At 41.2% G+C, this 288,358-nt stretch overlaps 8 protein-coding genes across 14 annotated transcripts; 4 read left to right on the plus strand and 4 right to left on the minus strand.

Moving 5' to 3' along the window:
* Positions 1-15,035: 15,035 nt before the first annotated feature.
* Positions 15,036-113,403, minus strand: scai (suppressor of cancer cell invasion). 2 transcript variants are annotated; one of them, XM_031891147.1, is made up of 17 exons: positions 113,185-113,403; positions 57,004-57,134; positions 44,845-44,940; positions 44,348-44,434; positions 43,015-43,113; positions 38,423-38,519; positions 37,483-37,581; positions 35,137-35,289; positions 33,843-33,944; positions 33,601-33,702; positions 32,992-33,070; positions 27,037-27,136; positions 24,136-24,217; positions 22,611-22,683; positions 21,592-21,765; positions 21,047-21,147; positions 15,036-20,085 (listed from the first exon to the last, which is right to left on the minus strand). In XM_031891147.1, the coding sequence occupies exons 2-17, from the start codon at positions 57,105-57,107 to the stop codon at positions 19,939-19,941; spliced, it is 1,695 nt and encodes a 564-aa protein (XP_031747007.1). In that variant the 5' UTR covers positions 57,108-57,134; positions 113,185-113,403; the 3' UTR covers positions 15,036-19,938. The 2 variants fall into 2 exon arrangements, with proteins under 2 accessions (XP_031747007.1, XP_031747006.1); XM_031891146.1 differs by having other exon boundaries at positions 113,181-113,403.
* An 8,605-nt stretch (positions 113,404-122,008) lies between these two features.
* On the minus strand, positions 122,009-135,865 carry ppp6c (protein phosphatase 6, catalytic subunit). Its single transcript, NM_001017110.3, is given in 7 exon segments — positions 122,009-125,924; positions 126,864-127,073; positions 127,531-127,610; positions 129,688-129,829; positions 130,261-130,326; positions 131,860-131,955; positions 135,757-135,865. Coding segments are annotated over 7 exon segments (918 nt in total). The 5' UTR covers positions 135,832-135,865; the 3' UTR covers positions 122,009-125,675.
* Positions 135,866-143,221: 7,356 nt separating this feature from the next.
* On the plus strand, positions 143,222-150,128 carry hspa5 (heat shock protein family A (Hsp70) member 5). Its single transcript, XM_002941644.4, has 9 exons — positions 143,222-143,333; positions 144,909-145,083; positions 146,054-146,285; positions 146,375-146,509; positions 146,618-146,730; positions 147,448-147,838; positions 148,094-148,331; positions 148,739-148,906; positions 149,205-150,128. The coding sequence occupies exons 2-9, from the start codon at positions 144,956-144,958 to the stop codon at positions 149,765-149,767; spliced, it is 1,968 nt and encodes a 655-aa protein (XP_002941690.1). The 5' UTR covers positions 143,222-143,333; positions 144,909-144,955; the 3' UTR covers positions 149,768-150,128.
* Positions 150,129-157,061: 6,933 nt separating this feature from the next.
* Positions 157,062-166,507, plus strand: rabepk (Rab9 effector protein with kelch motifs). Of its 3 annotated transcripts, XM_012969577.3 has the most exons (9): positions 157,067-157,168; positions 157,477-157,620; positions 159,140-159,208; positions 159,589-159,746; positions 160,143-160,295; positions 162,823-162,984; positions 163,177-163,326; positions 163,406-163,555; positions 165,235-166,507. In XM_012969577.3, the coding sequence occupies exons 3-9, from the start codon at positions 159,156-159,158 to the stop codon at positions 165,501-165,503; spliced, it is 1,095 nt and encodes a 364-aa protein (XP_012825031.1). In that variant the 5' UTR covers positions 157,067-157,168; positions 157,477-157,620; positions 159,140-159,155; the 3' UTR covers positions 165,504-166,507. The 3 variants fall into 3 exon arrangements, with proteins under 3 accessions (XP_002941691.1, XP_004916799.1, XP_012825031.1); XM_002941645.4 differs by lacking the exon at positions 157,477-157,620 and having other exon boundaries at positions 157,062-157,168; XM_004916742.4 differs by lacking the exons at positions 157,477-157,620; positions 165,235-166,507 and adding an exon at positions 164,575-164,756 and having other exon boundaries at positions 157,062-157,168.
* Positions 166,508-169,488: 2,981 nt separating this feature from the next.
* On the plus strand, positions 169,489-198,822 carry golga1 (golgin A1). 4 transcript variants are annotated; one of them, XM_002941646.4, is made up of 24 exons: positions 169,489-169,595; positions 173,826-174,099; positions 174,466-174,556; positions 177,909-177,983; positions 178,947-179,044; positions 179,602-179,634; positions 181,037-181,165; positions 182,094-182,263; positions 182,375-182,486; positions 182,919-183,014; positions 183,158-183,283; positions 183,992-184,087; positions 186,304-186,399; positions 186,709-186,804; positions 188,221-188,373; positions 188,452-188,547; positions 188,874-188,963; positions 192,296-192,398; positions 193,342-193,502; positions 194,911-195,063; positions 195,217-195,276; positions 196,091-196,261; positions 196,471-196,557; positions 197,363-198,822. In XM_002941646.4, exons 2-24 carry the CDS (start codon positions 173,965-173,967, stop codon positions 197,441-197,443), a joined length of 2,508 nt encoding a protein of 835 aa, XP_002941692.1. In that variant the 5' UTR covers positions 169,489-169,595; positions 173,826-173,964; the 3' UTR covers positions 197,444-198,822. The 4 variants fall into 4 exon arrangements, with proteins under 4 accessions (XP_002941692.1, XP_017952134.1, XP_004916800.1 ...); XM_004916743.4 differs by lacking the exon at positions 169,489-169,595 and adding an exon at positions 169,635-170,158; XM_031891879.1 differs by lacking the exon at positions 169,489-169,595 and adding an exon at positions 170,207-170,225.
* Positions 198,823-202,253: 3,431 nt separating this feature from the next.
* arpc5l (actin related protein 2/3 complex subunit 5-like) lies at positions 202,254-220,219 on the minus strand (the record flags this gene model as incomplete). Its single annotated transcript, NM_001045732.1, is given in 4 exon segments — positions 202,254-203,068; positions 204,942-205,118; positions 205,550-205,622; positions 219,740-220,219. Coding segments are annotated over 4 exon segments (459 nt in total). The 5' UTR covers positions 219,886-220,219.
* Positions 220,220-229,110: 8,891 nt separating this feature from the next.
* Positions 229,111-232,737, plus strand: rpl35 (ribosomal protein L35). The gene is made up of 4 exons (NM_203585.1): positions 229,111-229,119; positions 230,752-230,888; positions 231,498-231,579; positions 232,545-232,737. Exons 1-4 carry the CDS (start codon positions 229,117-229,119, stop codon positions 232,692-232,694), a joined length of 372 nt encoding a protein of 123 aa, NP_988916.1. The 5' UTR covers positions 229,111-229,116; the 3' UTR covers positions 232,695-232,737.
* A 2,001-nt stretch (positions 232,738-234,738) lies between these two features.
* wdr38 (WD repeat domain 38) lies at positions 234,739-272,172 on the minus strand. Its single transcript, XM_031892006.1, has 10 exons — positions 271,931-272,172; positions 241,602-241,675; positions 241,288-241,408; positions 239,761-239,877; positions 238,768-238,865; positions 238,185-238,265; positions 237,733-237,855; positions 236,256-236,405; positions 235,574-235,621; positions 234,739-235,322 (listed from the first exon to the last, which is right to left on the minus strand). Exons 2-10 carry the CDS (start codon positions 241,668-241,670, stop codon positions 235,233-235,235), a joined length of 897 nt encoding a protein of 298 aa, XP_031747866.1. The 5' UTR covers positions 241,671-241,675; positions 271,931-272,172; the 3' UTR covers positions 234,739-235,232.
* Positions 272,173-288,358: the final 16,186 nt, after the last annotated feature.

Consider the following 288,358-nt stretch of genomic DNA (forward strand, 5'->3'; position numbering starts at 1 on the left):
TGGTTTCTGGATTTTGGGGAAGGGAGGAGCTTCTAAACTCTAGCCTGGCACTGTTCTATGCTAAAATTCCAGAAACCATAAATATAACATCTGTTGTTATGATAACTTGAACTTGCTAATATCCTCGGTTTCTACACATTTCTGTGGGATCTTCATCAATATTCTTTATTGCTTGCCTGGATGTTTCTGCTATTACTGGCTTATAAGAATGTTATTAAGCAAGAAACAGATAATGTATACTTTTTATTTTCCCTTTACTGCAGCTTTCAGAGAAGGATTTTGGAGATTATAAAGGCCACTGCTTTGTTTGAGGACCAAAGAAGAATGTTTTCATCTCGGAAGCCAGTGATCTCCAAGATTCTCATATGTGAGCTCCAGCTGGTAAGCATAATCCTATGGCCCAACACCGGCCCCAAACCACCTTTAACATCAGTCCTGTCTCAGTCAAAATCAGTTCTCTGCTTCTGGCCCTTATCACGCCCAGCCTGCTTCCAGCCCACACCCTCAGCCCGTCTCTGGCCCTTAACATTGGCCTAGAATCCTTCCTTTGGCCCTTACCATCAGCCCTAGGACAGCTCCCTGCCTTTGGCCCATAACATTGAGCACTTCAAGTGCACATATTTAGCCCCTGCCTCTAGCTCTTAACATCAGCCCTATGACCCAAGCCTCAACATCGGCCGCTAAAATTAGATCCCTACCCTCAGGCCCTTTACATTGGCCACTCTGATGCATTCCACCCCTGTCAATAAAGTTCTGTAGCCTACAGCCCTTACAATCAGCAACCAATTCTGCCATTAGCTCTAAACTCTGCTCCAAAGATCAGCTCCCTGCCTTTTGCCCTTATTTTTGTTGTATTAATGTTGCCTTCCAGCCTACCCCAATCAGAAGCCTACATTCTGGCTCTTACATTAGCTTACTGCTTCTTTCCCTTAGAATCTGCTTTCTGCTTTTGGCCCTGATGATGCCTCTTTTTCTGGCAAATACCATTAGCCCCCAACCTACAGCCTACACCACCGGCTCTTTGTCTTCAGCTCTCATGATCAGCCCTTTCCTCTGGCCCACACCATTGGCCATCTGCCTCCATCTCAAAATATCAGCCCTTTCCTCTGGCCCAACAATCAGCTGACTACCATTGCCCAGAACATCGGCCCTTTCCTCCAGCCCAAACCCGATGGTGTGGGCCTGAGGGCAGGGGCCGATGGTGTGGGCCTGAGGCAGGGGGGCCGATGGTGTGGGCCTGAGGCAGGGGGCCGATGGTGTGGGCCTGAGGCAGGGGGCCGATGGTGTGGGCCTGAGGCAGGGGGCCGATGGTGTGGGCCTGAGGCAGGGGCCGATGGTGTGGGCCTGAGGCAGGGGGCCGATGGTTTGGGCCTGAGGCAGGGGCCGATGGTGTGGGCCTGAGGCAGGGGCCGATGGTTTGGGCCGTTGGCAGGGAGCTGATGGTGTAGGCTGTAGGCTCATAATGTGGGCCTGAGGCAGGGGGCCGATGGTGTGGGCCGTTGGCAGGGGGCGATGGTGTGGGCCGTTGGGAGGGGGCCGATGGTGTGGGCCGTTGGCAGGGGGCTGATGGTGTGGGCTTTAGGCCGATAATGTGGGCCTGAGGCAGGGGCCGATGGTGTGGGCTGTTGGGAGGGGGCCGATGGCGTGGGCCGTTGGGAGGGGGCCGATGGCGTGGGCTTGGTGTAGGCTGTAGGCCAATAGTTTGGGCCGGTGGAATAAGGGCCGATGGTGCGGGCCGGAGGCAGGGGGCATAGAAGGGAAGAGACCAATGGAATGGGATGGAAGGAAGGGGACAGGGTCAAAGGATAGTGTGATGTGAAGGAGGCAGTGGGCATCGGCCCACTGCTCCTTCACATCACACTATCCTTTGTACAGCCTACACCACCGGCTCTTTGTCTTCAGCTCTCAATATCAGCCCTGAAGACAAAGAGCCGGTGGTTGTAGGCTGTACAAAGGATAGTGTGATGTGAAGGAGGCAGTGGGCCGATGCCCACTGCCTCCTTCACATCACACTATCCTTTGACCCTTGTCCCCTTCCTTCCATCCCATTCCATTGGTCTCTTCCCTTCTATGCCCCCTGCCTCCGGCCCGCACCATCGGCCCTTATTCCACCGGCCCAAACTATTGGCCTACAGCCTACACCAAGCCCACGCCATCGGCCCCCTGCCTACGGCCCACGCCATCGGCCCCCTCCCAACGGCCCACGCCATCGGCCCCCTCCCAACAGCCCACACCATCGGCCCCTGCCTCAGGCCCACATTATCGGCCTAAAGCCCACACCATCAGCCCCCTGCCAACGGCCCACACCATCGGCCCCCTCCCAACGGCCCACACCATCGCCCCCCTGCCAACGGCCCACACCATCGGCCCCCTGCCTCAGGCCCAACATTATGAGCCTACAGCCTACACCATCAGCTCCCTGCCAACGGCCCAAACCATCGGCCCCCTGCCTCAGGCCCACACCATCGGCCCGCTGCCTCAGGCCCAAACCATCGGCCCCCTGCCTCAGGCCCACACCATCGGCCCCCTGCCTAAGGCCCACGCCATCGGCCCCCTGCCTCAGGCCCACGCCATCGCCCCCTGCCTCAGGCCCACGCCATCGGCAACCTGCCAACGGCCCACGCCATCGGCCCCCTCCCAACAGCCCACACCATCGGCCCCTGCCTCAGGCCCACATTATCGGCCTAAAGCCCACACCATCAGCCCCCTGCCAACGGCCCACACCATCGGCCCCCTGCCAACGGCCCACACCATCGGCCCCCTGCCCAACGGCCCACACCATCGGCCCCCTGCCAACGGCCCACACCATCGGCCCCCTGCCAACGGCCCACACCATCAGCCTACAGCCCACACCATTGGCCCCCTGCCATCGACCCACACCATCGGGCCCCCCCTGCCAACAGCCCACATTATCAGCCTACAGCCCACACCATTGGCCCCCTGCCAACGGCCCACACCATCGGCCCCCTGCCAACGGCCCACACCATCGGCCTACAGCCCACACCATTGGCCCCCTGCCATCGACCCACACCATCGGCCCCCCCTGCCAACAGCCCACACCATCAGCCTACAGCCCACACCATTGGCCCCCTGCCATCGACCCACACCATCGACCCACACCATCGGCCCCCCCTGCCAACAGCCCACATTATCAGCCTACAGCCCACACCATCGGCCCCCTGCCAACGGCCCACACCATCGGCCCCCTGCCAACGGCCCACACCATCAGCCTACAGCCCACACCATTGGCCCCCTGCCATCGACCCACACCATCGGCCCCCCCTGCCAACAGCCCACATTATCAGCCTACAGCCCACACCATTGGCCCCCTGCCATCGACCCACACCATCGGCCCCCTGCCAACAGCCCACATTATCAGCCTACAGCCCACACCATTGGCCCCCTGCCATCGACCCACACCATCGGCCCCCTGCCAACGGCCCACACCATCGGCCCCCTGCCTTCGGCCCTTATGCCATCGGCCCAAACTATTGGCCTACAGCCTACACCCAGCTCACACCATCAGCCCCTGCCAACGGCCCACACCATCGGCCCCCTGCCTCAGGCCCACACCATCGGCCCCCTGCCAACGGCCCACATCATCGGCCCCCTGCCAACGGCCCACACCATCGGCCCCCTGCCAACGGCCCACACCATCGGCCCCCTGCCAACGCCCACACCATCGGCCCCCTGCCAACGGCCCACACCATCGGCCCCCTGCCAACGGCCCACACCATCGGCCCCTGCCAACGGCCCACACCATCGGCCCCTGCCAACGGCCCACACCATCGGCCCCCTGCCAACGGCCCACACCATCGCCCCCCTGCCAACGGCCCACACCATCGGCCCCCTGCCTCAGGCCCACATTATGAGCCTACAGCCCACACCATCAGCCCCCTGCCAACGGCCCACACCATCGGCCCCTGCCAACGGCCCACACCATCGGCCTCCTGCCAACGGCCCACACCATCGGCCCCCTGCCTCAGGCCCACATTATCAGCCTACAGCCTACACCATCAGCCCACTGCCAACGGCCCCAAACCATCGGCCCCCTGCCTCAGGCCCACACCATCGGCCCCCTGCCTCAGGCCCACACCATCGGCCCCCTGCCTCAGGCCCACACCATCGGCCCCCCTGCCACCAGCCCCACACCATTGGCCCCCTGCCACCAGCCCACACCACCTGCCACTGGCCCACCACATCAACCCCTGCCACCGGCCCACACAGTTGGCCAGCCTACAGCCCTACAGCCCACACCATCGGCCCCCTGCCAACGGCCCACGCCATCGGCCCCCTGCCAACGGCCCACGCCATCGGCCCCCTGCCAACGGCCCACGCCATCGGCCCCCTGCCAACGGCCCACGCCATCGGCCCCTGCCAACGGCCCACACCATCGGCCCCCTGCCAACGGCCCACACCATCGGCCCCCTGCCAACGGCCCACACCATCGGCCCCCTGCCAACGGCCCACACCATCGGCCCCCTGCCAACGGCCCACACCATCGGCCCCCTGCCAACGGCCCACACCATCAGCCTACAGCCCACACCATTGGCCCCCTGCCATCGACCCACACCATCGGCCCCCCCTGCCAACAGCCCACATTATCAGCCTACAAGCCCACACCATTGGCCCCCTGCCATCGACCCACACCATCGGCCCCCCTGCCAACAGCCCACATTATCAGCCTACAGCCCACACCATTGGCCCCTTGCCATCGACCCACACCATCGGCCCCTGCCAACGGCCCACCACCATCGGCCCCCTGCCTTCGGCCCTTATGCCATCGGCCCAAACTATTGGCCTACAGCCTACACCCAGCTCACACCATCAGCCCCCTGCCAACGCGCCCACACCATCGGCCCCCTGCCAACGGCCCACACCATCGGCCCCCTGCCAACGGGCCCACACCATCGGCCCCCTGCCAACGGCCCACACCATCGGCCCCCTGCCAACGGGCCCACACCATCGGCCCCCTGCCAACGGCCCACACCATCGGCCCCTGCCAACGGCCCACACCATCGGCCCCCTGCCAACGGCCCACACCATCGGCCCCTGCCAACGGCCACACCATCGGCCCCTGCCAACGGCCCACACCATCGCCCCCTGCCAACGGCCCACACCATCGGCCCCCTGCCTCAGGCCCACATTATGAGCCTACAGCCCACACCATCAGCCCCCTGCCAACGGCCCACACCATCGGCCCCCTGCCAACGGCCCACACCATCGGCCTCCTGCCAACGGCCCACACCATCGGCCCCCTGCCTCAGGCCCACATTATCAGCCTACAGCCTACACCATCAGCCCCCTGCCAACGGCCCAAACCATCGGCCCCCTGCCTCAGGCCCACACCATCGGCCCCCTGCCTCAGGCCCACACCATCGGCCCCCTGCCTCAGGCCCCACACCATCGGCCCCCTGCCACCAGCCCCACACCATTGGCCCCCTGCCACCAGCCCACACCACCTGCCACTGGCCCACCACATCAACCCCTGCCACCGGCCCACACAGTTGGCCAGCCTACAGCCCTACAGCCCACACCATCGGCCCCCTGCCAACGGCCCACGCCATCGGCCCCCTGCCGACGGCCCACGCCATCGGCCCCCTGCCGACGGCCCACGCCATCGGCCCCCTGCCGACGGCCCACGCCATCGGCCCCCTGCCGACGGCCCACGCCATCGGCCCCCTGCCAACGGCCCACGCCATCGGCCCCCTGCCAACGGCCCACGCCATCGGCCCCCTGACAACGGCCCACGCCATCGGCCCCCTGCCAACGGCCCACACCATCGGCCCCCTGCCTCAGGCCCACATTATCAGCCTACAGCCCACACCATTGGCCCCCTGCCATCGACCCACACCATTGGCCGCTGCCACCAGCCCACACCACCTGCCACCGGCCCACCCCATCAACCCCTGCCACCAGTCCACACAGTTGGCCACTGACCCACACCATTGGCCCCCTGCCACTGGCCCACCTCATCAACCCCTGCCACCAGCCCACACAGTTGGCCACTGACCCAAACCATAGGCCCCCTGCCACTGGTCCACACAATCAACCCCTGCCTTCATCACATTCTACCATCCTCTGTCCCACACTTTTTGCCTTCAACTTCCAGCCCACATAATTTGCCCCTCTCACACTTTCATACTCACACCTACAAAACCATGCTTCTGCTTACGGCCCACACTTCAACTCCTCCTTCCAGCCCACACCATTACTCCCTGCTTAAAGCCCAAACCATAGGCTCCAAATATACAGCGCACATATTAGTGTCCTGCCTCCAGCATACCATTGGCCCTTTCCTCACTTTTTACACACTTCGTCACATCCCTCTAGCTCACACTACTGGCCCCCTTACCATCACGTTCCACACCATTGGCGCATTGATCCTGGGAGTAATTCCGATTGCCGTTAAGGAGTCAGGAAGGAATTTTTCCCTCATGAAGCAGATTGGCCCAAGCTTCTTTAAGGGTTTTTGCCTTCCTCAGGACCAAAAAGCCAGGCCTCATAGATAGGGCTCCCTCAATTTTCTTATCAATAAACCTGTCATTTTACAGATTAACCCTAAAGCTGTTGTATGAGTCATTATTCTGGGGTTTTAGGGGGTAAAAGTATTTATATTTCCTTTACACAGGAAGATAAACGTGTAAAGAGACACTAAAAGATTACAAAATAAATATATATCCGGTACAGTGTACATGCTATGTAAGGGAACCAAAGAATCCAAACAAGGTTTGTTTAATTAATGGGGGGATAGGGATGCTGTTTAGTTTCCAAGATATAGCAGCCACTCTTCTTGATTCCTTGTAATAAATAGGGTAGGGCCCAATTATCCCCCAGGTTGACAATAGAGACAACAGGTGTATAAGAGTTTTAGCCCCCAAGGTTTGGATAATTGAGGGGAGCCCAGGATTTTTAGGTTCACCATATTTCCTGAAATAAAACAAATAACACCAGCATTGCTGTGTTCCCTTTCTTGCCTATTTAAAACATTGGTAGCAGGAATCATTTCTAACAGCTGGGTCAGGTAAATACCACCTAGGTGGCAACCCTATCTGTTACCATACATAGACCTCCATCAGGCCCGGACTGAGATTCAAATTCGGCCCTGGCATTTTAAGTACAAAGAGGCTAAAACCGCCTCCCCTCGTTATTCCTTCTCCACATTAGTTTACTGTGGGCTTTAAGTATTGAGGCATTTAGCATTCCATGGGCCATGAGACGGCCAGCTGGTAAAATGTCATTTATTACTTCAGATGCTTCATAGTCCAATGGTGGTAACTTGTACATCACTTCAGCTGATGCATAGCATTTTATTTGCCCATAATAAATAATAAAACTCGGCAGTGAGGGTTACAAACTGAGGATGTCACTTTAGCAACATGTCTGGATTTTGCCATATGCTCCCAGGTATCCCAGATCTTCTCTGATATATATTGCATATCTTAGTCAGTGGTCACTGTTTATCACAGGTCACTTTTATATTTACTGGGCCACAATTAGAAAGAAGTTATGGTTTTCTAATAAAGAAACTCTTAATTGCTTGGCTTGGTCTTAATGAAACAAGTGCATTGTTGCAATGACCTCCAACAAGTGGAAAAATGGCAGAATTGTGTTTATACATTTGGTAGGGTGACATGAAAACAATTGGCAAGTAAGCCCAGGTGTAGCCATAGGCACGGGGCCCCGTACAACAAAACCAAAAGGGCCCCCCTGGTGGCCTAAAGGTCCCCAAACACGGGCCGACTATAGCTGCCGATATCGGCAGCTAATCGGCCCGTGTATGGGGAGAGCAGAGCGGCCTGGCTGACCGATATCTGGCCTGAAATTGGCCAGATCTCGATCGGCCAGGTTAGAAAATCCAGTCGGATCGGGGACCGCATCGGCTCGTTGATGCGGTCCCCGAACCGACTGCCCCATTGCTGCCCACATAATCCGATTGTTTGGCCCCAGGGCCAAACGATCGGATTATTTTTCTTTTTTACCTAAATTCTCCCCGATATCGCCCACCGTAGGTGGGGATATCGGGTAAAGATCCGCTCGCTTGGCGACATCGCCAAGGGAGCGGATCTGCTTGTGTATGGCCACCTTTATAGTTAAAAACCAGAATACAAATTGGTGGTCCAGGGCCCAAATGGTCTCCATTAAGAAAGAAACCAATTTCCAATACAGCTTTGCTTCACGTTCTGAACGGTGGGGCGGTACTGAGTGGGGTTGTTTCATGCCTTTGCTTAAAAACAACCCTGTGAGCTGCTTTGCAGAACTTGGTCGTTTCACTGTAGTCCAAGCTGGTGTCGACCTAAGCATTTGTGTGATCAGTAATGATAGCGAGTGGAGCACTGCCACTGTGTAACCATCAAGAGAGAGACATGACAACAGCAGTGATAAGGGTTGTAGTACAAAAGAAGAGTTGTCAGATTTGTTTCCCATATGTAGCATAGATTTCCCATGGGCAACAATTCTCCTTGTTCCTAAAGCAAGAAACTCAAACGGCTCTTACTGAGGGTCTCTTCCTCCTGCCACATAGACTGCACAATGTTGTCAGATGATAACAAACATACACTTGCCTTGCTATGTCCACAAGGAACCTAGAGCTCAGACATAGATTAAAAAAAAATATGCAGGTGCAAAATTCTGCTTAATTTCTTTTCTCTGTTCTTGCATTTCTCTGATTTCCATTTTCTGAGGTTTTTCTGTCCTGCTTTCCTCCATTATCTCTTCATCTTTTCTACTTTTAGCATTTCAGCTTTCATGTGCTTCTCTTACTTTTCTACTCTCATAAACTTTACTTTGTACAAACTTCAGCCACATTCCCATGTCTGCAAGTGGATCACCCACCCTTCCTCACATCTTTGGTGTTCTCTACATACTTTTCTTTCCCTTTCTGTATTTCACAATCTCTGCTATTTTCCTATTCACCATAACATTCTCTGACATCTTACTTCCCACTGTACCTCTTCTGCCTGACACTTTTTCTTCTGTTTTTTTTTTCTTGTCCTCTGTCCGATTCTCTATGGGGGAGGGCTGAGCCAATCGGAGTGGGGTTGGGCTGGGCCAATCAGAGTTGGGCGGGCAATGCAGTGGGAGAATGTAAAACATTTTAGTGTTATCTGCTGTGGGTGCAGGCCCCGACTGGTCCAATACTGGTACACTGACAGCACAGGAGCCCGGCTAATATAACCAAGTGTGACACTGCCGGGCCCCTGTCACGATCGGTAACCCAAAACCCAGAACAATTGCCAAGGTCCCGGTCACAGCTCACGCTTCTGCCTATAACAACCACCTTTCACTTCGGGTAGAGCCCTCCGCTACTCGGGTGCCGCCAGGTCTTAAAGTGAGAGGATCAAGGCAACGGTTCTGGGCAAGCAAGGGAACCTGATCATTTGAAAAGGGCTGAAGGAGCTTAGAGTTGGAGTCAGGCAGGCCAGGTCAAAACCAGAACAGAAGCACAGTACAAAATCAGGATTCAGAAGAGAAGTAAAACAGGCAAGGGGTCAGTCCAGGCGGAGTTCACTTGAAGTCAGGATACAGGCAAAGCGCTTGCTGAAAATTCTGCCCTACACCTCCTACATGTGCCTGCACAGGAATGAATGAGATACGTTCGGGTGCAGGCACATGTAGCCGACATACGCATAAAAACTAGACTTTTGCACTTTTCCGCTTGCTGAAAATATCCGCCCTACGCCTCGTGTGGGCATTAGCCTTATATAGGCAGGTTAATGGTTAACACAGAACACCTGTGACCAGATTAACAACAGGTGAAACTAACCATGCCTACATGAATATACAAGGGTTACATAGCAGGGAACCAGGCTTAGCTGTCTGCACATATAGAGCAGTGGGAAAGATACTGTTTTTTTAAGTCTCCCTTCATCAATTCCTCAAACACTTTCTGCTTTCTGGGCAGAGAGCTCCCCTACCCCAGGGGTGACTCCCCAATCACAACACCTTTGCCAGTTACTTCATCCTGTCTTATTTTCCTTATATGTTGGATCTCATAGAGCATGCTGGGAGATACGTACCCTTCCTGTAATGTTTTCCCAGAAACTGTGCCAGAACACACTGATGCAGAACTGCATGAAGATGGCCTATATAGAGATTGAGTGATCTGCTGGAACCTAGTCTTGACCCCTTTTAGGTTTGCAGGGTATGATTCATAAAGCATGACTGGGGTACAGGGGGTCAAAGCTGCTGCCATTGAGGTAATTGGTTTACTGTTCAAGGCAGATGATGGGGGGGAGGTGATCTGTGACTTAACTGCGCATCTGGGTCACATTTAGGGGGGTTTTGACTTGGGAGTTAGGTGAATTCATATTATAATCTCTTGTTTAATCAATAAAACTGCAGCTATTTTCAATCCCCCAGTTCATGTGTGATGTGTTTTTATTGGGTTATGTTGGCCTGCGAATGTGGCTTACTTATGCCATGACCAAACCAAAACCTGACAGTAGATGTGGGATTTTTCTCACAAATCCAATAAGTGTTTCTTCTAGAAAAGGCTGTCCAGCTATAGGCCAACAGATCAGACGTGTACCAAAATCTACTTTGTTTGACCTTTTTGTTTTATAAATATTTGCCCTCCAAATGTGTGAATACGCTGATAATTGGCCCACAGCATGCAAAGTCTTGGCCAGCACTGATCTACAGCGAACACATTCAGTCTCTAACTCAGTGATTTCCCAACCATCGGCTTGTGGCCAACAGTGGCCAACCACTCCTGTTGAGGATGGTCAAAGTGGCCTCAAAGTAAGTACTCATTTTCTAAAGGAAAACTATACCCCCAGAATGAATACTTAACCAACAGATAGTTTGTATTATGTTAAGTGACCTATTAAAGAATCTCGCCAAACTGGAATATATATATATATATATATCAGTAAATACTGCCCTTTTACATCCTTTCCCTTGATCCACCATTTAGTAATGGGCTGTGAGCTCCCTCAGATGACCAGAAATAATGCAGCTTTAACTGTAACAGAAAGTAGTGTGGAAGCAAAAGGCAGTATATTTTTAGAGAGACCTATATTGTTTAGGGGTATAGTTTTCCTTTAAGTCCTTTCTTGAAGGCAAGGTTTGGAGGCATAAAGACACAGGTTTATTTCAAAAGCAGCTTTCTGCAGACGAGCATCCACATGCAATGCCAGGCCAGCACCGCCTGCCTCCCCACACATGTGCGTGAGTGCGCCTATGCAAACTGAAGAAGATAGGGGTGGGAGAAAGGTAATACAGGTGGTGAGGGAAACCTGGAGCAGTGGAGGGACAATGGACTGGACTAGGGGTAAGCAAAAGAGGTACGTGTCTAGCACCATTCCACCACTGTTGCGCCCTAGGCACGTGCCTCTTCTGCCTTTCCCTACTTCCGGCCCTCTACACAAGCAGCTACCAGTTAGCCTATCACAGTCTTTATCTTAATCCCCAAGGATTTTTTTTAATGCTTGTGTGGCTCCCCAACAAGGTTTACATTTGAGTATGGCTCATAGGTAAAAAAAAGAAATTAGGAACCCCTGCTCTAACTGCTCTAATGTTCAGCATCACAATAAATCTCTCACCTGAAAACAGATATATCCACACACAGCAGTGTCATCAAATCCTCATTTATTGAAGCCATATTGAGAGAGAGAGTCCACGGCTTTTCTTCTTCCGAGGGTCCATGTGAAGCAAAGAATGGCCACTTGCAGCAGGGAAGCAGGCAGTACATTGGTTCCTAGTATGATAACAAGTAATATTGTAGCTGTAGAATTCCTGCAGTGATAAAGTCACAATAAAGGGTCAGTATAAATAGAAAGGCTTTTTTTCCCAAGATCATTACATATCAAACATCAGTTTAGTCTGCAGCACAAGTTATAATCAGAGGTTCTGCTGCAGAGTATGGATGGCTCCTTGTGCCTATAAATATATATAAATTTAGAATTCTGACATAAAGGTACTGCAACAATATAATCTAAATTTGCAAGTTGCCTTTTCATCTATTGCACTCTGCATAATTATTGGCGACATGCAATAAGAAAAGTAATAAAAAAGCAAACTTCAAATAAGGTGCATTTAGTTGCATCATCACACTATTATATATCACATGTAAGCTGGCGGCTACGGCCACACAGGACTGATTCTTGGTCGGCCGAGCTGCTACATTGGCTTGGGTGCAGGCACACAGAGCAGATTTTTGTACCGAAATGCAGACTTGCATATTTTAGTGGCAAAATTCTCTGCACGTGCCAGCCCCCCTGCCTGGTGGTCCCAGCCTTATAGTGCAGACACATCTTAAAACTGATAGGAGCATAGGGGCTGAGTTTTGGTCTCTGTTTATCCGCAGGCTGAGTATTAGCCCTGTTTGGCTAAAGGAGGAAATTGGAAATTTTATTAGTGACTAAAATTCACTTGTGCTGCTCTCGGAGACAATTAAAACTAATTAAGGTATAAAAACAGTAAAAACCATTGATGCATATGGCTCTAAATGTCTATGGGAACCATTCCTTGGTAATATGGGAGTCAGGTACTAAGAAAAGAAAAAAAAAAAGGTAAGGTAGGAATCTGATCTAAGTCTGTCTTATGCCAGTGGGTCTTTTGTTTTTTTTTTTTAGCAGAAATTTGTTCTTTCTAAAAGCTAAGTTACTGAGCTCTTTTATGGCAGCTAAGGCACTAAATCCTAGCAGAACACATTCATTTTTGTGCACAAATTTTATAAATCACTAATGAGATCCACAATTTTTACGTCCTACAGAATAGTCTGATGGTGTCACTAAATGCACTTTCAGCGGAGAATTATTTTTAAATTGCATTGCTTAACTGTTGTTAAGGGTGTCAGCACATCCACTATGGGGCACAAGGTTGTTCTAATGTGGTTAGGGGCTGCTGAAATAATCACTACTGTTCAAACATGCAATTTAAAAAAAATACTCCAGCACTTGAGGGGTTACATTAAATGCTCAGCCTGATGCAAGTTATTTCTCTTTCTCCCTGGTGTATCCTTACTGAAGGGGTTATTCTACATGAACGGGCGGGCTATAAGTCAAGCATAAGGGCTTCCTAGACACCTCAGGCTGCACTGTGTATATATTGGTCAGTGTATTATCAGCCTCTATATACTGCAACAGAGCAGACTATTACATCAGAGATGACAAGTAGCCGCATCAGTGCCAGACAAAGTTACATGCATTCATCTGCACTTTGTAATGGCAAGAAACTCTATACATACAGGCTTTACTTATACACTCTATAGCCAGCTAAGCCCCAGCTCATTTTAGGTTTGGCTCAGCAAAATTTGGGACACAAGACAGAATGCACTTGTGGTGTCCTGCAGAGCTGTAGGGCACACAGTGAAGTACTCTAAAGGCTTCATTTACAGTGCCCCACACAGTGAGAAAAGTGCAAAAAAGGGGCACAATCAGCCTTTTTTGCCCAGTGCGTGGGGTCTTGTGCAAATAGCCGCAGGCCTGTGCACTCCATTTGGATGCCATGGGTTACTGCACAGGTGCAACTTTGTATAGTGTTAATAAATGAGTCCCATAATCATGTACATATAAAGAGAAAGTCTGTCTCTTTGTTGGTTTGTGTGCTCTTTATGTGTTATGGGACACACTAAGGCCCAATACAACAAAACATCTCATCCATCAGGATAACATAAGCGTATTTTGGGTTTAAAAATATATCTGCATGTCATGTGTGTTATTTTATATTATCCAGAAAATGTTACAACCACCTTATATCATACTTGAAAAAAAATTGCAGAGGAATAGTCGAAAAAAATCGAGGGAGGGTCATTTACTAGACAAAAGTAAGGCTAATGCCACAATGCAGGCACCAGCCTTTCCCTCTGCCTTAGCCTGAAGCCATTGTGTTGACCCAGGTGCCTGCACCTAGGCTGACGCAGTGGCTCCAGGTGCATTTTGAGGGAAAGGCTGACACATAGGGGCTGATTTTCGGCCTGTGTTTATCCACATGCCAAGAATCAACCCAATGCGCATTAGCCTTACAGTTATTTTATGTTGGGCCTGCTTCTCCTTACCTTCTGCTGGTTCCCCATCATCGCTGCTTATCTCTTCTTGCTATTTTCTTCCTACATCTTCTTATCCCACTGGAGATTTTTTTTGCTGCTGCTGTTTTCCTCTTTTCTGACGTAGATTATCTCTCTGTATTCTGCTATATCACCAAGGCAGCACATAAATGGTAACCCTAAAATGCAGTTATGCTGACAGATATACTGGAGACCAAATGTAATTTCAATGAGAGATCAGTTAGTCTGGGACTACAAGCCCTACACCTAGTGGCACCACATCAGCTTTATATAGGTATGGGAGCTGTTATCCAGAATGCTTGGAACCCGGGGCTTTCTGGATAAGGTGACTTTCTGTAATTTGGATCTCTGTACCTTCTAAGTCTACTAAAAATCATTTAAACATTATTTAAACTCTAATATGGATTAATTATATTTTAGTTGGGATCAAATACAAGGAGCGGTTTTATTATTATAGAGAAAAAGGAAATCATTTTTAAAAATCTGAATTAGTTGATTAAAATGGAATCTATGGAAGACGGCCTTTCTGTAATTCAGAGCTTTCTGGATAATGAGTTTCCCAAAAATGGATGCCATACTTACCATTTTAAAACAAAGTATTATAGATAACATGTAAAAAGTAAAGGTCCTGGACACCAAATATTGAGGCCATCTCCAGACCAGTGCCCATAAATCCAGTTTCCCACCAGTATGAGGAAGAGTATTGCATTACTAAAAGCATATTTGATTTAATAATCATTCTGTGAAGAGTTGGGCCAAATTATCAAGACCCATGATTACATGAGCATTAAATAAATTCTAGTTGCAAAAATGGTTTTAACTATAAAAGTTAGGGTGGATCTAGATTCCATTTAGACAGTGTATGTAACTCCTTAGATAAACTGGGAAAGTGACCCTTACCCCCTAAGCCTTTTTGTTCTTCCATCTGTAATAGTTGCGTTTAAGACCAGGTTTGGAAATGCACTGTTAGGGTTCATTGTTCTTTGATTGCTGTAAGTGTAACAAATGCCACAGACACCAAAAGTTATGACCAAGTAACAGTTTCATTTATTTTGAATCTGGCCGCTTTGTAATTCCAGGGAGAACAACATTTACACCATGACCCAAGCAACAACTTGTGTATATAATGTACAAATGCTCGGGGTTAAATTCATCCACTTGGTGCTGTCCCATGGCACAGAAACCCAACAGGACTATGTATGGGTGGCATAACAAAAAGGCTGAAAAAGACTAGACAAATTCCAAACCCATCTATAACTGCTGAACAATACACACCAAATACCTCTCTCAGGACTTGGCTTAAACACATGAGCTTTATTGGTATCCATGAAACAAACACATCTATCTACAGTAACTGCCCCTTTATTGCAAGAAAGGCATGGAACGTTTGGTGACGCTGCCGATTCTGGAGCCAACACTAAAAACACATTTTACAACACCCAAAACACGAAATAAAATCATGAGGCTTTTGTCAAGGCTTTGTAGGTTTGTTTGTTAATGAAAATAAAATGGCATATGATAATGGAATAAAATATCCCATTCATTAAAAAAATCATACGATTACAAAAAAAGCACAAAACTTGAAGTGACTCGTTCACATCATTTCATTATAAAGATTTTAAAGTGAATTTCCATAGTTTTTGTTGCTAAATTCTCTAATCTGCTATATAACATTTGAAATGTTTACACAATGTACACTGTGCTAATCCAATACCACCCTGCTACATCCCAGGTACTTTCTTGCAACTACACAACATAGACAACAATAATAAATAGGGAAGGACTCATGCTCACAACTATTACACATTGTGCTTATCGAGTTTCCTTTGTTCATTCAGGTCTGTACACATTTGGTGTAACCAAAGCCAGTATTGCCAGTCTCTATAGCATTACATTGTATTCCTTCCCTTGCATAGAACTCAAAGGGGTTGTGTAGTGACAAAAGCAAAAGTTGCCCTATACCAGTGACCCACAACAACCAGCGACCTGTTGTAGGGTAGTTAGAATGAAAAACACAAATATCTATTTGGGCTGGGCTAAGTCACGCTTATATAACTACGTAATCCCTTAAGAGTCTATATAGTACTAACTTTGAGGCAAATGTCACAATAAGTGATAGAACTGTTCAAAACATGACAGACTTGCCCAGTGGAGCCAACCTTTTTGACTGTACTGTTTTAGCACCACAAAAAAGTGTGTGGTCAGGGTGTAATGAGAATATGATTAAGAGTGCTGTTATTATGGAAATTAAATATGATGAGAAGTAACCTTAAAAATTCCATCCATGACAGTGTAGACCGTGTGTACTCTGCACTTAATAGAAGACATTACCAACGCTATTTAAATGGCAGCCAAAGCCAATGTACCATTAGCCTTCTGAATATGAATTATATGAATGAATCCTTTCGTCCAAAGCTAAAGATTTCTCTAAAACCCCTATGGATGGGTTACTGCTCTGGGGTAGGTGATGTTCCTGTATAAGCCTCACAATTTTGTCTTCCAATACTGACCCTTTTTTTTAGGCAGAAACTGCTTACGGGTCTGCAGGTTTTGGTACAGCAGTGATGAAATGCTAGCAAGTCTATCAGATAAAAACTTACTGATCTTTCCCATGAGTTGCTTGAGATTCAGTTAATATCTAGAATGCTAGCCTCCATGCCAGGAACAAGGTGGATCTACTATTTCCAGTAAATTTACTCCCTAAGCAAGCAGAAAAGTTAGATATATATAAGTAAATAGACTGATTTTAAAGTTTGAACCTCAACTAATGCACATAGCAAAGTTGTTTTTGCTGAAATTCCTTTTAGGGACTAGCTGTTGGTGGGACATGCCTGATAAAACAAATTAGTGAAATTGGTCATTTTGAAAAGGGAGGGATTAAACAAGTGATCAGATAAGTGATCCTTGGGTGTTTGTGTTGCAGACTGACAGCATCACAGGCACAGCAGAACAAACCATGAAGGCAGCTTTGTGCAAGTAATGAGCCTGCCTAATACTAGTGCACTAATTCTGAGCAGCGCCACTGGCCCGCGGCTCTATAACACACTGCTTCGTCTTTAGCTATGAATGCATGTAAACATACGGTACAGTTCTGCCCATACCTGTACAGCATATAGAATGTGGGTTTCATAGAACATCACTCGCTTGCACTACATCTTGGTTCTGAACTGGAACTGATATAGATCCTAGAGGATTAGGGCTCCTGTGGATAAAGTGATATGATTCAGTTTTAAAAATATTGGTATTTAAGATGCCCTGGTGGCCATGTGACCTATAGTCCTGTCATGTTTTTGGAATGGGCCCTAATAAGTGGTTCAGAGAAAGCAGACAAGTTGCTTCTCTTGTTTCCTTTCTCAGTACTATACCTTGGCATTAACTGGAGGTGAGGGAGGGAGAAGCCCAAAAAAAAAGGAGAAACAAAACCACATACTGAATAGAAGTTAAACTAGAGTTCTTCTGAAATGACAAAGGAACATTTAAGGGAATATAGATGTACAATGCTGAGTAAAACTGCAGATACTCTTCCAACACCAAATGATTTGCTGTGGTACCCAACAGCCATTGATCTAGTGGTGGAGGCAAAGAACCCTGATTCTTAGTAACAAAATAATGAAAGCAGCAGCACTTCAGTTATTTTGAAAAGTGATCACTTTACTTAAGTAAGCCTTTGGCACTTAAGTAAAGTTATCACTTTTTTAAAATAACCGGCTGCTGTTTTTATTATTTTTTATTACTTTACCCAGGCAGAGGGTACAGCGTGCACCTGGGATTACAAGGAGCTGGTTTTCTATTGTCTAGCACACCCTTACCGATTGATTCTTAGCAACAGGCCCAGCTTTATGGGGTCACAACATCAACAAAAAAGGTGCAGGCAAGCAGAACAGCTGTGGTAGTCACTTTCTGAACCCAGCTGCCACTGAGACTTATCACTGGGTGTGTTTACTAATGAAAAATAAGTGCCCCTATATTGTTTATACAATATATTAGCAGGTCACACACACAAAAAATCACTAGTAAACACAGGGATAATGGCGATTACTCGCCTTCTCATGGGACAAGATTGAAAAAGTTGGACAGTTTTTACTCTTTCACTTATGAAGCAGCAGAAATGCATTACTGCATATGATCCATAACATGTAAAGTCACTGATCACAGGGCACATAGGATTGTACCTAAAATAGTAAACTCTGCTTACTGATGAAAGGCAATGTGGGTCGTAGCACTTTAGAGGCTGCTAATCCCTACTGAGATTCTCCTACACACACCAGAAGACTGGTTCACTACTCTATCAGCCCAGGGGATAAATGGAGAGCATTCAGGGGACACATATGGTATGGCCAACCGTTTTGATTATTTGTGCAAAGAGCACCCCTTCCTCCCTCCTCCTCATCTGCTGATGTATCACGTACTGGCCAACATGGCGCATCAGCTGATACATTTTTTAACCCTGCCCAATTCTGAACCAATATCCAAACTACACGGAGATTGTTAGGAATTGGTGGCCCACCATAATGGTAATGGTATTACTGGTATGAGCACAGCCAGCTTTAAAAGAATGATTGGTACTAATATAAATGTGAAGCTGAATGTTGAAAGTGAATCTCTGTCTTAAAAGGATAAAAAGGTCCTGTGGAGTTGTCCTGTACGTTAATACTTAACAGAAGGGAGGTGCAAAATGTTTTATTGAAATGACAATGGGACAAGCTAATATCACACAGCTTATTCTCAGAAATTAAGTGAACCATAGGGGGCTTGTAAGAAGGGGCCAAGAGCATCATACCTATTTGTCCTTGAAACCCATCACCAATAGCAGGTATTTTATTTTGTAAAAAGTAACTTTTTCATTGGCTGCTCTATAGGATTCTGCATTCTTTGATGCTACAGTTTCCTATACCTTAATCAGCCAATGCAGCCACAGATGTCAGGTTTAATTATTGGCTAAGCCCAATAACATGGCATCAAGATTTCTGCACCAAGAGACCAAAGACTCCTTCCACCTGGACTGTAAAAAGAACAAACAAATTCTAAGATAAACATCTTACTGTCATAAAACTTAATTTTGGTTTAAAGGTCGCAGGGACCAGCTACCCACAATACACCGAGCCACAGGTAGTCACATGCACTGCAGGACCTTTGACAGGGGGAGATACATTCACTAAAACCTCTGTATCAGTCACTGCCTTAATAAGTGCCAATCGTGTTGTTAACCCCACTCAGTGTACAGTTTCTGCAAAAGTCACTTTGTTTTAAACCAGGTACCCACTATTTAGTGGCTTTGGCAAAGTTACCAAACATTACAAGATACAAAAAAACAAATAAATATATTGATCAAGGAAAATATAACACTTTTAGAGCTTGCCTCACTCCTTCATCACATGGCTTGTGAGGCCTGCCAAGTACCAACATCAGTTCTCATTATAAAGAACAATTAGAACTGTTCAAATAACAAGTAAGGAAACAAAGCTGCTGTGGTGTAATGCCTACAGCAGCCCTGTTGGTTGCGTATGCAGAAATGGATGCTTTGTCACACCACTTCCTAAAGCACACACTATTCCATTGCATTAAATCACATCACACGGCTCTGGTTTTCTCGCAATGGGAATTTCCATGCTGGGGATTTCTCGGGTCCAGAGCAAAACACATAAAACATCATGCGCAGGGAGCTAGGGGTATGGCCCTAAAAGCAGAAACACAAGCACTAGGTGTGACACTACTGACCATAACAGGGTTGGGGTAAGTGCAGGTGCACCATGGTTCCTCTGAAACTCCCCTTTCAGAGAGGCTCTTGCTCCATTTTCAAGGCCTGGAATTCACAAAGTAAAAAGGTCAAGTACTCTGTATGGTGGGGGTTGCCTTAAAAAAAAATGCACCTTTCATATTCTGTGGCTTTAAAAGCACAAAAGTTTATGTAAACGTGGGCTTTATCTCTAGTATTCATCCATGGTGCTCTCTAGGTATAGGTTCCGGACATCAAGTATTGAGGCCAGCTCCAAAATCTGTTTCTGAAGGTGAAGATTCTCCACCAACTCATCCCGTGGAAGGGCAGGGTAGGTTTCTGGGTAATTTCTTGTTTCCTATTGGATGCAAAGCAGGGAGTTAAGCAATATATAAAATGGGAACATTTTCCTGGACCTATCTGTAAACAATCAACTATACCAGTCTCCCTGGAATGGAGGCAACAGTGGCCTGGGAACCAGGTTAGAGTACAGTAACTATGATTAACAGTTCCTCTTCTCCTGTTGATCTGCCGATGTGACCCATTGGTCCGTATTATGTTCTATTTACTCTTTATATTTTCCATCTTGCTGACCTCATCACATCTTTTGGCTTCTTCTACCACCTGATCCTCCTTTCGTGTCACAATCTCAACCCTACTTTTGTTAGGGCTCAGGAAGAAATTTCCCCCCACCCATTAAATGAGTTCTTTTTCACCTACCTCTGTACGAACTAGTAGTTAGGCAGGTTTCACTCAAAAGGGTTAAACTTGATGGACCTGTGTCTTATTTGAACCTCACCTACTATGTTACTTTTCAGACACAGCTTCACAGAATCCTGGATAGCCGCTTCCACTTAAAACTGAAAATCTAAACTCTATTTAACAATGTCACTTTACTTCCAGTCACCCAAGGCAAGCGTCTAGGTGTCACATTAGAACCACCCCCTCCCCACATGTTCAGCCCACCTTGTATTCCTGACCAGGGCATTCAATTTCATTTTACTGTCAAAATAATGACTTGGCCTTATGCTTAGCAGCAAACTATTACTAACTTACCTCCAAGATTCTCATCTCCAAACACAACAATTACTAAAAGCTGCTTCTCATGTCATCCCACTTACATCTAAATCACTCTTTTAAATCTTTATTACTAAAGTCTCTCAGTCAACTGGCACATAAAAGTATAAATTTTACCTCATGTGTAAATTATGTCTCCCTTTAAATGAAAACTAATGCCCTCCAATCCTATTTAATTTTTAACTGTTGTTTAACTATTCTCTTAAAATACAGGCTTAAAACCAACAGTGGCGATTGCTTACCCTGAAACTCTTGTGCATTCTTAAAGTTGCAGAACAAAATATGAATCTTGTAAGAAGTAATCGCAAGAATTCATCTCCAAAGAACTGAAGAAAAGCTTGATCTGATTGTGAGAGGAAACAGAGTTATCACAGTTTATTAAAAACATAAATTATGATGTCCTTAGATGCATGCCCCTAGTTATTAAACAATGTTCCCTCTTCAGCCTCAATGTGTTGCGGGTTGTTGCTGCTACCTGCTAAACACTGACATAAATGGAAGAGCAGAGGGTTGGCCTGCATGCGCAATTATCAGCCCAAAACCCAATACAGCGTGACTTCCACAGCTAATCATCCTTGCAGAGCAACCTATGGCACTTCCAATTCAAGTCAGCTGCTTAACTGCTATTGCCCTTTGCAGGAACATGGCCTGCACAGGTGGCTATACAGCATGGCTTTCTTCACAGACCACAAGACATGACAAAAATGCCATTTTCCCTTTCAACTTAGGGAAACTGGTTTTTCCATAAAAGTGTGCTCCATATATAAACCAAATTGCCTTCACCCACCTATAGAGCGAGAGTGTGTCAGCAGCTGAGCAATATCCCTGTTGATTTTTCTGACATGATCTTGACACTTTTCCCATAATCCTTTGCGCATGCTGGAGAGGCCAGAGACGAAGAGGAATGCCATGAGTGGATTATTAAGGAAGAGGGTGAATAGGCTTCCACGCTGAGAGTGATCTATAAGGACAATACACAATACACAGTCAGTAGCTTACTATCACATAAGAATAAAGGACCATAAATGGGACAATATGTGTATTCATTCAAACCTTGCAATTATTCTAAGTACCGGGAGCCTTGTAGTAATAACCACATCTACTGTTTCAGGAACTTTGCACTAGGGCTTTACTAAATACTCAGATACCCCGCTGATGTTATCAATATTACAGCGCACACCTCCTGTCTCATATAATGAGCCTGTTTAAGTAATACTAAACTGTTGATCTAACTGAAGCCTGCACCAATTCATTTACAGATTTCAGGGATTTTATAAGATAAAACTACATATGTGTTGAAGACCCTGGATTACTAGTCTTCTAGCTATTGTCCAACGCTGGTTTATGGTAACGTGATATGTGTGACACAAGTGCTTTGGGAATACAAAGAATTAAGCATGTGCTACAGGTGTCACTACATAGAAGCCGGGGCTCATACAAACCATGTTTATTTATTTATTTTTTTAAAGGTAAATTTCTATTGGTTTTACAACATCACAATATTTATTTATTTTTATTCATTTTTTACTTAATGCCCCCTGCTGGTTAGGCCCTGGTAAGAGAGCAGGTCCTTCCTACTGCTGTCTCCCTAATGCTTAATGTCAGCAGTTTAATTTGGTGACCCACAAATAGGAGGTAAGGCCCTTACACTATTTCTGCAAAAAATGGCTCTGCCCTGTCTTTCCCCAGATTGTGGCAGTAAGTAAAATCCAGTATGTTATTAGACTGTGCCCCAAACAAACTGATCACCCTGTACAGTTAGGAAACAGAAATGCTACAGACTGATGGCCATTGACCTGGCTTTACCTTGCAAGGCCTTGGGATATGCTGTAGGCGACAGGAGGCAAACCAGAGGCTGCCCAAATAAATTGGTGAAATTCTACAAAAGGAAAGAAACATTGGATTGAAATACTGAGCAATTGTGCCATGAAAAGATCTGTAGAATAACAAAGCTTGATATTATCCTTGATTTGTACAGCACCAGCACTTTACAGATGTTTAACATCTTTCACATCAGTCTCTGCCGCATATTTCACACAATCACCAATCCAATGCAACAAAGGCTAGCACACTAAATGAATTTAAATCTAGATAAATCTGATTATTACAAGTAAACAGTAATGAAGCAGAAGCTGCAGAAAGCAAATCTGTCTGTGGTGTCAACAGAACAGAGAATTGCGACCAGTCACAGGCCAGGTGGATCTTTACGGAGCTGAAGAAGGTTAAAGGAGAAGGAAAGGCTAAGTCACTTGGGGGTGCCAAAATGTTAGGCACCCCTAGTGACTTTAATCGCTTACCTTGTACCCCGGGCTAGTGCCCCTGTTATGGGAAAACAGCACCAGCCTGGGGTACCAGTAGCAAGAGCTTCCTCCTGCCGGGACCCCACGAGAGGCGCATGCGCAGTGAAAAGCCGACTTCTCTGTTAAAGTTCAGCTTTTTCACTCCACTGCACATGCGCACGCACGCGAACAGGAAGGAGGAAGCGCTGCAGGTACCCCGGGCTGGTGCTGTTCTCTCAGAACAGGGGCACCAGCCCGGGTAAAAGGTAGGCGATTTAAGTCACTTGGGGGTGCCCAACATTTTGGCACCCCCAAGTGACTTTGCCTTTCCTTGTCCTTTAAGGTTAATATAGGAGGCATATGTATAAAGTATGTCATTTCTGACATTTGCTGGCAGTAAACTGTCTATGCTGTATCACACTGTTTAGAAGATGCAATGCATAATTTTAATCTGCTCTTAACCATGCCTAACCGTTAGTGTAACCTACCTTCAATCCCCTACATCAGGGATCCTCAACCTTTTATACCCGTGAGCCACATTCACATTCAAATGGGAAAAGTGTTGGGGAGCAACACAAGCATGAATAAAGTTCCTGGGGGTGCCAATAAGAGCTATAATTGCCTATTTGGTAGCCATATGGAATGACAGCCTATATGAGGTTCTGTTTGGCTTTACACTGGGTTTTATGCAATCAACTATTGCCTCCAAGCCAGAAATTTAAAAATGAGCACCTACTTTGAGACCACTGGGAGCAACATCCAAGGGGTTGGGGAGCAACATGTTTCTCACAAACCACTGGTTGGGGATCACGGCCCTACATGCATACAGTATATCTGGTAGCAGTAAAACTGGGGATCCTTACTTGGCTCTCGACCACGGGGTCTGCTCCCTCTATTGTTACTCCACTATGCCTAACTAAAGGTTAAACCTGTTGTTTTCCAGCACACACTTTTTTTGGATGAGAAGGAATTATAGGATTCCTATACCAACTTGCAAATCTGAATTTTCTCTTACTCCCCTTAAGCTTCTATTAAAAAAAAGGTTTAAATACCTTGTAGGCCACACTGTTCGAAGAATCCACAATGATAAATAAAGGTTTTCTAGTGAAAGGGTAGAGATCGCCTGGATGAAGGCTGCAAAACAAATGGACACCGCATGTTATGTCTACATCAGAAACATGTCAGCTCAGATTAGAACAAGGGACAGCAAAGCCAGGCTTATCCCGAGCATGAAATCAGGGCTGCATCCTAGCTTTCAGTACAAGTCATGATATTTTTAGCCATATATTTTCAAAGTAGAAATTTTACGATATTTCAGTCACATCTACCCTCAGCCAGCGGCCAAATAAGGGTGATGGGAATTTTTTTCCATCACCAGCTGAAGGACCTAACTTGCACATTCCTGCTTTAAGCAATTGGCCCTAAAAAGGAAAATAAAACCTATTTATATAAAGGGTTTAACTTTAGAAAACTATATTTAGGAACATTAATAGAAACATATAAGAGCCTCATAAGAATTGCTGTTTAAATAATTCTAGAAGATGGCAATTTAAGGAGTGTAGATTCTGCTTTCATGGAACTGTGGAATGAACATCCAAAATCAACACCATGTGCAGTTTCCCTAAGTACTAAAGTGATAATTATATAATTTACAGATGGCAGGTAATTCAGATATCAAGTGTATCAAGTCCTCTGCCTAAAGAACATATACATAAGAGGTATAATACATGTTACAAATACACCCAGACATATGTATAGCTACACTGTACAGCCAACAGAGAATGGAATAAATGCAGAAGAAATGTTCTCGCTATTTATATAGCCAGAGTGGCTTTCCAGCCTGAGTGGATAACAGTTCCCAGTAATAATGCCATCAATTGGTCACTGACTAATTATATTATTCACTCTGGATTTCAATGGAGTCACACTAAAAATATTGTCTTACTAAAATGGCACCTACAAATAAATCAGTCACTAATTGGTTGCTATGGTTTACTTTGCACACTGTTCATAAATTAGTCCCACTATGCTTAATACTGCACTCCAAAATGCTATGGCAATCTCCTGATTTCACAATGCTGTACACAGACTCACAGATGTCAGGTGGAACCAGGGGCAAAATAACAACCCCAAAACATCAACAACCCTTAGGTTGATTTCCCACAAAGCATGTTAGTTACTAAGTGCTCCAACATGCCTTTCCACCCAGGCAACAATAGGAGTGGCCAGTAGAAAGGCCTTTGCATCACTTTGCCTGCAGGAGAAAATTTTGCCTGACTTCAGAAAAACCGAAGCAACGCGAAGGCCTTGCAATTGGCGACTCCTATTCCAATTACAGCAAAAGTTCTTATTTCATCCCATCTGTTCACAGGAAATTTTCTCAGAATTCCCAGAAGGATTTTGGCTTGGTCAGTTGGTTTGGCAAACTCAAGTTGGGTTTTATGTTTCTTAGTCAGTACTGAGGTCTTTATGGGCCTCTATTATAGAGTCCCCTTTCACTTAGTTGGTGATAGATATTTTATGTCTCAAGGTCAGCTCCAACCTGTCTGGCATATGATCAAGGTTCCTTCACCAAAATTCAAACAATCCTTCACTTCAGTCTTTGATTAATTTTTCTCTTGTATCCACTTCCAGGGAGACTGACTATATTGAGATGGGATTCAAGCTTCAGAATATTTTATATGGTGGACATAGGAACATTAAAGGAACAGTAACACCAAAAAATGAAAGTGTATAAAAGTAACTAAAATATAATGTGCTGCTGCCCTGCACTGGTAAAAGTTGTGTGTTTACTTCAGAAAGTCTACTATAATTTATATAAATAAGCTGCTGTGTAGTATGGGGGCAGCCATTCAAAGGAGAAAAGGCACAGGCACATAGCAGATAACAGATAAAACACTATTGTATTCTACAGAACTTATCTGTTACCTGCTATGTAACCTGTGCCTTTTCTCCTTTTTTCCAGCTTGAATGGCTGCCCCCGTGTCTACACAGCAGCTTATTATATAAATTATAGTAGTGTTACTGTAGCAAACACACCAGTTTTACCAGTGCAGGGCAACAGTGCATTATATTTGTATTACTTTAAAGCTCTTTCATTTTTTAGTGTTACTGTTCCTTTAATGGCTCTGGATATGAATTTGTAACCTTGAGATTGTCCATGCTTTGTCAGTTTTCTGTCTCACCTCCCAGGGCTAAATTTAAGTCCAATGCTGGCCTAGGCACTTATCCTTAGGCTGGCACATGCCCAGAAGAACCTACTCTACTGTGCATTACTGACCCTACTACACTATATCCAGCTCGTTCTTTTGTGTGGAACAAGATAAACGGTTTTTTTCGGTGTGTGTTGTTCCACTGCAAACAAAATATATACACAATGTGAATATCATAGCATTGTTATTTTCACTCGATTTCAGACCGAACTGGTGTGGTATTTGAAAAAAGTGCAAATGGGCAATGTTATTGGCCTTGAGTCTATGTAAAGGTGGCCATAGAGGGGCAGATTTCAGCTGCCAATTCGGGTCCTTCAAACTGAGTCAGAATCAGGCAGGTTTGATTTTCATCAGATCGGAAATCACGTCGGCTCATTGATTTGGTCCTCAGTCTAATGGCGCCTATGCCTGCCATTTAATCAGCCCGATATTGCCCTCTTTAGGTGGGCATATTGGGAGAAGATCCTCTGATTTGGCGACCTTGCCGAACGAGCAGTACGCAACATGTATGGCCACCTTAACACTCTGGGCTGCATGGGCACAGTATCTATTAAACAAAATATGACTATTACTTGTCCAAATGGCAGCAGTAAAACATGTAAGCATATTAATGAAGCATTTGCTCACCAGAGAGTCACAGATAAACACATGTGCATTGCTCTCACCAAAATGCTTCCAATACATGTATACCATTCTGTCAGTGTTGTGCATATTACTACACATGCAGAAGTCTCCTCTCACCAGTGCATCTCTTTATAGGACTGGTTCCTCTTGTGCACTGCGTCCCCGTTTACAACATCCCGATTACTGTTGGTCAGGACCCCTCCGAAATCATAGGGACCTGCAGCAAGGTAGCAACAAGGAAGCTTCAGCATGAAACCTGGCACTGGGTATGTGGCTTGTGGAAGAGAATACAGCCTAAGCAGCTACTCATCTCAGGGAAAGGTGCAAACTGCATTTGAGAGACTGCCGATTATGTACATGAATATGAAAACAGTTTTAAAGGGGGGGAAAAGGCCCCATCTAGAATATGCCGTGCAGTTTTGCTCGCCAGTACTCAAACAGGACATTATTGAATTAGAGAGGGTCCAAAGAAGGGAAACTAAGCTGGTAAAGGGTTTGGAAAGTGTCAGTTATAGGGAAAGGCTGGCCAAGTTGGGGTTGGTAACACTGGAGAAGAGGGGATTAATGGGAGATAGGCTAAGTATAAATAGATAAGGGGACCATACAAATGATGCTTTATTTACTAGTAGGTACTTTGGACAGATGCAAGGGTGCCCACTTGAATACCCTTGGTTGGTTGGTCCAATTGTTATCTTGGGAGTGAGGAAGATTTTATTTCTCTTCTGGATTAACTAGCAGTTAGGCAGGTTTACCTGACCAAAGGGTTGAACTTGATGGAATTGTGCATTTTTACCAACTTTCAAGGTTACTATAATTAAAAGAACAGTAAGACCAAAAATGAAAGTAAAGCTTTAAAACATTTTAATTTTTTGGTGTTACTGTTAATTAATCCTTATCCAGCTGTTGCAAATTAAAATTCCCAGCATACCTCTGATGCATTTATTGGTGAGTGCACATTGGCAGCCTGGATTCTGCTACTGTTGGGAGTGCAAAAAGCCACACATGTACTGAGCAGCCATATTATAGGCCTCTCACTCTTTAAAATGCTATTCTGCCCTAACATAATTATGCTCGGAATATCAATTACATACACTGGAATTGTGATGAGTGGAATTTTTATCATATATTCATTTGCAATATATAGCAAAAAAACATACTGATCCACTGACCCAGCCCACTCCTTCCACTCCCCCTGCCGGGAACTGCATGTGCCGGTACTCTGGAACTTCAAGTGCCGGCACTCCCACCGCAATTGCAGGGAGGTGGGATACCTGGCAAAGGGGGTGGAGCAGATGCTCGCATCTGGGGCCAGCTGGCGCCTGCCCCGGTCAATCGAAACCCCAGTCTGACACTGTATATATGGTTAATATATATAGCACTAAATTTAAACTTGCATTAAAGATACTGTTAATATATTTGCTCATTAACAAAAGATAAAAACACAGGCATATCATCAAACAACAAATAATTAGAGACAGCTTTCTGGAAGCATTATTGCACCCTAGGCCTGTCAATCAGCTCTCTGAGACTTCCTAGTGAAGAACTGGATTGTACACAACAGTGCAGAATAATAGGTAGAATAAAACTTATAAAGTTATAACTTAATAAAGAGATTTTGCATTTACTTATGGTTACATTCATTTATAGAAGGCCCTTTATGCCAGTGCTAACAGTAAGAACTTCTGTAAGTACTGGGAAAGCAGAGTGGTAACATTAAAGTCTGGCTTCCTCTATAGTCCAATCTCACCGCAATTCTAGATGAGCAAAACTTTTCCAACGGAAAGGCTTGGCTCATTTAAGAATAACAATTTATATTCATACAAAACACCTAACCTGTATTTTCTGATGGGAATAGGAATTCTCTCAATGTTGCACCCTAACCAGCCTTCAGGCTGTGCCCACCCAGCAACAGCACCACAGTTTGGGAACCATTGCTGTTGCTTTTGTTTTTTCCTAGCAAGAAATCTTACCACCTTGTAACAAAAACATCACAGGGGCTTCCTGCCAATCTAAATATCACTGAAAGGCTTCTGTGCAGCTTATTATTTCAAAAACCATTTTCTGAAATTGCCCTACATTCATTCCTATCCCTAATCGATTCCACCTATGGGTCCACTCGGTGGTCCACATGCTAATGTGTTTTCGAGTGGTAATTCTATTTCTACGCAATAGTGCACACATGGTTGAAAGTGATTCCCATATAAATGGAGGGCAATTCTGAGCATTTTGTTACCCACCACCCAAGCGGGTGAAAACACTTGGATGATAAAACCTTTAGCACAATGGGAATTTTAAGACAACTCTGAAAAGGTGCAGTCATTTTATCCAGCTATTCTTTTTTTAAGAACATAAGCAAATATCCTGTTTTACCTTAACTATTAATAATGTTCGTGGCAGTGTTTTTGGAAACTCACAATATATCTGCTCTACTAATAATACATCTGTTTTGAATTTTCTCCTAGGGAGGACATGAAAATAGTTGCTTACAAGCCAGTTCTTAAAGGAACAGTAACACCAAAAAATGAAAGTGTATAAAAGTAACTAAAATATAATGTACTGTTGCCCTGCACTGGTAAAAGTTGTGTGTTTACTTCAGAAAGTCTACTATAATTTATATAAATAAGCTGCTGTGTAGCCATGGGGGCAGCCATTCAAAGGAGAAAAGGCACAGGCACATAGCAGATAACAGATAAAACACTATTGTATTCTACAGAACTTATCTGTTATCTGCTGTGTAACCTGTGCCTTTTCTCCTTTTTTCCAGCTTGAATGGCTGCCCCCGTGGCTACACAGCAGCTTATTATATAAATTATAGTAGTGTTACTGTAGCAAACACACCAGTTTTACCAGTGCAGGGCAACAGTGCATTATATTTTTAATACTTTAAAGCTCTTTCATTTTTTGGTGTTACTGTTCCTTTAAAGTCAGCCTCAAAAGTCCCAGGTAACCTGCTGATCTACAGGCAGGGAAAAGTTTGCAATAAAGCGCAAGATAAACACAAACTAAAGGACAGGTGTATGACACATGCATATAGGAAGAGACATGGCTATGTACTATGATAATAAATGCAGACATGGATGCACTAAACAACATAAATGCCAGGACAGGAGATACATAATAATCTCAAAGCAGGGTGTGAGCTTTTCCATGAGACCAGGCCAGATTAACAGTTGCTGCTCGTCTGCTCTACCGAGCAGGCTACAAGCTACTCTATTGCACAATATTAGCCACACTTCATGCTAAAGCCATGCACACAAGAAACTGGCAAAGGAATGCATGCTTTAGATAAAGGAATGCATGTTTAATCCAGCTTTGATGGACAGTGACATGAATGTGGCGTTTGAAATCTATCCCAGCAAAAATTATTGCGATGATGGTTATGGTTCATAGGGGAAAATATGATGCCGACAGTTTTAACTTAAGGCAATGTGACGTCAACATATTTTTATACATTTTTTTTTTTATTTTTATGCATCTTGCCATAATAATAATAATAGACCAATTAAAAACTTAAATTACCACTGTCAACAAGACACTAAAAGCAAATGTTTTGGTAAACTTCCACTTTAGGATAAGATGTTTGTTATAATCATCTTGCTAACCTGATCATCTTTCCATTATCTTTTCCATAAGTGAAACATCTTATAGAGGAGCAATCGTACGATCCTCAATAGCCTGCCTATGTCACGTACCTTGCAAACTAAAACGTGTAGTGAATATATCATACAATTTTTAGTGTATGGTGGCGCTGATAATCCCAACCCATATCCATGTACTATTGTGGAAAGATAAGTAATAAAGAGTAAAAGTAAAAATAAAATTATAACCTAACAAATCAATAGTTTTTGGCTGCTGGGGGTCAGCAACCACCATTTGAAAACTCAAAAAATCAGAAGAAAACGGAAATTAATTAAAAAACTATAAAAAATAAAGAAGACCAAATGAAAAGTTGCTTAGAACTGGCCATTCTATAACATACTAAAACTTAACTTAAAGGTGAACCATCCCTTTAATACAGAGTAACCATAACTTACCTTTGTGAATACCACTAGCACAGATTTAGCACATACATAGTGCACTTCATCTGCTTAATGCACTCTGATGAGGTGCACTGTGCATGTCTTGTGCCCTGCAAATACAGAAGAAGGAGGGCCACACCATTGGAACCTGGAACGTATTCAACTAATAGGGGGCTCTACAATGTGAGGCCTGTGGCTGCTGGATGTGGTAAGTAAGCAGTCAGATTAAAAAAAAAAATGTTGCTTATGGCCTGTAGTGGTATTTTATGTGTTACTTAAATCACAATCACATTATAGGGCATTTCACAGGTCTGTCTTTTTTTTCAATTTGCTTTCATTTAGGTATTTTCTGTGGTATTCTTTTGTTAATTTAAAAGGCTATTTGTATTTATCTCCTACTCTAAATTTCCTCAAATAGAACATTCATTCAAAGAGAGATGTGGATAAGAAGGGCTTGGCTTTTGTTTCTTTGACTCTTAGGCCCATCGCATACTAGGCCTTTGCTCCCCTTTTGCATTTATTATGGACTTTAATTCCATACAACCCAAGTGGCGACAGATGCTTCTCTGCCTTGGTGTGCCAAGCATACATGGCTTTAATAATTACAGTAGAATGGCATAACTATTAAAAGCAATACATAAGTACTGAGACTTTAAGCAAAAGGGTTTCAGCTTAGGAGAGCCAAGCAGGTTATCAAGCCCCTACCTATCCTAATAAAGGTAGGGTTCATCCTTCCTGAAATATTAAATCTAGTCATAAGCCTTGACTGTAGCTATATAAAGAGGCTAAGTGACTGAACTAATTATCAGGGTGAGCATCCTTCCTACTTTTGCTTTGACTGGAACTGAATAGTGTTGTTATGCCAGATATCAAGGGGACATTAACATCACAGGAAATTCTTGGAGCGTTGGCGACTTTTCCTCAACTGAACTTTAAAGAGGAACTTTGTTATTTCCTTGGGCAATGACTGCAAAATCAAGAGCCCCCCAACCCCACCTGTCACCACCAGTGTGTGCCAAGGAGCTGTACCCTGTGTTTTTGGGACAGCAATCTAACTAGGGTCACATGAGGTTGACACAAGCTAGCCTGCTTGCTGGCACATATTTATGCATGCCTTACTTGCAGCTCTTTTTAGCTTCATGGACCGACACATATGCTTCATAGACAAATTATTCTCTCACACTCTTCAGTCTATTTAAGGGATTATAATAAATACAAATAAAATATAAAGCCTACATAAACATTTACACTTACGATTTTTTTTTTTTTTACAACCTGACTTATTTTCTAAAATAAAGAAGAATCTGTGAACCCCAGGCAATAACTATCATATGCTACTCTAAGTAGGGTTAGCCAGACCACTCAAGCCTCTTAGGGAGATGACAGACAAAATACTTTGTCATCCATGAAAAATCTCCTTTCCCACAGGCCACAAAGTGCCAGAAAATATCTTCCAGCCCACATCTATAAGAATAGCTGCATTTAAAACACTTTACATGCAGCGATCGTGGGTAGAAAAACGCAGAAGACATTTAGCAAGCAGTGATTCCAGGGAATTGCTAGTGAGCCCACGCGCAATAAGATTTCTTGCAGCAGATAAAGCAGTCAAACTATCATGGCCCATTGGCGGCAAGTCTACTTTTCACTTGAAAGAAAATCTGGGGTCAGTGTGTACTAAGATCCAAAATTCCAGGGTGGTTACAAGCTAATATTCTTTTTCATTGAATATTAAAATTAGAGAGAAAGTAATAAAAATATAATAATATAATAAAAGCAAATTCAGAACCAGCTCTTTCAGACCTTTAATGATTTCTTTGTATTGTTAGCTATGCATCTGCACCAAATGATGGGTTAGATGAATATGTCAGCATTGTGTGAATATGAATGCTTGGTTAGTCCCTGCACTGCTGGAGGGCCAGCGTTAAAAAGCAGCATGCTTCTTAAGCCTGGGACATGCAGAGCAGGCCACTCCAGCAGTGAGGTGCTCATCACACAGCATGGAGTAAAAAGAAGTGAAGCCCTGTGCATGACAGGGAGCATTCCTTTATCATACCTTCGTAGTCAGATCGACCTGTAGGGAAGACGCCGGTGGCAGACAAGTAAATCAGAAGGGCGCTGTTTGCAGGCAGCTCCTAAATGAGAAGAAACAACTGTGTGATTGCAACACAACCAAATATGACTGTCCATAAAACCCAAAGGATCGGTAACCACAAACCCTCTGCTTACCAAAAACAGGCACATTTCAGGTATGCTTGTCTGGCTATCCCCATAGTGACTGACAATTTCATGACAGGACTTCATTTGCACAGAAAGCTAAGGGTTTCTTTTCTGAAGGACTTGGCACACCAAACCCAAGTCCATGGGCATTTAACTGCAGCAACCCTCCTGCTGAAAACAGCACCAGACAGAATGCCCCATCCACCTGCCAAATGAATGTCTGCGTGTGCCAATGTTCCTTCTTATTTTGTGTGCACACGCATCTTAAGGACAGCAAACACAATAAATTGTCATGTGCACAGGGAACTCTGACACATAGTTTGCTACTTATTTACACCCACCTTTGAAAATTTTTTAGGACACAGCCAAAAGGAAGTTAGAGAGAAACGTTGGTAGAGGGCACAGGGTTACATTTGCTTTGTATGTTGTATTTGCATATACTGACCTTAAATGATGCAGCCAAGAATGTATAAAGTTGGCTGAAAGTTGGCTTGTAAAGGAGATATTTATGGGGGTTTTCTCTCTTCATTGGTTTCTCAGCTGGGTCCTGTGAAGTGATTTAGTATTCAGATGCACCAAAAATTAATCTCACTCTTAAATGTTTTAAGTTTATACTGTGTATGCGACAGTACACTTTATGAACACTAGGGGTGCAGTTGCACTGTTGTCTATTAGAAATGCACATACCTGCAATCCTGGTTTATTCATTTGAGATGTGAGGTTCATAGGCTCCCTCTCCAGAGCTTGTAACATCCTGAACATGTCTATTGTGAGTTCACTGAATTTCACCTGAATAGGGGAAAATTAGTAAAAGTAAAATAAAAATTATGCAGTCCAGTTTATAAAAAAATTGTTGAAATTATTAAAATCCTGGCATGTATATTGGCACATAACATGGAATTTATCCAAGTATTGCCATGTACCTAAACCTTGGCACATATGGTGGGATACCATATATTCACATCAGACAGGAAAATGGTATTTACCCACACCTTGGCAAATTTGATGAAAATTACCCAAACCATGCCACATACCTTATTACTGTCTCTAAACTAAGGGGATTCCAAGCATATGTATTGTCCACTAATCCTTACGAAATGTAGTGGGTTTTATGCTCACAGTGGGTAGCAGATGTACAATCAAGAAACTTCTTTGTTGTACACAGGCATAATTCTAGGGCAGTGGTTTTAACACAATTCAAGCCATTTTGGAGGCCCAGGGTTTTACCTGGGCCCCTATTAGCTCATAACAAAGATATAGGAAATTAAAATGTTTCTTTATCAGTCATTGTTTTAAGAATATTTGCAACAGAAAATCTAACACTAAGGGCTGTGGCACACAGGGAGATTAGTTGCCTGCAACAAATCTCCCTTGTCGTGGGCGACTAATCTCCCTGATATGTCATCCCATCAGCGAGAATGTAAATCACCGGTGGGATGGCATACATGGCGCCATGATCGCGGATGTTGCCTCTCGAAGCAACTTTGGCGATTTTGGCAAATCGCCGGCACCGCATATGCCATCCCACCGGCGATTTACATTCTCGCTGGTGGGATGCCGGCGACTAATCTCCCCGTGTGCCACAGCCCTAAAGCTGGCCATACATACAAAGATTTGCTTGTTTTGCAAGGTCACCAACGAGCAATATTTCCCAGATGGGCTTAAGGATCACTATGGAATGCAGGCTATGGGGGTGAGGACCACATCAAGTAGCCTATACAGCCCTCATCCCAACAGAAATGTTAAATGTTCTTAATCTCCTGCTAGATATTGGTCTGACAGGCTTTAATTTGCCCGTGTGTGGCCGCTTTAACTTTCAAACTGATCTCCCACAAGCATATTTATAAAACAGACATTCTGGCCAATTCCTCCCTCTAATGGAATTAGCATTCCACCCCCTACAAACTACTCTTGGGTCCCCTAAGTGGGCCAGCCCCTCAGTTTTGGCAATACTGTTCTAGAAGTTTAAAATTCCACTTACCTGGTTATTGCAATTGCCGATAATTAGAGCATCAGCAAGCATCAACTGTCCCACCACCATGCCCTGCTCCAGCATAGGTCCAGCACCCTCTGACAGCCGATTGGAAATAATTACAATTGTGTTGTCGTCATTTAGAACCATCACTGGGTCAGCCTGATTAAAACACAGAGTTGCAGTATTAGAAATGTACACCCACCCAGAGACTATAAGACTGTACTGCAATAGACGTGGTGAGGGCATCAACACTGTAAGGCTTTGTGGCAGCAGGCAGGTTAGGACAATGTACACTGAAAAAGAACCGTTAAAGCAGAGTCATTAATCATGAATAAAGCCAGTCCAGAACCTCAAGGACAAGTTTCAAAGGCCTCATGATAAAAATAATTATGTTGTGCTGATAGGGAATAGTCTTGGTGTCTCTGAACTTTTCAACAGCCTCATAGACCATGTTGGCTATTTATTTACTGCTACTGATTTATTATTTAGATTTAATGGAAATCAGATGCAAGGATGGAAGTATTGTCCCAGGAGGGACAAGTTTTATTTATTTATTCACAGCGTTTGAAGCCATAACAGATAAGAGATTTGTAGCATTTTAGTGACCTTATAATGAGATATTTATAGGCAAGACAATTTCATAAATATCACACTTAGCTTATTATTTTACTGAAAACTAAAATAAATCTGTACGACTCCACAAAGAATCCTAAAGATTAATAATGAAATTATAGCTGAGAAGATTCCCAAGAATAATTGACATTTTACTGCAGAAAACAAAGAATTATTATAAATCCTTTATACTGCAGAGGCCATTAAGGGCAATGGCATACAGCAGGTCTGGACTGGGCTTCAAATTAAGCCCTTGCATTTTAAGTACACAGAGGCCCAAAAAGCCCCCACCAGTCCAACACATAGTGACTGTCAATGGCATCTTTAGAAGCCACTTTGGCATTTGCCATAACCCACAGATTGCCAGTTTGGGTTGACACACAGTAGGGATATTATTTTGCCGGTGGTAGCACAGATTTACTGTGAGCAACAAAACTTCCTGTGTGTCAGGCCTGGACTGGCAATCTGTGGGTTATTGCAAATGGTAGAAGGGCTGCTAAAGATGTAATTGACAGTTTCCATACCACTATCAATAATTTCAGATAACAAATGCATCGCGAAGTAGCCTGAAGTTTCATTGCGAGGTGACCTACTTCAGCAAGTGGAATCGACATGTATATTTCCCTATCGTCAATTCAGATTACTGCCAGTGGGAAGGAAATGTCCAATGTGCCACTGCCCTGGGGCAAAACACACATAAAAACACACCTAAGGTAATTACCAAGGCTTTTCTTTAAAATAATTTGTCCAAAACAGGAAAAAGCATTTCCTGGATCAACACTGCAGGAAGGCTAATGTCACACAATGCACTTTCTCTGCTAGCAGAGAACTCCAGTGAAAAAATGTGAATACTGCCTAAGCATCAACACCACACCTTCACACTAGTATAGGAGTTGCTGGGTGGCACAGGTAGGAGGCAATGTGTTCTTTTTAGTACTTTAGTGTACTGCCAGGAAGCATACATGTTCCTGTACAAATGCACATCTTCTAAGTATCTATAAATGTAACTATCCACTTAGTTATTCTCCCCATAGTAGTGTGCAGTGGTGTAACTAGATGCTACTTGGCCCCACAGCAAATGGGCCCCCTACACCCCTGGGCCCCCTTCAACTGCAGGTCTCCTTACTCTGTAACTACGCACCTGGTTGTCTGCCAATTTATATTCTTATAGTGGCAGTAGCCATGAATGCTCCAACAAGGTAACCATATCCAGTGACTCTAATAGGACTTTGAGTGGCCAAACTATTAGTAAATGACAGAATATCTTCTCTACTTTACCAGGCAACAAGTATTCAACCAAGTATCTCTTCTAAATAGGAACAGTGGTATTTTACTCATGAATAGCTATAAAACAGTGGGGTGCAGTAAACCATAGCAGCCAATTGGTGGCCTTCACTTTTCAGTCAGTTGCAGTTTGACCATTAAAAACAAAAATAGGATTGGATTCTATGGGCTACTGCACTGGTGGATTCTGCCCACTGCTAATAAATGAGACTTAGGCGTATATTTATCATGCTGTGTAAAAAGTGAAGTGCGGCATTACCGGTGATGATTTAAACATTTAGAAAACCAAAGCAAGCATCTGGTTGGCTGCTATGAGCAACATCACTGGTAATGTTTTATTCCACTTTTTACACAGTGTGATAAGTATACCCCTCAGTATATTGTATTCTAAATACATAACTGTTTAGCTGTTCCAAAGGGATTCCAATAAACAAACATTCTAAGGTAGCCAGTTACCTCAATGAAGGCTGCCACTTCCTGAAGGACAAGATTCCATTCCAACTGGTCCTCTGTGTTAAAGCGATGAGTGTAGTCTTCAATTTCATCTGACAGCTCCTGAATGCAGAAACAGAAAGGAATACTACAGATAAGTTACATGCATTTTCAATAACAAATAGTATCTTGCATTGCCACTACATATAGATAGCAATATTTCTAGTTTAGGTTTATGCCATTGTTTTATTGCTTGGATTTTGCTACTTGTAGATAATGGCCATGGTGGAGCCCAGCTGAAAGTAAATTAGAAAATGCCGCCTTCCATCTCTGCATTGGGAATATTTCTGAACAGGAGACATATGAAATCCAGGTACTGGTCCAGTGGCTGGATACTAGTAAATTGTGAGTAAGTTTAACCTCTAGCATCTGGTTTAAACTCTCCCTATATATTTCAGGGTACAGATCTTCCTTTTAAGGTTCACTGACTATCAGGACTTTGTGAAGCGTTTATTATTTTGGTTGTGCCTGGCATATACCATGTGCAGAGGGCTAAACTACTGTCATGAGGTGGGAGGCGATGAACAAGGTGAGGAAAAAGCACCTCTTAATGAAAAGTTTCCTATATTCAACATGTTTTACTAGTAAAAACCTGTATGCAGCCAGTTATTTTTTCTCTCCAATAGAGGGCGCTGCTCCTTAATGTTAATGTAACTGACCAGATTTATAAAACTGAAGTAATTTTACCCTAGAGGTTTAACCTATAGCAAGCTCTAATCAGGCAACTGCAGTGATACCAATGAGAGTCAAGTTGGTTGCTATGGGTTACTAGTTTTGTAAATTTCCACCCTCATGTCTGAAATGGTGCCCTTGTTAAATAAACACCAAAACACCTGAACAACAGAAAATCAATGCCCAATGTATGTCTAGTTAAGTTTCCATCAGGCAAAGGCCAATATATTACCTTGACCAGATCTTTTACCACATCCATTTTATTGAGTAGGAGACAGACAACTATGAAACGGGCATAGTAGCGTAGCTTCTTTACAACCAATTCCGGTCTGAAAGTAAAATAAAAACAACAAAAAAAGGATTCACATTCAAAAACTGCAAGTATTATACATAAGAATGACTCAGTTCCCAATGACAATATTCCATAGCTGTTGCGCACTCAGGCATACTCAGGAGATAGGGTTTTGCCATTCATGCTTTAGATATAGGGGGATTTTATAAGCTAAAAGGGGATCTTTCACATACTGATTGTTCATAATATCCAAGCAAATGTATTTTAATATTTAGTGTCTATGTGCATTGCATATGAGCCCCCATGGCACCTGGAGGTGCATATGAACCCCCTTTGCCATACTACTTTCAAATAGTCAAAAATGTACCTACCTGGGAATCCAGATTGCCCTACCAGTCTCCCAATTATGTACTCTTTACATTGACACTCTCACTCTCAATGGATCCAAACCAAATTTAGGTCATGGGAGAAGCTATTTATGGGCCCTACAGGTTGCAACTGATCAAAATGTTTGTGCTTCCTAAGCTGCTTTATGCCCTTTGGCATCCTCCTGTATTTTGGAAGTCAGATACCAAAGAACATGTTTACAAAAAAGGAGACACGAAATGCTGTGTTTCTTTTGATAGAGGACTAAGCGCAGCTTTTCTCTGAGTGCTTATGGCTATGTATTTGCATAGACCTTTCTGATAAAGCTTACTTAGTTTTTACCTTTCCTTCTCCTTTAATGAGACCATGGGACAGAGAGGGGCATGGCCCTCCATAATATCATATCTCCGATATGATACATCAGAAACTTTGCCCCCACTATACCAACTCTGGGATACAGCCTCGGGCATACCTGGCCAATCCAGGCCAGATCTGGTGACAGCCACGTAAGTCATGGCGAGCAGTGGGAGAGGGTCCTAAGTACCCCAAAGCATGCCTCTCATTTATACAGCCATAGCCTGCTCCAACAGACCGTACACCTCCAACATCTTAGGAGTGGAGGAAAGCCATGGATGACGTGGCAGCGTCTGAAAGGACCATATTTAACAAAAAGGACGAATTATCAGAATACTTAAATCTGGTGTCATCAGATTATTATCTTGGCACCTCCTGGTGTACACAGTGCGTTTTATTAACCATACTAGATACACTATTGGAGAAAAAACACAAAACACCCTAACTTGCTTTCAGGCTTTAGCCTGGCCTAGGCTAATTATGCTTATTTACAGAAGTGGGAGCTGCCTCTAGTATTTTCCTATGTTGGGCAAATTACCAAGCAAAATAGCGGATGTCACTTAGGGTTACCAGACAGAAAAGCTCTGCAAACCATATATTGTGTTTTCTTTGAATGACTGGTTGGTACAATGCCCTTTTCAAGGTAATTTTGTACATGTTTATATGGGTTTAATTCAACCCAATTCGCCAAGAGAGAATGCCAACATGAGGATGGTTTTGAAAAGAAAGAGGAGCTTTTTTTAATTCCAGTGCTCGCAGGCCTTCTGCAGTCAGGGTTTTCAGCAAGCTCATTCTACCGGAACAGCACATACTAATGGCATTCATCTTCACTAATCTCAAGGCCCCTGCTCTTGGCAGCATTAAGACTATACAAAATCTACTGTTCCTTCAAAACAAAGCCTTTGGTTCCTTTTGCTTCTTCCTACTTCAGCGGAACCCTACAGCTCTCCCACCTCCAGTACTTCATGGACGTATAAAATGCAGCCCTCCGGCTTGTACTGAACTACTATTTCCTACCCCAAATACAGCAAGGGATGTCAGATCGGCAATATGAAAAGTAAACGTAGTGCTGCACGTAAAGTAGTGTCACTCAGGGGCCATGCACTTTTCCATTTCAATCTTCACACAGCGATTAATTTTAAAAAAACATAACTGATCTGTAGAGATTGGCCAAAACTGGGTGCAACTCCAGAATCAGAAAGGATCCCCAGCTGCAAGCCCCTTGTTCTACACCAGATCCCACTTCTTTCAGCCAACTGATCCCTATTATTTTCTTTATCATAAATTCTAAATTACATTGATATTTGCCAGCAAAAAGATGCTGCATAACACACAGAAAGGTAAGTTAAAAGACCTCTGAAAATAGAACAGGTTAAAGGACATGTCAACCCCCCAAGTTTTTTTTTTTTAGGCAAACATTTTTTGTCTAATAAAAGATAAACTTTCCAATATCAATTTATTAAAAATAATTAGTGCTTTAGAAGTTATTTGTACATGTAATTGCTATAGAAAGCAGCATTTGATTAAAGGGAAACGAAAGTCAAAGTCACTTGGGGGTGCCAAAATGTTAGGCACCCCCAAGTGACTTTAACCGCTTACCTCGTACCCCGGGCTGGTGCCCCTGTTAGGAGAAAACAGCACCAGCCCGGGGCACCTGGAGCGCAGCGCTTCCGTCTTCCTCGCTTCCTTTTCCTGAGTGCCAGCGGTGGGCGCATGCGCAGTAGAGTGAAAAGCCGACTTTAACATTTAAAGTTCGGCTTTTCACTCTACTGCGCATGCACGCGCAGCGAATCAGGAAAAGGAAGCGCCGGCAGCTACCCCGGGCTGGTGCTGTTCCTTCCTCACAGGGGCACCAGCCCGGGGTAAAAGGTAGGCGGTCAAAGTCACTTGGGGGTGCCTAACATTTTGGCACCCCCAAGTGACTTTGACTTTATTTTTCCTTTAACTTCTGGTTGTTACTTTTTAAACAATGTTGCAAGTGCCAGTCTTCTCCAGCAAGGCAGGTCTGTCAATCTGCTGGTGTTTGTTACATTGTTTCAAATATCAGAGCCACCAGGGCAGAGAATAGAAAGGACAGGCAGACACTGCTTTTAATAGCAATTATATATACAAATATCTAAAAACAAATATGTAATGAATGTATAATGCGAAGTTGCTTAGAATTATATTATGTCTTTTATTAGGCAAAAAAATAATTTTTGGGATTGACATGTCCATTAAGTATTATGGGGGCTACTGTACCAACACTCGCAGAAGCCCTAGGACGTGAGCCCTATGACCCGTTTTTTTTATAGGATATGTTTTAATGGCATTTAGTCATTTCCCCAGCAATACTTTGGTATATGAATAAGTATAAATAACATAAGTGCATGTTGCTACTTTACCAACAGTACACAGCATGTGGGTGTGTCAAAGAACCTCTGGCACGGGCCCGGGTACAAGGTTTGTGACTGACACCACCGATGTAAATTACAGTTTACTTGTCTTTTAATGCTACACACAGACAAATACTATTATAGATTTCAGTGCTTTCCTAGCTCTGAATGAATTCATTAGCTCTTTCCCCTCCAGTGATTTACGCACTCTCTTTTAGCCACCAAACACACACATATATTTCTGGGGCAATGAACACATCCTAATACCCATCAATCGTACAGTGCTAGCTGAGATGTCCATAGCTGGCATTTGCTGATGCGCTAGCCTCAGAGTCGTTTGTACCTGTCCCTATCAGTTATTCTTACATTCATAAAAGCCTCTGCCGTAATTCATCTTGACAGCCATTGCCAGCAGCCTGTAGACAGCAGGACCTCTGCATGTCTACTTGAACAACAAAGTTTAATTGTAGCATGCCATGCTAAACAATACAATGCATTTGATTTGGAAGATCTCTGAAACAGCACTCTTATTCCAGAACTTCCTAACAAAGGAAGGTGATCTTTAAAATAAGGTTAACAAAGTTATGTAATGTAATTTTTATTACTCTTTATTTATAGCGCTCATATATACACATCATTCACATCAGGCTTGGCCCCCAGTGGAGTTAAGGTACTTAATCTACCTATTTGTTTTTGTAGAGTTAGTTAACACTTAAACACCCATAGTAAACTCACAACAACATGGGGGGGTATTATTATAAGACTGGATTGGAGGAGCCTGATTCTTTCCCTCAATCTGAACCCACTGGTGAAAGGGAGGATCTGACACTGATGTCACTAAGGGGCATTCCTCGCTGGAAAATGACAGTACAAAGTATAGAAGCTCAAGGTGGCAAGTCTAGCAATACCAGCAGCTGGACTGGTCACATGCCCCAACTTGCTACCCTGATTTATGACCTGAACCAGGCAGACCTGTGGGTATAGTATACATATGAACATCACTATTTCCTTCTGTTTGTATACGCAGTTTGTTAAATTATTGTAACAATAAATAGAAATAAAGCGCTGCATAACTTTCTAGCACTATATAAATGCACAATGATTTAAAAGTAACATATCAGATAAATGGTATTTATAAATACAGTATATTTCCTATATGTTCCTATTTTCCTTTTAACTATTAAATTCTATAGTTTAGAAATCTGTACAACTTTTACAATCATAAACTGATGCGAAATACTGATAAATATCCCATTTTTTCCCATTTGCGAGAACAAGAGTAGTAATAAATATGGTACAATGGTTAGATTGGATGCAGTAAAGTAATAATAAACCCAACTCTTCCATTGATGTTTCCTTATGTCAAAAACAGAGGCCAAAATACCTCTTACTGCCACAGCAAACTTTTCTAAGCCAACAGAAAAAAACCCAGCTTACCTGTCCTCTTTGGTGACTTGGGAGTAATAGGAGCGTTGTCTTATTGCAGAATAAAAGGAGAAGGCTTCATTAAGGTAGCTGGTCTCTGAAGTGCGAAGGCTTCGGAGTAAATGTAAGTATTAGGGTAATGTACTCGCAAACAAACATGACTGTGTGCAAATGGAATTCAGTTGTAATTTGCTTTCTGCCATCTCCAAATGCCCCTCTGTACCCAAAAAATAAATAATGTATTGGCTTTTTCTGAGGTTGCTATGGTACTTTTTTGCTGTTCCAGTTGAATCTGTATTCCATAAAGGGGTTGTCCACTTTTCACAATGTATTACCAAAGTGGTAGGACTTTGCAAGAGAAATACTATCCCCACTACAATAATTAAAAAAAAGGTTTGTTTATATATATATATTATTTTAAATGAAAATCAGATGCTTAGCCAGAGTGACTGCAGTGATTGGCATCAAAGTGAGAGAAAAGAAGTGAGTCAGGACAGAACTACTGTATATACTCGAGTATAAGCCTAGTTTTTTAGTACCCAAAATGTGCTCAAAAAGTCACCCTCGGCTTATACTCGAGTCAGGTGCCATGGGTCCCTCCAGACTAGCACCCTCTGTCCTTTGTGTGCAAATTAGGCCACCCGCAACCAGACCCTCCAGTGCCCTGGCCCACTCCCAAATTTATCTTCATCTACCATTTCACCTGTCCCATTCTGCACTATACATTGCACTTTATATTCTATATAAACTATATATAGTTTTGAAGGATTTTAACTCTTTGTGTTTTAGCTTGGTTGCTGATTAAGTACTCTTAAGGTATCATTGTTGATAAAACAATTGTTTTTGTTGACCCCCCACTTACAGAGCTAGTTGACAGTTTTTATTTGAAATAAATATTTAAAAACATATACCCCACTGTTGCCTCATTTAATGTAATTTTATTGGTATTTATTTTGATGAAACTTAGCAGTAGCTGCTGCATTTCCCACCCTAGGCTTATACTCGAGTCAATAAGTTTTTCCAGTTTTCTTAGGTAAAATTAGGTACCTCGGCTTATATTGGGATCGGCTTATACTCGAGTATATACGGTAGTTTCTCTGAATGTGCTGCTGATTTCTGCGTGTTCGTATAAAAGAAAGGGGTTGGAGACCCCCCTCTTCCAGGGGAAAACAGAGACAGAAGCTTTGGGTAGGCACTTAATTTAATTACTTATGGAATGTTAAGCAAACATTTTTGTTAAATGATTTTATCGGTAAAAGTGCTTCTTTTGCAAAGTCCTACCAATCTGTAAGACTTTGCAAAAGACAACCACTCTTTCCCTTTGTAGGTATCAGCAATTACTTACTAATAGTGGTAATAGAGCTGTCCAATCTTTGAGGCTATTTCGCCAATTTGCCACCGTTTCAGACCATACCGGTTGTCAAGAACTTGTCTGTTGTGAAGAAAATGAAAACCACTTAAAAGAAAATAAAATTAAAGATTTAATATTACATCCTACACTTTTATTTAAAATTTGCTTGTTGAGGTACTCACCTTTCACTGCCCAGCAATCATGTTTTGAGTGCCATTTGCTTTTGTTGCTAGACACATTATGGTGGTCAGCCAAAAGACAGTGAAAAGGAGCTGTATCCCGTGTCTGATTGGTTGTAACAAAGCAAAGGTAGCCATGCACATGTATGGCCCTGTACTGTGTAGGATGGGCCCATTAACAATATGAATCATCTGGCCACTAGGAGGAAAGCTAGATGCAAAAGCTGCAACTACAACTACAAGTAGTAGTTACCTTGAATGACCAGACACCGATTCTACAACTTAACCCAGTTGTCAGATTTGTACACTTACCTGTGTTGCTGCTGAAATTTCCAGAGTTTTGTGTATACGTCAAACGTCCTCCCAAAGTAGGACTGCCACTGCTTTTGTCCATACTGAGGCAAGTCCCTACAAAAGACCAGTACATTATTAGCAAGCAATTGTTCCTTCTTGTGCAGATACTGGTAAAACAATTGAGGAGCTACCATCTGTGAAGCCAGTTAAAAAAAAATTCTCAGGGAAAGAGAAAATTCCACCCTCTGTAACGTAGAAAAATTCTGGACTGGCCCATCAATGCCACACAAATAAACAAGGCACCTCGGTTTAAGGGAATGTGGGGGTCTGTGCTAATATGACATTTTGGGTAAATACATGACAATTTTTTTTTAAGGAACAGACATTTCTACAAACAGTACATGGGTAATATGCTAAAAATCCTCCTAATAACATTAATAAATTAATATTGTTCAAACTAGTTTTAATAACCATAAATTTAAGATTCACCCCCTTTGTGTCTACTGCATTTGTAAATATGATTGCTTTTAAATTCTCCTTTATCCATATCCAAGTATCTACATGTCACTGCAATTTCCTACTGCAATTTCCTACCGCAGTATTCACCACGTCTGAAAGTCATTGCCAAGGTCATTCATATGTGAGTCCATTCCCTCAGAAGGTCTTTGTGGATATAAAATTTAGCTATGTGACCTTACTGGGAGGCTATCCATCCAATTTGGCCATTTATTGATAACATGATCTGTTCTTCTGTCTCTTTGTTTCACAAAAACAATGGCCCATCATGCTTCATTCAAAGTTATTTGCCTAAGGAAGCAATGTACCATTGTTCTACTTTATTTGGCCTCTGTAGACCAATGTGGGTAAGATTATTGCACTAGAGCAAGCTTGGCTGATTCGACAGTCATATATAAATATATGCTGAATAACCCATGCTACATATAACCCATGCATGTTTGATATCCTGGACAAGAGATATAGATCTTATCCTAGATCAGGGTTGTCCAACTGGAGGCCCACAGGCCAAAAGTGGCCTTCGAAAGAATTATTATGACCCACAGTTTGCTTAGCGAACCCATAGACTTTATTGTATAACATAATTTGAATTGAATCTATCCCTCCAGCATGCTACGGGAGATATAGTTAGCCCACTGAATGTTGGACGGCACTGTCCTAAATATATAACTTTGCCTTTAGCAGAGGGAGGGGCCTATCTGCTCTTTGCCCACTATCTACAGGCACTGCACTTTACTTAATTTATTGGGATCAGCTTATTGTACATAGAGAAGCTGTGCTGGCACAGGAGTCTCCGAAGGGGCTTAAGTCTCACCAGTGCAGTCTCTGCACGTCCTGCGGAGTTCCTGCGCCTTCTATCTGTGCTGACACATGGCAGCTTTCTTATATCACACGGTACAGCCACCTGCAGTGACAGGTTTCCATGGAGACAGAATAGCACCGAAACCCAAAAGCCTATATCACCTGCCTCAGTGATCTGATGTGCAAAGCAGCCACTGTTATTATAAGGCCCACAAGAAGGTGTTAGGCTTATATTTAATGTCTAATTAGACATCAAAAACAAATGCCCAAATGTATAACCTTTTATATTCCATTAAATTTTTATGAAGGCACACAAGCAATTAAAGAATTAAACACAAAAACCACTGCTGACCCGTACACATACCAGACCCAGTACCAATACAAGCAATATAGTGCGTGCGTGCGTGCCTTAAATCTACTAAAAAATCATTTAAACATTAACTTTTTTGCATCCAGTAATGATTAATTATAGCTTAATTGGAATCGGGTACAGGGTATGGTTTAAATATGACTTAGAAAAATTACATTTTAAAAAATGTGAAATATTTTTATTGAAATGGAGATAAGAGATGGCCTTCCTGTAATTTGGAGCTTTCTGGATAACAGGTTTCTGGATAATGGATCCCGTATATCCATCACCCAGAGCTCTGTCCATTTATTGGCCGATTTACCCTAGCATGTGCCCCAGGATTGTGTGTCTAGTAAATTTTCTATTTTGGATTATCCAGTGTCACATAGAACTAGAAAAGTAAATACAGGTATGGGACCCATTATCCAGAATGCTTTGGTCCTGGGGTATTCCGGATAAGAGGTCTTTCTGTAATATGAATCTACTACCTTAAGTCTACTTAAAAAATTATTAATTTAAACAGTAATTAAATCCATTAGGATTGGTTTGGCTTCAATAAGGATTAATTATATCTTAGTTGGGATCAAGTACAAGGTACTGTTTTATTATTACAGAGAAAACAGAAAACCATTTTTAAAAATGTGAATTATTTGTTTAAATGGAGTCGATAAGAGATGGCCTTTCCGTAATTCGGATCTTTATGGATAATGGATTTCCGGATAAGGGGTCCTATACCTGTAAACAGTAAATATTTACTATTTATGACAATATTTTTTTTTTAGATGAAGCAGTGTTTTACATACATATGAGCTAGTCTATGTAATATATTTAGAGAGTCCCACAGTGTTCAGGGGTATAGTTTCCCTTTAACAAGGTTGTTCTTTTTAATCACTACACACAACTCACCAGACTGGGATTCTATTTGCAACTTGATCTATCTGTATCTTCCCCTAGGAACATATGTATAAAGCAGTAAGAGTTTTAAATACTATATCACAAATTAATTGTAACCATTTATTTTACCAAAAAAGACTGCTACATTTAAAGAACTTTGGATCTAGCTGGATAAGAAATGTATTCATGGTTTAGTCTTGAGCATCCAATTTTATTAACTTTGAAATTAAGGTACCGTTAAAAAAAGGTTTCTGAAGTCTTCTAGTTGTCAGGCATACAGTCAGTTACAGATAAAATTATTCTATGGCTCATACTGCTACAGCTTCTTTAAGATTTAGGATAGCATGGTAACTGTCTTAAAATTGCACACATTAGTGTTATAAGGGTCTGGCCAAAAACGCGTTGGACCCAGGGGGTTGCGGGATGGACTCCCCCAATGGCCCTCCATGCCATCAACATCAGTGTTCCACAGTCCACCTCTAGCCAAGTATTTCATATACTTGCACCTGCCCCACACCCAAATCTGGACTGTTGTTCAAATACGCCCTGGCATTTTAAGTATATGTACTCAGAGGTCAAAACAGCCCCCCACCAGCCCAATAAATAGTGACAGTATATGGCATCTTAAAGCAACCCCTTTGCATTTGCCAGAATCTACAGATTGCCAGTTCATGCCTACCAACTACATCACCAATAAGCAGGGCAGGTTAGAGTTAGACACAGGTTAAATATTTGTAGACCCTGCACATCACTAATAAAATGTAATCCCTCTTTTTAATGTTTTCAACTTGCTTATACACAAAATATTTGGGAAAAACAGGCTTGATATAGAAAAATACAGGTATAAATTCATTAAAGACAAAGAACAACACCTGGTACAAAAATTATTGGTTTAATTCAGTGCAGTGATTATATTAATTTATTTAATACAGAGACCACAGGGTGTGTTGGGCAAGATCAGGATGCGGAAGAGGAGAGATGCCATGGCCAACACACATGTGCTGCCTTAATATATAGTACTTGTGTGCTACTTTGTAACTATGTTACCCTATCTCAGAGCGCAAAGTTAAATAGTTAAGTTGGGTTGAAAAAAGACCAAAGTCCATCAAGTTAAACCCTTCCAACCCCAGCCAGGGGTTTCAGGTACGCAATTAGCCACTGGGGGGTGCCTGATATTTTGGCACCCCCCAGTGATATAGTCTTTCCTTTTCCTTTAAAGCCTGTATGTAACCATATTTGTTTTAGGATTTAGTTTTCCTTTAAAGTTATTTGGGAGTCTATTTTTTGACTAATGGCAAGAGCAGCACTAATGATAGGGAAAAACTGTAGACCAGGGATCCCCAACCTTTTTCTCTTGTGAGCCACACTCAGATGTTAAAAGTGTTGGGGAGCCACACAAGCATGAAAAAAGGTTCTTTGGGGGTGCCAAATATGGACAGTGATTGGCTATTTGGTAGCCCCATGTGGGCTGCTGGCCAGAAGGAGGCTCTGCTTGGAGTAAAACTTTGTCTCTGGGCATCCAAAACTTGCCTCTAAGCCAGAAATGTAAAAATGGCACCTACTTTGAGGCCACTGGGAGCAACATCTTAGGGGGTGGTGAACAACATGTTGCCCCCGTGCCACTGGTTGGGGATCACTGAAGCAGACATTCAGTCTAAGCTTAGGCATGACTAAATCTAAATAGAGATAGAAGGTGCCATTGGGTAATCAATGACACCTTCCTAGGAATGCTAAGAAAAGGAGGTGGCTATAAACCTTGTTGATTCTTAATATGCCTAAACAAAGAAAAGATAAAAAATGAAGGTATAAAGGCCCTTTAAGTTCTAAAAGGCTTAATGGGGGGGGGGGATCCTGTCTCCCAGTGTTACACAACTACACAGAGGTTGCAAAGTCAGAGCACATCACCGCACTAAGCAGGAAAACAGGCACTGAAGCTGAAAATTAAAAGTGAAAACCTAAACATTCGCTGATTTTCCAGAGCACGCAGAGGTTTTTTTTTTCCTTATTTTGCCTAGCTCATGAAAAAAGCAAAAACGAAAGAAAACGTAAAATTGACATTACACACATGGATTGCCGCAAGTACTCCATTTCACAGACAATCTTTTAACCCTTTTTTAATCCCACCCAGCACTGCTGGGTGGCACGACCTTCGGATAACAATGAACAGTATTTTTATGCCACTGCAAAAGTCGCTTGTGTGGCATTAACCTTGCAAAATTTGCCCATGTCCTGTCGGCCAATGAAGTGGTTCCTCCAGACACTTACACAATGCTGAGAATATGAGCAGCTTCCTACAGTAAAAAATCTATCATGGAAGCACCCTTATTTAACATATTCTGCGCCAGACCACTTTGATCTTTTTGTTGCCTAGCACAGGCGAAACGTTGACACACAGAAATGACAGCACTAGGGTTGCCCACTTTCACTGTTTTAGAAACCAGACAGGGTTGAGGGAACGGAGAAATGAGGATGTTTAGCTTGGGCAATGATGCCATGGAAAGTAGGGGTTTGTGGATTTGGCAAGATTTGCTAAGCTTTGTCCAGGTCCAGCGTTTTGAAATGCAGACAGCCAGTTTCAATCCAGATAGCCTAAATAAGAACTGGACAAGAAGCAAAAACTGTAATATACACAGGATGGCCTTAGTGGTATATTATATAAACACACACAAATAATTCATAACATTTTTAAAAACGATTTCCTTTTTCTCTGTAATAATAAAACAGTACCTTGTACTTCATCCCAACTAAGATATAATTAATCCGTATTGGGGGCAGAACAATTCTATTTGGTTTAGTTAATGTTTAAATTATTATTTTTTTTTTAGTAGACAAGTCACGGAGACCCAAATTACATAAAGATCCCTTTTCTGGAAAACCCCAGGTCCCAAGCATTCTGGATAACAGGTCCCATACCTGTATTTATATCATGAATTTATTATAGCACAAACAACCAGTGGTGCTGGTCTTCTCTGCAATATATATACATACACTAAAGACACAGAGTGCAGAAGTGCAATGCCGCACACAGTGGGCAAAGTGCAAAAAAATGGCTGATTACAGTGAATGACACTTATTGTGTACTGTTAGTCAGACCACAAACTTAGGTTTCTAGCCTACTTCTTTGCTAAGCTATAGCTCTCCTTAATATATTTTGATTTTGCTTGCTCTGCTGCTGTGCTGTAATAGCTTTGAGAAACATAAAACAGAGATGCATCTGCACTCAATATATTGATCATGCACAGACATGAGCTATTTGTAAAGACTGAGCTATACATTCTTATCTGACTGGGAAATACTACCGATAACATCAAGGCAACCATTAAGAGGGGCAAGCAGTTAAAAATCTAGAAGTGAATGAATAAATCACTGCAATTTATCATTATTAACTTGTAATAGTGGCAATACACGCTACACTTATGATCTTTCCTAAAGATCGTTCGTACCTGCCACTAACGTTCAGAGCTGAATCATCAGATTCAGTGCGTGTAGAAACAAAACAATTCTACCCCTATCTGATGATTCAGAGCTAAATGCTTGCCTTTGATTATAATTTTCCATCCTGCCCAACTGACGAGACGACTAATATCCAAGGCCTTTTGTTGACATCGGTCACCTCGTCTGCCGCCATGCACACACAGAATATCTGACAAAACATTTCAGACTATGATATAGGTGTGTATGGCCAACATAAGCCTGAGGCCAAATGTTTAAGGGCTCTGGCACACGGGGAGATTAGTCGCCCGCGACAAAACTCCCTGTTCGCGGGCGACTAACCTCCCCGTGTGCCAGAGCCCTTAAGCAGGGACACACAGATTATCAGCACAAGTGAAACAATGAAAGAATTAGTACTTACGAAGAAAGAGATTTGGAAGGGCATTGGGTCTAATTTACTAATATTGAGTACATTTGCACTGGGGCAATTAATTAACTTTTATCAGCGAACAACAAGTAGAACAAGGTCGGCAGGTCTCTGCACTAGAGCAAACTGGCTAACTGTGAGTATATGACGCTGATAAAGCAGGCCTAATGCTTTTATACAGGGTCATGGAACTGATCTAATATCCTCATATATTAAAGTACACTGTAAATAATTTCTTATACAACAGCTTATGTCGCTTTTGTATTATATATAATAACATCTGTCGCTTAGCAATATCATGATTTATAGGAGTTCCACAACAGTATAAAGCCTCTAAGCTTGTGCTTTTAGAACTTCAGGGTTCCATGTCCAGTAGTACAGCACTCAGCCTTAACATAATAAAGTCACAAACAATTCCCTGTACAGAGTACAAATGATGTTTCATTTTAAGAAATTTCTGCACTAAAAACTGAATTCTCAACTAGTTGTGACACCATAGCTAACTAGTTGTGCCATAACACAACTGACAGTCCATTTTCTGGCACAACAATGCTCATTCAGGGGTTATGGTACCAGGCATCTCCATTACAAATGTTTGTGCTATACATTATTGTTATTACTAACACATTTATAATGAAGCAACATATTCTACAGTGCTGTACAATAGAAGGGTGTATACATCAACCATGTATATTAAAATATAACCAATAATTGATATAAGATGTAACAGAGGACCTGTTTGCTACAGCTTACAGATAACTGAGCTTTGCCATAAATGGGAAGCACCACAGATTGCTAAAAAAGACAATTGATAATTGTGGGTTTGGGGCATGCTGTTTCTAGGTTTCTGTTTTCAAAAACATATAATTGTTCAGTTCATTCATCCATTAGTAAAGATAAATTATTAGCTTACACATTTCTTTTCATAAGCAGAACTGCTAACTGCTATATATTCAAAAATAAACCAAGATGTGCCTTTTATATCCCCTTTAAGGTACAGGATATGAGAATACCTAAGAAGACATCTGAAGAAAGAACTTTATGACCACAACAGTTGGCCATACCATGATAAGGCCACTCCCCTCTGTGTACATCACTCCTTCCAGTTTATTGGAAGACAATCTGTGGGAGGGAATACGGAATTTTTTGGCGCCATCTAATACAAAGTAGGTAGAACATGGGTGAAAAACAGCCAAAGAATCATTATACATTTAGCTCTTGGCAAAGGGTAAGTTATAAAATTGAAGTTATAGTGGCCCTTCATAGTGATGCTGACACTTTCCTATGCAAGTATAGGATCTACTTTTCAGAATTATTGGGACCTGGGGTTTTTAAAATAAGGGATAAGGCTTTCTGTAATTTGGATCACCATACCTTACATCTACTTAAAAATATGTAAACAGTAAATAAACCCAATAGGATTGTTTTGCCACCAATATAAGCTCATGCAGCTTACTTACCATCTTGTTGCGAGTGCTGGAAAACCGGTCCCCTGACTCATCTTGGGCGCCGTACATCAGTGCATGTTCGTGTCCTTTATTTTATTTTATTATTTATTTTTTGCGCCTTTACTTGTTTTCATTGCCCAAGATCTGTGTTTTTAGACCTTAGCTAAGCCTTTTCTTTGTTTGTTCCACTTGTTTTGACTCTTTGTTTTAACTGCTTGGTTTTTTGATGCTGAATCATCACTGCCTGCCCTCAACCCATTGCCTCACCTTGACATTGTCTCAGCCTGGCCCCTTTTGTACCGCCTTACTATAACAACCTTGGAAGTGTATTGATTCGCTGTCTTCCCCGCAGCAGAATCCGGGGCTCCAAAAGGGCACTGGTGAAAACCGGGGTTGCCAGGGCTCTTCTATTTTACCTAAAAGGTTGTTATTAGCAGTCTACGGGCTTCCTCATATTACAGTCCATAACAGATTAGCTTGGGCCAACACGGAGGCCTCTCAGGATGGCAAGGGTTCTCTGGAAAGTGTACTAGAAGCTCTCCTCAAGAGACTTGAGATCCAGGAGCCTCAGCAAGCCCATCTGTCCAAGACTCTTCGTCTTCTTCCTCTCATCTGGATGCGCTCCGGATGCTTATGTTAGTCTTATAAAGATTTCTCAAGGCTCTGTCTCCTGCAGAATATGCCATTTCGCACCTTGGCTGCTGAGGTTACCTAGAAGAATGATGCCCTGATCGCAACATTCTGGAAGAGCTTAGTGACAATATTAAGGATGTGTTGGCCACTAGAGATCTGCTGTCTTGGTTTGAAGAACTTATATCCCTGGTTATTCGCACTGACATCAGATTAAAGGAGAGACAGTCTCAGAAGTCCCACACCCGCAAACTTGTATTTTCATCTCCTGCCATGTCTGAGGTCTCTTCGATTCCATGTACACAGACTGATGAGCCCATGCAGTTAGGAGTCACACATCTGTCTCTGGAGGAAAGACCACACAGGAGGGTTTCTGGTCTCAGCCTGTACTGTGGGCTTATACTCCTTAAAGGAACAGTAACACCAAAAAATTCAAGTGTATAAAAGAAATTCCAATATAATGTACTGCTGCCCTGCACTGGTACAACTGGTGTGTTTGCCTCAGAAACACTACTATGGTTTATATAAATAAGCAGCTGTGTAGCCATGGGGGCAGCCATTCAAAGGAGAAAAGGCACAGGCACTTATCAGATAAAACACTATTGTATACTACAGAGCTTATCTGTTATCTGCTATGTAACCTGTGCCTTTTCTCCTTTTTTCCAGCTTGAATGGCTGCCCCCATGGCTATACAGCAGCTTATTTATATAAACTATAGTAGAGTTACTGTGGCAAACACACAACTTTTACCAGTGCAAGGCAACAGTACATTATATTTAATTTACTTTAAAACTCTTTAATTTTTTGGTGTTACTGTTCCTTTAAGTCTTGTCCTGTGAGACCAGGGAAACGCCTAGGAGTGAGTAGGGGGTCTCTCTTAGGCAGTGTTGATTCACTCCCAGATAGTCATCAAGAATTTTTGTTCCTACATTATGTTTTTTTTCCAAGTCCTTCCCATGTCAGGCATTCCCGGATTACAGAGCAGCAGGAAATTTCATAGATGCCGCTTTCGCAAAGATCTGCAAATTCTCTTTAATCCCTTTCAAGATTCCACTCTCCACTCAAACCGTCAATAGTAGGGGGGTTTATTCTAGTCCTTCTCCTTCTTTACCATTAAATGTCATGCCGCTCCAATCATTCTCGGTCTACCTTGGTTAAGACAACATAATCCTGCTATTGATTGGGATTCCAGTCAACTCACGGCTTGGAGCTCCTTCTGTCACTCCTCTTGTTTACCTGCTCCAATCAAGTATGCATGCCTCATCTGCTATTCAAGATTATTCTTTCCTGCCAAAATGCTATGTTGAATTTTCTGGCGTATTTGAGAAGAACACCAAGTAAAAAATTGCTACCCTATTCCTCTTATCCCTGGGTTGTCCGATAGATTAAAGGGAGCAAAGATTTTCTCCAAGCTTGATCTATGGGGTGGATACAATCTTATATGTATCTGTCAGGGAGACAAGTGGAACACTGCATTGAATACCTGTGGTGGCCATTATGAATACCTTGTTAAGCCCTTCGGGTTGTGAAATGCCCCTGTCTTCCAAGACTTCATAAATTACATTTTCCGTGACATGTTGCAGTCCTGCCTCGTAGTATACCTAGATGACATCCTGTGTTTTACAATGTCTGAGAGGCTGTTTTTAGGGAATCATCTCCTCTTCTGGTTTTGAAATGGATCCAGCAAATGTTTCTGCAGTATCAGATTGGAAGATTGGCCCACTCCTGTGGGGCTGAAGGCAATTCAGCGTTTTCTTGGATTTAACAATTTTTATCGAATACGCATCAAGGGTTTTTCTTGGATTGTTGCTCCCATCACAGCTCTCACTCACAAAGACTTTAAACATTTTCTGGTCTCCTGAAGCCCAAAAAGCTTTTAAGACATTAAAGGCCACTTTTGCTTTTGCTCCAGTGTTAACTCATTCCGATACTTCGCATCCATTCACCCTTGAAGTTGATACCTCTGATACAGGGGTAGAAGCCATTCTGTATAACTTTCCTCTGCCAAAAGAAACTATGATGTTGGCAATCGGGAGTTGTTGGCCATAATCTTAGCCTTGGACACATGGAGTCATTTGTTGGATGGATCTGCAGAGCCAGTCACTATCCTCATGGATCCTAAAGATTTTGAAAATATTTCTTCCACAAAAAGATTGAATCCTCAACAAGCTAGGTGGGCATTATTTTGCTCCAGATTTAACTTCGTCCTTTCTTATAGACCTGGGTCAAAAAACATCAAAGCAGATGCCTTATCTAGATTCATGGCTTCTAACAGACTTCCATGGTCCCACCCTACCCTATTATTCCACCTGAGCGAGTGGTGGCTCCAGTGTCTCTACTCCAGTGTCAGCCTAGTGTCAGCCTAAAATAGTTTTATTTTTACTTTAAGTCTATTTGGCCAAGAGCTCATCAAGCTCTTGTGAAAGCTTCAGTTTGTCAGAAGAAGGTGGCCGATAAACAACGCAGGCAGGCTCCTTCCTTTAAAGTTGGGGGATTTGGTTTGGTTGTCAACTAAGAACATAAGACTCCATCTTCCTTCCCACAAGGTGGGTCCTCGCTTCATTGGGCCTTTCAAGGTTAAAGAAACCATCAATCCTGTTTGTGTTGAACCTGAACTTCCTCCCAGTATGAACATTTCTAATTCTTTTCATGTCTCCCTCCTTAAACCTGTGGTCTACAATGCCTTCTCTTCTGATTCTCCTACTCCTCCAGCTGTATCTAATGATGGGCATCAAGAATTTGAGGTTCAGGAAATTGTGGATTCTCACAGATTCAAAGGTAACATTCAATACCTTATTCATTGGAAGGGGTTTCGTTAGCAGGAGAGATGTTGGGTTTCTGCTAAAGACACCCATGCCCCTCATTTGGTAAAACTGTTCATAAAAAGGTCCCAAGTGGGTGCTCCTGAAAGGGGGGTACTGTAACGAGTGGCGGGAGGTTGGCGTGCGCTCTTACCTGCTGGTCCCTGGACTCATCTTGGGTGGCACACATGGGCACGTGTTCGCGTCCATGTGCATTAGTGTTTGGTGCAGAGGACACGGACTCTTTGGGTCAAATTCAAACTTAAATAGCGCACCTTTGTTTGTTTTCATTGCCCAAACTGGCTCTGTTTATCCAGAAATTAACTAAACCTTATCTTTTTTTCACGCTGAATTTTTGCTGCCTGCCCTCAACCCTTTGCCTGACTGACATTGCCTCTGCCTGATCGCTTTTGTATCAAGTTACTGTAACAACCCTGGAAGTGTATAGAATCCTTGTCTTCCCTGCAGCAGAAATTCCAGGGCCCCAAAAGGGCATCAGTGAAAACCAGTGTTGCCAGGGCCCTTCTATTTCATCTAAAAGGTTGTTACTAGCAGTCGACAGGCTTCCTCATATTAAAGTCTGTAACAAATCAAGTACTAGGTACTGTTTTATTATTAATTAGAAAAGGGGAATTATTTTTAAAAATTTGAATTTGCTTAAAATGGACTCAATGGGAGATGGCCTTCCTGTAATTTGGAGCTTTCTAGACATGTTTATAGACATAACCTGTACTTTGTAAAAGATTGGCAGTATCCTGTATCGCCTCTTGTCCTGCACTTTTTTGTTCAAGACTAGTGAACCTTAGTGGAGGAAAACAATATGGCAGCTTTCCCACATGTAAAAATTCCGAGATTCAGTGTCAGCTGCATAGCACTAACCTCAGGCCATTGAAGAGCTGCTTGGATTTATCCAACAAGTAGCAGAAATCTGTCACTGTCTTTCTCTCCACCTGCGGGATGTCATCTTCGTTTATACCAGACATTGTGCCCCTTTTGTGCCGTGTTCTGCCCTGAAACACAAGAGCTGACGTTAGCTGTCAGTGCAAAGAATGGACATCAAAATTAATCTTATGGATGTTAAAAACAAAAAACAATCCTTTGATATTAAATTCATTGTTTGGCATACCTGAAGTCTCTGCTGCTTCAATTTAGAGGCAGCTACAGATTGCAAGTTAAAGGAACAATAACAACAAAAAATTGGAGTACACTACTGTCCTGCACTGGTAAAAGTTGTGAGTTTGCTTTAGAAACCCTAATATAGTTTATATAAAGAAAGCTGCTGTGTAGCCATGGGGGGTAGCAATTCAAATTAAAAAAAAAGGAGAACAGGTTACATAGCAAATAAAAGACCAATATATTCTACAGGGCAGAGGAAAAGTATATTAGGTTTTAATTACTTTAAAACATTTAAATTTTTTGGATGTTATTGTTCTTTTAGGCTAAAACCCCATGTAAAGATTAGTCGCCCGCAGGCAACTAATCCCTCCATGGGGAATTAGCATTAAAGGGGTGGTTCACCGCCAGGTTGAGTTTAGACTGACCTAGTTTTTACTTTTTAATTGGTCTTCATTTTTTATTTTTTTTACTCATTTGTCTTCCTCTTCTGACTCTTTCCAGCTTAGAAATAGGGGTCACTGACCCCAGCAGCCAAAAAGACAATCCCTCTGTGAGGCTACAACTTTTCTCGTGTTTCTATTTAGGCCATCCTCTATTCTTATTACAGTCTCTTTTTCAAACCACTGCTTGGTTGCTAGATTAAAGTTGACTTTAGCAACCAGATATTTGCTGAAATTCCAAACTGGAGAGCTGCTGAAAAAGGTAAATAATAAAAAAAATAATAAGCAGCTTTGGGAATTTCTGCCATAGTGACTGCCAGCTAAAGCAGCATTAGAACAAAATAATACATCAAGGCATCCTGAGTATAAGAATACACCTTAACTGGCATACCCAGTCTCTATGAGCTTCTGATTTTTTGAGTTTGTCTTCATTCCTGCCCAGTGGTAAAATATGCCTTTATTAATATTAAATATCTGCTGCTACTGGAACAGCAGGATTGAGCGATCCATTAAAAAAGTCAGCACATTTCCAGATTTTGCTGTAATAAATAAGGCATCAGAAAGTAATCATTATTTTCCTCAACCAATTATCCTAGGCACTTAGAAAACCTATTTGCCCAAGTTACATTAGTGTTATCCAGTAATTTAGGTTGGAAAAAAAGGCATAAGTGCATCAAGATTCTGAATCAACGATTCCAAAACCCTATACAAGCTGATGGAGGCAAGCCACATGCCGCAGAACATCATTTCGGGCAGGGGTAAATTTTGCATTGGTGCAAAACTTTGTTTTTTTTTTCACCTCTCTTCTGCTGGAATGCATGCATATGCCATGAAATATGCCTGTTATGTCACCCTAGTTCCTAAAACTTTGACACCGAGACCCTTGCTGAGGTCAAATTTATAGAGTAGGGCTGTCCACCTAAAGGCCCATGGCCCTCCAGGACCCAAGAATGCTCACTAGCTCCACTTATTTCTTCAGACTACATCATCATTTTATTATGATCAGACCACAAACAGAAGTATAGCATACCTCCCAACATTTGAAAAACGCAAAGAGGGACAAAAAGAAATGCTGTGCATAGCGCAGTGATTTTTTTTTTTTACCACGCCCATTTGTGTGACCACACCCTCAAATACCACTGCCATTTTACAAAATTTGGCAAGTTATGTAGTTTGAATAAATTTCTGGGGGTTTTGAGGTCAGTATTGCTTATAAAGGCGAAACTGCCCTTAAAAGACATGTAAACACACAAAAATGTAATCAGTGAACAGCCTCTTTGAAATCTTTCAATACCTGCCACTCTGGTTTCCAGAGGTTAATAGTAAGGCTGCAGCATCCCCTTAATCACTTAGATTTCCTTCTCCTCCTGTAACCCACTCGGCCCCCTCCCTCAGGAATTTGCTTCGACTTCTGGCTTGAGGGCATGCTCATTTGTTCTAAGCTCAGATTACTAAACACGCCCTCCAGTCTAGTGAAGAGATGGCATTGCTGGTTCCCATAGAAACTCAGCTCTAGCTGTCTGCTAACCTCCTCTCCTGAGCTCAGCTCAAACTAAGCAGAACTTTTATAAAAAAGACAGTTCTGCCTGTGTGAGCCTGTATTCTAGATGAAATTTATGCTGAATAAATGTCTTTGTGTGTATATGCTGTTTGCAGATTTAAATGTATCTGATTATGTATCAGAGAAAAAATGGCCACCCTGGTGAAAGCTGCTATTTGCTTTACGATAATGGGATGGTGCTGGCAGGAGGGGATATATGCAGTACAAATGATGCCATTTGGGTGGGGGAGACGTGCCCAACTGATATACACTGTAGGCAAATGTAGGCTTTACATGTCCTTTAAAGTCGCAGTCCCTCAAGAGACCTGTTTATCTTATTCTGGGCTCTGCCAAAATCCTACTTATCTAATTAAGTTTGAGAAATTTTGCATCTCATTTGGCGTTCAGTGCAGGAGATAAACGGGAAATCAGGGACTTTTCAATAAGAATCCAGGACTGGGGCCTGAACTGTTAAAATTGGGACAGTCCTGTGAAAATCAGGAAAGTTGATGAATAACTAGCTAATTGACTATGTATATGTTTACACTAGGCATGCAGAGAATCCACTTTTTTTTTATTCTGCCCCCAAATCCTTCGTAAAGGATTTGTCCGAATACCACACCGACTCCAAATGCTATTTAGCATATGCGAATTAGGTTTTGAAAGGGTTAAATGTCAGTGCACAGCGTGTGGTAAAAGATTTTCAACGTCTGTATTTTTTGGAATCGGTTCGGCCCAGACCGTGGATTTGGCCGAATTCGAATCCTGCCGAAATAGGACAAATCTTGGATTCGGTGCATCCCTCCCTAGTTTACACCAATGTACATTAATTATCTATATTTAGTCATTTCTGAAATACTAGCAGTTTTATGCTGTTAGGCAGGCTTCAGCTCAGCAGGTCCCAGCTTCTCAGAAACCTTAACTGTCTATGTAATTTCTGTGCACTTCTAATAACCCTTGGGTAGCGGAGTCTCAGTTGAGCCAAAAACCTGGTATTAGAAGTCTCATTTACAATGTTCCACACAATGTGCAAATGTACAAAGTGCAAAAAAAGTGCACAATAGGCCAATGTATGGATAGCCGAGGCTTCTTTGCTCACAGAGACCTTTTTTTACTGCTCTTTGAAATCTAGTGTGCCCTACATTAGGCCTTGTTAGATTTAAAAGGGGTGGGCAGAGACTAGGCATAAAGGGGTCCTCTCCTGCCAACCCCTACCTGTCCCTACCACCCCTGATCGTGTATGTCATTTTAATGGCTCCTGGCGCTGCTCTCTGCACAGAGCACTGTATTTTTGTAAATGTAAGAGGTCATTTACAACCCCAGAAGGGGCAAGTGCTTGTAAATGATAACTAAGGGGCGCACTCCTGACCTCTGGGGTTGTAATACTTGTAAATTACATCTTACTAATGCAAATAATGAATGTATATTCCAAAAGTGCTCAAAGAAACACCATAAGGTCCAAATCCCCTTTATCATCAAGTAAGACCACAGCATCCTGCTCCCATTCCCATGACCTGGAGTATATAAGTAGCTACCATAACAAAACCATGGATGCAGGAGTTGATCGTCCTGGAAGTGAAATTACAGAAGCCTCAGGACACCAATCAGTTAATGTGCTACTTTTCGCATCACCAGAGCAATCAATATGAGATGTGAGTAATCAAAGGGAAAAAAGAAATATGTAAAGCAAGCCGTGGGCGACAAACACATAGTCTGACTGCCAGATCATAGCAGCAAGTGAGCAATAACTTGATTTAACGCAGAAGTGTTCCACTCATGGTGACAAATAATTACTTCCCATTGAAATACCCCGCTGTTGTGTCTACATGCTGCTTTGTTGTATCCCAGTGAGGAAATTCATTGGTAATTAAGAGAAATTAAAATGATGGCTAAAAGCAAAACACACAGACTGAAATCAAATAGACCTGGTAGCCTGTGGATTCCAAAATCTTGCAAGCTATGGCGTAATCTTGACTCTACAGATTTTTTGTCCGTACACAGCAGCTTGCATTTCTCAAAAGCTTTGAACCCAAAGGCACTTGCATTTGAAGTGAAATTGGTTCACAGAACTGTACCCATGGAAGTGGACAACAACACTACACACTAAAATTAAAAAAAAGGTTTTAGTTAAATTACCCTTTTTTCAGTAATAATTAGTCCCTCTTGAAAAGAGCCTGATAAAAAAAAACCAAGAAAGAACAATCATTTCTCCAAGGAGTTAAACAAAATGTTATAAAATCAGAACCAGACCTGTTCATGCTGCTTATGGAAAAAACCCTTGAGCAGTTCTGCATTTGAACTGCATACAACACAGATGCATGCACACATTTTACTAAAGATTATCATCTCAAACTAAGCCCCTGTTGGGTTTCCATGATGGGCATGAATTTTATTTTCCATTTGCTCACTCCTTTTATACAGTAAGGACAGCCAACCTCCCTACCAAAGGTTTGTAGTCATGACTTCTCCTCGACCGCATCATCAAGACTCCTGAAACATGCCAGATTTTCTTCCTACCCCTATGCCAACTACATATAGACACAATGGAGTGGTGGCTGCTTTGTTTGGCCATATCACATATAGGGGCCGATTCACTAAAGTGCGAAATAACATGCAATTTTTTTAGTGTGCGTCTTAATTTTTGCGACTTTTCGCACGATTCACTATAAGCATACTTGCGCTATTTTACGCGCGATATCGCATGCGATATTTAACTCGCCAAGACTATTTCAATGCAGTATTTGCCGGTACATGCGCTAAATAACGCTCGCGTTTAGTCGCCGGATATAAATTGTAGCTTTAAATAGTGTATATAAATTGTCGCCGCATATAAATACTGTATATAAATATTAGCCACATATAAATGGTAGATGCTTATAAATAGTAGCCACTAGTGATGGGCAAATGTGTTCTGGTTATCTTTGGTGAAAAATTAGCAAATCTTTCGAAAGATCCACAAAACGGCAAAAATGCGAATCCATGCCTGGCGAAACATTTCATCATTTGTAGCCCCATATAAATAGTCGAGCGAATGAACGCACGCCATGTTAGCCATACACGCCAATACTTGCGGAAAATTACTGTATTAAAAATGACCATTTCCCTGCAAACTGGCGGCTGCGTCACTCTAGGGGAAACACAGACTTGAATAAATAACACTGCAAAGTCCATATTTTATTGCCAAAAGCTCATTTACTGTACTTTTCTATAATTATTATACCTAGTAATGTATTTTGTGCGACTAAATATTTTCCGCTATAGTACTGTATATTTTGGCGACTATTTACCGCTACAGTACTGTATATTTTGGCGACTAAATATTTACCGCTATAGTACTGTATATTAGTAGCGAAATTTCATACATGCCAAGACTTTAGTGAAATTGAGTAAAAAGACACAGACTTGAATAAATAACACTGTAAGTCCATATTTTATTGGCAATAACTCATTTACTGTACTTTTCTATAATTTTTCCCCTGCCTGTAGTAGGTGTTAATGTTCGCATAGACCAATGCGATATTTAGCGCGCCTAAGTGTTTGTGTATCATGCGATCGTATTCTTTTCAGCGTGGAAATTAACGCATGCGTTAAAACTAGCGCATGCGGTCGCGTGAAAAATAACGCATGCGATATGGCGACTTAACGCACGCAATAATACTATGGTGAATCGCACGCTAATTATCTCATCTATTTTAACGCAAAAAAGCATGCAATAAATTTTATCACACTTTAGTGAATCAGCCCCAATGTCTGAGGTTCTAGAAGTTGAGGTTGGTCTGATTCAGATTTTGGAACAACAGAACTGGACTGTGCTTGAGTTCATCTTCTCTTAATGCTCCGTGGCTGCAATCACCAATCACAAGTATTCACGCTGAAAGCCAGAACCAGGTCTTAGGAAGCCTGAGGGCACTGAGACAAAGCTGGTGTGAGCACAAAGGGTTGTTAGCTTAAATGAGTAATAAATCATGAAAATGGTGATTGCTTATAATGAGAGTAGGGGAGACAAACTGAGCTTGCCCTTGTTCCTGCTCTGTGCTTTTCCTCTTAGTACACACATTTACTAATAGGCAAACTGAATGGAACATTGAGATGTGAAGCATTATCCTCATTTGTCCTAATCTGAAAGTGAAATATCAGAAGGTATATACAATGAAGAACTGGGCATCAAGGCATAACACAAAGCAGGAGCAACCATGGCCATGAATATCAACTGCATTTCAACAACGTGGCCTAACATGCTGCACTTGTGCACAAATTTTGGTTCCGTTCCAACAGAACACACAAGGTAGCGTTCAGGGCTTACTTACAAGTGAAACCACAGCTGCGATCATACAACTTAAGCTACAATCGTTGCGCAAATCTGCACTATCTATTAAAGGTACTTTGTCCAAAGTCAAGTCATCCTTGCACATTTGTATGGTTGCAACCCCCATCCACTTCTGAAGTGCGCACATCTGCAACTAAGCAGCTTTGTGTGTCTTCACCCTAAAGGTGGAGGCAGCTCCAGGGCTCCAACAGCAGCCAATAGACTGAGTGTACTAAATAATTGGGCATACATGTCATGTCCAAGTACCAGAAATGACACATCCTGACTCATATTAAATGCTTGAGTGTGGATTGTAACTAATCAGCCACAATTGCATCAAGCACATCACCATTTGGTTTAGGGCAGAGGCACACGGGGAGATTAGTCGACCGCAATAAATCTTCACTACGTCAGGCGACCAATTTCCCCAAGATGCCATCCCACCGGCAAGAATGTAAATAGCCGGTGGGATGGCATAAGCGCCGCTTCCGTTTCTTTGCGACATGGCGCGTATGCCATCCCACCGGCTATTTACATTCTTGCCAGTGGGATGACGTGTCAGGAAGATTAGTCAGCCACAACAGCGAAGATTTATAGCGGGCAGCTAACCTTCCTGTGTGCCACTGCCCTTAAAGAATAAGTAAACCTTTTTTTTCTATTTATAAAATTTACTCTAGACAGCTTTCCAGAATTGCCTACCTTTGTCACTCTGTTCTTTCTGACCTGGTTCCTCAGTTACAAGCTGCTCGATTCCTCTCCTTCCTTGTTCAGAGTGAAGCCCCGCCCCCACTTCCTGTTCAGGTCTCTCATCAAGAAAAAAAACCCTGCTAATGCACAGACTGGCTCCTGCTGCCTCCAGGCATGTGCAGAAGGCTCTCCACTTCGACTACAGGTAGTTGATGTAATAAGTGAGGGCGGAGCTTAACTCTTTAAGGAGTATTTAGACAATTTATGTAATGGAATGAATTTAATTCAAAAGATTTTTTCCTTTTTGAAAAGGCACTGTATTACATTACCACCATCAGGAAATATAACGTTTGGCCCTATTTTAGTTCCCCGATATCCTGCATTTTTTCTTCATAACTGAGACATTCCACACACTGTACCAGCTTAGTCACATCATTAATTTTAATAAAAATCAGACAGGGAACATTTTGGATGGGTCTTTATCTGTAATTTGTAAGGGGACAGAATTACCCTCTACTCCCATGAATCTATATAAGTGACTTGCATGCTAGCCTCTACAAGAGCACAGACACAGGATTCAGTTACAACAACCATTGTTGTCAAGGGAGAGCATGGGAATCAGGATTTAGCCCAGTCCTAGCTCTTTTTGCATGCTTCAGCCAAACTCAACCCTTAAAGTCACAAAACTTTAAAGCTCTGGAAAACAAAAACTTTTTTTTTGTTGTTGTTGTTGTTGTTTTTCGATTGACACAATGTTATTTTTTCAAATTTCAATGTGCAAGTTAGGGTTCAAAATTGGTTTGGGATTCTGTCATTTTTTTGTGGAGGATTCAGATAACCAATAATAATTACCCTCCAGCATCTTTATCTTCCATATAAAGAATTGGCTCTGCTTTGGGTACAAAGCCAACACATTTTGCTACTTAGTAATATAACATTTCTATTGTGTTTCAGAATGCATACTTAATTACTATAATGACCTGTTTTTTTCTTTTTACTCCAAAAAAATCCATATATTTTTATACACAGTAAGCTTGAGAATATGAAATTCATGTTCTCCAGTAAATGCATAACCTCTAGTGGCTAGAGTGATAACTAAAACGCACTCTGAACCGCAATGAAAGACTTCAGCTACGCTGCATTCAAAGATAAGAAACCAGCATCTGGGATCAAATGTATTCTTAGTGTCTTTGCTAGCATGACACGCTGTGCATTCTGTCAATATCAAATAACACAGTATTATTAAATATCCGTGCAAATGCCTCTGACCTTCACGGTATAGAAGGCCACAAAATGGATCATGCCTGCAGTGACCCACAAGTGACAAGCACAAGGGCGTATATTGTGGTGTTCCAACTGAGACATCACTTAACAAACATTAATACAAACGGTATGGGAGGAAAGAATATATATATTATATTTGGTACATTTTATATTTTGGTCATATTAATAAGAAATCATTGGTTAAAGTAAGCTTTATCAAGGTAAACCCCTACAGAGTGCTAGAATAACTGTATCTTGCGAATTATAAGGGTGCGGGAAACCAAGTGACTTACAGTCCCCCACCAATTCTTGTATGCAAGTGAGTTGCACCTTTGAACTCCATAGTCCTTCCAGTGTACCAAATGCCCCTCTGCAAATACCTCTCTGGGGTAAGTGCCCAGCCCCCTCTAGATGTTGCTTGTGTCTCTTCTTCCTACCCCTAGTAAAAGACTTTGGTATATTTTATAAACTTGCACCTGATCTGCTCATCACTGATGCCACAAGAGGGGGCGCAGCGAGAATGTATTCATAAATCAGAACACCCTGGGGGGTAAATTACTATAGTTCATTTTTATCAGTGATTTTGTTGCTCAAAGATTCAGATTTCAGGGCTGTGGAGTGATAAATCCTTTGACTCCAATTCCTTAGTTTATGGTGCCTCCAACTCCAACTCCTTTGTTTTTAAAGAAACAGTAACACCAAAAGATTATAAGAGTAAAAGATTGTAAAAAGCAATTATACTAGTAAAAGTTGTGTTTGCTTCAAATCCCTGCTATACTTCATAAAACAATGCTGCTGTGTAGCTATGGCGGTAGCTATTCAAACTAAAAAAAACAGAAAAGGCACAGGTTACATAGCAGAAAACAGATACACTATGTTAAATACAATAGCAATCTACACAACTTATCTGTTTTCTGCTATGTAACCTGTGACTTTTCTCCTTTATTTCCAGCTTCAATGGCTTCCCCTGTGGCTAACTTAACTATGCTAGTGTTTCTGAAGAAAACGTGAACCTTTCATTTTTTAATTATTTTTAAACATTTAAATTTTTTGGTGTTACTATTCCTTTAATATACTAATGTATTTTCCACGTTGATTGAAAGAACACGACATACAAGGCATCACTGCTAAAACTCAGCAATTTTAAAGCTATATAAAGATGGTGTCTGCTTTTGGGAACAAACCAAATAACTACTGGATAGGAAGCTCATGTACTATCCTATTGGCCACCCAAGTCTGTCAATGCCAGCATGAATGAGGATACTGTTCAAGTTTGCGTCTAAATCTATAACTAAACCTATATCATTGTGGCTTTTTATTTTATTCATTAAATATTCCCTAAAATGTAAACAAAAGACAAAAAATGAAAACAGTAACGTTATAATAGCTCAGACCCCAGTCCAGCAGGTTTTGCACCATGTGACACTGCCGTAAAGCAATGGGAAGCAGACCTATATCTACTTAAACCTTTAAAGCTGGCCATACACGCACCGATACTATCGTACGAAACCTCGTTTCGTACGTTATTCGGTGCGTGTATGGCATGTCGGCGAGTCGCCCAATATCGCAGGAGGCTGCTGATATCGGTCGACTCGCCGATCGGACCGGTTAAAAAATTTTGATAGGGCGCCATAGAAAGCGCCTGACCAAAATCTGCCGTCAGGGCTGAATCGGCAGAAGGAGGTAGAAATCCTATTGTTTCTACCTCCTTATCTGCTGTTTCAGCCCTGACGGTATGTGGCGGATCTGACGATGTTTCGTGCGACCACATCGCCACGTGTGTGGTCACCTTAACATTTATTGTACAATAAAGATGGCGCAGAGATGTAACCCAGGTCTTTTCAGTTTTCTCTTTAAGTTCCCAAAGCCATGCAAGACACTAAGTTAATAAGTGCAATTACCTCTGAGAGCCTATTAACATTTCCAGAATACAATTCATTACTATTAGTTATAATTAAAGCTCTAATTAGGAAGATATTCATTACTCTTCTAGCTGCACCACACTGAATTTAATGGTGATGTAAAAGAAAAAGACATACCATAAAATGAACTTTTTTGCCCACTGGATAAATCAAATTTAATAGAATTGAAACCAGTGATTCCCAAACTGAGGGGTTGGCCTCCCTGGTGGGCTTGGAGAAGTGGCAGGGGGCTCAACCTGAGTGCTAGTAAGGATGAGAATAGGAACACACCAGTCTTACAAAATACAGATGGAGAAAACTGTAACACTGTAACTTGAAAAATCATAATTTTCAGCTCAGATTTTCCAAAATCGTTTGAAGAACCATTTCCGTAGTTTGCATCAGCAAACAGTCTCCTAAAAATCATTTTAACATGAAATAAACCCAATAGGATTTTTTGCCACAGTACCTTGTACTTGATGGCTACTAAGGTTCATGAATCCATATTCATGAACCTTAGTAGCCATCAAGTACAAGGTACTGCTTTATTATTACAGAGAAAAATAGTCATTTTTAAAATAAGAATTATTGGATTGATGGAGATAGCCTTACTGTACTAAATATAAAATATGGGTTTGGATTTGTTTTTGCATTCAAAATCCTTACACTATTGCATTAAGGTTGATGATGTTTACTTGCACCACGGCCTGTGTAAGAGGACTGTACATTTATAGAATGCAGACAGCACCAAAGTATTATCCAAGTCATGGGCAGGCAGCCCCAGGTCACTTTGCTCACTGCCAAACAGGGTCACCACATCAATAATTTGCAAGCCACTAAACTTAGCAGCAATCAAATCAACTGGCGACTGTACAGATATATCAGCAGACTGGGCTTTATTTAATTATAATTGCTCTTAGCACGGTTTGGCTTTGATAAATTATATTGAAGGATGGGTCATAAGCTGCACCAGCTCTACTCAAGGAGGGCCACTTAATTTCCTCGGGTCAAAATCTGCCCGCCTTAAAATGCCTACAATTACATTTATACCCTAAATTAATGAATTTTATAATAGCAACAGATGTGGGAAGGAGCACATTGGTTCTACTTCCTAAGGATATTAAAACAGACAATGTTTAATTAAAGTTTAAAAAATGTTACACATGAGCCAAACTAAAATTGCTTGCCTTCTTCTTGTAACTCTTTTCCAGCTTTCAAATGGGGCACTGACCCCATTGCTCAGTGAGGCTACAATTTTATTGTTGTTTTTTTAATTAAATTATCTTTCTAATCGGGTCCTTTCCTTTTTATTTTACTCCTTTTATTATTTCTCATTCACATCAATGCCTGGTTGCTAAGGTAATTTGGATCCTAGCAACGAGATAGCTGCAGAAATTCCAAACTGGAGAGCTGCTGAACAAATAATAAAAATCATTAGAAAATCACAAATAATAAAACAATGATGACCAAATGCAGAATTTGCCCTAGGGCTCCATAAACTTCATTGTATGACATAATTATTTTAATATAATCTGATTCTCAAACATTCTGTATGAGATTTATGAGAATTATTGGACCCAGTACATGAAATAAATTGGGCAGCACTGCTCTACATCATACTCAAAGGTGAACAACCCCTTTTAATACCTTTCCATATTTTATGATCCTTTGGCATTATCAGTCCTTAAATCTTCACAAAAGACTTCCCCTTTAAAGTGTCACTCGTCCTAAAGTAAATGTAAGTCTAGACATACCAAACCACAGTTTTTTTTTGGGGGGGGGGGGCGTTTAGTTGAATTCCTCGAGAAACACTAGCAGATACTGTCAGGTTCTCTCTGGTGTCAAACTAACCCTGCTCTGGTCCGAGCAGATTCATTATTCATAGAGAGGAGTGGGTGATCAGTGGTGCTACATGATTTATTAATATGTATCAGTGTAAACTGCTCTTTCCCTATTCCTTAGCTGAGGGCTTCTTATCCATGGAGGAGGGTGAAGAGCAGATGCAAGCAGTTTTTTTGAGGTAGGGGGGTGGAGGTGTAGTGTCAGGGTACTTGCACAGCACCAGCAGAGCAGAACAAGTATCATTCTCGCCTGCGTGTTGAGCAGCTTTCCTTTGAAAAGGGAAGGCTAGGAACATATTGCTCGACAGGGTGTTTTCAAGTTGGTCAGCAAAAAGATTAAGAAGTGAAACATGAAAACTAATGCACGTATTGATTTTATGTTCACTCGCTGGAGGGGGAAGGAAATCACAAGACCGAGTGAAATAAACCCTTATAGCTTTAATGAACAACTATAGGGAAGAAAATAGAGCTTAGCCTCTTCAAGATCCATTTGATATTATAAAGATTAAAGAAAGCATCTAAAAAGTAACATTGCACTGTTAATAACTACACACCTTCATTTATCAGCAGGTAGATTCCTTTAACAAATTAACATTAAAGATAATAATATATACCTTATCTCAGGCTTTCAATCAGGTGGTAGCCTAAAGGTTGCCATACGGTAAGATTTGCTCAACCTCACCAAAGGAGCAAATCTTTCCCCCAATATGCTCACCTTGGGTGGGCGATAACGTGCTAATGTCATAGTTTGGCCCTGGGACATTGCAATAAATGGGATAGGGAAAGTCAGAGCAAGGACTGCATCAATGAGCCCATACGATCCCCAATCAGACAAAAAAAAATCAAGTCTGTCCGAATGACACCTGGGCAATTTTTGACCAGATATCGGTCAGGGAGAGCTGTCGGCAGACCACATAGACAGCAAATAAGTTGGCAAGTTGGTTAAGGACCCGAATCGGCCGCTGAAATCTGGTGTATGTTCACCTTTAGGTTCACTTTATCAAGGCTTTCCTTGTGTGCCACAAATAACATTTTTAGGATTATGACATACAAAGTCTTACCTATTGCTAAAGAACCCTAAATTAAAATAGCACATTTGAGAAATGACCACCATTAAGGAGACTAGTGTTTCCAAAGGCTAAAGTGTCAGGGCCTAGTGGCTTACAGGTTGGCTTCAGAGGGCAGCTGACGAAGTGAGCCTTGCCACCACAGTACTGTACAAGCACAGGCCAGCTGAACGCCTCCAAAGTTTCTCTTGTTCAGAGTGATGTGCCTTTGCAATTAGCATAGGTTCTTCAGGGGTACTGGATGGGACCTGAGCAGTGGAGCAGGGGTCTTTGGAATAAAGAAGCAAGGATAGGCTAAACCTTCTTGCCACACTCTTTCTCCACTTGACGCTCTCTAAGGCGGGTGTCAATCTTGATATTAAGAGCAATAACATCCTCTAACTGTTCAGGAAGCTCTCTGGAGACTTGGTCATCTTTTAAATTCTCAGACAACCCCTGCCAATAAGCAGCCACGTATGCCTTGCTGTTCCATTCAGTGTCTGCGGTAAAAATTCAATGTCACACTATCTAGCACTGCAGGCTGCTTGGCAGATCTGCATGAAGTGGCAGCAGCTTCATGGCCAGGGGCATCAAGAAAGTGCAAAAAGTCTGAAGGAAGGTTTTGGCATTGTAAATAATGGGAGAATTATTTTCCCAGAGAGGAGATATCTACCCCAACACTTTGCCCTCCAACATGAAGGTGCTGGAGGGCTAATGTGAGGAATGGGATCCAGACCAAATGTTAACATTGATAACAATGGCAACTCTGTGGTTTATTAAAGGGAAGCTGTGACTCATCCATGTCTCCACCACTAATGCTGAAGGACATTTTGGGGTACAGCTGTCCACTTTCATTTAGGACTGGAACTATGCTGGTGGCCACCTTTACCAATATTTCTTCTATGATATGTATTTATTCCATGTTGTTTGCACATTATGGGGGGCTAACGAGATGTTTTAAGAGCTGGTAATAAATTTGATATTTTATTCATGCACTAATGGGCTAATTGGTAGTTTAACACTTTTACTGCCAAGCACTTATCACATTCATACTTTAAAGTAAAAGCTTTCTCTCTGCACTGTGGCTTTTGCTGAAGCAGTGCTTTTTTTCCAAAAGCAGTGCTTTGGAAATTTGGTAGTGTACTGCTGGTAGTTTTTGACCTATAAAAGTCAGAAATCTTCATAAAACTATGCATATTTGGTATTGTTGCATTGAGGAGACATTGATCTTTCCAAATCAGTTGTATTTTCAGGCATAAAATAATTTATGTTTCTGATATATGTATTTACAGTGGAGGAAATAATTATTTGACCCCTCACTGATTTTGTAAGTTTGTCCAATGACAAAGAAATGAAAAGTCTCAGAACGGTATCATTTCAATGGTAGGTTTATTTTAACAGTGGCAGATAGCACATCAAAAGCAAAATCGAAAAAATAACTTTAAATAAAAGATAGCAACTGATTTGCATTTCATTGAGTGAAATAAGTTTTTGAACCCCTACCAACCATTAAGAGTTCTGGCTCCCACAGAGTGGTTAGACACTTCTACTCAATTAGTCAACCTCATTAAGGACACCTGTCTTAACTAGTCACCTGCATAAAAGACACCTGTCCACAGAATCAATCAATCAAGCAGACTCCAAACTCTCCAACATGGGAAAGACCAAAGAGCTGTCCAAGGATGTCAGAGACAAAATTGTAGACCTGCACAAGGCTGGAATGGGCTACAAAACCATTAGCAAGAAGCTAGGAGAGAAGGTGACAACTGTTGGTGCGATTGTTCGAAAATGGAAGGAGCACAAAATGACCATCAATCGACCTCGCTCTGGGGCTCCACGCAAGATCTCACCTCGTGGGATGTCAATGATTCTTAGAAAGGTGAAAAAGCATCCTAGAACTACACGGGAGGAGTTAGTTAATGACCTCAAATTAGCAGGGACCACAGTCACCAAGAAAACCATTGGAAACACATTACACCGCAATGGATTAAAATCCTGCAGGGCTCGCAAGGTCCCCCTGCTCAAGAAGGCACATGTGCAGGCCCGTCTGAAGTTTGCCAATGAACACCTGAATGATTCTGTGAGTGACTGGGAGAAGGTGCTGTGGTCTGATGAGACCAAAATAGAGCTCTTTGGCATTAACTCAACTCCCTGTGTTTGGAGGAAGAAAAATGCTGCCTATGACCCCCAAAACACCATCCCCACCGTCAAGCATGGGGGTGGAAACATTTTGCTTTGGGGGTGTTTTTCTGCTAAGGGCACAGGACAACTTATTCGCATTAACGGGAAAATGGACGGAGCCATGTATCGTGAAATCCTGAACGACAACCTCCTTCCCTCTGCCAGGAAACTGAAAATGGGTCGTGGATGGGTGTTCCAGCACGATAATGACCCAAAACATACAGCAAAGGCAACAAAGGAGTGGCTCAAGAAGAAGCACATTAAGGTCATGGAGTGGCCTAGTCAGTCTCCGGACCTTAATCCAATAGAAAACCTATGGAGGGAGCTCAAGCTCAGAGTTGCACAGAGACAGCCTTGAAACCTTAGGGATTTAGAGATGATCTGCAAAGAGGAGTGGCCCAACATTCCTCCTAAAATGTGCGCAAACTTGGTCATCAATTACAAGAAACGTTTGACCTCTGTGCTTGCAAACAAGGGTTTTTCCACTAAGTATTAAGTCTTTTTTCGTTAGAGGGTTCAAAAACTTATTTCACTCAATGAAATGCAAATCAGTTGCTATCTTTTATTTAAAGTTATTTTTTCGATTTTCCTTTTGATGTGCTATCTGCCACTGTTAAAATAAACCTACCATTGAAATGATACTGTTCTGAGACTTTTCATTTCTTTGTCATTGGACAAACTTACAAAATCAGTGAGGGGTCAAATAATTATTTCCTCCACTGTATATCATGGAAAAAAATATTTTTCTTAATTTTTTTAGACATTTAGAAGCGTATATGTTGTTACAGAAGTAGAATTACACAAAAACTATATTATATTTTAAAATCTTAGGTCAGTGATCCTCAACCTGTAGCCCTTGAGCAACAGGTTGCTTACCAACCTCTTGGATGTTGCTCCCAATTTTCCCAAAGCAGGTGCATATTTTTTCTGGAGGTTCATGCCCTAGTTCTAGTATTTATTGAATAGTTGGTTTTGTTTAGCGATTTAAAAAGAAATGTATTTTACCACAATAAAATAATAAACAAAACCCTAAGCAGGTTACATAAGTTGTCATGAGTTTGTAGGTACATAGCAGAGTTTCCCAGTTATAAGAAGAGTTCACCAATCTGTACTGTCTTGTATAGCCTATGTTGCTTTAGCATAACCCTGAATTCTGGAAACTCTTATGGAAGCGTTTTAGATTGGCTGGTCTAATGTCATCACAGCCCCATGACTCTTGGACACGGTGGATGACCTCCTCCCCACTAATGCAGTCAGGACTAGGTTCAGATGCCTTAAGTTTTAAGCCAAAAAAACAGTTGTAGTGAGGTGCATAGGTAGAAGTGTTCCCACTTCTACCCCATTCCCAGATTCCCACATTCCCCAGATTCTGTCAAATTTCCCATGGGCCCCCTGATTTCATAGGTTAGTCTGATGAGGGGTAAGGCTGCATTTATGAGTTGTTGCCAAAATTCGAGTGTGGGAACACTACCTATACATCTCAGTACAACAGTTTTTTGGCTTAAAACTTAAAGGAACAGTAACACCAAAAAATTCAAGTGTATAAAAGAAATTCCAATATAATGTACTGTTGCTCTGCACTGGTACAACTGGGGTGTTTGCCTCAGAAAAACTACTATGGTTTATATAAAGAATGCAGCTGTGTAGCCATGGGGGCAGCCATTCAAAGGAGAAAAGGCACAGACACTTAGCAGATAACAGATAAAACACTATTGTATTCTACAGAGCTTATCCATTATCTGCTATGTAACCTGTGCCTTTTCTCCTTTTTTCCAGCTTGAATGGCTGCCCCGAGGGCTACACAGCAGCTTATTTATATAAACTATAGTAGAGTTACTGTAGCAAACACACAACTTTTACCAGTGCAGGGCAACAGTACATTATATTTCTTTTACTTTAAAACTCTTTAATTTTTTGGTGTTACTGTTCCTTTAAGGCATCTGAACCTAGTCCTGGCTGCATTAGTGGGGAGGAGGTCATCCACCGTGCCCAAGAGTCAGATTATCGGATGCATCACTTTAGGTAAGTCTACCTCTGTTTACAGAGTATCCATTACTTCAGCCCAGAAATAAGCGATGGGAGGACAGTTCCAGATTCGATGGAGAAAGTAAATTCTGGGGGATTTGCACCTTGGGCAGCAATTGTTCTGCACTCTGCCAAACGTAAACAGTTTAAGGGGCGTGATATACAGTTTATGTAAAATCTGGTACTGGATTAGTCTGTCTCGTAAAGAGATAAGAAAGCTGTGACGGTTATCTGTAACCTCTTCCCACTGTTTCAGAGAAAGATTAGTAATTAAGGTAGTCCACAAGTTGTGGGCATGCTCAAAGGGTTTGTGCATTGGCTTCCAGGAGATGTTCATAGATCCTGGATAGGAGCTTTTTAGATATGGGCCGGTGGAGTGTTTCCTCTAAGTCCAATGAGTTGAGGTGAGGGTTTGAAACTGGGCCTGGAAGGCGTGTCTAAGCTGCATGTATCTAAACAGGTGCGGGTGCATCTGGGGTTCTTTATCACGCAGCTCTTGATGTGTAGGAAACTGTGCACCTTGAACTAAGTCCCCTAATTTTTTAATCCCCAGTCTGGGTCAAACCACAAAGTCAAGGAGGTTCTTGAGTTGGGGAAGTAGAGAGTTTCCCCATAAAGGCACATGAGGAGATAGGTGAGGGAGTGGGTGGCCTAAGAGTTTTAAGGCTTTGTGAGGAGTCTTACGGGTGTCAGGTAAACTGCCCCCATCAGTGATGTGTCTATAAGGGAAGTTGCTCAAGCCTTCCATAGAGTTAAGGAGATCGGCATGTAAGGCAATATTTGGATTATATGGGTTGGGGCAAAAATACCAATGTAGGTAAGAATTTTGGGAGGCCAACTAATAGAAAATGTGGAATGGCTAAACCTCCTTGTTGTAGCACATCTTTTTAATATATCTGGCTATACAAAATCCATACAGGTATAGGATCTTGTCTTCCCGTAATTCTGAGCTTTCTGGATAACAGGTTTCTGGATAAGGTGTAATGAGCCAATGAGCAAGGTTTGGGATAACTCAAAGATTTGTTAGAAACACAAAAAGCTGTGCTGAAAGTCTTTGGTAGTTTACTACAAAGCAGTGAACAGATAATGAGGCACGTACATCCTTATTTGAATTTATTAAATAAACGGCATTTTTTTTGTAATTTAAATCCATTTTTAGTACCCAGCAAATTAAAACAGAAGCCTGAACTATAAAGATTTAAGTCACACTCAGAGACCATGCATTTTGGTAATAAACTGAAATAGCACCGATATTTCTATATGAGGATTTTTTTTTTTAACTTAACAAACTGCTCACTAATGAGTTCTTCCAGTGCTTTGTTAAACTTACACTTAACATTATCTTTTTATAATTAGGTTAGTCATGGTTTATGGATAATTCAAAATACTGTGTTAACAGATTAATAACGCCATCATCTTTGTTTCTTCAGTCATTTCCAGCAATATGGCTTTTTGTAGGTAACTCGTTTGCAATGAATGTAAGTGAGGAGTGAAGCCATAAACATTAGGCTTATGCCAGACGAGGGGTAGGGCGGATTTTTTTGGCAAGCGGAAAATCGCTTGCTGAAAATTCCGCCCTACGCCTCCTACATGTGCCTGCACCCGCACATGCAGGCACATGTAGCCGATATACGCATGAAAACGCGAGACTTTGCATTCTCTCGCGTTTTCATGCGTATATCGGCTACATGTGCCTGCACCTGAGCGTATCTCATTCATTCGGGTGCAGGCACAAGTAGCAGGTGTACGGCTGTATTTTCCGCTTGCCGAAAATATCAGCCCTACGCCACGTCTGGCATCAGCATCAGCCTTACTGCTAAAACTACAATGTTCCCATCTGTTGTAGTTATATGTCTGTTCTCTTTCATATTGTCTCTATAAATCTTTATACAGGTATGGGATCTATTACTTATAATGCTTGGGAATTTTTTTTAAACACTAAATGAACCAAATAGGATTGTTTTGCCTCCAATAAGGATTAATCACATCTTAGTTGGGATCAAGATACGAAGTCTCGCGTTTTTTTGGCGGATATCAGCTACATGTGCCTGCACCCAAGCGTATTTCATTAGTTAGGGAGCAGGCACAAGGTAGGGTAAATGTAGAGTAGCGGGGCATATTCTCTGCAAGCATTTTTCGGCTTGCAAGAATGCGCCCGTGTGGCATCAGCCTAAGTTGGCTAATTAAGAGGCAGCTGAGAGAGGAGGTGCCTGGAGAGGTAAAAAGTGGTGTGCTCCCACACCTGGGAGTGGTGTTATGAGATCACTCAGAAAGGGGCAACTCAGAGTAAAAAGGTCTCTCAGACCAGGGCACAGAGTAGGAAGGCTGCCTGCCTGTGTGAGGAACTCCTAGAGGAGCTGGGGGTGCCTCCTGCTACTACAAGGAGCAGAGGGAGCCATGACAAAGTGTGTGAGAGCTGGAAAGAATCAGCAAGGCTTAAAGGGAAACGAAATGTAAAATCACTTGGGGGTGCCAAAATGTTAGGCACCCCCAAGTGACTTTAATGCTTACCTCGTACCCCGGGCTGGTGCCCCTGTTAGGAGAAAACAGCACCAGCCCGGGGCACCTGGAGCGGATCGCTTCCTTCTTCCGGCTTCCGTTGCTGGAATGCCAGCGGTGGGCGCATGCAGTAGTAGAGTGAAAAGCCGACTTTAATGTTTAAGAAATCTAGATACTGTTTCCCCCCCGAGGTCTTAATGAGTATTGTTCCTTTGCCTCTTATTTAGATACCAGGTAATGTTTGGGTTCTACCTAGTACGCTTCAATTTCCAGTTCTATTATTGCAAGTGCAATTTTACTCTAGGTATTTTTAAGTAATATTTTTGCAATGCTTTTATTATTATGTGTTAACATTGTGTATTTGGTATTTAAGTCCTTTTATCTGTATGCACCACAATGGACTGCATTTTAACTTACTTTGCAACATCCATTTGGAATTCAAGTTTTACACATCTTCATGCACTATGATGTATTGCACTTTATCTTATGATGCACTTTATAGAATATTATGCACTTTATTTTACAGATTACCTGGAATTGTGATTGGTTTGATATCTGCTGGAACGGAGATCTATTTTAAGGGTTAACACAGCCGCTCCAGAGAGGGGTGTGGTTTGGTGGTGGTTAATTGGTGGGAGTCTTTTTAAACACTGTTTGTTTGCTCATTTTGTATTTTGGTAAAGGTCCAGAGTAAGGACAGAAACGTTGATCTAAATAAAATAAGTATCTTTTTTTGATAAAATTTTCCTGGTGTGCATCAGCATTTTTTACATATCTATACACACACACCTATCTACAAAACTTATATACTGTATATATACACACACTAAACTTACTGTAGATCTTTAGATCCCAATATTATGCTTGTTCAAGAGGTCATCCAAGGGGGTCTGTATCTTATTTTCCACAATACTTCTGGTTAATGGAGGAAGCACTCGCGGCATTGCATAACAGCCTTATATATGCCACATAGACGTGATCATTTCTTTAATTTTTGTAAATGTATCATTATACTGTATACAATTAGAACATACAGTAATACAGTAAGCTAGGTAAATAATGAATGTTAGAAATAATATTAACCCTTGTTGCCATATAATGCAGCTGGATACAGAGGAGCCTTTGGCCTCCGTTCTACTCTGCTGCTCTAGAGATATGGAAGGGCCTTCTTTCGTTTAGAGCCAAGATGATTAAGAAGAAGATATGTGTCAGGAGAAGCAAAGATATTCTTAGTGTGTAGAAATGCCAACGGCAGCTGGGAGCGCAGGAGGAATTCTGCTGTGTCTGGCGGAGATCTGGACCTGCCTTTCGCTTTTTGTTCCATAAAATGTTAATCAGCACTCTAATTTCCCCAAACATGTACAACAGAAGCTGTTTCTGTGGCGTAACTTGTTGCAGAGGGAGGTGACAGCCAACTCCCTATGCAGCCAAAGCCCATAAACAGCAAGCAAATATTAAATTTTCATTAAAAATGCAACTGCATTGCACTAAAAAGATCAGTTAATAAATTGACACTTTCAAATAACACAGCAATGGACTACAGTTTAATAAATATACACACACATATACAGTGCTATTAGAGCAAATGCAAAAAAGGAAAATGCACATGCATATGAGCAGGGAGTGGTGGATGCTCCCCCATCTAGCAGCACACACATGCAAATAATGAGTGAGCTGGGGCACTTGCTAATTATGCTTGTGCCCCAACATGGCTGCCCAGACCAGGAGCTCCTTCGCCATTGTAGGTGTCTCAGTGCACTTGGGGGGCAATAATTTGGAAACCAGATGTGCTATTTTTAGCCTGCACATCTGGTGGGGGAAACATGATAAGAAAATGGGACATTGTGGTCGCAATGACTGCAGTCAACATGATGGCACTTAATAAAAATTTCCCATCAAATGTCATAGAATCTACATCTTAGGCAAGAAGTTAAGGAAAGCCATGTAGATTTAGTGTTTCTGCATTTCACTCAAATGACTGGGGGAAAAAAAAAACCACCATGGTAGGCAACATGCAGTTCCAGAGCAGCAATGACACCTGGTAGGGAAGGGCAATTTTTTTTAACCAAAGCTTCATTATCTAAGCCAGTTCTGTTCTTACATAAACATGTAGGGGCTATATTAATCTTTGGCCTCATCTGGTCTGCAGACCACCAGTTGGAAAGCAGTATTCTAGCTTATTGCTGTCCAACTTATTACATGTAGTGTGCCAATTAATTCTTGTACATTGTGTTTTTAGAGCCAGGTTGTATAAAAATGATAGTGTCATACAATACAGTCTAGGGATACCTAAACCAGACTGTTAGCCATAAAAATCCTTCGGAGGGCCACCTGTTGAACAGCCCTGCTCTAGCTTAAAAGTGAAGTTTATTACCCACCTCTACTATATGTATATTCAAATATATATATCATGGGCCACATTTGACCCATGGGCCCCCTCTTGAACAGCCCTGCTCTAGCTTAAAAGTGAAGTTTATGACCCACCTCTACAATATATATCATATCTATAAATGAACACTATAGGTAGCCTGGCATTAAATAATTTACAGTCAACTCTGTACTTAAAGTAGACATATCATATAAACATTAATAATGTACCAGTGAATTATACTCCTCTAAATATGGAAGGATTGTGCTTAAACTTCTAACTGATTGAGAAATTCCACCAAAACCCTACTAGTCCTGCCCATCTGTACCTGCTGGCCGAATTCTCTGGATGTGCAGGGGAGCTGGTGGCTCTCAGTATACCGCATTGTAGGATAGAAACCAATCAGCAGCTAGGCTGACCTGACAGGAAACTGAAGCCCGTCTTTGCTTGTGTGAGTGCAAGGCTGTGATTGGCTATCCCCTCCTGCTGTGCTTCTAGCAGGGACTATTAGGACATGTCCACCCTTCATTTGAAACACGGACAGAGAACTGATAGGATCTATTGGAAGCTCCAATAAAGGGGCCATTTTTACAGATAGGATTAATGTTTAGCCCAAAGTGAAACCAGCACCATATATTATTCATAATTGCCTACAGGATTATAGGCTTTTTCATATATCCTATTCATCTCCTATAAGCAGATATAGTTCTGTAGGGTTTCTGTAATAAGCAAAGGCCCACAGGCATTTCATATAACTATATGGTAAATGATACAAGTAGGTCTCAATATGAAGTATGATTTTCTGGGTGGAAGAATGGCATTAACAAAACCTCTCAGAGCTACTGAGAAAAGGGAACAGAGCTGGAGGCTTTCTATTTAAATTGTGTAGTCCATGAGTGATTATACTGCTTCCTGCACGAAAAATGCAGGGCCATACTCCTGGGATATTCTGGTAACTAATCTTTCTATTTGTGAGATTATTATTTAAAAGTTGATCTGATATTGCACAAGACAGGACTACAGATTTTCAGGAAAGGAAGTGTCAGGAAACCCTTGGAATCAAACCCTGGTCTGCTTATTGAATTGTGTCTGCACCAATCCTCTCAGCCACTGGGGCTATTGGAGGTGTTGTGGGTTAGTTATTCTAATATATGTAACCTCTCCCTGCTGCTCTCTTTCCTCCACCCACCTCGTTAACTTCAAGTGTCCTCGATTAAGCAATTAAGACCGTTAACAAGCCTGTTTCAAGCAACTCCTGGTTGCCCTAGTCCCGGGGACTGCCTGCTTTGTGTTGATCTTCTGGTATTGACCATGGCCTGCTCTTGGACATTCCCTCTCATTTCAGCTGTCACTAAGCTACATTTTTGTTTCAGGTATGGAGCAAGTGGGCAGCCAATCATTCACCTTGTATTTTATAATCCTTGCCCTTTGAGATTGTAAACTCTATTTATCAGGGTCCTCTTTTCCTCTACAATTGATTAGATTTTAAATTAGGGGCCGATTCATTAAAGTGCGAATTACGAGTACAATTTGCGACAATTCACATTAAATACAAAAATTTCCGATGTACGTTAAATTTGCGAAAAGTTGCATTGTGCTTGTACAAAAATATTGTGGTACAATCAGAAAGTTACGAAATTTTCGTATCCGAACGTTTGTAAACAGCGCAAAAACCTTTCTGACTTCAGTGCCTTCAGTGCATGATTCTCGAAGCCTCCCACAGGACTCAATGGCACTCTGCAGCTCCACCCTGGCCAAAGGAAAGTCACAATACCGAAGCTTGAATGAATTCCGAAACTTTCTTACTGGTTGCAACAAATACGATTTTGCCGCGCAAATTGTCGCAGAGTACGAAAAAGTTGCGCTAATTAACGAAAAAAACTGCACAAAATAGGCACATTTCTAAAACGAATTTCTAGTATTCGGTCACAATCTTTTCTGATAAGTGTGCCCCTTAATGCGAATGTTAAATGTAAACTGTATTTTCAATGTACGTGTAAATAATAATAATGAGAGAACATGTGATTCCATTGGGAGCTTCTGGCTCGCTCTGCTTGCTGTCCTACAGCCCTACATTTAAAGAACAATCTACAAGGATTCCATATGTTCTCCCCGTTACTGCCTGGGTTTCCTTCAAGGACTCTGATTTCCTCCCACACTCCAAAACATACAAGTAGGTTAACTGGCTTCTGATAAAATAGCCCCAGTCAGTGTGTGCTTGTAAGCTCCATCTATATAAATAACAGATAATAAAATAAATATGAAAATAATAACATATGGTTTGGCGGTATACAAAATGTAAAAGTGGTGTATAGGATGGAATACATTTATTTAAATCATTTATCATGCTTTATTTATATAGTGGCAACACATTTACACAGTGCGTTAAAGACACTTCAGCCCCCAGTCCTTACCCCAGTGAAGTTTTTACTCAAAAACTCACACTGGGGACACTTTTTTAAAAGATAAAATTTATTCACCTGTTTGATTTTGGAGGAAACTGAAGTAACCAAAGAAAAATCCCATGGGAAGAACATACAAAATCCATGAAGACAGTGCTCAATTGTGAATCAAAGTCAGGATCCTAGAGCTGCAAGGTAACCAATGAGCTATACAAGTGGAGAAGCAGTATAGGGTCAATATGCAGCTTAAATATATAAATGGGGGAGCCATATTGGTGCCTCATGTTCATTCATTAAAACCACAAATGTAGCAACCAATTAATTTCAGCACCATAAGGACAGTGAGATTCAGTGCTTATGGTCTTAGAGGGGTTGTTCACCTTTAAATTCATCTTTAGTATGATAGACAATGATATCCTGAGACAATTGGTAAATTGGTTTTCATTGTTTATTATTTGTGGTTTTTTGGGTATTTACTTTTTTTATTTAGCAGTCCTCCAGTTCAGAATTTAAGCAACTATGTGGTTGCTTAAGTCTTGTTTACCTTAGCAGCCAGATAGTGGTTTGAAAGAAAGACTGGATAAAAGAAGGAGGCGTGAATAGAATGATAACCAAAAAATAACAATAACAATAAAGTTGTAAGCTCACTGAGCATTAACCCTTTCCCTGCCAACGACTTACGGCGTACGTCGTTGCAGGGAAAGTCTTTATCTGCCAACACCGTACGTCTTTTGGCAGATAAAGATTCTCTCTGCTGAAGTGGCATGCGCCGCTTTGGCAGAGAGTTTTTAGAGATGACAGCCCCCTGGGCAACGAGCCAGGGGGGCTGTCATGTCGGCCTGCGACGTGATCGTCGCAGGGCCCCCCCCCCCCAAGCAGCAGACGCGATCACATCGCGTCTGCTGCTTGCACCCGCTTCCTGTCCCCCCCCCAAAGAGCCGCCCACTCACCAGGACTACTGCAGGAGGGCCAGCCATGCGATCCGGATCTTCTGGAAAGGTGTGTTTTTATTTATTGTATTTACACACTTACACTCATTTACAAACATTTATACCTACATACAGCACATAATTTAGCACTTTTTTTGTTTATTTTTTTGTTTTGGTTTTTTTTTTTCATTTTACACACTAATATACACTTATATACACTCATATACACACTTACACATTGTTACACTACTTTTACATATGTACACACGTGTATACGCAAACTTTTTTTGTAGTATTTATTTATTTTTCATTTTACTGCTTGTTTTTAGTTTATTTTCCTTGAAAACTGTTTATTTTGGCAGCGTGACTATTGGATCAGATATTCTGATCACTAATTACACTGTCGTGTGACTTATTTTGTTGTTTCGACGATTTGCACAATTTTTGTGGTTTTATTGCATTTTTATCCATGTATTAGTATTCCTGATCTGTTTTTAGTGTAGCTTTGCCAGGTGTAACTTTGGTGTACAAAAATAACTTTACCTATTTTGAATTCATTAGAATGTGTACTTTCCAAAAATATATGGTTTTCTGGGGGTCTCTGTATAGTTAGGGGGGTTACTGCCCATAATACGCTGACAGGGGGCTCTGTGCAAAAGCTGAGTTGGCAGGTGAGAAATCCATATGCGCTATTTTCATTTTGGGGTCAGTACATACCGCAGACTTTGGTATATCTATGCATATTGGGCATCAAACTGTTCAGTAGACCTTAGGTGTTCCTATTTGGGGTGATTTGCCATTGTACGCAAGATATTGTGTGAGATAAATGCAGCTAACTTCAACATTTTTAGGCGATTTTCTGAAATGTCATAAAAACCACTAATTTTAGGAAAGCTTTGCAGATTGGTACTTTGGTGTAGAAAGGACTCTTTACCCTTGTTGGATTTGTCAAAGTGTGTACTTTCCAAAAATATATGGTTTTCTGGATTTTTCTGTATAGTTTGGGGGTGTTACTGCACATAATACGCTGTCAGGGGGCTCTGTGTGCAAAAGCTGAGTTGGCAGGCGAGAAATCCATATGCGATATTTTCATTTTGGGGTCAGTACATACCGCAGACTTTGGTATATCTTTGCATATTGGGCATCAAACTGTTCAGTAGACCTTAGGTGTTCCTATTTGGGGTGATTTGCCATTGTACGCAAGATATTGTGTGAGATAAATGCAGCTAACTTCAACATTTTTAGGCGATTTTCTGAAATATTGTAAAAATCGGCAAACTTAGGAAAGCTTTGCAGCTTGGTACTTTGGAGTAGAAAGACATGGGTACCCATTTTAGATTCGGGGGAAAGTGTACTTTCCAAAAATATATGGCTTTCTGGGGTGAGCGTACTTTTTTGTAGCATTATCCCACATAAAGGATGTAAATGTGTTGATTTTTTGAAATGACACATCATATGGGGGTATGTTCCCATTGGGGCCCCTACATGCCACATGCTTAGGTAAACCTATACATATTGGGCATCAAACTGTTTAGTGGACCCCTGGCATTCAAATTTAGGGTGTTTTATCTTGGTACCTAATACTATGTGGGAGAGAAGGTGCTGGAAACTGGAAGCTTTGAAGGGATTTTTGGAAATGTCATCAAAATTGCCAGCTTTAGGAAAGCTTTGCAGCTTGGTACTTTGGAGTAGATAGACATGGGTACCCATTTTGAATTCAGGGGAATGTGTACTTTCCAAAAATATATGACTTTCTGGGGTGAGTGTACTTTTTACTAGCTTGATCCCACATATAATGATGTAAATGTGTTGATTTTGCAGGAGCTGAAATGAAAGAAATGATAGATCATATGGGGGTATGTTCACATTGTGGCCCCTACATGCCACATACTTAGGTAAACCTAGGTTAACCTATACATATTGGGCATTAAACTGTTCAGTGAACCCCCGGCGTTCAAATTTAGGGTGTTTTATCTTGGTACCTAATGCTATGTGGGAGATAAGATGCTGCAAAGTGGAAGTTTTGAGGGGATTTTTGGAAATGTCATCAAAATTGCCAGCTTTAGGAAAGCTTTGTGGCTTGGTACTTTGGAGTAGAAAAACATGGGTACCCATTTTAGATTCAGGGGGTTGTGTACTTTCAAAAAATATATGACTTTCTGGGGTGAGTGTACTTTTTACTAGCTTTATCCCTCATATAATGATGTAAATGTGTTGATTTTGCAAGAGCTGAAATGACAGAAATGATAGATCATATGGGGGTATGTTCACATTGGGGCCCCTACATGCCACATACTTAGGTAAACCTATACATATTGAGCATCAAACTATTCAGTAGACCTCTGGGGTTCATATTTAGGGTGTTTTATTTGGTTACTTTATGACCTGTAGGAGATAAGATACTATAGACTGGAAGCTTAAAAGCGATTTTTTTAAAAAGTCACAAATTTTGATAAAAAACTATAATTATTAGGAAAGCATTGTGACTTGATAGTTTGGAGTAGACAGACTATTGTGCCTATTCTGGATTCCCCAGAATCTGTTCTTTCCAGAAATGTGTAATTTTCTGGGATAAACCATCTGTTAGTGGACGTTTTGGCCTTGAAATATAAAGTATGCAGCTTTGTGAAGCAGTGCTTTGGAAATTTGGTAGTGTACTGCTCGGAGTTTTTTTCCTCTACACTAACGAGAATTCTCCATATAACTATATATATTTGGTATTGGCACGTTCAGGAGACATGGGACTTTCCAAATCAATTGTATTTTTGTGCATAAAATAATTTTTGTTTCTGGTATGTGTGTTTATATTATGAAAAATATGATTTTTTAAAATTTTTTCAGACATTTAGAAGCCTATATCTTGTTACAGAATTGGAATTACACCAAAATTCTACCATATTTTGAAAGCTTAGTTTGTCCTGAAAAAAAATATATATTGTCTTCCTGGGTAAACTAAAAGTCCCCCCAAAGAAAGGCCCCTAAAGTGCAAAATGTTCAAAAACTGTCTGGCAGTAGAAGTTCCACTTTGGTCCAAAACGGCTGGCAGTGAAAGGGTTAAGGTGGATCTTCTCCCGATATCCCCCACCTACAGGTAGGTGATATCGGGTGAGTTCAGGCTAATTCGGTCGTTTGGCTCTGGGGCCAAACGATCAAATTAGAACACCGGTAGTAGGCACAATCCGACTAAATTTTATAAGCTGCCCAATTTCAGGCCAGATGTCGGGAAGGCTCGTCGTTTGTCCCCCTACATGAGCCGATAAGCTGCCGAATCGATCTAAGGGATCTGGCACACGGGGAGATTAGTCGCCCGCGACAAATCTCCCGTGTCTCGGGCGACTAATCTCCCCTGATTGCCATCCCATCAGCGAAAATGTAAATCGCCGGTGGGATGGCACACGCGGCGGCGCGATTTCAGCGAGATCGCGCAAGTTTCCTCTCGAGGCAACTTGCGCGATCTCACTGAAATCGCGCCGCCGCGTGTGCCATCCCACCGGCGACTTACACTTTCGCCGGTGGGATGGCAGGTGATGGCAACTCGGGGAGATTAGTCGCCTGAGACACGGGAGATTTGTCGCGGGCGACTCCCCGTGTGCCAGAGCCCTAAGGGACCGATATCAGCAGCTACAATCAGCCCATGTATGGCCACCTTTAGTTTGTAAGCTGCCCAGGTCAGTAACTCCCATGTGAAAGCTAGAAAGATGTAGAAGAGGAACAGAAATAATTCAAAAACTATAAAAAAAAAAAAAACAAGGAAGGCCAATTGCAATGTTGTTAGTAATAGGATTTTCTAAGACATATTAAAAGTTAATTTGGCGAACCACCCCTTAAAAGAACAAAGTAAAATTCACTTTATTTATCATAGTTGTTGGGGGCGCTTAAAACATTAGCAGATTGATGAATATAATCTCTAGCCTCTAGCCTACTATAAATGACGCAACAACACTGCCAATGCCCCAGCAGTCTTCTTCAGTGTCCTTGACACAACGCATGCACAGTATAATAAAACCTGTAGAAGGTCATTTATCAACACTGGGCAAATTTGCCTGTAGGCAGTAACCTATGGCAACCAATAAGATTGTTGCATCCATTGTTCTACCTGCATCTGGCTGAAAAAAAGCCTATCACTAGTTGTTATGGGTTACAGCCCATGTGCAAACTTGCCAAGTGTTGATAAATCGCCCAGGATACCACAATATAACTGTACTGCACATGCAAGGCATCAGGACAGTGCAGAGGATCTCTGAAGCACTGAGAAAGATGGCAGCATAACAGCAACAGTACCTTGAACCAGTGAACTTTTCATTGGACAAAACTGCCATCCTGGCAGTGAATTTTATTTTACTTGACCTTTAAATTGAGTATGTTGCAGTCACTGAATCCTACAAGGGAAGATAAAAACCCAAATATGATATATGTACCGTTATAGCTGCTCCTTCCTTGCAAAAACCTCCTAACACAAAACACACAGCCATATAAACAAAGATTCATGCAGTGCTGCATTAATAACCGCTTGGGCCCAGAGCTGAAAAAAATGGGTCTTTTTTGTATTTTTATAGAGGTCTTAAAAACAAAACATTATGGCTATAATTTATTAATGCCAATAAAATGGCATGGGCCTGCTTGTAATATGTTCTAAATTTATAGTAAAGGATCATTTGTACACAGACAGAAAACACAAAAAGCTTTACTGATAGTGTACTGAGAGCAGTCACCCAGTAGTGCTTCTTCTGGTTTGGATATTATCTTAAAACACATTAGGCAAGACTAATGACCTTCGTAATGAGACTATTCAGAATTCCCTAACCTGGAAAAGTTTAAAATTTAAATGTAATCATATTCACAAGACACAAACACAAGGGTAAATTTTATGCAGGAGCCTAATAACCTGCTTATGAGCTCTTACATGATGTAATTATAACCCAGGGGTCAGAACAAGGGGTATGGGTCCCCATAAAATACTAATAAATAAAAAAGCAAAGAAAAAAATAAAATAAAATGTTGTACCTCACCAGAGATTAGATGATAAAATTGCACATACAATGTTTAACCCTTTCCCTGCCAAGCACGTAGGTACTACGGTGTTTTAAAAAAGGCAGTTTCCTGCCGACACCGTAGTACCTACGTTTTCTTTCCCTAGGCCATTCTCTCTGCATCGGCGGCAAAAGCCGCCGGTGCAGAGAGACAGAAGTGACCCAAACCCCTTCCGCAACGAGCGGAGGGGGTTGGGGGGGATGGTCCTGCGATGCGATTATCGCAGGACCATCCTACAAGCAGCAGATGCGATCGCATCGCATCTGCTGCTTGTACTGCTTCCTGCTTCCCCCCTGAGCCGCCTCCTACTCACTTCCTCCTGACGTCTGCAGCATGGAGGAGCTGGGAACCGATCTGATCTTCAGGACAGGTAAGTGTGACTTTATTTTTGTTTATACACACTTTTACACACACTTACATACATTTATATACATTTATACACACATACAACACAATTTAGCACAGGTTGTTTTTTTTTTTTTGTTGTGAGATAAATGCGGCAAACTGCAACATTTTTATGCGATTTTCTCAATAGTCATAAAAACCACTAACTTTAGGAAAGCTTTGCAGATGGGTACTTTGGTGTAGAAAGGACTCTTTACCCTTGTTGGATTTGTCAGAATGTGTACTTTCCAAAAATATATGGTTTTCTGGGGGTCCATGTGTAGTTTGGGGGTCTTACTGCATATAATAGGCTGTCAGGGGGCTCTGTGTGCAAAAGCTGAGCTGGCAGGCGAGAAATCCTTATGCGCTATTTTCATTTTGGGGTCAGTACATACCGCAGACTTTGGTATGTCTATGCATATTGGGCATCAATCTGTTCAGTAGGCCTCTGGTGTTCCTATTTGGGGTGAGCTGCCTTTGTACGCAAGAAATTGTGTGAGATAAATGCGGCAAACTGCAACATCTTTATGCGATTTTCTCAAATGTCATAAAAACCACTAACTTTAGGAAAGCTTTGCAGATGGGTACTTTGGTGTAGAAAGGACTCTTTACCGTTGTTGGATTTGTCAGAATGTGTACTTTCCAAAAATATATGGTTTTCTGGGGGTCCCTGTGTACTTTGGGGGTCTTACTGCATATAATAGGCTGTCAGGGGGCTCTGTGTGCAAAAGCTGAGCTGGCAGGCGAGAAATCCTTATGCGCTTTTTTCATTTTGGGGTCAGTACATACCGCAGACTTTGGTATATCTATGCATATTGGGCATCAAACTGTTCAGTAGACCTCTGGTGTTCCTATTTGGGGTGTGTTGCCTTTGTACGCAAGAAATTGTGTGAGATAAATGCAGCAAACTGCAATATTTTTATGCGATTTTCTCAAATGTCATAAAAACCACTAACTTTAGGAAAGCTTTGCAGATGGGTACTTTGGTGTAGAAAGGACTCTTTACCCTTGTTGGATTTGTCAGAACGTGTACTTTCCAAAAATATATGGTTTTCTGGGGGTCCCTGTGTAGTTTGGGGGTCTTACTGCATATAATAGGCTGTCAGGGGGCTCTGTGTGCAAAAGCTGAGCTGGCAGGCGAGAAATCCTTATGCGCTATTTTCATTTTGGGGTCAGTACATACCGCAGACTTTGGTATATCTATGCATATTGGGCATCAAACTGTTCAGTAGACCTCTGGTGTTCCTATTTGGGGTGTGTTGCCTTTGTACGCAAGAAATTGTGTGAGATAAATGCGGCAAACTGCAATATTTTTATGTGATTTTCTGAAACGTCATAAAAACCACTAGCTTTAGGAAAGCTTTGCAGATTGGTACTTTGGTGTAGAAAGGACTCTTTACCCTTGTTGGATTTGTCAGAATGTGTACTTTCCAAAAATATAGGGATTTTAGGGGTCACCCTACATTTCTGCAGCTTCTACCCCTCATAAAACTGCCATGTGTTTATGAATTAGGTAAAGATAAGCCATGAAATTAGTGTGCACAAGGTATATTTGGGGTTCTCTAAGTGCCATGTGCTTTGATAAACCTATGTACAGTGGGCATCAAACTGTTCAGTACACCTCTGGGGTTCATATTTAGGGTGTTTTATCTTGGTACCTAATGACCTGTAGAAAATAGGATGCTGTATAGTGGAAGTTTTGAGGTGATTTTTGGAAATGCCATAAAAATCATCAAACTTAGGAAAGCTTTATGGCTTGGTACTTTGGAGTAGAAAGACATGAGTACCCATTTTAGATTCGGGGGGATGTGTACTTTCCAAAAATATATGACTTTCTGGGGTGAATGTACTATTTACTAGCATTATCCCACATATAATGATGTAAATGTATTGATTTTGCAGAAGCTGAAATGATAGTTCATATGGGGGTATGTTCTCATTGGGGCCCCTACATGCCACATACTTAGGTAAACCTATACATATTGGGCATCAAACTGTTCAGTGGACCCCTGGCGTTCATATTTAGGGTGTTTTATCTTGGTACCTAACACTATGTGGGAGATAAGATTCTGGAAACTGAAAGCTTTGAGTGGATTTTTGGAAATGTTATCAAAATTGCTAACTTTAGGAAAGCTTTGCGGCTTGGTACTTTGGAGTAGAAAGACATGGGTACCCATTTTAGATTCGGGGGAATGTGTACTTTCCAAAAATATATGGCTTCCTGGGGTGAATGTAGTTTTTACTAGCTTTATCCCACATGTAATGATGTAAATGTTGATTTTGCAGAAGCTGAAATGACAGAAATGACAGTACATATGGGTATATGTGCACATTGGGGCCCCTATATGCCACATACTTAGGTAAACCTATACATATTGGGCATCAAACTGTTCAGTAGACCTCTGGGGTTCATATTTAGGGTGTATTGTCTTGGTACCTAATGACCTGTAGAAAATAAGATGCTGCATAGTGCAAGTTTTGAGGTGATTTTTGGAAATGCCATAAAAATCGTCAAACTTAGGAAAGCTTTATGGCTTGGTACTGTGGAGTAGAAAGACATGGGTACCCATTTTAGATTCGGGGGAATGTGTACTTTCCAAAAAGATATGACTTTCTGGGGTGAATGTAGTTTTTACTAGCTTTATCCCACATGTAATGATGTAAATGTTGATTTTGCAGAAGCTGAAATGACAGAAATGACAGTACATATGGGTATATGTTCACATTGGGGCCCCTACATGCCACATACTTAGGTAAACCTATACATATTGGGCATCAAACTGTTCAGTAGACCTCTGGGGTTCATATTTAGGGTGTTTTGTCTTGGTACCTAATGACCTGTAGAAGATAAGATGCTGCATAGTGGAAGTTTTGAGGTGATTTTTGGAAATGCCATAAAAATCGTCAAACTTAGGAAAGCTTTATGGCTTGGTACTGTGGAGTAGAAAGACATGGGTACCCATTTTAGATTCGGGGGAATGTGTACTTTCCAAAAATATATGACTTTCTGGGGTGAATGTACTTTTTACTAGTATTATCCCACATATAATGATGTAAATGTATTGATTTTGCAGAAGCTGAAATGATAGATCATATGGGGGTATATTCTCATTGGGGCCCCTACATGCCACATACTTAGGTAAACCTATACATATTGGGCATCAAACTGTTCAGTGGGCCCCTGGCGTTCATATTTAGGGTGTTTTATCTTGGTACCTAATGCTATGTGGGAGATAAGATGCTGGAAACTGGAAGCTTTGAGTGGATTTTTGGAAATGTTATCAAAATTGCCAACTTTAGGAAAGCTTTGCGGCTTGGTACTGTGGAGTAGAAAGACATGGATACCCATTTTAGATTCGGGGGAATGTGCACTTTCCAAAAATATATGGCTTTCTGGGGTGAATGTACTTTTTACTAGCTTTATCCCACATGTAATGATGTAAATGTTGATTTTGCAGAAGCTGAAATGACAGAAATGACAGTACATATGGGTGTATGTTCACATTGGGGCCCCTACATGCCACATACTTAGCTAAAACTATACATATTGGGCATCAAACTGTTCAGTGGACCCCTGGCATTCATATTTAGGGTGTTTTATTTGGTTACTTTATGACCTGTAGGAGATAAGATACTATAGACTGGAAGCTTTGAAGCGATTTTAAAAAAATTTCACAAATTTTGATAAAAACCAATAACTTTAGGAAAGCATTGCGACTTGATAGTTTGGAGTAGACAGACAGTTGTGCCTATTCTGGATTCCCCAGAATCTCTTCTTTCTAAAAATGTAAAATCTTTTGGGATAAACTTTCTGTTAGCGGAATTTTTGGCCTTAAAATCTAAAGTATGCAGCTTTCTGGAGCAGTGCTTTGGAAATTTGGTAGTGTACTGCTGGGAGTTTGTGACCTATACAAGTGAGAAATCTCCATAAAACTATATATATTTGGTATTGGCACGTTCAGGAGACATGGGACTTTCCAAATCAGTTGTATTTTCATGCATAAAATATTTTTTGTTTCTGGTATATGTGTTTATATTATGGAAAATATAATTTTTTTTCATTTTTTAGACATTTAGAAGCCTATATCTTGTTACAAAATTGGAATTACACAAAAATTCTACCATATTTTAAAAGCTTAGGTTGTCCTGAAAAAAACAATATATTGTTTTCCTGGGTAAACTAAAAGTTCCCCCAAGGAAAGGCCCCTAAAGTGAAACAGTGCAAAATGTTCAAAAACTGTCTGGCAGTAGAAGTTCCGCTTTGTTCAAAACGGCTGGCAGTGAAAGGGTTAACAAACTAATTAAAAAACCCCAAAACAAATAAATCCAGAATCCGGCATGCTCTTCTGAACACTTTTGCAATTTAGATTTTTCTACTGTTTAGGATATTATCAGTTTTTATTCTGTTAATGGAATGACACCGCAACAACAGCACCACCTGTTGGTAAGTTCTGCTGACCAGTTTGACAATGGAGAGAGACTTTCCTATTCTGAAATTTTTACTTACTGCCAGGTCAGTCAGCAGAACTGAACAAATAATGATACTTAAAAACAGTTAAAACAGGTATAGGATATATCATCTGGAATGCTTGGGTCCTGGGGTTTCCCAGATAAGGGACCTTTCCATAATTCGGATTACCATACCTTAAAGGAACAGTAACATCAAAAAATGAAAGAGCTTTAAAGTAATAAAAATATAATGCACTGTTGCCCTGCACTGGTAAAACTGGTGTGTTTGCTACGGTAACACTACTATAATTTATATAATAAGCTGCTGTGTAGCCCCGGGGGCAGCCATTCAAGCTGGAAAAAAGGAGAAAAGGCACAAGATACATAGCAGATAGCAGATAAGCTCTGTATAGTACAATAGTGTTTTATCTGTTATCTGCTATGTGCCTGTGCCTTTTCTCCTTTCAATGGCTGCCCCCATGGCTACATAGCAGCTTATTTATATAAATTATAGTAGACTTTCTGAAGTAAACACACAACTTTTACCAGTGCAGGGCAGCAGCACATTATATTTTAGTTACTTTTATACACTTTCATTTTTTGGTGTTACTGTTCCTTTAAGGGTGAAGACACACAGGGCTACTAGTAGCAGCTAATTTTCATGGCTATAACAGACAATGCTGATCATTTACTGATAATTGTCTCTACGTGTGTTTTAGCAGAGGCAAGTCTCAGTATTGTCTATGGCAGGGTATTTTCTGGAGTTTAGTAGCCATGAAAAATTAGCTGCTACTAGAAGCTCAGTGTGTCTTCACCCTTAGTCTCTAAAAAAAGTCAGAACAAAAGTAAAGGTATAATCACGGGGGGAAGGTGATAAGCACATCCCAGTGATTATAATTGCTTACCTGATACCCCAGGCTCCTGTGCACTAAAAACTGGACAGGCCCAGGGTATTAGCTCCTCAACATCATCTTCTTCAGCTTCTTTCGTCTTTTTTTCCTTCTGGTCTGGCCAGGCATGTGTGCAATAGAGTGAAAGATTTAAAAAATTTAGAGGCAAAAAGTTGTATTTTTCACTGTACTGTGTCTGCCTGGCGTGGCCAAGGAAGAAAAGCATGGTAACCAAGCTTCTATAAATATGTCCCAGTGTTTGCAGTTTTCTGCTAACAAGAGCACAGGCCTGGGGTACCAAGTAAGATATCACAATCACAGAGGGTTGCCTAACACCCCAGTGATTAAACATTTAGTTCTCCTTTATAAACATGAAATAACCCCAATAGGATTGTTTTGTCACCAATATGGATTCATGCAGCATAGTTATCATCAAGTACAAGCTAATGTTTTATTATTACAGAGTACATATAGGCATATGAAAACACATTTCATTGGTTCTAAATTCAACTTCAGAGTTAGGAAAAGCTAATAGATGAAACTTTGCACTTAATTTGCCTTAATTTTTTGTGTGTTTTGTTTTTTCTTACATTATTTATGTTTTTGTTCAGCACCTCTCCATTTTGAATTTTAGCAACTTTCTTGTGGAAAGGGTCCAATATACCCTAGCCACCAGGCAATGATTTGAATAAAGAACTGGAAGATAATTAGGAGAGGAACTGAACAAAATAATACAAAGGTAATATAGTTATAGGATCTGTTATTCAGACTGCTTGGGACCTGGGGTTTTCCGCATAGGGGGTCTTATAATCTGGATCTCCATACCTTAAGTCTACTGAAAAATCACAAACCCCATAGGATTGTCTTGCCTCCAATAAGGATTAGGTACAAGGTACTGTTTTATGATTAGAGAAAAAGGGAAAAAATTAAAAATTTGATGAAAATGGAGTCTATAGGAAATTGCCTTTCCACAAAATTCTTAACTTTCTAGATAATGGGTTTACAGATAATGTATCCTATTCCTGTATCAATAATAAGATTGTAGTCCTACAAAGGTGTGCTGCCTTCTGTGGTCAGTGACACCTATTTATATTAAATTAATTTAAATAAACAAATACTACAGCATTCTGTAAAATTAAGTTATAGGAAACTACTCCTTTATGGTGTGTTGATCCAAATTATGGGAAACTCCAGGTCCTAAACATTCCCAGCCCATGGTCCAACTCAGAATATAGCACATACCCAAATCTAGAGTCCCCAGAGAGTAGGGCTTACGATAAATTAGGTGTGCCTTCTGGCAGACTGGGGGGGTCACAGTTTTAATTTTGCGTTGGAGGTAAATTGATTATGTTTTCTTCCTGGTTGTCCTTCAGCTCGCAACACTGAGCAGCCAACCTGTGTGATCCACACAACCACCCCCATTACCCCAGACAAAGACATTGGGCACAAAAGCAGAGATTGCACAGGGGTAGATATAACTCCAGTGCGGTCTTTCCCAGACACAGTGATTTAAAGTCACACAATTAAATACAAGGCCTTGGAAGTCAAATGATAAGGACATAACCAGATCATTGGCTTTAAAGAGGATGCTAGGCCTAGCTATAGTGCTTCTCTAGGCTGACATTACTTGCTGACCTTCAGGCTATGATCAATGGGAGCAGCAGTAGGCTTCAGCTTGAAATAAAAAGTCAACTAATGGAATTTATTTCAGGGTCCACTGGCTTGCATTACAGAGCTGGATGTGTTCTTTCCCTACCTGCAGGGCGTTCTTAACATTAAACAGTCGAACCGCCTTATATTTCCTTATAACCTAATCAGTTACATTTCAGTTAATAGTACATGGTCGTTTGCTCCTCCTATGTCACCAACATTAAAGGAAGAATCTATCCAAAATCAGTTTTTTTGCATGATGTAGTAGATGCAACTTCCCAATTTACTTAAAAAACGTTCCTCAGTTTTAAAATATATTGTAACTGCAATTGGTTAATCCCTTTTTGTTCTCTGGTTCTGAGAATCAAAACCAGCAGTGCACAGAATGTAAATGCAATTACGTTATATAAGTATCTTTAAAGGAGAATGATAGGTACAATCACTGACTGGTGGGTACCCCCCCTCCCTGTGGTTGTAATCGCTTATACCATACACCCCAAGCTGGTGCTCCTGTTAGCAGTTAGCGATCCTCTTCCTTCTTCTGTCTTCACGCCACTTGTGAAAAAGCAAGTGAAAAAGCCAAAGTTTAACGTTTAAAGTACAGTAAAGCATTTTCACCCTACTGTGCCCCAGGATTCCAAAGACAGACAGACTAAAGAAGATTGCTGTCTCGCAGCCCCCGGGCTGATACGGTTTTTTTTTCCCCTAACAGGAGCACCCCCCAGTAGTGATGTGCAGGTCGAGATTTTCACCCCGAACCCTACCCGACTTGGCTTCCTCAATTTATAGACCCATGATTGACCTGCCCCACAATTATGTCACAAAAGGGGCGGGGCTTCAAGGTGTGCGCCTTTAAATAGAGAAGCCGGAAGAGAGTTGCCGGCAGTGTAAGGTTGCGGGCAGGAAGGGCGAGTGGAAGAGCTCAGCCCGAACCCGCCCGCAACCCACAGGTGATGTGCTGAGGTCCCTTTCCTTCTCCTTTAAAAACATTCATCAAGATATCTGTGTCAAAATGCTGCACCTATTAACACAGGGGAACCGAGGAAATGGCACCACTTCCTGACCAGCTGGTAGTTCCAGGGTTCCCTTTACGCCCAGGGTCAATAGGCACAGCACATTTGCACATCAAGAATCAGGCACAGATTTCACTCACATGCCAAATCTGAAATCACGGCAGAAAAAAAAAAAAAAAACTCCCTGTATAATATAACTTCACCATTCTCAAGATGTCAGGTTGCATTTGGACCGTGAAGGAACAGCCTTCTTCAAGTCCAGCCCCAAATTCTTAATTAAACTGAGAGCTGGACTCTGATTTCAGACAACAAACATGTGGATGTGAGAGGAGCCACAGATCCCTCTTGCTTGCCCAGAATTCCAGTTAACAGCTGTGTGGCTTGGCCTGAACACTAACCAACCCACTTGATGGGAAGTATAGCATAGGCATGGGTGGTGGACACATGAGCAGGTGGGCGCAAGAGATATTTGCCTTGGGCACCAATACATCTTGGCCTGGCAATGATAGTTCCTATGTATTATAATATATCCTTATAAATTATGCTTTGTAAGGTCTTGGAATATAATAGGGGTACATATGATGTATAGAAGTGTAATAACAAATTCAAAACATAAAATCACAACAGATGGATATAACTCAGTGAACAGGCTCTATGAGATCTTTAAATACTTGCCGCGCTGGTTGTTCGGTCTCCTCCTCTAACCTACTTAATCCCCTCCCTCAGGAATTGGCTTTGGTTGTTGGCTTCTGGGCATACTCAGTTTATCTCAGCTCAGATTACTAAACATGTCTTCCAGTCTAGCAGCCAATGAAGAAATGGCATTGCTGGTCCCCTTAAAAACTCTTCTCTAGCTGTCTTTGGGCTTTGGTCTTTGTGCACCTGTACTGCAAGCAGTACAAATGATGCCATTTGGGTGGGGAAGACGTGCCCAACTTCTTTACATGGGAGGAAAATATAGGGTTTCATACCTTTAAGGTTTCATAATGGGTCAGTCTGCTATTAGCCTGCTGTAAATATTAGCAAATGTTTGAATGACGTTTGCATTAAAGAGAAAGTATCTACGGTAATGAACACCTAGCAGCTAGATATCTTTTTATATGCAGAAGGCATTATCGCATATTTCATTTGGGCTGAAAATGCCCAAGTTCAACCCCTCCAAATGACCCCCAGTGCGTATAAAAGCTTACTGCAGTGTAGATACTGAGATCACTGCTGCCCTAAATGTAAAGCTTGTCCAAGAATTGAAGCCAATCTTAAAGGTATCAACAGAACCTGGAAGTTCCCCTCTGCCAACCTTCAACTCATCGCTTGCTAAGCTGTATTGTTTTCTGATATGGATTGAAGGACAGGAGCTTCATGAGTTACTTGGGGACTGGGTCAAAGATAGGTTTGGGCACGGTTTACATTTGTTTTCCAGCCTATCACAACATTGCCCTGCCCCTAGTGCACAGACACTAGCAAAGCAACATGTCGGGCAGCAACAGAGGTTAGTAAGAGGTGAGCTGGGTAGGCAGAGGGGCGCATCTGTTACAAAACACAACCACAGTGACATATTTCCATTAAAACCTGCCTGTGCCACTATTTCTTTAAGGTGTCTGCACTGATGATTCACACCGTTATCCAATTAACACAATGCAAGGCTGAAGCCATTGTGAAGCAATGAATGACAAATGATTAACGATGCTCATTGTTGCAAGATATTCATACTGTACCAGGGAGATTTTGACAAGGTAACTAAGGGCTCTAACACATGGGTCTTCTTAAACCCCTAGTACCTAATCTACATTCATCACCTTGCCATTGACGTATTAGCTCTTTAGTTCAATATTCCATTGTGCCACCTTGGGGTGCACCTTTTGACCACAATAAGGTTCGCCCATTGGAGCTGCAGGCAAGTTCCTTACCTTAGAGATACTACCAGCCACAATGGCCAAGTGTTCCAATAGGTGAACTGGGCAATTCTGTGTGTGCGCAACAAGATATAATGATGCTATTTGGGTTATCCTGGCTGGAAACCTGGTCCTGCCACAGGACCTTTCTAATTCTACTAATATTTTTTTAAAAAAGGATCTACCATTTTATTGATGTATATGTATATATATGTATGTATTTAAGTGGGCAAGTATGATTATAGACATGCATACAAACAGGGACTGGACATGTGGGTTCATAGTTCTAGATTACTTCCTAAATTCATTTCAGATGAGAATAGCTCTGAACCCTATATGTAGGAAAAGCTGCTGTGTATGGTTGATTCTGGGGTACAGATATGGGATCTTTTATCCAGGAACCTGTTCTTCAGAAAGCTCAGAAAGGAAGGCAATCTCCTAAAGAGTCCAGGTAAAGCAAATAATTCCAATTTTTTAAAATGATTTTCTTTTCGTCTGTGATAATAAAACAGCACCTTGATGGTAACTAAGCTGCATAAATCCTTATTGGTGGCAAAACAAACCTATTGGATTTATTTCATGTTCAGGCATAGAGACCCAAAATTGTACAAAAACCCCTTATCTGGAAACCTCCACATCAAGCACGCTGGATAACAGATCCGTTACCTATATATAAGCAATAACAATTCTAACTGGAAATGTACTTCATTGTGCTCATGGGGAGAGTTAGAAGGAAAGGGATTTTCATAAGGAGACATGGCTTCACTAGGTAATAAACTCTTTAGTGAAAAATAATCTAAGTACCAGGACGCAGAAGTGTTTATTTAGTACACACGCTTCAGGCTGGCATTTAAAGTAAATGTTGCCTAAAACGGTCCCTGAAGTTCCAAGTGATCTGCATAGCACTGATCTGAACATCTGACATGTTATACCCAATAGGCTCTACAGCCCACCTGTCAAAGTAGGGTTTCAATAGCTGTGCGAATAGTATACATAGTACCCTTTAGATATTTCCAGGTTTGGCCTTCCAAAAAAAAAAAAAAAAAAAAATTTAATTGAAACTTAATACATTTAACAAGGATAAGGTGGAGACAAAGGCAAATATTTTCCCAATAAAAAAAGGTGTAAAAGCATTAGAAATATTCCCAGTGCTTAAACAAGCTCTGTATTATTAGGGATATGGCACTCAGGGCATTTTACATTAAAGCTGCCCATGACAAATTGTTGATGAGGATATGTAGGTGGTGCCTGGTCAGCTGATGGGCAGTAATTCCAGAGTACAGGCGCAAAGCCATTGAATCATGTGGTGACGCTCAGTGTGTCATGTAGGTGGCACAAATATAATTGCCATGTTGTGCGTGAAGCATACAAACCATGAACATGAGTCACTGAGGCTTAAGGACTTCTTTTTATTTCCACTGTTGGAGGAGCACCCAGGTTCCACATTAGTTCCACTCTATTCACCAGGTATATTTCATTTTAATGCTTTTAACTGATGCCAATGGTTGTCTGTAGAACCTGCCTCTTTGTACCTTTGCAGGTCTGGCAGGTTTGAGCTGGCCCAACACATCTTTTGCAGGCTGCGGGCAGAATTCTGCCCAACATAGTCCCCTCTCATAACCATGTCATGCCTTCATCAACCCTGCCGCCTACCATTGGCTTATTTATACATGTACACCTGCATTTCCTTGTGCATTTTCAGGCACAGGTATATAATTAGTGACACCTTATCAAGTGGGGGTGGGTTCCGTTGGGCTTTTTGCCAACCCACACATAAGTATTTTGCTGGCAAAGTCACACAGCACACACATTTATGATTCACATCTTGTTGTATTTGATTGCCCATTCTCTTGGGTTGCTCTCTTTCCAATGATCAGACAGTATTTGATAACAAAAGATAGAGCTGGTAGGTTCTCATACAGCCAGTCTAGACCTATAGAAATAAAGACCTCTACATAAGTCAAGGTAAGCAGTGTAAATGGACATTTCATTATTGGGGTTTGTTCACTTTAGATCATGAAATATGGTATACATTGTGTGCGTTTTTGGCCACTTGTCCTATTATATACCGTAACTCACAATTAAGTTGGATGAATTTTGTATACTTGATGCAGGGTTGTAATTGTAGCCCTGCACAGTGTAAAAAAAAAAAAAGGGATGGTATATAAGGGTAATGACTCCTTAATGCCACACCTCCTCTGATGAAGCACCCAATTGTGAGAAAAGTATAAGGAGAGCAGAGTATGGAGACCATGTGGCACCATGTGGGATGCACCCTTATGTCGTCTGGTATAGTATGTTTAATTTTTTTATTTTTGTAATTAACCATAACCATTCAATGTTTGCATATTTCACTGCTGTGTAGTATATGTATATTTGGGACCTTATCGTATATTGTCTAATGGTTTGAATGGACAGGAGCTCCCTTCTGCTTGTCACCCAAGCAAATTGCAGCTTAAAGAAGAAGGAAAGGTAAAAACTAAGTAAGCTTTATAAGAAAGGTCTATGTAAATACAGCCATAAGCACTCACAGAAAAGCTGCACTGAGTCCTCTATCAAAAGAAACACAAGATTTCTTGTCTCCTTTAGTCCTGTACCAGAGTCTATGCAGCTCTCTCCTGCTCCCCTCTCCCATAAGAATGCTAAGAAACCCCCCCCCCCAAACCGTAGGAATGTGTGATCTAAGCCATAAAGCAGAAAGCTTCCTCATAGTCTTACAGACTGCATGTACAGGGGTCTTGGTCTTACTGCAGGAGCATGGCATTATGGGAACTTTGTTTACAGAGCTCAGTGTTTTTTTTCCCTATAACTCTTCTGATCATCTGAACAGGCGAAATATGGGGAGACTTAAGGGCACTATTGAGAGAACTGAAGGTATGCCTGTAGCTTGAGATTAACACTTTGTTAGCCTTTCCTTCTCCTTTAAAAGTAGCAACCAGCACGGCAACAATGTGATTGTAGGAATTAAAAATTAGACTGTAATATGGTAATAAACTGTACATAGTTACATAGTTAGTTACATAGGGTTGAAAAAAGACCATTGTCCATCAAGTTCAACCCATCCGAGTAAACCCAGCACACAACCTATACTAACCAATCTATACACTCACATACATAAACTATATATATATACAACCAGTAATACTAACTGTAGATATTAGTATCACAATAGCCTTGGATATTCTGCTTGTTCAAAAACTCATCCAGGCCCCTCTTAAAGGCATTAACAGAATCTGCCATTACCGCATCACTAGGAAGGGCATTCCACAGCCTCACTGCCCTCACCGTGAAAAACCACCTACGCTGCTTCAAATGGAAGCTCTGTTCCTCTAATCTATAGGGGTGGCCTCTGGTGCGTTGATTGTTTTTATGGGAAAAAACAACATCCCCCATCTGCCTATAATCCCCTCTAATGTACTTGTACAGAGTAATCATGTCCCCTCGCAAGCGCCTCTTTTCCAGAGAAAACAACCCCAACCCTGACAGTCTAACCTCATAGTTTAAATCTTCCATCCCCTTTACCAGTTTAGTTGCACGTCTCTGCACTCTCTCCAGCTCATTAATATCCTTCTTAAGGACTGGAGCCCAAAACTGCACCGCATACTCAAGGTGAGGCCTTACCAGGGACCTATTAAGGGGCAAAATTATGTTTTCATCCCTTGAGTCAATGCCCTTTTTTATACAAGACAGCACTTTATTTGATTTAGTAGCCACAGAATGACACTGCCTGGAATTAGACAACTTGTGATCGACAAAAACCCCTAGATCCTTCTCCATTAAGGATACCCCCAACACACTACCATTCAGTAGATAGTTTGCGTTTATATTATTTCTACCAAAATGCATAACTTTGCTCTTATCAACATTGAACCTCATTTTCCAGTTTGCTGCCCAGTTTTCCAATTTTGTCAAATCGCTCTGCAAAGCGGCAGCATCCTGCATGGAACTTATAGTTTTGCACAATTTAGTGTCATCAGCAAAAATAGAAACAGTACTCTCTATGCCCACCTCCAGGTCATTAATAAACAAGTTAAAAAGCAAAGGACCAAGGACTGACCCCTGCGGTACTCCACTAACCACACTGGTCCAATTAGAAAATGTTCCATTTACCACCACTCTTTGTAATCTATCCTTCAGCCAGTTCTCTATCCAATTACAAATATTATGTTCTAGGCCAATATTCCTCAATTTGATCATTAACCTTCTGTGAGGTACTGTATCAAACGCTTTAGCAAAATCTAAGTAGATGACATCAACTGCCATTCCAGCATCAAGGTTCCTGCTCACCTCCTCATAAAAGGCGACTAAATTAGTCTGGCAAGATCTGTTATGCATAAAACCATGCTGGCACAAACTAATAGTATTGTGAACTGCAATGTATTCAACTATCCTATCCCTTATTACCCCTTCCATAAGCTTTCCTACTACTGATGTCAGACTAACAGGCCTATAGTTTTCAGGCTGAGAACGAGATCCCTTTTTAAATAACGGCACCACATTAGCAATCCGCCAGTCTCTCGGCACCATGCCAAACCTCAACGAATCCTGAAAAATTATGTGAAGAGGCTTGGCAATCACAGCGCTCAGCTTAATACCCTGGGATGAATCCCATCCGGTCCTGGACCTTTGTTTACCTTTACATGTTCAAGTCTCTTTTGAATTTCCTCCTGAGTGACCCACGAGTCTGTAGCTAAATTACTAGAACTGGGTATATTAAAAGGAAAGCCTTCATTATCTGGCTCCTCAGATGTATAGACAGATGAAAAATACACAGTATGTACACAGTTATATAGCAAATTAATATTTCAGTTAATTAAGAAAAAATGAAATGGATATTTTGTATGGTCTTTAACAGATATTGGCTTTTTACAGTCTCACTTTGTCAACTCACTAAGTGGCTCTGCACAATCAAATAAACTTTTAGTATGATACAGACCAATATTTTGAAACAATTTGCAATTGGTCTTTATTTATTGTGGTTTTTCAGTTATTAGATTTCTGTTCAGCAGTTCTTCAGTTTGGAGCAGGAAGGGTTAAAAATGAACACGGAAGTGAAAAAAATTTCACTGCGCGTGGCGACGTTTACCCCTTCCAGATAGCATATGCTAATTAGGATTCAGTTCGGTATTCGCCCAAATCCCTTGGGATGGATTCGGGGGTTCGGCCAAACCCCAAAAACTGGGTTAAGTGCACCCCTAATAAAAACAAATAATTTCCCGCCTTGATTACTGTAACCTACTCCTTACAGGAATCACAACACATCGCCTTTCCCATCTCCAATCTGTTCTTAAAGGAACAGTAACACCAAAAAATGAAAGAGCTTTAAAGTAATAAAAATATAATGCACTGTTGCCCTGCACTGGTAAAACTGGTGTGTTGCTACAGTAACCCTACTATAATTTATATAAATAAGCTGCTGTGTAGCCACGGAGGCAGCCATTCAAGCTGGAAAAAAGGAGAAAAGGCACAGGTTACATAGCAGATAACAGATAAGTTCTATAGAATACAATAGTGTTTTATCTGTTAGCTGCTATGTGCCTGTGCCTTTTCTCCTTTGAATGGCTGCCTCCATGGCTACATAGCAGCTTATTTATATAAATTATAGTAGACTTTCTGAAGTAAACACACAACTTTTACCAGTGCAGGGCAGCAGCACATTATATTTTAGTTACTTTTATACGCTTTCATTTTTTGGTGTTACTGTTCCTTTAATGCTCCTGCCAGACTTACTCATCTATCTCATTGTTTCACATCTGTGACTTCCCTTTGCATATCTCTTCACTGGTTCCCAATCTCCTCTAAAATCAAATTCAAATTACTAACACTTACATTTAAGGCCCTTACTAATGAAGCCCCTCCATATATCTCAGATCTAATACCAAAATACACTCCTTTCTGCAACCTACGTTCTGTCTCTGACCTTCGCCTATATTCTCCTTTAATCACCTCTTCCCATACCCAACTGGAAGACTTCTCCCAGGCTTCGGCCTGTCTCTGGAACTCTATGCCTCGGCCCATCAGAATCTCCCCTTCCTTCTAAACCAGGGGTGGGCAAACTTTTTGGCTCACGGGCCACATTTACTTACCCCCGGGCCAGACCAGCGTTACGCCCCCTTAGTCTGTTTAATTCCGGCCCGCCAATGACACCAAGTCTCGCGTGATGAGACTTGGCGTCGTTAGCGGGCCGGATTAAAAAGGCCAAGGGGCCGGATGTGGCCCGCGGGCCGTAGTTTGCCCACCCCTGTTCTAAACCTTCAAATGCTCCCTAAAGACCCATCTGTTTAGGGAAGCATTTGAAATGTATCTAAGAGGATCAGACATTTATATATGTATCACAAATCATCAATCAGTATTCACATTCCTTTTGTTTCAATGTACCCATAACCCCTGTAGATCGTAAGCTCTTGCAAGCAGGGCCCTCTGATCCTATTGTTACTCTGTATACCCTTGTTGTTTACACTTTTTAAGATCCCTGTTTGTTTAAATCTATTGTGAAGCGCTGCGTAATTTGCTGGCGCTATATAAATAAATGATGATGATGATGATGATGATGATGAAATAATGAAGACCAGTTGCAAAGTTACTAGGAATAGGACATTCTTTTACACACTATGGGGCAGATTTACTAAGACACGAACGCTCCGAGCATATTTTCGCCGATTTTTCCGTGTCTTGCGTGACTTTTTCGACGCACGCACTACTTTTTCGTACGCTTGCGCGAAAAAATCAGAAAGGTTTTTCCGCTGTTTACAAACGTTTGGTACGAAAATTTTGTGACTTTCGGATCGCCAATACGATATTATCGTGACTAATACGATTTTTTCGTAAGCATTTTTGTTATATTTGCGATCTTCAGAAATTTTCATATCCAATCCGAATTTGTCCCATTCGAGATTCAAACTTGCGTTTTCATGAATGTGCCCCTAAAAGTTGCAAAGTTACTAGGAATAGGACATTCTTTTACATACTAAAAGTTACCCTAAAGGTGAACCACCCCTTTAAGGTGATGTGACAGTTTTATTTAACAGTGAAATAAAAAAAAATAGTACTTTCCTTGGTTTTAAAGGAACAGTAACACCAAAAAATTAAAGTGTTCAAAAGTAATTGAAATATAATGTACTGTTGCCCTGCATTGTTAAAACTGAGATGTTTGCTTCAGGAACACTACTATAGTTTATATAAATAAGCTGCTGTGTAGCCATGGGGGCAGCCATTCAAGCTGGAAAAAAGGAGAAAAGGCACAGGCACATAGCAGATAACAGATAAGACACCATTGTATTCTACAGGGTTTATCTGTTAGCTGCTATATAACCTGTGCCTTTTCTTCTTTTGAATGGCTGCCCCCATGGCTACACACCAGGGTTTATATAAACTCTAGTAATGTTTCTGAAGCAAACAAACAACTTTTACCAGTGCAGGGCAGCAGTACATTATAGTTTAATTTCTTTAAAATATATACATTTTTTGGTGTTACTGTTCCTTTAAACATGCAGTACAGTGTCAGTGTAAATGTTTAATTTAAGCACTAATCTAAAGCTGCTATACTGCTTGTCTCAGTCTCTGTAAGGCTCAATATATTATGGAGCCCTAACCTTGTAGCATGGGCACAATTATTCACTTTTTCCAAGTACCTACAACAAAGTTAAAGCAACCCTTCAGCCACATTCCAAATTATTATGGATATTTTATTTTACCTCTGGGAAAGAAATAAAAGTAATAAGGTCCTCAGTGCAGTATAATCTATGCTATCATGTTTTACTTGAACTTTTATTTGAAAAGTGTCAAACCATCAGGAATATACAAGCCTTTCAGACAGCACAAGATATACCACCAAAGCTGTCCTGTCCGTCGATTATTACAAACCTAATCTCTTGACAAAATTGCAACTAAAAGCAAACAGTATTACAGTATTACAATACAATAGCAACTTATACACAACTACCATGTCAACCTTCAATTTGCTGGACCAAAAAGAGACCCTATTACTGAATGAGCATCAAACCAATGCTTTTCAGGTGTTGCTGAACTGCAACTTCTCCAGGGAGCATATGGCTCCCTAAGAGTGATGGAAGCTCTATATCAACAACTATCAAATGGCTGCAGGTTCAGCACAGAGGTAGTGTTAACCTAGCCAAAGACCCTCTTGTTTGGCAAGGGCAACAAACTAGAGGACACTGGCCTCCTAACGACCAATGGGGGCCAGTGTTGTCCTTTGCCTAGGGAATTTTTAAGGCAGCTCAACAGATGCCAAAACCATGGCCAGACACTGGAGGCTCTATTTTTGGCCCCATACATGCAGGACTGCTCCTGCCATGAGGCTTGGTGAGAACTTTGCCTCAGGCAGCAACGAGCAGCCGGTTTCCAGGGGCGGCAAAATGCCAAATCTAGTAACCTTTTAAGTGGAAATTCAGATCTTCTAGTGCAGAGAGTGAAATACCCCTGGACCTGTTCCAACGCTAAAGCTGTAAGCATGAAGGGGGGAGGGCAGCATTGGGGCTGCTGCCTCAAGCTGTGGCAGTCCCAAATTTGGTGCTGCATACATGGGCCAATAAGCTTTACAAGGGGAGAATGCATTGTGCAAAAAAAGAAAAACAGGCACAGTTGGCCATTTTCTGCATGTACTGCCGCAGGTCCTTTTTGAAGAGCATTATGCAGAGTTCTATCCAAGAAAGGCAGGCAGAGGTACATCCACCCTTCTACTCCTACTCACCCCCTAACCTGTGTGCCATTTAGATGCTCAAGTTAGGAAGGAAGGATTTGGCTGCTCCTCCTGACACTATGCTCTGCTCCTAGCATACCCTGGAATGCAAGAGCCTGAGCACTAGGGGTATGATTTTGTTTTCCTTTGCGCCCTATCACTTGCACCTAGGATAAGGTAAATTACCCCTAATGTCTTTCTGAGCATGGACTGCTTTACTATCTCCATCACTCGTGACAGAGATAATAGTAATTGTAGAACATTCTATCTGCCCATTCTCAGCTATTGGATACATACACAGCTACTTACAAAAAATGGCCGAGGCAGAACAAGAGTCTAAGATGGTAACACAGCAGGTGGGGAGTACAGAAAAGGGATGGATTAAGCAGAACTCAAATTACATAGGACTTCCTCACTGCTGAATGGCCCACTGGTAATGAAATGGTAAACGCTTGCTCCTTTCCTAATCACCCAGCAGGCAACAGATGCATGGCAGGTCCGGGAAACTACGGCCAGAGCTTCGAAGCGAGCGCGCCAAGTGTGTTATTGTATTACAAGGAGAAGAGCAATCAATGCAGCCTTCTTTTCAGTCCCCAGGAACACAGGAAACTGGGCTCTGCTGCTGCTGCATGGCTACATAACAAAAACTACATTCACCTCTCTCTGTAACCGCCAACTCTTGGGCTACCATCTACATTATAATATTTATATATTATGGCGTAGAGAGTAGCCCAAGAGGGCGGTTTCAGAGAGAGGTGAATGTAGTTTCTCTAATGTAGCCATGCAGCAGCAGAGCCCAGTTTCTCACATGTGTTCCTGGGGACCGAAGAGAAGGCTGCATTGATTGCACTATTAGGATATGCAGCCACAGATAATGGCATCTATAATCTAGAATGCTTGGGTCCTGGGTTTCCAGATAAGGGATTTTCCTGCAATTTGGAGAGCAATGCCTTAAAAGAAAATGCTACTAAAAACATTAAAAAGCCCAACAGGCTTGTTTTTCCATCAGTTTGCATTACACAAGCTCAGTTACCATCAAGTACAAGGTGTTGTCTTGCTACAACACAGAAAAATTAAATTTGCCAAACGAATTGTACAGTGGGAATTCTTCCTTAAGGCTAATGCCACACGATGCGTATTTGCGCCATATGCTCCTACCTGTGCCTGCACCCGAATGAATGGAATACACTGGGGTGCAGGCACATGTAGCCGAAATCCACATAAAAACGCGAGAAAATGCAAAGTCTCGCGTTTTTATGCAGATTTCGGCTACATTCGGCTAACATCTAAGGTCACAGTTTGATCAGGAGGCAATTATCCTACTTGTGAGTGTATGTCAAACCAAAGTACCAGGAGGAAACCCAAACAGACACAACTTACAAACACTTTGCATATAGGATTGCCACCGGTTCAGTTTTGACCTGGACAGCCTGGGTCAAAACTGCCTATCAATTTCCCAATTTGGAAAACCGGGCAGGATTCTCAAAGATTGACGCAGCAATCGGCCAATCACCATGTCACAGCCCCGTCCCATAATGGCTGCAGGCGGACCCTGTGACATCACTGCCCCCCCCCAGTGACATCACTCCCCGCCTCCCTGTCTGGAGTTCCCAGGCAGGAGAAGTGGCAATCCTATTCGCATATAGTGTTCAGGGCAGAACTAAACTCACAAAGCCAGCCATGCTACGGGGCTAGTCACAGCGGCCTCACACTTAACATCATTTTGTAAGAGTGTACTGTTTGTACGACTTGCACAGAAACCAGCATCTGAATACTCATGTGGATTTTGTTGGATGGGCAAAGTCAGGTGTGCTGTGGGTGTGGCCAAAAGCACATATATGATTACCTGAATGTTTATCTCTCACAAGGGAACCAAAGAATCATATACAGTGAGGCAAATACAGGTGTGGGACCTGTTATCCAGAATGCTCCGGATAAGGGGTATTTCCTTAATTCAGATCTCCATACCTTAAATCTACTAAAAAAAAATAATTTAAACATTAATTAAACCAAATAGCATTGTTTTTCCACCAATATGGGTTAATTATATCTCAGTTGGGATCAGGTACAAAATACTGTTTTATAATCACAGAGAAAAAGGGAAATAATTTTTAAAATTAGAATTATTTGTTTGTAATGGAGTCTATTGGAAAAGGCCTTCCCCTAATTTAGAGCTTTCTGGCTTATCCTGGTTGCTGGATAATGGATCCCATACCAGCACTGAGAATGTGTACATAATAATTATTATTAGTATCCACAGATAGAATACATACAACTTCAGACATTCTACAACTCCCAGCATCCCTATCAGCTAGGTACTAAAGGGGTGCAGGTTGGATCTGTTTCTGAAAACCAATGTCCTAAATGTAGACTTATGCCATTCCCTTGCCCTGGCAGCAGGTCCATGCTGGGTTCAAAATAGACCCTGGCATTTCAAGTACACAGAGGCCCAAACAGCCCCCCACAGGACTAATAAAAAGTGACTGTATGGCATCTCACAGCAGCATCTCTGGCATTTGTCAGAACCTACATATTGCCAGTCTGGGTCTGCCTGGCAGATCCAGAGCTCATTCACTGAACTGCTGATGAACAGATCCCTACGCTCTGTCTATTGGGTGGCCACAGAGTCTGAAGTAGGAAACAAACATTTCACACAATTCGCATAATCTAGGACTCTGATGCTGTGTTTGGAAGGATGGGAAAAGGAAAGGGGATAAGGTGTACTTAAGTGATACTGATATACAGGTATGGGACTGGTTATCCAAAATGTCCAGGATTATTTTACCACACGGATTAATTTTATCTCAGTTGGGATCAAGTACAAGGTACTGTTTTTTTCATTACAGAGAAAATTAGAATTATTTGATTACAATGGAGTCTATAGGAGATGGCCTTCCCATGATACAGAGCTTTCTGGATAAAGGGTTTCCAGATTCCCATACCAGTACCAAGAGAAAATGGACATTTTTATTTCTTTACAAGAGTAAATCATCTTAAATTATTCAAAAATGCAGCAAAAGCTTCTGACAAATGATGAGTATGATCCCTTAACCAAAAAGAAACAGTGAAGGACATCTGCAAAGGCAGCACCACCAACAACTGCTGGATGGTGCGGAGAATTGGAGTTCAGCAAAAGAGAAAGTGTCTCCACCATCGGTGTACAAAATAACCATAAGGCTATTTCCGAATGCAGAGTTATAAACTAGTCTAATCACCATATATTTTGCCCATGCATTAGATCATATTGTTGTACATTAGTACTGTCATGATAGCAACAGGTGTCTCCCTGTTATATTCCCAGGCAGTCATAGATATGCACTGATACATTAGCAAAATCTCCTGGTGCATCAAAGCAAAGATATCAATGTTAAGGCTCTGCATCAGATATGAACTACAACTCCCAGCACCATTCTTGGATTACTCATGGAAATCAATCTGACATCCGATATAAACAATTGCCTGTACTATGAGAAACCTCTATATCACAGTGCCTTTATCTGTAGTGTCCTTCATACTTTGCCAATCACTATATATCAGCTATTATGGCCATTTATGGAACATGTAATAGAGCTTGCTATCACCTCAGCTCTAAATAACACGCCAGTCCTCCAGAGATCAATAAAACATTCTGGCATCCCATTTTTCCACTACCTCAAAAAAAAAAAAATCAAACCGCAAGCAATAAATAAAATACAAATAAATTCACTGCTAAATACCCAAATTTGATATATAATTCTATTCTAATTCATAAAAAGCATAGACTCACAGTAAATGTAATTGCTATTGAAAGCAGTATCTCTGGCCCTTTCACTGCTAGTCCTGACTACATTCCCCATTAAAAGGAGAAGGAAAGGCTAGTAAAGAGTTAATCTCAAACCGCAAGCATACCTTCAGTTCTCTTAATAGTGCCCTTAAGTCTCTCCATATTTCTCCAGTTCAGATGATCAAAAACCTCATGGGAAAAAAAAAACGCTGAGCTCTGTAGAGAAAGTTCCCATAATGCCTCGCTACTGCACCAAGACCAAGACTTGGTGTACATGCTCAGTTTGTAAGACTATGAGGAAGCTTCCTGCTGATTGGCTCAAATCCACATTCCAAAGGGTGGGTGAGTTCTTAGCATTCTTGAAGGAGGGGGGAGCAGGAGAGAGGAGAGGGCTGTGTGTCTCTGGCATGGGAAAACAAAGAGACAACAAATCCTGTTTTTACCTTTCCTTCTCCTTTAACGTAGCATTACTGTAGCAATAGTTAGCTTCCTCAAAACTCCCATTCCCACAATGCCTTTGTATTAGGTCCAGCATCAGGTTGGGTACCCATGGAATACCCTCAAAGCAGTCAGGATTTTGGCAGAAAGGGCCTGATCTCCTGACCATAAGGGCAGTTGAGCGGAGGTAGTTGGGTAGGCTGCGGGTGGCTAGGAAAGTTTAAAAAAATCAACCTGGCAATTTTGCAACTTATTGACATCACTTCCAGTTCCTGAATCCACTCATCCACCAATACAGACATAGTTTCCAGCTTGCAGAGACTCTCGTCAGGGGGTGGGTTCAGGAAGGAATTTGCTGGGGCAAGGGAAAATGCGGGTGCACAGGTCCAGGTCAGTTTGCAGTTGCATGGATCTGGGTTTGGCACAGGTCTACTATAACGTACTTACAGAGGTCTCTACCTTTTAAGTTTTCTTATGTTCAGACTTTAAAATGAGAAGACAGGCAAACATACAGTATAGCCCTTTGGGTCATGGCATCCATACAAAAACAGGCTATTTGTTTGACACCGCTACCAAAATACTCTGCTGTCATCAGTAAACATTAGTTCACCGATCACCAGGACCCCCAGTGTAGTGGGTTCTTCCACCAAGTAGAACGGAGCAGCAATGAAAAAACAATGGTTCTGCATCCATGGTCAGGACCCCGATCAGCCCAAGTCAACCCCTCATTATATTAAACCCACAGACTGCCCCATAAGCCCCACCCCCATCATAACTCCACTATTAAGCCCATAACTTGTGTCAGCCCTGCTGGTACACATAAAGCCCAAGCAGTTGTGAGCAGAGTGGTTACAGTAAGTATTCAGGGGCAAAAACATCCACTGATGGTTTTTCCACTGATGGAGCTTTCATTGTCTGAACAATCTACTTGCACTTCTGCTAGCAATTCCTTCAACAACCACTACATAAGCAGGGTAAATGCACAATGTCCAAAACCAATCAACAGCCCTAATGCTGTCCAATGGCTGCATTACAGTTCTCAGTGTACAGCAGTCTGTCTGTAAGTGCCACTGTCCTATTTTTTGGATGATGTCAATGGCCTGTGATATCACATACAAACAGTTGTGTGGGGTAGTTCGACTGCCAGATGCCCCTATGCTAATGGATGAGCTGCCAGTGCCAGCAGGGGGTTGTATGCTGTGCATCATCCAGGAAGTGAGGACAAAGAGATTGGGGTGATACTATCAATCTGCACAACTGAGGATTTTCATGACAATATTACGCACTGATTCTGGGATTTTGTTACCCTTTCACTAAAAGGACCATGTAAGCATATAATATCTCAGTCTGGCTTTGCTAAGGGACACTGATATTATTATGAAGAATCAGTTATATGCCCCCCTTGATACCACAGGGCACATTCCAGTAAGGCTCGGCCACAGGGGACCACATGATGTCATTGGTCCCAGCCAACCATATGATGATGGAAACAAATACTGAATGCAGAATAATATTATAATCTATACTAAGCATTTGCCTCCATCCCTATCCCCATGGTACGAGCCATACAGCTGGGAAGGTCCAATTACTCCATGCAGTGCGTGCAACGGAGCCCCATGGGATTCACTAGAACATCCATGCACACAGGTGTTGGACACACACTATTGGGTCTCTATAGCGGGCCATGTCGAATGCAGAAAGTTGAAGGCAACAGTTAACTATGGGGGGGGGGGGGAGCCCACACATAGAAGCAGGGTTAAAACAGATCAATATATACATTACCTATAAGCTGAAGCTCCCCAGGTGTTGCTGAACTAAAGCTATCAGCAGTGTGGGTGTTGTGTGTGTGTGTATGTATATATATATATATATATATATATATATATATATATATATATATATATATACACACACACACACACACACACATACACACACATATTTAGACAGGAATCTTGATCTAAATTATGGAAAGCCCCATTTTCCAGACCTGTGTGTGTGTATATATATATTATAGACAAGTATGTACACATAGAAGCATACAATGGCAAGGGTGTGCAAATGTACATACAAATTCATTGGCAAGGCAATGCAAGGACAGGCAATTCGAAGAATAAAAACACAATGCCACCCCAGAGGAGAAGCTGTGCCAGAACCCATAATTATTTCTCAATGGCACCCAGTATAATGTAGCTGAAAGCAGTACCCCACTCAGACAGACACAGATCCCTCCTCCCTCTGGCAGACAGCAATGGCCCTGCTCAGAGCCATCCCAGCTCCCCATGCATAGGAGGTGACACTTACCTACCTGTGCTCTCAGCACCCAGTACCTACAGCTCGCCGCTTCCTGGCCTCTTCCTTGTAACCCCGGCCCCGCTCTGCCCTGCAGTTCGCTGTGTTGTGTTGCACGCCGCAACCAAACCAGCGGCCCCGTCTGTCCCGCCCCCTCACTGGCTCATTGGCCAACACTTGTCAGTTCAGGGAGGACTTCGGGCTTTGACTGGTCTAGCTGGCCGCCGGTCAGCTCAGCACTGACAGCCCTCCGCGTCGGTGTTCGGTTGACTGATTATAAAAGAATAGGAAGGCGACCTCGTGTGGCTGAGATGAGGTAGTACAGGCCAAACTGAGAACAAGGTATTAGTGAGATGCATAGGCGGGAAAATAGAGAGTAACACCATTCTGGTAGAGAAGCAGCAGTGCCTCATAAGGGTGTGCTGATAATAAGGACGACATCATAGCAGTATAAAGAAAAGGGAAAGTTAAACATAATTTGCTGTTGAAAACACATTAACACTGTTCACTTGCATATGTGGAACCTGTCAATAATGAATATCCAGACAAAGCTACCAGTGAACCTCAAAAACCCATGAAGGGTGACACACTTCTGTTACTAAGTTTTCATGAAGAATGTTTAAGAGCTTAGTAGTCATAACCAAGAAAGGAATTCCCAGAGAGCAGAGCTTCTGGGGCTGCTGCCGCCTGAGGTAGTCGATGCCACCCCCCCCCCCTCCCCATTCCGCATTTACCTCTTCAGTGTTGAAGGAGGTCTGGGGGGGGGTCAATTGCCTCATAGCAGGAGTGGCCATGGTTTGGACTGATATAAATAAAAGGCCCTGGTATTTCAAGTCCACATAGATGTAAACAGCACCACACAAGTGGGCCCTCCTGGCCGTTTGACCTGTTTCATGGTCATTCCTTATTTTTAAGTAGGAAGAGAAAGGAGAAATAAAGAGCTTGGGTGAGGAAAGGAGAAAACCTTAGGGTCTAAGGTTTTCTGGTGGGCCCCTGGGTTCCCAGTCCGACACTGTTCAGGGGTGCTCCAAATTATAAAAGGGTTGACACTTCAATCAAAAGGTCCTATTTGCCATGGTCTGTAATTAAATAATATAAATGTAAAAACATAAATACAAACAAACACAACGTCCACATGCAAAAGTACATAAACCCCAACATATGAAAATTCAGTGCCCCCACTTCATACACACAGAATCTATCCAGATACGCAGGCTCCCCTCCCACTCATTAATATATCTGTCCACCATATACACAGATGTTGCCATTGCCCCTATACCCAGCCAGTCCCTAAACACACACTTATGCACAACCTTTTCCCCGCATGCAAGATGCAACTAGCATTCAAAATAAACCGGTGTCCCCCTCCCCACATTCAGATGCAGCCACCCCTTCTACATACATACAGCAGCCTCCATAAACATGAATGCTGCCAGCCCCATCCCCAGGTAAACTTGAAGTGTAGAATCTACAATGCTGGCAGGATAGCACTTTTATGTCAGCAGACTAGATTTTTAGCCAGCTCATGAGCCAACTTTAACCCACATTGCACCTAAATCTCCATTTTAAAAATATATACACAAATTCAATGGGAGAAAAGTGCAATTAACCCCTTGTGGGCAGAAGGGTAGGCAGAAGAGGCAGCTGCCTAGGGCGCAATGATTAGGGGGTGCCAGGCAGGAGCCTCTCCTGCCAACCCCTAGTCCTCCGCTTGTCATTAGCGGTGGGGGCAATGACCCACCGGATCGCACCCCCCCCCGACTGCGCATGAGCGCCAAAGGGGGGGGGGCGTGGTGGCCGACCGGGTTGCCTAGGTCGCCCGGTCGGCTTGGCCTGCCCCTGATTACCATCTATGTTAACTCACTTCCCTAATATACCACTGTCCCCCTTCCTCTGACCCACATCATTATCTTCCTGCATAGACCACCTCCCACCTCTAGCCCACATCATAACCCCCTGCAAAAAGATTGTATCATTGGACCCCTCTTTTTTCCCACCCACACTATGGACCTTCTACCTTCGCCATCATGATTTTTATTGTTTTTTTGGGGGACTTATATATATGTATGTATGCATAGCTTTATGTGTGTACACAGCACTGTACAGTAGAATAATAAATTAAAACTAAAGCGGGTTATTACAATAATAATAGATAAATACAAAGTATGTTTATAAATACAAATAAATACAAGGTACAGTTGCAATAAGTGAAGAATCATAGAGATAAAAGGATGGAGGTTCCTGTCCCATAGAGCTTACAATATATGAAGACACACTTCAGTACATCCAATTCTATGAATTTCCTCATAAAAGGAAGCCAAACAATCAGTCTAAACTTTGTTTAATGAGCAGCGCTGGATTTCAAATCCTGGTGCCCTGAGGATGCCCCCCATTCACGCCCCCCCCCCACCCCTTGCGCGCATGCGCAAACAAACCTCTACTCCTCCCACCCCGCCGCACAGCTGCAAGCGTGCATGCACAGGCTTTTCAACTCCCATACGGAGCAGTGGAGTCCCCATTGCTCCGTATGGGAGCAAAATGTTACATTTTCGTTGCGGCAGGGTGGCATGCCGCCCCTAAATTTGTGACGCCCTAGGCCCGGGCCTTTGTCGCCTCGCCGCAAATCCGGGCCTGTTAATGAGTATGTTTATGAATGCTAAATAGCTTTCAATGTACAGCATGAGAAGCATAGCTGCCGAATCTCCTTAATTTTCAGGGAAGGTTTTTCTTTGTTGCTGTTTTTAATAACTGTCAATTTGCACAGAAAAGTTTTCAAGCCCAAAAATCAGATGTCATTCTCTGGTTACAATCTATATTAATTAAAAAAAGGTTTTAAAATACAGTGGCAAAGTTATTACCATTATACAGGCATGGGAACTGTTATCTGGAATGTTTGCTGCCTGTTGTTTAAATAAGAAGTTCTTGGATCACCATACCTGTGAAAACAATTGAACATTAAATAAACCCAATAGCATTCTTTTACCACTACAGTGGGCTTTATGCAGCTTAGTTACCATCAAAAACATAATTTATTATTAAAGAGAAAAAAGGTAAGCCTGGGCCTGAGAGTGTGTGTTGGGGCCCCAGATACGTTTTTGCATGGGGGCTCACCACTGTAACATTGCCACTGCACTGAATTCCAAAGTTCAGATAGGGGAATATATGGACACCACACTGTAAATGTCCTAAAATACAGGGAACTTGTCATAATATGCTGGGGACCCAGCTGTGCCATGAAATGCTGCTGTCACACTGGGTCATAAACCGTTGGAAGAGCTGGAACTTGGTGTAGGCAAACAAACGAGGCAGCTGCCTAGGTAACAACTGGAGGTGGAAAAAATTCTGCTTCAGCTGCTCCAGCTTAGTCTAAGTTTTTAAAAAGGGTGAGCGGGTGCATCAAATAGGTGAGTCAGGAGGGGGCGGGTGGGGAGGCATAGGGGTGGAGTGGGCAGAAGGAGAGGCTACTGCTGGTGGATGAGTGATGGGGTAGTGAGTGGGAGCAGGGACAAGATTTAATCAGTGTGCTGAAATGTTATCATGCAAATTATGGATAGGATCATTGTTCTGCTGTGGGTTTTGTGGAACATAATTTGGGCCATTCTGCCTCCTTCTCTTCCACGCTGGAAATAAACCTCTTGGTAAAACCCTCATTCATTCCAATGCTATGAGATGTATCTATGGTTCATTTGCTAGGAAATACACATTTTAGTGTTGCCATGCTTATAGAGAAATAAATAGTTTTTCTTCCTTTGTTGCTGTCTTAGGGAGAAAGCTGAGCCACTGAGCATGGAATTGTGAGGTGATTTGCTAAGTATTCTAGCTAGGAATGACACATGCCAGTTGACTTACATAATGCCCAAAGTGCTATTGGCAGCTGCAAATGGCAAAGCAACATACAGCCAGCTCCATGTGCTCTTTCAAGACAGCTTTCCAGGAGCCCAGGTAGATCAGTAATGGGATATATCAAACGAGATCACCTTTTCTTCTGGGAGGATAACCTTAACAGCCTTTTCTCTTGTACATGTGAAAGGATTCCCGAAAAGGAACTGTATATTGCATATACAGTATACTGTATATTGGGGGTCAGTCCCTGAGGTCAAGTAACTGATGATTGTATTGTGAATAAGCAGAAAATAATAAGAGGACCTGCTCAGGGCATCTTTGGAGGCGTAGGACTTTATGGCTAAAGGGTTGTTTTGGCCTTGGGTTACTGCAAAACCAACATAATATAATACTTTGTTGATCGTTAGTGCTCCTTAAACCAGTAACACATTGGGCAATGTGAGGGTTATCAGTGTTGCTAACAGCCTTGCTAGTAGTGTATCATGATTCTTTCAGTTCAAATGAAGCAGAGTTAGCAGAGTATGTGGATAATGTGGGGGTGCAGTAACAGTCAGGACTCTTACCAATCAGTATGATGCTACAAGCATGGCTGATACTTTTTTTCTCTTTACATCAAACAGATTATCACATTCTAGAGCAGGGGTCTCAAACTCGCGGCCCGCGGGCCATTTGCGGCCCTCGGTACAATATTTTGTGGCCCGCACCAACGCCTTCTCAAAAGCAATGAATGGATCACGATTTTTATTGCGATTTAAGGGATAATGCAAGGCACGGCGGGCGGGAGCTGCTGATTGCGGAAATGACGTTATGCCATCATAACAGTTATTATGGGAAGACGTTCTGTGTGCACAATTAGCTGCTAAGGAGCTAATTGTGCACACAGAACGTCTTCCCATAATAACTGTTATGATGGCATAACGTCATTTCCGCAATCAGCAGCTCCCGCCCGCTGTGCCTTGCATTATCCCTTGAAAGCCAATTTTTTGTGAAATCCCTTATGCGGCCCAGCCTCATCCTGACTTTGCCTCCTGCGGCCCCCAGGTAAATTGAGTTTGAGCCCCCTGTTCTAGAGATTCTTCCCAGACTGCAAAGGTTTCAAGAAAACTTTACACAAAAAAAAAACCATGTACAGTGACACCTAGTGGCAGAACTACACATAAACCAGTATATAAATGAGAAGGCTTTTGTTGCTAATAATGCACACACAGAGACCTAGACTGGAAATCTGTGTATTCTGGCAAATGCCAGAGGGGCTGCTGTAAGATGCCATAGACAGTCACTATTTATTGGGCTGGCGGGGGCTGTTTGGGCCCCTGTGTACTTGTAATGCCAGGGCCTATTTTGTATCCCAGTCCGGGCCTGTGCACGCGTTAGTCTAACAAGCACAGAGTTGTCAAGTCTCCAAGAGAAATCGTGAGTCTCACAAAATCCCACCCTCCTGGTCTCTGGATAGTTATAAGGATTGCAAGAGCCTCCTGTGGTTGAAAGTTCTGCAAGCAGTGTGGAGTTTACAATGCAATTTTCTGCCAAATTCAGCAGGTTGGAACATATGTCCTGCAATGTCACAGTATTTGTTTGTAACCATCTTGGACTAGAGTTGCCCCCTCACCCCTTTAATAGTGGCCACATATTGAATCCACATCCTGCATGGCTGGTAAGCAATTCATTTAGATTAGACATGATGCATGGTTGCACATAAATAGATCTGCAGAATGCATCTAAACTAATTGCTAATAAGCCATGCAGGTTGTGGATTTAATATGTGGCCACTATTAAAGGGGTGAGGGGGCAACCCTATGCACAAAGGGATGAACAATACAGCTGTCAACAGCAATTTCTTATAAGTTGTAATTTATATGGGGAAATGGTACCTCTAAGAACCATAGTTCTTGAGCCACACACCTCTCTCTATTCAATCTCTTGCACAGCATCATTGACTTTTCAACTGATCATCTTCCCAGTCAGCAGATTTCAAAGAAAGATCCTCCTACTGATCAGGGGCATTCTTGGCTTAGTGTCTCCCTAAGGTGGCTTATGGGATGTGCCGCGCCACCCCCCTTTCCCCTCTTTAGGTTTTTTGTGACAGAGAGGGTCTCATAGCTAGTGCACATTTATTTCCATTAATTATACAATTTTAGTAGTATGTAGAGCAAATTAAAGGGAAAGAAACGTTGAACTTACTGGAACGCTAACCATAAGCCTCAGGCCAGAAAAGTTCATTAACCCAGGGTACTGTTCATGCCACAATTCCATTCCAGTGCCCTCCACCTTCTTGATACCACATAGCTGAGGAAAATCTGCAGCACTAATGCATCAATTCTGCCTCTACTGTGCATGTGTGGTATCCGCGCAGGCCTGGACTGGGATTCAAATGAGGCTCAAACAGCACCCCCCACCAGACCACTAAATAGTGACTACATGTCTATGGAATCTTAAAGCAGCACCTCTTGCATTTGCCAGATCCCAGATTGCCAGTTCAGGCCTGTATCCAGTACACTGAAATGGATTGCTGGGGCTTGGGCAGTCTGTGCGGCTGATATAAAGTTATTGATCACTGGATGGGAGCCTTACCGCGGCACTGGCACTATGTTCTGCTGCACGTCCGGGTCTGGAGGAGCTCCATTGCACCCCGCTCATTCCCCAGCCCCTAGGCAATAAGCAGAAGCTGGCCCTTGGGCATGATTGCCTTTTGTATGTTCTCTAAAATTTTTGGTGATTTGGGTGCATTTTTAGTGATTTTATTGCATTTTCGCCATTTTACTGTATTTTCAGTTCTGCATAGGCATTGTTGGTTTGTTTCTGTCTGTAAAATATATTTGTATAAATTAGAATATTCAAACTGTGATTCTGCCTGCTGATTACACTAGGCAGAAAACATTTTTTTTTTTTTTTTAGTGGTTTCATTAAATTTTAGTGCATTTCACATTGTTCTTTTTTTGTTTGTGCCCATGAAAATTTGATCTGCTACGTATCCATTTCATACCTCCCAACTGTCCCACTTTGAGCGGGACAGTCCCGATATTTATGGCACTTCCCGTTGTCCCGGATTCACTGTTAAATGGCAATGCTGAGAAGCGGGACATCTAATTGATTGCTGTGCCTGCTCTGCTCCAGGAATAAAGCCCGCCCCCTTAACTCTTGAATCTCCCCTGCTACCTCAAGCTCACAGGTTTACCTTGATGTTTAATTGTCCTGGGAGGAGCATTTGTGACAGGCAAGGGTCAACTATCTGCATTGGCTCCGCATCCCTCTCCTGCTCAGTGGGTCAGGGGCTGAGAGTGCCTCTGTCTTTTATCAGGCAGAAGAGGCTGCTGCCTTTATTTGTGTGCTGGGCAGTTTCACCTTTCCACCCCTAACATATATCTCTCACTCCTGGGAATCTCTGGCAGAGCACAGCATGCAGGGGAAGACAGAGGTATTGCTCGTTCATAAAATATAGCAGACATTTAAAAGGGGCCCTTATAAGTCTGGGAACCTTAGGCCTTGTTAATATGGCAAGAAATTCTGGTGGTACATTAATATTGTTTTGCTTTCAACTGATTAAGAATGGAAGGAAATAACATAGATTTATGTACCACTGGAATTGGCCCTGTTAATAACTTTGCAAAACGCACAGAACTGTTGGCATGTCTGAAGTTGATATGCCCTTTATCAGTTTCATTTAGTAATTTTACTGGCATGTCTGGGGTTAATATGCCCTTTATCAATTTAATGTAGTCATACTGGCACCTTTGAATATTTCCTTTATTCTTTTTATTTAGTGATTATACAGGCACATCTGGGGCATGTAAAGTGGGTGTGGCACATGGGGCGTGGTCACAAAGCAGGCATGGCCAAAACATTTTTGCCGCACTACCAGCATCACATATTTTTGTCCCTCTTTCTCTTAATGAAATGTTGGGAGGTATGCCATTTGGGTTCCTCTGTATGCCAAATAGATTGGTACATCTATGCATATTGGGCATCAAACTGTTCAGCAGACCCCCCGATGTTCATATTTGGAATGTTTGATGTAAGTACATTACACTATGTGGGGTATATAATGGGTTAAGATGCAATTTTTAGAAATGTAATAAACTCAGTAGAAAGATGTATTTACCCATTTTTGTTTCACCAGAATATGGTTTTTCTAGGGTCATCATACTATTAGGGGGCCTTACGGTACATAATACACATACCGGGTCCTAATATTGCAGCAGCCAGTATCAGACGTGAAAATTTGTATGCGCTTTTTTCATATAGGTGCCTCTGTTCGCCACAAATCTATGCATCACACTGTTTAGTAGGCCCATGTCATACTTATTTGCCGCTTTTACCATGCATAAATCAGGCAGTGTATTTTTTTGGTAGTAGAGATATATGCCATGAAATATGGATGCACAAACTGCCTTTTTGGGTCTCTAAATGCCAGACACTTTGGCAATCCTATGCACAATGGACATCAAACTGGTCAGTTGACCCTTGGCTTTCATATTTAGGATGTTTTTCTTGGTACCTAATGCTATATGGGGGATAACAGGCTTGAAAGTGGAAGCTTTGGGGCAATTTTTAGATATTTCACCAAAACCGTTAATTTTAGGAAAGCATTGACTCCCTAATTTGGAGTAGAAAGAAATGGATACCTATTTTGAATTCACCTGAATGTGTACATTCTAAAATAGTTTTTGGGGAGGTTAACATTTTTTTGTGTTTTTTCCCCCACACAAAATGCAGTAAATGTGTTGAATTTGCAGTAGTCGAAGATACGATGTTTGAAAGTGGAAGCTTTGAGGAGATTTTGTAGAATTTTCATACATTTGTATAGAAATAGCTAAGTTTAGAAAAGCATTGCTGTTTGGTTCTTAGTAGAAAGACATGGTTACCCATTTTGGATTCTGCAGAATTTACTTTTCAAAAATATATGGTTTCCTGGGGCAAACCTAATGCTACACCATCTACAGCGCTTCTTTTGGAAGCAGACAAGGACAACCCCTAAGATCTTAACTTTCAAATAAAGATTTTTTTTTTTTGTATATTTGGTGACTTCACCCCAACCTTTAAACATCAAAAAAAGAGATGCATTATTAAAGACTCTCTTTATTCCTAATATATTTAACCTCTATGTGACTCAATATATTTTATTAAAGTACAGGATATTTGGAGGGGGAAAAAACACAAGGATTGGTACAATTATATCAATATACATGTACAAAAGCTGCATTTTTTTTAATGAAGTCTCTATTCATAAAAATAAAAATGAAAATACCAAAAAAATGCAGCCTTTGACAAAAGCTTTATTTTCTCATTTACAGATCTGCTTTAAAACAAAATGGCGGATGAAGGGTAATAAAAGTTTATAACACGCACAACACAAGGCATTTACAAATCAGTCCTTGATAGCTTTGCTGCTGAAATCTTCTGGTCCTTACAGGAAAAAAAATGAAAAATACAAATATTGGATAGAGATAGCAGAAAATGGTGAGAGCCATTACAAAAAAAAAAAACCAACAGTATATTCAACTTTTTTTCACCAGCTTGGAAATAACAGTGAATTAAAGCAATATTTACAGCACAAGGAAGGGGGGAAAGTGTAGAATTCAGCTGGGCAACTCACTCCACAAAGGATAGTGGGAGTGCCTACATTCCCTACCAGGTCTTATTGTTAACCAAGGCTTTACACCAAACTGATGCCTTTGGCCACTGCACCTGATATGGGGAGCTTTATTCTATTATGGTGCATCTGCCCCACTAACAGGAAAGCATACAGCCGCCATACAGTGCAGAGAGCAATGGCACACAAATTAACTCAATGCAGAGTTAGTACTCTTAGATTGCAAGCCTCTAGTTCACACGGTCCGCCAGCCATAGTGCCTTTGGGAATCACATTTAACCTACAACAAAGATTCCAGTTGCTGAAAAGTAATGCACGTTGAACAAGTGATCAATTGTGTTTTGGTAAACACATGATAACTCGTCATGTTATATTATGGCACATATCTGCTCCAGTATGGTAAGTGACAATCTTACTATAGATTGGGCCTATCTTTGCCATGCTGCAGGGTAATCTGGCAAGCAGCCCACACAGTTACAAGCTTCTCACCAAACATGAATTTGTAGCCCTCATGCACTAACTGGCGCGCTCTGCAAATTAGCTTCAGATTGTTAATATGGACAAACTGCAAAAGAAATACAGGCAACAGTATTAAACTAGTAGTCTTGTATCAGATCTAATTTTCAATAGGGTCGGAGAACATTCATGTAAATAGTGTAGGAGGGGTCACAGATTTGAATTTCTGATTTTTATGCCACAAAGGTGAAAGCAGCCGTGTGTTACTTTAAGGGCCCTGGAAGATGAGGAGATTTTGAATTTCCCGAAAAAACCTTCCTATTGCAGAACATTTAGACAGCCAGAAGTAAAACATATTACTTGCAGCAATCCGGCTTAGTCACAGGAAAATGCAAAGGGCAGTAGCAGTGAGTAATATGTTTTACTTGCAGCAACCTAAATGATCGGCAATAGAAAGGCTTTTTATGGGATTTGCCACCTACAGTAGCGCATAACAAAAACGTGCATGCTCTGATGGTTAACCACAATGCAAATGCATTTTCCTCTTTACACTGCTTACTCTTAAAGGTTTTTTAATACCACACTTAGCAGCCACCTACAAAAGTGCTTTAACATTAAAAGAATTAGATAGGAAACTAGCGTTCAGCCAATAATAACCAGGAAGAAAAATTGATTCTTTTGATATTTCATAAAGGTAAGTAATCTTTGCAATCACTGATCTATTTTTATTACTTGGATTTTCTTTTTACTAAAACATTTTTGAAAATCATTTTTATTAGTTCAGTTTTGAAGCTACAGACCAGGACAGCACTGCTAACACAGGCTTTTCCCATCTGCCACCTGCTCTCAGTAAGGGATTTCCCAGATCAGGACTTGGAAGGCAAATAAAAAAAAGTTGACACTGAACTGGTTTGTGCACAAGCCTTCCCTCTGCTGCTTCACTTGCATATTGTGATACAATCAGCTGGTGAGATTCAGCCAATCGGATCAATGTAATGCAAATGAAGCAGCAGAGGGAAGGCATGGGGGGTAACCAGCTCAGTGTCAACTTCCTGGTTTGGGCAGAATGCAAGCTGGAGTTGCTGATCCCTTCATAAGACAACTGAGAGAGCAGAGGAGAGAGCCTGTCAGCAGCACTGATCCTTGTCTGTAGCTTTAAAACTAAGCATTTTAAATAATAAAGATTTATTTTTTCTGACAGGGGTTTTTCAGATTCAGACTTTTGTCCAGTCACTAGTGGTAGTAATCTCACCAACCAAAAAGATGACTAATTGGGGAGCCTGTTTACTTTAAAATAAACTTTATACCCCCGCCCTTAAAACTGCTTGCTTTTCCAATGTTTTGTTCAAACAAATGCCTGATTGGTAGGGTTTCAGTCTCACAACCAGTTTGAATTACAAACTCAAATCAAATAAAAACATTCTGTGTATGTAATAATTTGATCAAACTATGTACCAAAAATGTAAAATCTGCAAACAAGATAATTGGTTTTCACCAGTTATATAATAAATATTGAATGGCACTCAATACAATGTAAGAATGAAGCATTGCAAGTTGAACTCTGATAAACTAAAGTTTAAAAGTAGATTTGTATGATGGGATTTTTCTGACTATTCTGGACTCATTGACTTTTATAGTTTTCTCTCATTTCAAAGAGTAACACACTGAACATTTGGAAATTTCCTCTAAACAAAGCTGTTGTGTAACTATAGGGGCAGGCATAGACCGGCAACATGGCAAATGCCATAAACAGTCCCTATGTATTGGACTGGTAAGGGGGCGGTTTGGGCCTCTGTGTAATTTAAAATAATATTCCGAATTCCAGTCCAGACCTGAATAAGGGGTAGATAAACTCTGTAAAACAATCTGTTATCTGCTATAAAACCTGTTCCTTTTCTACTTTATTCAAGATTGCATGGCTGCCCCCGTGGCCTACACAGCAGCTTATTTATATTAATACATTTTTTGGTGTTACTCTTCTTCCTTTAAAATTGCATGTGCCATTGCCCTAATGATATCAGTGTGCAGCTGATCTAATGATAACCGCAATCGTAAACACTTTAATGCCATACTATAAACCAAAGCCAGCCAGCCACAGATGGGCCAATAAAAGCTGATGATTCATCCCTACAGTCAAAATCTTGAGATCGCTAGTAAATCAGCCAAATATCTATCATGCAGGTTTGAAAATACTGTTGGGTGAGGATAGTATAAGAGTGTTCATGCCATCACCTCCAGACAGCTCTGCCTAGTCCCAGATCAGATGCATTTTGGCCCTGCACATAGGTGTCAAACAAGTAATTCTACTTGTGTATGGGCATCCTAAATTATTCTTATTTTTACTGCCAGAATATTTATCCCCTCCATAAACGCAGAGTATTTTTTTCACCTTTGTTGTCGATTATCTCCATTTATTAGGAGAAACCCTTCTGGCAACAAACGGGGCCTGTAATGCAAGGACCTCTAAACAAAGAAACAATAGCGATATAAACAGAATATATATTCTATAATTTAAAAAGAAAAAAAAGGCAAGATGCAGCATTTCAGCAGCAAAGTGCTTAAAATAAAATGAAAAAAAAAGAAGAAATCCAGCACAGTACACAAAAAGTGGATGGACTTCAGAGGAAGTACGGTGTGGTGGTTCTGGGAGGGATAACCCGCTCAGAGTCAGGAACAGCTCGAAAGAGTTTTGGCTCTCGGGTGTTCACATCCTTGAAAACCATAATAGAGGCGATGTTGCCACAACGGTAGCAGTAGTTAGGAGCTGACCACACAGTCACAAGCTTCTCATCAAACATGAATTTGTAGCCCTCATGCACTAACTGGTGCGCTCTGCAAATCAGCTTCAGATTGTTGATATGAACGAACTGCAAAAGAAATACAGGCAACAGAATTAAACTAGTAGTCTTGTTTAATGTAATTAATTTTTAACAAGGTTGGGGAACAGTCATGTAAGTAACATAGGAGAAGTCACAGATATGGATTTCTGATTTTTATGCCACTTAGAGACAAAGGTAGAACTGTGTGTGTTACTTTAAGGGCTATGGAAGGCGATAAGGATTTGGAATCTGCTGAAAAAGGCCTATCTATTGCAGAACATTTAGAAAACCACATGTAAAATATTTTATTTGCAGCAATCCGGTTTAGTCACAGGAAAATGCAAAAGGCAGCCATTTCCCATAATTAAGCAGGGTAGTGGTGAGTAATAAGTTTTACTAGCAGCAACCTAAATGATCGGCAAAAAGAGATACGTCACCCACAGTCGCGCAAATTTACCACAACATGGTGGCAAATATCACCATGTGCAATTTTACTAAAACTACCTTTAAAGAACATGTCAACCCTAAAAATAAGTTTTTGCCTAATAAAAGAAAACATAATTCAAAGCAATTAATTAGTGCTTTAAAGTTATTTGTACATGTAATTGCTATAGAAAGCAGTATTTGCTGAACTCCTGGTTGTTACTTTTTAAACAAGGTTGCAGGTGCCAGGCTGCCTTGTGTTACATTGTTTCATATACAAATAACTCAAAAACCATTACAAATATGCAATGAATGTAAATTGCAAAGTTGCTTAGAATTAAGTTTTCTTAAAAAAAAAAATTGTCATTTAATAGCCATCAAAATGGTAAACTCACAGGTCAATATATCTTTAGATTTTATTTTCATTTGTATTTTGCTACTGCTTCAGTTACTGGATCTTTCCATGAGCATGCATATATAATGGTTTTGCAAGTGCAGGGTACTACAGCCAGCTCATGCATCCAAGTTACAAGCACTAGAGCAAGAAAAGCAATCCTTGTTTACCTCATTGGTGACTTTGGCTCCAAATAACCACCCTGCTCCTCGAGGACTGATGGCCCAAGTATCCACATCTTCTGGGTCTGACCAAACAAGGTCACAAAAAGCGCCTTTGTGTGGTATCTCTTGATTGCGTTCAATCGTTCGTATCTGGTCCAGAGTTTTTATGTCTGGAGAGAGGCCACCATGCACACAGAGTATCTGCTCATCTATCAACTATAAAAAAAAAAAATGAATAGTAGAGTGCTAACCATTTTAGAACAAATGTATTTTAATAAGTTTTATAGCATTTTAAGACCTGGGGCCTTCTGGCAACTGCCTATTTAGCAAGCCAAACCAAGTAATTTGCAGACAAACTAAACAACTACCTGTTATGACATTATATGCACCCACACCGACACACTATTTATAGCCTATTACAGCTTCTATTTTATGACTGCAATAAACAGGGCCAGAAATGTGATGGCCTGTAAGCTTGTAAAACACAAATCTCAGTCATATCTAATCACCTTTGCATTACACAATATAAACTAAGGTGGAGCTGTTCCACTCAATAAACGCAGATCCCAATTCTGCTGAATTTTCAGATAGTTTTTCTTAATTGAACCTCCGTAACAGAGAGAATGTAATGAAAACAATTTTTTTTAAACCAACCAAATGAACTGGTACTTACAGCTGCTACAGTCAGCATATCAAAAACCTTTGTGCAATATCTCCAAGCATTGGCATTTCCGTATTTTGTCTGGCACTCATCTAGAAAGTGAAAGAAAAAGAAATTGTCAAAATAAGTGACTGAACAGTAACACATATCTTCTCCTTCTACATAACATTTGGCCTTTTTCTAAAGCCATCTCATATTTTCATCTAATTTTTATTTTGGAACTATTGTTTTTTACAAAACCCATTTTTTTTTAATAAAAAAAAAAAAAATACTTAATTTGTAGTTTTTAGAATTTATTTAGATTGCACATTTTTACTTCTTTGCCTGTTCATGTTCCCGTTTGTGATTTTTAAGTAATGCAAATTTTTTTGGTGGCTAGTGTTAGTGTTCCTCTTAATTTCACCAAAAGCCTGCCTGTACCACCACTGTTCAGTAGTGTGGCTGTGCCTTTCCAGAACCCGGATAAAGAAAAACAAATGAAGACTGATCCTGCTAACCCACCTTTCCAAACACCCCATGTAAATATGCTGCTTCCATGGTGCACTGGCAGTGTTCATTTGTAAAACACTACAGAAGACAGCTGAACTAGAGTGTTTGAGAGAAGCAGGCCCTGGTCGTAGAAGGTTAAATGAGGTAAGTGGCTAACACAAAAACTTTAAAGCTCATGGCGCACATGAAGATTTGTCATCCGTGGTTAAAGCTTGGCTACCACAGGCAACAAATCTACCACCAATGGCAAGGCTTCATGTTCTGAAGTTGGCCAAAGTTTCCATAAAGAATGCCGTTGTTTCAGGCTGAGTTTCATACATACACAATTTGTAATATACAGCTTGAGGACTAAGAGCCCAGTACTTTTGTAGAAAAAAGTAAGTTCCTGCTATGTCCCTTAATGGGACTGCACTAGGCAAATCCATAATGGAGAAGGACCTTGGAGTCCTTGTAGATAATAAACTTGGCTGTAGCAGCAAGCAATGCCAGGCAGCAGTTGCAAGGGCAAACAAGGTTTTGAGCTGTATTAAAAGGGGTATAGATTCACGGGGTGAGGGGGTTATCCTTCCCCTTTACAGAGCGCTGGTAAGGCCCCATCCAGAATATGCTGCTCAGTTCTGGTCTCCAGTGCTCAAACGGGACATTATTGAGTTAGAGGGTCCAGAGAAGGGCAACTAAGTTGGTAAAGGGTATGGAAAGTCTTAGTTATGAAGAAAGACTGGCCAAGTTGGGTCTGTTTACACTGGAGAAGAGGCGCTTAAGAGGTGACATGATAACTATGTATAAATATATAAGGGGATCATATAATAACCTTTCTAATGTTTTATTTACCAGTAGATCCTTCCAACGGACACGAGGGCACCCACTCCGTTTAGAAGAAGGGAGGTTCAGTTTAAATATTCGGAAAGGATTTTTTACAGTGAGAGCTGTGAAGTTGTGGAATTCCCTCCCCGAATCAGTCGTGGTGGCTGATACATTATATAGCTTTAATAAGGGGCTGGATGGATTCTTAGCAAGTGAGGGAATACAGGGTTATGGGAGATAGCTCTTAGTACAAGTTGATCCAGGGACTGGTCCGATTGCCATATTGGAGTCAGGAAGGATTTTTTTCCCCTCTGCGGCAAATTAGAGAGGCTTCAGATGGGGTTTTTTGCCTTCCTCTGGATCAACTAGAAGTTAGGCAGGTTATATATAGGCATTATGGTTGAACATGATGGACGTTTGTCTTTTTTCAACCCAACTTATTATGTTACTATGTACAAGAAACACAAAATAGTAATGCCATAGAATCACCACTAGGAGGTAGCAGTACCACATATTGCAGAAGTCACCTCAAAGTTTCATGATCTGTAGAAAATCATTTGGACATGGAAAACTACAGTGACTTAATAAGTCACTACCCTTATATTTTACAACAGGAGACACACACACACACATATAATCAGTCTCAAAGTAATAATATTGCACAACAGAAGACCAGCCATAGAACAAGTGCCTTTGTCACAGCAGCAGTGCAAATGACTTCCATCATAGCACAAGTGTTACTCTGTGTTTATGTCATTTGACAAGGCAAACCAGGAAGTTATAAGGAAAAGCATTTAGCAAATTGTCTGCCAGGAAAATAATGATTAAGAAGCTTTTTTCCTACTTGGTTTTATGGTTTTGGACAGTAGTGCTCACCATAGAATCCATACACCTGTGTGATCTGCCTGCTTTCATGGTTCCCTCGCAGCAAGGTAATACGGTCAGGCCACTTGGCTTTCAGGGCAAGCAGGTAGGTGAATGTCTCTAAACTGTAATACCCTCTATCTACAAAGTCACCCTACAAAATGAAAAGAAAAGGGAAAAAAGCAGATAATAAATACAGATGCTGTATATCATTTTTTTTAACAGTTTATTTCTACTAAACAGGCATTTTATTGCAAATGGGGCTTCACCGACTTGTTAAGAGACTGTACATTCTGGGGGAACAGTTTGACATGAAGCCATCACGGTAGTACATAATGCAATGGACAAGGCAGGTAAAAAATTATTGGCAAAACAAATTCAATGTGCCCACTAAGATAAATATGACAGATTTGTTGAACATGCTAGCTAGGTCTCCCACTTAGAGACACAAGTGGAATGTGTTTAAATTGGCAAAAAAACAAAACATTGTTTGTGTTAGTCAGCCTTTGAGTTTATGACTGAGATGCTTTCTTTTTTAAAAAAAAAAAACCAAATCAAGTACAACTCCCTTCAACCTGCACTCACCATGAAGATGTAATTTGTGTCAGGAACTTGGCCGCCAGTTCTAAAGAGCTCACACAGATCATAAAACTAGAAAACAAGCAAAAAAAAAAGTGCTTTCAGCAAGTGTAACAAGGTTTTTTTTTTTTTTTTTTTAAATGGCAGTTTTAGTTTACTAAACAGATTCATCCCACCCAAAAACATCCCCTTTCCCCTTACATAAAGATGTCATTAATGATTAAGTATATGTACCAAAAGGTAAAGGTTCCAAACAGGTGCTGTAAGTACGTATCTCTTAAAGCTTTCGCTCAGGGCTGTGACACACGGGGAGATTAGTCACCGCGACAAATCTCCCTTGTTGCGGGCGACTAATCTCCCCAAAATGGAGAGCGCTGGCGGCGCCACCATTTGCAGAAGTCACGGAAGTTGCCTTAAGAGGAAACTTCTGCAAATTGCAGCGCTGCATATGCCATCCCACCGGCGATTTACATTCTAACCAGTGGAATGGCATTTCGGGGAGATTAGTCGCCCAGCGAATAATCTCACCGTGTGTCACAGCCCTTATACGCAAAAGATTCACTTGTTTGAGGAGGTCATGAGTGGATCTTTGTCCAATTTAACAACCTACATACAGGGCCAAATCAATGCAGGCCTGTCGGGGGAAGACCGCACCAACAAGCTGATTTGACCCTTGCCTCATGGGATTTAAAAATAGGGAAGATATCTATTGTGGAGTCTTTTGGGAAGGTCCCATGCATGGGCAGAGAACTAGCTTCCACTCATGCGTCCCATATTTTGTTGGATCTTGTAAAGGCAAACCTCTTGCTAGATGTAGCAACATGATCAATGGCGTGGTCTTATCAATCAGACAAACGGGACAGAGTAATTTGGGCTCAACCAATGTAATAAAATCCTTTTCTTTGCCAGACACAGAACAGTTAAAACCAGGATTCTACTATATGTCTTAGGAACTGATTAATCCAAGAGCAACATTGGGGTCAATGATAACAAAGAAGGCAGTATATGTTTATCAGTAAAGACTAGAACAACCTGACAATAGTTATTAATGAGATGACATAAAAAATGTTGTTTAATCAATCCTCCAAACTGCAAAACATAAGCCTCATCTGGAGATAACTAAAACATGAATGTTGTGCTAGCTAATTTGTTATACTATTCTAATTTAATAGATATCTCCCAGTAACTCTTGTAAACTTGGCCCAGTGTTCTCTTTCTTAAAAAATGCATAGGCCTGAAGTAGCTTTCAGTTAAGCAGGCTAGCCACCATTATCTTCCCAGGCACCCCCTGTGTCACGGTCATTTCCTTATGCAAGGTACAGAACAGCTGGTTAAAGGTTCTCCAAGTCTAAAGAGGGTCAGGGTGATGCCTGGAAAAGTAGGAGAAACAGCAGGCCACCCTTTTGAAAAACTAGCCAAGGCAAGAGCATTTTATATTGAAAAGTTGCACCGGCAAAGGGTAAGACATAAGCAATTGTTCACTGGGCGGTGGCCTAAAATACTGGCATAACCCACCCCAGTTTTTCATGTATCTTGAAACTGCAATAAAATCTTTACTTTTTTGATACCCTATGTCTGACAGCAGATTTATGGAAAGTGACTTACCTGTCCATGTATATCTCCACAAACTGTTACGGGTGTAGATACCGGCTGAACATTTGATTCCTCCAGTAGCAGATCACACACATAATCACATAGTCGCTTTAAAAGAGAATAAAAAAGTGAAACAAATATTAAAGATTTTCTTTTGACCACAGAACAAATGTAACGGCTAAACCAGAAATCAGAAAACTATACAAATTGGCATCCTCTAATTCGACCCAAACAATGACATCTGGCCACATATAGGATTACCACACAGAAATACAGGTAGCTTTTTTGGCCTGCCTACAATATCTAGCTCCATGTATGATATGGCAAGTGGAAGCTCCAGGACTATAGTCCTCTGTGAAAGGTTTAATAGGTATGAGCATCATCATTAGGAAGGAAGCTTAAAGTTCTTTCAGAAAATGGAAATGTTGCATATTTTTTGTTCCCTTTAAAGAAACTTTTTTTTTAGATAAACTCATTTACAAAAATACATCCATGGCAAAGGCCAAACACATACACTGGGCTAGGACCAAATCTGATTGGCCACAGACCAAACCACTACATTATGCTATAAAATCAGTCAGATGTCGATCGGGAAGGTTTAAGAAAACCCAAGGACTAAATTTTCAAATCAGCCTGATATCATATCCACTCAATTGGGGTGCGGATGTAAAGGCCAGCTTAATTTAAACCAATTTCACACATTTATCAAGATTTACACATTAGTGGCATGTTATCTAAACAATTAGCACAAGGCGTTAATCCACAACTAGCAGCTCGTGAACAACATGTTGCGTCAAAGTAGGCATTCAGTATAAAATTCTATTTTTGGAGGCAAAGCGCTAAACTACATGGGAGATTTTGATAAGATTCTGTGGGTCACAAAATGTTGTCATATAACAGCATGAGATTACAGTATGTAGGATCCTACAAAATCTGATCCCCACAACTGTAAAACAAGTTGGATCAGATAAAGTCAGATGGTGTGTTTTGTTCCAGCATCTACATCCAACAGTCAATGTAATTCAATAAAAAAGTCTTCTCAACACCATCAGCTTTCATTTTGTCTGATGCTCTCGTGTAGTTTACACTTTAGATTTTATTAACCGTACCATTATTTTTTAACCCAGGCACCAGCATTGGGCTTGTGTTCTTTTGATCCAACACCATCCTACAAAATCTCCCTTATAGTTTGGCTTTAAAAGACACTAGTTTACTGTACACAGAGCTTCAAGCTGGCAGTCCACATGGGGCTACCAAGCAGCCAATCCCAGCGCTTACTTAGTTAGACCCATTAACTTTTTTCATACTTATGTGGCTCCACCAACACTTTTTAGATTTGAGTGTGGCTTACCAGTAAAAAAAAGTTTGGAGAGGAAAGGTGGTTTTTATTCTAGCCAAGAATACACTGCCCTTGGGGCAGCTGTTTTCAAACTCACTTTGTATAAGATTCCAATATGGTGGAGATATAGTAAAACTCTGCTGTACCAACCACAGTGTCACACCAAATATTTTCCTAGTTAACATTAAAAATAGGCTTCCAGTATCTAGAGATGCAAATAAGGCATTCTGCCCAATTCTAACCACGTGTCTCTCAAGCTTCCTTGAAGTCACCGTGAAACTGGCAGGACAATGTGTTATTAGATCAAAACCTTGCACGATCACCTGATTCTGGGCAGTCCGGCAACAAATTTAGTCATAGGTGATAATGATTGATAAGTCTTGAGCTAATGGCAGTGGCAGACGGGGAGATTAGTCACAGGTAACTAATCTCCCCGCAATGCCATCCCACCGAGCGCGAACTCTGTGGTGATTTATGGTTCTGCAACACTGGGGATTAGTTGGAGGATGGCTGCACAGTGACCACTGAGTGATTTTTAACATTTAAATAGAATTGTTTAGAATTTGTTTACCATAGCGCGGATATATTTCGACACAAAGTCTTGAGCTAATGGCAGTGGCAGACGGGGAGATTAGTCACAGGTAACTAATCTCCCCGCAATGCCATCCCACCGGCAAGAATGTAAATTGCCAGGATGGCATACACATCACTACAATTTCCCGACGTTGCCTGAAGTTTCCTCTCAAGGCAATATTGGGAAATTGTAGAGACCTCTATACCATCCCACCGGCAATTTACATTCTTGCCGGTGGGATGGCATTGCCTTAAGAAACTTCAGGTGACTTCGGTAAATCATAGCGACGCGTATGCCATCCCACTGGCGATTTACATTCTTCCATTCCAGTGGGATGGCACTGCAGGGAGATTAGTCGCCTGCGGTAATGAAGATTTGTCGTGGGGCAATTAATCTCTCTATCAGCCACTACCCTAAGGGCCGTGACACACAGGAAGATTAGTCGTGCCGCGACAAATCTCCGCTGTTGCAGGCGACTAATCTCCCCGCAATGCCATCCCACCACCTAGAATTTTAATCGCCAGTGGGATGGCATACATGGCGCCGTGGTTTGCCAGTCACCGAAGTTTCCTCTCAAGGCAACTTCGGCAAATCTCGGTGCCAAATCTACTTCTCCAGAGTGGTAAACACTGCTACAATCTTTTAAATCTAAAACAGAGACCTTTAACTGGGGCTCATTAAAATCCCCAGTCACACGAGACTCCAGTTGAACATAAAAAAAAACAAAACATAATAGTGGCCTACAGATCTCGCTCTAAAAAGTTGCATTAATAACCACAGTTACAAAAAAAATATCCATATAAAATACTAAGGACGACAATTTCTAAGTTCAGTTACAGAAGGTACCATTCTAAAGAGGAGGGTGACAGCGGTAGTCCATTAAATCCACCAATGGACATATGTCCTAGAGCTGGGCGGTATGACCAAAAATTTATATCACGGTATTTTTCAAAATTATATCGGTGTCACGGTATTTGACGGTATTTTTTTCCCCCCATGCATGATTAGGTGTTAACCCCATTTCCTAATAAATTAGAGAATAATTACTGCAGTATTGAAAATCAGGCAAGTGAAGGATCGGCTTTAAATACCCCCCATGCATGCGCAGGACCGGCGCCGTCAGCGCATCATGGACGTGCACGCTTTGACATGTACGTGCACGCTTTGACATGTACGTGCGCTTTGACATGTACGTGCGCTTTGACATGTACGTGCGCTTTGACATGTACGTGCGCTTTGACATGTACGTGCGCTTTGACATGTACGTGCGCTTTGACATGTACGTGCGCACCTGGACACGCGTGCGCAACGTCCCACGGACAACAGGACACGCGCGCACGCAAGGAGTACCCTGACACCCCGGTATTGCGGTATCTGAAAAATATAGTTTAAAAAAAAAAAAAAAAAACAACGGTATTCGGTATTAAACGGTATATCGCCCAGCCCTAATATGTCCTACTGAAACTGACTACCCTCACGTGTATTGTGTTTGAATCTTTCTACACAGAGTTTGACTATGTAGCTATAATCCTTAGGCGAACGTACACTGGCACACAAGTGTTAAAAAGGCAGTTTTCACATAAAAAAAGTAAAACAATAGATCTATTCATTAAAACATTCAATAGTTTTACAGTTATTTGTCTGCAGTGCCTGCCTGGTCGAATTTCTGACTCTTGAAAGAGTGTAGAAGTCAGTAGTCCTGCAGGAAAACTAACTTCTGCTACAGTCGTAAAAAAAAAAAAAAAAAATCATAAGCGCAGAAACGGGAGGGTTTGTATTAAAATAACATTGACAAGTAAGCTTACTGAGAAGAAATACATATCATGCATACACACTATGCAAAAACTGTTATTGGGGAGATCTCCATTAAGCAAACGCTGAAGCAATCACCAGAAGGCAAAAAGACTGTATCATGGACGTCCCGTCTCTGCAAGGCTGTAATCAGATATCACTAATACGAAAACCATTCATAGGTCTTGGCGGAGCCGCAACTCACCTTCAGGTCATTTTCAGGAAGATATTTGCATTGCCGGGCAATCTCCACATACTTATCCAGGTCCAGCGGCGCCATTTTGAGCAGCAAAGTATCTACTTGGGCGGGAGGCACCGGGCAAAATGTCACTTCCGGTTCGGTAGCTCACTTCCTGGTTACGTTCTTCCTGGTCGATCAGGCAGCATAAACGTTCTCTTTCAATTAACTTTATTTAGACGTGTCTCGTTAGGGCCATTACTGACGTTTCAAGGGCCTCAAACGGCACCAAAGAGAGATCTGTAAGACAAAACCAGCTAAAAATCTACTCAGGAGAAGTTTTTAGGCTTACGCCTTGAAAGATTTTTTTTATTAGAAAATACTTATTAGCACGTCTTGTTTTCTATTTGTTTTTCTTAAACAAACATTAAACATTAAAATGAACAAAGCATCGCCTGAAAAATTTGCCTTATGTAGTTATATTATATTTTGTTTATAGATATTGAGCTGCTATAGAACACGTTTGCCAAGACAATGCTCAGTATCCATAGACACATTCTATAGATTCCATATGGGCTGGATTGGAAAATTGGCAATTTTTTGACCACGCCCACTTTGTGACCACGCCCCCAATTACCACACCCCATTTTTAAAATAGTTAAAATAGTGCCCACAATGGCCCAATAGACAGCACCCCCATACACAGTGCACCCCATACACAGTGCCCCCCCATACTCAGTGCCCCCCCATACTCAGAGCCCCCCATACACAGAGCCCCCCCATACACAGTAGCCCTCCTTACACAGAGCCCCCCATACACAGAGCCCCCCCATACACAGTAGCCCTGCTTACACAGAGCCCCCCCCATACACAGAGCCCCCCCATACACAGTGCCCCCCATACACAGTGCCCCCCATACACAGTAGCCCTCCTTACACAGTGTCCCCCCATACAATGCCCCCCATACACAGTACCCCCCATACACAGAGCCCCCCAATTGCCCCCATAGTGAGTACCTCCAATAGAAAATGCCCCCATACATAGCGGCCCCCATAGACTTCTTGCGGCTCCTGCTCCTTATTCGGCTCTTCGTACGGCGGTGACAGGACCTTTTATAAGGTTGTGCCCGTGCGTACGTGTGACATCACACGTACGCACGGGCGCAACCTTATAAAAGGATCTGTCGCCGCCGTACGAAGAGCCGAATAAGGAGCAGGAGCCCAAGAAGAGACGGAGCCGGAGCGCTCCGCTGCAGCCAGCGCGTCCCGCTGACCTGGATAGTTTAATGAATGTTCTGCATTTCTGTAATGCGGGACATTGATTGAACAATCCGGGACAGCGGGACGCGCTGTAAAAACCGGGACTGTCCCGCGAAAAGCGGGACAGTTGGGGGGTATGCTTAAACGTATTTGCTTCCAATTTAGGAGTTAAACGTATATTTTTGTTGTGATTACAATGCCAACTAGTTATGCCACTGATGCGCCTCACCATTTCGGAATTAGGGTGCAGTTTACCCTAGCAACTAGGGATGTAGCGAACCTCAAAAAAAAAGTTTGCGAACTTACGCCAAAAAGTGTGAATATTCGCAAACTTTGCGAACCCCATATACTTCAATGGGAAGGCGAACTTTAAAACCTAGAAAAGCCATTTCTGGCCAGAAAACTGATTTTAAAGTTGTTTAAAGGGTGCCACGACCTGGACAGTGGCATGCAGGAGGGGGATCAAGGGCAAAAATTTTGTTGTGTAAAATCGCAAAGGCAGCTGGCAGACCTAGCGGAAATACGCTGCGTTTTTTGCTATTTCGCACTATTAGCACCATGGAAACGGGATTTGCTGAAAAACGCCATGTGTGGCTTGTGCAGCGTTTTTAGGCCGAGAAAAAATTCAGCGGAAAAACACCACGCGAACCCAAATTGCGAACATACGCGAAAAGTTCGCAAACTTCCGAACTCGCGAACACCCAATGTTCGCGCGAATTAGTTCGCCGGCGAACAGTTCGCTACATCTCTTACTAGCAACCAGGCAGTTGTTTAAATAAAAGAGTGAAAGATAAATAGAAGAGGGCCTGAATAAAAAAAAAAAATAATAATACAAAGTAACAGTAAAATTGTAGCCTCACAGAACATTGGAGTTTTTTTTGGGGGGGGGGTGGCTTCCAGGGTCAGAGTCTCTGTCAGCATTTGAAAGCTGAAAAATGACAGAAGAAAGCAAATGATTTAAAAACTATAACAAATGACCATAATATAACATACAAAAAGGTAAAAGAAACTCAAAGGGGCACATTCATTAAAGTACGATTGAATCCGAATACCAAAAAATCGTATTTTTCTAAGTTATCGTACTGTGCGTATTTTTGTCGACTTTTTCATACCTTGCGACAATTTGTGCGACAAAATCGTATTTATCGCGTCGAGTATGAAAGTTTCGGATTCCTTAAAGGTCAGGTTAGAGCTGCAAAGTGCCATTGAGTCCTATGGGAGGCTTCCAAAATCATGCACAGAAGGATCAAAGTCAGAAAGGTTTTCCTGCTGTTTACGGATACGAAAATTTTGTGACTTTTGGATCGCCAATATGATATTAAGCATTTTCATGACATTTTCAATCATCAGAAATTATTGTATCTAATCCGAATTTTACAGGATTCGAACTTGTATTTTGATGACTCTGCCCCAAAGTCTCTAGGCAGGTCCCCAATATTTTTGCAATTTTGCTTAATCTTTCTTTCTTGCCAAAACTGGCACTTATTCGGTTTGACAAATGACCAGTTCACCAGGAACTTGGACACCCTGCTGCCAACAAGCTGGTCTGTAAGGGAACTCAGAATATAGGAATACTAGACAATAAACTTGACATACAAGGAATGTTTTTTTATATAGTTGTAAGTTTTGACTTATTGAAATTAATGGATATCATTATTTGTAGGCTCCAATGGCAACTGATTTTGCTAATGACGGATGTGATTGCACCATAGTTGATCAGATATGAACAAGAGATCTAACTAAATGTATTAACTTTGTAGAAGTCAACATAAAGAAAAATCTTCAGCACACCACTTACAATTACAATAAACTTTGTAGAAGGCGTTATTTGTTGCTCAAATAAGTTGTACATAGAGTGTATTGTCTGTCTGCTGTCTGTTTATTCAAAGGATATTTGCTGGGTAACAATATCTGTGGTTTACTGTTTAGCCAGCAATATACATAGAACAAAGGCATACCTTGAACATTGGACAATAGCTGTCCCAAAATCTGCTGCTTTTACTTGACTCAAACCTAAGATTTGATTCATTGAAATTACCTGCACATCACTAGCCTGTTGCCTCACTTCCACAACACACTAAAGGTCCCCATACACGTTGAGATTCGCTTGCTTGGCGAGATAACCGCAACTACGGGTGGGGTCGGCGCCTGGGGCCAAACGATCGAATTATATTGGCGGCAATGGGACAGTCGGTTCGGGGACCGCATCAATGAGCCGATGCGGTCCCCGATCCGACTGAATTTTCTAACTTGCCCGATCGAGATCTTCCCGATTTCAGGCCAGATATCGGTCGGGCAGGCCCGTCGGAAGTGCCCATACACGGGCCAATTAGCTTTAATATCTCACATTGCATACATTAAGACATATCACTTGGTATGACACTAAACTATTACTAAATAATCCCTTTGTTTACGATACAAACTTTTTATATACAACAATTAACTCAAGGAGATGAACAAACGCAGAGATCACCCCCCAGGAACCACCGGATAAATCTACATCTATACTCGGCTCAAGCTAATACACCTTGAAATCAAGACAGCAGGGAGCCCATTCATTAAAGTACAAATTTTGGATTGTTAAAAAATTCGTAACCACAATAATTTCTGATGTTTGAAAATGTCACAAAAATTTGTTTGAAAATATTGTGTTTACGATCCGAAAGTTACAAAATGTTCATATCTGAACGATAATAAACTGTGCGAAAACCTTTCTGACTTCAAGGCATGATTTTGGAAGCCTCCCATAGGACTCAATGGCACTCTGCAGCTCCAACCTGGCCCATGGAAAGCCTCCCATAGGGCTCAATGGCACTCTGCAGCTCCAACCTGGCCCAAGGAAAGCCTCCCATAGGGCTCAATGGCACTCTGCAGCTCCAGCCCGGCCCAAGGAAAGTCTCCCATAGGGCTCAATGGCACTCTGCAGCTCCAACCTGGCCCAAGGAAAGTCTCTCATAGGGCTCAATGGCACTCTGCAGCTCCAACCTGGCCAAAGGAAAGTCTCCAATAGGGCTCAATGGCACTCTGCAGCTCCAACCTGGCCAAAGGAAAGTCTCCCATAGGGCTCAATGGCACTCTGCAGCTCCAACCTGGCCCAAGGAAAGTCTCTCATAGGGCTCAATAGCACTCTGCAGCTCCAACCTGGCCAAAAGATAGTCACAATACCAAAGCTTGAATGAATAACAAAATTTTTGTTGTCATTGCCCAAAGTATGAAAAGTATGACTTTTTGTGGAATAACGAATGTATCACGAAAAAGTTGTACTATTTTAATGATATTATCTAAACTTTAAAATAAAATATGGATTTTTTGCAATCGTGGTCATCGTGCTTGAATGAATGGGCCCCCTGGTATTCTAATTAAGACAAATGTAATTCAAACTACTGTAATTCAGAGTACCACTATTCATAGCTTCAAGGTACCTTAACAGTAGGTGACCCATATGTTACTTTGTTAATCTGATATCTGTTTATACAGTTAATCAACAAATGTAAAACTGTGCATTTATAACCGCCTATAATTACAATATAAAAACATCTTTAAAAGAAAACAGGCCCTGACATTTCAAGTACACTGAAGCCCAAACTGCTCCCACCAGCCCAAAAAAACGTCTATGGCATTCTTATAGCAGCCCCTCTGGCATTTGCCAGAACCCACAGATTGTCAGTCCAGGCCTGCCAGTATCTCTGTAATATTGGATAATGCCTGAGATCACACTACCATACACTGGCCCAGATTTGTGATGAGGCCACAAAGGCCCGGGCCTAGGGCGGCAAAAATTTAGGGGCCGTATGCCGCACTGAAACTTTGCTCACATGGAGCAATGAGGACAGGATGCACAGAAAACCTCAGCACATCCTGGCCCCAGTGCTCCATATGCAAGCTAAATGGACACGCATGCGGGGGCAGCCTCAGGGCGTCATGATCACAAATCCGACATCATACAATAACAGACTATGCTGAGTTGTCAGACCAAAGTTGTTGTATACCAAAGCTCATAACCCATAAGCTATTGTTTTTACCAGTGTAAAGCTGATCCTTGTCTTGAATTGAACTATACTCAGCAGAGGAAAAAGATTCCTTAAAGAACAAGGAAAGCTTAAATCACCAAGGGTAAGCCCGGTGTGGGCGGCCATGTTAGCTCACTTATTATGGGCATTCATTTGATGTAGCATTGGATACTTGCAACATGCATGCAGATGATGACTATGCTGGGGAGAAACCTGGACACAAAGGGGCACATTTACTAATCCACGAACGTCCGAAAAGCATCCCAATGCGTTTTTTTCGTAATGATCGGTATTTTGCGATTTTTTCGTAAATTGTTGCGACTTTTTCGTAGCCATTACGACTTGTTCGTAAATTGTCGCAACTTTTTCGTAGCCATTACGACTTGCTCGTAAATTGTCGCAACATTTTCGGAGCCATTACTACTTGCTCGTAAATTGTAGCGACTTTTTCGTAGTACGAAAGTTTCGGAATCATTCAAGCTTCAGTATCGTGACTTTCCTTGGGCCAGGTTGGAGCTGCAGAGTGCCATTGAGTCCTATGGGAGACTTTCCTCGGGCCAGGTTGGAGCTGCAGAGTGCCATTGAGCCCTATGGGAGACTTTCCTTGGGCCGGGTTGGAGCTGCAGAGTGCCATTGAGCCCTATGGGAGACTTTCCTTGGGCCGGGTTGGAGCTGCAGAGTGCCATTGAGTCCTATGGGAGACTTTCCTCGGGCCAGGTTGGAGCTGCAGAGTGCCATTGAGCCCTATGGGAGACTTTCCTTGGGCCGGGTTGGAGCTGCAGAGTGCCATTGAGCCCTATGGGAGACTTTCCTTGGGCCGGGTTGGAGCTGCAGAGTGCCATTGAGCCCTATGGGAGACTTTCCTTGGGCCGGGTTGGAGCTGCAGAGTGCCATTGAGCCCTATGGGAGACTTTCCTTGGGCCGGGTTGGAGCTGCAGAGTGCCATTGAGCCCTATGGGAGACTTTCCTTGGGCCGGGTTGGAGCTGCAGAGTGCCATTGAGCCCTATGGGAGACTTTCCTTGGGTCGGGTTGGAGCTGCAGAGTGCCATTGAGCCCTATGGGAGACTTTCCTTGGGCCAGGTTGGAGCTGCAGAGTGCCATTGAGCCCTATGGGAGACTTTCCTTGGGCCAGGTTGGAGCTGCAGAGTACCATTGAGCCCTATGGGAGACTTTTCTTGGGCCAGGTTGGAGCTGCAGAGTGCCATTGAGCCCTATGGGAGACTTTCCTTGGGCCAGGTTGGAGCCCTATGGGCTCTTTTCGCGCAAGTTGTAACGGCTACGAAAAAGTCACAACAACTTACGATAAAGTCGTAACGGTGACGAAAAAATCGCAAAAAATACGAAAAAGTCGCAAAATGTTTGTTTCCAATCTGAATTTTTCCCATTCGGGTTCGAATTCATGGATTAGTAAATAAGCCCCAAAGGGTAGGGTGGTTTTCTTGACAAAATTCTATTGTACTAAATACTATTATCCTGCACTCCAGATAGGGAAACATTTTTATATGATAGTTGTCCTTTAATTCTCTGAAGGACGCCTAAGAGTTTAGCACCCTTTCCTAGTGAATAGGGGTATTCTTGTCCTTTAATACAACTTGTCCTATTGCGAATGCTTAATGATAACATTAAGGGTTATCATAGGGGAGTTTGGTTTCCAAAATTCCACTACGACTACATTATAGCAAACGTGCAAAACTATAAGAGATCTATTACAGCCCTAGCTACATAGGAACTGTATAAGGCACTAGAGGGATCCTGAGTAGAGACCAACATTTGCCACTCATAGAACTAACAGGTCAGATACAAAGCCCACCACTGTAAGGGCCAATCAAATATATATGTTTTTCACGTTTATTAAGCGTTATAACTCGTATTTCCTGTAATTACAGGGCGCAATCTGACGACATACTGACGAAACTAAAGGGTGACGGGAATCTTCCAGAAATGTACGGCACCCTAGGCAGGAGTCCTCATTCTCTGTCAGACAGCAGTGACAGCCTATCAGTAACCAGCTAGGCGCCACTATCCAGCTGCTGATTGAACCAGCTCTTTTTGACAAATAAAAAAGGAGGAACTGGGAGCGTACAAATCTGGGCGGGCGGATTGCGTCACCGCAACGTGTGCGAATCCGATGCGGACAGCTTATGAGCAAGGAGCCAATTGGCGCAGTCCAACGCGCGGCTCTGCAGCCAATCAGCATACTCCACGACTTTGGCCGGCCGGGAGAATATATAAAGAGAAACACAGCGCATGGTGCGTCAGTGACATCCCCTGTGGAAGAGATAGAAAAAGGCGAGTTAGTAGTGAAATCGCTCGGTTATCCGTGGGCCTGTTCCGGTAAGTAGAACGGGAGAATGGCATGGCTGTAGCTCCTTTAGGATATATATGCTGTGGCTGCAAGGGATTCGTTCTTATTTAATATCTTGTCGAGGTGCAGCTGTTTTTACAGGGTCTGATGTGGCCTTCCATGGTGTGCAGCCCTCTGGTTATTGGGGCGCTGCAACTGTTAGAATGTTCAGCCTTCGTTACATGGAGGATGATGGGAGTTGTGACAGTCTTGTATTTGCTTTTATAATTCGTTCTTTAGTTATGCAGTGGCCTTTGTCTTCCTTATTGTTCTATTCATTTGTCAAGGGGAGGGGGGAGATTAATATTTGTCTATTATGTCTATTATGATTCTCCTTCTATATATCATTAGTGTCTTCTAATAATAACTTTGTTAGGGGTTATTGCTGGAAGTTATAGTTTAACGACATCAGATGGGCTACAAGATGCCTACGTTTTGCATGCTAAACAGTAACCCCCCCCCCTTTTACATTGCATATATATATATATATATATATATATATATATATATATATGCAATGTGTGTATATGTGTATATATATGCAATGTGTGTATATGTGTATATATATAATATAATGTGTGTGTGTGTGTGTATAGCCTGTGGCCCCCCCACATGACTGGCAGTAGGCATTGCACATCTATATCAGCTGAAGGATAATCGGTTGGAATTCAAGGTGTTTTGGCTGCTCTTATGCCTATTCCTTTCACCCCTGTGTACCCTGGATATAAGTCTGGATGGGGCATGAGAACATACCGGTAGCACTGATGTAGAACCACAGCTGGACAGCTTTATGATTCACTTAACACCAAAATAGCTAGTTACTATTAAATTTAACTGTGACCTCCTGGGGGGCCCTGCACACTGACGGACCTTAAGGGGCTGGCTTGGCATTTATCATTGTGGAAGATCTGTGAATTATGAACAATAAGTTATATGGGATCAAAGGTTAAATAAACTGTATATATTTTACGTAAATTATTTAACAACATTTAGGAAACTCTGAGTCTAGTTTTTAAATACTTTTTCACCTTAACGTGTAATCTGTAATTATTTTGTGCTCTGATTTTGGAACTATAACTGAATCGGTTATCTTGTAGTGAAGGGGTAATGGGAGTTGCAGCTCAGAAGAAGCAAAAGCTTTAGCAGTGATCTATTTTATGCTTTGTGCCCCCTATAGACCACCTAAGGTTCTTACTACATGTCTATTGAGTTTGAGCATAAAAAACCCTATTGAATTAGTTGGAGGCATATGAATTTTGTGCATGTTGGGATATGCGGCAGCTTGTCTGCTGAATAATGGGCAGAGTGCTGCCTCTAGAATGTTCTTTCCCACCGCCCATGTCTGAATCAGCGTGTTTCCCCATTGGCTGCTGAGAAGGGCTCCCTTTAAAGACGCCTCCCATCCATGGCTCGGCCTACTATTATCCCCCTTGTATCGTGCTAGAGTGGAGCTGGTAACTGTTTTACTGCCAGAGTGGAATAACCACACATACGCTGCTTAATACCTTATGCTACTGCTTTGGTGTTAAAAGCATCTTTTATATATTTCATTTGTCTTTTTATAGTGTGGTGCACAACTTCATTTCATAACTGGTTGTGACAAACAAATCTCATGGTGACCATGAAGCTGTTTGCCTTGGTGTTGCTGGTGTCTGCCAGCGTATTTGCTGCTGATGATGATGACAAGAGGGAAGATGTTGGGACTGTGGTTGGAATTGATTTGGGAACAACATATTCCTGGTAAGTAGTCCTCACAGAACCAAAAAATGTTTTATTTTTATTATCAAAGCTGGGAAATAAGCTAATAAGCTAATGGCTCATTGGTTTTTTCTAGTCGGAATACTTGAGCACAGACCTGTGCATTTTTAATAAATGTGCTATTTATTAGAAAATGTTATTCTCTGCAGTGTTTGGACTTAATTAGGCACTGTGGAGGCTATAAAATCTCTGGCCTTTGTGCCCCTATATATAATAATAACCAGTTCTCTTATCTGTCTTTGCAAATACAATGTGGCATTAAGGAATCTGTATTTATAACTTCAGGTAGCAATGTACATCTTCATAGTACAATAATAGTATGGACAGGGGAAATGACACTGCAAAGAATGTGAATTTATAATTATAATGGTTTGGAGTCACATGTTAAGGGACACAGGAGAAAGCATGTTTTTGCCTAGTAGATATTGCAGTCTAAGGGGCTGATTTACTTACCCATGAACGGGTCGAATGGAGTCCGATTGCGTTTTTTTCGTAATGATCGGTATTTTGCGATTTTTTCGTATGTTTTGCGATTTTTTCGGATTCTTTACGAATTTTTCGTTACCACTACGATTTTTGCGTAAAAACGCGAGTTAATTTTTAACGCTACAAAAAATGCGCAACTTTTCGCGTAAGTTTTAACGCTACGAAAAATGCGCAACTTTTTACGCAACTTTCGTAATGGATACGAAAAACTCGCGTTTTTACGCAAAAATCGTATTGGTAACGAAAAATTCGTAAAGAATCCGAAAAAGTCGCAAAATGTTCGTTTTCAAGTCGGACCTTTTCCAATTCGGGTCGGATTCGTGGGTTAGTAAATCAGCCCCTAAGTGTAATTAAATACCCTAAGAGCATTTAGCTAGTTTACTACATATTTTCATGTATACAAAGTTTCCATTTAATGTTATGTTCTTTTGCTAATAATTTAATTTTTTTTTTTTTTTCCCAACAGTGTTGGTGTGTTTAAAAATGGGCGTGTTGAAATTATTGCCAATGACCAGGGTAACCGTATCACACCCTCTTATGTGGCATTCACACCTGAAGGTGAGCGTCTCATTGGAGATGCTGCAAAGAACCAGCTTACATCTAATCCTGAGAACACTGTGTTTGATGCCAAGCGTCTGATTGGCCGCACGTGGAATGACCCTTCTGTTCAACAGGACATAAAGTACCTGCCTTTTAAGGTATGTTGTGTAAATTAAAGTCTACTGGAACACTGCTCTGACAAGTGATTTTTATAATTTTATTAATCTTGATATGATTTTATTTGCAGGTCATTGAGAGGAAAACTAAACCTTACATTCAAGTTGATATTGGAGATCAGATGAAAACATTTGCCCCAGAGGAGATTTCTGCTATGGTGCTGGTTAAGATGAAGGAAACTGCAGAGGCTTACTTGGGCAAAAAGGTAGTTATCCCATCTGCAAATCTTTCAATGAAACTGAGCCTAAAAATGCTCTGATTACAAACAATTTAGTTGTTTCAATTCAATCCTAAACATGTTCTTGCTTTCTAGGTTACTCATGCTGTTGTCACTGTACCTGCTTATTTCAATGATGCACAGCGTCAAGCAACCAAGGATGCAGGGACTATTGCAGGGCTGAATGTCATGAGGATCATCAATGAGCCGTAAGTGTTTAAGTTTTAGATTATTCAGACTGCAAATAATTCTGCGTGCACCACTTTCACTTAAAGGCTATTGAAGTTATGCTTTGACAAAAAACAGTGGAAGACAGAATATGATCTGCAGTCATTTATGTATTTGCTGTTTAAACTCAAACCAGAAGCAACAGATGTTTTCATATGGCTTAGAGTCTTCACTTTAATTTCGGTAAGTAGCTCAGGTTTAGTCCTACACAGAACTTTAAGTGAAGACTCTAAGCCATATGAAAACAAACAGTTTAGTTTATTATAATACTTTGATGCCTATGTATTCAGGCTGTCAGCAGCTTTTGTGTGGAGTAGAGCATATATTCTCCTGTTAGAAGGCAGAAATGTGGTTCCTTGTCCACATGTCTCGGTTACATATGGGCTGTAGGCATGGCCTTGAACCCTATGCCCCAAGGATCATGAGTAGATATGGGCGACACCCGTCTCAAAGAAAGCGACACGCTGTGAATTTTATTGTCGCGTGCCGAAATTTTTCACTGCACAAATTACTTCACTCATCCCTAGTCATGAGGGAACATCTGATAAAGATGGGAAATAATCCTTCTCAAGCCAGTTTGTTATCAGGCAAACCTGTACCTTGACACAAGATGAGGTTTATTAAACCCTCTATGTCCCCATTAAACCTTTTGTGCTACAGTTTTGAATGCATTGGCTAAAATTCTTCTTGTTCTGCAGAACTGCTGCTGCCATCGCTTACGGTCTGGACAAGAAAGAAGGAGAGAAGAACATCCTTGTGTTTGATTTGGGTGGTGGTACTTTTGATGTTTCCCTACTTACCATTGACAATGGTGTCTTTGAAGTGGTAGCTACTAATGGTGATACTCACCTTGGAGGAGAAGACTTTGACCAAAGAGTAATGGAGCACTTTATCAAACTGTACAAGAAGAAAACTGGCAAGGATGTCAGAAAGGATAATAGAGCTGTACAGAAACTTCGCAGAGAGGTTGAGAAAGCTAAGAGGGCGTTGTCATCCCAGCATCAATCCAGAATTGAGATTGAGTCTTTCTTTGAAGGGGAGGATTTCTCTGAAACTCTGACAAGAGCCAAGTTTGAAGAGTTGAATATGGTATGTGTCATGAAGTGCACTTTTGTACAACATTCACATATCTAACAGTTCACATTTATAGAACAATCTTTGCCATATACATAGTTAACAAAAAAGACCGGACTGATTTAACATGCTGAGAGCATTGTTGGTAGTTTAATAAGATTTGGACATTGAAGGGGAACAGCCCCTGCTACAACTGGCTGATTTCTGTCTAAGCTTGTAAGTAAGCTATGAAACTTATTTTAAATAATAATCACACTCTATTCCTTCCAGGACCTGTTCCGTTCCACTATGAAGCCAGTTCAGAAAGTCCTTGATGATGCTGACCTAAAGAAATCTGACATTGATGAAATTGTGCTTGTTGGGGGCTCCACTCGTATCCCAAAAATCCAGCAATTGGTAAAAGAATTCTTCAACGGCAAGGAGCCTTCCCGTGGTATCAATCCTGATGAGGCTGTTGCCTATGGTGCAGCTGTTCAAGCTGGAGTGCTTTCTGGTGACCAGGATACTGGTGAGTACAAACTGAAGGCAAATAACTTAATCTAGAGTCTAGATGAGTGCAAAGAAGTATTATCTATATAAACACTTTGTGTTTTTCAAATATTTGACAATATACTCCTGTTTTGGTCAATTTCAGCTCATTAATAAGAGGCCTAATAAGTACCTTGCATTGACCAGGCTTCTACAGATGGTATTAAAACACTGGACAGGGGCTGAATCTCCAACTTAATTTGGAACCTGCCCTGTGCAGCATTAACCTAAGCACGTTCCCTTGGCGCATACCTAAAATTACACTAACTTTGCAGTCTAGGAGCTGATTAATTTTAATGCTTGCCATTAAATGTCATTATTCTAAAAAGGTCAATGCTTCTCTTTATAAATGGTGTATGTCTCATAACTCTCCTGTTTTCCCCTCAGGTGATTTGGTTCTTCTTGATGTGTGCCCACTTACCCTTGGTATTGAGACTGTCGGAGGTGTAATGACAAAACTCATCCCCAGAAACACTGTTGTACCCACCAAAAAGTCACAGATCTTCTCTACAGCATCTGACAACCAGCCCACTGTCACCATCAAGGTTTATGAAGGTAACTAACTTTAGTAACTTTGGTAATTTAATTTTTATGTCCTGCCCCTGTCCTTCTGTAGATTTGATGAAGTGTTGTAGCTCTTTTAATATTTACCTCCTGCTGTGATATCAGAGGTACAAAGTATGTCCTGGTTTAGTAACCCTTAGCAAATAATATAATATTTTCTTTTAAAAAGGTGACCAAACTGGTTCACTATTGGTGATTAGATATATAATAAAACTTTGCCCTTTATTATATAATTTCCCATGAGAAACCTAAAACTGTGTGTGCTAAAACTTGCATTACATTTTTACAGGTGAGCGTCCATTAACAAAAGATAACCATCTTCTGGGCACATTTGATTTGACTGGAATTCCTCCTGCACCCCGTGGTGTTCCCCAGATTGAGGTTACTTTTGAAATTGATGTGAACGGTATTCTGAGAGTTACTGCAGAGGACAAGGGCACTGGCAACAAGAACAAGATTACCATTACAAACGATCAAAACCGTCTAACACCTGAGGAAATAGAAAGGATGGTGACTGATGCTGAGAAATTTGCCGAAGAAGACAAAAAGCTGAAAGAGCGCATTGACACCCGGAATGAATTGGAGAGCTATGCCTATTCTTTAAAGAACCAGATAGGTGATAAGGAGAAGCTTGGAGGAAAACTTTCTTCTGAAGACAAGGAAACCATTGAGAAGGCAGTAGAAGAAAAGATTGAGTGGTTAGAAAGCCACCAAGATTCTGATATTGAAGAGTTTAAGGCCAAAAAGAAGGAATTGGAAGAAATTGTTCAACCAATTGTAGGCAAACTATACGGTGGAGCTGGGGCACCCCCTCCAGAAGGTGCAGAGGAGACTGAGAAGGATGAGTTGTAGGCCATTGGTGTGCCTCTGGCTGCTGTAATATTGTAAATACTGGACTCTGAACTTTTTTTTGTTGAGAAAAAATATTTGGGGAAAAAAACTTTAATATACATGTGGATTCTTCACCTCCTGGTGGAGACATGTTAAGCCGTTAATGGCTCTACTGCTTTTTGTTAGCAGTCTTCTCACCCAGATCATTATTTTTGTTCAACTGTTTGCCCGGGGAGGGAGGAGGGTTTGGAATTAGGAAAGTGTTGGGTCAAGCTTTGTTTCAAAGTTGCTCTAAGATGTCTTATTTATTTGCAAAATGGTCCTGCATTCTATGTAGAACTTTTTCTACCATCATTGACCATAATAAATGTTTGATAATTAACTTATTGTTTAATTGTTTTGTGCAAAAGTGAACTATAACTTTCAAAAGCACGGTCTTTATCAAACTGTACCAAGTATAATCCTTTGAGGCCCTAGCAGCCTGGTGACTTAACCTTTTTGTGGGAGCAGTATCTACAGAACGGAAGACAATCTGGGTAAAGCGCACACTGAAATAAACTGGCATTACATTGAAATAAACTGGCATTGTAGGCCTGCAGAAAAAGCTTGTTGGGGGGATAGCCTGCAACTCATAAAGATCTATTGTCCCTCTCCCTAGTGTCAACAGTATTGCACTAGTTACTTGTACTCTGTGTTGCTGTAGGTGCTTAGTAGGGGTGCTAAGAAAACAGTTCAGAAATTAACAAGTAACTCTGGCTTCTGAATCACAATTTGTTTGCAAACCCCTAATATACCTCTCACTGTAATCTGTCCCTTCAAAAAGTATGCTAAAACCCAGCTGCAAAAACAGTTCTTCTCTTTCTGCATCATTTCAAATCCTGGCAGTGGAGGAGGAATTAAACATTGAAGTTACATAATGTAACAACTTCATAGCTTACAGACCACTTGCTCACAATGCATTGCACTGTGATCTTACTTTTCTTTACAGACATCATATGTGCAGGGAATTGTGGAATTTGGAGGATGTAGGAGAGTAGACTTTTTTTTTTTTTTATTGATGTATATTGCAAAGTTGCTTAACATTTATGTTTACTTATGTTTTGGGTGGAGTTCCAACAGTAGAAATATAGAGCAGTGTTAGAGTGGCCTGGCAGTACTGGGGATTTTTTTTTTTTTTTTTTGTTTTATCCAATGGGGCCTTTGCCCCTTCTGGAGCACAGGGCATTTATTTTATTTATTTATTTTCTAGGTTCATTTATTCAAATTTTTTTTTTTCTATTGATTGGGTCAGGGAAACCGGGGAGGGGGGGGGAAAGCCATATTTATGAGCAGAAGAATTCAAAAAAGGATGTTTAAAAGGTGAGCGTCTCAGGAAGAATGTTTCTAATGTGAATGGGAGAATGAGAACTAATAAACTATCTAAACAGTACAGGGTTAGAGAGGTGCAGCCTGCTCTGTTTGCATTGCTTTGTGCCCTTACACAGCTTGAACTAGCAGTAATTTAACAAGAAGCTACTTAGAATTAGGCCTAAATTTCCCTTTGGAAGCCACCCAGCCTCCCTGCAGAGTTACTTTATCTTTCCTTGTCCCCCTTAATTTCTTAGCTATTCCACCCATGTTAAGACTATCTTCCACCAATAATGTATGTACATCAGATTCTTATTTGCTAATTATGCTACAAAAACACAAATGATGCACTGCATAGCCCCCTCCTCCAAGAAAGGCCATACATTAATGAGCTGCCCCCCTTATTATATGGACATATTGAAGCTTGTGGGAATCCAACTGCATTTCAAAAGATATGGGGTAGGACGACTCTATCCGGTGTCCTGGGGGCAGAATTATCAATATGTGAGATTAGAAAATTCACCCAATTTTTAGAAGTATATTATCAATGGGTGACACATTGTGAACACCTTTTACTGTAAATATCCCATAGGAATGAATTGAAAGTGGGTGATTTTTTTTTTTTTTCCTGTGGTGAGCAGCTCTAATCACATTTTGATAAATCTGCCCCTTAGTTCCGGCAATTGGATAATCGATCATTCAGATAGCATTACCAAGTGTATGCGCATCTTAAGAAAAAGCCAGTGTTTCAGAATGGGCTTTGCCCAGGTCTAGTCCCACCAACAGGATTAAGTTGACATGTGAATTTTAAATGATAAAGTGCAGTCCAAATGGTGCATGACATACCCTGAGTAGATCCAATACATTCAACTTGGCCATATTCTGATGGCTTTTGTTAAACTTGAAGTCAGAATGCATTCTTACCAGGGGAGTTCTGGGAGGAGTATAAATGTAATCAGCAGGCAACAACAATGAAAACCTTTACAAGGAATTTCAAAACCAGGTCTCAAACCCTCCTGTTACAGATGGAGGTTTGGAGGAAGAATAAAAAGGCTTAAGGGGTAAGGATGACTTTTGTTGTCTGTTCCAGGGAGATGCATACACTTTCTAAATGGAATCTAGACCCACTTTTACCTTTATAAATATAATTTTAGCAACCAGAACCAGTTTGAAGTTTACGTAATTGCATCACAGCATGATAATCATATCAGATCTCATATGCTATTCTATATACTTTCTCATTCTGGTAAGAAACTAGAGTCTTGTTACATATTACGCATTCACCAAATCCAGAGCAAAGCTAAAAACCCTAGTGTGCCACAGAACGAAATGGGAAGTGATTTGGTTATCTAACTGCAATGGGCAAGGAAGAGGTCACATTTGCTTACAGATACCTAAATGTAACCACTGGAAAATCTTCTGGAAGGGGTAGTTATCTATTTTTCTCTGAGAGGACTGGCAAAACAATGCCTGTGTGCCATTGCCCTTACTGAATGTTACAGTTGATGTAACCTGATGTAACTAGGGGGTTTCAAGATCGACCTGCAATCTATTTACCCCCAAATCACATGCTTCCCATTTGACTAATTTGATCATGCCACTCTGGAGAGCTACTCTGCAGCACATTTTGGCAAATGATAAAACATGTTCCTATACATTTTCAAAAGTGTTGAGATTTAGTCTGATCACACTAATTCCACCTGACTGAATAATTGCACCGCAATGCCTAACTGAACTAGAAAAGTACAAAACTTACACCCTCTTCTTTCTCATTTTTTTGTATTCTCTTCCTCTGCCGCAAACTTGGTCTTGCCCCACTTATACTTCTGTTGGCTAATATCTTCCATGTTACATACAATTTTCAACCTTTCCACCTCTCCACATCATCTTCTCTTTTCCTATTCTGCTCATTGAGCTCTGGACTCATATTATGTCCCTCTTGCTTGTATCCATTGCAAACCAGGCCATTGTAATAAATGGGCAAAAGGGGCATTTGCCTAGGGCCCACTAGGATAGGGGCCTCTTAGTACAATTTTCACTTGGGATAACTTTTGGCAGAAGTATGCTGCTGAGATGACAGACCCCTCATTTAAATCAACTGGAAGAGCATAGTTACTTCAATTTCTTTGCCTTTTTTTTTTTCTTGTAGCATCACCATTTTGTCACTTTTTCTGCTCCCAGGACTGTTGGTCCCGAGTGGCATACCTGGGGATCATGTCTACTTCAATAAGGGCAGACCATTAATTCACTATTCAAAATGTTCCATTTTGGCCATGTGCACATTTTTAAACTGTTTCCCCAAAATTATGATTCTGCGTGTGAAGAGAAATCGGTGGCTTAAAAAACGTATTCATGCAAAATCTTTTATGGGCACCATGATTAGTTTTGTGTACTGGCCTCAAAATGTAGAGCAGTAATCCCCAGCCAGTAGTTTGTGAGCAACATGTTGCTCCCAACCCCTTGGATGTTTCTCTCCATGGCCCCAGAGCAAGTGCTTATTTTTAAATTCCTGGCTTAGAGGCAAGTTTTGGTTACATAAAATATAAGTATAATACAAGTATAATGTCAAACAGAGCCTTCTGTAGGCTGCCAGTCAACATAGGGGCTACCAAATAGCCAATTATAGCTTGTGTTGGCACCCCAGGAACTTTTTCCATGCTTGTGTTGCTCCCCAACACTTTTTCCATTTGAATGTGGCTCATGGGTATATAAGGTTGGGGATCCCTGATGTAGAGGAACACTGGTCCATTTAACTATGTTTAAACAGATACTATCATCACATCAGTCCTTCTTTTTACAAAACCCTTTAATAGTGGGAAGGGGTGTATTTACAAGGGGATATTTATGAGATTTTATATTAATTTTTCATCAAAACATTAACTAAATAAAGATGCCATTAGGTGCATATTGCTAGCCAGGTTGGGCTAGTGAGAAAAGACCAATTCAAGTTTGTTTTTCTAAACCGAATAAACTTGCATATCGTATACATGCTTATTAATAAGAAGTACTTGTTCGAATAAAAAACTTGAATACCATGTTTTCATGCCTGACTGAATATGGCTTTGTAAATATTTTACCAATGTGTATGGCCATAGTTAAACATGTACACTGAAAGAAATTAATTTGTCAAATATTTTTTGCAATCTGCCCACTGTGTGGGCATTGTGCAAATAGTCATTTTGGAGCACAGATACCTATGGACTGCACCCCGAATAGGACACTGCACACGTTGGGCAGTGTTCCATTTAAGAGGGGCAGGTAGGGGGAGGCATGTAGGCGTCCCCACTCCCACCCCATATTCTACCCCGTGTCATCCAGAGGCACAAGGTATGGGATGGCAGGGTGAAGCCCGCATCAGGGCTCTGTCCTTACTGAGCTGTGCACCCTGGCACTGCTGTCTGCACTGTTTGACTTTTTCTTTTTATAATACTCACAGAAGTTTATGGACAGAATGTGAGGTAGGGCTGAAAACAGGTAGAGTCTCATACTGTAGACACTCTGTACTCTTTGAAATTGCAGGCTCCATTTATTACCATCAGATTTTTTAGGGGAAATTGGCAGGTTCAGAGTTTAGGTAGATCCATCTTTTAAATGGGTGGCAAACATTTAGGATTACTTTTAGTATGTTATAGAATGCCCAATTATAAGCAACTTTTCCATCAGTCTTCATTGTTTATTTATTTTTATTTATTTATTTGCCTTCTTATTCTGCCCACTGACCCCAGTAGGCAAAAAACTGTTCTGTGAGGCTAAAATGTTTTTGTTTTTGTTACTTTTTATTACTAATTTCTATGAGCGTCCTTTCCTATTCATATACCAGTCTCTCATTTAAACTGCTCCCTGGTTGCTAAGGTCATTTGAACCCGAGCAACCAGATGACTGCTGAAATTCGAACTGGAGAGTTGCTGAACAAAAAATAAAATAATTAACAAACACAAATATTGCAAATTGTCTTAGAATATTACTCTCTAAATCATACTAAAAGATAACTCAAAGGTGAACAACCCATTTAACCACTAATAGCACTGGATAGGGTCATTTTTTGTGTTGAATACATGAATGATTTTAATGTTTTTGTTCAGTAGATATGCGGTTTATTTACTAAGTGCATCTGGAATGTGGGTAAATTTACTGTGAGCAGTGCATCCAATAACTTTATGGCAAAAATTTGTAAATCATGAGTGCAGTATGGGATGGCTAAATTGCATGTGCTGTACATTGAATAGTTAGATGCTATTTAGACAACAGAGAGTCGAGTGGCGGACCGGGGTCATGGCTTGGATGGAGGCGGTGTGACTAAGGATGCACTTGGATTGGGTCCAGTTTGGTGTCTCAGACGTGTTAAATGTAATGTTTATATAACAACCTGGCCAAAGGAATGTCACAATACCGAAGCTTGAATGAATCCGAAACCTTCGCACTCGTTGCAATGAATATGATTTTTTCGCACAGGTATGAAAAAGTCCCGCAAATTGACGAAAATATTGCAGAAAATATGCAAAACCTGTAAACTTTAGAAAAATTGATTTTTTGTAATCGGACCTGTCGTACTTTAATGAATGTGCCCCTAAGTCTCAGTTCCCCCAAGAGACCTGTTTAGCTTATTAGTTATAATTGTATCTCACTGCAGGTGTTGCTTGTTAAGTTTTCTGGGCTCTCTGCCAAAAGCTACTTATTTAATTAAGTTTGAGAAAAGTATCTTTTTAGCGTTCAGTACAGGCGATCAAAGGGAAATGAGGGACTTTTCAGTAAGTGTCTGGGACTGCGGGCTGAGCTGTTAAAATCAGGACTGTCCTGCGAAAATCGGGACAGTTGGGAGGTATGCATTACATTCTGTGGACCCAAAACATTTTATGATACACTGTGGCCCACAAGTATTTCATAGCATACTGTGCCCCCCCTAATATTTCATAGATACAGTGGTGGCCCCAAAGCATTTCATGACAGACAGCTGAGTCCCTTAAGCATTTAATGACAGATTCAGAGGTGCCTATCTTATGCCCATTTTATGACAGACACAGTGGTGGCTCCCCAATCATTCAGTGACATACACTATAACATTGAACAGTGATCCCCAACCAGTGGCTTGGGGGCAACATGTTGCTCACCAACCCCTAGGATGTTGCTTTCAGAAGCCCCAAACCAGGTAGTTATTTTTGAATTCCTGACTTGGGGCAAGTTTTGGTTGAATAAAAACAAGATTTACTACCAAATAAAGCCCCTGTAAGCTGATAGTGTGCATAGAGGCCCCTAATAGCCAATCTTAGCCCTTATTTGGCTCCTCCTTGAACTTTTATGGTGCTCGTGTTGTTCTCCAAGTCTTTTTACATTTGACTGTGGCTCACGAGTAAGAAAGGTTGGAGACCCCTAACATAGAAGGTGCAATCCCAAGCTCCCTGCCATTTTCTCTTTAGATAGCTGTGCTTTTTATAGTATTAAAAATGACAGTTTAAAGGTGCTATACAGGGTGCCAAAAATCAGGACCCACAAAAAGCTAGAGGAATGTAGTTATTGTTCAGGGACAGGTGAAGGGCCACCTTCTGAAGTGCTCTTGGATAATTACAAGAAAACATTTTTCTGTGTAAGCAGTTTGCCCTCCAGCTATCACAGAAGCAGAAATTCTTCCACAGGCTGAGGGAAATTTCTATTATAGAGGACTGCCTAGTTACAATCATACAGATCCACAGAGGGTCACACAAAGAGCTGACCCTCTACTTGTAATAACACCATAGTTTGCTCAGACTGTAGATGAAGGGAGATGTGGCTTTCAGACAGGAGAAAGGCAACAGAACAATAGAAAGGGCAACCGCTTTAGTGGAGGTTGTGTTATACACATTAGAAGGCGCAGCAGCTCCACTAACCAACATAAATAAGCATAACAATGTGAGACAGACTAATGAGCCTGGTAGCCGAGAGACAGAGGGCGGGCTTGTGCTGCCATAGCAAAGTTCTGTCACTCACAGTTATGACCACTTCCTGTGGAAGAATGAAGGTACACGCCCAGCATTCATTTTAGCTTAGCAACGGAGCAGGGAGCAACTTTCTGCAGCTCTGATACTATTACAGTTGTAAGAGGTAAACACAATTAAATCTATTTTGTATTTGTGGGGCACTATACATGTACAGGGTCTGTAGTACTTGAAGATAAAGCTGACACCCTGTGCCCCTTTTAACTTGTTTAACACATCTCCAGACCATCAGGGGGGTTGCTAATATGTTATTGTTTGGTGTATAGTAGTTACACGTTGAGGCACATAAGCCTTTCAGGTCACAGCTGAATGGGACTCGTGCTCCCTATGGTACCCTATAGTGAGAAATGTACTTTCTGAATTAGGCGGTATTTGTATGTAATCTGTGTGATTTATACACCTTCTGTTTTACAGTGCTGCGGAATATGTTGGAGCTTTAGAAGTATGTGTCAATCTTCATCCATTTTGAGATACAGCTATGGGATCCCTTATCCAGAAACCCGTTATCCAGAAAGTTCCGAATTACGTAATGGCCATCTCCCATAGACTCCATTATAAGTAAATAATTCTAATTTTTAAAAATGATTTCCTTTTTCTCTGTAATAATAAAACAGTAACTTGTACTTGATCCCAACTAAGGCATAATTAATTCTTATTGAGGCAAAACCATCCTATTGGGTTTATTTAATGTTTAAATTATTTTTAGCAGACTTAAGTTATGGAGATCCAAATTATGGAAAGATCCCTTATCTTGTCCTGAGCATTCTGGATAATAGGTCCCATACCTGTACATGCTGCCGAGGCCAAAGGCAGAAAAATTCCTCTACAGAATGATAACCGGTATTTACTATATACCTGGCAGGAAATTAACTGGTCTGAAATACCTTTCTACTCAATGCCATGTCACCATAGTCTTCTGGAGCCCCAGCATCTTCTGCACTTGTGTTTGCACAGTAATGCATTAGTGAAGAATTTTGATACACAGCTTGTGCTCAGTGCAGCACAGAGTATGCTGAGAAACCTAAAGTCTATGGCAGAATGGCACTGAGAAGAACGCTGGCCATTGCATGCACTGGCATTTCTGGAAGAAGAGCAGTGCCAGTCTGTGGTCTAAAGTAAGGGACAAGAATCACTGTGGGTGCTTACAACTTGGAACGCCTAACTTACTCTGCCTTTCAGGTCAATGGCGCATGATTACAGAGAAAAGGTGATATGCTGCCTTTTCTCTTGAAATCTGCTGTGTGTGTGCATGCTGACGGGCTGAACCCATTCCTTTCGGCACATACACATTCAGACAGAGGAAGGCATCAGATTGTCTAGGAAAACTACAAATGTGCCATTGGCCTAAACCTTATGCAGAATGGCCTTTTGCCCAGGTCACTGTACAGAGCATCCCAGTATTTTCTCATTGGGGGTAATTTGCAGACACGCTGGACACAAAAGCATGCCTCTTAGTCTTCATTCAGAAAGAACTTTAGGCTGATGCCACACGGGTGTATTCTCGGCAAGCTAAAAAACGCTTGGCGATAATACACCCGCTACTCTACATTTACCTTGTGCCTGCACCCGAATGAAAGAAATACGCTCGGGTGCAGGCACATGTAGTCGATATCCACCAAAAAACGCCTGTGCCTGCACCCGAGCTTATTTCATTCATTCGGGTGCAGGCACAGGTAGGAGCATATGGTAGTATTTTCGGCAAGCGAATTTAGTCTTGCCGAAGATATACGCGATACGCTGTGTGTGGCATCGACCTTATGTCCAGATTCTGGCTGTGCTCTGCACCTTCCACTGAATAAAATATGTCACACAAGTTAGGAGACATAGCGGGAGACACCTGTGTGCTTCCCCCTTACCTGCTGGTAACAGTGCTGCTGAATGCAGAATGCACCTAATTTATTAGGTGAATGCAGGTCTTGGATCTGGGTGCAGATTGTGCAGGTTGGTTCAAAACCTTTGTGCATAAGTGACTTAAATAAAAGTCAGCCGTATTTGTCTGAGGGCTTGATAGTATTAGTTTAAATGCAATACTAGAACAACCTTGACAATAATGCTCTTCATTTAATTTGTGATATAGGTTGTAATTTAGAAACATGGGACTTCTAGAAGTATTGGAGCCAGAAGACCTGCCAAAGACGTCAACATGGTGAGCTGTTCTATTTGCACTACCAGTAGTGTTGTGCAATCACTATAACATTTGTTTTTTTTTTAAATAATGATTTTGGTTTATACCACTTAGAATTACTTTTAAACATTTAGATATTGTTATCCTGAACCAGAATGTTTGAATATTTATTAATAGATTCTGCAGTTTGCTAATAGACGGTCTGTTGTTGCCAGTTGCTATTTCATCTTACCCATATAAATTCTTTTCATTCTAATTAAGGGGTTACATTTACAGCAGTATAATCCTGTGTCCAACATAAATTGAGTTTGTCTTGGACATGAACGCCACTGAGTATTTTAATAAAATATATGTTAAGTACTGTTCATATTTTGATAATGGCACTGGCTGTATATTTTCAGGTATGCTTTGGTGCCCCGTGGAGAAGGACCAAGTGCACGAGTGGGTCACACATGCATGTATGTGCCTTCCAGCGAGGATTCTTCAAAGGGAAAAGTTCTTGTTCTTGGTGGGGCTGATCCTAGTGGCTGCTTTTCTGATATTTACATGATAGATCTTGGTAAGAAAAAGTAATTGTTTGGTAGTTTGATTCATTCAAAATAACTAGAAGACATTTTTCTGTTTTTTTTATCTCTCTCATTTAAGCAGTTGCCTAATCAAAGCATAGAAACCATAGCAAAATTATTTTAAAGTGAACTTTCCATTTAAACTGATTGCCTCATTTATGTTCTTTGAATCTGAATTACAACAGTGCATCCCTGTATTGCAATCTTGTTACAGACATGGCTAGGTACAATAGGACAGATGATCTGAAAACAGTTTTGGTGCTAAGCTGTACTTCTGGAAGAGAACTGGCTTAACTCTGCATGGCATTGTCCATATGTCTCATTTGCTATAAAGTTCTTTTTAGTTCTGTAATGATTTGTGTGCCTTACTTAGATTTTGTTTTCAATAGATAATCACGAGTGGGACAACCCAGATTTAGAAGGCCTGTTACCCCGTTATGAGCATGCAAGCTTCATTTCTGGTAGAAGTCCAGGCAACATCTGGGTATTTGCAGGAGCGGAACAAGCAGAAAATAGGAACTGTGTTCAGGTCTTAAACCCAGGTATACAGCCTCGCATTCTAATTCAAAGAATCTTTTACTGATATGACATTGAATGATAAGGCTAATCCCACATAGCCTTTCACGCAGCCTGATGCTCACCCTGCATTTATCTGCAGGCCAAGAATCAGTCCCCTGTGACATTTTCCTAACCTATCCTGTTTATCTCCTGTTTGTTTCCTAAATGCTGCCCTGCTGATAGTTTAACAGTACTTTTCTTTTTTTCTTAGGGCCGTGACAGACGGGGAGATTAGTCGCCCGCAACAAATCTCCCTTGTCGCGGGCGACTAATCTCCCCGATATGCCATCCCACCGGCGATTTACATTTTAGCCAATGGCATGGCATTTTGAGGAGATTTGTCGTGCATCGACTAATCTACCCGTGTGCCACAGCCCTTATAGTACAGGTATGAGACCTGCTATCCAGAATGGTTTGGACCTGGGGGTTTCCAGATAAGGGATATTTCTGTAAAGGTGGCCAAACATGTAGCAATAACGATCTTTCCTGTGACCATTGGTCGTTCATTTCCCCATTGACGTTCAGGGCTGAATCGTATGATATGGAGGTAGATACAATAGGGATTATACCTCCATCTGCCGATTCAGTCCTAAACGGAGATTTTGCTTGGGCGCCTTTAATGGCGCCTGATCAAAATCTTTTAACCAGTGCGATCGACGAGACGACTGATATCTTGCAGCCTTTTCGATGTTGGTCACGTTGGCTTGCCAAATAAGGTTTTGTACGATAATATCAGTGCGTTTATGGCCAGTTTTATTTGGATCTCAGTACCTTAAGTCTACTAAAAAATCATTTAAACATTAAATATACCCAATAGGATTTTTTTGCCACCAGTAAGGATTTTCTTCCTTTAAAATTAGCAGTGTCGGTTAAGTGGCCTAACAGGCTACCAGGAAAACTCCTGGTGGGCCCAGGTGTCAGTGAACCTCTTGCTTCTATTTATTTAGCTGATTTCATGGTGATTCCCTATTTCTGTATGGGAACATGGAAGCTTGATAGATGGAAGAATATAGCATAGGTATATAGAGAAAAGAGACTATGATAATAAAGAGTTTGAAGGAGGAGGGGAGGAATTAAAGTTTTAGAGCAGGCCCATCGTCCAGGGTTTTCTGGAGGGCCCCTGCCATCTCAGTCCAACACTGAAAATTTTTATTATTTTCTTTATGGGAGATGGCCTTTCTGTAATTCAGAATTTTCTAGATAATGGGTTTGCAGATAATGGATCCCATACCTGTATAAGGTATAGTACTAAAGAAAAAGGAATATAGAACACTGAATGCTGTGTAAACAAGATAAAGATGGGAGGTGCTTTCCCCAAAAAATGTTGTGACTGTGTATATGGCACCTTGTAAAAGTTCTGAGCATTTTTATCAGAGAGTGAACTTTTACTTTCGCCCTTTGATAAATATGTTCCTGAAAATCCCATACAGGTGAACTGGAGTGGCAGAATATCCTACTGTTGACCTGTATCAAGCTTCATAAATATGCCCCTTAGAGTCAGCATAATGTGGTACTTCAGTTTTATCTTTAACTGTTAGTATGATGCAGAATTTCATATTCTTAGCAAACTGGCTTTCATTAATTTTTCTTTATATTTTTTATGATTTTCAAATAGGGTCACTTACCCAGTAGCTAAACCACTATTGCTCTGTGAGACTACATTTTTAATGTTAATACTACTTATTATTTGTCTTATTCATACACCACTTCAACTGACTGAGAAGTGCTGCACATTCCTTGGAGTACACAAAATGTAAATTTGAAATAAAAATAGACAGCAGCATGATCTTACAATAAAAGTTGATCTTTATTTGGTCAGCTAAAATGCGAGGCCAGGGCCTTGCCGAGTTACCAACCTTAATCCTAGGCACAATGTATTCCATGTTTAAAACTCTTTTATACATGTGGTACACTAGCGCTACCTTGTGGTTATTTTAAAAACATCATACAAAATGACATTGAAAGAAATATTAAATAAATACAAGAAATGTGAAAAATACATTCATGAAAAAAACATATAGAATATTAATGTTTTGGAAGTGAAAAGATGGATTTGTATGAATAAAACATAAAGGGGCAGATTTATAAAATTTTTTGTTTACATAAAAACTCACCCACGTTCTGTTCATTTCTATGGGATTGTTAGAAGCGTATTCATCAAATGGTGAGTTCTAACTTTCACCCATTAATAAATACGCTTCTAAAAATACCATCAGATTAAATAGAAAATTGGTGAGTTTTTGTGTATTAAATTCTAACCTCAAATTTTGATAAATCTGGGTGAAGCCCTATTGGTGGCCAGACTCCATAAAGTTAACATATCAAGTTGGAATGCATATTAAGATGAGAGCATCCTCCACTAATATTAATACCAAAATTGATAATCCAGGCCACCCTCTCTCCTTCTCAAAGCAGTTGTAATTAGTTATTTCTTAAGCAGCAAACTTTATTTTGTAAGCCTGACTTTTTGTATATATTTTTAGTGGTCCATTGTTTTTGTTTTTATTTAAGGGATGCCTTCATGGAAAAGCCCAAAAGTGGGAGGAACACCACCATCTCCAAGGACTTTCCACACCTCCTCTGCCTCTATTGAAGATAAGCTCTATGTGTTTGGAGGAGGAGAAAAAGGAGCAGAACCAGTGACAGACACCAACCTTTACATATACGATGCAGGTAATATATACTGCAGCAGTTGGGCCTTTTTGGTTATTCTTGATTCTGTTGTTGCCAAGTTTTTTTTTGGTAGGTAGATGACTTTGCATTTTATACAATTTATTATAATGCATTGTTATGTAATGGACATATTATAAAATTGTTGGATGGTAGCTCTTGGCATTTTAAAATGAAATGAGCTATTTTTTTCAGCTAACATGACATGGACACAGCCAGTGACATCAGGAGATCCCCCACAGGCTCGCCATGGCCATGTTGTTACAGCAGTAGGTAGTAAGCTGTATGTTCATGGTGGCATGGCAGGGAGCACCTTTTTCAAAGACATGTTTTGTATAGATACAGGTAAATCTCATATTTCCATTTGATTATTCCTTCTTTTCAGTTCCTGTGGAACAAATATCTAAACCTTGCTTTATTCTAGATACTATGAAATGGGAATGTTTGAAGACAAAGGGGGATCTACCTCCTGCTTGTGCAGCTCATTCCTCTGTGGCTTGGAAATCCTATATTTATATCTTTGGTGGCATGACCAGCACAGGGGCTACAAACTCTATGTACAGATATGACACAGGTATGTCTAATCCATAGGTATGCAATATACTTTTACTTTGCTTTATGCCATTTTCATGCAAATCAATAGATTTTCAGTGCCTCGTCATGTGCTGACCCATGCAGGTATCCTAAGAAATAACCTTAGTTCCTGATGTAAACAATAGATAGTAATATTTCTACTGGAATCAGCAATGGCATTGGGGGAAAACTGTGGGTCCAATACACAGCAGATCTTCTTTAGTTTATTCCTCCAATATGGGAGGACAGTACTTGTGACATTATTCTGCACAGCGCATACTCAACCCAAAAGTTAATGTTGCAAACCGACTGTGAGCACTCCTACTCTTTTGTACAAATCACTGGTTGCTAGGGTAAGTGGCACTGTTGCAGCCAGATTTTTCTATTTCTTATTATTATGCTTTAGCTTTGTGTTAATTCCAAGCTGGAGAACTGAAAAAATGTTTCTTAAAGTTACTATAAAATGTTCTATGAGAATCCATAGGAAAGTGTCAGTATTACTGAACAGTTACAATATAGAAATCTAGCTAACAAAAAATCCCTCAAGGGCACCACCCAGCTGAGCGGTACTTACCTAAGCATCACTTCAACACAGCAAAAGGATTCTCAGCTGTTGTAATTAGCTTATGAAAGTATTGTGCCACCTCCAACCCAGCATGACACAGAAAAACAATGTGGCTCCTTTTTCTTTCAGTCCCCTTCATGATGAGCAGGTATCACTGCACTAGGGGCAGTGGCGTAACAAGTTGTTGCTGGGCCCCCCTGCAATAGAAATCTTTGGAGGGGCCCGGCAAGCACAACCTGCTCCCTGCCTGCTTGCACGTGTGCACCCCTGCTGCATCTGGCAGGGGGTGCATGGTGCAAGCAGGTGGCCAGGAGGCTCAAATTTCACACATTTTCCTTTTAGGTATTGACTAGAGAAGGCGGATTTCTGTGAAGCAGATCCCAAAGTCTAGGCCCCCTTGTCTCATATGTGCAAGTAGTTGGGAAGGAGGCTTAACGTTTACATTTTCCCATTAGGTAATGACTGGGGAGGATGGATTTCTGTGAAGCAGACCGGGCCCACTTGTCCCCCTGCCCCCCACCGACCGAGGGGTCTGCCTCATTCAGAATACTGACCGTTCCTATGAATTTTCCTACGGACATTTTAGTATTCCTTTAACCTGTCTGCACAGTAAAAGATCCACTAGTTTGATGTCTCTCTTTCAAACCACTGCCTGGTTGCTATGTTAAATTCAACACGAGCAACCTGTTAGCTGCCAAACTTCCAAACTGGAGAGCTGCTGAACAAAAATCTAAATGATTCAAGAACAGCAAATTGTAAAAAAAAAAAAAAAAAAAAAAGTCAATTGCAAATTGTCTCAGAATAGCATTGTCTACATCATATACATCATAGCAAAAGTTAATTTGAAGGTAAGCTACTTCTTTAAGGGGTTTTCAAACCTGCCCAACAGATGTCTTGCTGATTTGTGGCCACATATTGCTCAGACAGGTAGTCCTGAGCACCTTATACAGTACATGGACTGATAAGCTGCTAATTCGGTGTGGAGGGGCAGAGTTGTCAGCTTTAAATGGGCCTTGTATGGCCAACTTTAGAATACAGTGTCTACAGAGCAGCTGTACCTAGAACTAAACTAACTTGCTGTTTTTTGTGTTTATATTTCCTGTATATTCCTTTAGAAACACTGGTGTGGAAACAATTGAAATTTGATTCTGAATGTCCTGCTGCAAGGTTGGATCATTCCATGTGTCTCCTTCCATGGAATACAAGCACTAATACAGATAATGCTGAAAAACTTCCTTGTAATGGGGAAAGTAATCTAAAAGAAAGTTCATCTGCAACGAGCAAGACTTTGGAAAGGGGGATTGTTCATCTATGTTTGATATTCGGAGGCATGGATACAAATGGAGAAGTGTTCAGTGACTGCTGCGTGACTGTACTCCAGTGATATTTGTCTTGAAGAAAAAAAAGTTTGGGAAATATAAAGTACCGGTAATCCAATGACTATGCCAACAAGTACACTGCTTGGTTTTGTCCAGTGAAGAATCTAATCTGCAACTGTCTTGTGAGTCATCGCTGCTGATCTTGCTCTCTTAGTGAGGGGAAAATCATGTCCTAAAATAAACATTGGTTTGAAAATGAGTACAAACATAGTACAGTACATAAAGCTACAACTAAACATAGTTTTGTAAGGGTAGTACCTATGTCAAAGGCAGTGTCTATTTCTCCGTGTTATGGCTATTGACAATAGGTGTACATGTTGCAGGGATTATAAGTGGGCAGGTGTTGAACTAACGTGATGCTATATACATGTACCTTTTTCATGCACCCCTTCATTTTCCTGCAGTTTATGCCTGTCAGACATGTCAGTTCAGTGATCCCCCAGCAGTGTCTCACAAGCAACATGTTGGTTGGATGCTGCTTCCAGGTATACTGCCAAACAAAGCCAGCCCACATAGGCAGCTTATCGGCCTGTGTAGGGGCAGAAATGAGGGGCCTGTCTGACCGATATCTGGCCTGAAATTGGCCAGGTTAGAAAATTCAGTTGGATCGGGGACAGCATCGGCTCATTGATGCGGTCCCCAAACCGACTGCCCCATTGCTGTCAGTATAATTAGATCGATTTTTTGTTTTTACCTACACGCTCCCCGATATCACCCACCCGTAGGTGGGGATATTGGGTGAAGATCCGCTCCCTTGGTGATCGCGCCAAGCAAGCAAATCTCAACGTGTATGGGGACCTTAAGTCCATTTTCTAAGATCAGTCAAGAATAAGTATTTCTGAGTGGTGGTCAACCTCTGACCACCAGGTCTGCCTGCCAAACTATTTCCCATAGTGGTCTATGGGAAGTGGTGACAGAGGGACAGTTATGAACACAATGGTTTAGTAACAATCGAGATTATATACCATAGGCCTAATGTGACATGACAATAAAAAACATATTCTGGAAACTGGCTTACCATAATGCTTTTTCTCTTTGCAGCAGGAGCCTCATGAGGCAGTCAGCAAATGTACTTGTACAATTATCTTGCCTTACGTCTTCGTTACCATGGTAGGGTCTACTTTAACTCTGCTATGCAGTGTCGGACTGGCCCACCAGGATACCAGGAAAACTCCCGGTGGGCCCAGGTGTCAGTGGGCCCTCTTGATTCTATTTAGCCTATTTCATGGCCATTCCCTATTTCTGTATGAGAACAAGGTAGCTTGATGGATGGAAGAATAGAGTATAGTATGTAGAGAAAATAGACTAGGATAACAAAGAGTTTGAGGGAGGAGAGGAGGAATTTTTTGAGAGTGGGCCCATTGAACAGGGTTTACTTGTGGGCACCTGCCATCTTAGCCCGACACTGCTGCTATGCCATCAAGATCTCCTAGCCTTGATTGGTTTTCTGGTGAAAAATCTTCATTGCTATTGTTAAACAAACACCCATCTCATAATTTATTTGAAAAATATTTACATATTAGAAGTTGTGGGCAACTGCTCTTAATTACTGGTCATCAGCTGAATATCTAATGGTAAATCATAATCTAATTTTTGAACACCCGTCTCTTTCACTAATATGGCTTCAGCCTTATTACTCATTCCCTTATACAAGGTTTCAGATCTAGGACAAAAAAGGATAATTCACTGGGGGTGCCAAGATGTTAGGCAGCCCACATTGAATTATATTGCAGGCATGGCAAATACCTGTCAAAGCTATAGGAAAATGGCTGACAGTAAGTGCTACAGTCTGGACAGTATCTTCCTTTATTTGAACTCAGAATCTGTAACTCAGTTTTTCGGTGACAATCTTTGTATCAAAACTGTGAGGTCACTGCATTCTTGAGTACACTGATATAATTAATAATTGCCGGACCCCACACTAAATTTTAGGACCCCCTTAAATTTTTGTGTAAGACATGTAACTACTTATTATTGCCCCACTGGGCCCCTCATCAGTCACATGGTCTTTAGGTGGAGATAACTGATAATCAAAAATATTTGATTCTCCCGTCTACTTTTCTAATAACTGGATCCCCTGTTACCATGATCTGCCTTGCCCTTATAAAACTCTGCCCGCGAACCCTAGGGTGCTGATTCAACTTGATCCCTACATTCTTAACCTAACCCTAACTTAAACCTGCCCTTACCACCGTCAGGATGGCAAAGAGGCCCAGGTTTGTGGCGAGGCCACAAAGGGCCTAGGGCAGCACACATTTAGGGGCGGTATGGTGCCCAGCTGCACCTGAACTTTGTTCTCAGAGCATGGAGCACTGGGGTCTAGGCTCGCTGGAGTTTTCTGTGCATTATGTCCCCAGTGCTCCGTGTGTAAGATAAATGGTTGTGCATGTGAATGATCCTGGGAATGGGGGTAGGGAGTGAGGGGAGGCGCCTGACATGGGGCCTCTGGGCGCACAGTGGACAAATCTGGCACAATTGGCAAATCAGGTGAGATGAACTATCTGTGGGACACACTGCATTTTGAACCGTTGTTCCCTATGCAAACAACCTGTCAATTTTAACTCTGCACTCCCTCTGACATTGTTGCTTAGCGACTGCTCTAAAGCTGGCCATGCATGCTAAGACAAACAAATCTCTCTGATATGCCCACTTCAGGCAAACTTGATTACAATGGGCTGTTTCAATTTCAATGAGCTGATGCCGTCTCCGATCCAATGGAAAAATCAAATCTGTCTGATCGACATCTGCCCGATTATTGCCAAAACATCAATCGGTGGGGTAACCTAACCTGAAGAATAAACATGGTCTTTATAGGACATATCAGAAAGAAGCCCTCCAGTTGTCCTTGTCTACTTCTAGCCAATGGTCCTGGCAATTCTTGTTCTTGATGGGCTAGTGGGGCAACCACCTGAGGCTGAATTTTTTGTGAAGGTGCATGCGATCCTATACCTAGTGCCTAGCTGAAGGACCACTTCCTAAGTGGGTTCAGGTCACAAAATGCTATTGTTGGTACAGGTTTAGCCTCAGCTTTTGCTATTGCCCGACCTGCCACTTTGAGAACATGCTTGTTACGTACTAGCAAGCCCTCGCTGTTAGTAATGTCAGTGGCAGACAGGCTTGGACTGGGATTCAAAATTGGCCCTGGCTTTTCAAGTACACAGAGGCCCAAACAGCCCCCAAGGCCCTTCTGGCATTTGCCAGAATCCACAGATTGCCAGTCTAGGACTGGTGGCGAGCCCCTTCCATTCCATGACATCACTTACAGGTTTTGGTTCAGTTCAAAGAAAGGTTCCTTGATCTTGGGCAGGTCAGGGTTGGGCACAGGTCATAGTTTTTGTGACCTGCATATCAGGGCTACATATCCAGTGCCACCCTAGGCATCGTACCTAAATGTGCCCCTCGTGTTGACATCACTTCCAAAGTGACGTCACTCCATTGCCTATAGTTGGCCTGTACCCCTCACCCCTAGGGATTTCAATTGGTTCGATCTGGTGGCTTGGGAGGTTTTTTATTCATTTATTTAAAAAAAAAATTGTATTATATAGGTGCCCAAGGGCTGCCCCCCTAAAGCCACCTGCCTGATCCCACACCAGTAACCCCACTTTTTGGGTATGTACCCACACATCACCAATCAGGAGGGTCTCCTAGTTACATTACATACACTTACAGCCCAAATTTATTACTGAAGGGAGTTGTGGCTATCTGACAACAAGAGCCACTGCCTCAATAGATGGTGAATGTTCCATAGGAGACTGTTATACACAAGTAAAGGTTATACTCCAGGGAATGTGAGCGAATGGATAATTATGGTACACAATGGTAGTGTTTGGGGAGAGTTGCAGCTCCAGCCACCATGAATAGGAACAATGTGACAGGGCTGTAACAGGCTTAGAGAACAATGTGACAAGGCTGTAACAGGCTCAGAGAGCACAGGGACGGGGGCGGGGCTTGTGCTGCTGCGGCATAGCTGAGGTGTCACTCACAGTTATGACCACTTCCTGTGGAAGAATGAAAGAACACGCCCAGCTCTCGTTTCAACCTAGCCACGGAGCAAATAGGATATCTTTTCAGCTGTGATGTTATAACATTTGTAAGAGGTAAAAATTTCCATTCTAACCCATTTTTTCCCTCCTAGGGCTCTGTACATTTAGAGAAAGGCGGCGTATAGTACTAGGAGACGAGGCATATTACGACCCCTTTGACAGAACTCTAATGTTACTAGGGAGATGCAAGCCAGTGGGATATTGTGATAGGAAACAAGCATAGGAAGGCATGCTGCCCCTTTCACAACTACTCTCTCCCCCCCATGTTCCATTTTTCTTGTATTTGCCCTTTGCCACTTTATACAGCACATAGGGGTAGTACAGTGGCCTGTGTTTGGTGCTACTAGAAACTGCAGTGGGTTTATTGGCAAGTTCTCCCCTGTGCTAAGTGGTACATCCCAGGATACCACATTTGACCTAAACAGCTGTTGTGACCAAGCCAACAGCTGCTGTCTGCCTTCTTCAACAACCCTCCAATTGGAATCCATCTCACCTGACATTATGGGCCACATCTGCTGAGCAGCGCTTGAAATGCTGGTATCATCATTAAAGAGGGACACTAATGGAATGTAACTGTTGTGGAGCTACAGCGATGGTGTATTTTTCAGTTTTGAAAGGTATGAGACAAACACTAATACGCTGACCTTGCAACAGCACCTGTCTGGTGTCCAGGATAACATACAGGTACTTTGAACCCTTTGCATGCTTCTGACCGCTGCATACTGGGAGTTGTAGTTCAGCAATGGCTAGAGAAACAGATCCATAAGGCTGTTCTTGGGTTGCAATGGTGAACTTAGCATAGAAACCTCTAAAGTCTTCCCTTTTGGGATCAGGCATTTACTTCTCTTACCACTGGCCTGAGAAAACAAGGCAATATTTCTGATGACAACACTTTTCTGATATTCTGAACTACCAATTTCTGGGCAAAGCCTTCTGGACCAAGTAGGCAGATTGTTGACCCATGTATGGGGCCCTCTGATGGGCCCGCCTGACATATATCTGGCCAAAATCATCCAGATCTTGATTGGCCAGCTGTAAAAATCTCATCAGGGTAAAGACCACATCGGCTTCTGGTTGCGGTCCTTGCAACGATGGCCCGCATTTTTGTTGCAATGATCTGGCAGCCAAGTCGGACCTCAAGGTGGGCATATCTGGGAAAGATCCACTCTTTTTATGAGATGAGGTGGACAATATCGGGCTGATCTAATTGTTTGACTCTCTTTTTGAATGTATAGCCAGCTTATGGCCATAGCATCCAATTAGAGTTTTTCTTTAAGCAGTTTTATCTAAGAAAACAGAGGCATTTGCTGTTGTTTGCTACTTAATTTAAAGGATAAAGAAAGATGAATTCTGAGGGGTGGTTCCAATATGCACTCCCCAGTAAATAACTAACTAAATAACTAACTAAGAGAGCACTATGCTTCCGTTTTATATACCATCCCCAGGTGTCCCTAGTTCCTGCCAGTAAGGTAGGATGGTAGTGCTCCACTTTCCAGTTTTAACTAAAAGGAGCACCAGCCTGGGGATAAAAAAAAAAAAAGGGACATCTAACATATTGGCTCTCCCCAATGAATCCATTTTTCTTTGTCTTTTAAAAATACCAATGGTTTGTGAATCTTTCTATTACATTGATTAATATCTCATCTCCCATTTATTATAATGTGAGCTGAATGTATATTTACTCTTTTTTGGTTTCCTTGCGAGGCAACTTCGGAAAGCTGAAGTAAATTACTACTGGCAGGAAAACATTTAGAGGAGATTACTCGCCACTGCTAGAGGAGATTAATCGCAGGGCAACTAATCTCTTTGTGTGTCACTGGCCATAGGCTAAGGACCCATGGAGAGAGTTGGTCACGATAGATCACTGCTACTGCGAGTGACTAACTGTTCCAAATGTGTTTCCACCAGTGACTCTTTCTGAAGTTGCGCAAGGTTTCCTTCTGCAGGCAACTTTGAGTGCCTTCGGAAAGCCAAAGTGATGCATTGCCCTTTCTACTGGCAACTCCTATTGTTGTCGGTGGAAAGGCATTTTGGAGTGGGTAGTCGCACGCGGTAGCAGCAATGTATTGTAGGCGACTAACTTTATGGGTCCCTAGCCTTAGTGTTGCATGCACAATACCCCGGTATTGATCTAGAGGGGCCATAGGCATCTGAATAACATCCAGGTATCATTTTTATATAGTGATCACAATATGGATAGTTACCCAGAATGAAAGAAGGCTAGCAGTGGATGCTGGTAATTGTAGTACAGTGATGAATGGCTATATGTTTGATTGGCATGGCTAGTGGTCCCTCTTTTTTGTTATTTGTGTTTGCAAATAATGATTGCTTGAAGCTTTCCATATTTCCCTGAAATGCTTTAAAGTTTGTGTGTAGTATATGCATTTGTTTCCGTCCAGTCACTCAATTTGTGTTACGAAATCCTAACAGCTGATCTGTCAGCCTTCCCCTTTATGATTTCAGTGGCTCGTTCCTGTTGGCTGGAAAGACTGTCATTTCTGTGTGTCAGAGCAGCCTGTGGGCCGTTCAGGCTTCCCTATGTAATGGATCTGAATTTCTGCTAACTCTAACGTATGAAAGATTAGATCAGTCATGTTTCACTGCGAGGCACCTTGGTATCAGTTCCTGTTGTTGTTCTTGAGGGATCATTAGGACATGTTGCCCCTGCAATGCTTTAGGGCTCTGGCACACGGGGAGATTAGTCGCCCACGACAAATCTCCCTGTTCACGGGCGACTAATCTCCCCGACTTACATTTTCACCGGTGGCATGGCAATTCGGGGAGATTAGTCGCCCGCGAACAGGGAGATTTGTTGCGGGCGACTAATCTCCCCATGTGCCAGAGCCCTTATTATCCTGCAGGCTTGATCAGATATGTTGTAGCTCTTCCTTTTACTTTATGTTGACAATAAGATGCACTGTTCAGAGTGCAATATCAAGTGCAATCGCTATGTTTTTTCCCCACAATGCAGTTTCTCCAGAATTCAGGCACAAGCGGAATCAAACAGGTGATTTTCATGACACAATAGTGCTGTGCCTGCCACTGTTACATTATAAATTGGGTGCAGTTGCTGACTGGAGTCATATCCAGTATTCAGCATGCGACAAATGGATGTGCCCTATTCTTTTTGTGCCAGTGTGCAGGGCACCAAGGGAACCCTGGAGCTACTGCCTGGTCAGGAGGTGGCGGTTGGGTCAGTGAGCGCAGATTCGGAACACAAGGCAGGAAGGACTGAGCAATGCCAAGTGCAATTGTACAGAAATGTGAAGAGTTCATTTTGACCAAGTACTTTCCCAGTCTGACCCTCACCAAACACAAACCTCCAATGGTCGCCCAAATTTCAACTTGCACATAACTACTCAGCTCCTTCTAAAGAGGTGTCTTAATTATTTCTCAGTACCTCAGGTACACCAGACTTTTTCTCCACCCATGGGAATACACCTGTTGAAAATATTACCCTACTGTGCATACTGGGACCATCAAGGCAAAGCTGGCAGATAAAATGGCAATGCAGTGCTCACAGCAGTCTTTGCAGTGGTTTGCCTCCAGGCGAATTAAACCTTTATTATACAGAGGTTTATCATTTATGTTGCTCCTTTATCTATCTTTATTATATTTGTCTCTTTCCATATATCTTTCTTTACCAAGCAAGGCAAGCTATGTGAAAGCTTCCACTGAGCTGTTTCAATTTGCACCAAGCCCTGCAAAAAGTTGTGCATCAGGCTGAATCCACTGCTGGTGGGTAGTACAAAGGCAACCCCTGGAATGCCCCCAAATTTGAGTGCCATTTAGTCATGCCCTAAAGGGCAAGGTCATGACTCCGTTGTGCTTGACACCATGTTTGAGTTTTGTGCCCTTACACTCGGGTCATTGGTCTTTTTCGTTTTAGAGGTTTGATAAAAGAACTCATTTATTGCCTAAACTTAAGCCAGACTCTTCTAAATGACAGTTTTAGCATTTGCATTTGTCACTAGAATCAGGTGACTGTGCATTATTAATGAGGTTTTTTTCTCTCTTTCTATGGTGTGGCAAGCAACCAGGTTTTTTTGTTCTTTCGTTCTCACCCTGAAAGCTGAGAACCATCGCCCTAATATGTGGCCCAGTGCATTGAGCTAAAATAGCATGGCACTAGTGCCATCCAAGGGATTTACCTGCTGCTGTTTTGCTAGTAAATAACCAGCTTTTATGTGCTAGGGCCACTGCCAGTGGAAAAAAAATTGCATTTTACATTCAAAATTAGATTGAGTTACTAGATTAATAACATTTCAAAATATACCTTTTCAGGTGCATTATGGGTTTAATGTGGATTCTGTGATGATTTGAAGCACTCTTCACTGCAACCTCACGGACTGGAAAGGATTACGGATACCTATTCTTCTAAGACTCTCTTACCGAAGTCTGAGGAAGCAAATAAGTGGAAACTATGTTCACCAAGCTGAAAAAAAAGATTGCAGAGGAGGCAGCTGTAGCTCCACGTCCTGGTGGGGCAGCCCGAATCCCCCGTACTATTAGCAGGGAGTCCATCACATCAGCAGGGGCTGATTCAGGAGATGATTTTGTGAGTTACAGTTTAAAATATTTACTTGTAAGATAATAACAAGTAATGAATTGGCAAACTAAAAGTGGTCTTCATGCACAGATTTGATAGATTTTTACCTTATTGCCCCTGTTGGATATATATGGTCACCTTGGACCAACTTTGATATGTCTGGACTGAAAATTAGATCTGTTAATGCCTCATTTCAGCGTACAACTGGGGAATCTGCAGATATAGAGAAAAACCTATTATTGCTATCTTAAGGCCTTTAAAAGTCCCCAAATGTGGGCATTTATGAAGAGGATTTTTTTTCTGTAAATTTGCTTTATGCACCTGTAAACTTACATTTTAAAGTTTATAAAAACATCACTTATTCTGATTTCCTAGGCCTCAGATGGCAGCAGCTCCAGGGAAGACCTTTCCTCTCAGATCTCCAGGAAAAATGAACAGATTCGCCGCCTTGAAGCAAAGCTAATGGGTAAGATGCAAGAACTGTGCAGCTTTTCATTTAACCATAATTCTCATGTTTAGATAATGAATAATGTAGTGGCTGCCACACCTGTTGCTGAGTGCTGGATGAAGGGAATAGAATAGAATTTGTAGTTCAACAATAGCTAGGTTGCCACAGGTTGTATAATGTGTAAATGGAAATCGGACTAACTTTATAGATATAGGAAAAGTTTGCACAACAGGCAGACACAGACTTCCTTACAGAAATCAAATGACAATTATTATAAAAGCAGTATCACTGAATATTAACAATTATTCTTAAAAAGGTGCATGACAGCAACATTTCAGGGTTACCAGAGGCCTGAGTGCAGCTCATAATGTCACTGCCATGTGTTGGTGAATAAACACTTGTCTTTGTGGTCTGCCTGTCTGACACACTTGCATTGTAAAGGGATATTGTAATTGGAATGAAAAGGGTTTATTGTACAAACTGTATAAAATTATTGAAAAAAAAATGTTAGTCTTGTAAGTGCAGGATTAGTAGCATTAGTCACCGTGGATGCACTGGCACATACAGGGTTAAGTAGAAGGCAAGCTGCAGTGAGTCTGAACTGACTCGTATAACCTGCCCGGAACTGTTCAGGTAGCTCCAGGAACTTTGAAAATGCAGTGAATCCTTGAGAAGGGAACCTGCCTGTGTTGTGTCCTGGTCCTGGAGGCACCCATATGTAATAAATATGCAAAAATGAAACACACTTGTATGCTGAATTCAGAAAGCATTTATTATTTATTAAATCTTCCTGAAACACAATCCATTTTCTAGCAAGCTCCATCTTTTTTTGGTGTTTATAACTGTCCCACCAAAACTGGGACCTATAACCCAGTGACCCACTGGGAGCTATAACATTTAATACAATTTATACATAATATATAGCCCTTGATATATTCCCTTTAAATTAATCATTCCCAAGATGATCTATAGTACAGTCTTGTACATTGTACTTTTTATAATAAATTATCCCTTTAGGCAGTCTGTGCTTTCTACATACACATATAGGCAATTAAAGGGGTACTAAATTTTGGTATGCTGGCCAATTCATTGCAAATTTTTAACTGCTTTTTTTTTTTAGATCATTTTTGAACAATTTGCTTTGTTATTCTGACTCTATCAAGCTTTCATACAGGGGCACTGACCCCAGCAGCCCATAAGCTACTGCTCTGTGAGGCTAAAAATGTGTTATTGCCAATTGGTATTATTTATCTTTCTATTTAGGCCCTCTCCTATTCATATTCTAGTCTCTCATTCAAACCACTGCTTGGTTGCCAGGGTAATTTGGGCCTTAGCAACCAGATTCCTGCTGAAGTTTTTAACTGGAAAGCAGCTGAACAAAAAGATAAATAATTAATCAAACACAAATTAAAAATGTAGACCAATTGAAAATGGTCTCAGAATATCACTCTCTACATCATACTAAAAGTTTAATAAAAGGTGAATAACCAGCCAGTAATAATTTTCCTAGTGTGGTACCAGTTGGGGGGCGGGGGAAACATTTTTATTCCCGTTCGTCAGTATTTCTGTTGAGTTCTCCTACTTATTGCTTGACTTAAGAACTAGAAACAATATTCAGTTCAATATTGAACCTTCTTAACTGGCAATTTGAAAGCTTTAACCATTTTGATGTTTAGACCTCATTTTGGTTGGCCCCAGTGTTGTGAGCATTATTAGTATACTGAATTATCGATGCTAGTGCCAGTGTTATGGGAAATATAGTTACTGTCGAAACACTTTATAGAGATGCTGTGAACTCCATAATTTTGGCTCCTATTACAAAGCAACTCCTGTTGATTTTATATAGCACTGTCTTTGGTGCTCTAAATGCATTATTGATATCGTTGATGCCTAGGAAAGGACCCTCTTACATATTACATGAGCTTTTTATTTGTTTGGTGAGGAACAAGATGCTGTGCTTTGAGCCAATGGGGAAGCACCAGCAACCCTTGGAAACACCAACACTGATATACAATGCAGACTCTGGGCCATATCCAGCAGTCAATGATAGCAACCCACAGAGCAGACTTGGGTTACTAAATATTCCAGCATCTGGAGAGAAATTTTAGACGTTTCAGGGTGCTGGGTTCAATATTGTCTCCACTGATTCTTGTTTTTCTTGTCTAGCCTCAAAGGGCACAGTGGTCATATACATATTATTTGAAAAAATTCCTCTACAGCATTCTTAAAGAGGATAGATCCCTGTGCATGCAGTTGCAGATGTTAGAACTATGGGCTGGTTATTCTACTCATATCAATATCAGTGCAGCCAGATATTTTTGCTTTTAATGGATCTCAGTGAAAGCATTAATAATCTAGCCATATACAGATATGGGATCAGTTATTTGGAAAATATAATTAATCCTCATTGGAGGCAAAAACACTGGGTTTAAGTCATGTTTAATAGACTTAAGGTATAGAGTTTCGAGTAATTTAAGATTTAGTAAATGATACACAAATGAAAGGAGCCAAGGAGGGAAAGGTACTCGTCCTTGAGCATTTCTCTGGGCAAAGATTGCTGACTGTTCTCTTGCCTTGGGTAGAAATTGCACCTTTCAGCTGCGCTTATTTTTTTTGTCATTATAGATGGGGGTTGTATGTGGGCAGAGGTAAGGTTGGCAAACCAGCTTCCATGGGCATCACTGTTGATATACCAAGCAACTTTTAGAAGGGATTTGCAGGCAGCCGCACACTATTGTGTGTCCTTTCCTATCCATGTGAATGGACCCTGATTCAGAGAGACAAAACTGCTGGAACTGGCTACTATCACTATTTTTAGTCTCACCCTTTTTTCTCTGATCAGGGATTTGGAAACTTAAATTTTCACTGCAAACTTCAGGTAATTAACAGCAAATAGTCTGTCTTGGAATAACAGCTCAGTTCTGAACCCTGCATCGATTTGGAAGGAAGCAGCGGAACTATCTGCAAATAGCACCGAGGGATGGGCAGGGAGAATAGGAAGATAATATAATAATCTTGTAACATATAGCAACCAATCAGATAATAAGTTTCAAACAACAGAGCATTAAGCACAGCTGCCATGGGTTACTAGCACTGGAGCAAACCCCGGAGATGGGTTAGTAATAGTTTAGTTCAGAATATATGCAGCGACTCCATACCCATTTATGTTCCTTGTTGTGTTCATCCCAGTAGACTTACCACCTAGTAACTATCTACTTTGTAATGCCGGAGATGTGGTTACCCCTGTCATTTTTTCCCACTCATGGTTTGTTTATTTTTTCCCTTCTGTGTTGGTTTTGTGTTGTCCTCCTGTTGATTTTCCCACCTTGTCCTACCTTTATCTCGCTACTCTGTCCGTCTCCTCTCAAAGAATATGCCGAACAAGTCCGAAATCTACAGAAGATGAAAGACAAGCTTGAGGTTGCATTAGAAAAGCACCAGGATTGTACGTATTTATCCAACCCGTTGTCACTTTTCTGTCTGTATCCAAAATCTGACCTTCCACGTAATACTGCTATACTAACATCTATTCATTGTCAACCCTTTGGTTTTCTGGTAAAAATACATTTTATGTTTACTTAAATATCTGCCTAATGCAGCTTTATATTGTTGCATGGAGAGAAATGACACACAGTAATCTAAGCTGGCGTCTATCTTCCTGTTTAAAGGGAGGTTCACTTATAATTAGCATACTAATTAATGTATGATTCAGGCACAGTGGTATTGGAAGATAACCTATATTTTTTCTCAGTCTGTTCTTGTGTGTTTTAATAGCTTAAGTATATTGTCATGCAGCTTTTTAGTTTGCCATTTTACCTGCTATCTTGTTGCTTGGGTTTTTGACTTATGGCAACCAGACGTTGGTTTTAAGGACTTTGAAGCATGCTTTTTTGATTACAAATCAGTCCCTTAAAGGGCAGTCCCTTTTAAGGGAAAATTAATTGTGAAATGCGTAAATCAGCCAAACATGTTTGCAAAATATTAAGCTGCCCATACACAAAAAGATCCACTCATTTAGCCAGATCACCTAATTTAGGCGCCTATGTGTCTTCACCCGATGGGATTTTCTAACCTGACCCAGTTGAGCAGATAGCCAGGTGGGCCATCAGAAGGCCTCCTTACACAGAGCAGTATGCTACTGACATGGTAGGAAGGGGCTGAGTCAGCAGCTTTTATCAGCCTGCTTATTGCCAGCAAAGGCTGCACAGATCTTTATCACGTATTCTCACTATGTTTGCTGTTCACGATTTTACTAACATGCACGCAAATCCCAGACTGATGATTTACTGACCAGTTTAAAAATATATATTAACCACTTTTTAACTGCTCCAAGACTGCCCATTATTTGCCTACTCAGCATTGCCAATTCTTATTCACCTGAGGCTATATGATTTGCCTTCCTTTGTAGCCTCCATGCGTAAATTTCAAGAGCAAAATGAGGCGTACCAGGCCAACCGCGCAAAGATGGCTGAAGGATTCGCGCTAGCTCTTGAAAAAAAAGATCAGGTAAGGTCAGCGGATGGATTGGGATAATTTATGCTTAAATAGATTGCTTCAAGTAATATGTTAAAGGAGAAGAAAAGGCTGCCCTCAGCTCAATATTATTGTTACATGAAATACAGCTTTACCACTCCCTAAATACATCAGCTGTATTTGTATAAAAGTCTCTATCGTACCACCTTCTGGACCTAATGTTTGCCCTACCTCCTCTCCTGGTCTCTCTGCAGAACTGTATGATAGTCATGGCATGTGAATCAATGTTGGGGGACAGTACAAGGCCAGAGACACTCAGAAGTAAACAACTGCACAGTACTTTTGCAGCATATAATTTTATTTAGATCTTTTGTACTTGGGAATTAATAACCCTTTGCCTTGTAGTCACAATAACTATGGTCATGGGGAGGCTTTCTTTTCCTTTTATGTAGAATTTCAGTCCTTTCTTCATATTTGTTTCACAGTTTGTTTCCTTCCATATCTCTCAGCCCTAATTTTGACCATTCTTCCTCTCCAGTCCCAGTTCCTCCCAGTTTACTTCCGTTTTTCTTGTTTCCTTTCTCTCTTAGGAATGGATGGAGAAACTTGCTGATCTTGAAGAGGTATCTGTACCATGATTATTGAAATATGTAAAGTAATGTGATATTGCTGTTGTCCTTCCACAGATCCAGCTATTTTTTTTTTTTTGGATGTAGACAGATTCTTACCATTCTCCATAATAGAAAATAGTTGTTTCTAGTGGAATAACAATAGAGGAAGCAACCCCCCCCATGTTGGAAGGTGGAGGAACCAGACCGTCCTTTATGCATATCAATCCCTGCCAAATCTTGGGTAGGAGAGTAGGTGGTGAGCAAGGATTTATACAGAAGCGGGCAGAGGGGCAACTTTGGGCAGCAGAAGGAGGCCAGGTAGGGATTGCAACAGGTTTTCCGCTGGGCTCCTTTGAAGATTTTTTTTGTGGTGGCGACGCGGTGCAGAGTAGTTACACCACTGGGTGTTTTCATATAACTAAGTGCACTAAATAGTCTGATAGTCTGACTAGATCACTAAGATTTTTCTCAGAGAAATGCAAGTACTAGGCATAGTTTTATGGTAATGTGCAGTGTGACACTACAGTTGGCCAAAATTGATGCCTAGACATTTAATGACCCTTACTTTTCCCATGATGAGCTCAACAGTTACCTTTACCTTTAAGTTAACTTTCAGTATGTTATAAAATGACCAGTTCTTAGCAACTTTTTAATAGGTTTTTTTTTTTGTTTTTTAAACATGTTTCTTATTTGTTTTGCTCTTTTGACTCTTTTGATTCCAGCAGCCAAAAAAAACTATTGCTATTTGGAGCTACAATTTTATTGTTATTGTAACTTTTTATTACTTTCCTTTCTATTCTGACCCTCTCCTATTCATATCCCAGTTTCTCATTCAAACCACTGCCTGGTTGCTAGGGTATTTTGGACCCTAGCAACCATATAGCTGCTAAAATTTGTAACTGGAGAGATGCTGAATAAAAAGCTAAATAATTTAAAATCCGCAAACAATAAAAAATAAAGGCCAATTGTAGCTTGTTGCAAAATAGCACTTTCTACAACATACTAAAAGTTCATTTAAGGGTGAACAGTTCCTTTAATACTGACCATAGCAGTAATTGCAAAGATTTTGTATGTTCCCCTGGTGTTTGTCTAAGTCTGATGTCGCACATGGAGCTTCTCAGCCCAGTGTATTTAAGATGGATTAAAAGCTCCTCTGATCACCTCCTGCTGTTGCCATTAACTTAACTGGGAAATGCCTGGCAGTGAAGGCGTGATTGCTTTTACAGTGAGCATTTTTAGACAGAATAGTGCTTACTGCTTCAAGATAAGCATTATGGCAGCTCCAGCTTCTGCTTATAACTGTAAATAATGTAGAAAAGTTTAGTAAAAGGAAGCTTGTGAGCATTGCAGTTTGTATATTAACTCTGGCAAACTGAGGTCCCACTTCCTTATATTGGCTGCTGCTTCTCCAAAGGAAAAGAAGAAACTGTCGGATCAGTTGGTCTCTATGACAAAGCAGAATATGTCCTTCTTCAAAAAGCGGGAAGACCTTGATGAGCTTGAAGGGTTTCAGCAGCAGGAGCTGGCAAAAATAAAGCACATGGTGAGTGCCCTAATTTAAGCCTTAAAGGAAAACACCAAAAATGCAAATGTTTTATATGCAATAGGATATAACAATGTAGGATTTTTAAGTTGATTGTTTTGACACACTCCCCCCATCTTTTACAGAAGGAGAAGGGGTATGGGCTTTACAGTCAAAGTATTTACAGAATACCTAGAGATCTACAGATTAAAACCATCTTGTTTGCTTTGTTCTTAGCTTTAAAACTTTAGACACCTTTTTCCACTTTGCTTTAGGGCTTCACTAGCTTCTATAAATTGTAGTGACTGCAGACTCTGCCTTATTTTCTCTTTTGCCCATTTCCCCATAATCCACTCTTCCTTCTCCTAAAGCCTTGTTGGTTTGATATTATTTGGACAAAAAATCTGCAGGAAGTTTCTGGGGCATGTTGGAGAGGTAGGTTCATTTTGACATATAATGTTGAACTCCATAACATGTCCTTTTTAACCTAAGTTACTGGGGCTTATTTATAAACACTTGGTCTATAGCTACCAATCTGTGATAAGAATTTTCCAGCCAGCTGCAGGTAAAGCAATGAAAGCAAACTTCTGATTGGTTGCCAAATTGGTGCAGTGTTTATAAATGGCATCCACAGAGAAACAAAGTGTCTGCAGGCAGGGATACACCAATTCCGGTGCTAGCCAATGTGATTTTTGGGTGTTTTTTGCCCTTCCATTAGTGAGATTTCATGAGATTTCAAACTGCCTGTCTGAAGAGGGGAATACATATGCTAAATATGGTTCTTGAGAATTTCTCTGTACAGGCTCTAACCACACTCTGCTTCTAAGAAGATTATCAGGCTGACTGTTCTATTAGATTATCTTCTAGATTATTCTGTGGACTATTATGTGCTGGACATATTCTCTTTCTTTTATCATGGCTTCATTGTATTAAATTGCATACATTTTAGCTATTGCAAAAAGAAGAAATGCTATGGAAAATAGAGGAAGACCTGAAACGACAGAGGGAAGAAGCAGAAGCTTCTCTGGTTGAACTGCAGGACTCCAGCTGCTTGTCTGCCAAGCTCAGTGCAGATATACAGAAGTTGCAGGAGGAAAATACTGAGCTTGCTCAAAAGAGGTTTGTAATATTGGTATTGCTCGAGTGGGGAAAACAATTTACTGATGGCATTAAACCTGTTACTGAAACAACATTTGTATGATAGAATGTCTTTCCCTATTTCAACTGAAGGTCTGAGCTTGTAGCAGCACAAGAAGGAGCAACAATCAAGATAACAGAGCTAGAGGACAGGCAAACAGAACTACAAGACTTTATCCAGCGGCTTTCTTTGGATTTGCAGGAGGTCAGTTCTGAACATACTGTTGTTGTGTTTTAGGTCTGATGCTGCCTTTTACTGTACTTGTACCTGTACATGCTCACTCAACCTAACATTTGATTTCTCATTGCAAATAAATGCAAGGCTCATAGTAGGTGTAATTGCTTGTGCCAAATGAATTGTAGTATGGCTAGATTGTGAAACGAGCCAGCTATTTGGAATCCTCTGCTGCCAAGCATTAATGAATTGTCTGCAGCAGTAAAGTGTAAAGCTGAGAAAATCTACTGATAAATCATTTCATATTTCAAAATGTAAATATAAAAATCCTTATTGCAAAGAGCAATCCATTATCATTGGATACATTTTAATATCCAAGATAGTACCTCATTAAGTGCAATTAGAAGGGAATTACTAGGAATCTATGTAATAAGTTTCTGCCCACCTGCTGTGTGTCTACAGGCTCAGTCTTCTGCTTCTAGTTGCAAGAAGAAACTTAACTCTGTTCAAGCTGATTATGAAGATCTCTCGCTACAGCACAGTCAACTCAAAGCTAAGGTATGTATTGGTGTTTGTTTTATCCTGTTCCACCAACCTGAACCTGTTAAATAGTGGGGAAGAAAGTTATATACATATGGGGCTACCTTTGCATTATTATTTGAATATATAAGTGCGCAATATAATGAATTCCTCTTTATCAGATGAGCACAGAGGCTGAATCAAAAGAGGTTTTGATTATGCGCCTCCAAGAAAAAGTCAGTTCTTTGGAGAAGACACTGGATGGAACCTACTCTGGGGAGGAAGGACTCCAAGCACTACTTAAGGAGGTATTGGCCAAATATATGTATGTATGTATGTATGTATATATGTATAAGTAACGTGAACTACAAGCATTTTGTCTGGCACAAGTTAAGACAACGCCTTGTGGACATGGTACAGTGCATGTCTGTTGGTAGGTCCATTGTGGGGTTCTTATAGGTAACTTTACTTATTAGTGCTTAGGACAACTTTCTTTAGAACTATTGATGCTGATTTCCCCTAGGCTAGGGCTCATGTATGACCACAAGCGCAGCTGTGGGTAACATCACTTTCAATTAAAGGCACTCGTGTTTTAATGCACTCCTTGCACTTCAGCATAGTTGGACTTAATTGCTTTAAATGAATGAGTAATAGGCAGAAGTAATTTTCATATTGTCCCTTTAAATTAAAATGATCTTGCAACCATGCCACTATGTAGTTTTGTGTGGCTTATGAATCCACCTGGCTACTTTACACATCTGAACACATATAAACTACACTTCAGCCTCCAAGCTACCAACTATTTAACTACTATTAAATGTAACTACTATTAAATGGCTATCAATATATGGAACACTTTATGTACCTAAACGCTGCCACAAACAGCTTTACAGCTAAAAGATCTTCATAAAGGAAATTTTTTTATAGCTTCATTATAGGTGTAGGAACAATTATTCAGTATCTAGCCCCCACTCCTTTCCCATTTCTAGTAAACATCCTGCTCTTTCAATTTGCAGAAGAATGACCTGGAGGTACGGTTAAATGAATCCAAGCAAGAGCTACTGGAGGGCAAGGCTATGCACAAAGATACCATCTGCCAGTTGGAAAACCAGGTGAGCCTGCTCAGGGTCCTTGTGGAACAGGAAAAACTGCCCTGTGTTAATTTCTTCTGAATCTAAACATTATCTGCAGGTATTTTCTTTGCTGAAGTTCTAAAAATAAGTATTCAAAATTAAAGTAGCAGTAGCACTGGCAAATTAAGAAGCAATGGAAAAGAATATAGGGCAAAGTTAACATAGGAAAAAGCAAAAACACAAGCAGACCACCACGCTAAGGGGCACATTTAGTAAGCAAATTTGAGAAAAATTTGATCTTTTTTTAAGTTCTAGATATTTTTGAGAATTACTAATGGGTTTTTGCCAGTACAGGTATTGAACTCCTTATCCGGAAACCCAGTATCCAGAAAGTTTCGAATTAAGGAAAGGCCATCTCCCATAAACTCCATTTTAATCAAATAATTCACATTTTTAAAAATGGTTTCCTTTTTCTCTGTAATAATAAAACAGTACCTTGTACTTGATCCCAACTAAGATATAATTAATCCTTATTGGAGCCAAAACAACCCTATTGGGTTTAATTACTATTTAAATATTTTTTTTGGCAGACTTAGGGCTGTAACATATGGGGAGATTAGTCGCACCGTGACAAATCTCTGTTGTCGCGGGCAACTAATCTCCCCGCAATGTCATCCCACTGGCAAGAATGTGAATCACCGGTGGGATGGCAGCGCAGCAATTTACCAAAGTTGTCTTGAGAGGAAACTTTGGCGACCTCGGCAAATCGCGCTGCCGTGTATGCAATACCACCGGCGATTTACATTCTAGCTGGTGGGATGTCATTGTGGGGAGATTACTTGCCCGCGACAACGGAGATTTGTCGCAGCGTGACTAATCTCCCCGTGTGTCACGCCCCTTAAGTTAGGAGATCCGAATTACGGAAATACCCCTTCTCTGGAAAACCCCAGGTCCCGAGCATTCTGGATAATGGGTCCTATACCTGTACTCTATTTTTCCCATATTGTTTCTCTAAAAATACAAGTTTTTCGGAAATTTTCCTCCCAAAATTTGAGTTTTTAAAAAGTAACTCCCATAATTCGTTTATTAATGTTTAGTTAGCTTTTTTTTTGCAAAAAAAAAAATAAATAACCGGCAGGTTTAATCTGTCCCATCATTTTTTTTTATTTCACACACTTTTAAGGGCAAATTAATCCCACGATTGTTTTCAATTTCACCCAGTTTCAAGTAAAACTTAAACACAATATTGTTTTCCAAGAATGAGCACCAATGCTCCTAAAATGGCTGCTGGAGCAATTCCTTTTTGGGGGAAAAAAAAAAGAGGATATATGGAGACGACGTCTGTTTAAACTCAAATTAATGATACGTTCGGCTCTAAAAATTTTCAAATGGAAACTCAAAATTTTATAAATACAACAATGATTGCGTTTAATTCAAATTTATACCATGTCAAGTTTATATGTCTTTGAAGGCCAGAAAAAAAAGATTTTTAGTAAATCGGCCCTGTACGTGTTGAGGGGACACTTAAAACCTGATCTCACCCTGCCCCCTATACTTGTCACAAGGTGTATGGACACAGAAGAGATCAGGGGGCCTATTATGCACCTGTTGTCTAGCTCTCTAACACTGAGGGAGTCTGAGCCAGTCCATCCACCCAATATTTTCTGAAATGTATCTGGTCATCATCGGTCTTATATGTTAGCTTCTGGCTTGGGAGTGTATTGATAGATAGCTTCTTCTCCATTGACAGAGGTGGGGAGCCATGGATTTCAACTTAAGTAAGATAGCCTTTTTAGCATAAAAAAAAAAATAAAAGTAACAACAACCATGACCTTGCATGGGGCTTAGGAATATCTAGTACTTAACACCACTCCCCAAAAATTTCTGTGTTAGTAGGCAGGCCAAAACACACAAATTAAGGTGTCTGTCATTTAGTACAATGTTATTATCTGAAGTTTAAGGACTTTTTAGCTAATTTAGAAGGTGTGAGACAGACCCTTTTTAGATACTTTGCCTGAATGAATCTGAGATTGGGATATCCTGATTCTAACTGGGAGCTGTAGTTGAATGACCAACAGGCAGGGTATAAATGGTAGCTGCAGTAGAGTTTTACATAATTGCATACTAATTGCTTTACTAATTGCATAGTTTCATTCTGTTTGAAATAGATGTACTATATTGAAGAGGGATGGCAATATCTGTAATTCAACAAAGGGAAAGTATGAAGTATGGCATTTTCTTTTATGTCATTATAGGCAGCAAAGCTTACCAGTAGAATACAAGAAATGGAAAATGTTTTGCATCAGAAAGATGAAGAGTTAACCCTCTTCAAACAGAAAAGTGCATCAGAGGTAAGGATTTAAATTGATACCGTCATGAATAAAGGGTGTCAATGCTGGTATTTGAAGTTTCAAAATTTAGCACTGCAATTCTCCAAACGGAGAGTGTGTTTTGTCACTGTGGCAAAACATGCCATTGTGGATACTGAGGGAATGTATTTATTCTAGGACTTACTTTACTGTTTTGAGATAGAACTAGTGGGCTACTTGGGCTTGTGTGTACTTGAAATGCCAGGAAATATTTTTAATCTTCTGAGCATGAGCAGAATGTGTATCTTAAATCATCAATTGCTGATCTGTTTTTATTTATCTGCCTGCAAGCTGAAGGAAATAGAGCAAAAATTAGAGACAACACATGAGAAACTGCAGAAGCAAGAGGAAGAGTTGAACGAGAGAGAATCGCAAATAAAATCACTGGTGAGGATAACGTTTTTTACTTCTTGGTAGGTCAAAGTTAAAGGTTGACCCAAACTTGTCACCAGAGTTTGAGTGAGTCATTTTGGGACCCTATTTCTTTGCATTTCTCTTTCTTTAAACAAAATGTATTTTTACTGCTGGGCATGACTTGCCTTGGTGGTAGCCTGAAAACATGACACCTGTATTGCCAAAAGTGGTAGATATCGGTATAGCACTCTATAGTAAAAAAATTCAAGTCCAGCTCATGACTCCTCCAGTTACATGGGAGTATGAGCAACAATAGGTTACCTTAAAGCAGTTCTAATATGTTGCAGTGGCACTCTCTCTCTTGCTCTTAGTCCAGTGGCATGCGTATTTCAGCTGGTTAGAAAGCACTTATGAATGCCTTAAGTTAAATGGTCATCGTTGCAAGAGTGCCATAAATGCCCTAATTCTAATTTTTTTTGTGCTTTCAAAGAAAGCCCCCAGGAGACAAATATAATTGCTTTTCCACTGGCTGAAAAGTGCAGCTTTACAGGGCTTTTCATTATTTTGATTATTAATGAGTGCATGAGTAATTAAGGCAGATCCATGCTATAGTGACAAGTGGGAAGTCAAACAATTTAAAAATTCTGGAGATGCCAGGATTATAAACAGTGCTCCACAGCAGTATTACTTTTTGTAATATTAATCTACATATTTTTCTTATGAGGTCAAGCTGAGCTAATGAGCCCATCACAAACAACAACATTAAAGGAATACCGTTGTGGGAAAACATGTTATTTTCAAAACGCATTAGTTAATAGAGCTTCTCCAGCAGAACCCAGTATTGCAATCTGTTTTTTTTTTCCTTTAAAAAAAAAAAAAAAAAAACAACAGATTTTTTTTATTTGATTTTGAAATTTCACATGGGGCTAGCCATATTCTTCATTTCTCAGGATGTCTTAGCCATGTGACCTGTATTCTGATAAACTACTCTGATAAACTTTAGTCACACTTTACTGCTGCATTGCAAGTTGAAGTGATATCACTCCTCCTCCCTTTCTCCCCCAGCAGCCAAACAGGAGAACAGTGGGAAGGTAGCAAGGTAGCAGATTCCTGGCACCTTTATTGCCAAAAGTGGTAGATATCGGTATAGCACTCTATAGTAAAAAATCCAAGTCTGGCTCATGACTCCTCCAGTTACATGGAGTATCAGAAACAACAGGTTACCTGAAAGCAGTTCTATTGTGTAGCACTGGCTTTCTCTGGAAGCTCAGGCCCAATGCAGTGAGATGCCTGCCTGCCTGCCTGCACACCAATATTACAACTAAAAAAAATACATTTGTTGGTTCAAAGATAAAATTTTAAATGATAGAGTGAATTATTTGCTATGCAAACAGTGCAATTTAGAAATAAAAAGTACATAAAAATTGTGACATCATGGTTTCCCTGCAGCAATCTGATCTGGAGTCCGAGTGTAGCAGGCTGACACAGCAGCTGAACAGTGTGAAACACCAGTGTGCTGAGAAGGTGGAGCGACTGGAAGCCCAAGTGTCTGCTCTCGAAGGGGCACGAGAGTTTGATAAGGCAGCAGCTCAGCACCAAGTAGTAAGCTTACCTGCATGTTAATCGCTTGTCTGAGAAAATTGGTTATAGCAGCACTGAATTTAACTATTTCCCTTGCAGAAACAATTGGAACAAGATAACACGTTGCTAAAAGAAAGAAACGAAGAGCTGGAAAGGGCTCTAAGGCATCAGGAAGCCGAGCAAGAGAAAATGAGGGTGAGTAATTCAAGAGAGATCCAGCATCTGATTCTACCTATCATCTTATTATTAAACCACACTCTCCTAAGCTGCTGTATCCACCAATTATAATAAACCTTCATGCTGCACCAGTTACCCAGTTCACGATTCTTCATCCTACTCATTTATTTTTTAAATGGTTCTGTCTTTCTTCTCCTGTCATATTATTTGTCCAGTTGGCCTTCTCCTGTCCCTTTAGTAGAGTTGACTCTTTGAAATGCCAGCTGTAGCCACCCCATACTGCTAACAGAACAGAATGATTTGGGTAATCATTTTGGACATTTTTTTCCCCCCATTTCCTCCAGGAGGAACTGAGCAGCAGGGAAACTGTGAGTGTGGAGATTGCCAAAGCCTTGGAAGAAACCCGAAAGCAGAAGGAAGAACTTCAGCAGCAGGTGACTTTATTGGAGCCATACTTTACAAAGTTATCCTTCCATCAAAGGGATACTATGTTCTTGAACCAACAAATGTATTTTTTTTTAGTTGTAATATTGGTGTGTAGGCGCCATCTCAGTGCATTGTGCCTGAGTCTGAGCTTTCAGAAAGAGCCAACACTACACATTAGAACTGCTTTCAGATAACCTATTGTTTCTCCTACTCCCATGTAACTCATGGAGTCCCAAAGCGGTCTTGGATTTCTTACCATTGAGTGCTATTCTGATATCTACTGGGAGAAAATGAAGAATATGGCTAGCCCCATGTGAAATTTCAAAATTAAATATAAAAAAAAAAGCTATTTTTGCTTTTTAAAAAGAAAAAAACTGATTTCAATGCAGAATTCTGCTGGGGAAGCTCTATTAACTGATGTGTTTTGAAAAAAAAGGCGTTTTCCCATGACAGTGTTCCATTAAACAGTCCAAGTAGCAACTTAGAAGTGGTTACTAATGAAAACATGTTCATAGGGTAATACTCCTTCTTTGTTGGTTTGTCCCTTAATTTTATATTCAGTTTAATTTGTAGTTTAGAGTGTAATTATTAGGCACAGAACATTATTTCATCATATATAAACTTTCAATATGCAACTGGGAACTGACATATAACTTAAAATCTCTTGAGCAATTCCTTCTAGCCATATAATGAGCGAGCACCTTAAGTGCAATATTATGTGGAATTACAGTGGTGTGAAAAACTATTTGCCCCCTTCCTGATTTCTTATTCTTTTGCATGTTTGGCACACAAAATGTTTCTGATCATCAAACACATTTAACTATTAGTCAAAGATAACACAAGTAAACACAAAATGCAGTTTTTAAATGAGGGTTTTTATTATTTAGGGAGAAAAAAAATCCAAACCTACATGGCCCTGTGTGAAAAAGTAATTGCCCCCTGAACCTAATAACTGGTTGGGCCACCCTAAGCAGCAATAACTGCAATCAAGCGTTTGCGATAACTTGCAACGAGTCTTTTACAGCGCTCTGGAGGAATTTTGGCCCACTCATCTTTGCAGAATTGTTGTAATTCAGCTTTATTTGAGGGTTTTCTAGCATGAACCGCCTTTTTAAGGTCATGCCACAACATCTCAATAGGATTCAGGTCAGGACTTTGACTAGGCCAAAGTCTTCATTTTGTTTTTCTTCAGCCATTCAGAGGTGGATTTGCTGGTGTGTTTTGGGTCATTGTCCTGCTGCAGCACCCAAGATCGCTTCAGCTTGAGTTGACGAACAGATGGCCGGACATTCTCCTTCAGGATTTTTTGGTAGACAGTAGAATTCATGGTTCCATCTATCACAGCAAGCCTTCCAGGTCCTGAAGCAGCAAAACAACCCCAGACCATCACACTACCACCACCATATTTTACTGTTGGTATGATGTTCTTTTTCTGAAACGCTGTGTTACTTTTACGCCAGATGTAACGGGACACGCACCTTCCAAAAAGTTCAACTTTTGTCTCATCGATCCACAAGGTATTTTCCCAAAAGTCTTGGCAATCATTGAGATGTTTTTTAGCAAAATTGAGACGAGCCATAATGTTCTTTTTGCTTAAAAGTGGTTTGCGCCTTGGAAATCTGCCATGCAGGCCGTTTTTGCCCAGTCTCTTTCTTATGGTGGAGTCGTGAACACTGACCTTAATTGAGGCAAGTGAGGCCTGCAGTTCTTTAGATGTTGTCCTGGGGTCTTTTGTGGCCTCTCGGATGAGTTGTCTCTGCGCTCTTGGGGTAATTTTGGTCGGCCGGCCACTCCTGGGAAGGTTCACCACTGTTCCATGTTTTTGCCATTTGTGGATAATGGCTCTCACTGTGGTTCGCTGGAGTCCCAAAGCTTTAGAAATGGCTTTATAACCTTTACCAGACTGATAGATCTCAATTACTTTTGTTCTCATTTGTTCCTGAATTTCTTTGGATCTTGGCATGATGTGTAGCTTTTGAGGTGCTTTTGGTCTACTTCTCTGTGTCAGGTAGCTCCTATTTAAGTGATTTCTTGATTGAAACAGGTGTGGCAGTAATCAGGCCTGGGGGTGACTACAGAAATTGATATTGAAATTGAAAATTGAAATTGATAAACCACAGTTAAGTTATTTTTTAACAAGGGGGGCAATCACTTTTTCACACAGGGCCATGTAGATTTGGAGTTTTTTTTCTCCCTTAATAATGTGAACCTTCATTTAAAAACTGCATTTTGTGTTCAATTATGTTATCTTTGACTAATAGTTAACGGTTTTTGATGAGCAGAAACATTTAAGTGTGACAAACATGCAAAAGAATAAGAAATCAGGAAGGGGGCAAATAGTTTTTCACACCACTGTATATGGCCAGCGTCATATCCAGTGCATGCAGTAAGATATCTGTTGTGTGTTGTCTGTACATAAATATAATATGTCTTTACATAATATAAGGACATTTTATTAAAGTTTTAAAGAGAAATCTTTAAAACTGTGCACATGTTTATGAGGAGGAAGCACTGCAGAGAGACAGTACTTGTTGAGCAGGAAGGCAAGAAACTTAGGTGTTATGATTCCTGCAGCAGCTAGAGTGTAGGAGGTTGCTTATCCTGACATTATATTGTTTGCGTGATACCCACAATGCTTCTGTTAAACTTAGTGGGCCATGCTGTGCATATCTCATGCCTTGTATGTCAGTGCCACTGCTGCTTGCCTCTATCCTAGGAAATTCCTTTTATAACCTCCTTGCTGTAAGATTACTCTTTTTTTTTTTTTTTTTATTTCTTTTTATCTCCCAGTTTCTTTCTTTATCTCTTCTTTCACACCAGTCCCATTATACCCTTTCCACCTTTTTACCACCATTTTCAGATCTTCCTATCTCTACTCCAGCAATGGAGTAGGATGCCCTTTGGGCTATTATGGTTTATCTTGCCCTGCATCAGTCTGTATCACTGTGTGTTTATCAGAAAAATGGTTCAGATCAGTGCTGTCTAATGTAGTGTAGTGGCCTAATTATATCTCAGAATACAAAAAGTTGAATTAAATTAAACTGATGTCATATAGTGAGGCTCTAAACAGATTGGGGCCCATAAGAATCCTTTGAAAGGCCACATCCAGCCTCCAGGTGGACAGCCTTGATCGAGATAATTCATATTTTCAGATACAATAGCCAGAAACTAGCACATAGGAGGTTAATAAGATCTCTATGGATCTTCACTATACAGTGCTTATATTACACAATTTAGTACCACAAAGGCAGGATTTTTGGCTTTAGCCAGCACACATTAGGATACTGTGTTCTCCAAATTCCCTTTCTATGTGTGATCTGATTTGAGTTTTTTCTACCAGGTGGCCAGTCTCTCGAATATAATCACTGAGAATGAGAAAGAGCTGGCACAGAGAACAGAGGCGCTACAGGGAAAGGAAGAGGAAGCAGCTTCTCTAAAGAGAGGTATTGTAAGGGGAGTATTTATTAACATTGGCCAAACTTCACCGGTGATGTTGCACTTGACAATCAATCAGCAATTAGATTTGAATGGTCACCTACAAGTTAGAAAACCAAAACAAAAATCTGATTGGTTGCTATGGGCAGCATCACCGGTGATGTTTGTCTACAATGTATAAATAAATCCCTATATGTAGTACACAAATATTTCCTTAAAATAATAAAGCTTTTGCCTGCTCTAGCGTAATTTGTACACCTGTAGAAGTTACTATATGCTTGCTGCTGTCATATATTGGTATTACTTTTATCCTGTATGTTTCCTTTGGTTCTTTTTAAACATCACCTATGCTGTCATCCCTAACATCACCTATGCTGTCATCCTTGCTAGGATCATGGATCATGGCTAATCTGTGTGATCTTAACATCTGCAAGAGCAAGTCATTTAAAGGAGCAGTTCACCTTTAAAGGAACATTTCAGTGTAAAAATATAACTGCATAAATAGGCTGTGCAAAATAAAAAAAAATGTATAGTTAGGCAAAAAATGTAATCTATAAAGGCTGGAGTGAGCAGATGTTTAACATAATAGCCAGAACTTTACTTCCTCCTTTACAGCTCTTTAACCTCTTAATTAGTCAGTCGGTGTTAATTTTGTTTTTACTCTATCCAGCTTTCAAATAGGGGCTACTAACCCCAGCAGCCAAAAAAAACTTGCTATGTGAGGCAACTTTTTTTATTATTATTTTTTTATTTAGCCTGCTGAGATTCCAAACTGAAGGGTTGCTAAATAACATGCTACATAATTTAAAACCATAATCAATAAAAAATGAAGACCAATTGCTTGGCTTAACTCTTTCCCATGGTGATAGACATATAACCATCTCTATATTATGCTGTGATTGGACTGGTTATTACTTTGCTGTCCAGGTTAATGTGCTGTTTTTCCATTAGATTATGACGCCATCTTGTTGCAAGTATCGCAGCATCAGTCTCAGCTAGAGACATATAAGACACAAATGGAACAGAGTGAGGAATCCACAGAGAAGCAAGTCAGAACGATGAGGATGCAACTGCAAGAGCACAAGCAGGCTCTCCTTACAAGTGAATCTCAGGTAGGGCTTCTTAGGTAGGTGAAAGGCCTTCAGCAACATTAACGCAATTATTCTTGCCTGTTCCCTTGAACTGGACAAATAAGCTTTTAACGAGAAATAGTAACAGAGTACCAGTAAGGCCCCATATTTACACCAGAGAATAGGAGCTGAAATGAGCACTATTTATACATATAAATGGACGATGCAATAATACAACAAGCACAAAAGCCACTCAAAATGACATTTACATGGGTTTCAGCCACATGTCCTTATGCAGTGTGTGACTGTAATGGTAATTAAAACAATTGAGATTCTCATGAAGACATCTCAGATTAAACACCATGGATGTTTGGGTTTTAAGCAAATATCTGTTGGTATTCGTAATGCTGTATTTGAATAGAGAGTATGTGCAAAAAGGGTGGTTGTCAGTTGAGCTTTCTCTACTTGGGGTAGGGTTCTTAGTGGGGGCAACTTTTACTTTAATTTGTTCATTACTGACTTAGGGGAGGCCATTGGAAGCGTGTGCCTGCTGATGACACAAATTTGTTCTATCAAGGGTGTGGCATCCTTGCAGCAGGGTCTAGACAAACTGGCAGTTTGAGTGGCGAAGTGGCAGATGATTCAACGTAAAAAAATGTATGATTAAAAATAATGGGATTAAAAACAATATGCAGCCTCTTATACCCTTAATGGGATTGCATTAGGCAAACACTTGATGTAGAAGGAACCGGGTGGTACTTGTGGATAATAAACTTAGCTCTAGCAAGCAATGCCAGTTAGCAGCAGGCAGGTCTCACGAAAGATCGAAAATCGCCACGTGTGCCGCCACCTTAAGGCAAATTGAAGAGGCTTCAGATGGGATTTTCCACCTTTCTCTAGATCAGCTAGCAGTTAGGCAGGTTTCATATAGACATAAAAGATTGAATTTGATTGTTGTATCTTATTTTATTTTATTTTTTAACCTTATCTACTATGTCACCGTAAATACCCATTTAAGCAAGAGCAGCATATACTGGTGAACTGTGTTTGGAAGGGTCACAGATTGAAAAAGACATTAAAGCACAGTTTTTTCTAAATGCTTTGTTGTAAGTAGTCCAAAACCGGGAGCCTTGCATCTACCTTGGTGCACTGTCAAAGTATGAACTGCACCCACAGTCAACTTCTGGCTATTAGAATGACCGGTTTAGGCCTATCCATCTCTAGAGTAATGCATTTTCAGTCTACTTAACATCTGTAATCAAGGGCTGTCCAGGGTGGGTAGGCAGCAGAGTAGAACCTAATGCATTTGATTTGTGAAAACTCTCGCCTCCATCTGAGGATCACTTCATCAAGTACATTCCAACAATACCTTTCTGCTAACATTGTTTAGTCAGTAACCTCATACTGAGCTTACTGCTGCAGCTTATTCCACCCATTTCTGTGACATTAGGTCTCATCATTACAAGAAGAGGTTTCAGCCTTACATGAACACCTTCATGGGTCGAATGCACAAGAGCTCAATGGAGATGTAACCGCAGGCGACATTGCACAGCTCCAGAAGGAGAACCTTGAAATGGGGCAGCAGATAGCAGAAAAAAATAAGGTATGGAGTAATCTGCAATAATTGCTCCCACACACACACACTTTTTATTTACATGTACCCTGGCAAGATAGATTTTTTTAGAGACGTGCCCCTTTCTGATCTATATATAATTTTCATCCATAATTGATCAGTATAACATCCTTATATTTACAGACTATAAAGCAGCTCCAGCAGAGGATGGCAGAACTGAAAAAGACATTACAAAAGGAGCTGGTAAGTCATTGTGTGAGATATTTCTGCTGAGAAAGTGAAACAGTACTCATATAGGACAGTCAAGTAGCTTTCATTTCTAGGGCTCCCCATAAATAAAAATTCTGTGCCTCCCTCCATCCCCTACAAGTGAAAAAGTCACAATGCAGTTGAAGCCTCATAGAGGCTAGAGTAATAGAGTAATAATTTTTTTGTAAACTGGGAACAGTGAGCCCATTTGAAAGCTAGAAGGAAGACAAATAATTCAGAAACCAAAAAAAAAAAACTAGCTAAAAAGTTGCTAGGAATAGTTAGGGCAGGGTTACACAGGGAGATTAGTCGCGGCGCTACAAATCTCCCCGCAATGCCATGCCACCGGCTTGAATGTAAATCGCTGGTGGGATGGCATATGCGTCGCTGTGATGTCCCGCAGTGGCCCTACGTTTCCTCTGAAGACTGAGAGGAAACTTCAGTGACTTCGCGGCGCTGCATATGCCATCCCACTGGCGATTTACATTCAAGCCGGTGGCATTGCGGGGAGATTAGTCACTAAACTCCCCGTGTACCCCTGCCCTTAAACTGCATGCATGTATTGGCTTTTCTCATTTATTAATACATCACTCTCAGTCTTAGGTCTCTCCCTACGTTGCACTGTGCCCCACAGTTACTCCTGCTCCTTTCACTTAATTTGGGCAACATGGAGTCTGCAGCTGTAATGTGTAACCTTTTAGTGAAACTAGGGAAAGCCATCATGAATAACAATATACATTTATCTCTAAAAGTTGTATAGAGCCTAATTTAAAACATGTATTGTGCCTGAACACATTTTGACTTGCAGAAAATCAAACCAGAGCCCGAAGTGAATGAGGTCCAAGAAAAGCAAAACCCAGAGCCAGCCCTGCCATCACTCACTGTAACCAACAATGCAGACTTGAATGACTCCCGAGAGATCAACTTTGAGTACTTAAAACATGTAGTGCTGAAGTTCATGTCTGCCCGGGAAACAGAGGTGAGGATAACCAATCAAAAAGATGTGCCTGGAACAATGCAGAGCTTCTGTAATCTTGCAGCACTGTAGTCTGGGTTTGGTTCTGATCCACAAGGAATAAGAAATAAGCTTCACAGTAGCTGGGACTGGTATAAATTGAAATTAAAAGTGCTGCATAGTAGGTTGGTGCTATGTAAATAAAGGCGGCTAATAACTCTTATTTTCCCCAGGCCTTTCATCTTATCAAAGCTGTATCGGTGTTACTCAACTTCTCTGTGGAGGAGGAAAATCTGCTCAAAGAGACCTTGGAATACAAGGTAACCCTTTCTTTCTACTGTGGGCTAGCCAATCTCTTTATTCCATATGGTTATCTTTAAAGGGCACCTGTCACCCTACAACTGTCTCTCACACCTATGGTTGCCAACTTTTTCTAACTCTGGACAGGGTAATAATGGCAGGGGATGGGGCAGTGTCGGAACTAGGACACGGCGATCAGCAGTTGGCTAACCACCACATCATTAAGGCGGAGTCTCGTCCAGATTTCCTAATTTGGAAAACTGGGTGGGCAGATTTGACCCACACAGCCCTTATGAAAACCGGACAGATGACAACCCTACCCCCACCCCAACAGTAGGCTACCGACACCAGCAGGGAGCTCCTAGTGTGTGCGGCTATGTTGTGGCACATGAGCATAACAAGTAGGCCACAAAAAGCGCTCATAATGTGAATGTGCTCCACAAAACATGGCCACCTGCACTGGGAGCTCCCTTCAGTGTGGGCGGCCTAGCACTTGGGGGGAATTAAAACAAAAAAACATTGCGTCTCCCAACCAGAGTGCAGCAGGTCACTTATGACACAAGCTGTGGACGAAGCTGGATCCTAACAGCAAAACTCATCTGTAATGGAAAGGTCCCACATGCTGATGCTATTAGATTTCTGTTTGGGCCCTGCACATGTGGGTATAGTCCAGCCATAAAATAAGAGCAGATTGTATTCTGAATTTGCACCTTAATGGTAAATACTATCAAATGTAGGAGTAAAATGTCAGTGCAGAATAGATTTTCTCAATAAATATATAATTTCATCCCAGCATCCTAATAAGTAATTATTTTTGCCTTCCAGATGTCCTGGTTTGGCTCAAAGCCTGCTCCAAAAGGTGCCATCCGCCCATCTATATCCAAACCAAGAACCCCCTGGTCCTGAGTGGAAGGGGAAACCACCGCTTGTGGTGGGCAGCTGCACTTTGTATGAAACACTAACCACTGGCAGTTCCTGGTGCACTCCATTCGCTGTCCTTGCAGTGTTTTCTTATGGGAATTTACAGCCTCCGAGTATCTCGGGAGTAACTTTGTATTAAATAGTATGCATAGCACACTAAAGGCTGTGTAAATACATACATACATATATATATATATATAAATAGACAAGTGTAAATAGTATTTTAAGTAAATGAGGGGATTATGAACTGAACATGAGGTAGAAAACACAGGCAGGTAGAAATGTTATTTGTACATTGAACTGGATTCCCATGATATTTTTCTCTGGTGCAGCGTGAAAGCGGCAAAGAGTAAGTGAAATTTTCATCTCTGCTAGCTTCTTTCATTTTCTTCCCCCCCCCCCAACCAGTAATTGTTTTTTAATTCAGCATTGGAAGATACCTTGTCTTGCAATAAATATGCAACACCAGGAATCTGTAGCCTGCTATCTAAGGCTTGGGGGGTGAGCGTTGTGGTAGGCAAGGTATTCATAGGTGCATATTCTTCAGTGGTTCCTTAAAGTACAAGTAAACCCATTTATATAGCGTAGGCCCTACACAGGCTGGCCTCCCCCCTCCAAACAAAATGCAGAGTATCACAGCAGGATTGGCAGCTGCCATCTTTGTTGACTTGATGTCTTTTTCTAGTTTTCTGGCTGCCATGAGCATGCATAGTTATATCCAGTGATTGACACTGAAAGGTGAAAAAGCATCAAGCAGCCACCAACCTTGATGCACTATGACATCAGGTACGATAAATAGGGCGGTACTGGGGGGGTCATCTGTGGTGCTTGGTTTGAGAGAGAGGAGGAAGGCTCTTATGAGGGGGGTCTATGTTATATAAGTGGTTTCCTGGTGCTTTTAAGCACCTGCCCTAGAGTCCCGTGGAGTCCTATATCCCTTTTTGATTTCTTTTCATTTTAAAGACATTATTCTTGTGTTTTAAGGATGCCTCAAATGCCGGTTATGTAGATTTTTACTATAACTTATTTCTTAATAGTCAGATCTATTTAATTCCACATTTTTATCTGTGGGAAGGTGCGTTTTTGTAAATTGGGTAGGAAAATAGCATAGTGTCCAAATCAGACCTGGATAATCGGCATGTTCTGTTTGCTACTGTTCATTCTCCTTTAAAAGGAAAATACAGCCAATCAGAATTTCCTTATCTATCTTTGAGTGGGCCCACAAACATAAGTAGCCTATGCCCCCTCTATAAATACAACGGTGCAACAAGGGAAGGTTCAGCCTTTGCAATAAGCTATGCACTTTTATACAGCTGGAACAATAAACCAAAACCGGATTGTGCGGTTTCAATGCTTGGTTCATATTTTTATGTTTGGTCATTTTCCCATGCAAGTCTTGCAGTTGCATCAGAGTAAGAAGCGGGTTCTGAAAACTGGACCTAACTGAAGTTACAGTTTAAAGCTGGGCATACATGGGCCAACAAAAGCTGTCAACATGGTCCCACAAGAACAAGTCAGCACCTTATTGGCCCATGGCTGTGGACCTTCTGGCAGCCTACCTAAAAATCATCCAGATATCTATTGAGCAGGTTCCATAGGACCCCATTGTGATCCAATCACTGATTCAGCCTAGGGTGTTGGTGGCCTAATCGGGATAAAATCTACTTGTGTTTTAGTTTGGTTTCAGTCAGGCTGGATCACCAAGCATGTGGCCTCCATCGACTTGCACCAGTGTGACTTGAGCTCTGACTGGGCAATCCAGCCAGGACTGATTGGCCAAAGTCGTGGTACCTGCTAACTCTGGTCCAGCAATTGAAGTCACATTTCAGAGTAAGAACCTCACTGATCTGTACAGGAGTTGGGTTTGAACACTTGCAATGATCCACATAAATGGTCTAAAGAAGATCAGTGTGGCCCTGTATCAGAAGCTAAGTGAGCAGGAGGCCCCACTACTACCAGTAAATTACCTGGTGTTCTGGTTGGCCAGTGCATCGCTTGTAATATCCACATTGCCTTATAGTGGGTGCAGAGCATCTGAGGTGGCAACAAGAAACTGCTCATATCAAGTCTGAGGGCCAAACTAATGGATTGTTTGTTCTAATGAGCATATTTCTAAAACTAGCTATATAGTGAAGTCTGCTGAAATGGCAAGGTTGCCAATAAGAAACAGATCTTACATCGACCTGCAGATAGCCTTGCTACCCCACCCCTTTAATACCAACCACATATTGAATATGTCATGCATAGCTGCATATAAATCAGTTTAGTCTGCAGCATACATCTAAATGAATTGCTAATCACCATGCAGCATGTGGATTCTATGGGGCAGGTTTATCAAAATTTGAGTTTAGAGCTTATATACTCACCCATGTTCTATTCATTCCTATGGGATTTTTAGAAGGGTATTTATCAATGGGCGAAATTTAGAACTCACAATTTGATAAATAAGCTTCTAAAAATCCCATAGGAATGAATAGAACATGGGTGTTTTTATGTATTAAGCTCTAAACTCAAATTTTGATAAATCTGCCCCTATGTGTGTTCAATATTAAAGGGGGTGAGGTGGCAATACCACCTGCAGAAACCTTTGCATTGATGTGGCCCTCGCCCCCTGCATTTTCAAACCTTATGGCTGGACAATATAGTTCAAGGTGCTGGAACTAGCATAGGCACAAAGAGACACATGCCAATGATTTTGACTGGACAGTTTGGCTGGAGTCCTCAAACTGGCATAATAAACTAGAATAAATCATTTTAATGGAACAAAAATAACCAAATGATACTTGCTTAAACTTCAACCTCAAACAGGGTTATCACACCATTGGTAGGTTTGTAATGATGTCTTCTAATCAAACATGGGAGAGAATATAATTAACCGACTTCCTGTAAATCTTTTTCTCTCCGCAACCACAATATAAAATGAGCAGTGGGAATGGGTTACTGTAGAGAAATGTCATGAATGTGACATTGTATACAAATTTCCTACATATTGTACACAGTCATAATAGCCTGTGCATTGTATAGTATCTCATTCTCAATGCAGTGCTAATTAAATCACTTTTCCCTCAGTCGTATTGACTTGAAACCAAAGGGGAAATATATCTGGCAGCCGTGATGTCTGTCTACTTATGCCTGTCTGTCCTCTTTTCTTTATCTTTCTTTTATATTGATTGTAACGTTTTCCTCAGTCGTATTGACTCAGAACCAAAGGTCAAATAAATTGGGCAACCTGGACACATCTATCTCTCAATCATCTGGCTGTCAGGAGCCCCCGTACCTGGCTCTGACAAGGCAACTCAAAAACACCACGGTTGGGTTGCCAGTGTATTAGGCACCACCCAGTTAATATAATTCTTTACTTAAGACCCCTGGCCAGCACCTGCCCTGGGTACTATGCTTTGAGCACTTTGCCTCCATCACAGCCAGCATCCCTGTGATCCTCTTTGCTGTCATGGACTTTAGTTTGGATTTTTACTCTGGGGTACAATCCCTTGAGTGCAGTGCGTTTTCTGCTGATTTGGACAGATTTGCCCATTGGTTCAAACCATTCGGTGGTTGGGCAGGCCTTTGCAGTTCCTGGTCACCCCAGACATTAAGCAATAGGCCAGCCCTCAAAGGTATGAATGCAAACATAAAGAGAAGGAACTTTCTGGGCAAAGAGTAAGCTATGTTCTCATTTTAAGGGAGAAGCAAACAAACCCATCTTGATTATAGAATCCCTTTATCATCATTTTTATAGCACTAGCAATAACTGAAAAATGCATTAAAGGAACAATATTCCCGTGTTCAAAGTGGTCAATGATTAGGGCTTGTGTTGGACATTGCCTATTGCTCTAATTAGCCATATATGGTTATATTATACATTGTAATTGACAGTATTTTAATTTTCCATATGATTTCACCCTTCTGGGCTCATTTATACAGAGCTCATTATTTCTATTTAAACCACACTATATGGCCAAAATATCTGGGCACCTGCTTTTACAAAATCTCCTTCCTGGTCTTCTTTGCTGCTATAGCCTTGCACTTGTGGGATGGCTTTCCTCTGGATGTTGGAATATGTTAGAGATGTTATATGTTGGAGATGTTAACTCCATTCAGCCACTAGAGCATTAGTGTTGGACACTGATGTTTGGGGGACACGCAGGGCCCCGCTTGCATTACACTTGTTGTGCCTGTTTTATTTCTTGCTGGACTGTGCTGGGAGTGCCGACTCTCTGGGCTGTGCACCGAGTATTAAGTGTTGGAGGAGGTGTGCTGGTGGAACTTTCTCTTATAGTGTCCAACTCATCCCACTAGTGTTTAGTAAGGCTAATGTGACAAATGTTATCCCTATTAAATGGCAGTGGCGCATATATGCTAAAATGTGGATGGCCAATTAACAATGTTTCTGAATATACACTTTATACTGTGATTATTGATATGAGGCACCTTTTTATATAAAGGTGGCACACATCAGGATGTTAGCATTGGTATCTCGTCATTCTACCCACCACCAGAATAGCATCATTGCGGTGTGGGTCACAGATTCATTAACGTGCAATAACTCTGAGGAAGCAGATCCCACAGTCATGAAGGGCCAGAGTCTGCTTCATCTATAGCTGCAAGAAATGATGACAGCACTCACACAGTAAAGGAAGTATATAACCCCTGCAGTGAAAGAGGAAAAGGTATATTGTCCCTTTTTTTATCTTTCTGGCTAGGGCCATCTAAATGGTGGTGTCATTTATATTCATTTTTATAACATGCAATATTGCTGTAAAAACAAACAAAAAACAATTAAACAAAACAGATTCTTTTTTTTAACACTTCACTCATGGAAGCTGTAATTTAATAAAGTTTACAGGTATCAGTAGAGCAGCGCCACCCAGTGGTAGGACAAAATACCAAAACGCCCCAGTGAGACTGCAAAACAAAGGCTGAACACCACACACATGTATCTTACTCCCCCACCACTAACGGTTCAACCCTTCTCCTGCCAGCGAGGTAAGAACTGAGGCTCTTGTGTACAGTCTTGCTGACCTCTCTGGCAGTAAATAGGGTTAAACTGCTTTTTGTTTATTATTTCCGTTTTCAAGTAAGACCAAAATCAGGGAACTTCTAAAATCCTGTATGTACAAGTTAACAAAATAAAAGCCACCAGTCCTGTTTCATTTTAGCACATTCTTTCCGGCTAAGCTACGGTTTTACTGGGAATATTTGTATTTCGGAGGAGAATTGATGGAGTCAGTGCTGGCATCAGGAACTGCCGCAGCTCCGTAACTGGCTGCACATCTATGGTGGAGACAACTATTTGTTCCCCCCTTCTGTAAATCTTCCTCTTAAGCACTTTAACAGTATCACCATGCTAAAGAGGACTGGTGCTTGGAACAAAAGATAGCCCATTAAACAAACATACATTCATGTTTCATCCATAGTCAGTAATAAGAAGCATTCCCAAACAGGTGAATAGATAGCACTCTGCAGACAGGTGGGTCTCTGCATCCACTCTTCCTTCACAGCTCTGGAGCCTGGAACACAACTTCTGGATTCAGCTAGTACAGTCTTTTACACAGTTTTTCGTGAAGTGAGAACTCGGACTATGGATCCAAGGCCTCCTATTACTAATGCCTGCAAGGAGAGAAAAGACACCATGAGTGCCAAGAAAAATGCACGATATGACGACGTCGACTGGTATTAAATCTCCTACCCACCGACTTATTTGGGCATGACATTGGGCAGCTATCATGCAACCTAGTTCAGAATTTGGAATGAAAGCTAACTTCGGTCTAACTGAATGGCATGAAATACAGTTATCCAACACTGAAGCGCACACCGAGTGTAATACAGTTGGATACAGTGTAAATACTGTATCCAAGGTTGTGCACATTCAGAAGGGAAAGATGGCCAAAAGAGATGAGTAAATCAGCTGTGTGTGCTTGGTACTACTGATGCTAAAATATGCCTTTGCTATTATCTACTGGCAAAGGCTAGTGCTGCTGACACCAGCTAAAGATCACTTTTATACATTATATAGCATAACTATGGAGGAAGCAGACCCCAGGGAACAAGGGAGATGGACCGCAAGGTCTGCTCCTTCTATAGCTGTAGAGAATCTCCCCTCCCTGGAAGCTCTGAGTGCACTGGGTGCAGACAGGTGGGTGGTAAGCTGGTGTGTGGCTGGGTGTTGGGGTTGCAGTGCACCGGGCACCTCCGCAGATTTTTTTTGTGTGCGGGTCTTGCACCCTGTAGTTACACAACGCTGAATTATTGTGAAACATTCAATATCTTTAAGCAGAACTACTCAGCAACTTGTCTATAGAGATTTTCATCCATCCAGGTCATGATATACAGTAGTACTGTCCAACTTATTACCTGTAGTGGGCTGATTACTTCTCATATGACAGGTTCGAGGGCCAGAATAAATAAAAATGATGATGTCTTACAGTGAAGTCTATAGAGCCTTTAGGCAGACTTGGCGCCATACAAATGCTTTGGAGGGTCACAATTGGCCTGCTGGTCTCCAATTGGACAGCCCTGATATACAGTATCTAGTGGAGATAAGTTTAAAGCAATTTAACTTTGAGTATTCTTGGAAACGTTTAACCACTCAGGCCGCTTGGATTAGAGGAGAAACGTTATCAAGAATACTCAGAGTCCAGTTTCTTTAGACTTATCTCTACTAGATACTAAGCAAATCCCTAAGTATACAAAAACTTATTTTATTTACCTACATGTGTAAAATTCAAATAAATGGTTCATAAGTATTATGAATGACAGTTGTTCATGTACAGCAGTGATCCCCAACCAGTGGCTCAGCAACATGTTGCTCACAAACCCCTTGGATGTTGCTCCCAGTGGCTTGGCTTGGAGGCAAGTTATGGTTGCATAAAAACCAGAGTACTACCAAACAGAGCCTTCTGTAGGCTGCCAGTCCACATAGGGGCTACCAAATAGCCAATCACAGTTTAACTAGTTTTATCGGATACCTAAAAATCCACATTTTACCATAAATTAATAAAAAATACAAATCTGACAAACAGGAGTTTATTTAATAACAATAAATGGGGAATGCCAATGATTGCACTAGTGTAATACACAAGAGGCCAGACCAAAAGTTCAAAGCCAATAAATGCAAGAAATCTTAAAGGGACAGTATACCTCCTTTTCGCCAACACTGGTGCAATGAATACGGCTTGGGCTGACTGTGCTTCATGCCTATTCTTGTAATTAGTAAATATTTATGGTTATCTATGATACTTTAGAAAACAATATTATACAAAAGAAACTTTGCTCTTTGGAATCAGGAAGTAGAATGTATCTTTTTTTTCCCAAATCTTGCCCTATTTAGAGCAAGTAATAACAAAACCATAGAGATTTACTTATTAAATAAGAGACAGTAGATATGTTTAGGGCAAGCTCTGTTCATTACACTAATGTAGAGGATAAACAGAAATGAAAGATGAGGTGACAGAGTTCCCAACCTACACAAACATACACACACCTTTTCATGCCACTGTAGCAATATGGCGCTGCTGTTCTCTGTAGGTTTTTCAAACCCCTTGTAGATGTATTTCATGAGGAGGTCAATCCCATTTGGGTCCAGCGTGTTCACTGCCTTCTCTATGTCGTTGCTTTTAAATGACGTCAGGACCTTGAGTACGATTGCCTGGGTTCGCTCCTGGAAGGCAAGATTAATGTAAAATGAATACAAATATTCCATCAGTCTAATGTGAAGCAGTAATGTATTCCTATTAGAAAGTTCTGGATACACAGAAACATGTGGTGTGGGGGTCCATTAAATTACCCAAAAGTTGCCTGTTAAGGTCTTGGCCACAAAAGCAACTAAAGTAGAAAAGAAAGGTTTCTATAAGACAAGCTACATGATCTATACATTTCCATAAAAGAAACAAAGTAGATCACGTTTCTGGTCCTAAACGGACTATAAAATACAAATGCTTAATGGTGACTACCAGCCCTTATAGAAGTGGCACTTATCAGCCTTGCAGTATGTGAATATAAAAGGTGTTTTAGATATAATCTCCCACCAAAGCAATCTGGGCATGTGCAGGGTCACTGACACCAGAAAAACTGATAGTGATACATCCATACCTTCACTACTTGGTTCTTGGAGTTAACAGGAGAATTCCTTAAGGCAGACTGGAATGCTCGGAGCAAGTCCCCTGTGAATCAAACAGTCAAGGAAAAATAAAGCAGCTGGATCCGCTATCTAGAAAATAAATGCTGCAGAAATAAACCTGGGCACAAACCAGCCTTGTCATCCACAAATTCTTAGTTTTTTTAATTATTAAATTAAGCATTTCTTTGCCTTTATGTAGCAGAGTAAAGGTGGCCATACACGGGCCAATTGTAGCTGCTGGTATCGGTCCCTTAGACCGAGTCAGCAGCTTATCGGCCCGTGTATGGGCACAAACGGCGGTACCCGAACAGACTGCGCCTATTAACGGCCTAAATTCACCCGATATCCCCGTAGGTGGGGATATCGGGAGAAGATCCGCTTGCTTGGCGACCTAGTCAAGCGAGCGGATCTTAACGTGCATGGCCACCTTTAGTCTAAACAGAGATAATGAGCTCTGTATAAACTAACCCTACCTACATCCCTTTGTTTTCAACTGAAGTCCATTATGCAGGTGCTTTAAATGCGCACTGGTAATCTGATTGGAATCTGTATTGGAAACATGACATGGTTTCAGTTTGTCTTGTATGTTGAGCACAGATCCTATTTGATGAACTCAAGCTAAACAATGGCGGTTTACTGTCCCTTTAATAAGGACAGATGCTGTTATGATGGTTATTCATTTATTTAGTGTGACGTAAACAATTCTACTCTAATACAGTCTGATGACATTTTATCCACTATAGTGAAATTTGGTTGAGTTTCCCTTTGTTATTTGGCAGAACCTCCAGTGATTCATTAATAGGCTGCCATACAAAGTTGTGGATTTAGTGCTTCCCTACCCACAGTAGCAGTACTGCCATTCACTTATAAAGGCGCTGCTTCTATTTTTATCTACGGAGATATGCATACGTACCTCTAGCACAGCAAGCGCACGTTCCGCCTAAATACAAACGGAGTGGAATGTGCTGTGCAAACAATATGTTATGACATTACACTTTACTGTGTATTTAGGAGAAATACCTAGTAGGTGCACCCTGCTTTTAAAGGGCAGTAAAATGTAAAGTATATTTAGGGTGGCACTAAGCTTGAGCCAACAAGTTCTGCCTTCTTGGGGGGCTGCAATGAAACACACAATGGTGGTGCACCTGAATGTACTATTCCTAGCAACTTTGCAATTGGTCTTTTGTTATTTACTTTTTATAGTTTGTTAATTTTATACATCTATTCAGCTTTCACATGGGGGGGAGCCGGGCAGCCAAAAAACCAATGCGCTTTGAAGCTACAATTCTACTGTTATTGTTACGTTGTATTCCTTATCTTTCTATTTAGTCCCTCTCCTATTCATATTTTAGTCTCTCATTCACACCACTGCCTGGTTGCTAAGGTAAACAAGACCCCAGCAACAACGTAGCTGCTGAAATTCCAAACAGGAAAGCTGCTAAACAAGCTAAATAACAAAACAACAAAAAAAACTAAAATAGGACACAAAGGGGCGCTATATAAACTTGATGTAAGTCTGGTTAGTAATCCATCAAACGGGAATTTATCGATGAAACTTCATAGAAGGGTACAGCTTTACAGGTGCGTGATCAATGCAGGGCGCAGCCACCTCAGTGTAGCAGCTTAATCTACCAATTTCTACACATAGACAAGAAAGCAGAGGGGCACCGCTCACATAGTATAAATCAATGACAATTTATTAATAAATAAAAGTTGCACTTACAAACATTGAAGTACAATATCATAGTAAGCAGGGGTGGGGTAGAGTAGAGGGGCTCTTCTGTTTACGTCCAGGGTCGGACTGGGCCGCCGGGACACTGGGAAAAATCCCGGTGGCCCAGACCCGACCCTTTCCGGTGCTCCCCCTGCCCAACTGTTCCTCCCGACGCGTTAAATTTACGCGCTCGGGGGAGGACGTCGGGTGGGGGGCTGGGCACCTGCAGGGCCCCTGGGGCAGTACTAGTAGTGAATTGTACTTTTGTAAGTGCAACTATTTTATTAATAAATTGTCAACATTGATTTATACTATGGGAGCATGCCCCTCTGCTTTCTTGTCTATAACTAAAAACCTACACAAAATAAAAAAAATGAAAACCACTTTCAAATTGTCTCAGAACAGCAAGGTCCATGTTGTACTAAAAGTTAATTTCAAGGTGAACAACCCCTTTAATGCACTGAACACACTGACAGATATAACCAAGGGGATTATACAATGCATCCTACTTTATTCAGTGATTTACTTCCCAAGGCAGCTGCACTGTATGAAAGAATCAGCTCAGAGACGCTTGGTTTATATGGAGGGCCTGTATTGCTTGTCAGAGCCTTAAGGGGATGCCCACCTTTATGCATTATTCCCAGTAGATTTCTGAGTATTTCCCCTTTATAAAGGAATGGCAATGTGTACTTATCCTTCAGTACGTATGCAGAGATCAGCAGTGGGAAATAATAATGGCACAGGACAGTCAGGGCTACTTTGCATACCCTCGCTCTGTGCATTTATTTGCATAGCATTAATCTTGGCTGGCAAAATCATTAATGAAATGCAAAGAAGTGAGGGGAAGGCATTTGCATTAAGGCTTGCGCACTGTTCCCTTTATAATACTTACTTCGTACTGCCAATCTCAGCATTGGAGGGGAAAAATGTTTATTTTATAAAGTCTTGCTGTGCAAATAGATGGCCATTCCTTTTAATGGCTATGCCAAATATCCCTCCAATGAGTGCTTATGGATAAATAAGATGCCCCAGAGGTGTTCCTAACGTATCTAAATTAATAGCTAATTGTTGGAAGAACAACTCATTTTCAGCATCGTGCATTTCCCGGTACAGACAAACTCATGGCATTAAGACATTTATGACACAGTGAGGAACAATGCCTCCTGACAGGTTCATCCTTCTTTCACTTTAACATGAATATTTGAAGAATTTGCTTGAGAAAATGAGTTGCAGTTAATAAAGCAGTCTGGCACGCAACCATGTATTGCTTTCCACTGGCTTACTGTGTTACAAAACATGACTACTGCTGATCAGCCAGGAAGCACAACATGTGCATATTCCATATCCTCGCAGTGTGCTAATCACTCATCATTGGTGGGCTAGACCCAGCACCCCTAAATTGGAGCATATCTGGGGTGGCTGCTAGGAATTTAGGATTCAATAAGTTAGGATACGGAAGGGTTCGGTTCGGCCAGAATATAAATCCTGCTGAAAAAGGCAGAATCTTGGCCATCCAGAATCCTGGATTCAGTGCATCCCTAATTATATCTTTCTCTCTCCATCTTTCTCTTTAGCTCTCTCTCAATATCTTTCGCTCCCTCTAGCTCTCTCTCACTATCTCTAGTGATCTCTAGCTCTCTCTCACTATCTTTAGCGCTATCTAGCTCTCTCTCACTATCTTTAGCGCTCTCTAGCTCTCTCTCACTATCTTTAGCGCTCTCTAGCTCTCTCTCACTATCTTTAGCGCTCTCTAGCTCTCTCTCACTATCTTTAGCGCTCTCTAGCTCTCTCTCACTATCTCTAGTAATCTAGCTCTCTCTCACTATCTCTAGTGATCTCTAGCTCTCTCTCACTATCTTTAGCGCTCTCTAGCTCTCTCACTATCTCTAGTAATCTAGCTCTCTCTCACTATCTCTAGTGATCTCTAGCTCTCTCTCTCACTATCTCCAGTGATCTCTAGCGCTCTCTCTCATCTCTAGAGATGTGCTAGTTGCCAAACAGTATCTTTAGTTATTTCCCTGTATGAGAAGCACTAGACTAGAAGGAAAAGAGCATATACATGTGGTACTGGTTGTGCTTTGCCAACCTCTACCTGGCAATAAGTATACGTCAGGAATACATTTGGGAATTTGCACTATTCTGACTGAGCAGTGCTACAAAACCACCAATTATAATGCTTCTGAATAGTAGTTATTACCAACATTCACAACAAGGCTGTCAACAGAATAAAAGGACAAGTCAACCAAGAATATAACTTTTTGCCTAATTAAAGATTTGAAGCAGCTTTGAAATATACATTCAATACAAATTTGTAATGTTTTGCAGTTATTTGTATATATAATTGCTATTAAAAGCAGTATTTGCCTGTCCTTTTTATTCGCTGCCCTGGTGGCTCTGGCATTTGAAACAATGTAACATAAACCAACAGGTTAACAGACTTATCTTCCTGGAGGAGACTGACCTTTGCAACATTGTTTAAAAAGAAACAACCAGGAGTTCAGCAAATGCTGCTTTCAATAGCAATAGTAATGTTTAAAGTGCTGAAAATTTTTAAGATATTCATATTGGAAAGTTGCTTAGAATGAGGTTTATTTTTGGGGTTGACATGAAATGATGGTAGGGGCGTCTGATAAAGTAGAATATGCAGGAACACATCACTATATGTATATATAATAACCTATTTAACTTTACATGTGTTTATTCAGGAAGGATGACTGACATGACTGTCTCCCCACCAAGTAAAACTAAAGCAAATAACCTTCAGCTTATATTCACTTCACTACTTAGATTCACCTAAATAAAGTTGCAGTGATAAAGCAGACATATAGGCTATTTTCCCCAAATACATATCTAACAACTTTAGCCTATATTCTGGTGTATTTCTCTTTTCTTGCATAATGCATAAGTGATGACATTCAATAAAAGACTATGCAAACAGTTAAAAAAAAATAATTTCCCTCTACTTGCCCATCAAGTTTTGCCATCAATTAAGTAGAAATAATGGCACACCACCCGCTGAAGGCTGTCAAGTCACAAACACGTCCTGCTGCCAAACCCTTGCTAGCATTTAGTGCTCAGTGCTGCAAGGAACAAGCATGATGAGTACTTTCCTATGCTCTAGTGATGCTCTCCATCTGCTCCCATATGTGCCTGGGAAGCAATCCCACAATGTCATTAATAAAGCTTCATTGTGGCAGACTTATATAGGCCTGTCACACACAATTAGTTTTCAAGATGCTTAGAAAGTATGCTAGAACATGTAGAAGCCATTTTCACCTGAGAAAACGATCTTCTACATTTATTTTGAATCTTTTTTTTTATTTTACTTCTACTGTACAAATGAATAAGGTATTTGGCTGCTGGGCTTTTAGGGCTTAATTTAATAAATGTGTCCCAACATGTACTATGCATTTATTGTTCATAATCTGAGGAGTCTCAGAGAAAAGCCTGTGACAACTGATGTGGCAATTAATGATACAAACATACAATTATCAATCCCAGTCTCTTTATGGCTTTATTGGACGCCAGTTTGATTAATGCCATTTAAATTTATAGGCACAATTATAGAGGAGAGAGGGGAAGAACCCTCCATTAAAGGAGAAGTAAAGGCAAATGTTAGGCACCCCCATTGATTGTAATGGCCTACTTGATATCCCAGGCTGGTGCTCATGTTAGCAAAAAACTGCACCGGCCTGGGGTAATTTTCAGCGACACCACAGAGCTACTACTCGGAGCTACTGCTTTCTGCTCATTCTTCCTTCTAGCGGGTACACATGCATAGTACAGTAAATAAAGCCAGGGAAACAATTATTTTTTCACGGTGCTCACTGAAAAGTACTGTAGGCTGGGGCAATTTTCTGCTAGCAGAAGCACCAGCCCAGCATCAGGCAAGTGATTTCAATCACTGAGGGTGCCTAAAATTACATTACATTAACATTTATAAAGCGCCAACATATTCCGTAGCGCTGTACAATAAGTGGGTTACATACATGGACATACAGAGTAACATATAAAGCAATCAGTAACCGATACAAGGGGTGAAGAGATGTGGAACCTTCCCAATGATTTAAGATTTCCTTCTCCTTTAACATAAATTTTAAAATGATTATAAAAAGAACACAGAACAAATGTAGGTGCACTGGGTGCCTGTGTTACACATGAACAGCCATATTTGCATCTATTTTTGTGCCCAGAAAAACCCATGTATTATCAGGGCCTGCAATCCCCTCCCACAATATACATCCAGACCAATACTGGTCACAGGCCCCTACAGGTATGCCCTAAAGACTGGCAATATGTGTAAGTATCACTAAAAAAACAAAAGCAGCTAGACAAAATCGTATAGGCTTAGTGCTTATAAACTTATTGTCTGTTCACCATTTGAGATATGTATATATATACACGTAGAGGGAAATCCTATGAAACCAACACCCAACTGAAACTTCTATACGGGCCAGCATTGCCACCATCACACTAACAGACATTCAGAAAGCCATTGCCTCATCTATTTGCTGAACATATTTTCTACCAGAGGTATTCATCATCAAAATCTCTGCACTGCCTGTTAATTGCATGTCTTTCATTTTCTATTTTGTAGATCAAAAGCATGTAGGCTGGATCCCTGATGTGTTTAAGCCTTTTCAAATGATATAAAATTAGTAACATGATCTATAAAACAAAAAAGGGAAAATAAATTCCTGATGGGAAAAAAAAATGTCACAACCTATTAAAGGCATAGTAAGGCTGAAATATATTATATATATATATATATATATATATATATATATATATATTGCATGATACTTTAGCATTACATTATGTTTTATTAAAGATAACTCAAAAAATAATTTTCTGCCTAATAAATGAAAACGTAATACTAAGCAACTTAGCAATATACGTTTATTACAGATTTGTATGGTTTTTACGTTATTTGTATATATTCTTGTTATTAAAAGCAGTGGTTTTCTTTTCTATTCTGTTCTTTTTTATTCTTTGTCCTGGTGGCTATGGCTTTTAAAACAATGTAACATAAGCCAACAGATTGAACGGTTGCTGGAATCATAACCAGGAGTTAAGCAAACGCTGCTTTCAGTAGCAATTACATTTACAAATACCTTAAAACTTTAAACATTTTGAATTAATTCATATTGGAAAGTTGCTTAGAGTTATTTTTCTTTTATTGGGCAAAAAATTACATTTTAGTTTAGGTTGAAATTCTTTAAACTATATATAGCAGTTAGAAGCAGTTGTTATTTCTATACAGTACAGTTTTGTTCTCGCGAAAGCAATATAACGGATTGCAGAGAAAAGCTTAGCCAATACATGGCATGGAAAATATTCATTATAAAGATAGACGGCCAAGCTGGGATTGTTTGAACTTCTTGAGAAGAAGCATACGATCACTGTGTATAAATATATCTAGTGACAATACCATTAACTCTCTGGGGCCCTACCTCCAGTTGATCTGGACATAAGGGTATCCACTAAGATGAAAAAAGTGGTTTAATCTGAAGGCAATAGCACGAGTGGATTCAGAGCATTCTGTCACCCAAGCCATTTCCATCTCACCAGTTAGGCAATTAAATGGCTGAAACTCCCTGTCAGTAGCAGTCACCTGACCCACAAATGCACCTGCTGGGCCAGTGAATAAGAAAATGCCCTAAGTCACTGTAAAATTGTGGAATTCTCCCTGGAAGTAGCTGCAATGGCAAAACGACTACATGCAACACTTGAGAGTAAAACGGTTAGAAAGCAGAGTGGGTAAAGCTGCAAGTTTCTCAGCACCGCTTCTTATCTTCTGCTCAGATCTGTGCTTCCTGTACCTATACATGGAGTTAATAGTGACAAACCTCTTCCTGCCTGTGTTTCCTTCTGTTGAAATCAGACATTGAACCTTGGCATTCTAACACCAAATTTGAAATATGTTCAGAGTCACCAGGTTTGGTACAAACATGGACTTGTTCCATATAGAGACATGTATCAAACAGACACCATGATCACATCTTTACTCTAAATACAAAGAAACTTCTAAACATTAAACACAGGCCTTTTGTAAGGATCATGGTGCACAGGGCAGATTTTTGGTTTCCAGTGAAATGCCAATATGCCCCCTAATCCTACAAAATTAACAGTTTTGCTTACATATCTGAAATTATCTCCAACACATCCTTTATTACTAAATAGATAAAAGGTCTCATTTACGGGGGAGATATGTAACTGCAACTGCAGTCAAGATAAGCACAATATTGCCAAATATTTAAAGTATGGTAGGTGTAATTTCCAGTGTTCAATGTACCCTATTGTTTTATGGCAAAGGCACACTAAGCAGTCTGGTGGCTTTCCTCTGGAGGTGTTTTTTAAAGGCACAGAGTAAATCAGATCTGCTCATGTGGGCATCCTTGTAATTCCATTGACAGGCCCAGTGCCAGCCTGTGTGGAACTACACAGAGCAGGTGCAAAAATACATACATCTGTGTTTCAGTGGCCATATGCTCTCCATTTAGCTCCCCATAGGCCGACGCCTGGTCTGCCAATGAAACTACTGGGGTGTGTGAACAGAAGCAGATCCGATTTCCCTTGCCCTTAGACGCAAGTCTGCTGCTCCCAGTGATAAGGGCCCTCCAGAAATCCTGGAGCTACTCTTCCAGAGGTGGCAGTAGCTTTAGGGTGAGCCAATAAGCACAGAACAGGAAGGCAGTGGCTGAAAGCAAAACACTATTGCAAAGAGCGCATCTGACGCAAGTACCTTTATTGAATAGATTTTACACGCAGCTGACTGCAAGAAAATCTGTGGAAACTCAACTGTGCTTGTGGTCATAAATGAGCCCAAAATTATCCTGACTATAAGTGCGTTCTGAACAGGGGATTAAATGAACAGTTTGATACCAAATTGGAATACCTGAGCACGTGGCATATAGAGACCTCATCATGAAAATAGTGCCTACTAATAGCTACGGCTGACAATATAAGCAATCTGCATGATTTTTATTATATATTTTAGATTTTTGTAGATACTTCAGGTGTATGTCAGAACAAGTAGCCACTTCATTCATAAAGCATGGTACGTATTGGAGGTACAAGTCTGTGTAACAACCTTACATATCAACATTACTGCTACATGTAAGCACCAGGTTACTCCCAAAGCAGCACTTATCATTAACACACAGCTACTTTGTGCCACTAGTAGAACAAAGTATCAGATACTGGAAGAGTAGACTTTTCAGCCAGTATTGTTGAACTGGGTTACTGCAGTTATTTTTATTTTACGGATTTCTTTAAAATCTATATGAAGAGCAGATATGCAGATTCTCTTGGAATTAAAGAGTTAAACCCTAAGCACTGCTTTAAGCTATGGCTAAACTGAGTACATACTGCAGCTGAAACTTGTCACGGGAACAAATCTCAAAACTATGGGCCTAGTCACAAATCTATATTTAGAGCAGAGGCAAATGTATTTCTAAATTAGGGAATTTCAAAGAATCGTTCGATCCAACGGCACCACAGGTATGTATACGCAAGAGCAGACTAACGAACAAAAAAATAATTTACCCTTAATAGTGTTAGCAACCCAAAAGAAAAACTGAGCTTTGCAATCTGACAGCACAGTGTAAATCTAAGTTTTTCAAGCCAACAGATTATAGATTTTTTCTAGTATCAGAGAAGTCAAATAACAAAAAGTGTAAATGTATCTGTTATTCCAGTTCAGAAACAGTGGAACTTGAAATAAGTCAGTCAGTACAGAAGGTGCTTTGAAGCTACAGAGCTTTGTACATCTGATGAACACAGCTGTTTTTTAAATGTTTGAAGGAAAGGTAAAGTGACATTCACTGGGGGGGGGGGGTGTTAGGCAGTAAACAGAATAGATCATTTAGACCCTATATTAGTGCTTCTTGCCTGCTGAAAAGTGCACTGGGATTCCCAGGCCCAGACTTGCCACAAAGGCTTGGGCCTAAGGCAGCGTGCCACCCACTTTCCAACAATAATAGTGGCTGCTCCTTTATTGTTCATGTAGAACGACTTGTGGGTTAGGTGCAGCCGCCTCTCTGGTGCTTTCTCTCGTGTGAGCACGCACCTGCGTGTGTGTGGGGGCGCGAGCGTCTGGCAAGGGAGGGGGCGGCAGCATGGGTATGTGAGCCCTGGGCATACTATTTCTAGTTCTGCATCACCATCTTTTCCTGATGCCCCGGAGATACTCTTCACTGCCCCCAGATAGGGCACATGCACAGTGAAGGAAAAGTTTAAATGTAAAGTTCTGTTCTTTACTGAGCAGGCATAACATCCAGGACACAAGAGAGGATGGAAGTAGCATCTATACAGACTACGCTGCGGCAGCAATAGCACCCCAGCCAGTGCACTTTTTAGCCTAACAAATTGGCATCCCAGAGAATATCACTTTACTTGTCCTTTAAATGGCACAAGGCAGCATAAAAGATATGTCTTATGGACATTTTTTTAGTTATATTTAGCTAGCATTTAGAGCAATGGAACACAAAGTGCAACTGGACTGCTGGACTTCCAGGAAACTATTACCAAACAAGGCTCAAGTCTGCAGTGGCAGTTTCAGGAGGTTTCATGCAGTGTGTACATAGAATATTTGACAATTGCTAATTTTTTTTTTTGCCACAACACTGGTTAGGTTGTGGCCTGCATTCCCTTCTAAATGTAGGCACCAACTTGAGCAGATCTAAACAAGCTTTCTATCATATTTCATAGGCATCACAAAACACTGTTTTTCCAGTGTATACAGGTGTCCCCCTCCAGAGTCCACCTCCACCCAACACACTTCTCTATAATGCTCAGTTTGCCCATACAATAAAAATGAATAAAAGGCATAGTAGCGAAGAGGGGTTGGCAGCCACCATGTCTGGCTGCATGACATCCCTTCCCCAGCACTCTGGTGGCAATAAGCAGCCTGAAGCATGGGCAGTAGTAGTCAGGACAAGACCAACCAGAAAGCTTGAGACTGGAAATCAAGCAGCCAGACATGGTGGCCACCAACCCTGTTGAGCAATTTTATCTTCAACAGTACAGCCCTACAAAGCAGTATTGGGGAGCATGGGTGGTGAGGTTTGGGAAGGGCTAGTGAATTGTAAACAGAAGGTAGATTCAACTTTTTGCTTATGTACAATTAAGTTTTTGATCTGATATTCAGAAAGATGTCTGGTGGCTGGGGTAAGTGAGCCTAGCAACCAGACCTCTATTTCACATTAAAGCCAAAGAGCTGGACACAAAGGTAATGTAAAAGACAACCCCAGCAAGAAAAAAAGATACTAAACATGAATTAAATATTATTTTAAGATGTGTTTAATGAAGATAACTAACCAATGCAACTCTTGTTTCTTAATTTGTAGTATTGCTCGAATAATATTATTGTACAGTTCTTCATAACTTGCTGGCGCTACATAAATAATGATGATGATAATGATGATTGACAAAGTGCTGGTAAATACAGATGCAAGCAAGAGGCCGAAAACTACCAATTACTTCATTTTAGTTACCTTTGTGATTGCAGCATAAAGTCTCAAAGTATGCAGTGTTCTCACAGGAACAAGGCAGCCTTTTACAACCCAGGCAAGTGAAGCATAACTAGGGTGTGGTGGGTGAGAGACCTTAGTCACGCCCTCGCCAGTGGCAGACCAGAAGCGTACACAGGAAGGTCTATATGGCTTGGGTAAAACGTGCCTCTTCTTTTCACATAAATGTTAGAAAAAAGTCATTTTTACTTTTCTTTTCTCATGTATTTCCAGCCTGATTTATTCATTCTCACTAGTAATTACTCTTAAGTCTTACATTGTTAGAGATCCTGGCTTTGTTTTACAATAAGCCCGCAGGCTCATGGTACAAACTCTTCTTTGGAATTTTTCCACTGTTGACAGACAGATTCTATTAATACGAATAACAGGCTTCTCCGATGGGTTTAGGTGTTTCTCCAGAGTGACAAACCACGGGCGAAAATACATCCTGTGTGCCATGAGCCTTACAGGGGCAAATCTTAACAAACCGTATAACATCAGAGAGCTGTGCTGCATGAAAAATGTGAACTTTGAAGCAGAAAAACATTGAGGGCCAAGGGAGATTTAAACAGCTAGCAAAATCTCTCACCCTGTCCCCAGTTCAGATGCAGCCAGCGGGCAGCATGCTGCCACCAGATCCTTGGTGCCCTTGGCATGGCCCTTTGTGGCTTGCCCACAAATCCAGGCCTGAAAATAAGTAGCTGTGTAGCCACGGGGGCTGCCATTCGAGTTGAAACTGGGTTAGATGCCACAGATACAGAGCAAATCTGATATGCAATCTGTGCCTTTTCTTGTTTTCAAGCTAAATACCTACCCCCATAGCTACACAGCAGCTTATTTATTTAACAGTAGTAGAGTTTGTGAAGCAAACACACAAGTTTTACCAGTGCAGGGCAGCAGTACGTTATATATTTCAATACCTTCATCATTTTTTTTTTTTTAATGTTACTTTAAGAGAACCCACATCACCAACTTATTTCAAAGAAGTACCTTTTGCCTAAATTTTATAAGTAACATTAGAAAACTATCAATGGCCTGGCATTTGGACATTCTAAGCAGTATATTTCTCTGGCTTATGAATCAATCAACACCCTATAATGAATTTATTGTTGGAATTCACTTTCTGTCTGCGCTCACAGGCTGCCGACATGCCGGTCAGTCCACTAGTAAGAAGGAATGGATCCACTTGCATTGGCCTGTTCCCATTTTTACGCAGGTGGGGAAACAGCCCTGTGTATCACTAACCTAAGCCAGCACTAAGGAGACCTAAAAAAGTTAACTAAAATAGGGCTGTTTTTTTCCTCCAGGTTGATATATTTGATTTTCTCTGTTAAAATGTAATAATACAATTTAGATTCAGCGTTCTGCTATATTGTTAATGCAGGATTCAGCTGAATCTAAAAATGAAGGATTCAGTACATGCCTTTATTAAAATCAATTATAAATACCGCAACTACAGTCATACCTACAAGGTGTAGCTAAAATGGCCGATTGGATTTTTCTCTTCTAACAAACACAAGCCTTGGAGTTGTAACCATACATCCAGACTGCTCAGCCCCTAACTAGCACCACCATGTGTACAGCCATAATGTTTGCTAAAGAATGTAAGCAAAGTATCAATAAACCTGCAACACTGGATTGCATGGGGCCAGCAATTACCAGTCTTTCCCACTCACAATGATTGACCAGCCTCTTGTTCTGTCACAGCCTTTCATATCATTGCTTTTTATAACTGAATCTTTGTTATCAGCAAAGGATGAGTCAATGCATATTAAACTATGTACGTACCCCCAGCTGTTACCCACCACTCCCAGGACAAGGGAGGCACGAAGAGTGATACTGGCAAATGTGCAGAAACAACTGCTAGAGGCAGGGGCATAGCTGCAAGTTACTTAGCTCCACCGTAACATTTTTAGCTCCCACTCGCTTTAGGGTGAAGACACACAGAGCTACTAGTAGTAGCTACTTTTTCATGGCTACTTAACTCCAGAAAACACCCTGCCATAGACAATACTGAGACTTGCCTCTGCTAAAACGCACACATAGAGACAATTACAGGTATGGGACCCATTATCCAGAATGCTCATGACCTGGGGTTTTCCAGATAAGGGGTCTTTCCGTAATTTGGATCTCCATACCTTAAGTATGTTAATAAAATTATTTAAACATTAAATAAACCCAATAGGCTTGTTTTGCCTCTAATAAGAATTAATTGTATCTTAGTTGGGATCAAGTACAGGTACTGTTTTATTATTACAGAGAAAAGGGAATCATTTAACCATTAAATAAACCCAATAGGGCTGTTCTGCCCCCAATAACGGGTAATTATATCTTAGTTGGGATCAAGTACAGGTACTGTTTTATTATTACAGAGAAAAGGGAATCATTTAACCATTAAATAAACCCAATAGGGCTGTTCTGCCCCAATAAGGGGTAATTATATCTTAGTTGGGATCACGTACAGGTACTGTTTTATTATTACAGAGAAAAGGGAATCATTTAACCATTAAATAAACCCAATAGGGCTGTTCTGCCCCCAATAAGGGGTAATTATATCTTAGTTGGGATCAAGTACAAGGTACTGTATTATTATTACAGAGAAAAATGAAATAATTTTTTAAAATGTGAATTATTTGATCACAATGGAGTCTATGGGAGACGGCCTTTTGGTAATTCAGAACTTTATGGATAATGGGTTTCCGGATAAGGGGTCCGATACCTGTATCAGTAAATGATCAGCATTGTCTATTTGAGTAGCCATGACAAGTACTAGTAGCTACATGTGTCTTCACCCATAAGAAACATTTTTCATTAAAAAAATAATAAACTGTTTATCAGTCCCCCCCCCCCCCTGACAAGAGGGTTGCAGGTTAAGCATTCCAGTAATTACAGCATGAGCGATGGCCTAGGTGTGCAGTAATACAGTAAAAGGATATTGCCTGATCAGACTGTCCACCTCGGCCTCGTCGGGCCCCTGAGGCTCGGCCGGTTCCTCCTGCAGCTGATCGTCAACAAATTTGTTCTCGTCGTACTCGTCTATGTCCACCTTGCGGAAGCGCGACGACAGCGTGTTCTTGGCCATGTTAGGCTAGCCGGCCGGCTGCAGCACCCACAGGAAGGGGGTGTGACACCCTGATAGGGTGTGAGCGCAGGGAAGGTGACAGGAACCGACTGCCACTACAAACACTCAATGAGCCTGACAGCAAAACGCACCCCCTTCAAAAATGCGGCCACTGATCGCTAGGGGCTACAGTAAGGCTCAATGAATTCTCTCAATGAAGCTGTGTGACAGGAATTGGGGGCTGAGAGAGAGGAGGGAAGGGGGCGGAGGCCAATGAAAAGGGGGTGTTGAGGCGCTTACTCCCTGGCTAGGTCGGACGGCAGCTACTCAGGGTGGGGGTGACCAGGGAGGGAAGTGGCGACTGAGAGGGAAGGGGGCTTGGCCGCTGTCACGGACACTCGCTTCCAGTCCAGCCGGCTCCCTCCGCTTCCGGTGACTCCGGCAGGGCGGAGCGTGTAGCGGAAGCGGAATGGCGTCACTGACATGAACGCGTGAGAAGCGAGAAGCCAACATGGCGGCCTCTTGTTGCTTAGCAACTCCTCAGGCCGTCACCCCAGGGGCTTGGGGGACAGTAGTTAGGGGCATAGATGTCAACATTCGGAAAAGAAATAACTGTATGGAGGAGGCATGGTGCCTTAAACGAAATAAACTTACATTGTGCCACACTACTTGGGAATTGAAATGCGTGCTGTAGTCACACAAGGCAGATTTATATGTAGCCTTAAAGAAGGTACATCAGTGAATTGCTAATTGGATATTAAGGGTCAGGATTTTAAGATACAGAAAAAAGTAAACATATGCTCAGAAGTAATTCGTAAATCTCACCCATAGTATAGATGGGCCCAGGTGCTCATGCCCCAGACCTTCAGCTAGAGGGAGCCATCATGGGTATCTCACAAACATTGAGAGAAGACAAACAAATAAATAAGGTTGAGGAGACTGCCTCACGCAGACAAAAGCAAACAAAAGGAATTCTGGGAACAAATTCCAGACTCTTTAAAAAAATCCCATTTACATGGGTTTATCCTATAGGCTACAGCTCACCCACTGGGTTTGAAGCTGAAGCCAGGACAATAGCTGATCAGATTCCCAACTACAGACCGGTTTCACCCTTATTGGGGGCTCATCAGTGTAGTGCAGGGTTTTCTGATCAGCTTAGGTAGAGTCACCATGTGGTTCTACAAACAAATAAATAAGGTTGAGGAGACTGCCTCACACAGAGAGAAGACAGGCACTCTGGTAGTTCAGTGAAGAAAAGCGGTTGTCCACGAGAAAGTAAAGTAAAATCACAAAACTTTTATTGAGCTAACACATGATACGTGAACTACCAGAGTGCCTGCCTTCTCTCAATGTTTGTGATATAGTCAGGATTTTGAGACCAGTTTCAAAGGGGTCATCTTTACATGGAAGCTAGTTAGTGCCTGTGGGTGGTGAATTAGTAGGTCAGATTGTTGGCAATATTATATAAATCATTTTTTCAAGGGTGATATGGCATTGGCAATTGGACTATCCACTATATCAGAATGGCAGTAAATGACAGCGCCAAAAAAATACCATGATTTGGTCATTACTAGGTTTGTACTTTCCTGTTAATTTACCTGCCGATCATTACAAGTAATGCCCTAGAATGCTGACTAAAAGCTGCAATTATGAGAGTTGTTCTTGGACATATGAATTGCTTTCTGGCTCTTATGACCTCCATATTGTAATATTGATTATTATTTAACCTAGAAAAACGCACTCATATCTTAAACTGTGTGTGCATTGTAATTGTCTGCGAGCACTAGTATGGTGGCCAAACCAATTGTATCTAAACTCATTTTCCATTCTTGCCTTGTAAGCCCACTGCCGTGCATTCACCTCTTCAGCTTCAGTGACGCAGAGAAACTAATACCTAGTTCCACAGCACTATGTAACATCCCAATATTCTAAAAACTGTATTTAGCCAGAGAATAGTGTGCGTATTTAATCACATTGCATCCACGATTCCTGGACAACTGCACTCTTTATCTGATTTGATCTGACAAACATAGTAACAGTAAATTTAAATCTTAATCAGGCCACACTCATTGATGTCACCATGTGACTATGCACGACCTGGTGACATCACTGTGCATGGCTGGATCAAAAATTGAATTTGCTATTATTCTGGATGTTAACTTTGATCAGATAAGGAGTATAAGTTATTTAAAACAAGTGTTTGTGTGTTTGGGATGCAATTGTTCCTAAATTCAGCTCTACTTCTGCTGTTCTCAGCCTGTGTTTTTTGCAGGCTTAAGGTGGCCATACACGCACCGATATTATCGTACGAAACCTCGTTTCGTACGATAATCGGTGCGTGTATGGCATGTCAGCGAGCCGACCGATATCGCAGGAAGCTGCTGAAATCGGTCGGCTCGCTGATCGGCCAAGTTAGAAAATTTTGATCGGGCGCCATAGAAGGCGCCTGACCAAAATTCTCCCTTCAGAGCTGAATCGGCAGAAGGAGGTAGAAATCCTATTGTTTCTACCTCCTTACCTGCCGATTCAGCCCTGAATGGTGTGTGGCGGATCTGACGATGTTTCGTGCGACCGATGGTCGTACGAAACATCGTCGGATCGCCACGTGTATGGCCAGCTTTAGAGAAGTGGTAAGGGAAGGGATCCGCTTTTCTCAGGCTGCAAAAAAGAAAAACAAAGGCTGAGAGAAGGGGAATCAACACTGTGTGCCCCTTTGCCTAAAGGAGGCCATACACAGGCAGATTTCAGCTGGTGATTCTGGTCCTTCAGACTGATTTGGCAGCTTATCTACTTTGGCCCTAGGGCCAAATGATCGAATTAGCCCAAGATCACTGACCTTTAGGTGGGCATATCGGGGGATGATATGCCAGAAATCATTCTGTGTTTTTAAAAGATCTACACAAATATAGATTGGAGGTCACAAAGTTATTTTATGTAAAATAAATACTTTGTACAATGTTTTGACTTTTTAGAAAATTTGAGTGCCTCGTACTTTTTGTGACTTGTGTCACCAACCCCGCCAAATTGGCACTTTTTGCTAATCAATTTTGTGGCTACACTGGAGTTTGAGGCCCAGCATGTCATTATGTCATGTCTCTGTGTTTTTAGTTGTGCGTTTTTTCCACACTCTTGATGATCACAGTCAGTGCTTTCTGTAAGCTGTGCATTCATGCACATGTATACAAGTTATGACAACAGTGACAGCCAATTGTGGAGCACACAAAAAATTTGCTGGTGCTTGAAAGTGAATATTCATTTCAGTGTCCACACTGGGAAGTAAATGGTGTTAATTCAATAGGTCTTCTATGTTTTCTAAATAAATCTTCTAGCATGATACTGGTCTGGCTCCAAAGTTGGGAAACTATGCTTGAGGGCATGAAAGAAGAGTTTGTTTATAGGAAAAATACTTATTATTAGGGTTTACAATTACACTTTTCCTTTATAAATGTTAAGTAAAGAATACTGGCTTAGATAACTGATGTACAGCTGGAGGGGTGTAGGCAGTATTGACCCCCAAAGTATTTTTATGGCTTCTGCCTGGATTTTTGTCTAAATCCATAACTTTTAAAGTAACACTACTGTACATTTTCAGTTTAATACAGTAGTCATATTATTTAAAGATTCTGTTATACTTATAGCTACACAGGGTCAGGGCAAATTTGCAGGGAGGCAGTAGCCCATGGTAACCAATCAGATATTTGTTATCATTGTTTAACTTGCAGCTAGCTGAAAAAACTAATCACTGGTTGCTATGGGTTACAGCCCAAATGCAAATGTGCCCAGTTGCAGTGTGCTGTTTTTTAGGCAAGAATCAGGTTATTGTTGGTTAATGGTCACGTGATCTGCCTCCTGACATGGTGTATGGTGAGGAAAAATGCTAACAAAAAATCAGAAGGTGCAACTCAATGCAAGTTATTAAACTCAGGTTATGTAAATATATAGCCACCAGAATTTTTGCTTGTGTTTTTCTTTGTTCGGTGTTTTTTGTGGGCACATAAACCCATGGGGTAACCCATGGGTACAGACCCACAGAGCTAGCTGAAATCAATGAATGGTTGTGTGGCAGATTAGTGGAACAAACCCTTATGATATAAATTAATATCTGTTTAACTGTGTTTGTGCTAGAATGCAGAAAAGCATTGTGCTGCTAAAGCATGAATAAAGGCCAACTCTTCCTCCCACACATTCATTGTTACTGAACGCACACATATTTAGGGTGCTTAGCAACTGTGAGTTTGTTAACAGAGGAAAAAAATCTACTCTTTAAATTCCATTCATTCAAAGCCGTGCTGTCCAACTAGCGGACTGCACCCCCACCCCTGTGTGGCCCCCCACCTGTCTGGCTGCTGTGTTCTTTGTGTAAGCTTTTAATGGTATTAGTACTGAGGTTAACTGGCCCCCTGCATTGTTCACACCTCAGATTTAGGCTGTTAACCACTGTATTGTTTCCACCTGTGAACCCCTGTATAGTGCACACCTTTTATTCCCAACACTGTTCACCCCATGCATTGTTTACAACTCAAGCTCAGACTGTAAGTGCCCACATTGTTAACCTGTTCACACCTCAGACAGACTGTAGGAGCAGTGCCAGCATTGTGTCACTGCATGTACTGTCAGCCCTGTGTTGCCTGTGTGTGCCATACTCTGCCAGCCCTATGCTGCCTGTGTACGCCATACTCTGCCAGAACTATGCTGCCTGTGTGTGCTATACTCTGCCTGCCCTATGCTGCCTGTGTGTGCTATACTCTGCCTGCCCTATGCTAACTGTGTGTGTGTCATATTCTGCCTGCCCTATGCTGCCTGTGTGTTCCATACTCTGCCTATCCTACCCTGCCTGTGTGTGCCATACTCTGCCTGCCCTATGCTAACTGTGTGTGTGTCATATTCTGCCTGCCCTATGCTGCCTGTGTGTTCCATACTCTGCCTATCCTACCCTGCCTGTGTGTTATACTCTGCCTGCCCTATGCTGCCTGTGTGTGCCATACTCTGCTTGCCCTACCCTGCTTGTGTGTGCCATACTTTGCCTGCCCTATGCTGCCTGTGTGTGCCATACTCGGCTCATCCTACCATGCTTGTGTGTGCCATACTCTGCCTGCCCTATCCTGTCTGTGTTTGCCATACTCTACCTGCCCTATACTGCTTGTGTGTGCCATACTCTTTCTGCCCAATGCTGCCTGTGTGTGCCATACTCTACCTGCCCTATGCTGCCTGTGTGTGCCACACTCTCCTTGCCCTACCCTGCTTGTGTGTGCCATACTTTGCCTGCCCTATGCTGCCTGTGTGTGCCATACTCGGCTCGTCCTACCCTGCTTGTGTGTGCCATACTCTGCCTGCCCTATCCTGCCTGTGTTTGCCATACTCTACCTGCCCTATACTGCCTGTGTGTGCCATACTCTTTCTGCCCTATGCTGCCTGTGTGTGCCATACTCTGCCTGCCCTATGCTGCCTGTGTGTGCCACACTCTCCTTGCCCTACCCTGCTTGTGTGTGCCATACTTTGCCTGCCCTATGCTGCCTGTGTATGCCATACTCAGCTTGTCCTACCCTGCTTGTGTGTTCCATACTCTGCCTGCTCTATCCTGCCTGTGTTTGCCATATTTTACCTGCCCTATACTGCCTGTGTGTGCCATACTCTGCCTGCCCTATGCTGCCTGTGTATGCCATACTCTGCCTGCCCTATGCTGCCTGTGTGTGCCATACTCGGCTTGTCCTACCCTGCTTGTGTGTGCCATACTCTGCCTGCCCTATGCTGCCTGTGTATGCCATACTCTGCCTGCCCTATGCTGCCTGTGTGTGCCATACTCTGCCTGCCCTATGGTTGTACTAAGGTTTGAAACCAAGAGGCATAGCCCAAACTATTATTACATCTCCACTAAACAATACAGATCACATTACACATTGAAGCAGTGTTCTCATAGACCTGTTCATTAAACTGTCACAAGGTGATGTGAGAGTCTTCATTCCAGAGAATGCATTCGCACTATTTTAAGCACCTGTTTATGAAATGTGTTTCCCCCAGCATTGCTGCTTGTACTGTGGAAGGAGAAAAGTGTTCACTGAACAACTTCTCAGCCTTTTGGAGCCTCTCACGTCGGGAGAACAAAAACACATTCAGTTTCCAGGTCCCAACAGCAACCTAAATTTTGTTCAAACTGCTCTGCTGTCCCTCCTCTAGAGCAGAGTAAAAAACATGTTTGTGGTGTTGAGGTACTGAATGTACAGAATAAGCATTACTTTGGACAATACATTTAGTAGAGGTGAGGTTAAAACCAAGTCTGGACTGGGAGTAAAATAGGCCCTGACATTTCAAGTACATAAATGCCTGAAATGCCACCACCAACCCAATAAGTAGTGACTGTCTGCCCCTCTGACATTTGCTGGAATTTACAGATTGTCAGTCTGGGCCTAATTAAAACCCTTTTTCTACAATATTCAGCTGTCAGAACATTCTGCTTGACCATCACAGGCTAATTTAATTTGAAAGAATATATATATATATATATATATATATATTTATTTTTAAATACTGCTGGCAGCTATATCTCAGAAGAAGTTACTTGACATAATTCCATCTCCCAGAATTCCCCTTGCTGGCCGGTTCTGTTGGAAGAACCAGCTGGAATGAGTGGGCAGAGAAAAACATGTGCCATTTAAAGATTTTAGACGATACCGCATGTTATGTAACACACCATAAGGTGGAAAAATAGAATTTGACAGCAAGATGGGCCACTGAGCGGGCTCAACTCATGTATCAGTTTAAGCTTTCAAATCCTTATTATGTCTTGCCTTTATTTAAATGGCAAACTATAAACTTAGAAACTCTGACATTTGTTGTGTCTGAAAAGTCAACAGCAAGATTTTATAGTGTGAAAATGTTTATATTTAGGCAACCTGAAAAAAAAAAATCTACATACATATGTGTATATTTTGTAGGGATGCACCGAATCCTGGATTAGGCTAGGATTAGGCCTTTTTTTGTGGCAGGGTTCGGTTTCAGGCAAATCCATGGCCCTGGCCGAGCCAAACAGGCCTAATCAGCATTTGGAAGGGTGCACACAAACTTGCATTGCTGGATGTGCCCTAGACATTTACGGTTCCACAGTGAAAAGAATGGGTACAAAAGGAAACCATTTTGGTCAATCTGTATGGTACAATATTTTTATTTCTATAGGACTGTTTTACTATATATTATTTACTATTTGATCTAACCCTGACATTAAGCATGTACTGTTATATACAGATTCACTAATAACTGCTTTGATTATTCTAACAGTGCTAGAATGATTTAAGGTAATTGCTGATTGGTTAGTACACATGTATACTTTTCCACCTCCTGTTAAAAGTGGTTGGCTATGTTGACTGTATTATTGTTTTTTTTTATTATCCTCTACATGTTCCCCTAAAATTAGGGGAAATATGAATGGATTTGTCCGTCTTTAAAAAAAATTAAGCCTGGACTTACTATACCAGAGAAAACATTCATACCTACGATGTTGACTATAAGATCTCCCCGCCTGTTTTTTGGCTAGCCCTTTCCCTGGTGCCAGTGGCATAAGGTAGGTTCTATTTGCTCAGGAGGATGAGGCTTACTTTAACTTGGGGACCATGGAAACCCATTAAAGCAGTAAAACTAGTAAACCCTAGTGGATAATCAGTTACCCTGGGCCAAGGAAAGTCTCCCATAGGGCTCAATGGCACTCTGCAGCTCCAACCTGGCCCAAGGAAAGCCTCCCATAGGGCTCAATGGCACTCTGCAGCTCCAACCCGGCCCAAGGAAAGTCTCCCATAGGGCTCAATGGCACTCTGCAGCTCCAACCCGGCCCAAGGAAAGTCTCCCATAGGGCTCAATGGCACTCTGCAGCTCCATCCCGGCCCAAGGAAAGTCTCCCATAGGGCTCAATGGCACTCTGCAGCTCCAACCCGGCCAAGGAAAGTCTCCCATAGGGCTCAATGGCACTCTGCAGCTCCAACCCGGCCCAAGGAAAGTCTCCCATAGGGCTCAATGGCACTCTGCAGCTCCAACCTGGCCTGAGGAAAGTCTCCCATAGGGCAATGGCACTCTGCAGCTCCAACCTGGCCCAAGGAAAGTCTCCCATAGGGCTCAATGGCACTCTGCAGCTCCAACCCGGCCCAAGGAAAGTCTCCCATAGGGCTCAATGGCACTCTGCAGCTCCAACCTGGCCCATGGAAAGTCTCCCATAGGGCTCAATGGCACTCTGCAGCTCCAACCTGGCCCAAGGAAAGTCTCCCATAGGACTCAATGGCACTCTGCAGCTCCAACCCGGCCCAAGGAAAGTCTCCCATAGGGCTCAATGGCACTCTGCAGCTCCAAACTGGCCCAAGGAAAGTCACGATACCGAAGCTTGAATGAATTCCAAAATGGTCATAGTCTTTGCGAAAAATACGACTTTTTAGTGGAAGTTAATGAAAACCACGGAAAAGTTTTAACAATATTATCCTGGTCATAACGAAAAGTTCTAAAAATTAGAAAAAATAATTTTTTTTCTAAAAAAATTGTGGTTAAATGAACATGCCCCATAATGTAGCCCCTTTTAGAAAACATATGCATGGGCCATGCAACTCTAAGGTGATTCTGTTCTGATGTTTTTATTACGAGGGGTACCCTGAACCATGTGACACAACTCTCATCACTAAGCACTTATTATATGTGATGAGATCCCTATACACTGCAGACATACATATAATTTAAAGGATGTCTATCTTTGACAAATACTTGAAACTCATTTCAAGTTAATTTTTGTTTAAACATTTCTTTGGGGGGGAGGGGGGGATGTCCTCGTTGTATAAAAAGCTTATGAAAATACCAACAATCTTCCCAAACCTTATCAATTTCGACAATTCTAGAATCCTATTGCCAATTAAGGTGAATTATTTTGGAATACTACCACGTATAACGCTCACAGGACAGACCTATTCCTATATAGGTAACATGGAAACAGCCATTAATAATATAATTCTGGGCACTGCTGGCGTATTTAGCATCTATTACACTGTCCCACATTCTCAAGCCTGCCCCACTATCGCTACCATCGCATTACTACGCCAAAGTACGACCCAAACAACGCGTGATTTGCAAAGTAGAAACGTCATTTCAGAATGTACCATCTTTAAACTTCTAAGGGGTTGTCAATCCGTTCCCCCTGCTAAACAGCGGCCTTTGGATTCGTCCGTCACCCGGAAGAGCTGTGAGGCGTCCTGTTCCTTCCCTTTCCTCTGGCGGCCATCAGCGATAATGGTGAGTGAGTCTATGTTGTCCGGGAAGGATCCGTTGCCATCGTACGACTTAGGTCCGTCCAAGGAAAAATGTATTTCCTCGGCGCTATGCGGTACGGTCTGTGGTGTAGACAGAGGGTTTTATTTTGGTCGGATAGGTATTAATGAATAAAATACAATCGTTTTGTTAGGTGCCGGCAGTGCTCGTATATGGACCTGTTTCATGGCACAGCCGTGCATTTACCCCAGTGACTCCAACTTGAAGCACAGTTAATTGATGGCGGACTGAGGGGGGCTATGCTTTCCACTTGGGGTGGCATTGGGGTAGAATGCCTTTTCGCTTCTCTACGAACACCTGAAAGTTCATCTTCAAGATCATTTTGGCTGAGCTTTAGAGTGCCCAGGATCCAATAATAATTAGGGCAGGGGTCTGCTTGCCAATTACTATTGGGACTTTGGCACCAGTGGCTTCCCGTAGCTTTCATTTTATTAAATCTGGTTACCTCCATCAAAGGCTGAACCTTCAGAGTTTTCTCCCTTAGGGCGTTTTAAATTGTATTATAGGTGAAGCAGGTATATGTATGTATGTATATGTATGTATATCTTTATTTATAAAGTGCTACTTATATACGCAGCGCTGTACAGTAGAATTCATTAATACAAACAGGGTGTTAAAGATAATGGATAAATACAAAAGATAATAGATAAATACAAAGTACAACAATAAATACAAGGTGCAATTGCAATAAGAGTCAGAAACACAAGATGAAGGAGGTCCCTGCCCCGTAGAGCTTACAATCTATATCCTGCTACTGTTAAACTATTTCCCCACCGATGAGATGTTGTGATTAAAACCATTGAGGGTTGTATGTTGTGCAGCCCTTAGATTGATTAGGTTGGGTTTGGGCAATTTATTTTTGGTCTCCATGTTAGTAACCATAAGTATAACTTTATTTATAAAGTGCCACAAGGGTACGCAGAGCTGTACAATCTTACAATATACACAATTACAGGGAGGACAAGTATAAATATATATAAATGCACAGGGAATAAGTGTCATGTGGTACGAGACACAGTAGGAAGGAGGTCCCTGCCCTGTAGAGCTTACAATCTAAGTGGTTGGGTAACTTACAGTACAGTAAATGTTTGCCAGTAGGTACCTATACTGTTTCATAGGAAACTCTCAATGATTTGTCAACTAACTGCTATCGGCTTGTCTGCTTTTAGTGTTTAAGTAGTTGGTTCCAAATTCTAGAATTGGGAAATGTTCCCTTAGGGGTTTACTTATCATGCTGTGTAAAAAGTGGAGTAAAACATTACCGGTGATGTTGCTCATAGCAGCCAATCAGATGCTTTGGTTTTCTAACTGTTGAAATCTAATTGGTTTGCCCTGGGCAGCATCACCATAATGGTTCACTCCATTATTTTTCTTTTACATTTCATGATAAATGCATTGCTTCTCTAAGTTGTTGCTGATGAACTGGGTAGGTGTGATATGTCTGAAACTCCTTTATGGGTTAGGCCCTGGGCCTGCATTTTAGATGCAGAATTTTACACAAGTAGAACAAATAAGACTTATATTTCCATGTCAAATCAATAATGTATACCTTTGTTGCCTTTCCTTATCCCCTTTTTTGTTTAATCCTTGTTTTAGGCAAAGATCAAGGCCCGAGACTTGCGTGGTAAGAAGAAGGAAGAGCTGCTGAAGCAGCTCGATGACCTCAAAGTAGAACTGTCACAGCTCAGAGTTGCTAAAGTGACAGGAGGTGCTGCTTCAAAGCTGTCTAAGATGTGAGTATTAACTATTAGCTTCAATTAGCCCCCCCCCCTGTAATAAAGCATGCTAGGGAGGAACATCAGCCGTAAAGTGCTCCATCTAATAAAACAGCAGCTTCACTGGAGATTGGGGCAGGTTATATTTTCATTAGATTATCTTGTAAATGTAGTGTTTCTGTTTATATACAGTTTGTGTTCAATTTGTATAAATATCACATGTGGCAATTTAACCTTTTTGTGTCTGAGAAAACACAATTTTACACTATAAAATGTCCACAGGGGTAATATGTTTTTGTATCAAGTTCAGTATTTACTCATGTGATGTTTATCCTTATGCATTTTGAGTGAATTTTGTCTTAAATTTGTCGATGTCAAAATTCCTTCATATTCAGTAAAGCATTTTTTTCTTGGATGTACTTTGTGCATCTTGAAAGTTTGCTGTATAATCTAATTTATTGAAAAGGAACTCAATATAAAAGTTTGCATAGTGAATTTAAAGGAACTAATTAATGTTCACTAACACTGGCCCTTTTCTGGCCTCTTGAGTTTTGGAAGCATTAAGTGGTTTACATTTATGTGTTATGCTTTTAAAAATGTTTCAATTTTATATTCATTTTTCAACAGCCGAGTTGTGCGCAAGTCTATTGCCAGAGTTCTGACTGTGATCAACCAGACACAGAAGGAAAACCTGAGGAAATTTTACAAAGTGAGTTCTACAATGTCTCATCCTGTTAATTTCTTAAAAGGGAAGTTGACCTTAAAATACAGGTATAGGACCTGTTATCCAGAATGCTCAGGACCAATTTGGATCTCCATACATTAAGCCTACTAAAAAAAAATCAATAAAACATTAATTTAATCCTTATTGGATGCAAGACAATCCTATTGGGTTTATTATTAGTTGGGATCAAAAACAAAGTACTGTTTTACTACTACAGAGAAAAAGAATCAATCTGAATTATTTGATTAAAACGGAGTCTATGGGGAGACAGGCTTTCCGTAATTCAGAGCTTTTTGCATAACAGGTTTCCGGATAACTGATTCCATACCTGTACCTGCAGTGTTAAATATACATCTGTAAAGTCGTTTCTCTTGGTCTTAAATGGTTTTTCCTGTCTCTTGAATGTAAAACTTTTGTCATTCCCTGCCAAACACCACCCCACTGGTAATGGTAACAAGTTTCCAATAAACTGTCAAAGAAAAACCCAAATGTCCTGGAATTGAAAATTTAAATTAGGGATGCACCGAATCCACTATTTTCGGATTTGGCCAAACCCTGAATCCTTCATAAAGGATTCGAGTGAATACAGAACCAAATCCTAATTTATTTAAACTTCTGTATGGTCTCTGCTACTGGGATGGTTTTAGGTTGCCAGTAACTTTTTATTTTGATATGTGCAAGACAGTCACCCAGCGCTGCTTTCTTTCTGTGGCTGCAGTGTGAATCAGTTCTTGCTACAGTAAGTCCTTCTGGGTTGTATTGCGCTGTCCCTCGTTTGTATGAGGCATGAGTTACAACCTGGTAGCTACAGCCTATTGAGCTTTAACCCCCCATATATAATAAAAAGCTCAGGTTCAGTAACATATTGCAACCAATCGGATGTTTTCTTTTAAAAAGGCGACTGAAAAATATTTTGTTAAACCCATATTTTGTTGTTCTTCCTTAAATAGGGCAAGAAATACAAGCCTTTGGATCTGAGGCCAAAGAAGACCAGGGCCCTTAGGCGCCGGCTAAACAAGCATGAAGAGGGTCTGAGGACAAAGAAACAGCAAAGGAAAGATCGTCTTTTCTCTGCACGCAAATTTGCTGTCAAGGCTTAAGTTTCATGTTCTAAATAAAAAAAACTGTTTGGATTGGCTAAAAGAATGCTTGTTGTCTGTCTTAGAATGGGCCCCCTGGAAACAAACTAATGGCAGGGTTAGAGGCAAACTGCTTTCAGGTTTGTTTCACAGTAACTTCTATTCACTTGGGACATGGCTTTTCATTAATGGCTGAAAATGCTAGGGTAGCTATTACCCAGACTTATTATTGTACAGGAATGCTGGCCCCCTATGACACGGCACTAATGGCCTTGTTAAATTAAAGGGCCTGTAACCTTGACTTGTTTGTCTATTGCCATTACATCAAAATGAAGTCCATATCTAATTATTTCTTAAAAGATCCCAAACGTAGGAATACGATTCATGGGGATGTTGCCTGAAATTCAACAAACTGTTGTATAGAGTTTCTATACAAGCATTGTGATGCCAACTACCCCAGAGTAAGTTTTCAGCCCTATAGAAAGAGTTCAAGTTAATTGTTTTTGGTCTAAATCGGTGGTTCTCAACTTGTGGGTCGGGACCCCATTGGTGGTCGAATGACCCTTTCACAGGGGTCACTTAAAACCATCGGAAAACAGATATTTCCGATGGTCTTAGGAATAATTTTATGGTTGGGGGTCACCACAACATGAACTGTATTAAAGGGTCAGGGCATTAGGAAGGTTGAGAACCGCTGGTGTAAATAAAACCCCATCTGAAGCTGCTCCAAGGAGGAAAACATCTTTCCTGATGCCAAGATAGGAATGAGGTAGCTTCTCCCTACAAAAAAAAATCCAACCACCTTCTTAAAGCTGTCTGTCAGTAAAACCACCTGGGACAGAATTTCTCAACTTAATTTTTTTTGTTTTTAAATTATGGATCTTATCTCAGTGGATACCCTTGTGTCTGCTTCAGGGAACTAATGGTAAAAAGTTTGTTTAATGTATAGTCCTCATATTTACACACAGTTTTCATATCTGCTCTTTTGCCAGTGTAAGTATACCATCTTGGCCGGCCAAGGCTTATCATCCTTTTTGTTTTGGCTCTCTAGTTTGGTGATGTCCTGTTTGAGCACAGGAGGCCAGAACTGTACTGAATAATCTATGGAGTTTGTACCAGTGCTTTGTAAAGGGGGAAAAATGATCCTCATACAAATCTATGGCCCTTTTACTACATCTCAAAGCCTTGTTAGCCCTTGCAGCTGCTGCCTGGCATTGCTTGCTACAGCCATGTTTATTATCACCCTCTGTACACTATCTTTTAGCCAGTTTCCTATCCATGTACAAACATTACCGAGCCCAAAAGTTTAGAAAGCAGTTATTTATGCTGCACTGTAGCAAAATCTGTATGTCGCTTCTACTGTAACCCACTGTCTGAGGGAGGTTCCAAATATATGATTAACTTTAAAAATACGAGTGTCAGATTTCAGTTCCTTTTGCTCATACCAAGACCCAGGAAAGTCAACATTGGGGGACAGTACATAATGGGGTAGATTTATTAAAATGTGAATTTAGAGCTTGATACATAAAACTCCAGTTCTATTCATTCCTATGGGATTTGTATCATTTATTAATGGGTGAAAGTTAGAACTCAACATTTGATAAATACACTTCTAAAAATCCCATATGAATGAATAGAACGTGAGTGAGTTTTTATGCATTAAACTCTAAGTTCACATTTTAATAAATCTTCCCCAATATCTGACGGAAACATACCCAGGACCTGGAATTGTACTGAATGAGAAATAAATTCACTAGCATTGCTGAATGAGTTACACCACTAGGCAGTACATATAGAGGGTTATTCCTTGTTTTAGTGGAATAAAAGAAATGGGGGGAAAAAAGGTGGTATATGTCTGTATGTTAAGCATGATTTGGGTAAGAGGTTGAGGAGAATAAAGGTTAAATTGTAAGCTCTCAGAACAACGTTTTTTTTTAGCTGTTTGGGAAAATACTTATTTTAACTATTTAAAAAAGGGAAAAAATGAAGACCAATTGGAAAGTTTCTAGGAAAAGGACATATAACATACTAAAAGTTAACGTAAAGGCAAAGCACCACTTTAATAAAAAAAAAATTATATATATATGTTTTTACAGTGAGCTGTAAGCTTGTGAGGCAGCTGTCCTGGTAGAGAAAAAATAGTTTCAGGAAAAATTTGGAGGCCTTTTTACATAATTAAAAAATACAGGGTTACTGAAATTATAAGTTGAGACAGACTGGAATAACTGCTCTTCCGAATTAATTTTTTCAATCAATGAGTTTATTTCCATTCTGAGGCGAACTGTGCTTTTCTCCTAGCTGCCACCAACAGCTATTGGTCTTTTTTTCCCAACATTGTGCACTCAGTGAATGCAGCAATATACAGTGAAATCCTGGTGCAGTCTGTAAGAAACCAGAGTACTAAGAATATTTGTCTTCCAGCAAGTGCAAAGTCAGAATTACATAAGAATGGCTTAAAAACAACAATCCTAATGTCCTAGAATGGCCGAGTCCAGATCTCAATCCAAACTTGTCAGAACTTTAAAAAGGTTATTCCTTCACGATCCTCCTCTTGTGCCCTCAGCAGCTTGGGGAAAGCCCCATGGCTCCAGTTAAAAACAGGGTTCCATCTGGTGAGAATGCACATGCATGTACCACTTCCATCATCCCCTTCAATGGAAAGAGCATTCACAGACATTATAAACCATCCAATAATATTTTTAAAGGTACATAATATAATACGCTCTTTGCATTGTTAAAACAGTCATAATCCAATTATAGTTTTTATACATTCTTTATTTTTAAATGTGCTTTAGCCATCTAGTGTAGAATTAGCTTTAATTCTTATTCTTCATGCAGGGACAAGTGGCGTAACTATTTCCAGAATGGTTGGGAAAAAAGCTAAGAACTGTGTTTCTTACCTTCAGTACCTTGACACATCTCCCATTTTCACAGTCCCAGAGTCTCGCCTGAAATAAACCAGTAGGCATTTAAAAGTACACAGGAAAATCTAATATTAAAGGCCAGTCCTTAAGTAAAGGTCCATATGCATCAGTCCATATGCTGCTGCACATTTCAAAACATGCAGTGGTCTGCAATACTCTCTAAATAAGCCCCCTGCATGTTCTTATTAATATTGGTTTATTCAGGTCCCTGCACTAATGTCAGTGGCACATTTTTGATTGCCCAAATGAAACAAAGGATTAACTGGCAGCTAGGAGAAAGACTATCAAATAAGCAGGCAACGTGGAGGGGCTATAGTGGTATCCAGTCCCACTTTAACGCTTTAAAAAAAAAAAAAAAAATGAAAATTCAACTCTTAAAGTTACCACAGGCGGCTTTTTACTGCCCCTGGTAACTCGCTGCTCCCTGCCGCCAATTAATTAAGAGAATAAGAAAGTTAACGAGAATAACTGTATGTTGTTGGATATCCCTGGAAGCAAAGAGGATCTTTATCACAAGTTTGTGATGGTTTCAACCAATATAAACTCCTACATACAACTGAGCAACTATGTGTTTAAAACTAACCTGGGTGGGAAAAAAAGACAAAGGTTAAATGTAAATCATGCTATTTCCTTATTTGCAATGTGGAAATGCCATTACCGTCTTATCATTTCCAGTGGAGGCCAGCAGAATCCCATCACGGGAGAACGTTATGTTTCTCACCCATCCAGAATGTCCCTTCAGTAAGAAGATGAGGGAGCCATTACGTGGGTTCCAAACACAAACTGTTTTGTCCCAGGAACCAGAGGCCTAATAAAAAACAAAACAGTTTTTCTTGACTTGGAAAATATCACTTGCTGCCTCTTTCCAAACAGAAGATACTTGTATATAATTTAACTCTGTATATAACCCTCTCTCTTTTTGAATGAAAGTGTTCTGGCCTATTCTTCTCCTGTCTTCAAATATAAATAATTCTTTCATACATAGATATTTAATAGAATTAAAATTCATTGTAGAACATGACCTTTAGTTGAGCCAACCCTTTGGTAGTCACAGCTTAAATAGACAGATTAGATTGGCAGTTTGACCATTGTGCCAAGCCTCACAATATTCGTATCATCTTGGAGCTCAAGTCGGGCCGAAGGAACAGAATAAAAGTATATGGCCGTAACAATGTAAGGTCACAATGTGTCAATTTGGTCCACAGGCCAATTAGTTTGTCATCTTGCTGGTTGGCAAGGGTATGGGTTTAGTCCCCAAATGACATGTTTGCAACTCAGATTCTGCTTCATAGGCCAATAATATATCCAAATCAGGGGCTGCTACCATAAAACAAGGTTAAACCCAATTCAACTCTTCTAGCACAGAGTGCATGATTGTGCTTTCTGCCCAAGAGATACAGCCCTTCCTCAACCCGCTCCAATGCTGAATTTCTGAATGTGGCGGGGTAAGGGGGTGGGGGGCTGCATCAGGAAGGCGGCCTGGAAACCAGAAACCCCTGATCTAGATAAAATTAAGGTCTGTTGCAGTAAATGTTAACATTAAATCTAATCAACTAAAGACTTTTTTGAATATTTACCCTTAGACCTCTGTGGTACCTGTTTCCCGCACGTGCGTTGGTTGGCTATTGTTATATTGAAGCTCTGTGATTCTGGGACTGTTTTTACTTTATAGGAGAACTAAAGTAAAAATTACGGTTAGACACCCGCTAACTGGCATCTTTTTGCTCATTCCCAGGAACTGTTTGGCAATATTTGTACATGTGGAAATATAGAATTCTCACTTTCCAACGGTTTATTCTCACAGCAATTGTAATTATTTTTCACAAGGGGCATACAGTACATGGAAATGTAGCAGTTTTTTCTTCTGCTTTGTTCCGGGTCACTTGGTTCAACACAACTCCTGTCCCCTTCTTTTCACTGCCTGAAAGGCAACATCACTTCCACTTCCTCTCACTATATATATACTCCCTTACAACTGAAACTTTATTAACAATGTGAAATTACAACATCAACATTAACTTGTACAGTATACCTCTACTATATAATTTACACATTCATACGTAATACACTGGCACCACTAGTAACGTTTACATTTCTCCTCACGTTATTCTATCTCACCCCTCGTATTCTCTCACCAGCATGCCAGATATAGAGAAGCAAACACAGCTGACATTACTCTTATGTCCTTCCAGTATCTTGTCTGTTCCTTTATTTTGTGCTATCCAGACTCGGACAGTATAATCCCAGGATCCTGTGGCCTGCAGAGTGGGTAAGAAACATAGAAACAGTATTCTGTATTTTTTCTGACAGTTTTCCATAAAAACGTTTAGCCTGTATACATGAACACATATACATTTACATACATATACATATCTAACTGTAACCCTGGATATGTGGCTGAAGACACCTGAGAGGGACTTGGATGTCTTCAGCCACTTATCCAGGGTTATGGGGCTGATTATAAAATTCTAATGTTATTTAATAACCAGCTTTATATTGTGACAATTTTATATACACATAACATGTGCAGTGAATCAGCAAAGAGAGAGATAGAAAGGTGTCTGGTATTTTAGGGTAACTGACTTACTATATATGATCCATTTAGTGAGAAGGCACCGCACTGAATGGCATCACGATGGCCATGGTAAACTTTTCGTTTCTGACCATTCTGTTGAATATAATGTAATTAGTTAGATAAGAAGTCAACATGCAGAAGAGCAATATTTAGAGGTTGTGGCTGCCCCCAGACTTTGAGGCCTGCATCCATACACATAAATTTATTACCAGAGAAGCAAAATAGAAGTTCAGGGTAAAAGGTTTAGTGCAAAATCCCACAAGCAGGAGATGATGTACAGTATATGGATGGATAGAAGGGTAGGGATTAGTGAACTGGTTGTTGGGACATGAGCCCAGGAGCCTCTAGCTATGCCCATTATTTGTATAACTTACATACTGTATATAACTAATGTTCCTTGTTCAAATGGCAGCATTCTGAAATCCATTTGTACAATGTACTGACAGAAATGTGAGCTAAATAAAAAGGGATGTAATTGATTTAATAGTCAAATATCTAGTCCTTTACTATTATTTGGGAAACTGAAACAAAATGATTTGTATGAAGCAAAGTAATACAAATAAGAAGAGCTACTTGGATCCCTACAAGATATTACCTGTACTTCCCACAGAATGGCAGTGCAGTCCCACCCTCCAGACAGTAGATATCGGGAGTCAGGGCTGAAGCAAACAGTCTCAACGCTCTTCGAATGGTCTGTCATTAAAAGAAGGAAAATAAAGGAAAAATAAATCAGGTTAGGTTGCAGCAGTTTATGATCTGTTGAGGCCTCTAGGGTTCCTTCATGTGAATTAAAGACAGGTTAATTAGAGTCTGTGACTTCTTATTCAGCAAGGATCAAAAAAAAAAAATGTTTGCATTATTACTGAAATTACAAGAAAAGATAAATTTTCCAAGGGTACCCAATTTTTTAGCTACCCCCAAAAATGCTTTTGCTCTGGGCCGGTGTGTCACTTCTGTAAGAATTGCACCAATATGGGGTACTTTTCCAAGGAGCTCTGAACTGCCATTTTTCTTTTCTTTTCATTTTTCTTTTCTTTCATGCATAGGCTGGGGCTGGCCACTTATGCAGTACAGGTATTGGATCTGTTATCCAGAATGCTCGGGACCTGGGATTTGCCGGATAAGGGGTATTTTTGTAATTTGGATCTCCATTCCTTAAGTCTACTTAAACATCATTTAAATAAACCCAATAGAATTCTTTTGCCCCATAGAATTCTTTTTTAATTAAAATTATTTGCTTACAGTAGAGTTTATGGGAGATGGCCTTCCTGTAATTCTGAACTCTGGATAACAGGTTTCCAGATAAAGGATCCCATACCTGTATAGCAATTCTTGTGTATGCACCCAGCCCAAGTGGGTGCAGATGTTCAGAACATCCTCCGAGCCCCTTGTATCCAATATACATATATACAGGCATAAATAACATAATATTGCCTACAGCTACTTAAGCATAATTCCCCCATACTTTTGTATTCTAGTGTGCCTTTATGGTAGCAAAAGCTTGATGACCTCTGGTTTATAATATACTATAGTTTCATTTTTAGATCAGTGTCATTTTTTATGTGGTGTCATTTTGTTGTGAAATTACCTCTAAGCACATGAAGGCATTCTACAGTGTCCACTTTCCATATCCGTACTGTGCAGTCATGGGAAGAACTAGCAAACAGCAAGCCATCAGGGGAGAAGCAGCATGATTTTACTGGTCCTGCCAAAATAAAATGTAAAACAGCAGCAGGTTTCAACATTTAACACATGTAATTCACTGTTCCTCTATCCTCAAGTAGAAAACAATAGAGGCAACTGCCCCACAACCCACAATCCAAATACTGTGCGTGTAATATTAAGCAGCATAACATTACATGCCATAGTGTACATTTGCCCCCCAGTACCAGCCACGACAGTTGCAAACAGACTCATTTTGCGGATTTTTTTGGGTCAGATTTGCTCGTCACTAATGCCCAGTGTTCTCAGTACAATGCTGATAAAGGCAGGGCCGCTCCTACCATGAAGCAATGTGAAAACCTTGCCTCAAGCTGCATGGGGCATCCAGTTACCAGGGGTGGCAAAAAGCCTCCCCTGACAGAAGCCTCCTGCAGATAAGGTTGCCACCTGGCCAGTATATTACCGACCTAGCCGGTAAAATATCAGCCAGGGCCAGTGCTGGTATTACACATTTACTGGTAAATCTGCAATAACTCTGCCCTCGGCCTGCCTCCGATCCTATCCCATCCAACATCATTTCCCCTCTACCAGCTCCGTATCTAACCCACCTTGCTCCCTATTTCACCTTACATGTGGCTCACTGACATCATGCTCCATTTCCACTTAGGTAACAATCCCACCCCGATGTCACAGACCTCATGGAGCCACCCCCACCCTGGCAGGTAAGAGCATTGTAGAAAAGTGGCACCATACCTACAGAGATGGCAGACCCAATCAGCTGGAAGCAATGTTCCCTCTAATTTCTTCATGGCTATGTGTGCAAAACATTTCATTTCTGCGCATTTTAAAACTGTGTGCACTACAAAATGATGTGTTTAAAATTTAGAGGGAACATTGTTCTACAGTATAGTTTTTATTATTAATTCACCATTTTGTTATTTTTTTGCTCCCATGGCTGTTGGTCCAGAGTGGCACAACTGGAAATCATGTCTACTTCAGTAAGTGCAGACCATTTTTTCACTGCCTGCCTTATTATATTAAACTTCATATGCTTGAGGCTTATTTTATCACAAATTTCTTGGGGCAGTGGGGGCCCACCAATTAAATGTTGCCCAGAGCCCGCTGGTACCTTGGGGCCTGTGGATAAATTAGCCCCCTACGCTCAGAACAGCCTTTCCACGTGCCAGCACCCAATGCCACTGCATTGTCCCAGATGCAGGCACACAGAGCAGATTCTGGCACTCAAATGCATACTCGCATCTTTCCGCACCCAAATCTGCTCAATTTACCTGCACCAGGGACTACACAGTGACTATGGGCACGGGCACACCCAAAAGCTGATTAAAGTGTAGGGGCAGATTCTATGCTAGTGTTTATCTGCAGGCCCAGAATCAGCTCTGTGTGACTTAAGCCTAATGTGCATTGGGTTTGGTGTAGCCAATTGAATTCTCACCTGTGTGACCAGTCACTTTTTGCTTGAGGGTCCCGCTTTTTGCTTCCCACAGGTGGATGCGGCTGTCATCAGAACATGTGAGTAGAAGGTGGCAGTCAGGCGACAGGGCACAGGAATTTACCTTGAAAAAATTAAAAATATATTAAGCCTGCTTTAGTCAAAAACCAAAATATTCCAGTACCAGACCAAGAAGCTTTGGCACCTATGGCAAGAGTGGCAATCAGGTGCAAGATTTGTAGTTTAACAGTATTGTCACTGAGGCAGCTGGAAAATAAGCGGAAGTATAAATCAGAGCTTCAGAGAATCGCACTAACCTCTCCTTTGTGTCTCTCAAAATACTTCACGGTTGCTGTGGCAAAATATTCTGATGGATTTTTCCACATCTTTACTGAACGGGAAAAAGTGAGATGTGGTCTTTATTAGAACTCATGCTCATAACCTGAAGTATTCGCAAAGCATGTCCTGGTGTCAGGCAAAGCTATTTAGCAGTGTCTCCCTGTGTATACAGAAAGCCTGCCCGTTGCTACAGCTACAACCCGCCTAAATGCTAAATCATGAATAGCTGTTATTTACATTCCAGCACACTGCAAGGCTGTGTAAATCCCAGCCCCACCATTAGTAAGCCCTTACATGCTGAGGCAAAAAGCAAAATGATGACTTCTATTTATTATTCAGCCATACTTATGGCTTCTGTCCAATTGTAGTCAGATGACTAATAATCAGCATTGCTACTTTTTGTCTGAGACAGCCTGAGACAAATTCCTTAGTCGGAACTCGCATTCATGGCACAATTGCTACCTGCTGCAGATCATTGTATATACAGTATATACACTACAGTTCTTGCCTCACATCATTACGGAGCACAAACTGTCAGACATGTGGGGAAACTTATTTAGAGTATTGGCGTTCATGGTGGGCGAAGGGGGGGCACACCTTTTAGCTAGGAATTCCATCTTTTAAAATTGAACTATGGGCCAGGGCAGATCAGTAACATGGGGGAAGGGTAATTATGTAGGGGTGGGGCTATGATGTATATGGGCAGGCCAGTGATGCGAATAGGAGGATTATGATGTAAAGAGGCGCGACTTGATTCTGAGTCTGGACCAGCCAGATGAAGGAGAAGTAAGATTAGGGCTTGAGTGGGCATGCCAGGGGCTGGTAAATTTGTAATACAGGCCCTAGCCTTGGCCTGCGGGAATGTAGTCCCACCTAGAGCCAACAGGAATTCACTTTCTTCTGGTACTTGTAAAGAGGGGAGGCAAGAGACTCACTGGGGTGTAGCTGAGTATTTCTGTATAGTTTATAATGGTGGAGACCCCCCCCCATCTATGCTTTCCACTGTAAATTGAATCCAATATAATTTTTTTTCTTTTATGTCCCTCCCAAGTCAGTACACATGGGCAATATTGCCCCTCCCAGCCGGGAGGAAGGACCTATACCAAAGCCAATCAAAATTAGTCCTTACCTATAAGACCACCTTACTTTCTCACAAGTGTTATTTTTTATCCAGCTGGACAAGAGGTAGGATCTCCCTCCTCACCCAATTGTGAGTCTAGAAAGCGATACACAGTTCTGATTCTTCTTTTTGTCTTTTTATTTATTTATTTTTTACCACTGTGTGTACACAGAGGGATGATCCCAGGTAATGGAGAAGAATTTGCCTGATGCCCCAATACACAAAGGTGTGGGCATACCCATGGTCCTAGCCCTGTGCTAAAATAGCCCCCCTGCTGTATGCCCACTTTTTTTTAAAGGTCTTCAGGGACTTCAGGGCAATCACATATTAAATGCATAAAGTTAGCTACATGAACAAGAATAAGTTTTCCCTATGATATGCAATTTTTGTGGAATAAGATAACAGACTTATGAGTGATTTTAAAAGTCTCTCCCTTGTACTTACTAGGGGCTGGTATAGACTGTCTATAGTTTCTTCCCAGTCATCGGGATCTAATTGAATCCCATCGGTTTCCCATTTGTATTTCACCCTAGGCCATGGGTCTTACCTTTTGGTAATTAAAAGTTTATAGGTATTTGAGAATAGCTTTGATTTGATTGGGTGGGCTATAAGGCATTCTACATCTGGATGCTGTATTTGTGGTCACTGTGAAAAATGAGCTGCACAGAGGTATGTAATCTGTGCATCTCTGCCAAAAACTACTTATTTAATTAAGTTTGAGAAACATTGTATCTTTTTAAGCATTCACTGTAGGTGATCAAAGGGAAAAGAGGGACTTTTCAGTAAGAAACCGGGACTGTGGATTGAGCTGTTAAAATTGGGACTGTCCCGCGAAAATCGGGACAGTTGGGAGATGCAAATGTATAACAGTGGTGAGGAGGAAGTCTGGTCTTATAGATAAGGACTACTTTTGATTGGTTTGGTATAGGTCCTACCTTCTGGCTAGGAGGGGCAATATTGCCCATGTGTACTGACATGTTTCTCATTTTCTCTAATCTATAATATTATGTGTAAGCAGGGGACACTGGGAAATTAAGAGTCACAATCAGGATATGGGTATTGAACCTTAGCCCCCATGAAAAGCAGGATGGGCTTTGCCAACAAATGAATTTCCTACACATTTAACATTAACACCTGTTCAAAAAACAGGGTGCTTTTATTTAATGCCATTTTAAAAAAAAATGGAACTAAATATCAAATGTACCACCCCATGGTTTGAATAAACCCACCAATCAGCTTCACTAATGAGTGAGGGGTGACTATATCAGATTTGGCCCAGTCTGATCCTTCTTTGCTTTTTTTCTTTTTTTCTATAGTTTTTTTCTTTCCTTTTTCTAGGATATCTTTCTCCTTTGAGCAAAGCAATGGTTACATGAAAGGTTTAAATCACTTTTTACATAATAATGAATAGGAATGTAAAGTAGTACTAGTAAGCATCTTTCTATTTTTCTGATTTTTATTTCTTAATTACATTGTTTACATAGCAATAATTTACTCTACCATTTAAACTTTTATTCTTGAACCAACAAATATAAATACAGATATGGTGCCCCTTATCCGGAAACCCATTATCCAGAAAGTTCCGAATTACGAAAAGGCCATCTCCCATAGACTCTATTTTAATCAAATAATTCACGTTTTTAAAAATGGTTTCCCTTTTCTCTGTAATAATAAAACAGTACCTTGTACTTGATCCCAACTGAGATATAATTACCCCTTATTGGGGCAGAACAGCCCTATTGGGTTTATTTAATGGTTAAATGATTCCCTTTTCTCTGTAATAATAAAACAGTACCTGTACTTGATCCCAACTAAGATATAATTACCCCTTATTGGGGGCAGAACAGCCCTATTGGGTTTATTTAATGGTTAAATGATTCCCTTTTCTCTGTAATAATAAAACAGTACCTGTACTTGATCCCAACTAAGATATAATTACCCCTTATTGGGGCAGAACAGCCCTATTGGGTTTATTTAATGGTTAAATGATCCCCTTTTCTCTGTAATAATAAAACAGTACCTGTACTTGATCCCAACTAAGATATAATTACTCCTTATTGGGGCAGAACAGCCCTATTGGGTTTATTTAATGGTTAAATGATTCCCTTTTCTCTGTAATAATAAAACAGTACCTTCTACTTGATCCCAACTAAGATATAATTAATCCTTATTGGAGCCAAAACAATCTTGTTGGGTTTAATTACTGTTTAAATAATTTTTTAGTAGACTTAAGGTAGGAGATCCAAATTAAGGAAAAAACCCTTATCTGGAAAACCCCAGGTCCCAAGCATTCTGGATAATGGGTCCCATAGCTGTATATATTTTTAGCAATAATATTCGTGTGTAGACAGCCATCTCAGGGCATTGTGCCCACGCAACACATTATCTACCACTTTTAGCAATACAGGTGTCAGAGAGCTGGTATCAAACAATATAATGTTACTCCTACTTCAGGTAACTGGAGGAGTCCCAAGTCAGACTTGGATTTTTTTTTACCATTGAGTGCTATTCTGATATCTACTACTTTAAGCAATACAGGTGTCAGGGAGGGGCTATCTATCTGTTTGTGCTTTTAAGAAATGAATTTCAAGGATTCTGCTGGAGAAGCTCTATTAACAGATACAATTTGAAAAAAACATGTTTTCCCATGACAGTACACCTTTAAAGGAGAAGGAAAGTCATTTTGGCATTTTACTGCCAATAGATTTGCCACGTTAGTGCCACCTAGAATATATTTATATTATAATACAAATACAATATATTTATTCCGCATAAACCATTAAACCATTACCATACCTGAGTAAACTGCCTTAGAAGCTTTCTCACTTTGCTTAAGATAGTAGCTGCCATATGTATGTATGTATGTATATCTTTAATTATAAAGCGCTACTTATGTACGCAGCGCTGTACAGTAGAATACATTAATACAAACAGGGGGTTAGAGATAATAATAGATAAATACAAAGTATAACAATAAATACAAATAAATACAAGATACAGTTGCAATAAGTTAAGAGTCAAAGACACAAGAGGATGGAGGTCCCTGCCCCGTAGAGCTTACAATCTATATCCATTTTAGGTAGCTTCCTGCCTGCAGCTCTAGCTGATATAACTGAGATCACACATTCCTGAGGGGGGGGGGAGTATTTAGCACTTTGGTGGGAGGGGGGGAAATGTGCACATTCTGAAAATGTAATGAACAGGTGATTTATAACTAAAGAGTGACCCATTAAAGAATCCTTTCATATTGGGATATACATATCAGTAGATATCAATTGATGTTGCCTTTTTTACATTTTTCACCTTGAGTCGCTATTCTGTGATGTTCTGTGTATCACTCTCTGATCACCTGATTGCAGGTTTCTAACTGTAGCAGGAAAAAGGCTCAGCTGTGTCCTTCCATTGGCTGATATAACCAAGCATATATATGTGGCCTTGGTTTGTGTGTGAGCACAATGCTTCATACAAGCCAGAATGACAGACCTTATGCTTAAAAAACCAGTGTTTCAATATGGGATTATCCAGTGGCACCTCCTATTAGAAATATATACATGTTCAATGTAGATTCTAAATTCTGTGGCAAAGGGTCCTTATTGAAAGCAAAATAATAATATTCTGTTTAATTAATGTTTAAATTATTTTTCAGTAGACCAAGTTATCCAAGTTATGGATAGATCTGTTATCCGGAGAACACAAGGTCCCGAGCATTCCGGATACTATACCTATACCTGTATAAATGAGATTATTCCCATTGTTGCTGCACACCAGATTTGCATAAAACCTTCTTTATTTTTACATTGGCATGATCACAGGTTTTCGGACCTACTTATCCTTTAGCAGCAGGGCCACTCTTGCAGCAAAAAAGCCTCCTCTGGAAACTTTAAGAGCCAAATTAATTTTTTTAAATGGAAAGTTGGCTCTACAGAGAGCACGAAAGCCCCCTCCGGACCCGCAATGTGCCCCACCTCGGTGCATCCCTAGATGGAGCACAAATTATTGCATTGCACCTGTGAGCATTGTAAACACCAATTTGTTGGGAGCAGGCAGTTTGCTTCAGTACCTTTCCCCAATGATTAGGTTCAGAAATAGAGATCCAGAAACTATCTTAATATCCCCCCACACCAAAATAAAATGTTCAGCTTCAAGATGCACATTAACAAGTAAAGGGAACTCCCTAGAAGGTTAAGAACTGTGCTGGCCATTCTGTTCATTTGCTGTCGTCTTTAACAAATCAACTATTAAAACTACAATTTTTTATGCTTCAGAAGTAACACCGCTCCCGGGTGCTGATGTTAGTTACACAAATGTAACAGCTATTTTAGCATTATTTCTTGCATAATCCTGCATAATCTACTATAAATGTTGTAGATAACTAGCAATTTCTATTTTTTAATACATTTTTTTGCATCACTAATACATTCAATAAAAGTGCATTTATAATCCCTAATTACAGTTTAAATAAACTGGTAAACCGTTGGTTTCTCTGTTGTAAGGCACTATTATACTTTATTAACAGATGCCAAAGTTTAGCAGATAGTGGCAAATCAAAATTATCTTGGGACTTGTTCAATGGCAAACAAAAATGACACATTTATCTGGGCCAGGAAGTAGCTTTACAAAACTTGTTTAATTTATACATTTTTGTTATTGATTTTTCCCTTTATCCTGCTTTCTTTTTAATTACAATTATGCTGTTACCAATGCATAAAACATAGATAATTAAAAGTGAGCAAATATTTATAAATGCATGTAGGTTCCAGCAGAGGGCAGTGCTGAACAAACGTTCTCACTGTAGATGATGATAGTGCATGTGTACATGGGGTTCTGCTTTGTAATATACTGGAAATGGTTATTTTTTTAATAAGATTCCAGGACTAATCTTTTGTAGTGAATTTAGATTAAGATATCGTAGAAAAGTGGGGCAAATTCATATCCTACACATTTCTTATTCAGTTTACGGTAGTAAATGATCTCTGTGCTTCCCAGTGTGCCAAAGTGCTATGACATGGAGACTAAATACACAAAAGATAATTTATGAGTTGCAAAGAGTGTCAAAAGAAATCCAGTTGCTATGAGTTTAATCTCCTCTAAATATATACACAGTGACGGACTAGGACCTCAAGGGCCCACCAGCAAACCTGAAGACTATAGGCCCTGTCTCCAAACTATTTCTTCTCACCCAACCTCTTTATTTTCCTAGTCTTTTTTATTTACATGCTAGCATCTATTCTTCCATCTATTTCTCCTCTTTGTTCCCATTTAGAAATAGGGAATGACCATGAAGTTGGCCAAATGGTCAGGAGCAGGAGGGGCCACTGACACCTGGGCCCGCCGGGAGTTTTCCTGGTATCCTGGTGGGCCAGTCCAACACTGTGTATACAAACAGTTGCAACAGGATTGACAATCTCAATAGCAAAGGTTACACTAATGTTGTTGCAGTTTTTTGCACTTTGCATCCTGCCCTTCCCCGTAACAAATGACCTCTTAAAAATTATGGTTCTATCTACACGTTATTTGCAATCGATTATATGCCAGCTGGTAAGTTTTTTCTTTTTTTCCCCCCATAATCCCATAACGTGACAATGATTAGACAAAACAACTGTAATGCTGTCAGTTATGAAAGTTTTGTACCTTGACGATACTGAACACCTTTGGTGGTGCCCACTTGATAGTACAGGTCAAACCTGACTGACTATTGTAAATGTTATGGGGGGAGACCAGGTATCTGAATCAACTTAGACTTGTGTGCCTGCAAAATACAAGAGGGTGGCCCAGGTGCACTTATACAAACCGCACTCCTAACAGGGCACTAGGGCCAGCACAGACTTACTTACAATGCTACATGGCCAGTAGTATCCAGAGACACCCCTTAAAATAAAAACAGTTCCTCAACTGGACCAATCATTTTCCGGTTCTACAATGTATTTGGAAGCAAAAACAATATAAGAACTAATTTTATATTGGTGGCCAGCTACACACAAACCTTACATCACTACAATGGCATCAGATGAAGGTTGCCCCCTAAAAAAACATCAGCAAGGGAGCTTTCTAGAATATCTTGGACACTTGGACACTATAGGGGTATATTTATCATGCTGTGTAAAACATGGAGTAAAACATTACCGGTGATGTTACTCAAAGCAGCCAATCAGATGCTTTGCTTTGGTTTTCTAACTGTTGATATCTAATTGCTGATTGGTTGCCCTGGGCATTATCACCAGTAATGCTTCACTCCACTTTTTACACAGCATGATGAATATACCCCTGTATATGCTGCCCATTGCCGGGCCAAGACGACCAGGCGCCCTAGGCAATCTGGTTGACTTGGCCTGCTTCATCCAGCCCCACCACCCCGTGTGAGAACGCACGCATGCACAAGCGAGCCTCTGATGTGCGCACACAGGGTGGCTGGGTTGCTGGGGCCGCTGCAGTGGGGGGAAAGGATCCGGAATTAGTGGTAGGTAAAAGAAGAGGAACCTGCCTGCCCCCCCCCCCCCACCGTTGTGCCCTAGGCAGGTGCCTCTTCTCCCTACCCCTAGTTCCAGCCCGGAGAAGTTATGTATGGGGGAGGGTTTGAAGTCAGGGGTCTCCTCCAGTATTATACTATAGGACCATGGGTTAGATGACCAACAAAGTTTATTCCACATGAGCAGCACAGGAAGCCTCCTGCTGCATTACCATTACACACTTTAAATGGAGCCCATTTATTCATAACAACTATTAATGCCTACATTGTTTCCAGTCCTGATGGTAACCAACTGAAGTAGTTTAACAAGTGTTAATAAAAGCGCATCACGTCTAAACAACTGCCCTTGTAATCAAAATGTAACCTCTTTACCGTAACCTAAGCCTTTACTTGGGTACTCCTACTGGAAATGTTCTACAGATACTCTCAAAGGCACAATACATGACCAAACCAGATTTTCCAAGAATCATTTCTGTAAAAGCACTTCAAACTGAAGCAATGAATAGCAAATATAAAAAACAATCTGCTTGTTAACAAGGAGGATACATCACTTTTCATTTGCTTTCAAACGGAATGCTTACACTCCTCATTTATAAAGATTAATGTTCCAGTAAGATTTATTGAGAGGAAGTTGTACCTCCTTGTTAACACATCACTTGTGTACAGTATCTACACCATCTACAGCTTTTGTGAGTTGCCTATATGTTGTGTTATTACACAGCATTTTTTTTAAGCTTCTGTAGATTTTTACAGTTTTTTTTAACTAATAAAGAAAGGGATAATATTTTAACCCTTTCACTGCCAGCCGATTTGTCCCAAAAGTGAACATCTACTGCCAAGCCGTTTTTAGACAATTTGCACTCATTACATTTGCTTCGGTTTCTTGACAAGAAAACCTACATGAAATTAAGCATGTTATATATCGTTTTTTCCGGAACGAATTGGGCTTGAACATTGTAATAAAATTTTGTACTTTTTCTGGAGATTTAACACATTTTTTGAGTGAAATATGTTAAAAAAAAGTGAAATAAAGAAAAAAGTATTTTTATTTTGTGTTTTTTTTCCAAGAACGATTACATTAACTTACAAAAATTTTACTGTTTGTAAAAGCCCTGCTTCTGCTGAATCCAACAATACCAAATATGTGTTGGTAAGCCACTTTTCTTGTCCAGAAGACACCCCAATAATAAAACAGCGTTTTGTGCAATTTTACATCGAAAAAAAAGCGAAAAGGCCATCTCTATTTTAACATGGCATATCTTATGACAGAAATGGAATACCCTCATAAGTCACACATTTTTAGAAACTGCACACCTCTATATTTTTAGTTGTGGTGTAGTTTTTGCTCTAAATGTAGCTCCTGTCATACAGATAGCGTAAAAACATATACCATATTTTAATTTTTTTTTTTTTTTTCTGAAACACTATCACCGTCACAAAGTCCAAAGTAAATTTGAGAATAAAACACCAATGAAAATTTTCAAATGAAGGCAGGTTATGAAAGAACAAGTTATCCCGAGTAAAACGATACCCCACATGCATGGGTGCACCTAAAGACACGGCCTCCAAACAGCCCAAAACAGGGGCAATGCATAAGGGCAATTTCAGCTGGAAAGTTTGGAGCTGCGCTCTAAGTGCACTCCATGCAGTTTTTCAGTCTAAACACCCCCTTACTTGTGAAATACCCCCACAAACTATATGTTTTCTGAAAGTGCACATCTGTAGCTATTCAGCAGCACCATTCTTGCTTTCCTACATGCAGAATTGTGGACGCAGTTCTCCGTAGAAGTTTGCAGTTTGGCCTGAAATAAAGAAAAAAAAAGATCCAAAGTTAGATTTCTTCCCAAAATTGCCATAGCAACGAAAAAAAAACACTAGAATATCAATCTACAACTTGTCCTGAACAAAACGATACCCCACATGCATGGGTGCACCTAAAGACACGGCCTCCAAACAGCCCAAAACAGGGGCAATACACAAGAGCAATTTCAGCTCGAAAGTTTGGAGCTGCGCTCTAAGTGCACTCCATGCAGTTTGTCAGTCTGAACACCCCCTTACCTGTGAAATACCCCCACAAACTATATGTTTTCTGAAAGTGCACACCTGTAGCTATTCAGCAGCGCCATTCTTGCTTTCCTCCATGCAGAATTGTGGACGCAGTTCTCCGTAGAAGTTTGCGGTTTGGCCTGAAATAAAGAAAAAAAAAGATCCAAAGTTAGATTTCTCCCCAAAATTGCCATAGCAACGAAAAAAAAACACTAGAATATCAATCTACAACTTGTCCTGAACAAAACGATACCCCACATGCATGGGTGCACCTAAAGACACGGCCTCCAAACAGCCCAAAACAGGGGCAATACACAAGAGCAATTTCAGCTTGAAAGTTTGGAGCTGCGCTCTAAGTGCACTCCATGCAGTTTGTCAGTCTGAACACCCCCTTACCTGTGAAATACCCCCACAAACTATATGTTTTCTGAAAGTGCACACCTGTAGCTATTCAGCAGCGCCATTCTTGCTTTCCTCCATGCAGAATTGTGGACGCAGTTCTCCATAGAAGTTTGCGGTTTGGCCTGAAATAAAGAAAAAAAAAGATCCAAAGTTAGATTTCTCCCCAAAATTGCCATAGCAACGAAAAAAAAACACTAGAATATCAATCTACAACTTGTCCTGAACAAAACGATACCCCACATGCATGGGTGCACCTAAAGACACGGCCTCCAAACAGCCCAAAACAGGGGCAATACACAAGAGCAATTTCAGCTCGAAAGTTTGGAGCTGCGCTCTAAGTGCACTCCATGCAGTTTGTCAGTCTGAACACCCCCTTACCTGTGAAATACCCCCACAAACTATATGTTTTCTGAAAGTGCACACCTGTAGCTATTCAGCAGCGCCATTCTTGCTTTCCTCCATGCAGAATTGTGGACGCAGTTCTCCGTAGAAGTTTGCGGTTTGGCCTGAAATAAAGAAAAAAAAAGATCCAAAGTTAGATTTCTCCCCAAAATTGCCATAGCAACGAAAAAAAAACACTAGAATATCAATCTACAACTTGTCCTGAACAAAACGATACCCCACATGCATGGGTGCACCTAAAGACACGGCCTCCAAACAGCCCAAAACAGGGGCAATACACAAGAGCAATTTCAGCTCGAAAGTTTGGAGCTGCGCTCTAAGTGCACTCCATGCAGTTTGTCAGTCTGAACACCCCCTTACCTGTGAAATACCCCCACAAACTATATGTTTTCTGAAAGTGCACACCTGTAGCTATTCAGCAGCGCCATTCTTGCTTTCCTCCATGCAGAATTGTGGACGCAGTTCTCCGTAGAAGTTTGCGGTTTGGCCTGAAATAAAGAAAAAAAAAGATCCAAAGTTAGATTTCTCCCCAAAATTGCCATAGCAACGAAAAAAAACACTAGAATATCAATCTACAACTTGTCCTGAACAAAACGATACCCCACATGCATGGGTGCACCTAAAGACACGGCCTCCAAACAGCCCAAAACAGGGGCAATACACAAGAGCAATTTCAGCTTGAAAGTTTGGAGCTGCGCTCTAAGTGCACTCCATGCAGTTTGTCAGTCTGAACACCCCCTTACCTGTGAAATACCCCCACAAACTATATGTTTTCTGAAAGTGCACACCTGTAGCTATTCAGCAGCGCCATTCTTGCTTTCCTCCATGCAGAATTGTGGACGCAGTTCTCCATAGAAGTTTGCGGTTTGGCCTGAAATAAAGAAAAAAAAAGATCCAAAGTTAGATTTCTCCCCAAAATTGCCATAGCAACGAAAAAAAAACACTAGAATATCAATCTACAACTTGTCCTGAACAAAACGATACCCCACATGCATGGGTGCACCTAAAGACACGGCCTCCAAACAGCCCAAAACAGGGGCAATACACAAGAGCAATTTCAGCTCGAAAGTTTGGAGCTGCGCTCTAAGTGCACTCCATGCAGTTTGTCAGTCTGAACACCCCCTTACCTGTGAAATACCCCCACAAACTATATGTTTTCTGAAAGTGCACACCTGTAGCTATTCAGCAGCGCCATTCTTGCTTTCCTCCATGCAGAATTGTGGACGCAGTTCTCCGTAGAAGTTTGCGGTTTGGCCTGAAATAAAGAAAAAAAAAGATCCAAAGTTAGATTTCTCCCCAAAATTGCCATAGCAACGAAAAAAAAACACTAGAATATCAATCTACAACTTGTCCTGAACAAAACGATACCCCACATGCATGGGTGCACCTAAAGACACGGCCTCCAAACAGCCCAAAACAGGGGCAATACACGAAAGTTTGGAGCTGCGCTCTAAGTGCACTCCATGCAGTTTGTCAGTCTGAACACCCCCTTACCTGTGAAATACCCCCACAAACTATATATTTTCAGAAAGTGCACACCTGTAGCTATTCAGCAGCGCCATTCTTGCTTTCCTACATGCAGAATTGTGGACTCAGTTCTCCGTAGAAGTTTGCGGTTTGGCCTGAAATAAAGAAAAAAAAAGGTCCAAAGTTAGATTTCTCCCCAAAATTTCCATAGCAACGAAAAAAAAACACTAGAATATCAATCTACAACTTGTCCTGAACAAAACGATACCCCACATGCATGGGTGCACCTAAAGACACGGCCTCCAAACAGCCCAAAACAGGGGCAATTCACGAAAGTTTGGAGCTGCGCTCTAAGTGCACTCCATGCAGTTTGTCAGTCTGAACACCCCCTTACCTGTGAAATACCCCCACAAACTATATATTTTCAGAAAGTGCACACCTGTAGCTATTCAGCAGCGCCATTCTTGCTTTCCTACATGCAGAATTGTGGACTCAGTTCTCCGTAGAAGTTTGCGGTTTAGCCTGAAATAAAGAAAAAAAGATCCAAAGTTAGATTTCTCCCCGAAATTGCAATAACAACTAAAAAAACCTGCCCAATTTAGCCCCAAAATATATTCTATTTACCTTTATCTGTTTAGTTGAACATCTTTTGACTGTATAGCTTCATCTGTATTCCTGCGAATCTTCGGGTGATGCGAGGAGGTGGTGAAAGGGAGTCATTGCCCCCACCGAGTAATGACAACCAGCGGGGGCAAGTGGCTAGGGTTAGGAAGGAGAGGCTTCTGCCTGGCACCCCCCAATTGTTGCACCCTAGGCAGGAGCCTCTAGGGCACCAGTTTTGCCCCCCCATACACAATACACCCATAGAAAGTGCACCCAAAGACAGCACCCCCCATACACATTGCCCCCATAGACAATACCCCCATACACAGTGCCCCCAATTGCCCCCATACACAGTGCCCCCATAGACAATACCCCCATACACAGTGCCCCCAATTGCCCCCATACACAGTGCCCCCAATTTTCCCCATACACAGTGCCCCCCATACACAGTGCCCCCCATACACAGTGCCCCCCATACACAGTGCCCGCCATACACAGTACCCCCCATACACAGTACCCCCCCATACCCAGTGCCCCCCCATACACAGTGCCCCCCCATACACAGTGCCCCCCCATACACAGTGCCCCCCCATACACAGTGCGGTAATCTATTACAGAAATGCGGGACATTATTGCATAAGTTGCATAGCACCACAATTCTGAAAAAAGCTGAATGCCTGCACCAAGAACAAAATATATATTGCCCAAAATAAAGGCCTCAATATCTGCATTGAAAGCTGAGCTAATGAGTTTTGAATTTGCCAGTTTCTCTCCAACCAAAAGAGCTATGCCATCAGAACAATACTATTACTCATAATAAGGAGAAAGACTACAATTAGCATAAGTGTTGAAATGTAAACTCCCATCTACCAACAAACTATAACTTTCTTTTCACTACTGCAAACAAAGACCCTAACTGTGCAAAAATAATAAAAAAAATATTCCATGGAGAGCTAATACTGTACACTAGTAAAACCTAAAATGTCACCCAGAAATACATATAGCCGTAGCAACTGCCCTGAAAGGGTAGCTTATGAGGTGTCCGTAAAAAAAAAAACCTTGTGGCATCAGCAGGGGAGATGAAATCATCCGCAGGCAAGATGAAACATCATGATCATCACGCACCACAAATTTTTAGGGGCCCAGTCCGTCACGCAACACCTCAGTTGGCTATACATAACCTAACGTAACATTTTAGGTAAGGAAACAACCAAATTAACCATGACATAAAATTCTGACCTGAATACATAAACCATAAGGCTACTATATTAATTTTGCACAAAGCGGGATGCCAATAATTATTATAAATTCCATCAGTGCACAACAATTTATTACCCTTTCAATAGTGCAGACGAGTATGGTATATTTCAAAACATGGTTTGAAACATAACCCGGGGTTGCGAGGGCACTTAGGGCAGTAGTACCGTGTATCTCGTCTTATACCCCTTTTGCGGCACACTCTGCAAGCTTTCTGGGCAAACACTTTTCCAGGTGTGGGTGGAAGCGTATCAATAAAGTGCTTCCCAATCAATCGGGCCACATTGTCACTAGGGGGCATCTCAGGCACAGTCTCCTCTACACCACTAAACAACAGGGCAGGGATTATCTGCAGCTGGTATTTATAATAGGATAATTTGCGGCCTGGTACTGCTGCCTTATATACAACGTATGAATTTCGAAGGGCCATTTGAATCAAGTATATACCAACTTTTTTGTACCAGGCCTTAGTTTTTCGAGTGGCGTTGTAGTAATGTTGGAGTTGATCAGTTCTGTCAACGCCACCCATGTACCTGCTGTATTCCCTGCAACAGAGAGGTTTTGTTTTAGGGGGCCTACCAACTCTCTGTACCACAGTTACTGACTCATCGTGGATTGTCGTCAGCATGAATACATTTTTTGTGTCATAATAATTTATGGCAAGGAGCTCATCATTTCTTAGGGCATAAACTTCTCCACGATTAAGTTTTTTGCTGACCAGATCCCTGGGCAAGCCCTTTCGGGTACGATTTATAGTGCCACAGGCTGGGGTATCTAAGCAATATAGGGCAGTGAACAGGGGGATACTAGTGTAAAAGTTATCCACATATAAGTGGTAACCTTGGCCCAAAAGTGGAGAGATGAGCTCCCATACAATTTTGCCACTGACAGTCAAATCAAGGGGACAACCAGGGGGGTCTAATTTGGAGTCCTTGCCTTCATAAATCATGAAATAGCTGGTGTACCCCGAAATGCTTTCGCACAGTTTGTAAAATTTGATCCCATAGCGGGCACGCTTGCTTGGGATGTACTGCCGAAATGCGATGCGCCCTTTGAAGAGGAGAAGTGACTCATCTATACAAATGTTTTGGGAAGGGGTATACACTTCTCCACACCGCTCAGACAGGCTATTTATAAGGGGCCTCAATTTATGCAGCCTGTCATGGCCGGGCACATCAGGGGGTACAGCCGTTGCATTATTATTGAAATGCAGAAACCGGAGCAGTAGCTGATACCGGTTTCTCGGCATGGTGGCAGAAAAAACAGGGATAGACAACACAGTAGTGGTATCCCAGTAGGACTCCAAAGAATTTGCTTTTATGAGACCCATAGCTAAAGTGAGTCCCAAGAACTTTTTCATTTCGGCAATGTCAGTGGGATGCCATGCCTGCGCTCGAGCATACCTAGGTAGGGGATTATGGGTAAGGTATTGCTCGGCGTATAAATTTGTATAGAGGACCATATCCTGTAGGATGGCCTCAGTGATGTACAATTGAAAAAAATCAATAGGCTCAAAATTCCTGGTGTCCACCTTAACACCAGCGACTGCAGTAAAAGGGGGGATCTCAGGGGGAAAATTACAAGGAGGCCTCCACGCAGGCTCTCCTCCAGCTGCAGCATCAGCCCTATCACCCTCTCCCTCATTTTGCACACTCTCCTCTACCTCCATGGGCTCCTCAAGAGCACTAACCGTGCTACTACTACGCCATGACTCCTCAGTAGAGGAGTCACTCTCTGAACCAGGGGGCACATACTCGGAATCAGAGTCACTGAACTCCTCCGAGCTAGAGGCCATGCACAGTGCAGCAGCCTCTTCAACCGAGTACAACTTTCTGGCCATGTTGCCAACAAAATATTTTTTTATAACACCCTAGTCCAAAATCACAAAAAATCAAGTAAATCAGAATATGATCAGAAGCCAGAAAAATCTAACAGCTACGCAAAGATAAACTACTGCAACACAGGCAAGGCAGACACTAGAAAAAAAAAACAGGTAAGATCTGGCTAAGAAAAAAAGCAGCTTTGGTTTCAAACCCCCCCCCCCCTCTAAACCCCCTTGAACTCCTGAACTCCCTAAAAAAAAATACAACCAAGAACAATCAGGAACAATCAGGAACAATCCAGAACAAGCAAAAAAAAGCAAAAGCCAGTAGATGCAACACACAAATAAAAAAAGCCAAGATCAATAAGCAAGAACAGTAAATGAACAGCAACACAAATCTAAAATGCAACGAAACCACTGAAAAATGCAAAATCAAGTTAACACAAGCAATATAACTAATCAAAGTATAACACAAAACTGAAAACTCACAAAACCACTGAACTATGCAAGAAAAATGTGATTATGCCGTGTGACTTGTGTTCAGGCTACCTGATCACTTGTCACACTGCAAAATCAAGGTAACACAAGCAATATAACTAATCAAAGTATAACACAAAACTGAAAACTCTCAAAACCACCGAAAAACACAAGAAAAATGTGATTATGCCGTGTGACTTGCGTTCAGGCTACCTGATCACTTGTCACACTGCAAAATCAAGGTAACACAAGCAATATAACTAATCAAAGTATAACACAAAACTGAAAACTCACAAAACCACTGAACTATGCAAGAAAAATGTGATTATGCCGTGTGACTTGTGTTCAGGATACCTGATCACTTGTCACACTGCAAAATCAAGGTAACACAAGCAATATAACTAATCAAAGTATAACACAAAACTGAAAACTCACAAAACCACTGAACTATGCAAGAAAAATGTGATTATGCCGTGTGACTTGTGTTCAGGATACCTGATCACTTGTCACACTGCAAAATCAAGGTAACACAAGCAATATAACTAATCAAAGAATAACACAAAACTGAAAACTCTCAAAACCACCGAAAAACACAAGAAAAATGTGATTATGCCGTGTGACTTGCGTTCAGGCTACCTGATCACTTGTCACACTGCAAAATCAAGGTAACACAAGCAATATAACTAATCAAAGTATAACACAAAACTGAAAACTCTCAAAACCACCGAAAAACACAAGAAAAATGTGATTATGCCGTGTGACTTGCGTTCAGGCTACCTGATCACTTGTCACACTGCAAAATCAAGGTAACAGTAATAACAGTATATATATATATAATATAACAGAAATAAAAGTATAACACAGAACTTAGAAATCAGAGTAATAGAGTAAAACAAGTAATAAAACAGAAATAAAGCACAATGCAGAACTGAAAAAGCAATGAAAATCAATAATATACAATAAAACTGATGAAACAGTGATTAGTGTGTAAAGGCTAAAAATGGAAAATAAAATAAAGGCAAAGTAAAAAATATGTATGTGTGTACACTTGTGAGTGTGTGTAAGTGTATGCCTGTGCAAAAAAAAAAAAGTGGAAACTGCAAAAAAAAAATCAGAAAAAAAAATTACAATTAGTGTGATGTGTAAATGGTGCAAAATTGGTACCTGGGGCAGGCAAGGCAGATCTCAAAGGCAGGCAGGCAGGCAGGCAGATCTCTGGTGCTGGAAGACCGCAGGGGGATGCAGGCAGGCTCCAAGAGGCTCCACGATGCTCCACGAGTGAAGGGGGCGGCGCCAGGGGCAGGATTAAATACCCCAAGCAGCAGGCACGTCCTGATGACGTCGCTGCGACTTGGGGTCACACAGAGGCGATCGGAGGGGGCCCAGGAGGGAGCAGCGCCGGTAAGCTCGTTGCCTAGGGGGTTTTGGGCCTGGCAGCGCGTCTCTGCACTCGGATCGATCGGCGAGTGCAGAGAACGCGCTGTCCTTATGGGAAACGTAGCTTCTACGTGCTTGGCATACAACGATTTTTTATGCCAGCACGTAGAAGCTACGTGCTTGGCAGGGAAAGGGTTAATATAAAGGTGAGTTATATGCATCTTTAATATACAGGCTGTCAAATAAATAAATATACAGTATAGATATATAACTATTATGCAGAATACTTGGGACTTGAGGCTTTTCAGATTAGAGGTCTTTCTGTAATTTGGATCACCACACTTTAAATCTACTGAAAAAAATAATTAGATCATGAAATAATAGGATTAGGATAGGGAATGATTAATAATAGAATCCCAATAGGATTGCTTCTTGAATCTTACAAGCTATATGTTCTGTCAGCTGTAATGCAAGGAGGTAGAAGCTGTTATATTGGATGCCATCAGTATGTATAACAATTTTGATTAGGTACTTTAAATATAGGGGGTTTCCCTTTTGCCATTAATTTGGGCCTATCCTTAAAAACTGGAAAAAGGAAAAGTGGACCCTTTGCTGGCTACCAATGTAAACAATGTAAAATGTATTTATTTTTTTTTGTTTTTCATAAGGGACCCATGACCCATCACTGGCCACATAGTGGCTACCAAAATTGGCTTTAGAAACACTGAGCTAAACTGAAAGATGCACAGTAACATTGTTTTTTTTTAATCTTCAATATAAATATCCTATGTCTACATTCCCATCAGCCCCTGTCCTTATATTCCTCTAGGGCAGGTCTGTCCCAGCTGGAAACCTTCACCATTCATCATTTCAGTATTAGTTTGAACATGTAACATATTGGGCAATCTGCCTACTACATGGAAAAAGAGCACTGCTTAAAAGGAAATAGATTACAAATGTAACTCTTGATGAAAACTATTCAGGAAGAGAGCTGTTGTACACTTAGGGGTATATTTATCATGCTGTGTAAAAAGTAATATAAAACATTACCAGTGATGTTGCTCAAAGTAGCCAATCAGATGCTTTGCTTTGGATTTCTAACTGTTGAAATCTTATTTCTGATTGGTTGCCCTTGGCAACATCACTAGTAATGCTTTACTCTGCTTTTTGCCCAGCATGATAAATATACCCCTAAGGTAGCCATACACGGGCCGATTGTACCTGCCGATATCGGTCACTTATCGGCCTGTTTAGGGGCACAAACGATGGGCCTGCCCGACATCTGGCCTCAAATCGTGCAGATATTGATCAGGCAGGTAAAAAAATTAAGTCAGATGGGGGACCGCATCGGCTAGTTGATGGGGTCTCCGAACCAACTGCACCTATTACCGGCTTTCTAAATCTAAACCAAATTAGCCTAAATTCACCCAATATCGCCCACCCGTAGGGATATAGGGAGAAGATCCGCTCGCTTGGTGAACTTTACGTTTATGGCCACTTTTAGCCTTCCAACAGTTCCATGGTTTTGTACAAGCTAAGCAAGACAATGCATGGTGCTGGTGCAACAACACTTAGGGGCCTATTTATTAATGTATGACAGGTACAAAATACAAAAAATTTATATTTGATCAAACTGTGCATATTTTCTGCTGCGTTTTCGTATTTTGCGCAACTTTTTTGTACTTCACGACAAAACTTACACAACAAAATCGTATTGTTGCGCCGAATACGAAAGTTTCGGATTCATTCAAGTTCGGTATCATGACTTTCCTTGGGCCAGGTTGGAGCTGCAGAGTGCCATTGAGCCCTATGGGAGACTTTCCTTGGGCCAGGTTGGAGCTGCAGAGTGCCATTGAGCCCTATGGGAGACTTTCCTTGGGCCAGGTTGGAGCTGCAGAGTGCCATTGAGCCCTATGGGAGACTTTCCTTGGGCCAGGTTGGAGCTGCAGAGTGCCATTGAGCCCTATGGGAGACTTTCCTTGGGCCGGGTTGGAGCTGCAGAGTGCCATTGAGCCCTATGGGAGACTTTCCTTGGGCCAGGTTGGAGCTGCAGAGTGCCATTGAGCCCTATGGGAGACTTTCCTTGGGCCAGGTTGGAGCTGCAGAGTGCCATTGAGCCCTATGGGAGACTTTCCTTGGGCCAGGTTGGAGCTGCAGAGTGCCATTGAGCCCTATGGGAGACTTTCCTTGGGTCAGGTTGGAGCTGCAGAGTGCCATTGAGCCCTATGGGAGACTTTCCTTGGGCCGGGTTGGAGCTGCAGAGTGCCATTGAGCCCTATGGGAGACTTTCCTTGGGCCGGGTTGGAGCTGCAGAGTGCCATTGAGCCCTATGGGAGACTTTCCTTGGGTCAGGTTGGAGCTGCAGAGTGCCATTGAGCCCTATGGGAGACTTTCCTTGGGCCAGGTTGGAGCTGCAGAGTGCCATTGAGCCCTATGGGAGACTTTCCTTGGGCCAGGTTGGAGCTGCAGAGTGCCATTGAGCCCTATGGGAGACTTTCCTTGGGCCAGGTTGGAGCTGCAGAGTGCCATTGAGCCCTATGGGAGACTTTCCTTGGGCCGGGTTGGAGCTGCAGAGTGCCATTGAGCCCTATGGGAGACTTTCCTTTGGCCATGTTGTAGCTTCAGAGTGCCATTGAGCCCTATGGGAGACTTTTCCTTGGAGCTGCAGAGTGCCATTGAGCCCTATGGGAGACTTTCCTTGGGCCAGGTTGGAGCTGCAGAGTGCCATTGAGCCCTATGGGAGACTTTTCCTTGGAGCTGCAGAGTGCCATTGAGCCCTATGGGAGACTTTCCTTGGGCCAGGTTGGAGCTGCAGAGTGCCATTGAGCCCTATGGGAGACTTTCCTTGGGCCGGGTTGGAGCTGCAAAGTGCCATTGAGCCCTATGGGAGGCTTCCAAAATCATGCACAGAAGGATCAAAGTCAGAAAGGTTTTCCCGCTGTTTACGATTGTTCAGATACGAAAATTTCGTGACTTTCAGATCGCCAATACAATATTATCGTGACTAGTATAATTTTTTCGAAGTATTTTCGTGATATTTGCGATCATCGGAAATTATCGTATTTAATCTGAATTTTTCCCAATTCAGGATTCAAACTTGTACTTTAATAAATAGACTCCTAAGCAGTGTAAATAATGCCCCCTCCATAACTTCCTTTCTGGTTTAGTTCCTACGTTTAATGTTGGAAGGCTGCTTCTGTATTTTCCCTTTTAAAGGGACATATTTTATGTGTAGCTGGATTTATTTCAGCAAATCTGTGAATAAAGAATTCCCACAACTGTACCTACATTATAAAGAAGAGAATATTGTAGGTATGATACAGTGTACAGTAAATATAACAGAATACTTGGCAAAAACTAAACCCTTCTAAACTCAGCCATGAAGAAAATATGACCTGCAAAATCAAAGCTGCATGTGCTGAAGTCATTTACAGTCAGTTTTAAATTTTATAGTTGTGTTTCAAAAGAAGCTGCTTCCTCCATGTGGGATGCCTGTAGCCTGCATGTTGGTAAATGCAAAAGCTATGGGATTAAAGGCATTCCATCAGCTTTGGATGTAATCGTTTAGCGTGTGCGTAAAAGGTGATCTGACAGATATTGGAATCTGGTAATCACATGTGTACCGAGAATATCTCTTCACATTACATCACATATCCTGACTTCCATGCATCATATCTCGTCCTATTAAACCAACATCCCCGGAGGAGATCTTAAATGCTAAGGTGGAAATACTCAATAAAGGGGGTACAGAGAGGTATGCACCTAGTAAAACTGACTCTCTTCAGAACTGAAACTGGCCCTTTTAACTTACAAATAAACATCGGCCACATGCAGAGGCGCAGCTAAACCTTATTATGTCTGTATTAATCACATTCTAAACATCTTTCCATGACATTTAAGGAATAATATTTGTCATAGCTCTTGAGAGATTCTGCATTTTCTTCCTAAGACAAATGCTTTTTTGAGGCCACTCACATAACTACTTCTTACAGTTCTCTTTCTATTGTCTGTGTATGTGTGCCCCCTTTAATGGCTGGGTATTTTTTGCCTTTAATTGGTATTGTGCAGTTTTTCTCTTTAGTTCTTATACAATAACATATTTTAACTTTGCTGTTGAGTTGTTTTCTCTGTATTCATAAGCTTTATTTATTGTACTTTATTGTATCTTACTGTACAGTCTTCGATATGCTATTTCATTTTGTCTCACTAGAGGACACTCTGTGCTAACAATGTAGTTTGATAAAAGTGATAAGAAAAACAACTAAAAGAAGCCAGATCATGAAATACTGTCTTCTTTAATATTAGCACAAGGGCTCGATATGAATGCTGATTTCTGTAGGAATGCTACTTGGCATTGGTAATGGCATTGCCCCTATCTGATTCCTTCGCTTTTCTTCAATGTATCTGCATTAACCCCCTACACATTTCTTCTGTTCCTGTTTGTACCTGCAAAGACTTCTGTCCGATTCTTTCTTTTCGTAACTGCATTGCCTTCTTACAGATTCTTTAGTGTTTCTTGTTTGCACTTCTTTCGATTCCTTACCTTTTCTTGTTTGCACCTGCCCTGACTTCTGTCCTTTGCTTTCCAGCATCCCCACTAATCTCTGTTAGAGCCCTTACTTTTTACTTTTGATTCCCGGACTGGGATTCAAACTAGGCTGTGTCATTTCAAGTACACCAGAAGCCCAAACAGCTCCCCACCAGCTTAATAAAAAGTGACTGTCTATGGCACCTTACAGCAGCCCCTCTGATGTTAAAAACTTGGTGGTGATACTCAAAGTTGTTCCCCATGTAACATTATGTGAATGCCATCTTTTGCCTTTCTGAAATTTATGTTAAGATAAACTTTTACAATAATGGAGGGCAAAGACAGTAGTATTCAGTTTTCCTCTCGCTTTAGTTTGAAATGTAAATTGCTGCGCAGTTGATAGGCTCCCTCTCAACCTAGCAACCAGACAGTGGTTTGAATGGCAGACTGGAAGATAAGAGGGATAGGGTTTGAGATTTGAATTGAAATATTCTGTATTCTCTTGTGATGCCGCAATGACGTTGTGCTTCCTGAATTATATATCTCTAATGTTTTTCTTGTATAGGACAGATTTGTACTTATTTTTAGTCTAAGTGTGAATGGATATTAAAGTTTTAGGAAACTGAACTAGACTGAGCTAGCTAAAGGGATGTTTGCATGAATATATAAGAGGAAGAGCTTATTTTGATTTCATACCCATAACACAGGAAATACAGTCTGGAGTTGCTTCCTCGTCTTGCCTGTGAATACACCACCTCTATATGCTGTGTGCCAAATGTATGTTTAGCTTGTGAAGCTTGTGTGAGATATAGATATTAGTAAGATTGAGAAGGAAAACCTAAGAAATATCTCACTGAAAGGTCCATGTAGCATGGGATGTACCTTTCCATTTGGTATAGTATGGTTTGTTTTTTGAATTTTTGTATTTAAATTCTGAGCCAATAAATGGTTGTGTTTCTCCCTGAATAATGTGTTTAATTAATGGTGTGAGATATAGATACATCAAATTCCCTTAAAAGTATTTGGTTTTAGCAAACACAAAAAGCCTTCCATTTATGTAATGTGTACATACATCCTAGTAAGTGCCGGGACGACACACACACATACATTTAGTACACAAACATAGGTCTATGTCACAGAAATAGACATCATGCCTCAAAAGTTCTTATATATAAGCAGACATATGTGGTCATTGAATCAAAAATGGTCACAGTCTATAAATATTTGTGTTTCCATCATAAAAAAATTATGCTAGTGTTATGGATAATAAAATACAAATAGTTTTTTTTAAAATTTAAGACATTTTTCATATCTTTAACCAGTTTTTTTGCCAGACCCGCAACATAACTCTTTTTTTATTTTCTAAAACCAACACACTCATGCTGTGAGTTGCTGACAGATTACCCCTGCTCCTATTGGTTGATTTCAACATGAGTCAGGAACAAGTCTTTTCACTTCTGTTTTAGGGAAGCATTGTATCACCACTACCACTCTAACTCTAGGGTTAAACTTCACAGGAGATTTTGTTCAGATTTTATCTGATTTTGTCATGCAACACCAAGCAGCACAAGATTTTGTAGGATCCTACAATATCTGATCTCCAGAGCTGTAATGTAAAGCTGGATCAGATAGTCGGATGGTGTGTTTTGTTCATGCAATTACATCTAACAGTCAATGTATTTCGATGAGGCACCATCAGTCTTTATTTTTTGGGATGAAGGCACAGCATGAAGCGTTTCTTTCCAACAGGCAAGTCATGTTGAATAGCAATCCTTTCATGTAGTTTACACATCAGACTTTTGTATCAGTCCCACTGCAAAAGCAACTACATCTGACTTGTAGGATGGGTTCTGTTGATCCAACACCATCCTGGAAAATCTACTGTGAAGTTTAACTAGGAAATATTGAGAGATTACATTTTATTCTTTTATACTTTTCTATGAGCTGTGAAAGCTCCTTCACAGACAGCAATTTACACAATCCACAGTGTTACAAAGTTGTTCATTCATTTATGCCATCAACTGCCTTAGCACATCCTACAATCTATAGTGCACAGGATTTGTAAACATGTCTGTATATTTTAATTTATAAGGTACTATACATGTACACAATTATTTTGAGAACCTGTGAGTGCTCTATACAAGTACTGTACCTTATACAGTATTTCTTTGCACACTATTCTATGCAGCACCCGGCAAGCATAAATCCAGCTATTTGTTATTCTTTGACTCAGACCTTTCAGAATTTCAAGTGCATCCCACAGAAATACTTTGTAGCATGTCTGGGCGGGGGGCATGATCACATAAACTACTTGGGTTTCCTTACTGTTTTTATTCATTGTGGGAGATTTAGAACAGAATTAACCGATGGACCTTGAGTGTTTCTGTGATGATATATCTCAGCTCTGTAAGACACAAAGTAAAGCTATTCCATATAAAGTCACTTTAATCATCACTTATTCGTATAGCTCCGGCAAGTTATGCAGTACTTTATAATATTGCTATAACAGGGGTGTTACAATAAATTGTCAAATGAGGATATCCAAAGTCCTGATTTAAGCACAATTATTTTTTAAACCAAGGAGATTATTTTTGGTAATGTAAATATTATATTTTACCTATAACTACCTTAAACTATTTTACCTATTACCTACAACTATCAATTATCTTGGAGAATATGTAGTTAGTAATTGTTATGCTCTTTGTTTGCCCAGTGTTACTTTCTCTTTTTACAGATTTAGGTGTAATTATAATCCCCCATTGTACTCGGACTCCTTAGCCATATCAATTGTCTTAGTTTTGTTGAAATCCCCTTAGACTGAAGTCAGCAGGTGGAAGGGGCAATCTGACAAGTGTACAGTAATGCAGTGTGACCAGGCATAAGCCCAGTAATGAAATTTGAAATGGAATAATATTATCATTATTCCTTTTTTATATATTTTATATATTTTTTTATAGCACTGACATTCTATGCAGTGAACTTTATTAACATCTTTTGGTGTCACAGTGCATCTTACAATTCAATTTCCCTGTCACATTCAAACAACAAACTGTAAATTTAATTGCTTGAAACATTTACCCTTCTATTGTACAATGCTGCAGAATATTTATACGCTTTATAACATATTGATCATCATTATCAGGAGCCAGTTAACCAGCCTGTATATTTTTGTTAGTATTAATGGTATTATTAGTACTGGTCTTCTTTCTCTTTAAAACCAGCGGCATAACTTGCCCCCCTGCAGAAAAATCCCTGCCCTGACCGTGCCCCTATTTTTTTTTTTTTTCAGTTTTAACTTTTTTATTGGAGATAGATAGTACATGACATATTCAGTGACATTTCCAGTTGTAAATCATTGTGTCAATAAAGAGTACCACTGTTGATCGAGATTGGTTTTTACGTGTCGTTCCTTAAGGGGGAAAAGAAGAGGAAAGAAAAAGGAGAAGGAAAGGGGATGGGACGGGGGGGGGGGGTAGGTGAGGAGGGACGTGCAAGTCAGGGTCTTGTTTTTCCAGAGTCCTGACTTGCGAGGGGATAGTGGGTAGATACAAGAGAAATATACATACATACATATTAGAAACAGTAAGGTTTTAACTAGTTAAACTCTAACTAAACCATGCCGGGTGGGGTGTCTCTCAGAGCTCCTCTCCACTTTTCTCTTGGGTCCGGGTCCAACCTGAACATTATTCCATTTTGCTTCCCTCGTGACCTATCCCTGGGACTCTTAGGTCGTTATCTAGTTTGACCTTGTCCCTTTTGGTTCCCTGCCCTCCTATTGGGGGGGTGGTTTTATAATTGACTTTTTATGGATTGCATACCTTAGGTAACGTACATTATTTATAAAAGTTATATGGGGAAGGCATGGTTCAAGTGGAGGAGGTAAAGTATTGCTCCCAAGGGGCCCATTCTTTTTGGAACCGTTCTTGCTTATCCGTTAAGATACTGGTTAATTTTTCATTGACGTAGATCCAGTTAACCTTATTTTTTAGTTGTAAAATAGGCAAGAATGGGGATTTCCACGATCTTGCTATTGTTAGTTTGGCTGCGATAAAGATTTGATTTATCAGCTTCCAGGTATATTTATTTACATTAGGAATCCGTGCCCCTATTTTTAAGGTAGGAGAGGGGCCAGGGAAGGGATACTAAGGTACAGAAGGCCCCGCAGTCCAGGTCCCCTAGAGACTGCGGGATCTACTGCATATATATATATATATATATATATATATATATATATATATATATATAGATATGCCAATGATCAGAACCTCTCTTACCAGTTGGTTAAGTGCCTAGAGAACCCTACTTGGTGTTGGCCATCAGAGTAGCCAGTAAAACAAAAAAAGATTACTGTGTGTGGATATGTCTGCCTGGTACTGCTTGAGGGGTAACCACATGGTGGCAGAAAATGGAAATACAGAAAAGATTTATATATTAACCTTGTTCAGGGGTATATAGATAAAGCAGCAGACTTGTTGATTGTGTGTGAGTGTCTGGTAAAACCCCCCAAATTACTAATTTATAGTGCTAGTTGGGGGGGGGGGGTGCGGCAGCAAATTCTAATTTAAGCTAGTAATCTTGTATTGTGTTTTGACACAGATTATGAACGTTATTAGAATTTATATCTGTGATTTTTCTTCTATTTTTATCCATGATGAGAAGCAGTGACGGTGCCATGGTAGTAGCATTCAACAACTTTGCCTGCATGTTAATTTATATAATGAGTGCATATTGGTTATTCTTTATAACAATGGCAACTAAATAATTCATATGCTTTTATATATTGCATTAGCATGTAATTCACTACGTACAAAATTGGCATGAGCCTGGGATTCGCTAGGTAAAAGTCAGTTACCTGTGTGGGTGCAACACACAAATAGAGTCCTGGAAGTAACCTCCTCAAGGCAGGGGTTAATTGCAGGGATACATTTTTTCCTTGTAGATTGCACCTTGCAGGAAATGCATTAAACTTGGCTGAATCTACACACTGTCACTAGGACCAATTTAGAGGAGCATGTATAGTGCAATAGCTTTATGAATTCTCTGAAGTCTCTGCATGAGTCCGAGCTCACATTTCCGCTTGTGTTCATAAACAAGTCCTCTTAAAGGCCATGACCACCTTGGTGCTCTCAGGAAGAAGCAGTCATTTAAATGCTCCTAATCATCACCTCATCCCACAAAAATCATTGGAGATGTACTACATGTATAGGACCCATTATCCAGAATGCTCGGGACCAAGGGTATTCCAGATAAGGGGTCTTTCTGTAATTTGGATCTCCATACCTTATGGGGCTGATTTACTAATCCACGAATCCCGAATGGGAAAAAATCGGATTGGAAACGAACATTTTGAGACTTTTTTGTATTTTTTGCGACTTTTTCGTAGCTGTTACGACTTGTGCGAATTGTCGCGACTTTTTCATAGCCGGTACGACTTGTGTGAATTGTCGCGACTTTTTCGCATTGAGCGCTCGTAAACGGCGGGCAAATGGCTACAAAAAAGTTGCGACAAGTCACGCAAGTCGTAACGGCTACGAAAAAGTCGCGACAATTCGCGCAAGTCGTAACAGCTACGAAAATACCGATCATTACGAAAAAAACGCTTTCGATCCGTTCGTGGATTAGTAAATCAGCCCCTAAGTCTATTAAAAAAATCAATTAACCATTAATCAATAGGATTGTTTGCCTCCAATAAGGATAAATTATTTCTAAGTTGGGATCAAGTACAAGTACTATTTTATTATTACAGAGAAAAGGGAATCATTTAACCATTAAATAAACCCAATAGGACTGTTCTGTCCCCAATAAGGGGTAATTATATCTTAGTTGGGATCAAGTACAGGTACTGTTTTATTATTACAGAGAAAAGGGAATCATTTAACCATTAAATAAACCCAATAGGGCTGTTCTGCCCCCAATAAGGATTAATTATATCTTAGTTGGGATCAAGTACAAGGTACTGTTTTATTATTACAGAGAAAAGGGAATCATTTAACCATTAAATAAACCCAATAGGGCTGTTCTGCCCCAATAAGGGGTAATTATATCTTAGTTGGGATCAATTACAAGGTACTGTTTTATTATTACAGAGAAAAAGGAAATTCATTTTAAAAATCTGAATTATTTGATTAAAATGGAGTCTATGGGAGACAGGCTTTCTGTATAAGGGATCCCATACCTGTACTTATGGCAGAATTCAGCAGTGAGAATTGTCAGTTTAAAGAAAAACCAAATATGAAGGTCTTCACTTTGTCATATAAATGAGTAAGGCCACAGACCTTCCTTTTAAAGTACAGGTAGAAGAGAGTCAGAAGATGATTCCCAAAAACACTCCTTTTTTTATTTAAAGAGGAATGCTTTATGTTTGTATTGTGAGATACAAATTGCAGAAGTCAGATTGTTCAGATGTGGCCCCAAGTCTACCCAAATTCTCCACTGATTTACACATTTTATTATAATTCTTTCCCTAAGTAGTATAGTGGAAACTGGTCAAACACTACAGATGCATATTGCTGGAACTTTGGTGCCACAGTGAAACTGTGCAATATCTCACATCAAACATTAGTCAAGTTGGTGTGATTTCTGCCTTAAGGTCCCTATACATGGGCCGACTATAGCTGCCGATATCGGTCCCTTGGACCGATTCGGCAGCTAATCGGCCCGTGTATGGGCAGAACAGAGCGGCCTGGCCGACCAATATCTGGCCTGAAATTGGCCAGATCTCTATCAGCCAGGTTAGAAAATCCAGTTGGATCGGGGACCGCATCGGCTCGTTGATGCTGTCCCCGAACCGACTGCCCCATCACCACAAATGTAATCCAATCGTTTGGCCCCAGGGCTACCCGATATCGCCCACCCGTAGGTGGGGATATCGGGTGAAGATCCGCTCGCTTGGCGACATCGCCAAGCGAGCAGATCTTATAGTGTATGGGCACCTTTAGTAATGAAATTGTTGAAAACGTATCCTACTTGTATATAAATGTGAGATCTGTAGAAAGCCTAAAAACGTAGATACTCCTAAAATTGACCGATCCCCATACAGTTACACCTTTAGCTTCATCTGTAGTTTATTCCTTGCTTCCAGCCTTGGTCCAAAACTAGATTTCTTCTATTTGTATCCAGACTGACTGAGAAGCACAATGCAGGAATAAAGATTTGTTACGACCCGGATTGTTTATAAAGTTTTAGACCTACTCCTATTAACAGGGAAACAGATGTTGCTTACTTCTTTTATATTTTGCCCAAAAATGAACAGGGGGGATAGAGCTGGAAACAATAAACTTAATTACTACTTAAAGTTTCAGCAAAGGTCAACAAAGACATAACAATATAAATACAGTGGTATCATACTGAGAATAAAGAGACAGCAGATATTCATCGCTTGGAGGAAGGAAATACTGAAATAGCTGAACCTGCTAATAGAATAGTTGTAGGCTCAATACTAAATATGAAATAAATAGTTGTAATGTTTACAGCCTGGATAGAACTTAAACATGGAATTGACACAAATAAGCTGGAGCAACCTAGCTGACCTTTTCTACTTATATTAAAGGAGACATATCATGTAAAAAGAACATACTGTACCAATGAATTATACTCCTCTAAACATAGAAGGATTGTGCTTAAAAAAGTTGTGTTTTGGACTGATTTATCGAGAAATTCCACTAAAACCCTACTAGTCTCTAATTCTAATTCTCTGGGGGGGGGGGGGCGCACACTGTAGGATAGGAACCAATCAGCTATCCCCCTCCTGCTGTGCTTCTGGCAGGGACTATTAGGACACACCCACCCTTCATTTGAAACACTGACAGAGACCTGAGAGAATCTACAGGGAGCTCCAATAAAGGTGCCATCTTTGCAGATAGTATTAATCTTTAGCCCAAAGTGAAACCAGCACCATATATTATTCATAATTGCCTACAAAATAAGGGTTTTTCCATTTATCCAATATGTCACCTTTAAGAAAGATGTCAATGGCCTGCTGCCTGCCCTGTAACTTGGGCACCCAGGCACATTTTTATCCATTTCGTCTTTTTTTTTTTATAAACACTCATAGTTTGCACTGAGCCTTTATAGCAGATGGGTTGTTTTGCTTATTCTGTGGCTGCTTTATGCTCTTTGTTCACTTCTCCCTCACTATGTAAGCAGGTATGACAGCCAGAACAGTTCATGAACTGAAGCAAAAGAACTACAAATAACTTAAGTGGACAACTGTCTATTAACATCAAAACCAATGTACTATAAATACACAGTATTATTTTACTGTACTGTACTTTGTGTTGACTAGATTGTGACTATTACAAACTACATTTCAGGATCACAAAATGAAATATCAGCACTAACCTTGCTATTCAAGAAGTTTGTCCATCTGAGAAACATTCATCTAGCTGAAATGCTATGGTAGCCAAAGCTATAATTTGGTTGGTCCATGCAGTGGTAATTGCATAGAAAGAGCTAAGAAAAGCAAACTAATACACAAAAACAGATTCTTAACTTTGCAGGCAGCTCATCAGCAAATTTTGGTCTTGGAGATCATTCACTAAGAGGCTATTAGGGCCAAATGATGGGACAGGAGATAATGTAGAGAGAGGCGACAGTCTATGAAAAATGAAACAGATGTTAATAGTTAGATCTGTATAGGGTGAAACCTGACTAGGGTATGGTGGCTTAGCATATATCAGTGCTTTTGTGTGTCATTAGTGAATATATCCTTTACATAATGTTGGACAGTGGGGAAAGAAGGGTGAGATAATAACAGCATCACATTAAACATTATTTTTGCTCACAACTCCCAACATTCTTCAACAGCCAATGACTGAAAAATTAGCTGAAGGCTTGCAATCAAGGGCACTGTGTATAGTTTGTTTTGCTCCATGTTTGTACTTCATTTTTCTATTACACAACCAAAAACATCCAGGCAGGGTAACTGGTTCCTGATGAAACTGGCCAAAATGTAAGACCTTAATTTGTAATTTGTAAACTCTACTGGGGCAGGGGCTGTTATGAATGATGACCATTCTCTATAAATGTATGCATAACATCCGTACTATATAATTCAATAAACATGCAGCTCTCTCAGAGGTGCAGCACATTTCAATTAACCCGGTCAACCACATTGATGCAGTCGCTTAGGGGACTTGGCAATTCTGCTGGTAGATGTGAAGAATGGGAATGTTGTATGGTGGAAAACAAATCACATTTTTATTCAGCTCCCTCATTCCCTTTTGAGACTATTTCAGCTCCCTCATTCCCTTTTAAAAGGGTTTTGCAAATATAAGGAGGTACATGTATTACATAGTACATAATATACAACATATGACCAAGCCTGCAGAGTACAACATCAGTTATTCTGTTTCCTAAATACTCATTGATATTATTTCAATCTGTTTGATTGGTCACCAGCCAATCAGAGGGTCCTGGTACAATCAGACAAGACAGATCAACAAGGACTTGAAGAACGAAAATCAAAAGTTTTGCACGCTGAACCAAGCACAGGTTCCTATGTTGCCCCTGTATTGTCCATAGATACAGTAGCTGATCGGGGGCTAGGGTTGCCATGTTTTCCTGGAAAATACTGGGCATTTGCATCAAGTACAATATTTTTTTTTTCCAGCTAGAAAAAAACAGCATGGCGGCAGCCATAGTGTGGGCTAAAGAGCATATGCAGATAGACTTGATGAGGGTCCTCACTAATGCCCAATAATATGTGAGAGACATGAATTCCTTCAAGATTTAGGAGACTGGAGGCCTTTAAACAATTTTGCTGTGGGGCCCATAAACTTCAAATTGGTGCACTTATACACTGAATTTCCTTCCATTTTTGTGGCTATGGTTTCCTCAGGCATGATAGGCTCTCATGCTACTGAATGGTTGCCATTCAAGATAATGACATGACGCCCACAGTAACCAGTACATTTTTGTCTTAATTACCATTTTTATTGAGTTTGTAAAGCAAAAATAAATGCAAAACAGTTGTACTGTTGCGCAAAAGTCATTTCCACAAAAACATTGTTGTGAAAGCACAGTGCCCAAGCACCAAGATTGCTGTGCTGATGAGTGGTCTACAAAGAAGAGAAGGGTGGGGTTGATTGCCCATAAGAAAGAAAAAAAGGAAAACTATATAATGCATTGAAGTTAAAGCCTAAATGGTGTATTGTGATTATGTTTTCCATCCTTTTATTATGCTTAGGTCATATTTCTTAAAGAGCACCTGTCACCATTACCCTAAAAAACTACTACTAGTGGAACGAACAGTACTGAAAAGCAGTGCTAGTTTTTTTCCCCTTAAATGTGCTGTTAATCACACTGGACCAACTCTGCCTCTAGGCTTTGGGTTTCTAGTATTCTAATACCCACGTCACAGCTCCAACTCTTTTACCCCTTGCCTAGTGCAGGCTAAGAATCCAATGCCTAATGTGATTGCGCAATAGATGCTTTTATCTATTTGAAAGCAGAGAACTATGTGTGTCAGTTCATTAACAGCACTTGTACAAAATTAGACAACGCAGGACTAAGTCACTGTGTAAGATGGAGGATCAATATGGCATCTTCCTCGTAGGTAAAATACAGCAGTGTGTTGGGGGGGGGGATGAACTCATTTACAGAGGTAGCAGAGGTGTTAATTAAGTTGTTAAAAGATGCAGTGTGTGTTTAAGTTTATTTTTTAATCATAAGAGGTGACAGGTCCCCTTTAAGACTTACACTGGGTTAGAGCAATTTTATTTACAATGATCACTGGCAAGTGATGAAATAAAATAAATGCTGTAATATATAGTACCATGGGATTGCCACTCCACCTTCTCAATATACATGAATTATGTAAAAAAAAGGGCATAATGTGCCTTATTCAGAATTTTTTTTTTAAAATTTTCTTATCAAGATATATTTTCATTTTTAATTTTTAGTAGATTTGATGGAAAGCACCAGGGAAAATCATAGGCGGAGGATGACTTTTTTGTTTGGGGAGGCTAAAGATGGCCCATACACAGACTGACCTACAGCTAAGGCTGATGCCACATGCGGCGTAGGGCTGATTTTTTCGGCAAGCGGAAAAACGCCTGCCGAAAGTTCAGCCCTACGCCTGCTACTTGTGCCTGCACCCGAATGAATGGGATACGCTCGGGTGCAGGCACATGTAGCCGATATACACATGAAAACGCGAGACTTTGCATTCTCTCGCGTTTTCGTGCGTATATTGACTACATGTGCCTGCACCCAAGCGTATTCCATTCATTCGGGTGCAGGCACAAGTAGCAGGCGTAGGGCTGAATTTTCGGCAAGCGTTTTTCCGCTTGCCGAAAAAATCAGCCCTACGCCGCATGTGGCATCAGCCTAATGTGACACTTAGTGGATTCACTGCTGGTGTAAAAAATTTACCTCCCAACTACCTCTGGCAGTTCCCACTGACTCCCAGGGATACTGTGCAAAAGTGCGGGTGGGGGGGATTTTTTTAACCCTAAAATGCTTAGGATGTAAAAGCATTCATACGTGCACTTCTGTTAGGGGTTCTCTATACATTTGTGTTCAGTTAGGTTAAAGGGGTAGTTCACCTTTAAATTAACTTTTAATATGATGTAGACACTGATATTCTGAGACAATTTGCAATTGGTCCTCTTTTATTTTTAATGGTTTTTTGGTTATTTAGCTTTTTGTTCAGCAGCTCTCCATTTGGTATTTCAGCAGCTATCTGGTTGCTAGGGTCTTATATACCAGGTAGTGGTTTAAACAAGAGATGGGAATATGAATAGTTAAGGGGCTGCATGGAAAAATAAAACTGTAGCTTCACAGAGCAATACTTTTTGGTCAGTGACCCTCATTTGAAAGCTGGAAAGAGGCAGAAGCAAAAGGCAAATTATTCAAAAACTATATAAAATTAACTAGGAAGACCAATTGCAAAGTTGCTAGGAATAGGCCATTCTATAATATACTACAAGTTAACTTAAAAGTGAACCTCCCCATTAGATGTGTTTAAGTTAGCTTTATAGAAAGTGAGGCAGCGGGTACTGACATCCCAGGCACGTTATATACAGCGAGACACAGTCTGTACATACAAAACCAGCAGATTATATGCAGTGAGACGCAGTCTTTATATACAAACCCAGCACATTATATGCCATGAGGAGCAGTGGGTACTGAGGGCAGATATTCAGGCCCTGGCACTATAACACTTACACTGATACACAAAATTGGCCCCACTGTAACTTACTATAAATGAACAAAACAATGACAAAAGTAAAAAAAAAAATAGAATGTGCAAAAAACCATAACAAATATATAAAAGCACAATGAGCTTTGTCAGGGGGAAAAATTAACTTACCCTCCATCTGTTAGGGTAGGGGATATTATAAATGTCAGATGACAAAAAACAATTTAATTCCAGCTAGTGGGTCAGCCTTTAGAACATATACAGTATAGTACCTGTGGGATGAAAACTGCAGCAAAGTTCAAAGCTGGTTCATGGGTAAACTTACAGTCTGCAGATTCTTCTTTTTTAAGTCTTCATTTCTGCAGTTTGCAAAATTTCCTGATCCCTGTCTGCATCTGTGTCTTGATTGGTCAATTTTACTGTCTGTCAAGAAAGCTGTGCTCTGATTGGAGAATATACTAGAAGAAAGATCCAATCAGAGCACAGCTGATTAGAGCAGAACCCGGAGCTTGCAGGGACAGGATAAGATTTGCAGCACAGCGCAGAAACGGAGCCAGGTTTTTTTATTTTATTTTTTTATTTTTAGGGTGCCAGAGCAGGTTTGGGGAGGCTTAGCCTCCCCAAGCCTTATTGAAAATCCGCCTATGGGGAAAATGGTCTAATGTAGAAAGTATATGTTGCTGGGGTTTACATCAAACAGTAATATAATAAATCATACAAATGTACAGCAAGCCTCAGCCAAAGCCATCACAAAGGGCAATTTTAGTTTATTCTCAGCGTTAGCATAAACATTTCAGATTCACTGGCAAGCTTAGATAGGTGAAGTTATGAGAAAATGGAGACTATAGTTTTTTATATCCATGGATGTAAAAAATTAGTCAAACCAAGGAAACGTTGTATGGCCTTCAGACCTACAAGTGTAGGCCACTCAGTAACTGCAGAGACCTTGGCAGGTCCCAGACCATGGGGTCTGCTTCCTCTATTGCAGGGATCCCCAACCTTTCTTACTCGGGAGCCATAGTCAAATGTAAAAAGACTTGGAGAGTAACACAAGCATCATAAAAGTTCATGGAGGTGCTAAGATTGGCTATTAGGCAGTCTCTATGCACACTATCCGCTTACAGGAGGCTTTATTTGCTAGTAAATCTTGTTTTATTCAACCAAAACTTGCCACCAATCAGGAATTCAAAAAAACTACCTGGTTTGGGGACACTGAGAGCAACATGCAAGGGGTTGGTAAACATCATGTAACTCACAAGCCACTGGTTGGGGATAACTACTCTATAGTCTTTAGAAATGCCCATTCTTCAGCAGCTCTCTTGCCTACTCTGGCAGGAGCAGTTTGGGAGCAGGGGACCTGGACGCACAGGTGAAGGGAGTGCTGGGTAGGGGCGGCTGTGCGTGCCAGGCCCCTGTGGTGTGGGTCTGGCACACTATTGTTTCAAGACTGTAAGGGACCTATTTACTACCACAAACGCACTTACCCCATCAACAATAGTTCTGATGAGACTAAAGAAAACTTAACATTTGTTAAGCAAGACTAGGGCACTGACATAAAAGAACCATCGTGCTGGTTCAAATTCTTCATTTCCGAGTTGCTTTTTAATCTATGCTTTGTGTTTACTCTCAACATTCAGCAGGATCAAAGCTTGGCAGCATGGCAAGAGTTAAATAAATGTTACTATTAAACTAAGTGTTTAATTAATTTAACCACTAAATAAATGAATCTAATTAAGTGTTATGGTTTCTAAGCCAAGAGAAGTATTTCTCATAAAAAAATAAATTCTTAGGCAATTAGGTTATAGGGCTGATGTATTTTTCAGAACATCATGTGAAATAAGTCAGAGAGTACCTTACAAAGGGCCAAGCCAACTCATTTACCTACCGCAGCCATTCCTGAGACATATCTCCATCTTGGAAAACCGTGACCAAATCAAGATTGCAAATTTCTTGCTGACACTCACAGAGGGTTGATTATGTCTCCTTCGTATCAACCAAATGAGAAGTTATACTGCCTATAGGTGGCAATAGTTGCGCAGATTTGGTTGGGCACTCAATCAGTTTTGCTTGGAGTCAAGGTCGGACTGGGCCGCGGCGGCCCAGACCCGACACTTGCCAGCGCTCCCCCTGCCTGACTGTTCCTCCCCCGACGCGTTAAATTTACACTGGCTCAAGGGAGAAATTCCGGTGGGGGACCATACAGGGGGTTAAGGGGGCCCCTGCGGGGGGGTTAAGAGACATGGCTGGCGGGGGCCCTGCCTTCCCCAGCCCGAACCTGCTTGGAGCCATCAGTCAAAAAAGCACAGGATGATTTTACAGCTGCGGGACTGGTTGACTGTGGAACAGTTACTATCAGTAGTATCTTAAGAACTGGACCAGGTGGGGCAGTTTTTTGTATATTAACTTTTGTCTCATAGGAGACAAACTATGACAGAGGTGGGGGGCCATGTGCCATCCCCACAGTTAGTATACGAGTAGTAAGCACCAACACTATAGGAGTAAGTGATTCCAAGGTGAAGAAGTAGTAGTTCAATTTAGCTGTTAAGATGCAAGGTAAATGTTTAAGGCTTTCCACAGAAGAAATGCCATGTACATTCATTTCATTGGTCTTAGTACTTGATTAGAAAATAAGACCTCCAGAAAAAATAATGCTGTATATCTTCTTCCAGAGAAATGGTCTGAGCCAAAGTGCAAGTCCATGCACTTCTCTACTGGGCAAGGATTACAAACACTTGCAACAAGACCACCCAGATTGCTTCTACATATGTTACCCTCAGCTCAGGCATAAGGCTGCATTATGTACAAACTGCAAGCACATAAGTTTTCTTGGACAAAATAAAAGACTGAAACTGAGACAATGATAGGACTCTTGGGAAGTAACCCGAGAAACAAAAGGAAGATCCTTCTGTTGATTGTGTGATAGATTGTCATATAATCCATCACTAACATGAGGAGAAAACACTGGCTTTCTTGACTGTACCTAGACATTACTACGTTAACCCTATATTCCCATTTGTGTGTGTGTAAATGATACAAATATATTGTTCTTGTTGTATAATTGTGGTTTTACTGTAATATCTTGAAATGTTTTCAATAGCAATGTGGCCCCAAGAATGCACTCTTTTACTGAAGCCCTAGCTGGTTATTCTGTCAAGGAACAGTTTGGCACTGCTGAATCATGAATAAAAGAAAAAAAACTTCATATAAACAAAGACTAATGTTTGCAAAAATGTTTAACTAAATATTTATAGAACATATTATATATGTTCAGCTTAAAGGGAAAGACCCTTGACTGCAAATTCCTTATTGTGTATTCACAATGAGGGGAATATTCAGGGAAAACATTAATCATGTGGTCAATTTGTATATATTAACGTTACAGGGCATGGCCACTGGTTAGAGGTATCTGTAAGAAGGATGCCTACATCTTGAAGTTTTACTAGACCCAGAGATTGTTATTCTTTTTACCCACAAGCCTAGGCTAACCAAATGGGGGCTCATGAGACATATACCTCCATCCAAGATGTTTAAGACCACATGCCCAGCAGCTTTATAGACTTGTTGTATAGCATAAAACTTTTAATATAATTAAGCCAATAACATGTGGGATAGCGCTTAGCCCAATACATAGAAAAAGTGAGAGGGCACTGCCCCTCAAGCTTTTAAAACATATTTTTTAATATGAGCAAATGTAAACTGCAAAACCACTCTTCTGTCAAAATGCAGGCGAATATCTTCAGGATGTACGTTTCATAACATGCATTTATAAATATGGTTTTTGTTCCTAGCATGCTATGTAATGCCCCTTTAGGAGCCTGTACCATCTCAAGCAGACACGTAATGTTTGATGTTTGTATTTTTATTGCACAACTATTTCAAGTTCCATACTACAAAGCCTTTTTTGTTTTATATTGCTGGTGGGCTCCTTCCATTAATAGAATTTATTGAGGCAACTGTTGTCCAGATGTAATCCATTGTCTTGTGCAAATATAATATACATAGATTTTCAGAAGGGGTGGCTGATTTAAGACTAGAAAGACTTTAATGGGCTTGGATTCTAAAGTAACCAAAGTTTAACTGAACAATAAATTAATTAAATTGAAAATGCCTCTGATAACCTAGCATTATGAATCTGTTTGTGTTCAGCAGCATTTTATTTGATACATCTTTTTCCGATGTAAAACAGGTATTCAGTGATAACGTGAGCCCAACTTGCATCGGTGCGGCAGATGTAAAAATGTTTTTTATCTTGTCCTGTAGTTTAAACTAGAAAGTAGGGTTTCCTGAACACTCCTTAACAATTGAATCCTCACAACACCCCATCCTTGCTTTGGGACTAAGTGAGCCAGCATGAAACATTTCCAAGAATGACTTCATGATTGGGTCATGATGCTGAGCTACCTGCGCTAGTGCAGGAAGTAGATTTTGTTTAAATTATGCACTAATGTCCAGTAATGATGTTTGGGTCTTGGGCATGTGGCCAGCAACTTCCGTTGATATTCCTGGTCTGTCCCAGACCCTCACGATGTCACCACTCATGTCCCACCCCAGGGCTGCCACCTTTGTTCTGTGAGGCTACAAATGTTTTTGTTATTGTTACTTTTAATTACTTACTGTATCTTTCTATTAACTTTCTATTTAGTCCTTCCTCTATTTATATTCCTGTCTCTCTTTCAAGCTATTGGCTGGTTGCTTGGTTAGATTGGACCTTAGCAACCAGATAGCTGCTGAAATTCCAAACTGGTGAGCTTCTGAGCAAAAAACTAAATAATTAAAAAACTGAGAATAATAAAGAAAGAAGACCAAATGCAAATGTTCTCAGAATACCACTCACTACATTATACTAAAAGTTAATTAAACTGTGAACTGCCCCTTTAACCACTGGATTCTGTTTTATTATCCAACCACAGTGGTGTCTTTATCCAACTATAATAAAATCATAACCATTACATGATGGTATCAAGCAAAACTACAAATGTTATTGTTTAATAACAAGGTGTCTTCTAGAGAGGGGGGGCACCATTAAATCACTGTTTCAGGGACACAGTGCATAAGACCAATTTTTTAAACCCACCTTCCCAAACTCCGGTCTGTACAGAGTCGCAGAGTCACGGGCAAGTGATAAATAGAGCTCAGTTTAGGTCAGGTTGGAGGGAGGTTTGTACAAACGTTATATAAATGTGTGTGTGGGTTGTTATGAGGTCTATATTTGTTTGCCTTAAACATGTCTGCTTAGGCTACGGCGAAATGGGGCTGATTATATGAGTATGTATTTCTGCACTGAAATCTGCTCCATGTGCACCCAGGCCAATGCAGTATTAGTCTGACACCAACAATGAACCCATGTTTATCAGCAGGCTGAGAATCAGCCTTGTGTGGCATAATCCTTAGACTTATCAGTAAACAAAATAAATTGTGGAAGGTAAAATAAATACTTTGTAAAAAAAAATGTGCATTTAAATGAAAATTATCATTATTAAAGGAGGATTAATGGAATAATCACTGGGTGGTGCCAATATGTTAGGCACCCTTCCCAGTGATTATAAACTTTTACCCCAGGCTGCTATTATAATTATAATCACTTAGGGGGGTGCATAGCATTTTCCCACCCCCCTGTGATTATCTCTTTTAGTTCTACTTTTAAGCTGCTGACTGGAGTCCTTCAATCTGCCTGTGTATGGCCACCAGGGCCCCCATCAGAAACTTTGAAGTTATGTTAAGTTTTTGCATAGTTCTGTAAACTGTGTTTAGGGGCCCAATGATATTGCTGTGTGTGAGGCCCAATAACTAGTCCCCTAAAAATCCAGAAAAATGATACATACAACAGCTTTAGGGTTAATACATATAACCACAACTTCATTGATAACAAAAATGGTAGGTCCATAAATGGGACTCCCCACCAGCCAGTATGACTGGTTCAGGGAGGGAATTCTACAACTTCACAGCTATCACAGTAAAAAATCCTTTCCGAATATTTAAACAGAACCTCTCTTCTTCTAAACTGAATGGGAAGGACCTACTGGTAAATAAAGCATTAGAGAGGTTATTATATGATCCCCTTATATATTTATACATAGTTCTCATCATCAATTACTTTTAGGATATTTGTGGTTAGAGTACTCTGGCATTATATTGTATATAGCTCAGGTGTGGAAGATATCTGGAGTTTTGGGATCTTTGTGACACTTTTGGATTATATATTTGCTGACTGTGATGATCTGCCATTTGCTTAGTGAAGACTAATTAGTAGCGTACTCTATGTCCTCTATCTAGTATTTATTCAGTTACACCCTGTGTAGTGTTAATTACATATTTATGTTATGATTTGTTATATGCGTTTGTCTATATCTTGGAGGTGTTTTTACTGGTTACCCACCAATTGCAATAAAGCCTTGTGTGGGCAGATCTATATATGTATACCTAAATCTGGGTGCACTTTTGATCTGGATCTTTTTCATCTTTTAATTATATTGTGATTCTACTACCCAGCGTGCACCAACGCTGTTAGGAAATCATGCCCCCTTTGGTCATGAGGAGTGGCTTAACATTGTCTATGACAGGTATCTGTGGGGTGTGCAATTATTTAGGCACTTCCGGCCAACAGTGTCCCCTGATAGCAATGTTCCCTCCCCCCCACCCATGCTGTTTAGTGGCCCACCCCACCTGCTGATCAAGTTTGCACTATGGAGGGATTGACAGGAACTGACATCTTTCAGAAGCATGGGATTTGATCACTGAGAGAGGTGGCTACTTCTTTGTATATATGGTATATTGGTGCACACATGCAGAAAGATTTACGCATTACTGCAATTTTATATGCCATGGCATTGGTGGGGACCAGTTGGCTGTGCAGAGTGAGAGGGCCTGGAAAGCAGATCTCTGCCCAGGGCCCATCAAGCGCTTAAAACAGCCCTGCACGTGTGCCTTTAATTTACCCTCCTCATCCTGCACGGATCTGCATACAGAGGGAAATCAACACAGAGTAGAGCAGCTAAGCAGAGCAAAGTAGTAAAAATCTGTAAGTGTAATTAGAATGAGGGGCAAATGGGCAATGGACCTGATAAGAGCAGGTCTTACTCTCTGCTGTGCAGAGATCCAAAGCTCTCTGCTGCTAAAGTGTCCAAGGGGAAAAGTTAAATATACATAATATATGAGAAGATGTCTGCCTGACTTTATAACTAAATCAGAAAATAGAAGGGAATAGGAAATATACAAGAATTACCCTAATGTTAATAGAATGTTGTAGACAAATAACCACAATCTACTAAAAGCCAATGCAGGGCTATCAGCCACCCCTGTTTCTTGGGGTGTTACCCAAATTTGGTAGCTTTCCCTCATTCTCCCATCCCCAAGCAGCATTCTCACGAATTTTCCGTAGTCTCAAAAAATCCTGCAATGAATTTTGGCTGTGTATGCGCAATAAATGTTTGGTGATATCATTTGATGCATTTGTGCATGCATTTAATAGTTTCTGTGAAAAAATGTTGAAGTTCTCACTTGTTTGAATGAGCAATACAGAGAGAAATCAAACTAGGCTCCCGTTGCTGAAAAATGTTATTAAAATTAAGCTAATGGGTTTTTTAGGACCCCAGAGATTAAATTAAACCTCCCCATTTCAATTTATATAGGTTTCTTGCGTAGGCATATCTACATACTTTACCAAACTAAGAATTACAGGTATAGGATCCTGTAATTCAGAGCTGTAGCACCCTTAATGTTTTGTACCTGTAAGAGCGCTGGGTAATGTAGTTCACTACAGTACAGAGCGGAACTAGGGATGTTCAGTCTGCAGCAGGGTTGCCAGATTTATTTTTCCAAACCAGCCAAGGTCAGTTTTAAAACCAGCCCAAAACTAGCCAAAAACCACTTCAAAAAGTAGCCCAAAAATAGCCCCATATGCACAATGAAAAAAAATTCTAAAAAATTAAAGTATATATGGGAAAACATGCCTTTTTAAAGCGTATAATCACTACCTATGCCCTGTGCACCCTCTCCAGTTACTGGGATGGCTGATAATCCCCCCTCTGTGCCCATTCCAGCTGGGAAGTCACTACAGAAATAGATTCAGAATGTTGCATTAACCCCAGACATGATTTAGATATCATACCTCCCAACATTTGAAAAATGAAAAGAGGGACAAAAAGATTTGGCGCGCGCAGTGCAGCAAATTTTTGACCACGCCCCCTTTTGTGGCCACGCCCCAATTACCACACCCCATTTAAAAAAAATACTCCTTTTATATAGATCAAATGGCGGGAGCAGACGAAAATGTGCTATACCCTCATACTGAACGACCTAAGGAAAACAATATGGCAACTCCTACATTAAAATACAAATATAGAGAGAAGGCAGTAAGTTATAAGGGAGTTATAACTAAGTACCAGTTTTGCCCCCCATACACAGTAGCCCCCAATACACAGTGCCCCAATACACAGCACCCCCAATACACAGTAGCCCCCAATACACAGTAGCCCCCCATACACAGTAGCCCCCAATACACAGTAGCCTCCCATACACAGTAGCCCCCTATACACAGTAGCCCCCTATACACAGTAGCCCCCAATACACAGTAGCCCCCAATACACAGTAGCCCCCAATACACAGTAGCCCCCAATACACAGTAGCCCCCAATACACAGTAGTCTCCCATACACAGTAGCCCACAATACACAGTGCCACCAATATACAGTAGCCCACAATACACAGTGCCCCCTATACACAGTTTCCACCCCACCCCGTACCTCCCATAGGCGCTTCGTCTGCTGCTTCGTTATGCCTCTCCTTGCGCTGTGCGACAGGCCCTTTTATAAGGTTGCGCCCCGTGCGTAATGACGTCACACCCACAGGCGCAACCTTATAAAAGGGCCTGTCGCGCAGCGCAAGGAGAGGCATAACGAAGCATGAACATCTCCAGCCTGCGGATCCCGCTGTGCTGGATAGTTCCATGAATGTCCCGCAATGCGGGACATTCATGGAACTATCCGGGACAGCGGGACGCGCCATAAAAAGCGGGACTGTCCCGCGAAAAGCGGGACAGTTGGGGGGTATGAGATTTGGGTGCGTTGAAATACAACTCTCAGCAGCCCAGAGAGATCCTGAGAATTATACCTTAAGGATCAACTGCAGAAAGTAACAAATGGCAGCCACCCCACATCACAGTAATGGTGCAATCTCATACCATATAGAGCAGGAAACAGGTTGCAGAGCAAACAGGTTGAGCCTGAATAGAATAGAAATGGGAACATCTGTCTAGGTCCAATTGCATGCTGGGTATTGTAGTTTTATATTAATCCTAGATGAAGACTAATTGTTAGCTAAAAACTACATTACCCAGCATGCCAGGTTTACTAGGGGAAAAAACTTTGGCTAGTTTCCAAACTACAAACCCACCAAGGCTCCAAAAAATAGCCCAAATCTGTACATTGGCGGGTTTGTACTTTGGAAACCTGCCTGGGCTTTAAATTAGTAGCCCAATATGGCAGAAAAACTGCAACCTGGCAACCCTGGTCTGCAGGAAGGAAGGAATTCTCCAACTAATCATAGGGGGACAGTCTTGGTCCTGCCCCCAAATCCAGAAAGGGGAAGAGGAACCAGCTAGGAGAAGAGGGAGGTGCTGGGAGATTTAGAGACTGGGAGTTTGGTTTCCAGCCTGTTCAGAGACCAGCTATAGAGAGAATACCATAGAGAGAATACCATAGAGAGAATGCTATTAATCTGCAAGGGGAGACATTGGTGTGTGCAGCCTGCTGAGAGATGGTTCCTGCTATTCCCTGGAGGGAGTGTGTGCAAGATCCCAGCAGCCAGTGTGATCCTAGATTGCATCCTGTCAGCCATCTTGGTAGGAGAAATCTGCAGGGTGCCTTCTGAACTGAGTTGCTTTTAACCCTTGCTTTGCCAGTTAACAGAGATATTTTATGTGCACTTTGCTATTATTTAGAGTTATAGGCATAACTCTTTCATTTCAGTTTCATTAACTTTTGAAACATATTGCACTATTTTGTATATTTTTTTATTTTTCATGCGCTTCCAACACACTGGGTCTGCACATGTTTTAATACCCATCCAAGAGGGGTATTTTCTTTGGAGGAAGCAGGAGATTTGAGCACCACGCTTATTGTCTACATTGAAGGCTGAAAGCAATTAAGCACGAGGACACCTATAGCGCTGAGTATCACTCACAAACCTTTCTTCCACAGACTCTTTTTCTACTTGGCTGCTGGTGGACTGTGTTCTCTGTGAATCACAGAGATTATTCACATTCATCTACTTAAGACTTATAAGAACACTATATTGATATTGTTTGCACTGCCAGGGGCGATTCTGGACATATCGCCACCTGAGGTGGCTCCTGGATGCCGCCCCCCGCTCCCCAGCGCTTACCTTCTGAGCACAGGAGCGGGTCCGGGGGCGGTGAGATCGCTAGTGCAGAGAGCGCAATTGCGCTCTCTGCACTAGAAGAGCCGAATTTCCGGTTTAAAAAACGGAAATTCGGCAATTAAAGTTACCAGGAGCGGCTTTTTGCCGCACCTGGTAACTGGGGCGCTTCTGCCGCCTGAGGCGAGTTTCTCAACTCGCCTAATGGCAGAAGCACCCCTGTGCACTGCTTATATTTGTTGCTCATTCATCTATTGGTTATAAGCAATGTTGGGTAATTTTAAGGCTCGCTTAGCACGCAATGATAATGTTGCCTTTGATACTGTTAACACTTTAGGGGATGATGATCCTATTGCTATGTTGAAACAATTGGAGAGATTGTTTATCAAGGAGGCTAACGATTGGTATGATAAAATTTACATGCAACACTACCTGGCAAAAAAGATTATACCTAGAGGTTTAAGGGTAGATAAACCTTCCAATATTTTTGGGGATAGTGAATTGGCAGAGGAATGGGATAACACGCTAGATGAATGCTCTTACAAATGAATGGCCATTCTCATTCATTATAGAGAAAGGAGACTCACTGAGGTTAGTAAGGATATATCCTCATTACAAGAAAAGTTGGCCACACATAGTGGGGATGAGGAGTGCAAGAAATTAAATAACATCATTGCACAGTGTGAGTCCCATGAAAAGACAGTGATATATCGTAAAAAAGGTAAACTTGTGCATGATTATAAAGATTATGAGCATGGACGCCCACATAAACATTCATCTAATAAAGTTGCGCCCCCTAGGGCATGTTTCCCTCAACGCAATCAGAGGGATTCTAATCAGCCTCCCACAAATAATTGGGTGGGGACTCAACAGTATAGGCCACGATATCCCATCCACACATCCAATCGCTTTAACCCTTTGAGATCATCAGAACCCTTGGAATCCAGCCCCGGGACCTCTGATAGGGCCACTCCTCCTCTGGGACAGGGGTCTAAGGATTTCCACTTATTTCCTGTGCCGAGAGGTATAAAGAGAGGGGTGGACCATATCGAGGAACCAGGGCAGGACAAAAGATACAGAAAAAGAGATCTTCGAAAATAGATCAAACAGCCATTTTTAACTTATCTAATAAGAAACTTACACCCAATGAAGTTAAGATTTTAAATAAAGGTTTAAAATTTGCCCCTAGTATGGGGCCCAATAAGTTTGAATTATATATTGATTTACATAAATTTGTTCGGCAAATTACCCTTAAGAGACATAGGGCCCGATTCACTAAAGTCCGAAATAAGGAGTGCTATTTATAGCATGCGTTAAAAATCTTATCACTTCTTATTTTTCGCTCGATTCACTAAAAGGACACTTGTCATAATTAAGAAGCGATGTTCTTGGCGTTATTTACGATATAAATTACACACAGAGAGTACTCTCTCAGGGCCTTTTCAAAATTTTTTGTTGGAAAGTATTAGTTTTATACTAACACATAATTACTTTGTTTTTGATAAATTATTTTATTTACAGAAGAAGGGTACCGCTATGGGCAGTAAATTCGCTCCTTCGTAGTGCTGGGCGGTATGACCAAAAATTTATATCACGGTATTTTTTTTATTATATCGGTATCACGGTATTTGACGGTATTTTTTTTTCCCCATGCATGATTAGGTGACCACCCCAAACACCCCCCCCAACCCCAAACACCCCCCCATCCAACCCCAAACACCCCCCCATCCCCTTCACATAAATATAACTTACTGGCCAGGCAGCCGCAGGCACCCCCGACAGCTCACAGAGCCTCCTGGCAATTTTTCTTACTATTTCCGGGTTGCGTGCGTGACGTCAGCGGAAACCCGGAAAACCCGGAAATAGTAAGAAAAATTGCCAGGAGGCGCCCACACCGGTATGCCGGTAAGTTAAAAAATTTTATCATTTTTTAAAAAAAAAACGGTGTTCGGTATATGCCGGTATACCGCCCAGCACTACTCCTTCGTATGCGAATCTTTATATGGCAGTATGGGAAGATGAGTTTGTGTGGAACTCTCCCATATTTAGTGAACATATCATCTTATACACTCGTTACATAGATGATTTGCTATTCATTTGGGACGGCCCCCTTGAAACTATTGATGCGGTCATTATATATATCAATGCCAATCCATATAATCTTCAGTTTACAACCGAAATCAATGATGGCAGCATCAACTATTTAGATCTTACTCTATTTAGTAATGGAGTCCGAATAGAGACAAAGCTTTT

Source organism: Xenopus tropicalis, chromosome 8 (assembly GCF_000004195.4).
Source record: "Xenopus tropicalis strain Nigerian chromosome 8, UCB_Xtro_10.0, whole genome shotgun sequence".
NCBI lineage: Eukaryota > Metazoa > Chordata > Amphibia > Anura > Pipidae > Xenopus > Xenopus tropicalis.

Bases quoted from the DNA above. Each gene is read 5' to 3' on its own strand.
- rpl35 (NM_203585.1), top strand. The intron at 230,889-231,497 runs GTGAGTATTAAC...ATTTTTCAACAG, and splicing joins GCTTCAAAGCTGTCTAAGAT to CCGAGTTGTGCGCAAGTCTA. The intron at 231,580-232,544 runs GTGAGTTCTACA...TTCCTTAAATAG, and splicing joins ACCTGAGGAAATTTTACAAA to GGCAAGAAATACAAGCCTTT.
- hspa5 (XM_002941644.4), top strand. From the start codon at position 144,956: ATGGTGACCATGAAGCTGTTTGCCTTGGTGTTGCTGGTGTCTGCCAGC. The intron at 146,731-147,447 runs GTAAGTGTTTAA...CTTGTTCTGCAG, and splicing joins ATGAGGATCATCAATGAGCC to AACTGCTGCTGCCATCGCTT. The intron at 147,839-148,093 runs GTATGTGTCATG...TATTCCTTCCAG, and splicing joins AGTTTGAAGAGTTGAATATG to GACCTGTTCCGTTCCACTAT.
- scai (XM_031891147.1), bottom strand. From the start codon at position 57,107: ATGTCTGGTATAAACGAAGATGACATCCCGCAGGTGGAGAGAAAGACA. The intron at 33,071-33,600 runs GTCAGTATATGC...CTTCTCATTTAG, and splicing joins TCTTGGCTGCATCATTTAAG to GAGCTGCCTGCAAACAGCGC. The intron at 27,137-32,991 runs GTATGATAAAGG...ACCTTGCTGCAG, and splicing joins AGGTCGATCTGACTACGAAG to GTCCCTATGATTTCGGAGGG.
- wdr38 (XM_031892006.1), bottom strand. From the start codon at position 241,670: ATGTGGAAAAATCCATCAGAATATTTTGCCACAGCAACCGTGAAGTAT. The intron at 238,866-239,760 runs GTAATTTCACAA...TTTTAATGACAG, and splicing joins ATGCCTTCATGTGCTTAGAG to ACCATTCGAAGAGCGTTGAG. The intron at 237,856-238,184 runs GTAAGTCAGTTA...CCCACTCTGCAG, and splicing joins CACTAAATGGATCATATATA to GCCACAGGATCCTGGGATTA.
- rabepk (XM_002941645.4), top strand. From the start codon at position 159,156: ATGGGACTTCTAGAAGTATTGGAGCCAGAAGACCTGCCAAAGACGTCA. The intron at 159,209-159,588 runs GTGAGCTGTTCT...GTATATTTTCAG, and splicing joins CTGCCAAAGACGTCAACATG to GTATGCTTTGGTGCCCCGTG. The intron at 159,747-160,142 runs GTAAGAAAAAGT...TGTTTTCAATAG, and splicing joins TATTTACATGATAGATCTTG to ATAATCACGAGTGGGACAAC.
- golga1 (XM_002941646.4), top strand. From the start codon at position 173,965: ATGTTCACCAAGCTGAAAAAAAAGATTGCAGAGGAGGCAGCTGTAGCT. The intron at 179,045-179,601 runs GTAAGGTCAGCG...TTTCTCTCTTAG, and splicing joins CTCTTGAAAAAAAAGATCAG to GAATGGATGGAGAAACTTGC. The intron at 195,064-195,216 runs GTATGGAGTAAT...TTATATTTACAG, and splicing joins AGATAGCAGAAAAAAATAAG to ACTATAAAGCAGCTCCAGCA.